This window comes from Nomascus leucogenys, chromosome 10, assembly GCF_006542625.1.
Source record: "Nomascus leucogenys isolate Asia chromosome 10, Asia_NLE_v1, whole genome shotgun sequence".
Lineage (NCBI taxonomy): Eukaryota > Metazoa > Chordata > Mammalia > Primates > Hylobatidae > Nomascus > Nomascus leucogenys.
This window is the reverse complement of record NC_044390.1, coordinates 43,074,050-43,335,278: the sequence shown is the minus strand read 5'-3', so window position 1 is coordinate 43,335,278 and position 261,229 is coordinate 43,074,050. Positions and strand designations below refer to the sequence as shown.

Here is a 261,229-nt window from a genome sequence, read left to right as displayed (position 1 = left end):
CAAACAAAGGACCAGAGAAGTTAGAAGCAATCATCGGCAGAGCAGCGGCTTTGAAGAAGAGATTGGAAATCCAATCAGGAGGATGGGTGTTAATGAAGAAAGAACATGACTAACAAGGAAGAAAAAATATTCAAAAATCAAAGAGGAAAACTTGGCTGAACTGAAGACAGATCTAAATCTGCAGGTTGAAAGGGTTTGCTAGAGACCAGGCAAAACTAATAAACATCAAAAGATAGTGGTGACACACTCTAATCACTTGGATTCATGAGGAATGAGTGCCTACAAAGACATAAACAGCAGGCTGCCTTGGTTCTCTCCCTGCACTCCTTACTGCCTGCCCTCCTTGGAGTAGGGCCTCACCCTGCCTTCTCAGCATCTCTTTTCTTTTCTTTTCTTTTCTTTCCTTTTCTTTTTTCCTTCCTTCCTCTCTCTCTCTTTCTCTCTCTCCCTTCTTTTCTGACAAGAGTCTTGCTCTATCGCCCAGGCTGGAGTGTGGTGGTGCAGTCTTGGCTCACTGTGCAACCTCTGCCTCCCAGGTTCGAGTGATGCTCCTGCCTCAGCCTCCTGAGTATCTGGGATTACAGATGCCTGCCACCACACCTGGCTAATTTTTGTATTTTTAGTAGAGACAGGGTTTTGCCATGTTGGCCAGGCTGGTCTCAAACTCCTGACCTCAGGTGATCTGCCCGCTTGGACTCCCAAAGTGCTGGGATTACAGGCGTGAGCGACTGCACCTGGCCTCTCAGCATCTATTTCTCTGCCTTCTTGATCACCCCTCCCTGCGCCTCAGTCCATCATGGGGGAATCCCAGGTGAGATGCATTTGTACTTCTACTCCTAGTGTTACAGGAAAGGGATCCCAATCCAGGCCCCAGGAGAGGGTTCTTGGATCTCGCTCAAGAAATAATTCAGGACAAGTCTGTAGAGTAAAGTGAAAGCAAGTTTATTGCGAAAGTAAAGGAATAAAGAATGGCTACTCCATAGATAGAGCAGCCCCGAGGGCATCTGGTTGTCCATTGTTATGGTTATTTCTTGACATTACGCTAAACAAGGGTGGATTATTCATGCCTCCCCTTTTTAGACTATAGAGGGTAACTTTCTGATGTTGCCATGGCATTTGTAAACTGTCATGGCACTGGTGGGAGTGTAGCAGTGAAGACGACCAGAGGTCACTCTCGTCTCCATCTTGGTTTTGGTGGGTTTGGCCCGCTTCTTTACTGGAAACTGTTTTATCAGCAAGGTCTTTATGATCTGTATTTTGTGCCAACCTCCTATCTCATCCTGTGACTTAAAATGCCTTAACTGTTTGGGAATGCAGCCCAGTAGGTTTCAGCTTCATTTTACCCAGCTCCTATTCAAGATGGAGTTGCTCTGGTCCACACGCCTCTGACACTAGTAGTCTCGCTGCGGAGCTGCTGAGCTGCCTTGGGTACTGGGCTAATCTGCAGAGACCGGAAGCTGGCAAGGCTCACAATATGAGCCTTCCCCCAAGGGAATCCCTGTGTGCAGATGGGGTTTGCATAGGCAGAGGGGAGAGACCCCTCCTTCTGCAAATTCAGGCCAAAGATGGGTCAAGCCCTGAAGAGCAGAAGCCACATAACTTTTGGGCCACACTGTAGACCCAATGGGTGACCTGCTCTTCTCAGCCAGCAGGTCCCCTGCGGCTCACCCAGGTTAAGCTAGATGCCCCCTGGCAAGGTTGCCAACTCCCTGACCTCTACCTAATGACCCAGGGAGGGGAATGACTCGCCAGCCCATCCCTTCTGCAGCAACTGTGGTGGGAAGGACGAGAAACGTAATTAAAATCTCAGGCATCTTTTCCCAAGGGTCATTCCAGCTGAAGAGCCTAAATATCATAAGGGTATGAATGAGCTGCATTTATTATTTTCACCATGGAGACGTCCAAGAAAACTGACCTTTTCAGCTTCAATAAAAACGGATTTTCCTGTAGGTCCTTTGACAACAGCTGTGATCATGAGCTTGGCTAAAACTTAATTTTAAACACCAAAGACCAGGAAAAAGAGATGCCTTCCCAAGGCCTGGGAGAGTTACTGACACCCGTTTGCAATTAGACACTGGGATGGGCAGGCAGCCTGAGCCCTGCTCAGAGAGGCTCACTCACTCCTCCTGGATCCAGATGGCTCAGAAACCCACTCAGCATCAAAGCCACCTATTATTTACGCGTTTGGTTTAACGCATGTAGCACGGGACTCAGAGCAAAGCTGCAGTAGCAGACTGCCCTGGAATTCAGCAGGACTAGGTCCCGGTCTGCTTGGATCCAGCATCCCCCTCCTGTCATGTGACCAGGAGCCCCGGACATCGCATTCTGGCTCCTCTTACCCTAAACACAGCCCAGGGCTGACGCTCCTGCCATGACTTGGCCATACTAGTTGGCAAAAAGCTTGCCAACTTCCTGCCCCACCATTTCTACTAACCATGGTAGCCAATACCCGGAGGAGCAGATGACAGTCAATGGCAGCAGCACTGCCTTGCACTGAAATCAGGTGTTGGACAGTAACAAAACCTGGAGTTCCTGCTAAACACCTGTGCCTGACCCCAGGCATTTTGTCCTCCCTGTCCCAACCCTGCTGAAACCACCTTTGCCGAAATTATGACTGAGAAAATTATGACAGTAAAAGAGATCTGACTTAACCAACTCCATCTTGCTCCTAACCTCCAAGTTGTCCTTGTTCATTCCCGGGCATAGGCCGAACTAACTTTGGGAGGAACATGGTTTACAGTTTAATTTTGAAACAAAGATGATAACAGCCTTTTCCCAAAACAAACCCCCTTCTTGCCTGGGGACTAGACTGCCTTTGCAGGACTAACAAATTAGCCACATAAGATTAGAAATTATGGCGTAGGAGTCACTGTTACAAAACCTGAGATTGGTGCTTTTGCAGATCTTCTGTTCCAGTGCACCAGCTGATGCCACCCAAATCGATAAACCGACTCATCTGCTCTTGTGGCGCCCCACCTAGGAGCTGACTCAGTGCAAGAGGACAGCCTCACCTCCTGATGATTTCATCTTCACCCCAACCAATCAGCACTCCCCACTTTCTGACCCACTACCCACCAAGTTATCCTTAAAAACCCTTTTCCCCCAATTTCTGGGGAGATTGATTTGAGTAACAACTCTGTCTCCTGAGTGGCGTGGCTGGTCTCTTGTCAGTTAAACTCTTTCTTTACTACAGTGCTGTGGTCTTTATTTGTGCAGTGGGCATGAAGAATCTCTCAGGTGGTTACACTGCCACCATGAAAGTGAAGCAATTTAAAAAGGTATAAAACAATAAGGACAAAGACAAATGAGGAGATAGTAGCAACGAGAGATTTCAATGAATTTCGGAAGGCAGAACTTGGAGGAAGGCAATCTTACTAAGCAGAGCAGAGAAAGCATCTGAGGTGCTTTAGAGGAGACTGGTGAGCATGAGCCTGTCAGAGGTGTTTGGACCACAGCAACTCCATCTTGAATAGGGGCTGGATAAAATGAGGCTGAGACCTACTGGGCTGCATTCCCAGATGGTTAAGGCATTCTGAGTCACAGGATGAAATAGGACGTCAGCACAAGATACAGGTTATAAAGACCTTGCTGATAAAACAGGTTGCAGTAAAGAAACCCACCAAAACCAAGATGGAGACGAGAGTGACCTCTGGTTGTCCTCACTGCTACAATCCCACAAGCACCATGACAGTTTACAAATGCCACGGCAACATCTGGAAGTTACCCTCTATGGTCTAGAAAGGGGAGGCATGAATAATCCACCCCTCGTTTAGCATATCATCAAGAAATAACCATAAAAATGGGCAACCAGCAACCCTTGGGGCTGCTCTATCTAGGGAGTAGCCATTCTGTTATTCCTTTACTTTCTTAATAAACTTGCTTTCACTTTACAGACTCATCCTGAGTTCTTTCTCGCACAAGATCCAAGAATGCCCCCTCTCTTGGGGTCTGAATCCAAACCCCTTTCTTGTAACACGCCCATTAACACAGAACCTCAGTCAAATGGTGGGGCTGGATTCTGGAAGCTGGGACTGGGAATGAGAGTTTACGAGAATTAAAAACAAGGGAATTGGATGACATCACAGAAGACTGCAGTTAGAAGCTGCAGGAATCTGTCCCTCCACCCTAACAAGTTTTGATCTGGCAGGGGCTGTCTGAAGCAACTATTTTGGAACTCTACAGTCTAGTTGAACACTTTCAGCATCCAAGTGAAAGCTTGATGGGGAAGCTGGTGAATTTTAATATATTTCCACGTTTGCATACTGGCTACCATCCCCCACCTGCCAGCCCCTCGGCAAACAGCTGTAGGGACAGTGCCTGCATTCCTGGTGTGCCTTGCTGGCGCCAGGGTGGGGAGTAAGGACCTTATCCTCCAAAAATTAGAGTTGTGTGTTTTGACTGCTGATCCTTTTGACCTCTGGGGGACTGGCACAGAGTCCGCCATTGTTTTAGATCACAAGAGCTAGAGCAGCTTTTCTGCTGTGAGGGGATTTAAAGAGACACGACTTCCCTGTTCCCTCCCCTCACCTCAACAATTTTGGGAGCCAAACATTTAAGGAAATCTTTGTCAGGTCATTGACTGACTGCAGAGACAATGGAACAGGAACTTCAAGGACCACATGCAATAAGCAATCACAATTTGTAAAAATAATCTGGAAAAAAATCACAGATGGATGGCTCCATCCTTAACGAGCAAAAATCAACAATCCTTGAGGAGTGTGACAGTTAGAGTTCCAGGATTACCACAATAATAATCAGAATGTCCAGTACTCAACAAAAAAAGTACAAAACATACAAGGAAAGAGGAAAGTATGACCTGTTCACAGGAAAAGAACATTTGACAGAAACCATCCCCGAAGAAGACCAGACATAGGAATTACTAGTCAAAGACATTAAATCAATTATCTTAGACACATTTAATGAGCCAAAAGAAACCATAGATTAAAAAACTAAAGGAAATTGAGAAAATAATGTCTAAAAAATGAGAATATCAATAATGAGAAATTATAAGAAAGGAACCAAACTGGTCTTGGAACTGAAAAATACAATAACTTAAAATGAAAAACTTACTGGAAGCATTCAACAGCAGATTTCAGTAGGCAGAAGAAAGGATCAGCAAACATAAAAATAAGACAATTGAAAGTATCCAGTCTGAGGAACAGAAATAAAAATGAATGAAGGAAAATAAACAGAGCCTGAAGGATTTGTGGGATGTCATCAAGTATAACTATGCATTATAGGAATTACAGAAGAAGAAAGAGAAAGGGGCAGAAAAACATATTTAAAGAAATTGTGGCTAAAAGCTTCCCAAACCTGATGAAAGATATGATATAGATATTCAAGAAGCTCAACAAACTCCAAACTGGATAAACTCAGAGATCCATACTGAGACATATTATACTCAAATTGCCGAAACCCAAAGCAAAGAGAGAATTTTGAAAGCAACAAGGGAGAAGCAATTCATCACGTACAAGTTATCATCAAAAACTTAATAGCTGATTTCTCATTAGAAACCCTGAAGGCCAAAAGGCAGTGGGGTCACATATTAAAGTCCTGAAAAAAAACTCAATCAAAAATTCAACATCTGGCAAAACTATTTTTTAAGAATGAGGGAGAAATTAAGACATTTCAAGAAAAACAAAAGCTGAGGGAGATCATTACAAATAGACCTGCCCTAGAAATGCTAACAGGCTGGAAAACACACACAGACACACACACACACACACACACACACACTAGACAGTAACTTGAAGCTGTAAGAAGAAGTAACACTGGTAAAGGTAACTATATAGATAAATATAAAAGCCAATATTATTTTTCCTTGGTTTGTAACTTCCTTTGGTTTGGATTGGTTTTGGTTTATACGTTTGGTTTGGTTTGTAACTTCTCCCTTTTTCCTACCTGATTTAAGAAACTAATGCATACAACAATAATTGTAAGTCTATGTTAATGGGCACATAAGGTATAAAATGTAATCTGTGACAATAATAATGTAAAGAGGAGGGATGAAGATGCATAGGAACAGAGTATTTATATTCTATTGAAACTATTATCTAAATTTAATTGTTATAAGTTTAAGATGTTATTTGTAATCTCCAAGGTAACCACTAAGAGAATAACCTAATAACATAAACATATATGGAAAAGGAAAGAAAAATGGAATCAAAATGATACACTACAAAAAAAATCAATTAAAATTTTAAAAAGGCAGCAATGAGGGAATTAAACAACAAAAATCATATAAGACATACAGAAAACAAATAGCTAAATGGCAGAAGTAAATCCTTCTTTATCCAGAATATATAAAAACTCCTGCAAATGGACAACACAACAACGAAAATCCCCAAACAACTCAATTTTAAAAATGGGCAAAGAATTTGAATAGAAGTCTCTTCAAAAAAGATATACAAATGGCCAATACAAGATGATTGGCTAATATCATTAGTTACATGGTTCAGCGTCCAAGAGTCCAGTGTGCTTAATATCATTAGTCATTGGAGAAATGCAAATCAAAACCACAATGAGATGTCACCTAACACCAATTAGAATAGCTATAATTTGCAAAAAAAAAAAAAAAAAAAAGTTTAAAAGCCCACCAGAAAATAACAAATGTTGATGAGGATGTAGAGAAATTGAAGACCTTGTTCATGGCTAGTGGGAATGTAAAATGGTGACGCCCCAGTGGAAAACAGTTTGGTGGCTCTTCAAAAAGTTGAACATAGAATTATTATGTGATCCAGCAATTCTGCTCCTAGGTATATATCCAAAATATTGAAAAACAGGGATGAAAATAGATACTTGTACACCCATAATCAGAGTGTCACTGGTGAAGGGTGTTCAGGTTCTTGGCATTTTGAACAAAGAATTGGACAAAATGCAGAAACAAAGCAATGAAAGAATGAAGCAATGAAAGCAGAGATTTATTGAAATAAAAGTACACTCCACAGAGTGGGAGCAGGCTCGAGCAAGCAGTTCAAGACCCCCCTTGCAGAATTTTCTGGGGTTTAAATACCCTCTAGAGGTTTTTTCATTGGTTACTTGGTTTACACCCTAGGTAAATAAAGTAGTGGTCTGCAACCAGTCTAATTGGTTGCAGAAGGTGGCCAACCAGAGGCCGAGTGAGGTTACAAAGTTACACATGAAGACTTGGTCTGTGACCAGTCTGATTGGTTGTGAGAGGGGACCAATCAGAGGTACTTTCATTTTTCATCTGCAATGCAGAAAAGGGGTCGGGAGTTGCAACGGGAGTAGCCACTGATCCTTTTGTTACTTAAAGGTGGGGTTTTCCTCTTGATTCAGTTCTAGGAAGTCAGCATGGATCAGCCTAAGGTTCTCTGCCTCCAGACTCTATTCTCCTGCCTCAATAGCTGCATTTTTCAAAATAGCCAAAAAGGTGTAAACAACCCAAGTGTCCATTAATGGATGAATACATTTTAAAAAATGTGAGATATATATATATATATCTGCAATGGAGTGTTATTCAGCCCCAAGATGTACTGAAATTCTGACCCATGCTACAACATGGAAAAACCTTGAAAACACTATGCTAAGGAAAAGAAGCCAGACATAAAAGGGAAAACATTGTATAATTCCACTTGTATGAAGTATCTAGAATGGCCAAATAAATACAGACAGAAAGTAGAATAGAGGTTCCCGGGGGCTGGGGCAGGAAGGTATGGGGTGTTATTTCTTAATAGGTACAGAGTTTCTGTTTAGGATGATGAAAAATTTCTGGAAGTAGATAGTGGTAATGGTTACAAAACATTGTGAATGTATATAGTGCCACTGAATTGTACACCTAAAAAGGGTTAAAACTGGCAAATTTTATGTCACATATATTTTACCAAAAATTTTCAAAACCAGAGGAATTGGTGAAAAAGCTGTAAATTGAGCTTCTGAAACGCCAGAGTCTCTCTCCTTGCTCTATATCTGGGAGATGAGAGGCTGGAGTTTCATTTTATTAGGAAATTGAACCAAGGAGTTGAATTTTAGGGCATCAGGCATAAGAGATGTCTGGGGAACAGTGAGGATTGCTAGGCCTCCTTCACTTGCCAGATATGGCATTTCCGCAGTCACATACCACCCACCCACCACCACCCACCCCCACACACACCACAGCACATTCCACACACCATGCAAACACACTCCATGTTCCTGGCTAGAATATCAGCAGGTTCTTTCTGGAATAACTGGGCTGTCACCGAGAGAAGAACCCCACACATTGCATGTGTAGTCTGTCCAGTGAAAAGACCAGCCTGTTGCTTGTTCAGCCTCCCAGGAGTCCAGAAAGAGAAGAAATGTAGAAGGCTCAGTCTGCCTGGTCAACAGCAGTCCACAAAAGACAACAGAAAAAACAAATGGGAGGAAATTGTAAAGATACTATAAGACAGTTTCCCATGGTTGAGGGACATAATTCTCTTCAGTTAAAAAGCCCACCAATTGTCCAGCATAAGAAATGAAGTAAGTTTACTTCAGAGTTCATCAAGGTCAATTTTTAAGTGACAGAGATAGGAAGAACTAAACGCTTTCAATAAGAAAAAAAGCATAGAGCCTGTGATGTGCCCCTCTGATACCCCTTCAGGAAAACGTGTGTTGTTCCAGATCTCAGCCTTTCAGGGGTCTCTACATGTTGCAGAGAGGCACCTCCCCCCAGGTCATGCCTAGGTGATCCATATCCAATGGTTGTTAGATGTCGGAGCAGAAAGGTGAGGATATCTTGGTTCAGTTCAGGACCCTCTGAAAAGTTGTTCCTGCTCCAGAGCTCCCCTGGGGTCAAGGAAGGCTATCTCCAGCCTGCAATGCAGTACAACTTCTCCTTCTGCCTAAACCTGCCTCCTTTCTCTCTCTTTTATAAATGTTAACCACAGGAGAATCTTTAGTAAACATACTGCATGCTAAGTCTGCTTCCAAGGGAGCCCAGCCTGTAACAGATGTCATACACAGAACTGGGAATTAGAATGGCATCTGACTCCTCAACAACAACACTAAAAACTAGAACACAATGGAGCAATGCTTTTAAAATTCTGAGGGAAAAATATTTTCAAGCTAAAATTCTGTACCCAGCTAAACTATCAATCAAGAATCAGCAGAATAAAGGCATTCTCAGACCTTCAAGTACTAAAAATATTTACTTTCCAAATACCCTTAGGGAGCTGAAGAATAGGGAATTGAAGAACATGCTCCAGGAAAATGAAAAAGAACAAAAAATGGTGTCATGAGACCAGGAAAAAGAAGATCCCACACAGGAGAAAAGTGAAGCCTACTCATAAGGTGGAAGCTTCACAGCAGACTGCAGCAAGAGGTAGAAGGTTCCAGGAGGGAAATCCTCAGGAGTGAAACAGAGCTAATGGGTTAGAGCAGAAGCTCCCAATTTTTCTTGGTCCATGACTTCCTTGATGTCTTAGTAATTTTTGTAGAGATGGGGTCTCACTACAAAATGTTGTCCAGGCTGGTCTTCAACTCCTGGCCTCAAGCAGTCCTCCCATCTTGGCCTCCCAAAGTGCTGGGATTACAGGCATGAGCCATTGCACCTGGCTAGTTATTTTTATTTTTTGTAGTGACAGGATCTCGTCATGTTGCCCAGGCTGGCCTCGAACTCCTGGCCTCAAGTGATCCTCCCACCTCAGCCTCCCAAAGCGCTGGGATTACAGGCATGAGCCACCACACCTGGCCTGATAGTTTAGTAATTTTTGTATTGCTGTCTTCAGGCTAAAAGAAATATCTAACAGTTCTGTTTATTAAATATTTAGATCCAAACAACTTAATAAATATTTATGCCCTAACAGCTTAGTAGCCATTAAAAAATATTATGCACAAATGGAAAGAAAAATAATACTTTTATTTTTATTTTATTCTTACATAACCACAATTACTTTCTGATGGGATGTGTGTGCCTGTTGGACACTGCAGTTTCTCAAACCTTTGCATCAGATTGTGCACCTCTAGCTTCATTTTCTGTTTCACTATGACATTTGCCCAATACTCACTTGTTATCATAGTAACTGCTGAAACCCAGCTTTGCAAAGATATAGCATAATTGTAAGAAATGTAGTTTAGGGGCCAGGCACAGTGGCTCACCCCTATAATCCCAGCACTTTGGGAGGCAAAGGCAGATGGATTGCTTGAACCCAGGAGTTTGAGACCAGCCTGGGCAATATGGTGAAACCCAATCTCTACAAAATACAAAAAACAAAACCAAAAACAAACAAACAAAAAAACACAAAGCTGGGCATGGTTGCGTGCCTGTAGTCCCAGCGGCTCGAGAGGCTAAGATGGGATCTCTTGAGCCTAAGGAAGTCAAGGCTGCAGTGAGCCATGATGGTGCCACTGCACTCCAGCCTGGGTGACAGAGGGAGACCCTGTATGAAAAAGGAGAAAAAAAAAAGAACTGTAGTTCACTCTAACATTAGAACAGTGAACTAATAGTTTGTGATATCTAACAAACATTGAGTATCATTTGGAAAATTCAAAAGATCCTATGGTACATCTGTGCTATGCAGTGAATGAACTATGATATCCCGGAACTGACTTGGTACATTTTGGGAATTGTGATATTAGAGTATGTCAAAATATTGTTAATAGGCTTTTAGCAGACATTTTGAAACATATGGAAAAAAATAATGATAGGTATAAGGAAAACCAGACAAATAGGCTGGGCATAGTGGCTGATGCCTTTAATCCCAGCGCTTTGGGAGGCCAAGGCAGGAGGATCACTTGAGCCGAGGAGTTCAAGACCAACCTGGGCAATATAGTGAGATTCCATCTCTACAAAAAATTTTAAAATTGCCTGGGTGTGGTGGTGCCTGCCTATAGCCCAGCTACTTGGGAGCCTGAGGTGGGAGGATCACTTGACCCTGGGAGGTCTAGGCTGCAGTGACCTGATCGTCACTGCATTTCAGCCTCAGTAGCAGAGCAAGACCTTGTCTCTGAAACACACACACGAAAAATGAAAACCAGGCTAATAAAAAAGTAAAGCAATTATTGACTCTAGAAACAAGATTGGACAAAAAATGAGATGAGATGATATACTTCTTGACTTAACAATAAACAATATTTGCATAGTCCTAATAACATGAACACTGACCACAGTTTTAACCAAGAGTGTGCTGGGGATGGTAGACAAAAGTAAAAGCAAGCTAGAAACTTGTTCACACTGTGAAACAGCAATATAGAAAACGACAAAACCAAAGAATGAAGATAGGGCTGTGTAAACGTGGGATTTGGAAACACAGAGGTAGATACCAAGGAAGCAGCTATAAGAGGTAAAAGTGTCACCAGGAGAAAGATTGGGGTATAGGGAAGTAAAACTATTGCCCTTATTCTAAGTCTTTTGGTAATATTTGACTTCTCAAACAATGTGCATGCGTTGCTTTGATAACCACATTTAAAAATTAAGCCAAACAATGTTAAAACCTAATAAATATAACCCGGCTGCCCCTTCTAATCTACATAATATTTCACATGCAACCGAAAGTCTCAGAACTCTCCCGAGGTTTCTGCAAATCTGAGCCTGAGAGTGGAGGGATGAATTATATTCTCATGGCATTGCCAGCCCGGCTGCTGCCTCTGCAGGATTCTTGTCCTCTGCAAAGTATGGGGCCTCTGTGACTTACTCAACACACTTCACCTGCCCTGGCCTCTCCAAATCAGCTAAAAAGAGACAGCCGAGGCCCAAGAGGTTGGGGGCCTCTGCAGAGGGGTTCCTTATTAGGCACTCCTTTTTCTGCATATCAGGCTTAGACTCCACCTCTGTCTGAGGCCTCTGATTCCTGTCCCTGTTCCAGAGAGACCCTAGGAGTGACCTGCACTTACTCTCACAGTTGGCTCCAGGCCTGACACCCACCCCCGCCCCCCCACCACACACACACACACACACACACACACACACATGGCGGGAGGGACAGCAGCAGGAGCAGAACAAATGGCACACCCTCTTAGAAGAACAGCAGAGACCCTCATCTTTCCTTCACCAGGCTTCATCTTTCCAGAAAAGAGTGGTGGATTTAAGTAGCAATTTTCCCCTCCATTACACAGTATTACCCCCCACCCCATGTTGACAAACACAGGAATCACAGTGACTGTGCACCGTGACCGCCACACAGCAGTCTGAGGATGTGATGACCACAGAGCTCCTTCTTGGGGACTGGCGTTTCCCATGCTCTGCATGTGTGTGCGTTTGTGTGTGTGTGCGTGTTTGTGTGTGTGTGCACATGCAATGTGGCCAGGCTGCCATGTGTCTTAGCAGAATGGTAAGACGAGTGAATAAGGCATTGATCCCTGTGATCCCAAAGAACGCACGTGGTAGTCTCTTAGTAGCAAGCCTGTGAGCAAATGTTTTCAGGTGTCAGGAGTCGTGCCTCACTCATCCAGAATAACTGAGAGAGGACTTTGGGTCCCTTCACAGCCCCTGAGGAGGGTCCCTTTCCCAGGCGGGCCAAGGACCCCAGTTTGAAGAAGCTTGCCTGCCCTGCAACATTATTCTAAACCCTCAGAGAGCAGGTTCTGCATTCTTCCCCATCTTCCCTGCAGCATTTACCACTGCCTGAGGGAGGGGGGTATCCTGAGCCTACTCCCTCTTTGTGGGGTGACACTGTCTGCACAGATATTCCAGGGAGAGGCTACCTGATGGCAACCCTCCGACCCTCAAGCTGGCTGGTGTGAGGATGAAGCTGCAGGTCTCGCTTCTCCTCTGGGGAGAGCTGGCCGGGCTCCCCACGACGGGGCAGCTTGCAGGGAAAGGGGCTCAGTGCACCTGGCCACTCCCTTGCCTTTGGGCTGCATGTTGAAGATGTATATTGAAGCTGCATAAATGGCTTGTATTTAAGTAATCCTCTTGACTCTGCCCTGGGAGTGGGGCTGCAAAGAGGAGGCTGTGGAGAGTGCAAGGGAAAGGTCCAGACCTCCAGCAACGGCAATGAAGGGCACATTCTGGGTTGAGCATGCCCCAGGGGGCTACTCCCCGTAACTGCTGGCCCGGCCCCATGGCCTCAGCACCCCAGGCCCAGAGTGGACATATGGCCCTTCCTTTAGTGCCCCACAGGACAATATCCAGGATAATGGAAGGGGACAAAAGCCAGAGCATCCCAGACACCTAAGACTCCTTCTCTGGGCCTGGTGGGCATAGGCTGCAGCTCCTGGCACCTCCGACGGCTTCATTATCTTGAATCCCATCCTCGGGAGGTCCCCTCTCAAGGCTCTGCCTTCTTCAAAACCTGCCTGACACGCCCAGGCACGTGCAACCTTCTCCACCTGCCCCAGTTGCTGAATGAGGCCCTGGCAGTCACTGGAAATATTCTTCACTTCCAGTAAGACTTCCCCACCATGCTCCACCTCACCAAGGCCCCTTTTAGAAAACCTGGCTGCTACAGGCCCTGAAAAGGGGAGCTAGGAGTGATTGACGGTGGAACGTCAAGCCTCACTACATCCGAATCTCGGATAGTCCTCCTGCAGCAAGTCAACTTGCAGACGTCATCAGGAACCCAGCCCAGTCAGGTGTAGTGGCTCATGCCTGTAATCCCAGCACTTGGGGAGGCTGAGGCGGGAGAATTGCTTGAGGTCAGGAATTTAAGACCATCCTGGGCAACATAGTGAAACCCCCATCTCTACAATAAAATAAAATAAAATAATATAATATAAAATAAAATAAAATAAAATAAAAATCAGCTATGTGTAACGGTGTGCACCTGTAGTCCCAGCTACTTGACAGGCTGAGGAGGGAGGATCACTTAAGCACAGAAGGTTGAGGCTGCAGTGAGCTATAATGGCACTACCGCACCCCAGCCTTGGTGACAGAGTGAGACACTATCTCTAAAAAAGTAATAATAGGTAGGGTGTGGTGGCTCATACCTGTAATCCCAGAATTTTGGGAGGCCGAGGCAGGTGGATCACTTGAGGCCAGGAGCTCAAGACCAGCCTGGCCAATATGGTGTCTCTACTAAAAATACAAAAATTAGCAGGGCGTGGTGGTGGGCACCTGTAATCCCAGCTATTCGGGAGGCTGAAGCAGGAGAATCACTAGAACCCAGGAGATGGAGTCTGCAGTGAGCTGAGATAGTGCCACTGTACTCCAGCCTGGACAACAGAGCGAGACTCTGTCTCAAAAAAAAAAAAAGTAATAATAATAAAATTTTAAAATACAAAAGAAATCAGGGGCACGTGGCTGGTGTCCAGTGTTTCCTGTTCTCCCACCAGAGGGGGGCCAGGCTCTGGACATGCCTGAGCTGGTTTACTGGTTGCTCTCCTGAGCTGCATGCAGTGGGCTATTCTCATCCTCTTCCCAGAAAACCCCTTCCCTTGACTCCCAAGTCCATGGCCCTCTCCACCCCCTTGTGCTTGGGATCTGAGCTTGAACTCCAAATGCAGCAGCTATGACTGCTTAAGCAGGTTCTCCCGAGGAGCAGGGCTGCTGGGGGCACACACACTGTCCTGAGGACATGCTCTGCAGCCATTGAAACAGCGTCTGCCAGTCAGGAAACTCTCACCTTCTGCAAGGCAGTCTGGCTCTCCATGGCCTCTGAGTCACTGCAGCCCCGGATCAATATCAGTGTAAACAGAGCTTTGCTGTGAGTTGTTAGTTGTCTTTCCTGGTCTGGGGCGTAATTCATAATGTTGGCTCCTGGCACCTGGCTCGCCAGGGTCTGGCAGGGGTGCTGGGGAGAGGAGCCTGTGGTCAGGGTGAGAGCACAGTGCCCTGGAGGGCAGTTCTGGGAGAACAGTGAGGGCATCTCCAACAAGGGGCTGGGGGACACACACACCCTCTCCGCCAGCACAGGGGCCTGGACTCTCCCCAGATCTCCTGTGCGGCTGAGCTGCCCACATGTCTCTGTCTGTCCAGCTTGCTGAGGACAATGTGTTAAGAACCGTCTGCTCAGCTCATAAAGAGGCTTGGCCCTTCCGCCCCGGCTCTGGTTGGGGGTGTTTCAGGGAAACAGGCTTTCCAGGGATGTTTCGGCATGGCCGTGCCGTATCCTGGCAACCAGACCCAAAGCCACATCCTCTCGAGAGGACTGGGCAGGGTGGGCAAGTGGCCACTGGGTGGGGCTGCCCCCATTGTCCACTCCACCCCCAGCTGGCTCTATGCATACCCTGAGCTGTGCAGGAGTCACGGCCCTCCCTGAGTGCCACCCCCTGTCCAGAGACGGCCTGCAGGGCATTCAGAGGTGCTATTTTCCACCATGGTCTCCCTGGGCTCCTGGGAAACTCCTTGGCCATAGCCTCAGTTTTCTCATCTGCAAAGTGAGGTGGGCTGGGAGCCACCACTCCCTACCATAATCCCAGTACTTTGAGAAGCGGAGGTGGTTGGATGGCTTCAGGCTAGGGGTTCAAGACCAGCCTGGGCAACATAGCCAGACCCTGTCTTAAACAAACAAACAAAACTTAAATGGGTGTGGGTGATACTGTCTTTCACAGATCCAGCGCTCCCCAGCTGCCCAAGCACCTCTGCCACTTCTCCTTCCTGGGTAATTGGTTTCAAAGCAACGGCAGTTGAGGTGACTGGGTTGGGGTCTGTGCCATGCAGCTCTCTAGACACAAACCCCCTGCCCTTGAGGCACTTCCTTATCTCCAAGCCCAGCCAGGTACAGTCATCCTGGGCTCCTCGCTCTCTTCCCCTTATCCAGGAGCTAGTAAAAGACTCGTGGCACACTCCCAGCCACCCATAGCCTGCTCAATCCACAGAGGTACAGATGATCCACTCAAGTCCGCCTCATTCAGGCCTGCTGACTACCTTGTCAAACCACCTCTCCTCCTACAGCATAACTGTGGGGAGACAGGCCCCAGGCTGGAGTGCCCCCCAGCCAGGGCCTCACCTTCAACCTTTAATGCTCCCCTTGCCAGGTTTCTGAACATATCTGCAATGATCTGAACGTGTCTCCCAAAAAGCAAAATGTTGGAAACTTGATCCTCAATCTAAGTGTTGAGAGGTGAGGCCCAAAGACAGGTGATAAGGCCATGATGGCAGAGTCAAAGGATTAACGCTGTTATCGAGGAAGTGGGTTTGTCACACAGGGGGAGTCTGGTCCTCTCTTACTCTCACTGTCTCCCCCTCTCACCTTCTCTTTGCCCTTTAGCCATATTATGAAGCAGCAAGAAGGCTCTTATGAGATGCTGACCCTGTTGATCTTGAGCTTCCCAGCCTCCAGAACATGAACCAATAAATTCCTGTCCATTATAAATTGCCCAGCCTGTGGTATTCTGTTATAGCAAAACAAAATGGACTAAGACAGTCTTCTCTGCTGTCTCTCCCATAGGCAGTTCTGCCAGATCCCCCAAAGCCCACCCATCCCCTCACCCCAGGGTTCCAGAAGAGGTTATGTCCTCTTTGGAGGTGGACCCATCATGATGGCCTTGGATCTGTGGCTCCCTGGGCCTCCCGTCAGCCCCTCTTTTTGGAGAGTCGCTGCAGCCAGGACCCCCAAGAAGGGACTTCTCAATTCCCCCATAGTGGACACTTGGTGCTCCACCCAGATCCCATCTCCAGGGCTGATGCCACTGTACTGGTCAGGGTTCTCCAAGGAGACAGAGCCAACAGGATAGATAGATGGATAAGTAGATAGAGAGATAGATGATAGATAGATAGATAGATAGATAGATAAGCATGCATGAGAGAGAGAGATAGCAGAAGTCAGGCACAGTGGCTCACACTTACAATCCCAGCACTTTGGGAGGCCAAAGTGGGAGAATCGCTTGAGCCCAGGTTCAAGACCAGCCTGGGCAACATAGTGAGACTCTTATCTCTACAAAAGATCTATATGTATGTATCTATCTATCTATCTATTTATCTATTATCTACATGAGATTTTTTAGAGGAATTGTCTCATGTGATTACGGAGGCTGAGGTTTCCCATCCTCAGCCACCTGCGAGCTGGAGACCCGGGTATGTTGGGAGTGTGACTCAGTCCAAGTCTGAAAGCCTCAGAACCAGGAAAGCTGGTGGTATAATTCTCAGTCTGAGGCCGAAGGCCTGAGAACCTGGGCTGGGGGCCACTGGTGCAAGTCCTAGAGTCCAAAGCCTGGAGAACCTGGAGTTCTGATGTCCGAGGGGAGGACACAAGGGATATCTCTGTTCCAGGAAAGAGAGTGAATTCACCTTTCCTCTGCCTTTTCGTGCTATCCAGGCCCCCAGCCAGTTGGTGGTGCCCACCCACATTGAGGGCGGATCTTCCCAACTCAGTCCATTGACTCACACACCAGTCTCCTCTGGAAACACCCTCTCAGACGCAACCAGAAATAATGCTCTCCCGGCCATCTAGATATCCCTTAATCCAGACAAGTTGATGCCTAAAATTAACCATCATGGCCATTATCCCCATGAGAGCTGGGAATATCCCTGCATTCTTCCCTGGGAATTCCCTTGGCACCCGGGAAGCACCTCTCCTAAGTTTATGCCTCCTCTGGGGTGATCCTGTATCCAGTGACTGGCTGATGTGGGAGTACAAAGTCCCGCCCCTCACCTTAGTTTGGGGCAATTCTGAAGGGGCGTCCAGCTCCAGGGCTCCCCCAGGCCTGGCTGAGGCCTCAGCTATAACTGCACTGGGGGGTCGCCATCCCTCTCTGCCCACTCTCGCCCTCCCCGCTTCCCTATGGGGGTCTTTCCTGAGAGCTATCAGCATAAACCTCCTGCCCCAAACTCCCCACCTCAGCTGCTTCCAGAGAACTCAGCCTAAGATGCCTTTGGGCTCTGGGACCAGGTGGCTGTGGGCACGGGGGGCATGGGCTTGTATCCTCTTGGAATTTTCACTGCAAACTCAGAGTCCTGACTTTCACAGATCTGGCCGTCTCATGGGTCTGGCCCCATAGGCCTTCCCTAGCTCAGCCCTTGGGCGGGAGACCCCCTTTGTAATAGACACTGTGGCTCCTCTTCGATGCCCTGTTCCGTACTGGGCACCACTGCCCCAGATTCCACCATCGGTACCTGCCACTCCTCAGAAGATCACCCAGGGTTAGGGAGCTGCCCTGCCCACAGGTGCAGAGAACCTTAAGTTCCTGGAAGCGGATGAGAGCCTGGGCCGTGCTTAGTCAATGACTGACAGGTGCAGGAGTAGGAAAGCCCAGCTCCATTGCCTCAAGGTGAGGACACCTGGACTTTGCCTGAGATCCCAATCTTGATTGACTTCTTACTCTTCCCTGGCCTGATCCCCCCTACCTTTCCAGCATCAGGGACCAGTTTCATGGAAGAGAATTTTTCCATGGATGGTGGGGGAGGGGAGATCAGAGATGGATTGGGGATAAGTCTATTCCACCTTAGATCCTCAGGCATTAGTTAGATTCTTATAAGAAGCATGCAACCTAGATCCCTCACATGCACAGTTCACAAAAGAGTTCACACTCCTATGAGAATCTAATGCCACCGCTGATTTGACAGGAGGCAGAGCTCAGGCAACAATGTTCACTCACCCGCCACTCACCTCCTGCTGAGACCATGAACCAGTACTAGTCCATGGCCTGGGGCTTAAGAACCTCTGCTGGCCGGGCGCGGTGGCTCACGCTTGTAATCCCAGCACTTTGGGAGGCCGAGGCGGGCGGATCACGAGGTCAGGAGATCGAGACCATGGTGAAACCCCGTCTCTACTAAAAATACAAAAAAAAATTAGCCGGGCGTGGTGGCGGGTGCCCGTAGTCCCAGTTACTCGGAGAGGCTGAGGCAGGAGAATGGCGTGAACCCAGGAGGCGGAGCTTGCAGTGAGCCGAGATCGCGCCACTGCACTCCAGCCTGGGCGACAGAGCGAGACTCCGTCTCAAAAAAAAAAAAGAACCTCTGCTTTATAACTCATTTGCCCATGGATGGTGATCTCAGGCTCCTCTGGGGAACCCCACCCAAGACACTTCTCTCAACAAGAGAAAAAAATGGAGTCCAGACAGCACCAACATATATACATACATTCAAGCCTGGGGGACTTGCATCTTGTAGTTTGCATGTTTATTTCAGGCCGGGAAGGACTTTCTCCCACCCAAGGATCTGCCATGTGACGATCACTCATCTACATTTTCTTCCATTATTTTTGAGAGCTTCATTTGTTATTATTAAAGCTTTAATCCACTATTGGAATTTATTTTGGTGCATGGTGTTGAGAAGGAAACCAATTTAATAGTTTTCATAAAACAGTTAACTAATGATCACAGCACCATTTATTTATTTATGTAGTTTTTAAATTAAAAATGAATTAGAACATGAAATGATCTCCAAGATATTATTAAGTAAACAGAAAAACAAAGTGCAGGATAGTGTGTATAATAAGCCTTATTTATTTATTTATTAAATACATAAAAGGAGGCTGAGTGTGGTGACTCATGCCTGTAACCCCAGCACTTTACCAAGGGGGAATATTGCTTGAACCCAGGAGTTCAAGACCAGCCTGGGCAACCTAGTGAGACTCCCATCTCTAAAAAATCAAAAATTAAAAAAATTAAAGTTGACCGGACACGGTGGCTCATGCCTGTAATCCCAGCACTTTGGGAGGCCGAGGTGGGCGGATCACAAGATCAGATCGAGACTATCCTGGAGAACATGGTGAAACCCCGTCTCTACTAAAAATACAAAAAAAATTAGCCAGGCGTGGTGGCAGGCACCTGTAGTCCCAGCTACTCAGGAGGCTGAGGCAGGAGAATGGCATGAACCTGGCAGGTGGAGCTTGCAGTGAGCTGAGATCGCACCACTGCACTCCAGCCTGCGTGACAGAGTGAGACTCTGTCTCAAAAAAAAAAAAAAAAAAAATTAAAGTTGTACATGCCTGTAGTCCCGGCTACTAGGGAGACTGAGACAGGAGGATTGCTTAAGCCTGGGAACTCGAGGCTGCAGTGAGCCATGATCATGCCACTGCACTCACTCCAGCCTGGGTGACAGAGTGAGACCCTGTCTCAAAACAAAACAAAATAAAACATACATATAAGGCCGTCTATAGGCATGGACAGTTCTATAAGGTTTTGTAGAAACTGTTGATAGTGGTTGCCTTCTGATAGAGGGCCAGGGGTCTGAAGTGGAAAGGAGAACTACTTCTCACTCAGTATTCTGTGATCCATTTGAATTTTTTGTCATATTCGGTCATTAGCTTTTTAGTAAAATCTAAGTGAATTTTAAAAGTTTAAGACTCTGTGGGTTGCAAGTAACAAAATACAACTGAAGCTAACTTGAACATAAAGGGACACATGTTTTGAAGGATGCAGTGATCACCCTGGAGCCCTAAGCCGGGAGGGAAGCCAGTGTGGAGATGTGTGGAATGAAGTATGCTAATAGGATACACACTCCTGCCTGTCCAGCTGTTCCCATCCTACATCACAGGACTTCTCTCCCAGCAGAAAGTGCCTGAAACCCACCTGACCCTGCGCACTCTCACCAGGCAGAGATAAGTTTCGTCTTCTTAGAGCATACTTCTTTTTTAGAGAAAGCAGGCCACTCCACTCCATCTGTGCCTGCCTTCCTCGTTGTGCCACCCGTAGGCTGAATGATAATGAAATCTTCCCCAACACACACCATGGATGGTAGCCAATTTCATTTAGAAGAGAGAACATGTTAAGAGCCTTCTAGAATAGAACTGCACCCTACTTGGTTGCCAGTCCAAAGCAGATACCATTTCTTCCTTCCTGGAGAGAATAAGGCAGTGATGGTTCCAGTGAATTCTTACCTTCCATAATTCTTTGGTGGCTTGTTTCCATGACCAGCAGTCACCCCAGGGTTTGCTTGTAATGGGGGGAATTCCCTATCCAGTGTCCTGTGGGGACACCCAGAAAGGAGCACTGTGGGGGATCCCCTGAAAAGGCTGACTGCCATGATGATTTACTCCCACTTAGAGCCTGAACACAAAACTGTGGCTTTCTTGAGGGACTGAGAATCACAAGCCCCCGTTAGCCAGATTTTCTTTTTTCTGGTACTACATCTCTTATAAAAACCTGAGCTGTCTAACTATAGGGATTTCCTATAGCCTTACTCTCTATTGGTCCCTACTCTTACAGCCAAGAGCCAATAAGCCCATCAATTACATTTCTAATAAATAAATGTGAAAGGAAAATAAACCTTGGACCCCCAAAATCACTCAGCTAAAGGAAAAAGTCAAGCTGGGAGCTTCTCAGGGCAAACCTGCCTCCCATTCTATTCAATGATCTGAATGTGTCTCCCAAAAAGCAAGATGTTGGAAACTTGATCCCCAATGCAAGTGTTGAGAGGTGGGGCCCAAAAAGAGAGGTGATAAGGCCATGATGGCAGAGTCAACGGATTAATGCTGTTATTAATGTAAGCACCCCTCCGTGCGCTGAGATGAATGCATATCTGATTGCCTTCTTCAGAGAGGCTAATCAGAAACTCGAAAGAATGCAACCATTTGTCTCTTATCTACCTATGATCTGGAAGCCCCCTCCCAACTTTGAGTTGTTCTGCCTTTGCTTCGAGTTGTCCCACCTTTCTGGACCAAGCCAGTGTTCATCTTACATATGTCGACTGATGTTTCATGTCTCCCTAAAATGTATAAAACTGAACTGTGCTCTGACCACCTTGGGCACGTGTTGTCAGGACCTCCTGAGGCTGTGTCACAGATGCACGTCCTCAACCTTGGCAAAATAAACTTTCCAAATTAACTGAGACCTGACTCAGATATTTGGGGTTCACATAACCAGGGGAGATATTTCTCAGTGTTCGATGGGACACCTTCACTATTGACTTATTTCCTTACTCCCATCCTCTCTCAGTCAGTCTTTGAGGAACAGTTTACTCATAACCCCAATTCTGGTACCAAAGTTGATGTTTGTTAATATTCTTCTGATTATTTCATTTAACTAGAATAGGCTTAGACACAAACATGTTGTTGTTGTATTTTAAAGTATGCAGAATCTGTGAACAGGAATCCAGCCAGATTTCAGGAAAATCTGTGACTCAGCCTGGACTCCCATTACCACATGACTGGGAACATGGCTGGCCCCTTTCCTGACTATTTAAGTCACTGGTTTAGCCACAGGAAGGGCTGACTTTCCCAGCTCCATTCCAAAATTCTGGTCAGGGGAATCTCTGTTGGCCAAGTTTGGGATAATGACTACTCTTGGTTCAAACTTCATAGGCCAGGATGGAGGTAGGGTTAGGGTTGGGGAGCACGTAGGATGATATTGTACGGAATGGACACCAGCACAATTGTCAAAATAAGGGGCTGGGATTAGAGACTTGTTTGAACAAAAGACATCTCCAAAAGGTAAACAAAAACCTAAAGATATACAGGCACACCTCATTTTATTGCATCTCACTTTATTATGCTTCACATACATTGCATTTTTTACAAATTGAAGATTTGTGGCAACCCTGTGTTGAGCAAGTATATTGATGTCATTTTTTCCAGTCACATGTGCTGACTTTGTGTCTCTGTGTCACATTTTGGTAATTCTTGCAATATTTCTAACTTTTTCATTATTATTGATCAGTGATTTTTGATGTTACTATGCACATGTACATAGTATGTACATAGTTACTATGTGCATATTACTATGTAAGTGTACATACATGCCCATATAAGACAGTAAACTTAATTAATAAATGTTGTGTGTGTTCTGACTGTTCCACCAACTGACCATTCTCCCCTCTCTCTTCTTCTCCTCAGGCCTCCCTATTTCCTGAGATACAACAATATTGAAATTAGGCCAGTTAATAACCCTACAATGGCCCCTAAGTGTTCAAGTAGAAAAAAGAGTTGAACATCTCTCACTTCAAATTAAAAGCTAGAAATGATTAACCTTAGTGAAGAAGGCACATCAGAAGCCAAGATGGGCCAAAAGCTAGGCCTCTTGTGCCAAGCAGCTGGCCAAGCTGTGAATGCAATGGAAAAGTGCTTGAAGGACATTAAAAGTGCTACTCCAGTGAATGTCTGAATGATAAGAAAGCTAAACAGCCTATTGGTGATATGGAGAATGTTTGAGTGGTCTGGATAGAAGATCAAACCAGTCACAACATTCTCTTAAGCCAAAGCCTAATCCAGAGCAAGGCCATAACTCTCTTTAATCCTGTGAAGGCTGAGAGAGGTGAAGAAGCTGCAGAAGAAAAGTTGGAAGCTAGCAGAGGTTGGTTCATGGGGCTTAAGGAAAGAAGCTGTCTCCATAATATAAAAGTGCAAGGTGAAGCAGCACATGCTGATGGAGAAGCTGCAGCTAGCTATCCAGAAGATCTATCTAAGATCACTGATGAAGGTGGCTACACTCAACAACAGATTTTCAGTGTAGACAAAATAGCCACCTATTGGAAGAAGATGCCATCTAGGACTTTCAGAGCTTGAGAGGAGAAGTCAATGCCTGACTTCAAAGCTTCAAAGGACAGACTAACTCTCTTGTTAGGGGCTAATGCAGCAGGTGACCTTAAGTTGAAGCTAATACTCATTTACCGTTCTGAAAATCCTAGGGCCCATAAGAACCATGCTAAATCTACTCTGCTTGTGCTCTGTAAATGGAACAACAAAGCCTCGATGACATGTGTTTATAGCATGGTTTACTGTATATATATATATATATTTTTTACAGTCCAGAAGTCTTTTATTTTTTTTTAACACATATTATGCCATGAATTCATATGGAATAGGTTCCAGCAGCTCAGGCTCCTTCTCATTGGTTCTCACAAAGTGTGCTTCTCTGGGTGGAGCAGGCTGGCACTTCAGTTGAACCCAGGTACCTTTCTCTTTGGCTTCTTTCTTTTTCTGATCATTTTCCTTCATGCGTTTCAGGAAACTATCCCAGCTCTCAGAGTGCTTAATGTGCTCAATATGCACATTAATTCTCTTGGCAAGAATCTTGCCCTTAAGTTGTTTGTTTACAACAATGCCAACAGCATGGTGGGTAACATTGTGGACTCTTCCAGTTTTACCGTGGTGACACTTGTGAGGCATTCCTTTTTGAACAGTACCCATTCCCTTGATGTCTACAATATCACCTTTCTTATAGATTCGCATATACGTGGCCAAAGGAACAACTCCATGTTTTCTAAAAGGCCTAGAGAACATATATCGGGTGCCTCTCCTCTTTCCCTTTGTGTTTGTCATTTTGGCGAATTACTGGAAGATGGCAGTTCCAGCTGAAAGGGTGGTTTACTGAATATTTTAAACCCACTGTTGAGACCTACTGCTCAGAAAAGAAGATTCCTTTCAAAATATTACTGCTCATTGACAATGAACCTGGTCACCCAAGAACTCTGATGCAGATGTACAAGGGATTAATGTTGTTTTTATGCCTGTGTAGGGGAGTCAGAGATCACCTTCAACACTCCCTTGAGCTCTTATGTGGTCTGTTGGGCTGGATCTAGAAACCAGTGGACACCCAGGTAAATGAACAAGAGAAAAGCATGTGAATGTTATGAGTTTTACAGGTACATGGGGATCTTCACAAGAGAGTGAAGTCTGAAGAAGTGGCCAAAGCAAGATCTTTTCATACTTTTTAGATAAAGAACAATGAATTTGAGAAGAAATGACAGGACAAAGAAAATTTGGCAGGGGCAGTAAATTTCCTAGGGGTCTCTAGAAGATATGGGGAGGGAAACTAGTGGAAGATAACAGTTACTTTGTTAAATCTATTTATTCAGGTCCATTGTAGCCACCAAATCCCAGTCTCTGTTGATCAGGGCTGTTTTCTTGCCCTGGTATAGGTGAGGGTACCAGTCTCCAAGAGGAATCTTTATGGCTTGCTGAATGCAGAAAGAGGTCAGCTAGCCCTTTCTGCAATCATAATTTCTTTGATGTTTCCAAAATAATCAATATACCAAGATATGATTGGTATAATAATCATTATACCAATCAATAATCAATATTTTGAGATGGCATGTCCTTTGCCCCTTCATCTACTAACACAACATCCATTCTGCAGCCCATGGATCAAGGAGTAATTTTGGTTTTTAAGTCTCATTATTTAAGAGCCACGTGTTGTAAAGATACAGCTGTCAAAGGGAGTGGTTCCTCTAACAGATCTGGGGAAAGTGAACTGTAAAGCTTTTGGAAAGAATTCACCAGTCTAGATGCCAGTAAGAACATTTGTGATTTATGAGAAGGAGGTCAAAACATCAACATCAACGGAAGTTTAGAAAAAGTTGATTCCAATCCTCATGGATGAATTTGAGGGGTTCAAGACCTCAGTAGAGAAAATAACTGTTGGTGGGGTGGAAATAGGAAGAGAACTAGAATGAGAAGTGAAGCCTGAAGATGTGACTGAATTGCTTCAACCTTGTGATCAAACTTTTACAGATGAGGAATTGCATCTTATGCATGACAGAAGAAAAAGTGGTCACTTAAATCTACTCTGGTGAAGATGCTGTAAACATTGTTGAAGCGACATAAAGGATTTAGAATATTGCATAAACATAGTTGATAAAAGCAGTGGCAGGGTTTGAAAAGATTGACTAATTTTGAAAGAAGTTCTACTGTGGGTAAAATGCTATCACACAGTATTGCAGGCTGCAGAGGAATCTTTCATGAAAGAGTCAATCTATGCATCATATTTCATTTTGTCTTATTTTAAGAAAGTGCCACAGCCACCCCAGTCTTCAGCAACCTTGACCCTGATCAGTCAGCAGCCATCAACATTGAGCCAAGACCCTCCATCAGCAAAAAGATTACAGCTAGCTGAAGGCTCAGATGATCATTAGCATTTTTAAGCAGTAAAGTATTTCTAAGTTAAAGTATATGTATTTTTTTAGACATAATGCTATTGCACACAATAGACTGCAGTATCATGTAAATATAAGTTTTATATGTGCTGGGAAGCAAAAAAATTCATGTGACTTGCTTCATTGCAATATTTGCTTTATTGAGTTGGTCTGGAAGTGAACCTGCAATATTTCTGAGGTATGGTTGTATAAGACGTATTATCTTTTTTTTTGAGACAGAGTGTCGCTGTGTCGCCCAGGCTGGAGTGCAGTGGTGTGATCTCGGCTCACTGCAAGCTCCACCTCCCGGGTTCATGCCATTCTCCTGCCTCAGCCTCCAGAGTAGCTGGGACTAAAGGCACCTGCCACCACGCCCTGCTAATTTTTTCATATTTTTAGTAGAGACGGGGTTTCACCGTATTTGCCAGGATGGTCTCGATCTCCTGACCTCGTGATCCGCCCGCCTCAGCCTCCCAAAGTGCTGGGATTACAGGAGTAAGCCACTGCGCCCGGCCAAGATGTATTTTCTATTTCAAGAGAAATATCTGTAAATGACAGAAAAATCAGATTCAAGAAAACAGGAAATACCCTTGATACCACCTGCTCAGACAATTCACTATTAATACCTTGGTTTTGGGGTGTTTTTTTGTTTTAGTTTTTAGAGATGGGGTATCGCTATGTTGAGTAGGCTGGACTTGAACTTGTTGTTCAACCCTCCTGTTCCCTCCTCCACGTCATCCTTGGGTACACATCCTAACAGTCTTTTTTCCCCGTTTTTTTTTTTGTTTTTGTTTTTGTTTTTGTTTTGTTTTGTTTTGTTTCTGAGACAGAGTTTCACTCTTTTTGCCCAGGCTGGAGTGCAATGGCGCAATCTCAGCTCACTGCCACCTCCGCCTCCCGGGTTCAAGTGAGTCTCCTGCCTCAGCCTCCTGAGTAGCCGGGATTACAGGCATGCTCATGCGCCACCACTCCAGCTAATTTTGTATTTTTAGTAGAGACAGAGTTTCTCCATGTTGTTCAGGCTGGTCTTAAACTCTCGACCTCAGGTGATCCACCTGCCTTGGCCTCCCAAAGTGCTGAGATTACAGGCATGAGCCACCGCGCCCGGCTATGTCCCCCTGTTTTTGTAATAAATTTTACATACATGTGGCGGCCAAATATAAGTGCTCACCTTACTTTATTAGAGACTGGAAACTATTTGATCTTTCTTCTCTTTTTTGTTGCTTTAGAGAGACAGAATACAAATATCTCCTCTCTCCTCCTGGGAAGCTTTGCAAAATTAAGCCCTTCCTGCCCTGGAGGGAAAAGGGTAACCAGGTTTTTGGTTCCTAAATGATAGGCTGAATGGCTGATCCAATCAGGCATATTGTGAAAGAACAAGAGAAGATGAGGAGTTTGTTGGCATTTGAGGTGTGCAATAAACAATACTGTTCCCTCCCCACCACGTTTTGAACTGATTGAAAAATAAAATAGAGTAATCAGACAGATGGAGATGAAATTGTCAACATTGATGAGGCTAACAGGATCTGCAGCCCGTGTTGCCTGTTGGGCTTCCTAATATACATATAAGGAAATATACATATAAATATATTTATTATATATAATAAATATTTATATATTATATAATTATATATTTTAATTATGTATAATAATATATAACAACTTCATATATGTAATAAATGATAAACATATACCTTATATCATATATAAACTTATACATGAAGTTTATTATTATGTATATATTTATATTATATATGAAGTATATTATATATGTTTATCATGTATACATATGAAGTTTATTATTATGTGTAATAAAATATATATTTTATTATACAGGCAGAGTCTCACTCTGTGTCCAAGGTTAAGTGCATGGTGCGATCATAGCTCACTGCAGCCTCGACCTCCTGGGCTCAAGCCTTCTTCCCATCTCAGGCTCTTGAGTAGCTGGTGCTACAGGGATGCAGCACCACACTCAGCTAATTAGAAACAAATATTTTGTAGACACAAGATCTCACTATGTTGCTCAGGCTAGTCTCAAACTCTTGGTCTCAAGTGATCTCCCCACCTCCCAAAGTGTTGAGATTACAGCCTGAGCCACTGTACCTGGCCCAGACTTCCTAATATTACACCCCACCACCAACTCCCTCCTCACCAGCTGGGACAATGGTTAGTGACAGCCCCCTGCATACATATCTGCAAAAATGGGTCATACCATATTCACTTTGCTCTGAAACCTGCTTTGTTCCTTATCAATACCCTTTACTTTATGGATCTCCATTAATTGGGATCTTAATTGTTATAACTTGGGACTTTTATAGAGAGTGCTGTAATGAACATCCTTATTCATGTATTGTTTTTAATCTATTTGATGATTTCTTTATGATAAATTCCAAGAAGTGGGTCACATTGCAAGTGTGTACACATATTGCCACACTGTGTCAGGAATATGGTAATAATTCAGAATTTAGCTAACAGCGTTTGAAAGTTCTTGTTTTTCCACATGCTTATAGGCATTGGCAATCCTCCTTTTTAACTGTTTGCAAACAAGGTAGACCAAAACATTGTTTTAATATACGTTTCTGTTGATCACTGAAGTTGAACGTGTTTTAATGTTTATTGGCTATTGCATATTCCCTATTTTGGAATTGATTGCCTTTGTCTTTTCATCTTCTTTTATTGATTATTAAGAGCTCTTTATATGTTGAGAATGAAGCCACCTTTGCAAAAATTATGACAGTGAGAAAAATCTGGCATAGCTTACTCCATCTTGCTTCTAGCCTCGAAGTTGTACCTATTCATTCCTGGACATATGCCAAGCTAACTATAGAAGGCAGTTAGTTTATTGTTTAACTTTGAAACAAAGACGATAACAGCCCCTTCCTAAAACCAGCCCCTCCTTGCTTTGGGACCAAGATTGCCTTTGTAAAACTAACAGATTAGCCACAAGGTTAACATATGGCTAAGAGACATGCAGCCAGGGGCCACAAGATTCCTAACCTTCCCAATTGCCCCTGGAGATTGCATCACTATTGTAAACCCTAAGATTGGTGTTTGAAGTTATTTCCCAGACCCTGCATTCTGATAGACCAGCTGCCACCACCCAGACTGGTAACCATACCAAGAAACTGAGTCAACTGAAGTCAACAATCATTCAACCCCATATGATTTCATCCCTGACCCTACCAATCAGCATTCCCCATTCCTCTGGCACCTTCCCACCAAACTATCCTTGAAAAACCCTAGCCTCTGAATTTCCAGGGAGGCTTATTTGAGTAATAAACTCCCATCCTTCCACTTGGCTGGCCCTGCAATTATTAAACTCTTTCTCTACTGCAATACTGCTGTCTCAGTGAATTGGCTTTATCTGTGCCACAGGCAAGAATAACCCACTGGGCAATTACAAGGACAATGATCTTTTTCTCATCATAATATGAGCAAATATATATGAGCATAATATGAGCAAATACAAAAATGTGAGTGCTGCAAATTACTCTCTACATACACTGTCTTGGTAAAATTTTGTTTTCTGGTTTTATGGGTGATATATAGGAATCACCCGGAAAATTTTCAACATACACACGCTGGTTAAATTTACTAAATATTTAGTATATTCTAGACACTCCTCTAATTGTCTCACATACATTAATTTATCAAATTCTTTAATCCTCACAGCAACAGCTCTGAGCTGGGCACTGAGAGGTTAAATAACTGCCCAAAGGCACACAATCAGTAAATGGGATCCAAGCTCATTGCCTGGCCACAGAATCCTTGTTCTAACTATGTCCTAACGCCACATGTATTGAGTTGAAACACTGGAGAGTCTGCAAAATTTTCTTGGGCTGAAGCTGGTATGTGCATGTTAAAAAACTCTTCAGGCAGGCTGGGCGCAGTGGCTCATGTTTGTAATCCCAGCATTTTGGGAGGCCAAGGCAGGTGGATCATGAGGTCAAAAGATCGAGACCATCCTGGCCAACATATTGAAACCTTGTTTCTACTAAAAATACAAAAATTAGCTAGGCATAGGGGCATGCAGCTCTAGTCCCAGCTACTTGGGAGGCTGAGGCAGGAGAATCACTTGAACCCAGGAGGCGGAGGTTGCAGTGAGCCGAGATCGCGCCACTGCACTCCAGTCTGGCAATAGAGCGAGACTCTGTCTCAAAAACAAACAAACAAAAAAACAAAAACAAAAACAAAAAAACCTCTCCAGGCAGTTTTGACATACCCCCAGGATGAGTACCACTGATTAGTAGTGTTTTGTTTGTATTTTGCCTAACAGAAGTTTTAAATTTTTAATGTAGTCAGATTTGTCCTATTTCTGTCATTTTATTCTTTAGTACTGCAATAAGAAAAGACTCTTCCTCAGCCCAAATGCATCAGTTATCTATTGCTGCACAACAATCTGCTCTCAAAACATAGTGGCTTAAAACAATAGCAGTATACTACTTGTTTCAATTATCTCAATGGCATTTAGGTAGAGCTCAGCTGGGTGGTTTTCCTGCTGGTCTCACCTGGGATCACTTACACAACTAAAGCTGACAGCTGGTTCTGGCTTTGGGTTGGGGCATGAAGGAGTTCCGGAAATTCCACCCCAAAATAGGCCACTTTGAACTTCGAACTGAGGGCACTTGGGGAAGAGCAAATGCAGGAAGGAGATTCCTCTGAGCTTCCCTTATCTGCCTGAAGACAGAGCCTTCTAAAGGAACTCACTTGTCATGAATTTCCTCCCCAAGATTCTCATCAGTCAAGGCTGTTTAACTCAGATCACAGGAGAGGAAGCTGGAGGTCAACAGTATGTCAACACTTTGTCCCAGGCTATCACTTGTTCTTCTGAAGGGTCATCCATCATTCCCCAAAAATCACTTACTCTCCCCTAAGCTGCCTACATCCCCCCTTTCCTATGGTGAGGGTATATATGTTTCTAGATCTCACTGGGTTGGAGAATATTCACTTGTCCTTCCTGCAATGCTCCCATGCATGTAATAAATTAATATACCTTTTTTCCTGTTAATTTGACCGCTGTCAGTTTATTTCACAGACAAAATTACTGAATCCTCAGGAAGTAGAGGCATGTTCTTCTCTCCCCTATAGGCACCTTGGTTCTGCACCACATGACTTCTCATCCTGTAAGAGGCTAGACTGGCTTCTTTGTGTCCTGGTGGTCTCAGGGCTCCAAGAGGGCCAGGTGGAAGTTGCAACATCTTTTAAGGTAGAGGCTCCAGAGCTGACATGATATTGCTTCTCCTGCTCTATATTGGTCAAAGCAGGTCATGAGGCCAGCTTAGCTCCAAGGGATGACATCTTTGTTGACTTCACTTCTTGATGGAAAGAACAACAAAGCCACATTGCAAAGGGGAATGGGCATGGGGAGGCGTGACTCATTGGATGCCACTCTTGTAACAATCTAACACACCAAGATGTTAAATTCACTCTTCTATGAAGTCTTCTAGTACCTTTTTTTTTGACAGAGTTTTGCTCTTGTCGCCCAGGCTGGAGTGCAATGGCTCACTGCAACCTCCTCCTCCCGGGTTCAAGTGATTCTCCTGCCTTAGCCTCCCAAGTAGCTGGGATTACAGGCATGTGCCACCACACCTGGCTAATTTTTTGTATTTTTAGTAGAGACAGGTTTTCACCATGTTGGCCAGGCTGGCTTTGAACTCCTGACCTCAGGCGATGCACTCGCCTTGGCCTCCCAAAGTGCAGGGATTACAGGCGTGAGCCACCGAGCCCTGCCCTACTACCTTTTTTTAAGGTAAAATTTACATAATGTAAAATTTAACCATTAACCACTTTAAAGGGTATAATTTAAAGAGATGATCCACATCATCTCTATCTAGTTCCAGGACAATTTTATCACCCCAAAGGGAAAATCCATACCCATTAGGCAGTCATTCCCCATTCTCCCCTCCTTGCTGCCTCAGCCCCTGGCAACCACTAGTCTGTTTTGTTTCTCTAGAGATTTATGTATTCTGGAGTCTTCATACAAATGGAATCATACAACATGTGGCCTTTTGGGTCTGGCTTCTTTCACTTGCCGTCATGCTCCCAAGATTTATCCATGTTGAAGCAGGTATTGGTGCTTCATTCCTTTTTATGGCTGAATAATATTCCACCACATGGATATAAGACAATTTGCTTGGCTATTCATCTGTTGGATACCTGAGTTGCTTCTACCTTTTGGCTATCATGAATAGCACCACTCTGAGCATCCAGTACTCTTTTGATTCTTCTTACATTGAAATCATTTCCACATCTGAGATTCAATTTTGTATGTGGTTTGAGGTAGGAAATTTCACTTCATTTATTCCACTTATTCCTATGTATTTTATACACTATTCTTCCTATACTGACTTTATCTTCCTCTTTTGTTAAATAACAGCGTGTGCCCTTGAGCAGGTTTTAATTTTTTATTGTTTATTTTTTGAGTCAGAGTCTCACTTTGTCACCCAGGCTAGAGGGCAGTGACATGATCTCAGCTCACTGCAACCTCTGCCTCCCAGGTTCAAGTGATTCTCCTGCCTCAGCCTCCAAGTAGCTAGGATTACAGGCATGTACCACCACACCTGACTAATATTTGTATTTTTAGTAGAGATGGGGTTTTGCTATGTTGGCCAGGCTGGTCTCGAAGTCCTGACCTCAGGTGATCCACCTGCCTCGGCCTCCCAAAGTGCTGGGATTACAGGCATGAACCACCATGCCCGGCCTTGAGCAGATTTTTAAAAGGATTTTTTTAGAGATGGAATCTTGCTTTGTCACCCAGGCTGGAGTGCAGTGGCACAATCATAGCTTACTGCAGCCTTGACCTCTCAAGCTCAAGTGATCTTCCTGCCTCAGCCTCCCGAGTAGGTGGGATTATAGGCACAAGATATCACCCCTGACTTGGGCAAATTATTTACCTTTTGTGTGCTTTAATTTCCTCATCTATAAACTTGGGATAGTAATGGTAACCTACATAGGGTTGATGTCAGGATTAAATGAATTAATACATGTAAAGTGTTTAGAACAGGGTATAGTCCATAGCAGGTGCAGTAATTACTGTCAGTAATTCCAAATTTCTACACGTGAAAGGGTCTACTTTCTGTTCTGTTGTCTTACTTGTTCATTTCAACTTTTAATCAGCATCCCAAGTCTACTTTCATTGTTCTTTTTCAAATCATTTTTTAGTTCATCTTGGTCCTTTGGAATTCTTCCAATTGAATTTTATCAAGTTCTTCTCCCTAAATCCTGCTGAGAACTTTATTAGAGTTACATTTACAGATTAATTTAGGAGGAATTGAAGTATTGTTATTACCAAGTATTCCTGTGCCATAACACATCTCTTCCTTTATTAAGCTCTTATTTTATCTCCCATGATAGAGTTTTATAGATTTTTAAATTTTATAAAGGTGTTGCAAATTTCTTTTCCTGGATATTCTTTTCTGGGTTATTTTATATTTTTGTTGTTATGCTGAATCTTTTTACCCCATTATATTTATTTTATTTATTTGTTATTTTTTAAAATATTTTTTATTATATAGAGACAGGGTCTTGCTATTGCCCAGGCTGTTCTTGAACTCCTGGCCTCAAGCCATTCTCCCGACTCGGCCTCTCAAAGTGCTGGGATTAAAGGCTTGAGCCACAGTGACCAGTCCTTGTTATATTTAACTAGCTACTATTTTTTGTATGAGAAAACTACAGATCTCAGTCCTTTTTTTTTTTTTTTTTTTTGGTGATATTCTAATTGTTTTTCATTCACTTAATTTTTTGAAATCAGGTAATTGCCTTCTTTTCTCTTTTTCCATCATTTTATCTACTTTTTTTTCTTGACTCATTGCACAGGCTAAGACTCTCGGAGCAATATTGGATAACAGGCAATGGTGGCTCTAAGGGGGGTTTGAGGAATGGCAGTGGGCGGCAGGGAGTGTGCCTGCAGAGGAGCATGAATGGGTGTTTCCTGGAGGGAAGGCCGTCATGTGTCTAGGGAATGCTCCAAAGAAAGGAGAGGATGGTTTCAATACAGAGTGAGGGTTGCACCTTTGATTAGGTAAGTGGTGAACCGTTATTAGTGCTTTCTGAGCATCAGACTGGCACAGTCAGGTCATATTTTAGAAGGACTGCTCAGGTAGAGGTGACCACAGGGAGGTGGGACCCAGACAAGGGTGACCCATTAAGTCCTTACGAATCATTAAAGGAGAGGTGCTGAGGATGGGATCTGAGTGCGGCTGTGATGGAAGACGCCAGGAGATTCTATGGAGATTAGTGTTATCTTAAACCCCTCTGGCCCTGCACATGTGGAGAGCAAGTTCATGCTTCTTCCTAAAGAAGTGAAGCAAGGACCGAGCGATTTTCTGTCTGATGTCAGGCCCCCCGATGCCTGGCCCCAAGGGCGACCTCTGTGATCCTTCCTGTCTCACCCTGGAAAAGAATGTCTATATTCTCACTTTATACTTCCAAGCTGTGCCTTGGTTTTGTGGGTTTCATTTTTGTTATTGGTTGTTGGATGTAAAATAAATAGCAATGCATAAAAACTCAAATCTTTTCAGCTGGGCATGGTAGCTCATGCCTGTAATCCCAGCTATTTGGGAGGCTGAGGTAAAAGGATCGCTTGAGCTCAGGAAGTCCAAGCTGCAGTGAGCTATGATTGCACCACTGCACTCCAGCCTAGGTGACAGAGACTCTGTCTCTTAATAAAAACAAAGAAACATCCAAGTGTTCAGGCCTCAAAGGGCTGTGGCCCCAGCTTTCAGTGTAACTCATCTCACAAATCAGTGGTGGTAACTCAACTTTTGTCCTTCTGTGGTCAAGGTTCCCCCAACTGTCTCTGTTATCTGACCTTCCTTGGCTCAGCCCCATATGGGGCTGGGAGCACAGTGGTCATCAACAGGTCGATGGAGATGGCTGGACCTCAGCAGCAGAAGAGCAAGAGGAGCTGGAGGATGAACCTCCATCTGGAAACTGTGAGAGGAGAAGCCAGTCCAGGCCCATGCAGGAGGGAGCAGCTACTCTTCCCAGCAGGGGCAACAAGGAGGGGCAGGAGCAAGCAGGTAGGGAGAGAAGGGGCAGCCTTCATGGGGCAGAGAGGGGAATGGGCTGATGGGATCTGGCAGAGCTTCTGTGATGAGTTTGGGCAGTGGGGTGCATTTTTTTTGAGATGGAGTCTTGCTCTGTTACCCGGGTAGGGTGCAGTGGTATGATCTCAGCTCACTGAAACCTCCAATTCCTGGGTTCAAGTGATTCTCCTGCCTCAGCCTCCCGAGTAGCTGGGATTACAGGTGTGCACCATGATGCCTGGCAAATTTTTGTATTTTTGGTAGAGATGGGGTTTCACCATGTTGGCCAGGCTGATCTCGAACTCCTGACCTCAAGTGATCCACCTGCCTCAGCCTCCCAAAGTGCTGGGATTACAGGTTTGAGCCACCATGCACAGCTGGGTGCATGTTTAAAAATGGAGGTTTGCTGGGAGATGGAGATTGCAGTGAGTCGAGGTCATGCCACTGCACTCCAGTCTGGGTGACAGAGTGGGACTCTGTCTCACAAAGAACAAAAACAAAAAAGAGGTTTGACCTGAGAAATGGAGACACCTCAAAGTCCTAGAGGGAAACACCCAGGGGAGGACAAGGCCCAGCAGAAAGACCTTTGTCCCTCTGACGCCAGGTCCCACCAAGGAACCCAAGCTCTTGTGGCGGGGGGCCTACCTAGACCCCACTCTCAAGCCATACCCTGGCTCTGCTGGGCTTCCAACTGGCCCTGGCTGCCCCTGGTTGTCTTTATTTTCGTAAGAATGAAAGCAATGCAAGTGTGCCTGGCTTCTGGGACATCAAGGTCCAAGAATGATGGTAGGCAGTGGATAGACTCCAATTTTCTGCCCAAGCCCAGCCTGGGATTCCTGGCTGGGGGCTTTGACTTGGCAGCTGGCACCAGGGTGTCTCATGGGGCTGCAGGTGATGGCTTGAAATAGCCTTTGCAAAAATTATGACAATGAGAAAAATCTCACCCACTGACTCTATCTTGCTTTTAACCTCTAAGCTGCCCTTGTTCATTTGTGGGCACAGACCAAGCTAACTTATGGAAGGAACTTACTTTATAGTTTAACTTTGAAACAAAGATGGTAACAGCCCCTTCCTGAAATGAAATCCCTCCTTGCCTGGGGACCAGACCACCTAAGTAAAACTAAGGAATTAGCCAAAAGATTAGAAATCATGGCTTAGGAGTCATGCAGCCAGAGGCCTCAGGATTCCTAACCTCCCCAGTTGCTCCTATGGATAACATCACATTCATCAAACCTAAGATTGGTGTTTGAGACAGTTTTCAGACCCTGCATTCCAATGGACCAGCTGGTGCCACCCAGACTGGTAAACTGGCTCAACTAGTTCTATGATCCTATCTAGTAGCAGAAGACAGCAACAAGAACCCACTTCAATCCCCCTATGATTTCATCGCCAACCCAGCCAATCAGCATTCTCCACTCCCTAGCCCCCTGCCCACCAAAATATCCTTTTAAAACCCTAGTCTCTGAATGTTCAGGGAGACTAATTTGAGAAATAAAGCTCCAGTGTCCTGTTTATCTGGCTATGCATTTATTAAAGTCTTTCTCAATTGCAATAATGCTGTCTCAGTAGATTGGCTCTATCTAACCAGCAGGCAAGAAGAACCCATTGGGCAGTTACAGGCTGCTGAATGGACAAGGCTGCTCTTCCCACACTTGAGAGTGCCTCAGCCTCAGTTGGCAAAACTCATCACTTCCCCTGAAAAGGGAAAAAACCCAGATCTATCTCTGGCAATAGAAGGAGCAGTTTTCTGAAGCATCCAAGGCAGACCCCAGACCCTGAACAAGGTAGGAGACCACTCATCCTGGCAACTGCTTACTCTGATTATGGGGTTATGAGCCCTGCTCCAAGGGAGAACTCTGAAGTTGCAGCTTTCTCTTTCCATGACAGACCTTGGCTCATGGACCACACCCCTGCCCCATCTCTGCTTGGCTTGTGGTTCATGGTCTGCATGAAGAACGAATCTAAGTCTGGTTTTGGCTTTATTTATTTTTGAGACAGGGTCTTACTCTGTCACCCAGGCTGGAGTACAGTGGCACCATCACAGCTCACTGCAACCTTGACCTCCCAGGCTCAAGCTGTCCTCCTGCCTCAGCCTCTGGAGTAGCTGGGACTACAGGTATGCACCACCACACTTAGCTAATTTTTAAATTTTTTTTTTAGAGACAGGGTCTTGCTGTGTTGATCAGGCTGGTTTCAAACTCCTGTCCTCAAGCAATCCTCCCACTTTGGCCTCCCAAAAGTGTTAGGATTATAGGCATGAGCCAGTGTGCCTGGCCTGGCTTTATTTTCATGTGCTTGCCCTTGCTGGAAAGAGAGCCTATTGGCAATTGATGCAGGGGGAGTGTTTTAATTAACGGAGCTGGCGTGAACATCAGGCTAGTGCAACTTTACTCAACGCTAATGATGATCACAGCTTAATGTGGGGGAGAAGAAAGCAATGAAAGAAATAGATCAGATGAGGCAATATTGGGAGTTTATGAAGTCTTTGCATTTTCCAGTGGCTCCACAGTGATCACTCTTAAATCAGCTGTCACCCACGCATGAATTATCGCCCCAACCTGGGAGGATGGGGAGGCCAATAAGACATACACCCACACATACGGCACGGGCTCTTGCCTGGATCATAATTCTTTCTCATGCTGCTAAAACGGAGAGCGCTGTGATAGCAAAGAGACATGTGGCCCTTGTGATATCTTCAGAAAGAAAAAAAACCTTGGGGGCAAGAGAGGAAAGAGGAAAGCTAAGAAATAAATAACAAAGCAGGATGCTATTTACATAGTGAGGGAAGGCCTTTGAGACTGAGCTCAGCGCCTTGGATGTCAGTAATAACTTGGTGATGGGAATAAAGAGACTCACTGCAAACCCACATCGCCTGAGATGGTATCAGCGATGTTTTTCTCTTTGTTTCCAGACAAATTCCAGCGCAGCGATGGGAAGACAAGCCTGTCGAAGGGAACGGTGAGGTGGGGGTGAGGGTGAGTCCAGTGGTCCCCATGAAGACTCAATTATGTTGGCTGTGAAGAGATTAATGAGAATTGAATTTTCTATTGATGTAAAACCGCCTTTTGCACCTGCTGCTGGCATCCTCATTACTGGTTTTCCATTACAGGGGATTATATGGTATGATGAAATAAACTTTATGCTTCCTGGGGGATGCTCTTAAAATGGGTTTACTGTACTTAAACTGGTGGTGAAGTGGGTTACCTGAGAGAAATATGATTTAATCCCTGACTTTTCCTTTTGTGGATCAGAGAGCCTCCATCCCCTTCTGGAAATCACGAGGTGTAGATGTTTTCAGGTCTGCGGGTCAGGCTGAGGCTCTGCAAGGTATAGGCCCAGGCATGCCCTGCTTGCTCTGTCCCTAAACATCACAGGGATGATGAAGTTGAAGGAATCTTTGGCTTCCTGCATCAGAGTGAATCACAGGGAGTGATGCTCTGGAAGAGCTAGCCCAGAGACCCGAGTGTAGGGAATTGGAGTCCTTGGGATTTCTGTAACTTGTCCTTTGGGAAGGAGGTAAATGTGTGGGTGGAGGTGTGAGAGGCATCTGTGGCCTTAGAAGATAATGAGCAAGTAAACACCAGGTGAGAGAAAACTGCTTCCTGTCCTGTGAACCACCTGCTCCTCCCTCCCTCAGTTGAGCTGGGGAGGCCAGGGTCCAGGGTGAAACCATCTCTGCCCAGGAAAATCTCAATAAATGCTTTTTAAAATTGTTTTAAGTTTTAGGGTACATGTGCAGGGTCCAGGGTGAAACCATCTCTGCCCAGGAAAATCTCAGTAAATGCTTTTTTGTTGTTGTTTTAAGTTTTAGGGTACATGTGCAGGTTTGTCACATAGGTAAATGTCCCATGGTGGTTTGCTGCACCCATCAACCCATCACCTAGGTATCAAGCCCTGCATGCATTAGTTATTTATCCTGATGCTCTCCCTCCCCCACCACCCCCAGAGGCCCCAATGTGTGTTGTTCCCCTCCCTGTGTCCATGTGTTCTCATAGTTCAGCTCCCACTTATAAGTGCGAAAATGTGGTATTTGGTTTTCAGTTCCTGTGTTAGTTTGCTGAGGATAATGGCTTCCAGCTTCATCCATGTCCCTGCAAAAGACATGATCTTGTTCCTTTTTATGGTTGCATAATATTCCATGGTGTATATGTACCACATTTTCTTTAACCAGTCTATTATTGATGGGCATTTGGGTTGATTCCATGCCTTTGCTGTAAATGCTTGTTAAATGGAAAATAGTAGTACCCCCCTCAAGAGCCCTTACTCATCTCCAACCAGGATAAGTTCTGATCTTTCGGCCTCTGCTGTTCCATCTGTTAAGTGGGCATAAACCAGGATGGTGGGGGCTAAGGGAAGCCATTATTATCAGCAGTTTGATGTAGACCTTATTTCATCTAAATCACGTTTATGATGCTACCTTCTAAACACAGCCCAAAATTGGATCTCCGAGGATGCAGGTGGTACCTTGTGTTTACATGAGGGTGCACTAGAACCCCATGTTATGGGGGAGCCCTGTGAGCTGGAGTGGGAAGCCTGGATGGGAAGCAGAAGTGTCAGAGGCCCACACACACCTGCTTGTGCTTGTCTCTCCCTGAAGCGTTGTTCAGGATGAACCCATCTTGAGCCCCAGAGTCCAGATGTCACTGCTTCTCCTGAGCAGCTGCCACGGCAAATGCTTTCCCGAGGCAGGGTGGGGGAAATGGCTGGGCACTGCCTTAACTTCTCTGAAGCATCATTAAATTTGGGTTCAAAGTAAAGATTGAGGGACTGGGCACAGTGGCTCATGCCTATCATTCCAGAACTTTGGGAGGCTGAGGCGGGAGGATTGCTTGAGCCCAGGAGTTTCAAACCAGCCTGGGCAACATAGTGAGACCTCATCTCTACAATTTTTTTTTTTAAATAGCTGTGCATGGTGGCATGTGCCTGTAGTCCCAGCTACTCAGGAGGCTGAGACAGGAGGATCACTTGAGCCCAGGAGTTAGAGGGTGCAGTGAGCTATGATCACACCACTGTACTCCAGCCCAGACAACAGAGCAAGACCTTGTCTATAAAAAATAAAAAAAAAAAGAGGCTGGGTGCGGTGGCTTGAGCCTGTAATCCCAGCACTTTGGGAGGCTGAGGTGGGTGGATCACGAGGTCAAGAGATTGAGACCATCCTGGCCAACATGGTGAAACCCCTTCTCTACTAAAAAATTAGTTGGGGGTGGTGGCACGCGCCTGTAGTCCCAGCTACTTGGGAGGCTGAGGCAGAAGAATCGCTTGAACCCGGGAGGCGGAGGTTGCAGTGAGCCGAGATCATGCCACTGCACTCCAGCCTGGTGACAGAGCGAGACTCCATCTCGAAAATAAAGTAAAATAAAATAAAATAAAATAAAATAAAATAAAATAAGAAAGAAAAATGTTTGTTGTAAAATAAAACAGACAGAAAAAAAATAAGTCAAACACATGTATAGCTTATGGAGTTATTATTACAGCCACCACCCAGATCAAGAAATAGAACTTTGCCAATGTCCCTGTTGTCCCTGGAAGCCCCTCCTGGGTTTCCTTCTAGTCTGAACTGCCACCCTCCCTGGAAAAATGACCCTCACATGACTTTTACAGTAACCTCTTTTCTGTCTTTCTTTATGTCTTTGTCAGAGGTGGTTGAACCAGAGCAACTCCATGTTGAATAGGGGCTGGGCAAAATGAGGCTAAGACTTACTTGGCTGCATTCCCAGATGGTTAGGGCATTCTAAGTCACAGGATGAGATAGGAGATCAGCACAAGATACAGTTTATAAAGACCTTGCTGATAAAACAGGTCGCAGTAAAGAAGCCAGCCAAAACCCACCAAATCCAAGATGGCAACGAGAGTGACCTCTGGTTGTCCTCACTGCTACACCCCCACGAGCCCCACGACAGTTTACAAATGCCATGGCCACGCAGGAAGTTACCCTATATGGTCTAAAAAGGGGAGACATGAATAATCCACCCCTTGTTTAGCATATCATCAAGACATAACTATAAAAATGGGCAATCAGTAGCCCTTGGGGCTGCTCTTGTCTATGGAGTAGCCATTCTTTATTCCTTTACTTTCTTAATAAACTTGCTTTTGCTGTGCATTGTGGACTCGCCCTGAATTCTTTCTTGCATGGGATCCAAGAACCCTCTCTTGGGGTCTAGATCAGGACCCCCTTTCTGGTAACATCTTTCATCACCTAAGTGTGCCTTCCAAGACATATGATGTAGTTTTGCCATTTTAAAAAATGCGATCTGTCGTTTGAGTCTCTTTCAGTCCACAGGTTTCCTCCCACTTCTTTTCTTTACAATTTCTCTATCGAGGAACCAAAGCCTTTTGATCCACAGAGTTCCTACTGTCGGGATTCTGCTGATTGATACACTTGGTGCGGTTCAAGATGTTCTTCCCTATTTCCTGCAAATTGGCAGTTGGATCCAGAGGTTGGATCACACTCACCTTCTGTCCTTTTGGCAGGACTAGAGGTGCTGCATTCCTTCGTTAGGAGGCACATAATATCCGGTTTGTCTCTCTTTGTGTGATGCTAACAGCTGTTGCAGCACAATGCTTAGCTCTGTTAATTCATTAGGGGTTTCAAAATGGTGATATTCTAATTCTGTCACTTCTTCCTCCCATATTAACTTGAGTACTTTTATAAAGAGATGCTTCCAGTTGTCCACCATTTGCTTACCCAGTGGTACAGTTCACATATTAAACAGAGGCAGGATAAATGTGCGATTCTTTCCTCTTTATTTACCTGTTTTTAGGAGAGTGAATTTGTTCCTCATCCTCTGTAGGCGACAATGTTTTACGTAGTTTCATAAATTGAAGATTTAAACATATTTGATGAGTTTTTATCCGTCACAATTATCATCTTTACTGATGCTCAAATGGCTCTATATTTGGCCAGTGGGAGCCTCTTGCAGATGGTTCCCGTGTCCTTTTGACATGATCTTTTAGTCTCTGATAGCCTCCTTGCTATCTAGCATGACAAGATGTCCAGGCTTATCTTATACATTTCCTGTTCCAGACCTGTAATCAGCCATTTTTCCAAGAAGTCCTGGTTTTAATCAGTAGAGAATCTATCTATCATCTATCTATCTATCTATCATCTATCTATCTATCTGTCTATCTATCTATCTATCTATCATCTATCTATCTATCATCTATCTATCATCTATCCATCTGTCTATCATCTGTCTGTCTGTGTATCTGTTTATCTATCTTTTTAAAAAAGAAAAAATGTCAAAAGAGTGAGAAGACAAGCCACAGACTGCAAGAAAGTATTTCCAAAGATCCCAGCACTTTGGGAGGACAAGGTGGGTGAATCACCTGAAGTCAGGAGTTCAGGACCAGCCTGGCCAACATGGTGAAACCCCGTCTTTACTAAAAATACAAAAATTAGCCAGGCATGGTGGCACGTGCCTGTAATCTCAGCTATTTGGGAGGCTGAGGCACGAGAATTGCTTGAACCCTGGAGGCAAAGGCTACAGTGAGCCGAGATCCCGCCACTGCACTCCAGCCTGGGTGACAGAGTAAAACTCTGTCTCAAAAAAAAATTTTTTTTCAAAAGATATATCCAATAGAGAACTGTTAACCAAAATATACAAAGAAATGAGCTATCAAGCCATGAAAAGACATGGAAGAAACTTAAATGCATATTGCTAAGTACACGGAACCAATCTGAAAATGCTGCATACTATATGATTCCAACTCTATGACATTCTGGAAAAGGAAAAGTGTGGAGACAGTAAAAAACTCAGTGGTTGCCAGGGGTTTGTGGGGAGGGAGGAATGAATCGGCAGAACACAGAGGATATTTAGGGCAGTGCAACTACTCTGTGCAATACTGTAATGATGGATGCATGTCATTATATATTTGTCAAAATTCACAGACAATAAGAGTGAACCATAATGTAAACTATGAACTTTGGTTGATGTTGGTCAATGTTGGTACATCAATTGCAGCAGGTGTACCACACCGATCTGGAGTACTTGGAGTACTGATGGTGGAGGAGGCTGTATGTGCCTATGGGAAGGGGGTATATGGGAACTCTCTGTACTGTCCACTTAATTTTACTGTGAACCTAAAACTGCTCTAAAAATAAATTCTATTAATAAATAAATGTAAAATGTCTCATATGTCTATATTGATTCTTCCAATTCAAATGTAGAATTATTGGGTGTTGGTCGGGCACAGTGGCTCACTCCTGTAATCCTAGTACTTTGGGAGGTTGAGGAGGGAGGATTTCTTGAGCCCAAGAGTTCTATCGCAACCAGCAAACATAGCAAAACGTCCATCTCTATGAAAAAAAAAATTAAGAATTATTGGAGGTTGGGTGTAGTGACTCATGCCTATAATCCCAGTACTTTGGGAAGCTAAGTTAAGAAGGCTGCTTGAGCCCAGGAGTTCAAGACCAACCTGGGCAACATAGTGAGACTCCATCTCTACCTGAAAAAAATTTGTAAAGGAATTATTGGATGTTTACTTAAATTCTTTCTTATTCCTGAATTCCTTTTTCTCACCAAAAAATCCTAGTTCTCAAGGGCCCAGGAGATGACAGAATTGAAATACACAACAATTACTTATTTCCTTTATCCCGTATTACACACACAGCATTCACAGTATAAAATGCCAATACTACTTCCATCAACATCATTATTGAAAACAGTTAAAATTTTTTTCAGTATGCCTTTTTTCTGTATGCATTTCTTATTCTCTTATCCCTCAATTTATAAATAACTGTACTATATCTATATTGTCAGAGAATATAGCCATTATATACTATGCTTTTTTAAAATTTTCACTTATTCTTCATTCTATAAATTATATATTTAATGTTCACCAACTTATGCTGATGTCTCTCTAGACACTTTGGTTCTCTGAAGTTCATTCTCTACTGAATTCCTCAGGAAGGAATCATGGGAACAATATTTCCTGAACTGTTACATACTGGTAAGTTTGTTTTTACCCTTTATACTTGAAAGTCAGCTTCCCTGAATATAAGATCCTTGGCTCACATTTTATTTTCTTGAGTTATTTAAATATGTTACTCAATTTTCTTCTGGCACAAATGTTGCAGTCAAAAAGTTGATGATAATCCAATTTCCAATCCCTTACAAATCATGGGCTATTTTTGCTTAGACACTCAAAAGATTTTTCTTTTCCTTTGAAGTTCTATCATTTCACTAAATTCATGCCTTGGTGTTAGTCATTCTGGGTCAGTACTCTCAGGAACATGGTGTGACTTTTCAATATGTAGTTTGAAAACTTTTTATTTCTAAAAGGTAGTTTTTGAACTATAGCTTCTAGTATTTGTTCTGATTGCTGCTTTGGGTTTTTCTCCAGTGAACCCTGTTCTCTGTGTGTTGGATCCTCTTTACCTAACTTCGAGATTTGTCACTTTCTCCTGAAGCCTTTATATCCTTGCTCATTTCTTTGATTTTTAAAAATTTCCATTTGTTTCATTTTCTGTTTCTTCTAAGGAATTATCTCTTGTGTTTATTCACTCTTGCATTCTTTCTAGGTTAGTCTTAATTTCTGAAACTTTTTTTCTTTTAAACCAATTTCCCTCCCTAAATTTGCTATTTAATTTCTGAGTTTTTCTATTTCTGATTTATGTTGGGTTTTTTTGCATCTTATTTTGTTTAAATAATTGCTTCTAGCTTGTCTTAAAACAGTAGGTTATAGTTTTTTGTTTTGCAGGCATGTCTTTTGGCATGTTTTTCATTATCTGTGAAGATGTTATTCTATTTCTTATTCTTTTAAAAAAAAACTGTATAGAGTAGGACTTTGATCTTTGCCTGCTGCTCATTTTTGTAAAGGTGAAATTAATTTTTCTGAACTTAAAAATGGGGTTGAGTTCAAGACAGCTTTTATAACTTCACAAAGCTTTCTCTTTTGGTGTTTTCATGCACTGTTAAAAAATATGGCAGCTTATTTTATTTTTTTTTTTAGATTCCTGGTTCTTATAAAAATGTCTTTACTTTTATCTGGATACTCTGCTTCCTCCCCCTCTATCATTCCTGCTCTATTCAATTTTGTTTCCTGTTTCAGCAGTTTCTTCTTGGTGTGCAGCCTTGTCCTGGAAGGATGACCTGGCTGGTCAGTTTCAAGAGTTCACAGGGGCTACACTACTCCATCCTCTTCTCATCTTTTTACATGAGGCCCTTTGTACTTACACACTAATGGAGCGAGCAAAACCCTTCCTGTTTCAGCTCCTGTCATGAAGCTGGATCTCTGTGCTTTCCAGTGAATGCATACCTATTTCCTCTTTGGGGTTACTTCTTGTCTTAGTCCATTTTGTGTTGCTATAACAGAATATTGAGTAATTTATAAAGAAAAGAGGTTTATTTGGCTCATGATTCTTGGGGCTGGAAAGTTCAAGGCTGAGCAGCTGCATCTGTGAGGGCCTCATGCTGCCTTAACTCTTGGCTAAAATGGAAGGGAAGTGGGGATGTGCACAAAAAGATCACATGGCAAGGGGGTAAGCAAGAGGGAGAGAAACCAAGGAAGCCAGACTCTTTTTGTCATCCTGCTCTCACTGTAACTAATCCATTCCCTCAAGAGCAAGAACTCACTCCCTGGAGAGGGCATTAATCTACTCATGACTCAAACACCTTTCACTGGGCCCCACCTCCCAATGCCACCACATAGAGGATCAAATTTCAACATGAATTTTGGTGGGGACGAACAAATCACATCCAAACTGCAGTTTCCTGTTCTTAGAGATGACAAACACCCTGTTTCTTCCCTTTGATTCCTTCTGTATGCATACTAATACTATGCCAGTTTAATAACTGTTAGTTACAAAACAGGCAGTCCCTACCCACCAATATTTTGGTGTTTTAGGGGATGCATTGCCCACTAGTTTTATTGTGAGTGTTTCCCATAGGTTTTTGGTTTTGCTATCTAGTTTGTCTGTTTTTTATTAGTGGCATATTCAAAATGATGCTCCTAACACTGTTGCCATCTTCTCAAAAACACCCCAGGGAGAACTTCAATATTGACAATTTAACATCCTTAAGGAATGCGTTGTAACAACCAAACTGGAGGAGAAAAAGTATGTAAACAGTAGTTTGCATAGAGTATCTTGTGCTGATTATGACATTGTAGCAGGCCTTGTTGATGGCTTCCCATATCTGCTCAGTCCACCCGAGCTCAACCCCAGAAGGCAGTTCTAATCTCAAGCACCTACATCTCTCTTCTTCTTTACCAGGGACTTTCCCTGGTACCATCAAAGCTTGCCAGCCTGCCTTGTACTTCCTGAGATCACTCCCAAACAAGCTGCCTGAACCCATGTGCTTGTCTCTTGCCTCATTTTGGGGGAACAACCCAAGGTAGACACCAAGTTGTGTTCCAATAGCCTGGCCTGATTCAAGCATCTCTCATGTAGTGTAATGATATGGTTTGGCTCTGTGTTCCCACCCAAATCTCATGTCGAATTGTAATCCCCACTGTTGGAGGAGGGGCCTGGTAAGAGGTGACTGGATCATGGGGGTGGTTTCTAATGATTTAGCACCATCCCCCTAGTGCTGTTTTGTGATAGAGTTTTCATGAGATCTGGTTGTTTAAAAGTGTGTAACACCTCCCTCTTCTCTCTCTTCCTCCTGCTGCCACCAAGTAAGATGTGCCTGCTTCTTCTTCCACCATAATTGTCAGTTTCCTGAGGCCTCCCCAGAAGCAGAAGCCTGTACACCCTGCAGACCTGTGAGCTGTTAAACCTCTTTTCTTTATGAATTACCCATTCTCAGGTAGTTCTTTATAGCAATGTGAGAACAGACTAATACATGCAACCTGCTTATGATTTTCAAAAATGGAATAATGTTAGCTTTATATATATATAAATGTGTGTGTGAGCATGTGTATGCATGTATGTATGTGTATATGTGTATATATAAAATATATATTATATATATGTGTATATATTTTATATATATGTGTATATTATATCTATATATGTATATATATATATATATATAGAGAGAGAGAGAGAGAGAGATAGGGTCTCGCTCTGTCATCCAGGATGGAGAGCAATGATGCAATCATAGCTCATTGCAGCCTCAAAATCTTGGGCTCTAGCAATCCTCCCACCTCACCCTCCTGAGTAGCTGGAACTACTACACCACACACGACTGATTTTTGTACTTTTTGTAAAGACAGGGTCTCACTATGTTGTCCAAGCTGATCTCAAACTCCTGGCCTCAAGTGATCATCCCATCTTGGCCTCCCAAAGTTCTGGGATTACAGGTACAAGCCACCGTGCCTGGCAGCTTAATATTTTTAATGACCTTTGGTGAGAAATCTGTTTAGTCTACATAAATCAAATGCTTATCTTTCCTTGTCTGCACCCTCTTTAATTCCCTCCAGAGGCCCTGATTGATTAGTGGCCTGCCCCAGACATTGTCTTTCCTAAATGCTAGGTTTGTTTTCCAGAATTCAGCAATCTTACCTTCTAATTGCAGGTTCTATTTTTTTTTTCTTTTCTGAGCATGGAAGTGAGAGTCCTTTATCTGTAGGTGTCAGGGTATCCTCCGTGTTCAACAAAATACATGTTGAATCATTGTCTCCTTGGTTCTTTGTGACTGAGAGTCTTATTATAAGTGAGGCCATGCCAGGTGAGACTAGGTCAGGGCAAATGCCACCTTTGATCCCTGATTCCCAGGGCAGACAACTCAGCCACCTTGTTCATGGCTCCATCCCAGTCTGCCTTGCACTCTAGTTAAAGTCTTTCTGTCCCTGTCTGTCTATCTGTCTGTCTATCTGTCTTCCAGCCTTCCTCCTTGAGGGTGAGCTGCATTACCCCTTTGCACTGCCCACCGCCTGCCGCCCACAACCTGTCCCTTGCAGTTCCTCAGCAAGACCTTGGCTGGACAGTCTGTGCCTGAAGGCAGATGGCCCAGACACCAGTAAAGGGAGCTGGGCTTTGCCTCTGAGCCTGCCTCCAGCTAGGGCTTGGGCTTGGGCACCATCTTAGCACATCTGTAACTGGGGCTGAGCCAGGCCCATGGTGTGTCCCCCTGAATCTTGGGACAACGCACCAATGCAGGAACAGGAGTGAAGGGTGCACTCTTCGGAGCCCAAGACATCACTGCAACAAGAATGCATACAGGAAGCTCTGTCTGAGGACAGGGATGGGGGACGGAGTGTGACAGGTTCCACACTGGGATATTCATGGCTGCCTCTGTGCCATAGGGCCCCTTGCATGATGTCAAAAGAGGAGACTTGCATCGTCTTGTTGTTTTCAAGCTAACTTTAAACACAACTGACAGCAAGATGTCTCTGGCACGAAAGCCAACGGGGAGGCGACTGTCTCTCTGTTTCCATAGCTACAGACAGGACGCCACTGGGCAGTGTTTTCAACTCCAGGGCATCCCAGGCTCTGCCTGAGGGATGAAATTTCCTGGGCGCTGGGAGAACCCAGCCACAAAATGGCAGATGCTGGTCTTAGTTTCTGCCCCAACCACCTTCTATTTTTGGTGACAGAGTTTCATTTTTCCAGATGTCCAAGGGTGTCCATTCAGAACACACTTCTGCACCCAGGAATCTGGGAAAGCCAGAGATGTCTCCCATAAACCTTCTGCAGGCCATGCCATCTGCTGACCTTGACACCTTCTCTACACTGGAGGACGGCTTAGCAAAGCTGGAAAGGGGGTGTCCCCTGGGAGCCTGGCTGGCTGGCTGTCACTTGCTGAGCCAGGGACAGAAGGAGCTGACAGTACATTTTAGTATTACCTGCTTCCAATTTGGAAAAAATTTTGTGCATCTAGGTTTTTCCAGTTTCTCCTTCACCTCTATGGACCTGTAAAATAAGGATTTGAGCACATCCCTCCAAAGCTAACTTGTAAGTTTCCTGTTGCACTGATATGGTTGGGCTGCTTCCCCACTCAAAATCTCATTTTGAATTGTAATCTCCATAATCCACACATGTCAACGGCAGGACCAGGTGGAGGTAATTGGCTCACGGGGGCAGTTTTCCCCCCATGCTGTTCTCGCGATAGTGAGCGAGTCTCACGAGATCTGACGGTTTTATAAGCGTCTGATATTTCCTCTGCTTGCACTCACTCCATCCCGCCGCCCTGTGAAGAGATGCCTTCCACCATGATTGTAAGTTTCCTGAAGCCTACCCCGCTATGCGGAACTGGGAATTAATTAAACCTTTTTCCTTTAGAAATTACCCAGTCTCGGGTATTTCTTCCTAGCAGCGTGAGAATGGACTAATACATGCGTCTTCCCACAGGAGAGTGGATGGCAGAGGCTGCCCTTCAGGGGCCCAGGTCGGGTGCTGGACATGGGGCTGGCATTCCGGGTCTGCCGCTCTCAGATGTCCCTCTGAGGGGCACCCTGCCCGATGGGTGGGCTCCCCCTGATCTTGTCTCCTTGGATGCATCATCTGTGAGGCTTTTGTTTTCAGTCCCAGTGGAGAGATTCATACTGCCAGGCACTGTGTGGGCTCCTGCGCATTGTGAAAACAACACTTATTCGGGACTGCCTAGGGAAGAAAGGCCGTACCTGCTGCTGTTTTTCCATCTCCGCTGTGGCCGCCCACATGGTTTACGGCACAACTTGCCTATGCTAAAAGGGACTGAGAAAACCTGGAAACCCACCAACTATGTTTGGGAGATTTTTTTTTTTTTTTTTTTTTTAGAATGTCTGTCTTGGGCAGGCAATAACTAGTACCGAGCTTGGTGACCCTTTTGCTTTCTAGCTCTGGGGGTGCAGACCTGGGGCTCCTCCAGAATGCAGTCCCCCTAGCCTGGCTATGACACTACCACTGGTGTGTCCTTGATGCCACATTTCTTTTTTTTTTTTTTGAGACGGAGTCTTGCTCTGTCGCCCAGGCTGAAGTGCAGTGGCGCAATCTCGGCTCACTGCAAGCTCCGCCCCCCGGGTTCACGCCATTGTCCTGCCTCAGCCTCTCCGAGTAGCTGGGACTACAGGCGCCCGCCACCACGCCGGGCTAATTTTTTTGTACTTTTAGTAGAGATGGGGTTTCACCGTGGTCTCGATCTCCTGACCTCGTGATCCGCCCGCCTCGGCCTCCCAAAGTGCTGGGATTACGAGCGTGAGCCACCGCGCCCGGCCGATGCCACATTTCTAAGCCCATCTGATCATAAACCTCCCTGGGGCAGGGAAGTCTCAGAGTGCACTTCCTCACCTAATGGCATGCCTCCAGTGGCCTCTGATAAATGTTTCTGCAGTGTTCCTTGGGAAATAGTTTTATTCATTTCAAAGCAATCTTTTCTTTCTTCCCAAAATCTCCAAACCCAATCCTTAAAATCAAGCATTAAATTTAGAATAGAATTCAAGTTTGGATTTTAAAAAATGCTTTTAAGTATGTCAGGAACTCAGAAGATACTTAAGCTCAACTTTCCTACCACATGATGGAAAGACACTTGGAAAGGACAGAAGAGTTTTGTTGTTGTTGTTGTTGTTGTTGTTTTGAGATGAAGTCTTGCTCTGTTGCCCAGGCTGGAGTGCACTAGCATGACCTCAGCTCACCGCAACCTCCGCCTCCCCAGTTCAAGCGATTCTCCTGCTTCAGCCTCTGGAGCAGCTGGGACTACAGGTGCGTGCCACCATGCCCGGCTAATTTTTTGTATTTTTAGTAGAGATGGGGTTTCACAGTGTTAGCCAGGATGGTCTCAATCTCCTGATCTCGTGATCTGCCCGCCTCGGCCTCCCAATTCTGGGATTACAGGCGTGAGCCATCGCATCTGGCCAGGACAGAGGAGTTTTGAAAATGCACTCTGGGCTCTGATTCTGGAAAGGAGATCCTGACTTCAGAGGCCCTGCTGCCCTACTCAGACTCCAGAAGGTTGAGTGAAGTTGAGCAAGCTATAGCCACTCTGCTCTGGGAAGCCAGTAGCAGGTGCTGAGCCTGGACAATTTGAACTAAGCCAGAGAGCTCTCCAAATTAGGGAGCATTTAAATAGAAGTGCTGTTTATTTAGGTCATATAGTAATTTCCTTATTTTAATCGCTACCCCAGTTAATGACTAACAACATATAACCAAACAAGGTTAGCCCAGCCAACTTGACTGAATAGAGAGAACTATTTATAATGAGCTCATTCATATCTGAATGCAGATAGATGCACAGAAGTACTCCAATGTTAATAGAAGTCAAAATCCATTTACTATACAAGGTGGGGGAGATGTTCCCCCTGCAAGCCTATTCCCACTGCCTTTGACTGACAGTAAAAAAGTAAACTTCAGCCTGGCCCTGTATGACATGAGTGCTGAATTAGTTTGGTTCCAATTAAATAGGATTTACTGAATTGTGACATAGACATATTCTAGAATTTTAAACTCTTTACCCCGAAAGTAAAAAGCAGAATCTCTACTATTTCTGTCAAGAGCATCTTAGACCCCCTCCTGCAGTTCATCATCACCTTAGACAGTGTCCTTCACCCCACCACGGGCAGACCTGGAGAAGGATCCCCGCCACTGGAGGATCATCCATCTCAAGGATACTTGGGAACTGAAGGAGTGACCAAGAGCAGGCAGTCCAGTGGAGATCTTTTTTTTTTAATTAAGAAGCATCAAAATGAACTCGAGTTTGGCAAGACCTCAACAGAGAAGCCAAGCTGGCTCCGAGCCTGGTTTGCATGGAGGGGCTGGACTTGGCTTGGGCATGGCTCTTTCTTGGGCTCTGGGGTCAGCAAAGCCCCCTGCAGGCCTGCCCACCTCAGGCTGTGGGGAGGGCATCAGGGCCACCAAGGCAGTGAGTGGTCTGCAGCTCTAGGGACGGCGACCCATCCTAGAGAGCCAAACAGCTGCCCCCAGGGTACTCGAACCTTCTTCCCTGGTTCCTGCCTTCTTCCCTCCTGGGTACTCAGCGCCTCTCTGCTCTGTTGGATTCCCTAGTCTCCTTTTAAGAGTCTGGCAGGCATGGTGGCTCATGCCTATCATCCCAGCACTTTCGGGAGGCCAAGCAGGAAGATGACTCAAGCCTAGGAATTCAAGACCAGCCTAGGTAGCATAGTGAGACCCTGTCTCTACAGAAAATAAAAAATAAAAAATTAGCCGGCCATGGTGGTGCACACCTGTGTTCCCAGCTACTCAGGAGAACGAGGTGGGAGGACCCTTTGAGCCCAGGAGTTTGAGGTTGCAGTGAGCTAAGTTCATGCCACTGCACTCCAGCCTGGGTGATAGAGTGAGATCCTGTCTCAAAAAAATAAAGTCTCCCCCTTTTTTCTGCAAGTTAGTCATAGTTTCTGTTGTGCACTACCTAGAAAACCACATTTGTTCACCAACTCTCTTCTGTGTTAAGAACTGGTGTCACTTTAGCCTGCCCCAGAAAAACTTCTCTTTAAAGAGAAACCATTCCTTTTTTTTTTTTTTTTTTTTTTTTTTTTCAGACAGAGTCTTGCTCTGTTACCCAGGCTGGAGTGCAATGGCGCCATCTCGGCTCACTGCAACCTCCACCTCCTGGGTTCAAGCAATTCTCCTGCCTCAGCCTCCCCAGTAGCTGGGATTATAGGTGTGCACCATCACGCCTGGCTAATTTTTGTATTTTTAGTAGAGATGGGGTTTCACCATGTTAGCCAGGCTGGTGTTGAACTCCTGACCTCGTGATCTGCCCCTCTCTGCCTCCCAAAGTGCTGGGATTACAGGCGTGAGCCACCGCACCCAGCCAAGAGAAACTATTCTTATACCCTGAGGAATGATGGTGAAATTTCAGAAACTGTGACAGGTATATGGGGTTCAGGGATGCCCAGAACCCCCAGCAATGTTGCTCATGCAAGGGATACCCACCCAGGCACGCTGACATCAGGAAATTTCAGGCAACTCAACTCAGAAAGAAACAAAGCGACCCTCCAGCTCCTTGAAAACCCAAGAGGTGACAGAAAAGGGGAAAGGAGAGAGGAGGAAAAGGACTGGGAAGGAACATTCATCCCACAGGGTGGCCAACTTGGCTGGAAATGGCTCTGGGCCTCCTTCCCTGGTGAGGAATTTTTAGGAATCATGGAATCACACAGCAGGCCTGGAAGCAGGGCTTCAGATCCTGGGCCCCATCCCTCACCTTTCAAATGGGGAGGGAAGGCGTGGCCCAGAGCCCACACAGGCCCCAGAGAGCAGCTGGGGAAGGCAAGTCCGTTCCCACGAGGAGTCTCCCACCTGGACGGCACTCTGATCAGCACGTCACTGGCCCATTTGTGTGCTGAATTAACTTCAGGGAGCCTTGGGGTCACAATATTGCAGAGGCCATTACAGGGCCAGATGTTGGATGTGGAAGCAAGGCCAGGCCAGGTCATACCTTGAGGTGACTAGTCTATGGGTGGCTCAGGGCAGTCTGGTCACAGGACTCCAATTCCCAAAATACCGTGACATCCTTCACCTTTCCTCTGCAGGGACAGTCTATTGTCCTTCTACAAACAGGGAACAGGCTCTGAGGGGTTAGGAGACAAGTTCAAGATCCCCTAGCTGGTACGTGGGAGAGCAGAAGCAGACCCCCTGGCCCATCCCATCATTCCCTTCTTTCTCCCATGGGATGCAGGGAGACAGATGAGGTGTTCCCGACCTGCCAGTATAGATGGCTCCTAAACTCCTCTGTGGAACAAGCCTTCTTCCTCTTCTTCCTCTTTTTTTTTTTAAATAGAGTCTTACTCTGTTACCCAGGCTGGAGTGCAGTGGCACGATCTCGGCTCACTGCAACTTCTGCCTCCCAGGTTCAAGTGATTCTCCTGCCTCAGCCTCCTGAGCACCTGGGGCTACAGGTGAGCACCACCATGCCCTGCTAACTTTTGTGTTTTTAGTAGAGATAGGGTTTTGCTATATTGGCCAGGCTGGTCTCAAACTCCTAGCCTCAAGTGATCCGCCCACCTCAGCCTCCCAAAGTGCTGGAATTACAGGCATGAGCCACCACACCCAGCCTGTTCTGGTTCCTCTCATGGCAACAGATGGAAGGTTCAGGACTCAAGACTCAGTCTTGCCAAACACAATGTGAGACAGTCTCGGCTTCCCACTGTGCCACCTTCAGCCCCCAGCCCAAAGATGGGCAGGAACCTTCACTTGCAGGAACAGCCTGAGGAAACGGAGCCCAGAGCCGGTGGAGGCGGGGGTCTGCCTGCGTCCCAGAGCCAAGCCCCCTCCTCCTTCCGGTATCCTTGTTGCAGCAAACAGATTGGCATCTGAACCTCTCTATTAGCCCTTCTGGGGCTTAGGCTGTGGGCGCATGGGGCCATGCACTAAAAATGTCTTTCACCTTAGTTGGGATGCAAAGAGACAAGTTTGCCACTAATCTTTCGGTGGAGACACACATATCAAAAACCGCAAGTGAGCACACAAGGCTTCATGCCGGGAATTGCAGCCTTCCTGCTCCTCCCTCGCTGCAGAGGCTGAGCCTGACTTTCAAAAAAGGGCACGCAGCCCTTGGCAAATCTCAGAGGAAAACTCACTGCGAGTTGGTGCCAGGGGCCTCAGGCCCCCTTTGGGGATTTCCCCTACGGCCTCTCAAAACAAGAAGGAAGTCTGAGTTAAAAATGGAAAATGGAGAGAATGTCAAAGGAATGCAGCGTTGTTGATTCCTAGTGGTGCCTGCCTGAATATTAGATGCAAATAAGTGCTAACAAGTACAGTTGGGAAAGCTAATGGAAAAACCATCCTTCCCAGGAGGATCGCGGCACACACATGCACAGGGTTGCTGAGATGGCTTGGCTCGCTCCACTCACTGGTCACGGCAAAGCCTGTATAGATGCATCCCAGGGAAATAAAGCCTGTGTAGACTTGTTCCATGGAAATACTCATGGTCCAGAGCCCCCTTTCCAGCTTTGAGGCTGGGCTCTAGAAATGGGAGCTCCCATTATCTCCCCATTGCAGTTAAGTCTCTCTTTCTCTCTCCGTGTGTGTGTGTGTGTGTGTGCATGCGTGCGTGCACGTGTGTGTGCATGCATTTGCCCTCTGGAGTGTTCATGGTACTGAAGAGGTTCTCTTGCCCATCAGGCCTCTGTGGCAAAAGTTGTGTGCTCTGTTCCAGGCCTAACTGCAGACAGGGAGCTCATGGGCAGCTGCCCAGCCAAGCTATGGTCAGGACCTTGGGTGGCAAGAGGGGCTGCAAGTGTGGGGTAAGGGGACCACAGGGACAGGGATGGGGTCATTGCACTGTGAGCTAGTCCAGCAAGTGGCTTTCTGCTTACTCCACTCTCCCCTCTCTTTGTTCCTGCCTTCTCTCCTCCTGCTCTGCTCCAACAGCTTTGGGATGTGGGATGAATAAGGGTTCCACTGCCCTGTTTTTCCTGACACTTGAGTCCCTGGCCCTTGCACTCAGCTCCTCCAATCTGCACCTGGCTGAGGTGGAGGAGGGTGATTTCAGACACACACACACACACACACACACACACACATACACACACTCTCCTCACGCGTGCAGCCAGTGGAGCGTGCCTGGGTCCTAGCGCAGCCCTGGGCCTGGGTCACTCCAAGCCTGAAGTCCTGGAGAGGGAACCCCAGAACAAAGCCTATCCCAGTTTGGAATCATCACACCTGGGCCATTCTCCAGATGCGTGGAGTCCAGCAAAATGGTGGCATTCTTGCATCTCAATTTGCTCATCTGTAATACGGGAGTGATAACGTCTACTCTGTTGCTGCAAGAATTAAAGGAAGACCATGATCTCTTTGTCATGCTTCTATTTGTCTTCTTATCTGTCCTGGTCTATTTTTGGATGCTCTGAGCTTACCTGGGGCATTAAGGAGGCCTCAGGGCCCTGGGGCTGAGGGGCTCCCTGGCCGTCCCCAGGAGTGGCTCTGCTCTCCGCCTGGTGTCCCCCACTCTGGTCAGTCAAGACCCATGGGCTCAGCTCGCTCCCCAATTCCATCACTCACTCTGGGTCAGCTGGTAGGAGTCAGGCCAACTAGCCAGCAGGTACCATTAGAGAGGGGAGAGTAAGGATCTTTCACTTTATTAAAGGCTTCTCTGCAGTTGTTTGAAAATACTGAATGTCCCTTCAAGACTAACAGGTAGACTGTGTGCACAGTTTCCTCGAGCTCCTGTGAGAAAGCAGTTGCCCTCCTTCCCAAGGCCTGCTTGTCCCCTGCAGGCTGGGGCTGCCTCTTCTCAGGAAGAAGAAGGACCCGAATCCAGGGCCCCGTGTTCCTGTTCCTACTCTGTCCCTGTGCTGTGTGGCCGTGGGCCGGTTCCACCCTCCACGCTGTTTTCCCGAGTGTGTATGAGGAGGGTCGGTTGGCCCCGCTCTCAGGCTGGTGACCCGACAGAAACTTCCAGGATGAAGTCCTGAAGGGAGCGCCTGGATCCCAGGGCACTTTCAGCAGAATCTAGAGCCCCAGGGATTTGGGGATGGATGCGGACACCCGGGCCTGAGGCAGCCCGCGGCCTTGACCGAATTCCACGCGAGCTGAAGCCCAGGGATCTCCCAAAATCTTCCTCAGGATCAATCTTCCGCCTTTCGCCGGCCCTGCGCCCCCGCAGCGTCGGGTCCTCGGCGCGCGCCCCTGCCCCGCTGTGGTCAAGGCCCGCCCCGGTGACGCCTGGTCCTTTTCCCGGGTTGACGCCGCGTGCGACCCACCGAGGCAGTGGCAGCACTGGCCGCGGTCTGGAGCCTAGCGTCAGGCCGGAGTCCGGCTCTCCTGAACCGGGAGACCGGCGCAGCCCCAGCCACGACCGCTCCCACCCCCGCGGCCGCCGGACCGCGCCCAGCAGCGACTCTTTCTGAGCGCGCGGCCAAAGGGGCCGCGGGAGCTGCAGAGCGCGCGTGGGCGCGGCGCCCGCGAGCCCCCGGGAGGGCCGAGTGCATCGCTGGAGCGATCCCCGCCCGGCCCGGCCACCGCCGTAGCCGCCACCACGGCGGGGCGGGGCACGGGCCGGGGGCGGGGCGCCGGGCGGGCGCGGCGCTATTTCCAGCCTCGCCGGAGGCTTCGCTCTCACTTCGCTGGGAGCCTTCCCGGCGCGCAAGCCGGATCCGGCAGTGCTGCGTGGAGAAGAGAGGACGAGGCGGCGGCGGCAGCAGGAGGTGGGGGACCGATCGCGCCGGAGGCCGAAGAGGAACGCCGCACCGCGCCCTCCCGCTCCCCGCGCGCTCCGGCTGCCGGCCCCACGCTGCTCGCCCACAGATCGCACCGGGTTCCGCTTGGAGCGGGAGGAGGCACCGGGCCCGAGCTGGGGCGGAGGTCCTCTCCGCCTCCTGCGCGCCCCAAGCAGAGGATCCGCCGCGGAGAACTGCGCCCGGACTGGAGGCGCCCGTGGCCTCGGGTGCGTCCGCTGCGCCAGGTAAGTGGCTGCGCCCCTGCCCCACCCCTGTTCCCGCCCTGCGCAGTCTCCTGGCCTGCAGAGACGCCAGGAAGGGGTCCCAAGCGGGCCCCGGACTGCACCGCGCGCCATCCCCGCCACCGCACGCGGATGGGAGTCCGAAGCTGCGGGCGGAGGTGGGGCGCGCGGAGCTCGGGTCTGGTTGCACTTTGGGGACCGGCCCCGGTAGCGGGAACTTTAATTAGACTTTCTCTCCTTGGATCTCACTTGCTGCCGCGCTTCTGTGAACTGCCGTCCCTCGGGCCCTCTCGGTCCCTGCGGACTCCCGCTCCGCCTCCCGGCCGTGGGTGCTGCCCGCGGGGAGGCGGCGTCGGGCGCCTAGCAGCGAGCGCCGAGGGCCAGGCAAGAGCGCTCCGGGCGCTGGGGCTTCCTGGCGCGCTCGGAGCCGGAACTCCGGACGGGTTGCGGCGGGCAGGGACTATGGGGGAAGTTTAAGTGGCCTTGGCTTCCTACCCAGCGGCTCCGTCGCGCGCGTCCCCAACCCGCGACTCTCCAGGGCACCGGCCTGTGAGTGCTGGAGGCGAGTGTGCATGCGTCAGCGATGGTGTGAAGGTGTGTGCGTGCGTGTGTCGGGAGTGCGGGAGTCGGAGCCTGGGGCGGCTCCAGGGGGCGGGGAAAGGATCCGTTTGGCCGCGGGACCGAGCCGAGCTCTGGCGGCGGCTGCAACTCCCGCTACCGCCTCTGCAGACCCGCTCTGGCCTCGCTGGAGGCTGGCCGGGCCAGGAGGGCGATTGCGGGTTTTGGCAGTGCCCGATACTGGGGTTTGGGTCTGAGGTGACCCTGATTCCTTCTCCAGTGCGGGACTCCCGCCGCCCTAACTTTCGCGTACATCTTGTCTGTAGGCCCGCGACCCCGACCCGGAGTTGAAGCGGCTGCGGCGCCCTCGGCTGTGGGCGCTGCTGCCCGGCTGGCTGTTTTAACCGAGAAGTAGGCGCCGATCCTGGGGCTCTCTGTCCTGCAGTCGTCTCCGGCGTCCCAGAGGACTCTGCGTCCCTGGGCCACTCCCACTGGCTCAAGAGCCGTGATCAGCTCCGTTAAGGGGAACGGGCGTCCCGGCCCCTCTCCATCTGCTTGGCGCGATCTGGCGCAGCAGCAGAGCACGTGGGAGAGGCGTTGGGTGCAGGGGAGGTAGTAGGGGCTTTGGAGTGGATGGTGGAGAGGGGCGGGGGACAGAGGGGTAAGAGGCAGATCAACCCCCTTTTATTTCCCACCGCCGCCCACGGGGCCCAGGAGCTACAATACCAAGCCCACTTTCCTGGGTAACCTTTCTCTTCTGAGTTCACCTTGACCCTTGCCTGCCTGTGGGGAAGTCTTTTCCTAAGTCCTGCCCTAGGACAGGGCACCCGCTGGAGCAGGTGTGTCAGAGCCCTTAACATTTTCCAGCTGTCATGACCTTTCCTGCCCACCCTGTGCCCTGTCCCAAAGGCAAGGCAGACAGGCCACAGGAAGGACACTCATCCCAGCAGGAGATCCTCTTTTAATTTTAATCAGGACACCCCAAGCACAGAAGACAGCGTGGAAGTTCATTCAGGAGCCTTCAGCAGACTGGCCTCTGTGAGGTGACCCACGGGAGGAATAACATTGGAACCCCGAAGAGAGGGACCTCTTGAGCGTCTGAATGTTGGTTCCAGTGGGATTGGCTGATAATTATCCAATAGCATTTGAACACAGAAAACCTCAAAGCCGGAACCTGACCCATTGCCTGGCCCAGTCGCCCTGGGACACACAAACAGTGCAGCTCATTTATTTACTTATTTATTTATTAACCTGGAATCAGACTCGGCAAGAGTGAATTATGTTTCCCGGGTATTGATTTTTAAAAAGACCCCAAATTAAAAAGTCAAGGCTTTCTTAAAGCAAGGTCAAGGATTAATTATTTATCGAGAGGCATCCATCAGGCAGCGTGGGGGCTCATTTATAAATTGCCTGAGCAGGCAAAATGAGCATCTTTTGATTTTCCTTGGCTCCAGTTGGGAGAGGAGAGTAGGCTCGTCTGACTTCCTGGGCTTGGTAGAACATTCCCCTCGGACTGTAACCGACGACAGAGGATGCTTTATAACTCAGCCTGCTGTTAGAGATGCCTTTTTAATCTTGTAGCCAGAATATCACTTGGGAAATTTCATGCATATTTGCTGTGTTTCCATAATGAACATTTACTGATTACAGGGTATCCAGGGAATTTCATTTTTTAAACATTTATTCAAATCTCTGTTTATGTAAGCTAATAAGTCTGGGAAAGTTCAGAAACTACTTTTTTGCCGTATGGTTGTCGAGAAAGTGTGCCTGGTGGGCTACTCTCAGAATTTGCCTTCACTTCTCTTAAAAAGGGGAGAGTCAGATTTGCCTGATTGGAAACCTCGTGCAGCCTGCTCCCCTGCTCTGAGCTCTGAGTTTCCTGCCAGAGGCAGCCTGATAGGCTTTTTGTGGTTTTGCTGATGGAAGAGAGGAAGGGGAGCTTTGATCATTGCTGATGCGTCTGGCTGGAGAAATTTGTAGTGAGTGCGGCTGTGCTTGTAGGGTCTGATGGGGAAGGTGTGGCCCAAGCTGAGGTCCCTGGCTGATGTCCCCATCTCCTGCCTGCTGCCTGGCCTGGAGCGAGATTCCTGTCTTAGCCACATCTGCTGCTTTGCAACTTGGAAAAACCTCCCTCCCTGATTTACTGGTGCGTGGCAGCCACACTGGAGAAACATGGGGCAGCACCTGTGAGCAGGAAAGAGGACACAGGATTATGGCAGCTTTTTTTTTTTTTTTTTTTTTTTGAGATAAAGTTTCACTTGTTGCCCAAGCTGGAGTGCAATGTTGCAATCTCGTTTCACCACAAGCTCCGCCTCCTGGGTTCAAGCGATTCTCCTGCCTCAGCCTCCCCAGTAGCTGGGATTACAGGCATGCGCCACCACACCCGGCTAATTTTGTATTTTAGTAGAGACAAGGTTTCACCATGTTGGCCAGGATGGTCTCGATTTCCTGACCTCGTGATCCGCCCACCTTGGCCTCCCAGAGTGTTGGGATTAGAGGCGTGAGCCACCGCGCGCGGCACATTTGCTCTTTAATGAGCAACCTTGGCAATTAGAGCCAATAAACACCACGTGGAATGAGTGGCCAGCCTTTCAGCTAACCAGAAAGTGATGAGTTATAAACAGGAGATTTATATAGTGCTGGCCCAAGGAGATCAATGTGACCCAGCAGTGGCACAGCAAAAAAATGAAATAAATAAGTAAATACGTTTTTAAAAAATTGGCCAGGCGCGGTGGCTCACGCCTGTAATCCCAGCACTTTGGGAGGCCTAGGTGGGTGGATCACTTGAGGTCAGGAGTTTGAGACCAGCCTGACCTACATGGTGAAACCCAGTCTCTACTAAAAAGACAAAAATTAGCCAGGCATGGTGGTGCTCACCTGTAGCCCCAGCTACTCAGGAGGCTGAGGCAGGAGAATCACTTGAACCTGGGAGGCAGAAGTTACAGTGAGCCAAGATCATACCCCTGCACTCCAGCCTGGGCGACAGAGCGAGACTGTGTCTCAAAAATAAAAAAAAAATTTTTTTTTTTAAATTGAGGTTGGCGCCTGGATGTAGATGTGGCATCAGTGTCCTGCAACCTCAACAAGTTGGCTGGGCATGAGCAGTCTGCATGGTGACAGCGTGGTGACAGTAGGCTCTTTGGTGCTGTCTTTGGCGCCATATTCAGGGCTCATCTGACTCTAGAGCGGCTGTGTTCCCTCCGGAGGAAACCCACGGACCCAGACAACCCGGGGACAGAGCTGCATTAGCTCAGGTGCCAGAGGATGCGGCAGACGCCATCTCATTTCTTATCAGCTGGAGGATGTGTGACCCTGTGGTCAGTAAATCAGCGTGGCAGATCGTGAGGCTTACAAATTGGTCATGGAAAAAAGTTGTGACTTTCACCCCGTATAAAACTACCTGTCATTTGTGATGTGGTGTTCTAGCCTGCACTGGCTGGATTCATTCCTGGGCCCTTAGAAACTCAGCAATGCAGCCTGGGCCACCGAGAGATTGGGGAAGCCTCCGTGCAGGTGGGTTGACACCAAGAAGCAGCCTTGGCCCCATTGCCAAAGCCACCTTTCAGGAAGTCAGAGAGTATCTGTGCAATAATTTGGATGTTTGTCCCCTGTGACTCTTACCTTGAAATGTGATCCCCAGTGTTAGAGGTGGGGCGTGGTGGGAGGTAGGTCATGGGGGTGGACCCTTTATGAATAGATTAATGCTGTTGTGAGGCAGGGAGTGAGTTCTTGCTCTATAAGTTCCCACGAGAGCTGGTTGTTAAAAAGAGCCTAGAACCTACCCCCCCACCTCTGTGATCTCGGCACACACCGGCTCCTCTTCCCCTTCCATTTTAAGTAGAAGGGCACGAGGCCCTCACCAGATGCAAATGCGGGTGCCATGCTTCTTGTACAGCCTGCAGAATTGTGAGCCAAATAAGTCTCTTTTTTTTCCTTTTTTTTTTTTCTTTTTAGAGACAGAGTCTCGCTGTATTGCCCAGGCTGGAGTACAGTGGTGCTATCATAACTCACTGCAGCCTTGAACTTCCAGGCTCAAACAATTCTCCTGCCTTAGCCTCTTGAGTAGCTGGGACAGATGCACACCACCATGTCCGTTAATTTTTAATTTTTTTTTGTAGAGATGGGGTCTCCCTATGTTGTCCAAGCTCATCTTGAACTTCTTGCCTCAAGCAGTCCTTCTGCCTCAGTCTCCAAAAGTGCTGGGATTGCAGATGTGAGCCAGCATGCCTGTCCTCTTTTTTTGGGGGGAGGGGGGCGGGGGGACAGAGTCTTGCTCTGCTACCCAGGCTAGAGCGTGCAGTGGTGTGATCTCAGTTCACTGCAACCTCTGCCTCCCAGGTTTAAGCAGTCCTCCCACCTCAGCCTCCCAAGTAGCTAGGATTACAGGCATGCACCACCATGCCTAGCTAATTTTTTTTTTGTTGTTGTATTTTTAGTAGAGATGGGGTTTCACCATGTTGGCCTGGCTGGTCTTGAACTCCTGACCTCAAGTGATCTGCCCATCTCGGGCTCCCAAAGTGCTGGGTTTATAGGCGTGAGCCAGTGCGCCCGACCCTTTTTCTTTATATATTACCTAGCCTTAGGGATTCCTTTACAGCAACAGAAATGGACTAAGACAGTCCGTATGCAGGCCTGGGTCTGGGGGCAGCAGACACAGCTGTCCTCCCAGATTGGTGGCCTGGGTCTTACATCCGCACTCCGCACATAGAACACCATACATTTCTGGGAAATAGTATTTCTTGGTGCTGGTGACTGAGGGCAAGATGCCCTTTCCCTGCCAAGCCATGGCCAGTGTTGGCCCTGATGAGTGACATTTATTTGAACCAAATTAGAATCATCAACATTGAAACCTGGAGCCAAATGATTTTCAGTCCCACACTCCTGGTGCCAGGCCTGTTGTCACTGTCCCTCACCCTGCCCCTGAATGTTTATGGAGCAGGTATTAGGTGTCTTGCACTGTACCAGGCCCTGGGGACATGAGGTGAGCAAAGCTAAGGGTGGTCCCTGCCCTTGTGAGTTTATAGAGGGTAGGATGGAGACCCTCCTCATTTATTCCTCATTCACTAATTCATTTTCTGCCAGAAAAAGACATTAATAAAAAGAATGACTAATGTGTGATTCTAGGCTGTGATAAGGATATAAAGAATATAAGGAAATAAACACTCAGGTGCTATGAGACCTACCAAAGAGCAATCTGACCTGCACTGAGAGGTTAGGAGGACTTCTCGGAGGAGGTGGCCCTTCAGCTGAGGTCTGAAGGAGGAGTGGGAACTAAGCAGGGTTGGGGGGTAGTGTGGGAGGAAAGGATGGAGAGAGAGAATCCAGCATGCCAGGCAGGCACAGGCAAGAGCATGCAAAGGGCTTCCTGTGGAAGGAATGTGTGAGAGGGCGTGAGGAGCACCATCCAGGAGCTGTGGGAAGGCCCATGTGGCCAGCAGAGTGAAGAAGCAGGTGACATGTGGCTGGAGACCCATCTGTGTAGGGCCTTCACAACCAGGGAGGGATTTGGGACTTTATCCTATGAACTGCTGCAGAGTAGGAAGGCCAGTGAGGACGGAGCTGCAGGAATCTTGGAGAAAGACCACTGTGGCCTTAAATAGGAGTGAATGGGCTTCCCCTCAGACATTGGTCTGGTCCATCAGGCTCTGTCTCCTGGAGCTGGGGTGGTTGAGCCTAATGTGCAATGGAGTCTGTCTACACTGGTTGAAACCAGTGTGTGATGTAGGCAGAGCATCTACGCTGGTTGAAACTAGTGGGTGGTGTAGGCGGTGCATCTACTCTGGTTGAGCTAGTGCACAAAGCAGGCACTGTAACACTGCTGGAGCCCCTAGTTCATGATGCAGGCCATCTGTTTATACTGGTAGATCTCGGCACACCATTCATGCCATCTGTCTACACTGGTTGAACCAGTGCATTCTGCAAGTCATTCTGTCTAAACTGATACCCAACTGGATTAGGTGTGGGAGGGGATGTGGTAAGGAGTGGTCAGGATGGTTACCCGTGGGACGCTATTGGGAGTTGTCTACTCCCTGAGACAGGGCCGCCCCCTGGAGTGCTAAGCACCTGTCCACTCTGGCTGGGTCACATCCTTCTAGGACTGGGTGGCCAGGCTGCTGATTGTGTGGTCCCACTGTGCTCTGAGCCCTTGGTTCTTCCACTGCCTTCCTCTCCTGTCTGCTCACCATTCAGCCCTAGCACGTCCAGGGCACTCGGCAAGTAACAGCCCAGTGCCCATGGCTCCGTGGTGGGGACAAGCTGCTTGACGGCCAGACCCATGGTCCTGGCCCAACTTTTGCCTCCAGACTCATTGAGGATGGGCCTCCACTGGGGGAATGGAGCTGACCACCCACTGTGGCTCGGATGCCCACTTCCCTCTGGAGCTGAGTGCTGGCCAATGGTGGTCTCCATTTGCGTTTCATCCACTTAGCTTCCTGGACCCCTAGAATTCCTTCACCTGCCACCCGCTTGATGTAACCTGGCAGCTGGCTGGCACCTGCCCCAGAAAGAATCCTCTCTTATACCTTTTCTTGCTCTCAGCCCTCTCTCCTTTTCCTCCTCCCCAAGGGAGCCAGTCTCTACCTGCTGCACCCTCTGTGAGGGGCTCTGCCCAAGACTGGGAGCTCCGCAGTGCCCTCTGATGTTGGTGAATTTCCTGTGGCTGTCGGCAGCGCAGGTCAGGCCCAGGGTTCCCTGCAGACATCGGCCCGATCTACCAGGCTCTGTCCTCCAGAGCTGGGGAGTGGGGAAGCACGTCTGTGAGTCACCCAGTTTCCCGTTGTGCCCACCCTGCTGGCTGCAGGCCTTGAGCTGAGTGGCCGCCGAGTGGCAGGCAACAGCCCAGGTTGCTGTCACCTTGTCCTCACTGCCTGGGCCTGAGCCAGCTCCTCCCTGACTGGGCCAGACTCGGGGACAGGAGGGAAGACAGCCAAGCAGAGGATGCTAGGAGCTACACATTACTCCTTGGTCCCCTAGGCCCCCTCCCAGGGCTGATTCCTTGCCCAGAGGGCGGCCTCTCCAGATAAGCCTTCCTGGGCTGGCTTGGCCACTCCATTCTGTCTGTTGCCTTCACCACCGTGGACCCCTGGACATGCCCAGATGCTTATCAGTGGGAAACTGACACGGGAGAGCCCCTCTGTCAGCAGCCCCTAGCCCGGGCACAGACTGACTCACGCTTGGCAGATAAGTCGTCCCCACCTTCAAGGCTGCCTCTTTTGGGGGCTGACTCATCTCTTTGGACAAGACTCATCGGCCTAGGCTTGCAGCACTGAGACCCTCCTCCAGCCTTGAGCTGCAGGAGCTTTGCTTCCTATGCCGCATCCAGGAACCCAGAAAACACTGACCCTGACCTGCTATGTGCAGAGCCTTGTACACCTGGCCCTGGAGAAGCTGAGCAAAAACAAGCAGATTACAGTGTTGGTGAAGATGCTGCTCTTTCTGGTTGTTGGCCAGGAGGAGCTCGGCATGGAGAAGGTACTGAGCGATTGTTGTGGGCAGGCGGAGTGCATTAAACTGTGCAGTCTGTCTACTTTAGCATAGCCAGTGCGTGGGGAAGGCAGTCTGTCTACACTGGCTGGGCCAGTGTGTGGTGCAGGCAGTCTGTCTACACTGGTGGGGTCAGTGCATGGGGCAGGCAGTCTGTCTACACTGACGGAGCCAGCACGTGGGTCAGGCAGTCTGTCTACATTGGTGGGGCCAGTGTGTGGTACAGGCAGTCTGTCTACACTGGTGGGGCAGGCAGTCTGTCTAACTGATGAAGCCAGCGCATGGGTCAGGCAGTCTGTCTACACTGGCTAAGCCAGAGTATGGGGCGCAGTCTGTCTACATTTGGTTGAGTCTAGGGCATGAGCACTAGAACATTCCATGTAGTCTGTGCTTGCCCCACTCTCCGTGGGGTCTTTGCACAAGGTTCAGAGCTCTCAAACTCTGTAGATTCAGTGGCTTTTCCTGTGGCTGAGCTCAGCCCCGGTCTGGGCTTCCCCTCAGATGTTGGCCAGATCTATCAGGCTCTGTCTCCCAGAGCTGGGGTGGTCGAGCCCAGTGTGCAATGCAGTCTGTCTACACTGGTTGGAATCGGTATGTAATATAGGCAGGCTGTCTACACTGATTGAGCCAGTGCACAAAGCCGGCACTGTCTATGCTGGTTGGGCTCAGCATGTGATTCAGCAATCTGCCCACACAGGTTGAGCCGGGGGGTGATGCGGCCAGCCTCTCTCTGGCTTGCTGAGGCCAGAGCTCTTGGTTCTTTCTGACACCTTCCCTTTTTCCTATGTGATTCTTTCTCCCGGGAATATTCTTCCTTACACCTCCTATAGACATCTGGGTCTGATTTGATTCTGACTTCCAAAGACTCAGCTTTCGTGTGTCTGTTTGAATCTCCTTGGCAGCGGCTGACATGGGCCGGGAGTGGCACCAGGATCGCACCTGGATTTCCCCTCCCTGTTGCTGTGCCTGGGGCTGGGCCTGCTGCTGGTGCAGAGGCTACCTGCTGTCAGTGGTCATCACTACCTCGCCATCCCTCGCGACAGCCACTCACACGCCTCTTTCTCACAAAAGTCATTTAGCAAGGATTACCACCTTGGTGTGCGTGGTAAATTGCATTTCTCCTGGTTGGGGCCATCTTGCTGTTTCCTGCTTAGATTTGGGGCCTCATGAGGTTTGGCCTCATCTGCAAATTTAATTTCATGACCATTCATCCCTGTGAAAGCACAATCTACGCCTATTATTTCACTCTTCTTGATTCCCTCTTCCACGAGTTAATGTGTCAGCGCACAGCCATGGCAACCACTCCCCGCCCTCCCTCCGCCCCAGGCAGCCACCTCTAGGTTGCGGCTGAAGCTGGGACCTGGAGTCAGACCACCTGGGTTCAATCCTAGCCTTACCACTTGGTCACTGTGTGGGCTAGGGACCCAGTTTCCTCATCCACAAAACGGGGTTAACAAGAGAATCCACCTCCTAGAGCTGTTGTGCCTAAGAGCCCACAATCAGTGGCAGCTGGTACTGCTGTTATTGCTATTATTATTACTACTCCCGTTTTATCTTGGGTGTCAGGAAGCATATTGGTCAAGGGCCTTGCCTGGTGATGTGACAGAGGCTTAGGGGGCAGGCAGCCCCACTGGCCAGTGTCCTCTCAAGTTCTGCTTTTTCTTTGCTTGTCTCCCTCTTTTTTTTTTTTTTTTTTTTTTCCAGACAGGGTCTCCCTCTGTCACCCAGGCTGGAGTGCAGTGGTGCAATCTCAGCTCACAGCAACCTCCATCCCCAGGCTCAAGTAATCCTCCCAGATCAGCCACCCGAGTAGCTGGAACTACAAGCTCCCTTTGCCTTGCCCGGCTATTTTTGTTTGTTTGTTTGGTATTTTTAGTAGAGAAAAGGTTTTGTCATGTTGCCTAGTCTAGTCTTGAACTCCTGAGCTCAAGCCATCCACCTGCCTTGGCCTCCCAAAGTGCTGGGATTACAGGCGTGAGCTGCCGCACCCAGCCAAATTGTTTTTTTCTAAGCAGTTTGCTAATGATGTCTTCTTGTCCTGCATTCACCATTGTACATATTTAAGCCTTTTATTCCAAGTGTAGTACACATACAGAAAAGCGAACAGATCCTACGTATACAATGCAGTGAATGTCTGCAAACTGAGCATGCTGTGTACCCAGCACTGGAGCAGGGATCAGAACATGACCAGGACCCCAGAACCCCCCTTGACCTCTTCCGGTCATTCGCCTCCACCACAGAAAACTGCTCCCCTTACTTCTAACGATATGGATTGGTTTTCCTTGTGTGTGTGTGTGTGTTTGAGATACAGTCTCACTCTATTGCCCAGGCTGAAGTGTAGTGGTGCAATCTCGGCTCACTGCAACCTCCACCTCCTGGGTTAAAGTGATCCTCCTGCCTCAGCCTCCGGAGTAGCTGGGACTACAGGTGCAAGCCACCACACCCGGCTAATTTTTGTATTTTTAGTAGAGACAGGGTTTCACCATGTTGGCCAGGCTGGTCTTGAACTCCTGATCTCAGGTGATCCATGCACCTCGGTCTCCCAAAGTGCTGGGATTACAGGCATTAGCCACTGCACCTGGCCCCTTGTTTTTAAACTTAATAGAAATGGAATCATGCAGTATGTATGCTCCCGTGTCTGGGTCAGCATCTGGTTTCTGAGATTCATCCATGTTGTTTTGAGTTGTTGTTATTTGTTCCTTCCTCTTTGTACAGGATTCCATCATGTGGGTAGACCCTAATTTATTTATCCGGTCTCTTGTTGATTGACGTTTGGGTTAGAGTTTTTGGCTTTTATGGACAGTATTGCTATGGATATTCTTGTGTGTGTCTCTTGGTGATATGTACACATTTTTTCCTTTTTTAGAGACAGGGTCTTGCTCTGTCATCTAGGCCAGAGTGCAGTGGCGCAATCACAGCTCACTGCAGCCTTGAACTCCTGGGCTCAAGCCAGCCTCCCGCCTCAGCCTCCCAAGTAGCTGGGACCGCAGGTGTGCACCACCACACCAGCTAATTTTTTTTTTATTTTTGTAGAGATGGGGGTCTCACTTTGTTGCCCAGGCTGGTCCTGAACTCCTGAGCTCAAGTGATTCTCCTGCCTTGGCCTCCCAAAGTGTTGGGATTACAGGTGTGCATCATCATGTCCAGTTCCTGCACATTCCTGATGTACTTGGAGAATTTGCTGGGCCCCAGGGTGCAGGTACTGTCGAACAGTTTACTTTTTCGTGTGTGTGTGTGTGTGTGTGTGTGGTGTGGTGTGTGTTTAAGACAAGATCTCACTCTGTTGCCTGGGCTGTAGGGTAGTGACGTGATCATGGCTCACTGCAGCCTCGACCTCCCACGTTCAGGTGATCCTCCTGCTTCAGCCTTCCAAGTAACTGGGACCACAGGCGTGCACCACCACCACTCCCAGCTTTTTTTTTTTTTTTTTTTTTTTGATATTTTTTGTAGAGACAGGGTTTCCCCATGTTGTCCAGGCTGGTCTCGAACTCCTGGGCTTAAGCGATCCTCCCGCCTTGGCCTCCCAAAGTCCTGGGATTACAGGTGTGAGCCACCACTCCCGACTCCATGCTGGACTGTTTTCTAAAGGGGTCGTACTGATGTTTCCACCTCCTCACCAGTTATGCATGAGTGTTCCATACGTAACTCTCCCACTCCACGTCCTGTCCAACATTTGGCATTGTGAGTCTTTCCCATTTTAGCCATTCTATGAGTATGCAGAGGTATCACACCGTGGTTTTAATTTTATTTCTCAGATGACGAATGCAGTTCATTTTTTTACCAAGGATATTTTGGACCTGGAAACATTATTCAACAAATTTGAAAATTTCCTTTCGTCCCCAAATTGTAGAACTCACTTCCATCCCCACATTGTGGAAATGTCTGGCGGTGCTTCTGATTTCTTCTGGGCGGGTTTGAATCTCCCAGGCTGGAAGCCAAGGGATGGAGTAGACAGGAGTTTCTATGGATGAGTCTGGGGAACTGGCCACCTGCCTCAGAATCACGTGGGTTGCTGGTCAGAGATGCAGATGCTGGACCCTGGCCCAGCCCCGGACTCATCAGACAGCCCTTGACCCATTGGTCCCTCTAGGGCTGTTTTTTTTTTCCTTGTCATGAGACGAAAAAAAAAAAAAAAAAGCATGGATGCTGCCCTGTCTGTCATGTCCACGGCTGTGTCACAATGCCCAGAATAGTCTTGTACAGGGCAGGCCTGCCGGGGTGAAGGGTTTCCCATTGGTGTCTCCATCCTCTCTCACCCTAGCTGACTTGGCAGGGACTCGTTAGTCAACTGGGCTGCCGTGGTGAGGGCTCTGGAAGGTGGTTTCTCGCTCCCTGGGGGGTGTCCCATGTCTGAATGACCTCCTCCTTCTCCAAAGCCAACTTCCAACAGAGCTGCAGCCGTGCTCCCAGCAGCCTTGCTCACCCCCAGTCCTCTAGGCACTGGCCATTTGAGAGCATCCTTGGGCAGCCTCCTCCCTGATGATGCATCTGTTATTGGGTCCCTCTGGAGAAGCCTAGGAGCCCCTGATACCCCTAAAAGAACAGCACTCCAGGCCGGGTGCGGTGGCTCATGCCTATAATCCCAGCACTTTGGGAGCCCGAGGTGGGCGGATCACGAGGTCAGGAGATCAAGACCATCCTGGCTAACATGATGAAACCCCGTCTCTACTAAAAATACAAAAAATTAGCCGGGCATGGTGGTGGGCACCTGTAGTCCCAGTTACTCGAGAGGCTGAGGCAGGAGAATGGCGTGAACCCTGGAGGCAGAGCTTGCAGTGAGCCGAGATCGTACCACTGCACTCCAGCCTGGGCGACAGAGCGAGACTCCATCTCAAAAAAAAAAAAAGAACAGCACTCCATCCCTGCACCATGCGGCCTCCTGAGCTTTTCCAGCACCATCTTTTCATAGATGATGTGCCCTTGGTCAAACTAAGGCAGAAGGGCCATGCCTGTCGTCGGCTGCTCCGCTCCTGCTCCTCAGCGTTTTCATGAAGACCGTGGTAAAGCCTAGTTTCTTTGGGTGTGGCTTGCCCCTCCCTCCTCAAGTCTAGCAGAGCTACTGGGAAAGCAGGATGGCCTGGGGGAGGAGAGCTCTGGGTCAGACCCTTTGGGTGGTTTTGAGACCCAGTCATTGCCTCAGTTGGAGGGAGGCAGTTTCATATACACAACCCTGACTTAGCCAGCAGGGAGGGAGGGCAAGGGATTCTGCTGGGATTACTCCTGTAATGCCGCTCTTTGGGAGGCCCAGGCCGGAGGATCTCTTGAGCCCAGAAGTTGGAGGCTGCAGTGAGTTATGATGGCACCTCCTCCACAGAGGAGGGAGGCCCAGGCTAGGCCTCAAAGATGGGTGTGGGGGGGTGACAACACCTCATGGACCTCTCAGCGTGAGCTCCGTCCCTGAGGGCCAGCAGTGGAAAAAATGCGGGCTTAGTTCCCCGGAGATATTGCGGTCCAGTTGACCCAACACACAAAGGCATAAGGCGATGGTCACGGTTCACTGGAGGGCTATGGAAGTCTTCTTGGAGGAGGCGAGCTGGGGATTGCTTATCTCAAAGGCCAGGGGTGAGAACTTTATCCTGGTACAGTGGAAATTCTCTCCAAGCTTTGGGACTACGGGGCATGGACAGTGTGAGCCAACTACCGTTTGCTTTAAAATAGGGCAAAAATGAATCCATGGCACACACATTGTTTATGCGATGTGGAGGCGGTCGCGTAAAGATGGAAGAGCTAAAAGCAGTTTGGGAAAAACACTTTTTTTTTGGTGGGAAGACAGATTAGAGAGGTTTATGCTTTTCTGTGATAACTAATATGAAAGGTTTATCAAAGTTAAAAAAAAAAAAAGAAGCCTCTTGACACTTTCTCCAAAATTGATTTGAAGACTTGACAGATTTGAGGAATCATTCAGTAACGTTTTACAGGTCGATGCTAATTTGATGCAGCAGACCTGTGCATCGCGCCAATTTACTGCCAAACCAACATTAAGCACGGACCTCTCGCGCAAGGTTTATAGGCAGACAGCTCATAAAGATGCATGCTTGACAAGTATTCTGCTTCTCTTAGGATGTGGAATATGAAGTGTTTATCAAAAGCCACCTAAATCGCCCTTGCCTTGACTCGTAAACAATCTGGCAGCTTCAGGCTTGGGTCCTTTGCAGTATTTCACGTCTCACCACTACGGGTCCTGGTATGTGCGTGAGTGCGTGAGTCTTTGTCTCCAGAAGCCACAGTTAGAGGTAGAAGTGTTACAGGAAAGGGGTCCCGATCCAGACCCCAAGAGAGGGTTGTTGGATCTCGCACAAGAAAAAATTCGGGCAAGTACATACAGTAAAGTGAAAGCAAATTTATTAAGAAAGTAGTCCGGGCACAGTGGCTGACGCCTGTAATCCTAGCATTTTGAGAGGCCAAGGCGGGCGGATCACCTGGGCTCAGGAGTTCGAGACGAGCCTGGCTAACGTGGTGAAACCCCGTCTCTACTAAAAATACAAAAATTAGCTGGGCGTGGTGGCTGGCGCCTATAATCCCAGCTACTGAGGAGGCTGAGGCAGGAGAATCGCTTGAACCTGGGAAGCGAAGGTTGCAGTGAGCCGAGATCGCGCCATTGCACTCCAGCCTGGGCAACAAGAGCGAAACTCAGTCTCAAAAAAAAAAAAAAAGAAAGAAAGTAAAGGAATAAAAGAATGGCTACTCCATAGACAGAGCAGCCCCAACCACTGCTGGTTGCCCATTTTTATGGTTATTTCTTGATGATACGCAAAACAAGGGATGGATTGTTCATGCCTCCCCTTTTTAGACCATATAGGGTAACTTCCTGATGTTGCCATGGCATTTGTAAACTGTCATGGTGCTTGTGGGATTGTAGCTGTGAGGTCGACCAGAGGTCAATCTCATCACCATCTTGGTTTTGGTGGCTTTTGGCTGGCTTCTTTCCTGCAACCTGTTTCATCAGCAAGGTCTTTATGACCTGTATTTTGTGCCGACCTCCTATCTTGTCCTGTGACTTAGAATGCCTTAACCATCTGGGAATGCGGCCCAGTAGGTTTCAGCCTCATTTTACCCAGCCCCTATTCAAGATGGAGTTGCTCTGGCTCACAACGCCTCTGTCAGAAGGATCCCTGTGGGGTGTGAGATGCCTAAAGAAAGGTTCACTTTCTTTTTTTTTTTGAGACGGAGTCTCGCTCTGTCACCCAGGCTGGAGTGCAGTGGCACGATCTCAGCTCACTGCAAGCGCCTCAGCCTTCCCAGCAGCTGGGACTACAGTCGCACGCTTCCACGCCCGGCAAATTTTTTGTATTGTTAGTAGAGACGATGTTTCATGTTTCACCGTGTTAGCCAGGATGGTCTCAATCTCCTGACCTTGTGATCCGCCTGCCTCGGCCTCCCAAAGTGCTGGGATTACAGGCGTGAGCCACCACGCCCGGTGAAAAGTTCACTTTCGACTGGGCACAGTGGCTCACGCCTGTAATCCCAGCTCTTTGGGAGGCCCAGGCGGGATGATCGCTTGAGTCCAGAAGTTCGAGGCTGCAGTGAGCTATAATGACACCACTGGACTCCAGCCTGAGCAAGACCTTGTCTCTTACCAAAAAGAAAAAAGAAAAAAAGAAAAAAAAAGAGAAAGGTCCCAAAATGTAGGATCTGAAGCAGCATGCCCTCTCTTCCAGGAGGTCTCAAACATCCCCTTCCTAACAGATTCTCCAAGGCTGCCCTAAAAGGAAATAAAGGCTGCGCCCAAATGAGATCTTTGGCCCCAAGGAGATAGATTTCTTGCTCTCATGTTTGTTTCCTGGGCGACTGTGTGATGGATCTTCCCTGCATAGCTCTCTCCATCCGAATATGCTGTCAGAGCCTCACCAATTTCAGGAGATCACTCGAGCTTTGTTTTGCTGGTCAGAAAGTGTTTAACAATAAAAATTATCAAAACTCCTGTCTTTCACCACCGAACACCACCGCTGATGTTTTCCTCAAAGGAGAAGTGGACTTATGTGGCGTTATTCTACTGTATCTGCGGCTCCAGCCCCTCCAGCCTCCTCCCATGGCAGTGTTAATTACCCAAGCTTAAACGAGGAAGGTTGCAGGTGGGGGCGAAGCGCGCAGACTGCTGTCAGCACAAAGCCTCGTGGGTTTTCGCAAGGGGAAATTTGATCTCGGGCAAATGTCAAGGCGTTTTTGAAATCTGTGTTATGATATCAGCTCATTGCCAGTGTAGGACTTCATCTGGATTTCATAAATATTGTATGGGACTCCCTCATCGCCACCTTGGCCGGCCAGAGTGCACAACAGCCACCCCTCAGCACACACATGCTCTCCATAGCAATTGCAATCTATCGCTGAGTTGTCATGAAAAGCCAATTGGTGGTATTTCAATCACAATGTTCTCGTAACCAATTCTATTCAAATTCCAGCGGAAAGGGAGTTAAGGCTTCATCCTGCTGCTGGGAGAATGATATGCTAAATGTAGCTTCCTGGGGCCCTGGCGGCCAGCCAGGGCTTTGTAATTTATAGTTCACCTTCGTGGTTCTCCAAGTGACCTTGGAACCTGCATGCTGGTGGATTTTTTAGGTTCACGCGTTGTCCTCCATCTCCTGGTGAGATTGCTCCCCAAGTGAGCACTCCCTGGTCCATCAGGCAAGAGCTTGAGGGAGAGGATGTGGATGGGGGGGCACCCAGAGAATGCATGGCTGGGGATCAGAGGATTTCTCGTTGCTGCTGACCTTTCTCCTAAAATTGCTGTCAGCCAGGAAACAGTCAAATATTGTGCTTAAAGGTGGCTTGCAGGTGACAGGAGCCTCTCTCCAGCCCCAGCACACAGCAGGTGATCCTGACAGAAAAAAAAAAGAGGAGGTACAATATGCAATTACATTCATCAGCTATTTTTGGCTGAGGAATAAACAAAATGGCCCAAACTGCTGCCGTTAGAGATTCTAGCAGGGGAGTGGCATGTAGAAGAGATTAATGTACAATTAAAACCCGTGTACGAGTAAATTACAGGGTGACAGCTATCTAATGCAAACACCGCAGACGTGTAATTAAGAGGAGTTACAGCACTTGAGAATGAATTTGCTGAGGGAAGTGCTAGGGTGCTGTCTGGAGCCCAGGGGCAGGGGCATGGCACGGGGATGGTGTGGGGGCTGCAGAGGTGGCGAGGAGGAGCCCCTCAGCATCGGGGCAGCCTTGTAACCATAACAGGTCCATTGCCTGATGCACGCAGCAAGTCAACGTGCTAAGATGCCAGGTTGTGGCAGAGAAAGAGGATTAATCGTAAGGTCATGGAAGGAGGAGATGGCAGGGAACCTCAAATCCATCTCTCTGGGGAAGGTGGGGTTAGAATTTGTAAGTTTTGGAGTAGGTGAAGTGTGGAGATCATTGATGGGTGGAAGAGTGCAGGGTAAAGTCTTGGGACCAGGAGAGGAAGAAGCTGTGTTCTCAGGCTGATCCCCATCCTCTGTAGGGGGTCCTCAAACTGTTGGGGGCAATTTGGGGTCTTTTCAACATCTTAAGTGAACAAAAACCTTATGATTCTAAAATCAGGGGTCCTGTCTATAGGGACAATGGAGAAGCAAATCAATTTTTTTTTTTTTTTTTGAGACGGAGTCTCACTCTTCTCCCAGACTGGAGTGCAGCGGCGCCATCTCGGCTTACTGCAACCTCCACCTCCCAGGTTCAAGTGATTCTCTGGCCTCAGCCTCCCAAGTAGCTGGGACTACAGGCATGTGCCACCATGCCTGGCTAATTTTTTTTTGTATTTTTAGTAGAGACAGGGTTTCACCATGCTGGCCAGGCTAGTCTCGAACTCCTGACCTCGTGATCCGCCCACCTTGGCTTCCCAAAGTGTTGGAATTACAGGCGTAAGCCACTGTGCCCAGCAAAGCAAATCAATTCTTACACCATTTTATGACCCTAATGTCAGAAATCTTACCTATAGGAGCAATGGGGGTGACCACGGCCAGGATCTAGCACCACGTGACTCCTTGCCACAAGGAACTGGGCCAGAGTGCGGCCTGATTAATGCTTAATTATAACTATATTTCTGTCCAGAACCTAGAGTGCAATTCTTGCCAACCCTATGGGTACGGTTTCAATCTGGGATGTGGTGGAAGCCGTGGCTCCTTTGGGTGGCTCAGCCCACCTCTCCAGGTCTGTCCGTTCCTGTTCCAAGCCTCCAGCCCTTTCTGGAGCTGCCCTGGTCTCCCCGACCTCTCACTCACCTTTGGCTCTGTGGCCTTGAGAGCCCATGGATGTCTTTTATGTTTTTAATTTCTCCTGCTTTGTCAGCTTTCTAAGGAATATGTTACATTATGTGGAAGTTGGATGCTAACAAGATTTGTATGAATAAATTAGACTCTTAACTTTTTTATGTTATTACAAAATTGAAATGGACTCTAATGACAGTCAGAATTAATGTTCTGTTGCCAATAAATGCCGGGGATGTGACTGAATCTTCAGCGCACTCTCCTCTTGCATCTCTGGCCCTTGCTGGGTGGTCTTGCCCAAGAAGGAACCTCCCTCCTCCTTCCAGCGAGGTGGGGTGTTCCACGACGCCTCCCTGCTGGCCCCTGGGTGATGGCCAAGGTGCTGCTCTGCCCAGGTGCGGGGGCTGCTGGGAATATCTGCTGCGGATGCTCCCAGAGGCGACCCGGGATGGGAACTGCCCTGGGCCCCAGGGAGCTCCTTGCCCAAAGTCACACCCCATCCCACCGCCAGGGACTACTACTCCTGTGGGATCACAAAGGCCTGGCCCCTTGTCTCCATTTGGGACTACCCTGAAGGTCCCTCCCAGCGCCAGAGCACCTATGGGATGGGCCGAGTCCTCAGCTGAGAGGCACTGCTGTCGGCTTCTCTCTCTGCCTGCTCTTGCCCTCCTCAGCTCCTCGCAGGTAGCTGTCCCGAGAGCCCTCCCCTACAAACCCGTCTGCACCGTCCATCCCAGAGCATCCAGGGAACTCAGCCCAAGATCCTGGCTCTTAGGGACTTACATGTTCCTAAACCCGTGGTCGGCTGGGTGAGTCCTCTTCTGCCAGGATCAGAGTCCTTGGGGAACAGGATTGCTGTTTCTGCCCTGAGACCCCTTCTTGAGGTCAGGACTGGGGGGTGAGGCACCGACCAGGTTCTCAGTCTCAGCCTAGATCTCCGCCCCACCACCCCCTGGGCAGGGTTCGAGGAGCAGCAGGGTTAAGGGCTCCCCCAGATCTGAGCTGCCACACCTCAAGAGTGAGGTGGGCCAGGCTTCTGGCCCTGGATGAGGAGTTTTCTGCGAGGAAACTTCTATCTACCCTAGGAGCAAGGTGGAACACTGGCTGGGGATTGGTGGTGTTACTGGTTCCCATAGCTGAAGATGGAAGGGAAGAAGGGGGCTAGTAAAGCAGGGAGAAGGAGCCTCAGACAGCCCAGAAATGAGGGGGTTCTGGACAGCCCAGGGTAGAAAATTTAGCTATCCTTGGAGTCAGGCCTCAGGGCAAGGGAGGGGTATGGTCTGGGATGCCGGGGGCGGTGTGTGGGGAGGGGGGACCTGTTGCTTTGGAAGGGGGCAGTGGGACTCCCGCTGTCATCGCAGAAAGGGATGAGAGTTTCCAGGGTGGCCAGGTATTCAAATATTCAAGAACAGAGGTCGATTTTTATGTGAAATCGCTTCCCCTCTGAAGTCTGGAGACTAATTCAGAATTTAAAACCAAAGTCCTACACGGACCAAACCACATGTCTGTATATTACTTTGGCCTCTGGGCCTGAAGAATTTGGAGTCCAGAACTTCACTGACAAGGTGGATGATTTCCACCTGGAGGATGAGGGCCTGGGGCCTAGTATCTTGCCAGAGCCCTAGAAAGGGACAGGAACCACCAAGACCACAGGCCATGGCTGCAGGGCTGTGGGGCTCAGCACCCACTGACTGTGGTCTTTGTTCTGGGATATCCCTGTCTGCTGGGAAGGGGTCAAAGCCCTCGCCTCTGGGACTGCAGATGGGTGGGCGACTGGCTGGGCTCTGTGTGCCTCTGGGGTCTGGCCCACTCCCCCAGGACCCCGTGGATGAGTGGGCAGCAGAGGGGGCCTATGGAGGACCCCCCCCACTCCACCTCCCACTTTCAAGGAATCTGGCCTCAGCATTCTAGCTTCCACCTTCGTAAGTCTTTTTTTTTTTTTTTTCTGAGACAGGGTCTCTGTTGCCCAGGCTGGAGCGCAGTGGCGTGATCTCGGCTCGTTGCAACCTCTGCCTCCTGGGTTCAAGCAATTCTTGTGCCTCAGCCTCCCTAGTAGCTGGGATTACAGACACGCACCACCACACTCGGCTGAGTTTTGTATTTTTAGTGGAGATGGGGTTTCACCATGTTGGCCAGGCTGGTCTTGAACTCCTGACCTCAAGTGAGGGATTACAGGCTTCAGCCTCCCAAAGTGCTGGGATTACAGGCGTGAGCCACTGCGCCCGGCCAGGAGTCTTAAAGATTCCCTGCGGAAATGCCTTTGCAAGAGCAAAAAGAAGATTAAAGTCTTACCGTCCTTTGAATCCTTCTGGCTCTGGTGTTGGCATACATTGTCCCAGAGAAGGGGCTATCTTACGACTCTATCGCTTTATATATGTAAACTCGTACATCATTTTCATTTTATCAAAATGCAATAATCTTTATGCCTACCACACATAACCTGTTTAATCACTTTGCATATCATGAATTCTTTTCCATGGTGATGAATCTGTTTCTGTCTTGCTTTTGACACCTACACGGCATCCCTTCCCGTGGATTTATCATAATTTATAGAACCGGTTCCCTGTTGGACATTTTGGGGGTTTTCGTTTTTGTTTTTCAATTTTAAAGCATGTTGACATGAACCTTCTTGCAGTATACCTTTGTGCCATCCCAGCGTAAATTCCTAGAAGTGGAATAGTTGTCTCAAAGGGTATGCCCGTCTTTAAAACTTTTAGTACTTCCCAACAAATCACCTTCCAGAAAGACCCAGCGGTGCGTGAGCGGGCCTATTTTTTCTCATAATCACAACCGCACTGGGAATCTTCATTTTTTATTTTTTAAATCTGTGTCAATTAGATAGGTTAAAGAGGGGCGTGATTATTGCCTTTTTAACATACATTTTATTTTTACCAAAGTCATGCATGTACATAGCTTAAGAAGGCATAAATAATAAAAAAAGGCTTTTAACAAATCTACCAGTTCTCTGCTCCCTCCCTCCCCAGCTCTCCTGAGCCTGTGTTCTGGAGGCAGCCACCTATGACTCTTCTAGCCATTTCCCCAGCAGGCGCTGCAGTTCTGCCTCCATATTTCTAAATAACACACATATGCCACAGGTGCAGAATGGCCAGCCAGTTGTACCAGCATCATTTATGGAACATTCACTCTTTGCTTGCTGATTTTTAAATGCCACCTTGGCCATTTGCTTAATTCCTGTGTTAACTAGGGCCTCTTCTATACTCTTCTGTTCTAGCCTGACTCTTCTAGTCCCAGCACCCACAATTTTAATTATCGTAGCTTAGGAGCACATTTCTAGTATCTTAGGGGGCAGATCCCCTCTGTTATGATTCTTGAGTGATATCACATTTTTATTCTTTTGGATATAGGGCGTCACATTTCAAATAATATCTAGCGAAGATTAGTGTTGGGATAGTGTTTCACTTACACATAAATTTAGAATAAATTTAGGATAAATTGACTCCTTTACTTTATTTATTAATTTTTTATTTTTTGAAATGGAGTCTCGTTCTATCACCCAGGCTGGAGTGCAGTGGCTCGATCTCAGCCCACTGCAACCTCCACCTCCCGGGTTCAAGCCATTCTCCTGTCTCAGCTTCCCGAGTAGCTGGGACTACAGGCACCTGCCACCACACCTGGCTAATTTTTGCATTTTTAGTACAGATGCGGTTTCACCATGTTGGCCAGGCTAGTCTCGAACTCCTGACCTCAGGTGATCCACCCACCTCAGCCTCCCAAAGTGCTGGGATTACAGGCATGAGCCACTGTGCCCAGCTTTACTGTATTTATTATTATTATACTGGGTCTTCTGAGCTGATCCATGTACTCAACAAATATTTGTGGAGAACAAAGTGTGTGCTGGGGACATGTCAGGTACTGTTCAAGGCACTGGGGGATACAGCAGGAAGTGAAGCAGAGGTGAATCCCAGCCCCCAAGGAGTCAACGTTCTGGTAAGGGCAACAGACAGTGAACACTAATATACTTACGTATATGATTGCCGGGGGCGGTGGCTCATGCCTGTAATTCCAGCACTTTGGGAAGCCGAGGCGGGAGGATCTCTCAAGGCCAGGAGTTTGAGACCAGCCTGGGCAACATAGCAAGACCCTGTCTCTAAAAAAAAAAAAAGAAATTTTTTAAAATTAGCCAGGCATGGTGGTGTGCACTTGTAGTCCCAGCAACTTGAGAGTCTGAGGCGGGAGGATCAGTCGAGTCCAGGAGGTGGTGGCTGCAGTGAGCCATGCTTGTGCCACTGCACTCTAGCCTGGGCAACGGAGCGAGACCCTGTCTCTAAAAATATAAAAAATAAATGAATTATGTAGTGCTAGAATGTGGCAGTTGCTTTGAAAAGCCAAGTAGGCTACGAGGGATTGGAAGTGTGGGGTGAGGGAGGACGGGAACGGTCAAGGTTGGCCTCCCTGAGAAGGTGAGATGAGATTAGAGGTTGGGAAGATGTGGATCATACAGATGGTCTAGGCCAGTGGTTCTCAGCCTGGGCGATTGTATTCCCAGGGGAATTTGGCAACAGCTGGAGACATTTTTGATGGTCATGACTCAAGGATGCTCCTGGCATCTGGTGGTTATAGCCCAGGGACACCGCTAAACACTCTACAGTGTATAGGACAGCCCCCATGACAGAGGACCATCTGGCCCCAAATGTCCATAGTGTGGAGGTTGAGATATTCTGACCTGGGTGAAGATGTGTGTGGGCAGAGAGGGCACCCGGTGAAAGGAACGATGAGGGAGTTGGGGGACAGGGCCGTTGGAGATGAGGCCGTATGGGGGTGGGGGACAGAGGATGTGGGCCCTGCAGAGCGGAGTACAGAGTAGGAAATTCAACTTTACTCTGCGTGCGTGGGGAGCAATGGCAGGGTTTTGAACAGAGAAGTGCAATGATTGAAATTACATTTTAAAACAGGTTCCCCGTTGCTGCCATGATAAGGGGCAAAGAGGCCTGGCAGTGGGAGAGGATGATCTAGCCAAGATGCTGGCAGTGGATGTGAGCAGATGGGTTGATTCTAGATATATTTGAAGGCAAAGCCAACAAGATTTCCTGATGGGTTAGATGGGGTGTGAGGAAGAGATCGCTTTTGGTCTGAGCGACTGGAAGGATGGAGTGACCCACAGCTGAGGTGGGAAACAGTGGGTGGAACAGCTGTTGGAGGGGCTTAGGCTAAACATTCGGCGAAGGACATACAGGATTTAGGATGTCCAGTACACATGCAATGGCAGATGTTGAATATTTGGTTGGATTTACAAGTTTGGAGTTATGGAGAGAGGTTAGAACTGGAGATGTTATACCCCAATGGGTTCTTCTTATTGGCTGCCCAGAAAAGCCAACACACAGAGAAGAGCAGGAGTATTACAGCAGAAAAAGAGCTTAGTGAGGGCAGGTGTGGTGGCTCATGCCTCTAATCCCAGCACTTTGGGAGGCCATGGTGGGTGAATTGCTTGAGGCCAGGAGTTCAAGACCAGCCTGGGCAACATGGCGATACCCCATCTCTACAGAAAATACAAAAAATTAGCTGGGTGTGCTGTTACATGCCTGTGGTCTCAGCTACTCAGGAGGCTGAGGTGGGAGGATTGCTGGAGCCCAGGAGTTTGAGGCTGCAGTGAACTGAGATGGCATCATGGCACTCCAGCCTGGGAGACAGAGTGAGACTCTGTCTCAAAAAAAAAAACCAAAAGTTTAATAATTGCAAGGCAATCCTGGCAGTAGGTGGGAGATAAATTCTTAACCTGCTTTCCTAAAAATTTGGAGGCTAGAGTTTTTCAAGGATAGTTTGGTGGACAGGGGACTAGGGAATGGGGAATGCTGGCCGGCTGAGTTAGGGATGAAATTATAGGGGTAGAAGTTATAGCTTCTTCATTTATTGTGCTATGTCAGTTTCTGGGTGGGGGTCACAAGACCATTTGAGCCGGTTTCTTGGTATGGGTTACTGGTTCAGGTGGCACCAGCTGGTCCATCGGAAAGCAAGGTCTGAAAGATATCTCAAACACTAGTTGTAGGTTTTACGATAGTGATGTTATCTATAGGAGCAGTTGGGGATGGTGTAAAATCTTTTGACCTTGTGGCTAATTTGTTAGTTTCACAAAGGTGGCTTTAGTCCCTGAGCAAGGAGGGGGTTAGTTTCAGGAAGGGACTATTGTCATCTTTGTTTTCAAGTTAAACTATGGGCCAGGCGCAGTGGCTCACGCCTGTTATCCCAGCACTTTGTGAGGCTGAGGCCGGCAGATCAGTTGAGGCCAGGAGTTTGAGGCCAGCCTGGCCAACATGGTGAACCCCTGTCTCTACTAAAAATACAAAAATTAGCCAGACGTGGTGGCGCACACCTGTTGTCCCAGGTACTCGGGAGGCTGAGGCAGGAGAATTGCTTGAACCTGGGAGGCAGGGGTTGCATTGAGCCAAGATCGCACCCTTGCACTCCAGCCTGAGCGACAGAGTGAGACTCTGTCTCAAAATAAATAAATAAAAATAAATAAAATAAAGTTAAACTATGAAATAAATTCCTCCCACAGTTAGCTTGGCCTATGCCCAGGAATGAACAAAGACAGCTTGTGAGGTTAGGAGCAAAATGGAGTCAGCTATCAGATTTCTCTCGCAGTCGTATTACAAAGGTGCAAAGGTGGTTTCAGAGATAATGCATTTGGGAGTCATCAACATATAGATAGTTTCTAAAGCCTGAAGACTGATCGAGGTCAGCGAGGGAGTTAGTGCAAATAGAGACGCAAAGAGGACCAATAACTGAGAGCGAGAGTATTCCAACACGAAGACTCCAGGGAGACGAGGAAGACCCAAAACAAGGCAAGAAGTGACCAGTGAGACAGGAAGAAAGCAGGAGACTATCACGACCTGGGAGCCAAGTGAGGAAAGTGCACCACAGAGGAATGCATGGTCCCTTGTGCCCAATGCTGGTGGCAGGCCAGATGGGCGAGGACCAAGGCCTGTCTATCCTGATCCCAGCCATCCTAGTGTTTGTGTGCTAGTATCTCACTGTGGTTTGGGTTTGCATTTCCCCAATGAGTAATGATGTATCTCATTGGGGATGCATCTTTTCACATACTTATTTGCTACTTGGATGTCTTTGGAGATGTCAGCTGAAAAAACACATAATTTATAGACTTAGAAAGGAGAACTTTATTTCTTAAGAAGGGGTTCACAACCTACAGGCTGGAAGCACAGCCTCCACCTGAAAACCGAAAGCAAGCACTTCGAGGGAGGGCAGGGTGGAACAGGAATTTATGCTGAACGGGCTGGCCAAATACACATACTCAGCAAGTTACAGGAAGAACTACGAACATTCATGGGGGGGTCTGGACACATACATACCAAACAAACATGCATGTTACATGCGTCCCATATTTACCTTGTTTACCTTGGGTAGCAGACTTTGCATTTAAATGCATTACAGTTAGACCCTACATGTCCAAAGGACATGAAGGTATTCAGCGCACAGCAGCCTCTGTAAACCGGCCAGAACCAGGCCATGGTGGGTAGTCTCTTACCAGGAGAAAATTACTGAAATCAGTCTCTTGTCCAATCAAAGCTGCAGTTATGGCTGGTAAATCAGAGGGGTAGGGGGTCAGTTAGTGCCTGGCAGTGGGTAAGCTGCAATTGTTTCAGTATTGTTTATCTCCAAACCAGTGCTTGTTTAGCTGCTAGAGAAAAAGAAACTCCTGTGGCAGTTAGAGCATAGTTTACTTTTGTAAAAAGTGTAGGGGTGTGTGACTTTATCCTTGCCTGGCATGGCCTTAGGTAATGTTTATAACTTGGTGTCATACTGCCACAAAGAGTCTGTTCTGTGAGTCTTATGATCTCTGTGTTAATGTTCATGCTGGTCAGTTGTGTCTAAACCACAAAAGGGATGGGAGTCCTGCTGTAGTCACCCTTAGGAGAGGAAGTCTAATGGTGGTTAGCAAGGGAGAGGTGTGTCCCGGCATGGCCAGGAACCCAGTTTTTAAGGTTTCTCTGGGTTCCTCTTGGCCAAGAGGGGGACTGTTTATTCAGTTGGGGGGCTTAGGATTTTCCTTTTAGTTCTCACAGACTATCTATTCAGACCCTTTGCCCATAAATTAATCGAGTTGTTAAATTTTTTAAATTATCAAGTTGGAAGGATTTTTTTTTTAATGTATTCTGGATACAAGTTTCTTTTTTTCTTTTCTTTTCTTTTTTCTTTCATTTTTTTTTTTTTTTTTTTTTGAGACACAGTCTCCCACTCTCTCGCCCAGGCTGGAGTGTAGTGGTGTGACCTTGGCTCACTGGTACTTTCTCCTCCCAGGTTCAAATGATTCTCGTGCCTCAGCCTCCCAAGTAGCTGGGATTACAGGCACCTGCCACCACACCTGGTTAATTTTTTTGTTTTTGTTTTTGTTTTGTTTTGAGACAGAGTCTTGCTCTGTTGCCCAGGCTGGAGTGCAGTGGTGTGATTTTTGGCTCATTGCAACCTTTGCCACCCGGGTTCAAGCGATTCTCCTGCCTCAGCCTCCCAAGTAGCTGGGACTACAGGCATGTGCCACCATGCATGGCTAATTTTTGTATTTTTAGTAGAGATGGGGGTTTCACCAGGCTGGTCTTGAACTCCTGACCTCAGATAATCTGCCCACCTCAACCTCCCAAAGTGCTGGGATTATAGACATGAGCCGCCGCACCTGGTCACAAGTTTCATATTAAATATATGATTTGCAAATTTTATCATGTTCTGTGGGTTGCCATATTTTCTTGATGGTATCATTTGCAGTACAAAAGTTTTCAATTTTGATAAAATCCAGTTTATCTTATTTTCGTTTGTATTGCTTATGCTTTTGGTATTGTGTCTAAGAAAGTCTAAACCCACCTAAGATCATGAAGATTTTCTCCTTTCTGTTTTCTACAGATTTATGCTTTCTATTTAATTTTCATTTCTAGGTGAATTGGCAAGTATTTTCCAGACAATGTTAAATAACAGTGGGCTTCTCTTGTTCTATTCCTGACTTTAATATTTTACCATTAATCATGATTGTATCTATGGGATGAGATCTTTTAAACTTAAAAAAAAAAAGTGTCCTATATTACTAGTGTTTATAAATAATTGAGGACTCTTTTTACCCCCAAATGTATTTAATCTATAGACATAAATGTGTTTTTTTCTCTTTTGATCTATTTATGCAGCAAACCATATTAATATTTATAATATGGCTAATATTGAGCCATTCTGTAATACACTTCTGAATTAAATCTTAATTTGTTGGTGTAGATAATTATTTCATCATATTGCTTGTTCAATGGCCAATAGGTTTTATCATTTCCTTGTGATTCTTTGACTCATGAATTATTTGGATGCAAACACTTCAAGAGCATTTTTTTCTTTTCTGTTTTTGAAAAAACAAGTTTCTAATTTTATTGCATTGTGGTGCAATGCAATAAAATTGCAGAGATTGTGGTGTGCATGCTATTGATAATTTAATTTTAGTGGAGAATTCCTTTGTGTCCTGGTTAGTATATGATCATTTTTTTGTTCCATTATGTTGGAAATAATATGTCTCCTCTAATAGTTGCATTCAGAATTCTATATAGATCGGTACCTATATACATTCTTTAGCTCAGTCTTGTATATTGTTTGTATCTTCTATATTCTTAATTTTTTTGGCTGCTTAATTTATCAACATCAGAGTGAGATGTGTTAAGATCTCTCAATATGGTTATGAATTTGTTCATTTTCTTTGTAATTTTATCAACTTTGACTTTTTTTTGTAAAGCAATGTTATTAGGTGCATATAGGTTCAAGATGATTATGCCTTACTAGTGAATTATTTCCTTTTTCTTTGTGTAATAACTCTTTTAAATCCCATCAATGCTGTTTTTTGCCTTTATATTCTATTTTACCATATATTAATATTACAAAACAGCACTGTCTTTGTTATTTTGTCTGGTTTATCTTTGATATGCCGCTTCACTTTCAACATTTCTGTGTCATCATGTTTTGAAAGTGTCTCTCTAGTAAGTTTAGTTGGTTTTCTTTTTTTTTTTTTTGTGGTTACTGGTTTATTTATATTTTTTCTTTTTCTTTTTTTTTTTTTTTTTTGAGACAGATTCTCACTCTGTTGCCCAGGCTGGAGTGTAGTGGCACAATCTCAGCTCACTGCAACCTCTGCCTCCTGGGTTCAATCAGTTCTCCTGCTTCAGCTTCCTGAGTAGCTGGGACTACAGGTGCCCACCAACACACCCGGCTAATTCTTGTATCTTTATTAGAGATGAGGTTTCACCATGTTGGCCAGGCTGGTCTCGAACTTCCGACCTCAGGGGATCCACCCACCTCATCTTCCCAAAGTGCTGGGATTACAGGCATGAGCCACTGAGCCCGGACTATATTTTTGCTTTTTTTCTGTTTTATTTCGTGTTTCCTGCTTTACTTGCTTTTTCATTGTTTCTTTTTAAAATCTCTCCTGCTTTCTAAAGGATTGATTATATGTACTTTACTCTTTTTTTAGTCCCTCTACTGGTTTGGAAGTTACACATTCTATTTTTTATTCTCCCTGTGTTTACCTTTATGTTGCTAATATACACACTTGGTTTAACACAGTGTGATTTAAATAAAAATGTCTACTTTCCTCCAAAACAACATAATGATCTTGGAACACTTTAATTCTGATCATACTCCCATCCTATATCTTTTGTTGTCCAATTATAATACCATATTACTTATAAACTCCTCAATTTATTTATTTATTTATTTATTTTTTATATGCTTTTATTTTTCCGTGATTACAAACACAACTGAATATCAAATGCACAAAGAAAGAATTATACGGGGGAAAAAAATCGGATACGTTCATATATATATCACCTTTTCAAGGCTATTTCCATCCGGAATACCTTGGTTTGCCAGGACCAATAGAAAGAAGTCACAAAATCGCCTTTAGTAAAATTTGTGTGTTTGCTTTCTTCTATAATTCCAATACCTCCACCATCAACGACTTGAGTTAGCTGCCAAGGTATTATATAATCAGTGCCAGTGTCCTCATTCATTCTACAACGAAGGCTGTCACTTCACACTTGGAAGGTTGCACAGCGGCCAGGCAGAGGCGCTCCTCACTTCCCAGACGGGGTGGCCAGGCAGAGGCGCTCCTCACTTCCCAGACGGGGCGGCGGCCCGGCAGAGGTGCTCCCCAGTTCCCAGACGGGGCGGCGGCCGGCCAGAGGCGCTCCTCACTTCCCAGACGATGGGCGGCCCGGCAGAGGCGCTCCTCACATCCCAGACGGGCCGGCCAGGCAGAGGCGCTCCTTACATCCCAGATAGGGCGGCCGGGCAGAGGCGCTCCTCACATCCCAGACGATGTGCGGCCGGGCAGAGGCGCTCCTTACATCCCAGATGGGGCGGCCAGGCAGAGGCGCTCCTCACTTCCTAGACAGGGTGGCGGCCGGGCAAAGGCGCTCCTCACATCCCAGACGATGGGCGCTGGGCAGAGGCGCTCCTCACTTCCCAGATGGGGCAGCCGGGCAGAGGCGCTCCTCACATCCCAGACGATGGGGGGCTAGGCAGAGACGCTTCTCATTTCCTAGACGGGGTGGCGGCCCGGCAGAGGCGCTCCTCATCCCAGACGATGGGTGGCCAGGCAGAGACGCTCCTCACTTCCTAGACGGGGTGGTGGCCGGGCAGAGGCTGTAATCTTAGCACTTTGGGAGGCCAAGGCAGGCGGCTGGGAGGTGGAGGTTGTAGTGAGCCGAGATCACGCCACTGCACTCCAGCTTGGGCAACACTGAGCAATGAGTGAGCGAGACTCCATCTGTAATCCCAGCACTTCGGGAGGCCGAGGCGGGCAGATCAGTCGAGGTCAGGAGTTGGAGACCAGCCTAGCCAGCACGGCGAAACCCCGTCTCCACCAAAAATACAAAAACCAGCCAGGCGTGGTGGTGTGCGCCTGCAATCCCAGCTATTCGGCAGGCCTAGGCAGGAGAATCACGGGAGCCCGAGGCAGGGAGGTTGCAGTGAGCCGAGATCACGCTGCTGCAGTCCAGCCTGGGCAACAGAGGGAGACTGTCTCAAAAAAAGGAAGGAAGGAAGGAAGGAAGGAAGGAGGGAGGGAAGGAAGGAAGGGAAGGAAGGAAGGAAGGAAGGAAGGAAGGAAGGAAGGAAGGAAGGAAGGAAGGAAGGAAGGAACTCACTCCCAATTTTAAAAAATCATTATTACTGTTGATTATTTCAACTTACAGCTGTTTACCAATTTCTTTTCTCACTCTTGCTTATGGCATTCTACTCTTTTTTTTGTGTGTGTGTGTGAGTTCCGTTTTCAACTGCCTCACATAACCCCTTAGTAGTTCTTTCAGGGAAGGCCTATGTAAACTCTCTTGGACTTTGTTCATTTAAATATTATTTTTCCCTGTGTAGTTGAGCTAGGTATAGAATTCTGGGATGATAGTTATTTTCCTTTAGCTCTCTGAAGCCTTATTCATTGTTTTCAGGTCCCCTCTGCTCCTCAAAGAAGATGAGAGTTAGTGTGTCAGTCCTTTGTGTATAATGTCTTTCTCTCTGGTTATTTTTGTGACTTTCCTCTGTTTCATATTCTTCAGCTTCACTGAGTTAACTCCAGGTGTATAGTTTTATTTTTCCTACTTGGAAGTTGAGGCACTTATTCACTCTTAGGACTTATGGCTTTCTTAAGTTCTGCAATTTTTTTCAGTCATCATCTCTTCAAATAGTTCCTTGACCCTGTTCTCAATATTAGCCTTTGAAATGCAAGTCACATGTATGAAGGACAGTAAAGTGTGGTGGTTAAGAACACGGACTCTGGAGATAGTTTCTTGGATCTGACTTCTACTCCAACACTTAATAGCTGGGGAAAATTACTTAAACTCAGTTCCTCAGTTTACTCATCTATATAATGGAGATAATATTACCAAACTCTTAGGTTGTTGTGAGAATTAAATAAGTTGATGTATATAAGGTGTTTAAAATGGATCCTGGCACATGGTCAGCTCTACGTAAACCTTGGTGATTAATGTTCTCTTGAGTGCCCTAGAGACTCTGTACTGACACTGACACAGTTGCCTAGAAGTCATTAGTGTAAGTGGTCTGGAAGGACCCTGCCTTTGTTTTAGTCCCTGGGAATGCATTTCGGCCAGAGTCTATGATTATCAGTTTTATTTTGGACCCTCTCATTCTATTCTCTTCCTTGGAATTCAGATTCATGTTTTTCCATGTTTGCATTCTGGGTGATTATGTTAGATTCACCCCCTGGATTACCATGTCTCCTAGTTTACTAATCTGTTCTGAAATCCTAGCAATGAGTTTTTAATTTCAATCACTATATTTTTCATCTCTTGGAATTCTACGGAGAGCGTTGAAATCTACATGTTTGTTTCCTGTAGTTTCCTGTTCTTTCATGCCTGTTTTATTATTTTACTCATTTTATAATTTAAAATATAAATGTTAATGTAAACAATAGATAAATTAGCATAAATCAGGTTTCTCCCATATCTTGGATTCTAGTCTTTCTGCTTGTTTATCAGCTTGTTTTTCCTCATGGCAAATCATTTCCTTTGGTAGATTATAATTTCTGTGCAATATTCTAGGGAAGCAAAAATTATCCAAACTAATTTAAGATTGTCGACTTTTAAACAATGGTAGCCCTGTGCTTCCTAGGTTGTGGAGATGTTGCTTCAGAACATTCCAAAAATTATTTCTGCTGGGAGCCTCCATGGGTGCATCAGTTTGGGACTTATTTTTCCTACTATTTCTAGCTCCATATTGGTCATGTAAATTTGAACTCCACAGCCACAGTTCAGGCTTGGGATTCTTTTCATTCTGGGAGGCTTCCCCCTGCCTCCCAGAATGAAAATATAAAAATATTTTCTTTTAGACAGGGGTTGAGTTTTCTAGGCTTCCATTTCACTGCCGTGTGAGCCCTTCTAGAGCCCTAGCTTTGTGCAATAACTCAGTTCCAGTTCCTCATCTTATGAGGGCCCCGACTGAATCTCCTGTGGGCACCAATGCCCCAGGCCCTGACCTCTAGGGTCTGCCATCTGTGTTCAGGACTTCTGGGGCACCTGCTGACAGTTCATTGTTCCAGCTTATGCCTCTGAGGATTTCCTTTTCTTTCCTGAAGCTTAGCTTTGTATCTAATGATTTTTATCTGGTCAGACATGGTGGGTCAAGCCTGTAATCCCAGTGCTTTTTGAGGCTGAGGTGGGAGGATCACTTGAGCCCAGGAGTTTGAGTCCAGCCTGGACAATACAGCAAAACCCCTGTCACTGAAAAAATTTAAAAACTAGCCAGGCATGGTAGTGTGCACGTATAGTCCAAGCTACTTGGGAGGCTGAGGGAGGAGGATTCCTTGACTCCAAGAGTTCCAGGCTGCAGTGAGCTATGACTGCACCACTGCACTCCAGCCTGGGCAACAGAGCAATACCCTACCTCTAAAAAAGAAAAAAAAAAAAGATTTTGTCTTATATTTTATTCAGCATTGCTATACATTTGGAGTTGAGGGTGTTGATGGTAGGGGCCATGTGAGTCTTCCATGTTCTTTTATATTTATTTTTTTGAGACAGGGTCTGGCTCTGTTGCCTAGGCTAGAATGCAGTGGTGTGATCTCAGCTCACTGCAGCCTCCGCCTCCTGGGTACAAGCAATTCTCATGCCTCAGCCTCCTGAGTAGCTAGGACTACAGGTGCTTGTCACCATGCCTGGCTAATTTTTGCATTTTTTGTAGAGACAGGGTTTTGCCATGTTGACCAGACTGGTCTCGAACTTCCAATCTCAAGAGATCTGCCCGCCTCAGCCTCCCAAAGTGCTAGGATTACAGGCATGAGCCACCGCGCCCAGCCTTCCATGTCTTTTTATTTAGGATTTTTGCATCTATAGTGACAAGCAAGATTTAGTCTGTGATTTTATTTTTGTTTCATCTTTGGCAGATTTTGGTACCAGGGTTATGTGTTATTCATAAAATTAATTAGGAAGTTTTTCTCTTTTCTTTATCCTCTGGAACATTTTAAATAGCATAGAAAATGTCTGTTCCTTGAAGGTTTGAAACTGTCTGAGGACAGTGCCTTTGGGGGTGGGGAGGACTGTTTTCCACATATATTTTCCATTCAGCTTCTCTACTTCTTAAATCAGTTTGTATCACTTTGCTTCCCTAGACTATCATACATTTAATCAAGATTTTAAAATTTATTAGCAGAGAATTCTATGTGGTATTCTTGTATTTTAATAAATTTTTTTGCATACCTACTTATCTCTCTTTCTCATTAATGTTGTTTTTTTCTCTTTTCTTGGTTAGACTTTACCAGAGATTTGTTGATTTCATTGGCCTTTTCTAAGAAGCAGCTGTCGAATTTATTTATTCATCCTGCTGTTAAACTCTTTTAAAAATCAGGACTTCCTCCTATTATCTTTAATGACTTGTTAAGGCTTATTTTCTTGTTCTTTTTCTAATTTTTTTAAGTTGAACGCCTGTCCAGGTCATGTATTATCTTTCTTCTTTACGAAAAAAACATTTAAACTGATGACGCTTCCTCTGAGTACAGTTCTGGCCACATTCCATAAGTTTTGGTATGCATAAATTGTCATTAGCATAATTTTTCGTAGTCTAAAATTGCTAATTTTATTTCCTCCTTGATACAAGAAAGGTATTCAGGAGGGTACTTTAAAGCTTTTTATTTTTTCTTTTGTTATTAATTTCTAGTTAGATAGTAATGTATCCCACACATTTTTTAAAAACTACCATATTTTCATAAAATCTAAAATGCTGTTGATTGTAATGGACTCCAGTTATTTTTTATACCACTAAAGAAGGGAAAAAAAAAAACCCATTGCTCATTAAACTTTAACATCCCGTCAGTTATAAGAAGCATTCTGGTTTCAGAGATGATGTGAAAAAATAAAGTACATCTTAAAATGTGTGAAATAGGGAGATTATTTGTCCATCAGTGTGACAGCATCGTGGTCAGAGAATGTGATCTGTATTGTAATAGTTCCCTGAAATACATTGTAACCTGGTACTTGATATGTGGTCAGCTTCATTTTTTTTGGTTTTTGTTTTGGTTTTTGAGACAGGGCTTTGCTCTGTCATCCAGGCTGGAATGCAGTGGTGCAATTATGGCTCACTGCAGCCTTGAAATCCAGGGCTCAGGTGATCCTCCCACCTCAGCCTCCCAAATAGCTGGGACCACAGGCACACACCACCACACCCGGCGAATTTTAAAAATTTTTCTGTAGTGACGGCATCTCCCTGTGTCGCTCAGGCTGGCCTTGAACTCCTGGGCTCAAGTGACCCTCCTGCCTTGACCTCCCAAAGTGCTGGGATTACAGACATGTGTGGTCAGTTTTCATAAATGTTTTATAGGTGCTTGAAACAACATTTATCTGTTTATAATGTATCATTATTTATCATTTATAATGTATCTTCTATATTTGCTAGTTACAGGAATATGTATATTTCTATGCATTCTATATGTTATATATGCATATATCACACACAGGCCTATGTAAAATCAGTGTTGAAATTGTGCTTTTCAAGTCTCATTGCTTGATTTTCCATTACTGCATTGAGACCTGTTAAAACCTTCCATTTTGATGGTGGATTTGTTAATTTTCCTTGTGATTGCCACTTTTTGCTTTATTACCCACACACACACCCACACACACATACATATACATACACAAACACACGCATATACACATACACACACACATATATATACACACATACACACACACACTTTTTTTTTTTTTTTTTTTTGTTTTTTTGAGACGGACTTTTGCTCTGTCGCCCAGGCTGGAGTGCAGTAGCATGATCTCAGCTCACCGCAACCTCCACCTCCCAGGTTCAAGCAATTCTCCTGCCTTAGCCTCCCAAGTAGCTGGGATTACAGGCGCACACCACCACGCCTGCCTAATTTTTGTGTTTTTGGTAGAGATGGGAGTTTCATTATGTTGACCAGGCTGGTCTCGAACTTCTGACCTTAAGCAATTCGCCCGCCTCAGCCTCCCAAAATGTTTGGATTACGGGCGTAAGCCACCACACCTGGCCACACACTTATTTTTAAGGGACAAAGTCTTGCTCTGTTGCTCAGGCCAGAATGTAGTGGTGCAATCATAGCTCACTGCATCCTCATCCTCCTAGCTGAAGGGATCCTCTCACAGCAGCCTCTCAAATAGCTGGGAATACAGGCACACACCACCATACTCAACTAATATTTTAATTATTTTTGCAGAGACATGGTTTCGCTATATTGCCCAGGCTGGTCTCAAACTCCTGGGCTCAAGCAATCCTCCCACCTTTGCCTCCCAAAGCACTGGGATTACAGGCATGAGCCATTGTGCCCAGCCAACATACATACTTAACTATAATTTTTTTAGCAAGTCTAAAGTTATTATCTCTGTTATCCTCCAAAACAAGCAAGGACCTTTGCACACCAGAACTGTACACTGAGCATTCTCTCTTGTCTTCCTTATTGTTATAACTGAGAATTTTTCCCACCTTAATACAAAAAAGTATCATTAATATTTACAGTAGGGCTGGGTGCAGTGGCTCACATCTGTAATCTCAGCACTTTGGGAGGCTAAGACGGGTGGATCACCTGAGGTCAGGAGTTCGAGACCAGCCTGGCCAACATGGTAAAAGCCTGTCTCTACCACAAATCCAAAAAGTAGCCAGGTGTGGTGGTGTGCACCTGTGATCCCAGCTACTTGGAAAGCTGAGGCAGGAGAATCACTTGAACTCGGGAGGCGGAGATTGCAGTGAGCCAAGATCACACCACTGCACTCCAGCCTGGGTGACAGAGTGAAACTCCGTCCCAAAAAAACCCATATTTACAGTAGATAGTTAATTAAATTTACTTACAAATTATACCAATGTTCATGTATTTTAAATCTCACTCCTTCTCTGTGAGTTCATTTTTCTTCTTGCCAAAATGTATCCTTTAAAATTCAATTTCAGGGCAAGCCCTCTTAGTTTTGGATGTCTGAAAATGTCTTTATTTTGCCCTCATTCCTGAATAATTGAGTAGGATGGACCTTTACTTTCCCGTAGCACTTTATAAAAATATTATATTACTACATTGTCTCCTGGGCATCTCTTGATGCCAGAATGTTTACAGCTGTTCTAACTGTTGGTAAGTCTCTCTTTTCTTCCTGTAAACTTTGAGGTTTTTCTCTTTGTTTTGATATTCTGGAGTTTTACCAAGATTATGAATTTATTTTTACCGTTTAGCACTTTGTGTACATTTTTCTGGAACATTCTCAGCCATTATCCTCTCAATTTATTACTTTTTCTACCAGAACCCTGTTCTCTTCTTTTAGGACTCCATATTAGATGAATGGGGTGCTTCTTTTTAACAATTGCCTCGGATTCCAGAGTGTGGATTTATTTATTTAAACATTTTTTATTTTTAATAGTTTATTCTTCTTCTAATGGAAATTTATACTTTTCTACTAAAAACAATACTGTAGCCAACAATTTTATTTCTCCCTTTTTGCTAGATTCTATTTTTATTGCATCATGGTTAGGTAATGACTTTTTTTTTTTTTTTTTTTTTGAGATGGAGTCTTGCTCCTGTTGCACAGGCTGAAGTGCAGTGGCACAGTCTCGGCTCACTGCAGCCTCCGCCTCCCAGGATCAAGCGATTCTCCTGCCTCAGCCTCCCGAGTAGCTGGGATTACAGGCAAGCACCACCACACCCAGCTAATTATGTGCTTTTGGTAGAGACGGGGTTTCACCATGTTGGCCAGGCTGATCTCGAACTCCTAACCTCAGGTGATCCACCCTCCTTAGCCTCCCAAAGTGCTGGGATTACAGGTGTGAGCCACCACGACCAGCCAGGTAATGACTTCTATTGAGATTTTTTTTCCTGTAGTCCAATATAAGTCCATTTTGCTAAATAATCTGTAAGTAAACTATATTCTGTTTGCTGAGCACAAAAATGTGAGAGGGAGTGCCAGATTTTGTCTGTTGGATCCTTAATAATCTCAGTTTTGTTTGCACAATTTGTTCATTTAAAAAGTGTTAAGGCCAGGCACAGTGGCTCACACCTGTAATCCCTTTGGGAGGCCGAGGTGGAAAAACTGCTTGACCCCAGGAGTTGGAGAGATCTTGTCTCTACAAAAAATTTAAAAAAATAGCCAGGAAAGATGGCTTGTGCCTGAAATCCCAGCTACTCAAGAGGCTGAGGTGGGAGGATCACCTGAGCCCAGGGAGGTGGAGGCTGCAGTGAGCCGTGATCACACCCCTGCACTCCAGCCTGGGTGACAGAGCAAGACCCTGTTTAAAAATATAGTAATAATAAAGAGTGTTGAAAACTTTATGTGTCGGGATTTATCAAGTCCCCTTCTTTTGCCCTAATCGTTTGTTTTGTAGACTTGGAAGCTATGTTGTGAGATGTACAGGTGCCTGTTCATGGCAGTCACTCCACGGGGCTGATCCCTGGAATCCTCCTGAAGCTTTTGGGGACCTCACAACTGGGCCCTGGGCTCCACCAGGCTTCCTGGCCCCTGAGGGGCTGCCCAGCCTTCCTCACAGGCTGTCTGTGGTGGCCTGCAGGGCTCCTTGCTGTGTCTGACCAGCTTTCCTCTGTGGATACGGGCCCCATCCCTCACCCCGTTTTTATATCTCTTTGCTCTTTTTGGTGGAAATTTGGGAGGGAAAGCGATTCAACCAATGATGCTAGTTGCCATTTGTACCATCTCTTAGATCCCCTCTACAGCTGCTTTTCTAGGCGTGGAAGTTCTTTTCCTGACTACTCAGCTTAACCTCCTTCCTTAGCTCCAGCCTCACGCTTACTGGAGGTGAATGTTGTCCATTCCTACGCCGCTCTTGGAAGGAATGTTTCCAGCCCCCTTGATGCCCTTTGTGGGGGCAGAGAGCTGGTGGTACTCGTGAGGAGATGGGCAGGACTCGTTTCTGGTCACAACCTTGCTGACCAAAACAAGATCTGGTCCAGACAGGATGAAGTGAAGAAACTGTGGAAACCAGCAGTTGGTGACAAAAGCAGTCCCTGGCTGCCTTCATTGTCCATTAGCATAAAACACTCTTGCCAGCGCCATGACAGTTTATGAATGCCATGGCAATGTCCCGGAAGTTGCCGCCCCTTTCACATCAGCAACCTGGAGGTTACTGCTCCTTTTCTGTAAAGCTCTAAATAACCCACCCCTTGATTTGCATTAACCTGCCTCCTTTCAATTTCAGTTTGCATGCAATTGAAAGTGGGTATAAATGCATATAAATACGGTTGTCAACAGCCAATGCCTTGGGTGCACTGCCTGTGAGTTCTCCCTGCTTCACAAGGAGCAATACTGTTCAATAAGATTGCTGTCTAACACCACCTGTTTCCCTTTAAATTCTTTTCAAGGGTGTGTGAAGCCAAAGACCCTCCCAGGCTAAGCCCCAGTTTTGGGGCCCACCTGTCCTGCATCACTAGCAGCCTGGCCTGTGTGTTTGGTGGCCTGGGATTGGGGATTGAGTTCTGGAGGGAGACTTCTTATGCCCCCTCTTGTCTGCAAGGCACAGGGACTTGGTGCACTGACTGCCTGGCTGGCTGACATGCCCAGCACTGGATCAGGTTGAGCCTAGGAGTTCAGAAGACCCTGTCTCTACAAAAATAAAATAAAATAAATGAGCTGGATGTGGTGGTGTGCACCTGTAGTCTCACTTTCCAAAGTGACCTGTGGACAAGGGATCTCCTTTCCGGGAAGAAGGAGAGCAGGTTACGGATGCTCAGATGTTTGTGTGCATTGAGATTGGACTTGGCAACACCTGTACCTTGGAATATCCTGGGCAGTTAAACATCACTATGTTATGTCATTCAGTTCTCACAACAAAGCCCTGAACTGAGGTTGAGCTCATATATGTGACCCAGCGGGATTTTCATCCAAGTCCTCTGTCTCTGGTTCCTTGTGGAGGTCACCTTTATGGAGGTAACTTAGGTAAGCAAAGCTCCACACCCATGGAGCCCCTGTGTCTTTCCCCATGGAGGGTCCATAGAGCCCTTTGCACAGTGGGTGGTCTAGCCCCCCATGTCTGGGCCATCAGGAAAGAGGTGATGCCCACTGCCTCACCACATTCTGCCCTGCAGGCTGCTCAGTTGCTGCTCCCACTGCACGGGGGACCCTTGCTCCTTTGGCTCCCCCTGAATGGGCAGAGGAGCTGCCTCTCACCTGTTCTTCACCAGCAGCCCAAGAGGTCTTTTTAAAAGGACAATTTCAGCCATGCACAGTGGCTCATGCCTTTAATCCCAGCACTTTGGGAGGCTGGGGTGGGCGGATCACTTGAGGCCAGGAGTTCGAGACCACCCTGGGCAACATAGGGAGATTTCATCTCTACCAAAAAAAAAAAAAAAAAAAAAAAAATAGGCAGGTATGGTGGTGTGCGCCTGTAGTCCTAGTTACTCAGGAGACTGAGGCAGGAGGATCACTTGAGTCCAGGAGTTTGAGGCTGCAGTGAGACAGGATCGCACCACTGCACTCCAGCCTGGACAACAGAGTCAGACCCTGTCTCAAAAATAAATAAATAAAAGGACAATTTTTTTCTGTCTTTTTAAATTTTATTTATTTTTGAGACAGAGTCTCACTGTGTCACCCAGGCTGGAGTGCAGTGGCATGACCTCGGCTCACCGCAACCTCGACCTCCTGGGCTCAAGCAATTCTCTCGCATCAGCCCCCAGTAGCTGGGACTAAGACGCGCACCACCATGCCTGGCTACTTTTTGTATTTTTAGTAGACATGGTGTTTCACTGTGTTGCCCAGGCTGGTCTCAAACTCCTGGACTTAAACGATCTACCAGTCTCGGCCTCCCAAAGTGCTGGGATTACAGGTGTGAGCCACTGCACCCAGCTTGAAAGGACAATTTCATACATCACCCCCCACCCAGCTACATCCTTGCCTGGAAGTGCCCTCGCCTACCTACTGCCTTTCCACTCTAGTTCTCACCTTGCTTCTCCCGGAATGGGGGCCTTCCATGGCACAGACCAGGGCAATGCTGTGGTCCCTGGCTCAGGGACTGTCTTTGCCCCACTGGGAATGCTGTGAGGGGGAGCCTGGACTCCCAGCATTACACATTGACCAGCGCATAGTGAGTGCTCATTGAAGGTTCCTGGAACAAATGGATGAGGTAAAGGTGGAGGGGCAGGAGGGAGGAGGGCCAGGAGGGAGGAGGTGGTGAAGGGAGGAGGGGAAGAGGAGGAGAGGAAAAGGTGGCAGGGAGGATTGTTCCCGAGCCTAGCTCTGGGTTCTGCCTGTTCCTGAACGCCAACCTTTGCTGCACTGCTCCCAGTGGGTGCCAACTCAGAATGCCTGTTTAAGTCACTCCACAAAGCTCAGCTTCTCAATCTGTTTTATATTTGCAAGGGCCAGATCCACATTCCTTTTTTAAAAATCAAGCTTCTGAGACAGTCATTTATATTCACAGTGATTCTCCTTTCAAAGAGTTTTGCATGGGGTGTGTGGAGTCATGGATCTTAGGGACTCTGCCAGGAAAGACTCAGAGTCACACAAAGACCCCGTGATGGTGTCCGTGTTGTAGAGGAAGACCAAGGAACTCTCCGATGTACCAGAGTGGAGATATCTTCAAATGGACGGGATGCGTGGCCAGAGCCTGCCATCCATCCACTGAAAAGTCACTTTCTGAAGTGACCCATGGACAAAGGATCCTTCTTCCTGGGACAAACAGCTGGTTATGGATGCTTCAGATGTTTATGTGCATGGAGATTGGACTTTGCAACACCCACACTTTGGAATAGTCTGGACAGTTAAAAAGCATCAGGCAGCTCACACCTATAATCCCAGCACTTTGGTAGGCCGAGGCAGGAGGATCGCTTGAGCCCAGGAATTCGAGATGAGCCCAGGCAACATAGCAAGACCCTGTCTCTACAAAAAACTTAAAAATTATCTGGGCCTGATGACTCGTGCCTGTGGTCCCAGCTACTCAGGGGGCCAAGGCGGGAGAATCACCTGAGCCCAGGAAGTCAAGGCTGCAGTGAGCTGTGATGGCACCACTGCCTCCAGCCTGGGGGATATAGTGAGACCCTGTCCCCCAAAAAGTTTTAAAAAGCACGAGGGGCCAGGTGTGGTGGCTCACGCCTGTAATCCCAGCACTTTGGGAGGCAGAGGCAGGCCGATCACTTGAGGCCAGGAGTTCGAGACCATCCTGGCCAACATGGTGAAACTCCATCACTATAAAAATACGAAAATTAGCAGGACATGGTGGCAGGCGCCTGTAATCCCAGCTACTTGGGAGGCTGAGGTAGGAGAATCGCTTGAACTAGGAGGTGGAGTTTGCAGTGAGCCGAGATCCCTACTGCACTCCAGCCTGGGTGAGAGAGTGAGACTCCATCTCAAAAAAAAATAAATAAATAAAAAGCATGAGGTAGGTTCGTATGCACTGCTGGGAAAAATGTCTAAACAGTACTGTTAAGTGAAAAAAAGCAAACCGTAGCACAATATGTACATATATACACCATTTATGGCAAAAACACACACAAAGCCACACTGTATGTCCTCTATTTACATATTTGTAAGTTCATATCTAGAAGTCTGAAAGGAATTATGCCAATGATCGCAGTTCAGAGTGGACTGGATTGGGGCAACTTTCAAAGGAATCTTCACTTCCACTGTATTGTTTGAAGTTTTTTCCTGTGAGAATGCATTCCTGTGTACTTGTGTAATTTAAAGAGATATATGGATTTAGAATTGGGAATCTATGTGGTTTACCCTGAGCTTCTGGGATTTTCATTTTTATTTCTTTGAGTGATTATGTTAAGTGGCTTACCCAAAAAAGTTAACTGGACATCTCAAAAGGTTATTTTACAGATGATTGTTTAAAAATTATACTGCCATTTTTATGCATGTACTTAAATATCTCAAATTGTTTTCCAAAATTGGTTCGGAATATATTTGCTTTTTTCCCCCCTTTATCTTGCCCCATCCGCTTCCCAGCCTCCAGTTACCGCCAATCTTGTCTCTGTCTTCATGAGATCCAATTTTCTGGTTCCCACATATGAGTGAGAACATAACGATATTTATCTTTCTATGCTTGGCTTATTTCACTGGACATAATGGTCTCCAGTTCCATCCATGTTGCTGCAAATAACAAGATTTCATTCTTTTTAATGGCTAAATACTATTCCATTGTGTGTATGTACCGTATTTTCTTTATCCGTTTATCCACTGATGGGCACTTAGGTTGATTTCACATCTTGGCTATTGTGACTAGTGCCGCAATAAACGTGGGAGTGTAGATATCTTTGTGATACGCTGGTTTCCTTTCTTTTGGATATATACCCAGGAGTGGATCATATGGTAGTTCTATTTTTAGTTTTTTGTGTAATCTCCATACTGTTCTTCATAGTGGCTGTACTAATTTACATCCTCACCAGCAGTGTACAAGAGTTCCCCTTTCTCCATATCCTTACTAGCATCTGTTATGCCAGACAGACTATTTATAAGTGAATTATATTTGTAGTTTAGGCCAGAGGTCAGCAGACTTTTTCGTAAATGACCGCGGAGTAAATATTCTAGGCTTCTTGGACCAAAAGGTCACTGTGGAAATCACTCAATTGCCATCATAACGTGAAGGCACCCACAGATGATACAGAACAGGCGTGGCTGTGTTCCAATAAAACTTTGTTTCCAGGAACAGGTGGCTGGCAGGTTTGGTCCACGGGCCACAGTTTGCTGAACACTGGTTTAATGGATTGCAAGACACAGACGGGTATGGAAATGGAGGAAGATGGCAAATGGAAATGTGTTGGACATTTAATGAGAACTAGCATGTTGAAAGGATTGTTTGAGTATCTTCGAAACTGAGAAAAAAAAAAAAAAGCTTTTCTCAAGTACAATCCTGTAGCCTCTTCCTGCTGGACCAGGGTGAGGCTGGGACTGCAGAACCCAGGAGCAGGGTCCCCCAAGGAACACTTCCTCTGTGACTCCTGATGGGTGGAGGGTGGAGGGGGATGGGCAGGCCTTCCTCAAGCCTAAGCTTGCACATGGTTCACACTCAGTGGGCATCTGGGAAAGTGATCAGGGCCCCAGTGGCCCACCCAGCGCTGGGCAGGCAGCAGACAAGGTCAGACTGGGGTGAACAGATGATAAAATGACATCCTCAGGTTTGGGAGGGGACAGATGATAAAATGACATCCTCAGGTTTGGGAGGGGACAAGCTGGAGGCTGAAAGGCAGGCCTCTGGCTCCGGGACGGGGTGTCGGAAATGGCTGTGCCCCACACAGCTTTCTCGTGGATCACGTCTGTGCAGGTGCCTTGGGGCCTGAGAAAGAAGCAACATTGGCTGCACAACAGGAAGGGCCCATTAGTGCCTGTCGATGTAGGCCACGCTAATTAGTCACGTGGCTGGAGATGGAGCTGTCGTATCTGGAACTGAGCCCTTCATGCCCCACAGGACTCTGAAAGTCAGGGGGTACCCATAGGGAAGATGCACTTTCTTCTCCCCTCCATGCCTGTGGAAGCCCTCCAGGCTGAGTGTGAGCATGTGCGTGTGTGTGTGTACATGTGTGTGGACCCTGCAAATAGATGTGGCAGAGAAACCGTCACTAGCAGACAAGGACTTCGCTGTCTCCTCCTCCCAGCCTCACAGTGAGAATTCTGTCTGCCTCGCGTTTCTAGAGTCACAGTGATGACAAAAAGGAGGCAGAGCTCACGGGTCCAGAAAGAGGGGACGGGGTAATGCGGAGACCAGCAGAGTTACACTGCAGAGAAGAGAAGGAACCTGAAGGTGGGAGGGTCTGGGGAAGTTGGCCGATGGAGCCCAGAGGCTGGGCATCAGCAAAGCGGGTGCCGGGAGAAGTGGGAGAGTGAGAGGAGAGGGGTATTGGTGGCATGACCAGTGGAATTCCTCTTGTTAGTGAGATTTGAAGACAGACTTAATTCGAGAGTAGTTGTTAGGTGGTATTTTTCTTTTTCATTCTTTCTTTTTTGAGATGGAGTCTTCCTCTGTCACCCAGGCTGGAGTGCAGTGGTATGATCTCGGCTCACTGCAACATCTTCCTCCCGGGTTCAAGCAATTCTCCCGTCTCAGCCTCCCGCGTAGCTGGGACTATAGGCGCACATCACCACGCCCGGCTAATTTTTGTATTTTTAGTAGAGATGGGTTTCATTACATTGCCCAGGCTGGTCTTGAACTCCTGGCCTCAAGTGATCTGCCCGCCTCGGCCTCCTAAAGTGCTAGGATTACAGTTAGGTGGTATTTTTCTGAAAGGGACCCCAGGGATACCAAAGCCAGCCTGGGGGCCAGCCCCTGTGTGATCACAGGCGTGTATATGCATCGAGTGCCCATGAGAAGGCACCTAGGTTTGCACATAGTGAGGCTGCAGCCGGCATCACCCCACCTTGAAGAACGGGGTTTGCAGACGGAGGGTGAAGGGCACATTCATCCCCTTTGCCTGTGTGCTGGCCAACAGTGGTCAGCCACAAGTGGATGTTGCCCCGAGACCCTTTCCTTGGGTCTAGGTTTGGCTGTAGGAAGGGAAGTGGGAGAAATAACGTAGGAGAAAGCCTTCCTGCAGCCCCAAACGGAATTTCCTCCCCTGCTTGAAGTCAGATCCAATTTACACCCTCGCGCAGCCCGACGGCTGGCGCTAGCTCTGTTTGGTAACATCGCAGCAAACGGCCACCTTGTCTCTATTTTGGTTCTTGCTTTGCCACTTCTCTCTGCACCTTTCAAGAAGTGTTCCTTCCTTCTGGAAGGCTGGGGTGGCAAGCTCCCCCAGCTCCTTCCCATTCTGGTAAATTAAGGAACAAACGGTGCCAAATTGTTCTTGTCTGTTTTGCGATATGATTCGTAACCAGCTTGTTTTCTTTTCCTCCATTGAGCGAATGCATTAAAACTAAAATTAAATCATTACCCGCAGCACAGACGACACTCCCCCTCGTAATTACATCCTCTTAATGGGCATTTGAGAGCCCAGCTCATTTTAATGCTTGCTGGAAAACGTCTCAGACACATTTATTTATTCTTTTTTAGGTTTAAAGGTCAACAAGAATATCTTGCCTTAATTTGACAAGTGCACAAGAAATAATGCAAGACTCGTTTATGTTCAGGTAATGCACAAAGAAATCTATAAATCAAGCTGAGGGAATATTAGATGATGCCATATCGGAACCATCTGCCTTCATTCTCAGAAGAATCGATACCACAAAGAAAGCGCCAAAGACGTAGATTTATGCCCTTGTGTCGGGGGAAAAATATCGGCCGTTTTTAGAGTCACTTCATATCCTAAAACAACAGGGCCTGAGGAGAAGAATGAGAGTGGGCCTAACCCTGAATGAATGTGTCAGACAGCACATCTGACACTCAGTTTTCGATTGTCTCTGCTTGAGAAAGAATGGTCCCAAGGTCCTTTCATCCCCATGACTCTGCCCCTTCTGCTATTGTATTTATTTGAGAGGCTGCCAGGAATGTTGAGATGGTGTGGAAGGGAATTAACTAAATTGCATCTCTCTGATTGTTGCCAGGGGGTGGAGGCTTGTATAGCTCAGGGACCCTGGGTTTTCCATGCCATGCACACTGCCTAACACTCTGCCCTCCTTGGGAGAGCCTTTGCTGGCCTTCATCATGGAGCTGGGGGAACATACAACCTCCACCATATTGGATGTTGGGCTTGTCCAAAGATGTGTCAAATGGGAAGAGGTGTCTGGGCTTTGTGAGGGGGGAAAGATAACCTCCGAGCAATTAGGGTTTGGAAAAATAGGGGAATCATCTTACCACCTACCCCAGAAGTGGTCATGAAGAGCAGCAATTCTCCAGGGAGGTGGAGGGGAGGAAGAACAGATCAGGTGACCCTCTGGCAAGTGTATGAGAATCTCTGAGGAGGGAAGGGAAGAGTTATAAGACTTGAATATTGAATAATTGGAGAGGCTTTTTTTGTGGGGGGCTTCAAAATATAAAGTTATATTTTTGTAATCAAATGATAGAAATAAAGGCTTTTCATCTTTTTCCTGGGGGTAGAGCTCTGCAGAATTTTGAATAAAAGAGATTTGGAGATTCTGAGATTTTGCTTCATGACACTCGTATTAGGACATATGGACTCTCGTGCGTGTGTGTTGCCATTTATACTGTGGTTCCCATCACGGGTCAAAAACAAGCATCTTCTGTTTGAACGTGAGGTTATGCTTAGAGGAAGAAAGTTTGATTTTTGTGTTTATAACAAAGTAGCACAAAAATGGGTCCGTGAGCCTCGGGAAACGTATTTGTGTTGCATCCTTAGTTTTATCCTTTCCAAGAGTTGAAGTTGGTTCTAATGTTATGAGAGGGAAATCAAAGGGATCGTTCCCATCAGCCACAGGCACCAGTGCACTGTGCTCATGACCTTTTGTGCTAAACAAACCCACAGACACACATACGCATTCCTGCTTCTTGGAGCCCGGTTGTGGATGGATGCCTGACCTGCCCCATCACCCTTTGGCTACTGGCCACAGAGTTCACATTGTCACAGAGTTCACATTGCCGTCTGCAAACCAAACATGAACATTAGGACTCTTGTTTTTGTTTTCTTTGTCCCTTTTGGGTGTAACTGAAAATGATACTTGCAGCTCATATCAAAGATGGATTTATGTCTGTTGCAAAGATGGCGACGTGCACCTTCCTGGAGGTGCTGGCAAATTCCAGGCAGTGAAGCCAAACCACTCTCGTGCCTTAAATAATGTTGGATCGAGATCATGTGAAATTTATTCTAAAACCTGTGGTTTTTATTTCTTCCTGCAAAGCTCCATTCTCTGCTTCACATGAGAGAAATTAGCAATGAAACACCTCGTCAGGATCCAAAACGCCTGCCACCCATCTGTGCAAAACCCTGGCAGTCCTGGAGGAGACAAATCCTCACCTTCCTGGAAAACTTCCATGAAACCTGCAGTGAGGGCAGCCAGATCTTAACTTGGCAAAGAAACTGTGAAGGCAGCCTGGAGTGCCAAACTATTAACTTAGTGAGGGTGGCAGGCTTCAAGTTTTGCAAAAGCCCAAATCTATTATTTGACTATTAGTTGTGATGAATGGATGATGAAGGGAACCAACGTAGATATGCATGAGGCATGGCCAAAGATGCTATCATTGAGGAAATGCTGTTTTCTTAAGCTTTGGTGACTAACTATAGAATTGATTATGTCTTTGAACTGGAGCCAAATTTCTTTTAAGTGAGCTGAATTGGAAAATAATATTAAACTTCCATTAGGGGTGTTCCAGAAATGCTGAATTCAATGCAAGGATTGTGTGCGTTTCTATGTGTGTGAATACAAGGGGAAACCTTACAGGATATTTGCAGAATATACTCCATAATTTCCTGCCAAGCGTCAGCTTCTAGTATTTCGCCAAGTTTTTTAGAAGACTTCAACCTTGTTAGCAAAGTAATTAAGCAGAAAGAAAGAAAAGAAAAGAACAAAACCCACAAAAACAAAAACAAAACCCCAATGCATTGAATGCCTTGCTGTTTTCCTGATTCTGTGAAGTTCAATATCACTGAATTCAAATTGCACACTGGGTTCTTCTGATCTGAACTGAAATTGTCAAAGATGTTGGGTGAGTCTATGGGCTGAAGTTTACCATATTTTTAATCATCTGAGGAAAGGCCAACTGCACCAAACTTTCAAAATTGATCATTCTGAATAGTGCTTGGCATACTCAGCAGACATGATTGAAATAGTTTGGCAGACACAGAGCGTAAACATAAGTACCAACCCCATCACCTGTCCTGACACACACCAGCAGTGGTAGCCCAGGGCCAGCGCTGGCCGCAGAGGCATGGTGCCCGGATCGGCTGCTCAATTTACCTTCTTGATGAAGTGCTTACCGGCCAGTTTCTGGAAGCCCTTTCCAGGAGCGTCACATTTTTCTGTGGGTCTGCCTGCAGCCCGAGCTCCTGAGACATTTCCTAGAGACCTCCATTAGAAGCTTCCACTGCTCCCCTTACTTGCAGGCGTTCAGCCTTTGCCAACTGCAGGTTGATGGAATTGTCGGAGAGAGAGCACGTCGGGGGTTCTGTTCATCTCCCCCAAAGTAGTCACTGACATGAGCGACACTCCCTGTATGCCAGGCACTGCTCCCTTATTGCCCATTTTGTCCTCGTAATAACCTTGCAAGGTAGCCACAGAGATTATTACTCCCATTTTGCAGATGAGGAAACCGAGGCATGAAGAGGTTAAGTAGCCTATGTAGCTGGTAAGTGGTGGAGCCAGAGTCTGGACCCAGGCATCCTGGCAGTTCCAGCCTCCTTCTCCTAGTCATCACTATATGTTCCGTTGTTCCGTTTCCATTTCACTCACATATAATGAGCAGCTAAGTTTCCTGAGTTTCTGGATATGACAACAAGCAGCGGGGGCCCAGCTTGCCGAGAAGAGTGAATTACAGTTTTTTCAAGATCCAGAATATCCACATCAGAAAAGCTCATGGCCGGCAAGTGTGATATCAACACATGTTGATATCACAGCATCAAAGTAAAAACTATGTAATTTTCAACATCCAAATAAAGCCTTCTTTGAAAAGCACCAATTTTCACATGAGAATGGTGGACAGATTTCCACATCCTGGCCCGAGATTTCTCACCGATCCTGTTGCTGTTGTCTCTTCCCAGGCCACTCTGTTTCTGCCTGGCCTCTTCCTCCAAGGCCAAGAGGGGTCCTGCCGAAGTCCAGGTCAGAGAGTGTCCTCCCTCTGCTCCTGTCTCATTCAGAGTCAAAGCCAAAATCATTGGAGTGGCCCACATCACTGCCCCCCATTGCTTCTCTGACCATATCTTCTTTCGTGCTTCTTTATGTCTCTGCAGACACACTGGTTGTCAAGAGTGCTGTCACCCCAGGGCCCTTGCACAGCCGATTCCCTCTATAACCCTTGGTTCACATGTTACCTTCTCAGTCAGAACTCCTCCCACATACTCGCCTTTGGCCTCAAGCTCTCCCAGTCCTCCTCCCCCTACTCTGTTTTTCTTCTGTCCTTAGTATTTCTCACCCTCTAAGGGCATATATAATCTGCCTCTCTCCTGGTTGGAGTGGAATTCTATGAGGGCAAGATCTTTCTTTTGTTCATGAATGGATCCCAGTTGCCTAGAATAGTGCCAGGCATGTAGTAGGTGCTCATTAAATATTCACCACATGTGTGGTTTACCTCCAGAGGGGAGGAGGGTTGCAAAGGGAACCCCAAGTATTGGTAATTGTTTTATTCTTTAAGCTTGGGTGATGAATGTTCTGGTTCTTCTTTATGTTATTTACCTATATGTATGTGTGTGTTATATATATGTATGTGTGTGCATATATATACATATATATGTGTGTGCATATATATATATATACATATATATATTCTAGATATCTGAAATGTTTCATATTAAATTTTAAAAAATCAAATAGGGTCAAAAAGTAAAAGAGGTGTATGGTTTATGTAAGTGGTGGAATCCTCTTCTCCATTGAAAGTATTTCTTTTTGTGTGTGCGTGTGTGGTGGGGTATAGAGTCTCACTCTGTTGCCCAGGCTGGAGTGCAGTAGCGCAATCTCAGCTCACAGCAAGCTCTGCCTTCTGGGTTCAAGCAATCCTCCTGCCTCAGCCTCCCCAGGAGCTAGGATTACAGGCGCACACCACCACACCCAGCTGATTTTTGTATTTTTTGTAGAGATGGGGTCTCACCATGTTGGCCAGGCTGGTCTCAAACTCCTGACCTCAAAGTGATCCAACTGCCTCGGCCTCCCAAAGTGCTGTGTTTACAGATGTGAGCCCCTGTGCCTGGCCCCTATCAAAAGTGTTTTTTCATCTTTGTGTACCATCTCATGTCAGCGACGGAAAGTGCAAGTTCTTAGGCAGATGTGTTTGCGATGGGGAAAATGCCGAGAAATGGGAAGAGAAGCTGGGCAGGGACTCTGACTGGCCGGACAGTCGGGGCCCACACAACCAGCGGAGCTGACTGTCAAAGCAAGAGTATTGGGGAATGATGAGAAATGAGGTGGAGAGTTAGCCAGGATGAGACGGCCCTGGGCCAGCTTCCAAGAGCAGGACGCTTGGCATGGATATCTGACCACCCTTGTCAGGGGAGCCTGCATCTCTCTGACAGAGGAGAGGAAGAAACAGAAATGACATTTTCTGAGCCGCCAAGAAAGAAGAGGCCTGAATGGGGAAGGGCTGAGTTCAGAGACCTGGATGGAGACATCACGTGGGGTGACGCTGTGGTTGAGGATGGACCCAGGCAGGACGTGCCCAGCTCCACCACTCCCTGTGACCCCATGAGATCCCCCAGATCCTCAGACGGGGAGACACTTCCTGGGTTTGCAATCACCTCCAGTTTATGTATATAACCAGAAGAAGCAGGAGTCCAGGCCATGTGGAAGCTCTGACCCAGCATAGGGCCGTGTGGTCCGTGGGCAAGGTGAGCTGGCCAGTGTCCGGGTGTCGTGGCTGGGAGGACACAGCTGGTCTCTGTGCCCGCCAAGCAGCTTCCCTGACATCGATCAGTACCTCTGGTGAGCATGACTCCTTCTGAGGAGTCCCATTGATCAGGCCAGATGGAAAACTAGTAGCTGTGATTGGGACGAGTGAGTATTCATTTGGAAATGTCAATGAGTAACTGGAGATGATGCCTGCAGTGACTTGCCTTGCAGGATCAATTCCAGACATGAGGTGAACCAGACGTTGGCGGGAACTGAAGCTGGGAGCCAGGGACCCTGGGTGGGGCAGGGGGAGTGGTGGAGGCCAGAGAATGTGTAGGACAGTGAGGTCAGACACATTTCCCTGCCTCCCCACCCCCAGTTCTGAGGCTCTCCTGTCTGTCTGGGGCTTTTATCTTCAAGTGTGGCCCTCCCTGCACAGTGGCCACCAGGCCTGAGGACGTCTGTGTGTGTGGAAGGGGTTGAAGGGCCCCAGGACGTGCACTTGCTGGAAGAACGCATGGGTCTGCTGAACCTGCCTTCCTCCTGGGCATGCTGGGAGAAGGGGCTGCAAGAAGGTCAAGCTGGCGGGGTCTCTAGGCTGTAGCTGAGACCCTTCTCCCACTTTTTTTTTTTTTTTTTTTTTTGATTTTGAGACAGAGTCTCCCTCTGCCGCCCAGGCTGAAGTGCAGTGGCATGATCTTGGCTCACTGCCACCTCCACCTCCCGGGTTCCAGCGATTCTCCTGCCTCAGCCTCCCAGGTAGCTGGGAATACATGCTCACGCCATCACGTCTGGCTAATTTTTGTATTTTTAGTAGATACGGGGTTTCGCCATGTTGGCCAGGCTGGTCCTGGACTCCTGACCTCACGTGAGCTGCCCATCTCGGCCTCCCAAAGTGCTGGGATTACATGCATGAGCCACCGCACCCAGCCTTTTCTCCTCACTTCTGTCAGCAGGTCCCAGCTGTGCACAAGTCAGGGCTGGGGCCACGGGAAGCTAGGAGATTTTGGTTAGCGTCTCCTTGCACTAGGATGGAGGGATGGAGGGATTCAGCCACTTCACCGCAGGAGCTCTGGCCCTGGCTAGAGGCCTCCTGGACAGAGGAGGGAAGTCATCGCTGCCGGCCTGGGAAGAGGCCCTGTCAGCTTATCGCCAGGTGCACTGTCACCTAGGTGTGGCCTGCTACTTCCCCCAGCCCCAATTAACCATCTGCAGGAGCTGCCATCGGCATGGGAGAGGGGCTGGGTCCTGCTCCTCTGTGCAGACTGCTCAGCTAATGAGGAGGTCTGTGAAATTTTTAATTACGGCTCTCATGCCTGGCTTAATTATTTGCATATGGCTTTTACAAGTGGGAAGAGGACGACTGCATGCAGCGCAGCACTTCTCCTCAGCCCCACGTTTGACTTTAATTAAAGGTAGAACCTGAGGTCTTTCCGTCACTAATGATCGTGGAAAATTAGCTTCCAATTCCCAGGGGTCTCCAGAGTGATGCACCCTGAGGCGGAGAGCGGGTAGAGAGGGGATGGAGCAGGGAGAGGCGCAGGAGGCACAGATGGCAGATGGTCCTGCTGGACCGCCACTCCGGAGTCCCCCCAACCACAGGCCACCCTCCCACTGCCTTCCTTCCAGGCTGCATAGACAAGGAAGCCTCACTTTCCTCTGCCAGGAAGCAGACCTGACCTTGGGCAGCAACTAGGAGGAAGACCTGCTGAGCTGGGATGAAGGTTGCCAAGGTCATTCTCCCGCTGGCCAGGAGCTGGATGTGTTCTGGCTGTAGCTGGACTGCTCCCAGCTGGTGGCCACAGGCAGAGGAGTGGGAGTTTCTGAAATGAGTATACGTGTGTGCACACATGTCTATAGCATGTGGTCACCCAGGCACACAGATACACAGGATGGAGCCGTAGAGACACACCTGCATGCTCACACGTGTGTGTAGATATGTCCACTCAGGAGCAAAGGAGTGAATGTGTAGTGGGCCCTGTGGCCATCCCTGTGTCCCCATCCCTCTTGTCTCCTACTCACTGAGCTGGGAGGAGCTGACCCCAGGGCAGTTTCATCCCACTGTTTCCAGTAGCCAGGCCTGCACCACCCCCAGCACAGAGCATCCCCTCAGCCCCAGGCACACTGGGTCAAGAAGTTCTATTGGCTCAGGATCCAGGGGCTTGTTCCCTGGTTGCGGATGGGGCTCCCTCCCTTCTACTGGACATAATGAGGATGCCTGTAGCTTGGACTATGTCTGTAGCCATTGAACCGTGAAGGGAGCTCTCTGAGGATAAAACCTGCCCCAAGGACAGAGCAGCAGAGCCACTAGCAGAGCCTGGGTCCCCAGTGACACTGTGGAGCCTCGATTTTCCTGATGAGCTGGGTTTTCTGTTTCTCGCTTCCAAAAACATCCTGGTCTAGGCAGAGTTTGCGTCCAATGCGTGGTCTCACACTGCACGTGGTTGATGGCAACCACTGAACCACGCAAGAGCTGGTTTCCTGGCAACACCCCAGCCTCCTTCCTGCCCCACTGAGGAGGCTGCCCTATAGGTCAGGGCTGAGCCCTCCTGGCACAGGGGCTGAAGTCATCAGCCAGGGCCACCGTAACAAAGTCCACAGACTGGGGGGCTTGAACAACCATGTTTAAGTGCCATCTGGTCACACAGCTGTAGGAACCAGCTTCTGACCAGTGAGGCTGTAGCAGCCTCTCTTCCCAGAGGATTTTTCTCCCTCAGCTGATTTTGCACAAAAGTCCTTGAACCGGGAAGCATTGTTCTTATCCAGGGGTCACATGCCTTTCCCCAATCCAGGCCCCTGGGTTAGGGGAGCTCCATAGTGGCAGCCCAGCAGGACCATCTGCCTTTCCCCAATCCAGGCTCCTCCTTAAGCCTCATGTCCATGCTGGATTTGGCCTGAGGTCCACCCATTGCCTCCTCTTTCATCGTAGGAGGCTGAGGCAGGAGGATCACTTGAGTCCTCTTTCATCATAGAGGGGGCAATGGGTGGTGGACCTCAGGCCAAATCCAGCACGGACATAAGGCTCAAGTAAGTTTTTTTAAATGTGCATTGCTTGCCGATTTCAGAATCAGGAAATTTCAAGTTAAAAATCCAGGTTTCCAAATTGGAAGGTCTAAAGGTCTGCATTGCTACAAGGGTCATCAGATGTGTCATTTAAAAAATAATTTTGGGTCCAGTGCAGTGGCTTATGTCTGTAATCCCAGCACATTGTGAAGATGAGGCAGGCGGATCGCTTGAGGCCAGGAGTTTCAGAGCAACCTGGCCAACACAGCGAAACCCCGTCTCTACTAAAAATACAAAAATTAGCCGGGCGTGGTGGCACACGCCTGTAGTCCCAACTACTCAGGAGGCTGAGGCAGGAGAATCGCTTGAACCCGGGAGGCAGAGGTTGCAGTGAGCCAAGGTCGTGCCACTGCACTCCAGCCTGGGCAACAGAGACAGACTCCATCTCAATATTATAATAATAATAATAATAATAATAATAATAATAATAATTTTTGCCCCGGTGTGATGGCTTACACCATCATTTTAGGAGGCTGAGGTGGAAGGATTGCATGAGGCCAGGAGTTTAAGACCAGCCTGAGCAACATAGTGAGACCCTATCTCTATAAAAATTTTTGAAAATTAGCTGGGTGTTATAGCATGTACCTGTGGTCCCAGCTACTCAGGAGGCTGAAGCAGGAGGACCACTTGAGCCCAGGAGTTTGAGGCTGCAGTGAGCCATGATCATACCACTGCACTCCAGCCCAGGTGACAGAGTGAGACCCAGACTCTTAAAAAGGAAAAAAAAAAAAAAAAAAAAATCCAGGTTTCCAAATAGGAAGATCTGAAGGTCTTGATCTGCTACCAAGGGTCATTGGATGTGTCATTTTAAACATACTTTTCATTTTGAAAGTGTCATGTGGTTATTATAGGAAATGAGCTGCTTCAAACAGCTGCTCACTAAAGACCAATGACTGACATTTTGAGTCCCACTATAATAACGCCTGTCTTCGTTCCTCTTTAGAGCAATCACATAAGAAGTCAGGGCTCAAGCAACCCCTTGTGTGATCAGCCATCAGGGGGGCACCGGGGCATGAGTGTGGGGTCTGTGTGGATGCTCTTTTGCTTTAAGATGCTCCCGGTTAGCCGAGTGCTACCCACATCCCTGTCCCACCTGCCCCCGCCTGGCAGACAGATGCCACGGAGCCCTATGTACAGGGATCATAATGGTTTACAGCTCTTCTGCCTGTGTCCTTGAGGCTGAGCGATGAGGGCATGTGAAACCCAGGATGGTAGAAAAGAGGCTGCAGGCTTAGGGAAAGAAACCAGACTCCCTTGGATGTTGTTCAAGATAAGCAAATAATTCAGCAGAGCCATATGGAAAGATGGTGAGACTGGCCGTGGAGGAGCAGGCACCCTGCAGAGAGGACTGGGACCTGGCAGCCCATTCCACCTGACCCAAGCCTGTTCCTCCACCCCAGGGCAGCATCCCACCACTGCAGGAATCTTCTCAAATAGCTCCATGGTACCAGTCCACCAGGGACCTACTTACTGGCTGGGAAAACAGAAGCCCAGATATATAGCATGAGGATGCCCGAAATCTCCCAGTGACAACATTGAATGCTGAGTGCTGTCTCCTCTGTGTTACCCTCCCACAGTCCCCTCTGTCGGGGAAAAGCCATTAGTCTCTGGAACACACAGGAGGGTGCCTCACTTGGCCTGGGGGCCATCAAGGAATGGTGAGAGATGAGACTGGGCACGGGAGGTTGGCAGAGGCAAGATATTCACAGATCTGGTGGACCATGCTGAGACATTTTAACTTGGGTCACTGGGCACCTAGGGGGCTCGGGAGTGACCACAGATGTATTGCAGGACAGGTGTTGAGATGGGGAGCTGTCCAGGCTACAGGTGCTGAATCAGAGCCTCACCGAGGGACTGGGAAAGAAAGACAGGACACATGTTCAGAAGGCCAGATCTGCACTCAGGTGTCAGGAGTGGGAGGAAATGTTAGTCTGGACCCACATTTCTGGCTTTCCAACACCCTGTGGGGAAAAAGAAGGGCACCAAAGGGTCACTGGGGTGGAGGATACTTGGAACACAGGATGTTAGCTGGAAGGAGACCTGAGGCAGAGACTAATGGAGAAGGTAAGTTCCTGTCCCAAGCACAGTCACTCATTGGTGCTTCCAGGTCATTCGAAGCCCTGGTCAGTTCCCAGTGGCCTAAATGAGACCTGTTTTTCCACAGAGCATCCAGGATAGGGCCAAGAGACTTTTGTTCTCCCATATTCTTAGTCTTGAGCCTTCACATTGAAAGAGACCAGCCTGTTTTGAGATGAGCTCCAGGGAAAATCATGCTGGACTGGTAGAGGTCAAGACTGTGAGGGTTCACCTGTAAACCGAGTGCTTTGGGAGGCCAACGCAGGAGGATTACTGGGGACCAGGAGTTTCAGACCAGCCTGGGCAACATAGTGAGACCCCACTTCTACAAAAAATTAAGCATTTAAGCAGGCACTGTTAAATTGAGTAGTCCCAGCTACTCAAGAGGCTGAGGTGGGAGGATTGCTTGGGCACAGAAGTTTGAGGCTGCAGTGAGCCATGATTGCATCTCTGCACTCCAGTCTGTGTGACGGAGTGACACCCTGTATCTAAGAAAATAAAAATAAAAAAAGATATTGGAGGTTACCCTTTGGAAGCCAGCCTGCTTCCAAAGGGTATGGCCATGATTGTGTGCTGAGCGCACCCACAGAACACAACCACTGGACTCCACGTGACCCCAGGCCGAAGGACCCAGCTGGCTCCAGTGCAGGAGCTTCCTTTCACCTTCGTTGTCCTTTTACTAGCTTCTCTTCATTTGCCACACATTGCCCAAGCACCTGATCTGTGCCAGGCACTGTTGGCAGCTGGAAACACAAAGACAAGTCCTCTGGGGCCTCCTTGTGCCAGCCACAGGGAGAGAGATTCCCTGGAAGGCAGCCAAGCCTTCTTGCCATTGTCTCCTCCTCAGAAGTCTACGGACTGCCTTGTGTCTCTGCACCCTGCCAGGGGCCGGGGCATTCCGGGTTTACTCACAGACTCCTCTCTGTCCATATTATACCCCAACTTTCAATTTTGAGAAGTAAATATGCAATTTTTTCCTCCCTGTAATTTTTCCTGCTGCGGCTGCAGATGTCAGAGCCGCTGGAAAATGCGAATAGCTCAGTGCTTTCTAGAAGTGAAAGGAAGCTGGCCATGCCGCATCCTACATCCCCAGGTGCTCTTGGCAGGATATGGCAGCTCAGGTGGGGAGAGATGCTCTCCAGGCTGTACTGTCGAGGGAACTTTTAACCCAAATAATTCATGTTCCCACCTTCTTCCATTAGCAACGAGATAATTGCCAAGAAGTAAGTGTGTATCCGTGTGAGCGTGCACACGCATGTGTGTCTGTTGCGGGGACATTAGCAGAGGAGGCGAAGTGAGTGTATTTGCTTACGCAGCCAAACTTTCTGCGTGTTCCTCTGGAGACTGTCAGACCTTCGTGTCTCAGTAACTGAAGGTCAGGACAGTCTGATCTAAGCTTTTGTTTTGGAAAAGCATGGCTGGGGTAGAGAGAGAGGATTTGAGTCAGATCTGGGGTGGCGCTTATTTCCTGTGTGTAACCTTGGCCATATTTAGTCTCTCTGGGTCTTCATTTCATCATCTGCAAAACAGAGTGGTGGGCTTGGAGATCTGCTGCCCAGATCTTCCTTCCAAGAAGGATTTGCTGACCACGTGGGTATTGTGTGATCAGCAGCCAGCCTCTAGTCCTCAGCTCCACGAGCGGCTGCCTCATCTGCAGCAAACTGCCTCATCTGAGATCACGCCCTTCTCTGGGCAACCCACATCCAGATACTGAGTAAGGGGGAGGTGTAAGGGTCCAGCCCTATCTTCCCTCTGCAGGACACTCCGACAGGCTGAATCTGCTCTGGAGCCCACCGTCAAGGCCTACATCCTTATTCCACTTCTTCCCACTCCAGCTTCCTCCCTTTTCCTTTGCAGTTATCATCCTTAATAAACATCTTGCACCCCAAACTCCATCTCCGTATCTCCTTACAGAGAACCAAACCTGTGGCAAATAAGGATAATGATTTTTACTTCAAAAGGTTATTGTGTGAAAGCTAAATGGGATGTTTATGTAGTATCCAGCATGGTGCCTGGAACGTTAACAAATAATGATAAATACCTGTTCCTTTTTCTTTTCTTTCCCTAAAAACTGTGACTCAAAATCCCATTCTGGGCCTTTAGCAGGTGTTCCTAACCTGTGCTCTGTAATATTGGTTTGGAGAAAGCCCAGCGAGGCAAGTGGCCCTGAAAATCTGTGCTGCTGCTAAATCTGAGATCCTGGCTGATGGCTTCAGAGCCATTCTTGTCCCTGTGAAGTTCATTATCCATGGATCACGTCAGCCCTCTTCAAGGTTCCTCACTGAAAAGAAATTGAGCATGCAAATACTCTTTTATCATAATCACCATGTATCCACAGGGTAATTCATAAAAGAGCTGGAAATATATTGAAATTCAATATTGTTTTAGTCCAAATCAATATTAATAATTGTTTGCATTTTTAAAGTGCAATTTGCAATTGAAAAGTGCACAAAGATCAACCAGTAGTTGCTAACACATCAAATTTTCCTATTAAAGGCATAGTCCCTTAACTTTAAAATGTTTCTTATACAACAGGGGCTGGAGCTGATCCATGGAAATGACTATTATTTACGTGCACAACATTAGAATTTGCTTCCATTCTGCATGAGCTGAAAGGCCAGTCACTTTTATTTGTAAGTTTTGATTTCTTTAATTAAATTTTTAATTTTGAGATAATTATGTATTCATATACAGTTGTCAGAAATAATGCAGAGAAATCCCATATATCCCTTACACCCTTCCCCCGATTGTAACATTTTGCAAAACCGTACAACAGTATTAAAACCAGGATATTGACATTGATACAGTCAAGATAGAGAACATTTCCTTCCCCACAAGGATCCTCGTGTTGCTTTCTTCGGATCTTTAAAAATTAAAGATTTTTGAAGGAAAAAGGACCCTGTTAGATTCCTGCCTTGAAACGATAGCCATCACTAAATGAGGCACTGTCCCAGCTGGGCTCAGTGGAGTTCACACAGAGGAATGGTCCCCTAGGTCAGGAGTAGCCCAGGTGGAACTCACCTCAGCCAGGGAGGCCTCAGGGGAGCACGGCTTTGCACATCAGAAAGAACCTGAAAACAGTTCTCAGTTTGACACTTGCAGTGTGGCCTTTGATCCCTCAAACAAGGACAGGGTTATCAAGAAGGGAAACAGCTTGGCTGGGCTCATGTGGGCCACAGGGGCCCAATTATCCCTGGAACAGGCCTTCCTGGAGTGTAGAACTCTGGGGCACAGCCCTGGCAGCCTCCCTGAGGCCATGTCATGGGACCGACCCAGTTCCCTGGTGAGAGACAGGCGGCAGGTGTGGGTGAGGGGTGCCCTTGACTGAAGCCCACCTGGCATGCTTGAAAGTAACCCTATGCAAGTGAAATTCACAAGCTGCCTCCCTGTTTCAAGACATTTGTCTCACACCAGAGCTGCAGGGAACTTGGGAACTCATCTACAGCAGATATTTTGGATGAGGACTGATTCTGAGATAGGGAAACCCAAGTCCTGAAGATCAGACTTAAGTGAAGGGGAAGTCAGGCCAGGGAACCTGGGGTGCCCCGCTCTGAGCCTGATGGCTACCCTGTGACATCCAGATGCCTTGTTCAAACTGCTTCCACTGAGGGTTTTGGGGTTTTTTTTCTTTCTTTTTTTTTTTTTTTTTTTTTTTACAGAGTTTCACTCTTGTCAACCAGGCTGGAGTGCAATGTCGTGACCTCGCCTCATTGCAGTCTCCACCTCCCATTCTCCTGCCTCAGCCTCCCAAGTAGCTGGGGTTACAGTTGGCTGCCACCATGCCTGGCTAATTTTTGTATTTTTAGTAGAGACGGGTTTCACTATGTTGGCCAGGCTTGTCTCGAACTCCTGACCTCAGGTGATCCACCCACCTTGGCCTCCCAAATTACAGATGTGAGCCACCGTGCCTGGTGTTTGTTTTTTGTTTTGTTTTGTTTTTTTGTTTTTTTGTTTTTGTTTTTGTTTGTTTTTTTTTTTTTTTGAGACAGAGTCTCACTCTGTTGCCCTGACTGGAGTGCAGTGGCACGATCTCGGCTCATTGCAACCTCTGCCTCCCAGGTTCAAGCGATTCTCCTGCCTCAGCCTCCCTAGTAGTTGGGAAAACAGGCATGCACTACCACATGCAGCTAATTTTTGTAATTTTAGTAGAAATGGGGTTTCACCACGTTGGCCAGACTAGTCTCAAACTCCTGACCTCTAGTGATGCACCCACTTCATAATCATTTTTAAGTGTACAGTCCAGTGGCATTAAATACATGCACATTGTTGGGCAACAATCACCACCATCCATCTCCAGAACCTTTTCATCATCCCAAACAGAGACTCTGTACCCATTAAACAACTCCCTGTTCCTCCTTCCAGTCCCTGGTAACCTGCATTCTGCTTTCTGTCTCTATGAATTGGACTACTCCTGGTACTCCACACAAGTGGAATTATACAGTATTTGTCCTTTTGTGTCTGGCTTGTTTCACTTAACATGATGTCTTCAAGGGTCACCCATGTTGTAGCATGTGTTGCTATCATTGACTTTTTGATCGACACATGCAAGCTGTAATTTTTTGGGGGGGGTTCCTAGCATCACAACATATTTTAAAGGTTTGGGGATGCATTAGTCCACTTTTGTGTTGCTGTAAAGAAATACTCGAGGTTGAGCAATTTATAAGGAAAAGAGGTTTAATTCGCTTGTGGTTCTGCAGGCTGTACAGGAAGCATGGTGTTGGCATCTGCTCGGCTTCTGGGGAGGGCTTCAGGAAGCTCACAATCATGCTAGAAGGCTGAGTGGGAGGAGGCAGGTCACATGGAAAGAGAGAGATGAGGGGGGAGGTCCTAGACTCTTTTAAACAGCAGATTTCACATGAACTGAATGAGAACCAACTCATCACCAAGGGGATGGCACCATGCCATTCATGAGGGATCCACCCTGTGATTCAGTCCCCTCCAACCAGACCCCACCTCCAACACTGGAAATCACATTTCACCGTGAGATTTGGAGGGGACACATATCCAAACCATGTCAGGGGACAATCAGTCAATTTCGTGGCATCTCAATGGCGTGTGTCTTTTGTGTAAACATTGCACCTGTTAATAAGCATGTATATGTAGAGAGAATCAACATTTGTCTTTAAAAATACATTTGTCTTCAAGCTCTGTAATCTGAAATCTGTCATACTGACATGAGGAGGCAAAAGTGAGGTCCTGGTGGCAAGCGGGCCTCGAGTATTTCAAGCTTTAAGGCTCCATCGGGCTCACTGGGGACCGTTTCTTCCTTGCCTCCTGTCATAGGATTGGGCTACTCTTTGGACCTGATTCCAATGCAGCTCTGAGGAAAACAAACCCTCAGCTCCCTGAAACATAAATGACCTTTTTAAAATTCCAGGTTCATGGAGTGCCTCTCTCCAGATGGCCCCAAACACTTCCATCTATTAACTCGTGCTCATTCAACATGCAGCAGAGGCTATTGATCACCTTCCCTGTGCCGGGAACCGTGCTAGGTGCTGGGAATACAAAGACGGGGAGAGGCCTCGGTGCGATTCCCGATTCCTGAGGCGCTGAGTCAGAGGCAGGTGGCAAATGCTTTTCCCACAGTGGGGGAAGGGCTGTCACCGCGATGGTGCTCTCAGGGAACCAAGGTTCACACATTCAGCGAATTTGGGGCACTGAGTCAGCGTTCCGGACTCTGCCAGGATGAGGAGGAGAAGGGGACTCAGTTTCTCTACATGCAGAATGACTGTCCCCTGCCCTGCCCCACTGGCGTAAAATGTCCTCAACATGTAAGAAGCCCTGGGCAGAGATAGTGTCCAGGGTGCGGTCAGTTGACGTGCCCTGTCAGTCTTTGGCCACGCTCTCAGGCCCCCCTCGCTGTGGCTGTGTTTGCAGGCGCCCCTCAGACTCCACCTGGCAATGTGTCGGTGATGGTGGGAGGCCGGGCTGTGGTGCTCCTAGTAGGGCTATGGGGGCAAGCTTTAGGACCTTGTGAGCCTGATTCACGCGGCAACCTCCACCTCAGAACGCCCTTTCTCCCTGCTGCAGAGCATGGGGCTGGGGGGAGTGGAGAGAACCCTGCCTTATAACAGGGGAGCGAACAGCAGGTAAATTGCCTCCCCCGGGAGTAGCGTGCAGCCCGGCAGGGGCCTGGGTGTGCCAAGGCCAGGCTCGGGATTTCAGGACCCAGGCCAGCGCTCCCCAGCAGCAGGGCAGGAGCCAGCCTGAGAGTCTGCAGCCCCGCCTTGGAGTCTGAGCACTCGCGCCCATCCGTCATCCTTGCAGAGCATTGCAACTTTATGCCTACGCATAAAAACTGGAGGGACTCGTCCCAGAGTTTGCTGCCGCCGCCGCCGCTGCCATTAGAGCGGTTTTAATTAGCTGCAGGATTTTTAATGAGCTGAAATCAAGAAGAGCCCCATCTCAGAAGTAAGCGAGAGCCGCGCGCAGGGAAGAACTAGTCTGACAAAACAGAAGGAGGTTGGTGCTCTCGGGGGACCGGGCTGTGGGCTCCCACCGATCGATCGGCGACGAGCAGATGAGTTCCCGAGGCCAGGAGGCTGAGGAAGAAAGCCGGGGCTCAGGGACCAGCGCCCGTTGCAGAGTCCCCGCTGCTGCCACCGCGGCAGAAGGCACGGTGCCGGATTCAAGGTGACGGCAGTGCCTGGCTCCATTCTCCTCAAGTTGCCATAGCAGCCTCTCTCCCAACAAGCAGCTTCTCCGGGAGCCCTCAGCCGGGAGGGACGTCATTGTTCTCTCCTGCCCGTGTGGTGCAAGGAGACCCACCGGACAGAGAACTTTCCAGAGCCCAGGGTCCGCTGACCACGTGGGTGCACCGATGCTACCTGGAGCCAGGCACGGGGACAGGTCCCCACGGCCACAGGGGATCCTCTGGGCGGCTCGGGGGAGCGTCCAGGCCCAGAAGCAGCTGCAGCCAAGCGTGTCCTTGGAGCCGTCCATGCGTCTGTCCGCCTGCTGCCGGTCGCCACTGGAGGTGCGTGTGTTTTGGCTGAATTCCCAAGTCCTTGCTTGTGCCCTGAAGTGAATTTCTTCAAAGAGACACATTTTTAAATCAAATAAATAAGGAAATGGGAGGAATCCTTCACCCTGCCCTGTGTCCCAGGAGGTGTTTATAAGCTTAATTGGATCTTTTTTTTTTTTTTCCTTAAAGTAAAAATTGGTGACGCCATTCAGGCCTCGGGGAGAAAAGCCACCAGGAGGACTAGGAATTGAGGCCGGGCAGGAGCTGCTGGAAACTCGCTGGGGCTGTTTATTTTTCTTGCCTGAACCCTCCCTCTTCTCTGCCCCTAGCAGGCTGGATTTTCTTATTGTCTGTTGGTCTTGGGATGGGTGTAGGCAGGTGAAGGCAGGTTTTGTCCTTGTCATCGGAGCTGAGAGTGATGTAGTCTGTGATGAGGATGGGACAGTCCCAGGTGGAGGCTGAGGCCTGTGACTGTGTTTTTGCCCCACCCCCCAGGCCCCAGCCTGTGACAGATGGTGGTTTCCACTCCCCAGGCAGCAGCTGGACTCCCAGGAGGGGGGGAGACAGACAGCTCTTAGACCAGCAGCTCCTGTTGCCTTGAAAACAACGTGCGACTTTGAAGCTTGGGGTTCTCCGAGGAACAATAGAGGATTCTACACCCCCTGGAATGCCCGGGGGTCTGTCGGTGACCACCCTTCCTTCCCACACCTTAGGGGAAAGGAGGGTTCTATAGAGTCCAGTTGGCCAGCTATACTGCTGGCCAGTTACCCAGGCGGGGAGGCACGCTGACCTTTTGATTCCTGTTTGCACGGAGCAGGGAGTTAGCTGGCCAGATGGTCCCCAGTGAGAACAAACACAGAGCTGAGGGTCCCAGAGGGAAAAGCTGGGATCTGGGGCTTATGGGCTGGACCCTGAAGCCCCAGACGGCTCCAATGCCAGCTTCCCTGGATATAGAGAGGGTGTTCGTGTTCTCTCGGGGGCCAGCAAAGGCAGGGTCTTTGAAAGGGGAAACATGAACAGATGAAGCTCCACCACCATGGAGGTGTGGTCCTGGGTCTGTGTCTTCTTCCCCTTCCTGGATTTGGGGGCATGGATCTGGTCCTTGCCCTGGCTCCCAGGCACATGGGTGGCTGGAACCAGGCATCGTGGGGTGGGTTTGGTTTGGGGAGGTTCAGAAACAAGTGAGGACAGGTCTTGGCAGCAGACCCATTTATTCCTTGACAGTGGATGTTGGTACTGGCTCGAATGGAGAGACTGGGGAGAAGAGAGGACCGGCCAGCTCTCTTGTAACCATTGTGCAGCGCCAGCTACTGAACAAATGAGATGATGATCACACATGCTCCCGAGTCCCCTTTGTTCATCAGGTAGAGCCTGATATTGAGGGACCCCTTATTAGCTGTTTTACCGGGCAGTTCTGGGCGCTAGCCGTGAACTTGTTCTCCTTCCTCTCTCCCTCCTTCCAAAATGTCTTGATGTTGGAGGCTACCCTAGGTCAAACTGGCTTCCTGGTGTCTGACTCAGGAGGCTGCAGGAAGCGCGCCCACACCGTGGCCAGCTTACTCAGGGGCTCATGACGGTTGCTTTCCAGCTGAGGCCTTGCTGGGGACCATAGATGGTGTGTCTGCAGGCACTGGCCGGCACGCACCTGGGCATGTATGCATATGCGTGTTATCAAACCCGCGTCTGCTTAGGTCCATGGGTGCGGTGCACATGTGAACACCGTCCCCATGACCGTGCAATAGCAGCTGCTCCTGAGAGACCTTGCATGTTCTTCCTGGTCCCCATCTGAGAGTCACGGCCCCCCTGTGTCGGGTGCGTGACATCTTTTCCATTCTTCTAACTCCTTTCTATGACTGCCTGGGGCTCCCCCGAGTAAGGCTGCAGAGAACAGCTCTGCCTGCCTCATCAGCTGCTCACTCTCTCCTGAGGCTTTGGGGCTGGCCCCGGTGGGGCTGGGACTCTGCACTGCAGTGCTGTCCTCATGGAGGGAAGGGCTTGGGGGACGGCAGGGCATCGCAGCCTGCTGTGGGGCTTGCACTGCTGCATCTGTGTCTTTGCAAGGCAGTGAACCCCAGGTCCTCAGGACGGCCTCATCCAGGGCAGCCATGGAGGGAGGGGCCCCAGCCCCACACAAGAGGCTTTGAGTCTGAGCCCTTGGGGACACATGACTGTCCATTTCTACCCTCTGCAGGCAAGGCAGGGGTGGCCTTGGTAGATGACAGGAAGCAGCAGTTTGTCTTTGGGGCAGAGGCCATTGCAGTGAGGTCGGGGCCGGCCTGACACCCCAGAGCCAGCTTCAGAGACTAAACAGGCCCAGCTCAGTGATTCTGTAAAAAGCTGGAAGGCCGCAGGAACCGCCTGCTCGGCACAGTCCAGGGAGCCCAGCGTCAGGTGCCTTCCCGGTGCGGAGAGGCCTGGGGCAGGTTAATTAAAGTTAACTGAGTGAAAAAATAATTACAGAGACTGCAGAGGGGAGAAACCCAAACCTGCAATTTACCCTCCGTAGCCCTTGAGCTTTTCAGAACAATCTGGTCGTGGGGAGTCGTGGGCAGGGGAGCAGGGAGAGTGCCTCTTCTCATCCCCTGTGCTCCATGGGCTGGGTATGGGGACTTCTTTCCCCGGTGCCTGGGTCCGTGTTGGGGAGGAGTCACCCAGCTGAAGTATTGTCCCTGGGTAGGGAAACGTCCTTGGGCCGAGCAGCATATTTGGCCTGGGGCTTGACCAGCCACCCAGCTGTGGCCTCAGAGGCTACTGGGAGCTGCCCACCTGGCCTCACCTTCCTCAGGCACTGACCTGTGCCAGGGTGGGGAAGTTCCCTCCAGGGCTTCTTGGGTGGACAAAGGGTGATCCCCCGGGCCTAGCCAGCAAGGCCGCTGGAAAGTAAGGGGACAGAGTGACTGACCTTCAAAGGAGGGGGGGTCCCTGGGGTGCCTGCCGCCTGTGCCTCCCTCCCCCTGTGCTCTGCCCATGCTCTCTCTACACACCACTGCAGGAGCTTATATTCTTCCTTTGGGCAAATGGCCTTGGGGTGCCCCCATCTCGATGCACAGCCTGGCCCTGTTGGTGTGACTGGCTGGTATGTGGGGGATGGGGAATTTCTCTCCCTGCCCTCTAGGAGGAAGTGTGGTAAGGGGTAAGTCACATGGATGTACTCTGGGTCTGCAGTGGCCGGAGCAGTTAGTGCCCGCCCCCAGGAACATGAGAGGGTGTTAGCACCCAGCCTCTGCGCCTCTGAGCTTGGAGTCTGTTGGACACAGGTCTAGCTGCCCCACCTCTGCTCCAGGCCAAGGGCCTCGAGCGCAGGGACTCCAGTGGTCTGGCCAGAGCCTCAGCTCCCTCTGGTGTGACTGTCCAGAGGGACCGCCATCCGCCAACCCATTTGTCAGTCCATCAGTGAGGACAGCCCTGGCTGACATAGGGGAGTCCATCTGTGCTTGAATATCCTTTGAGCCTAGCAGGCTCCTTCTCAGAGCCACCTGCTCTATGGAGACCTTGTCCCCAGTGCCCTACAGAGAAGCAGGGTGGAGGCACATCCAAGAGCTTCTCTGCCCACTGGGCCGGGTACCAGGGACAAGGACCCAGGTTCCCACTGGTACCTATGCCCCCACCCTGGGAGCACGCATGCTTATTTGAAGGCCTGGACAGTGCAGGGGTTGGCTGCTGGTTACTGACTGGGGGCCTGGGGGTTCCCACCTGGGCTCCTCAAGGCAGGGCCAGAGGGTGTCTCATTCCATGATTTTTCTGAAGGTGCAGATACGGGAGACCCTGGCGGAAAGCTAGCGTTCCAGCCACAGGTGGGAACAGGCTTCCCTCAGCCTCCCGGGCGTGAAAGGGTGGAAAGGGGCACCCCTGGGTAACTTGTTGAGGGCAGAGGTGTCTGGGGATTGCACTTGGATTGCTGCAGTGAGCAGGGCCTCCACCTGCCTGGGTGCCTTGCACCTCGGTGATGACTGTCCCCCCTCTGCACTGTAGATCTGGGCCTGATGGATGCCTGGTGTGGACGATGAGGGAAGAACGTGCCTCCCACACCCAAGAGGTGACCCCTGAGCGAGCCCCGGATGACCCCGCGACCTGGAACGATGCGGCTGGCCTGCATGTTCTCATCCATCCTGCTGTTCGGAGCTGCAGGCCTCCTCCTCTTCATCAGCCTGCAGGACCCCACGGAGCTCGCCCCCCAGCAGGTGCCAGGTGAGTCCTTGCGCTGAGTCCTGCCATCACTGCCACCAGCTTTCCAGCCTGAAGCTCAGGCCTCCACGGCTGCCCTGGTGTGCTGGGCTTGGGGGAAAGGGGCAAGTTTGTGCCAAGACCCCCCGCAGGCAGAGTCCTGGCTTCCCAGGGAAGACGTCAGTCTCAGTGTGGGAGTGCTGTGGCTGATGCAAGACCTCCAGCCAGTGCCTAGCAGCAGGGTGGCCTCTCTTGGGGGTCATGGCAAGGCTGCTGTCTATTGAGCCAGTTGTTGCCTTTGATGAAACTCATATTTAAACAGGATTCTGCCACCTCTCGGCCTCTTCCACATTGTCAGGGACATCAGAAAGTAGACAACTTCTTCCTGAGCCCATGCCCCACAAGCAAGACTCAGTTTCCCTGCCCAGCCCTGGGGAATCTAGCCCCTCTGGTCTGGACAAAGGGGATCAGGGTACCTCCTGGTTTTGTGAGGCCAAGACCCCCTCCAAGGATTCCCCACTGCTACTTCCATTCCACCCCTGCCCGGTGGCCCACTGGAGTCACAGAGGGCTGCTGGGAACAGGTGGGATGGCAGGGAGGCCAGAGCAGGAAGGGTGATTCTGGCATCTCAGGGCAGATGGAGTGTGGAGAGGGAGTTCAGGCAAGGTTTCTGCTGCTGGGACACGGTCCCCATCCCCAGATATATGGAAGGACAGGAGGTCAGCTGGCAGGGTACCAAGGCCTGGGAGCTCTCTGCTTTGGAGGGAGAGGAGGGGAGGTGTCTCAGCAGTGGCCCCCATTAGGGGCGGTTCCATGAAGCCACACACTCACAGTCCACATGCTCTAGGGCATGGACAGACAGCCTGGTGCACCCCCAGAGACATCGCTTGTCCGCAGGGACACCCACTCACTCTTGCTTGCTCAGTGCTGTGAGCCAGAGACAGGATGAAAGAGAAGGGGGCCGGAGGTGTAGGCAGAGGGGTTCCTGCACAAATCCCTGCCAGAAGCCCAGAGCACAGGAAGGGGTCTTACTCTGCAACCCCTCTGTCCCCATTGTGGATGAGCACCCATGATGTGTGGCCCTTAGTGCAGATTGAGGGCCCGTGGGCACCAGGAAGGAAGGTGAAAAGAGCACAAGGAGGCCAGAGCTGGGGCCCTGGGTCTGGCAGCTGCCAGAGGCTCCCCATGGGCAGGCGAATGAGTTGAGAGTCAGAGGGAGGCAGCCAAGGCGGTGGCCTCCAGGAGATGGTGGGCGAGTCATCGGTGCTGACTCACACCTGTGCCAGACCCCCACAGGTGGTGGCTGTCAGAAGTGGGTCTGGCCGCTCCCAGGCTTCTGGAGCAGCAGGTGCACAGAAGAGCCAGTTCTCCTGTGGGAGCTTTGCAGCCTCACATGAGTCCCAGAACAGCTCATGACACTGCACTGGCAGAACAGGGCCCCTGGGGACAGCACCATCAGGGCAGACAGCGAGCTGGTGCCTATGGTCGTGTGTTATCTGCATAGAAGCAAACTCAGGAAGAAGGGCGAGCAAACGCTGCCTGGGTGTGTCCTTGATGTGTGCATGGTTGGGGGTGCATGTAGGCAGAGGGTCCAGGCGGCCAGTGCCCACATTCTGCAGGAGGAGCCTGGGAGAGGAGGCATGAGTGTGCCTGTGATGCCCACCTGGGACCAGGGCCTGGACCCATCGGTGGGACACTCCTGGATGGGACTGTGGTTTGGTGGCTTCAGCTAGTGCCCTGCCCTGCCGCAGCCAGAGTGCTCGCTTCGCAGGTCCCTGTTACCCTGCCCAGCTACCCGAGTGCACACACATGTGGATTACAGGTGGGCTGGGGACTCAGGGGACGGCTGGGATTTCTGGGAAGATTGGAGCCTCAGGCTGGCAGGGGGTGTCAGATGGTGCGGAGCCGAGGCCATCATCCCTCTGCAGCTGGCAGACCTGGCAAGGAGCACACGTGGGTCTTCTGATGGTCCATGCAGCCAGACCACCCTCACCACGTGCCAGGTGATGGGCAGACTTGACGGTCTGGGTAAATCACACCAAACACAGTCATAAAACTTTAAGTAATGCTTATGTTACTTTCCCTGAGCAAAGTGCCTCTGACACAGGCTGTTTGTGTTGATTTGTTACTATTCATTTATTCCTTCCCTGTACTTCTCACAGCAGCCTAATTGTGATTCGGTACCAAGAAAGCAATATCAAAGTAATTTTCCACAACATTAGTTACAATTTTCTTCTGATCTTTCAAGTGAAACAATCCCATCCTGTTGGCTTCTCTGAGCATATAAACCTTGATTACATTTATCTGTTGGAAACCAGTGCTTACAAAATGTATGTGTCCAGTTGCATGGCTGGGTGGCCCCAAGGGCCCCTGACAAGCCTTCTCCCTGTGAATTTCTGTTGGTGGGAGGAACAGATTCTGGGAGCTGCCCTGCCATCCCGATCAGGCAAACAGGCAGGTGTTGGGGTGGCGGGTTGGGAGTGGAGATGAGCGGATCTACGGAGGAAATTCCACACTGTGGCATGAACTGTCCTGGGGACGGAGTTCTCTGGGAGCTGCAGTTTGTGGCACAACAAATGTAGACGGGATGGGGAGTGGGGGGAATTCTGAGTTGCTTGAGATCCCCTGGGGCCTGGCCTCATTCGTGTCTCTCCCATTCAGCCAGCCAAGCTCACCTGGCTCAGGCAGTAGATGGAATTGTAGGGGGTTGCCAAACTTTTGTAAATCAAACCACATTTTAAACATTTTTTTTTACTACAGTCCAAATCAAATCTTTGGAAACAGGAAGAGCTACCCGGTAAGCTATCCGCATACGAAGATGAGGTTTTGTGTATCAGAGAATTCACCTCTCCAATTATAGTTCTTTTCTGGTCTCCAGGATTGCCAGGCCCTGAGGCCAGAGTTTCTGCTTTCAGGAAATTTGCTTTTTGACCCAGTAGACAAGACTCACCTCTTCTCCAAGAGAAAGACTTGGAGACCAGGCCAGAACCAGGAATAACAAACACCAGTGGCCAGGTGTGGTGGCGTATTCCTGTAGTCTCAGCACTTTGGGAGGCCTGGGTGGGAGAATCACTTGAGCCTAGGAGTTCTAGACCAGCCTGGGCAACATAGCAAGACCCTGTCTCTACAAAAAAAAAAAAGTTAGCTGAGTGTAGCGGTACACACCTGAAGTCTCAGCAACTTAAGAAGCTGAGGTGAGTGGATCCTTTGAGCCCAGGAGGTCGAGACTGCAGTGAGCTGATTGTGCCACTGCGCTCCAGCCTGGGTGACAGGGCCGGACTTTGTTTCAAACCATAAAAAACTCCCAATGTACTGGCTCTGGGGGCTGCAGAAGGCTGACTCCACATTTGGTTGAGCAAACTGAATTTTACGAGCTGCTTTCTTTGTGAATGTTTTATCATAGACAGTTTGGAATACATGCAGTAGTGGAGTAGGATAGTGCCATGAACACCACGTACCCGGCACCCAGCACCCCCCATCAACACCAGGCTGGCCCCATCCATAGCACCATCCACTTCCCTCCTTTCATGTGATTTTTGAAGTCTATACCAGATATCCTATCAATTCAGCTATAACTATTTCTTTTTTCTTTCTTTCTTTCTTTCTTTTTTTTTTTTGAGACGGAGTTTCATTCTTGTTGCCCAGGCTGGAGTGCAATGGCGTGATCTCAGCTCACCGCAAACTCCACCTCCTGGGTTCAAGCAATTCTCCGGCCTCAGCCTCTCGAGTAGCTGGGATTACAGGCATGCACCACCACCCCTGGCTAATTTTGTGTTTTTAGTGGAGACGGGGTTTCTCCATGTTGGTCAGGCTGATCTCAAACCCCCGACCTCAGGTGATCTGCCCACCTCAGCCTCCCAAAGTGCTGGGATTACAGGTGTGAGCCACCGTGCCCAGCCTCAGCCATAAATATTTCAATATATTTCTCAGTTTAAAAGATAAGAACTATTTTATTGACATCACCACTAAACTCATTCCTTAATAACATCAAATTTAACAATTCCTCAATAGCATCAAATAGTCAGTGTGCAAATATCTAGCTGTCTCACAAATATAATTACCTTTATTTCCAATTTGTGCCATCCAATATCCAGAAAAAGCCCTCACATGGCAGTTGGTGGATGAGTCTTTTAAATCTCCTTTAATCTGTAAGTTTCCATCTCCATCTGTATTTTTCTCCCACTATTTATTTGAGGAAACCAGCTCATGGTTCCTATAGAACTTTCTGTAAGTTGTGATTTGGCTGATTGCGCCTGTCTGATAAGGATTCACACTGTTCTCTGTTCTTTGTTGTCCCAATAAATTAGGTGAATCTTGAAGCTTGATCAGGTACAGGTTTGGATTGGTTTTTGTTTTGTTCTAGGGAAGTTTTGGGGGGCAGGAATTCACAGGTGGTTCTGTATTATTCCATCAAGAGGCTCCTGTCTGCCTGGCTGTCTTGTGTTATCAGCCGCCAGAGATCATGCCTAGATCCAGCCATTCCTTAGGGGTTACACAGTGGCAATGTTCTGATTTTATCACTCCTTCTTCATTCTTTTAAGTGGAATAGATTTTGTTTTAATGGGGCGAGGTGAGTCATTGTCAGTGACCCATGAAGCCAAAGTGAGTGGTGTGGATTGATTGGTTTATTCATAGGTATGTATATAAAACTACAATGTTACCATACAGATTCTGTTGTAGTTTATTCATATATATATATATATACAATGTTACCATACAGATTCTGTTGTAGTTTATTCATATATATATATATATATATATATGTAATGTTAACATACAGATTCTATTGCTGGCACACTGTAAATAGTTTGTTCTTTTAATATTTGGCTTTTGCAGAGTGAGTTTTCTTTAAGTGGGGCCACCCCATGTTTCAGAGCCCTTTGCCTTTTCCTGGAGTCAAGGAGTTGTGGGTGGTGGTTCTGGGGTGCCCAGTGGGGAGGCAGCTGTGGTGGACAGCAAAGATCCCCCTCAGGGACCCCTGGCACAGACAATGGGACTGGACAGCCCCCAGTGACTCCTAGGTCTGTGGCCTGTCTCAGGGCACTCCTGCAGGGCACAGGGAAATTTAACAATGAAGATAATAATGAATATTGACTGAACATTTACCATGGGCCAGGACTTGTACTGAGAACTTTACTTTTTTGAGACAGAGTCTCACTCTGTAGCCCAGGCTGGAGTGCAGTGGTGTGATCTCGGCTCACTGCAACTTCCGCCTCCCAGGTTCAAGCGATTCTCATGTCTCAACCTCCCAAGTAGCCGGGATTACAGCTGTCCACCACCACACCTAGCTAATTTTTATCTTTTTAGTAGAGATGGGGTTTTACCATGTTGGCCAGGCTGGTCTCAAACTCCTGAGTTTCAGGTGATCTACCTGCCTTGGCCTCCCAAAGTGTTGGGATTACAGGCGTGAGCCACCACGCCCAGCTTTACATGTTCTAATGCATATAATTTCCCTTTCCTCCCCTCCCCTCCCCTCCCCTCCCCTCCCTTCCCCTCCCCTCCCCTCCCTCCCCTCCCCTCCCCTCCCCTCCCCTCCCCTCCCCTCCCCTCCCTTCCCCTCCCCTCCCCTCCCCTCCCCTTCCCAAGGCAGGGTCATGCTCTGTGGCCCGGGCTGGTGTGTAGTCTTGCCATGATAGCTCACTGCACCTTTGACCTCCCAGGCTCCAGTGATCCTCCTACCTGAGCCTCCTGAGTAGCTGAGACCACAGGCAGATGCCACTACACCCAGCTATTTATTTTATTTTTTATACAGACAGGATCTCACTATGTTGCCCAGACTGGTCTCAAACTCCTGGGCTCAAGCGATCTCCCGCCTCAGCCTCCCAAAGTGCTGAGATTACAGGGGTGAGCCACCACAACTGGCTAGGTATAATTCTTTTTTTTTTTTTGAGACGGAGTCTCGCTCTGTCACCCAGGCTAGAGTGCAGTGGCGCGATCTCGGCTCACTGCAAGCTCCGCCTCCCAGGTTCACGCCATTCTCCTGCCGCAGCCTCTCCGAGTAGCTGGGACTACAGGCGCCCGCCACCACGCCCGGCTAAATTTTTTTGTATTTTTAGTAGAGACGGGGTTTCACCGTGGTCTCGATCTCCTGACCTCGTGATCTGCCCGCCTCGGCCTCCCAAAGTGCTGGGATTACAAGCGTGAGCCACCGCACCCGGCCCTGCCTAGGTATAATTCTTACAAATAAATGATGTCTAGTTTGAGACAATGTGCCAGCACTCACTGGGGCAGACACAGAAGCAGCAACAATACTAATACTAGCTAACGCTCTCAGGCCCTCGAGATGAGCCAGGCACAATCACAAGCACTTTACATATATTTAATACTCATTTACTACTTTTAAAATTTCAATAGTTTTGGGGGTATAGGTGGCTTTGGTTACATGGATAAGTTCTTTTGTGGTAAATTAGGAGATTTTAGGGCACCCGTTCGTCACCCAGGCAGTGTACACCGTACCCAATATGTAGTCTTTTGTCCCTCACCCCCCTCCCAGCCGTGTCCCCTGAGTCCCATAGTCTATTGTATCACTTTATGCCTTTACGTCCCCACAGCTTAGCTCCCACTTATAAGTGAGAACATGCGGTATTTGGTTTTCCATTCCTGAGTTACTTCACTTAGAATAATGCCCTCCCCATCTATCCAAGTTGCTGCAAAAGACATTATTTTGTTCCTTTTTATGGCTGAGTAGTATTCCATGGTGTATATATACCACATTTTCTTTTTCTTTCTTTCTTTCTTTCTTTCTTTTTTTTTTTTTTTTTTGAGATGGAGTTTTGCTTTTGCCTCCCAGGCTGGAGTGCAGTGGTGTAATCTCAGCTCACTGCAATCTCCACTTCCTGGGTTGGAGCAATTCTCCTACCTCAGCTTCCTTAGTAGCTGGGATTACAGGTGCCCACCACCACACCTGGCTAACTTGTGTATTTTTGGTAGAGACAGCGTTTCGCCATGTTGGCCAGGCTGGTCTCAGATTCCTAACCTCAGGTGATCCACCCGCCTCAGCCTCCCAAAGTGCTGGGATTACAGGCGTGAGCCACCGCACCCGGTCACCACATTTTCTTTATCCACTCATTGGTTGATGGGCACTTAGGTTGGTTCCATATCTTTGCAATTGTGAATTGTGCTGCAATAAATATGCATGAGCATGTGTCTTTTTCATATGACGACTTTTCCTCTGAGTAGATAGCCAGGAGTGGGATACCTGGATTGAATGGTAGTTCTACTTTTAGTTTTTTAAGGCAGGGGTCTCCAACCCCTGGGTTAGGACCCAGGCTGCGCAGTAAGAGGTGAGTTGTGCGCGAGCTATCGAAGCTGAGCTCGGCCTACTGTCAGATCGGCGGCCACATTAGAGTCTCAGAAGAGCTCGAACCCTCTTGTGAACTGCACATGCAAGGGATCTAGGTTGTGCGCTCTTTATGAAAATCTAATTCCTGATGATCTGTCACTGGATATATTACATGTAGTAATATATCCATGTATATACATTATATATTACAATGTAATAATAACAGAAATAAAGTGCACAATAAATGTAACATGCTTGAACCATCCTGAAACCACCACCCCCATCTCCCTTCCCCAGACGGTGGAAAAATTGTCTTCCACGAAACTGGTTCCTGGTGCCAAAAAAGTTGGGGACCGCTGCTTTAAGGAATCTCCACACTGTTTCCCATAGTGGTTGTACTAATTTACATTCCCACCAGCAGTGTAAAAGCGTTCCCTTTTCACCACATCCATGCCAACATTATTGTTTTTTAACTTTTTTTTTTTTTTTTGAGATGGAGTTTTGCTCTTGTTGCCCAGGCTAGAGTCCAATGGCATGATCTTGGCTCACCACAACCTCCGCCTCCCGGGTTCAAGCGATTCTCCTGCCTCAGCCTCCCAAGTAGCTGGTATTACAGGCACCTGCCACCATGCCTGGCTAAATTGTATTTTTAGTAGAGATGGGGTTTCATTATCTTGGCCAGGCTGGTCTTGAACTCCTGACCTTGTGATCCACCTGCCTCGGACTCCCAAAGTACTGGGATTACAGGCGGGAACCACCGCACCCAGCCTGTGAGCCTTTTGAGAAGTGTCTATTCATGTCCTGTGCCCACTTTTTGATGGGATTATTTGTTTTTATCTTCATTTAATGCTTTATTTTTATTTATTTATTTTTTGAGATAGTCTCACTCTGTCACCCAGGCTAGAGTGCAGTGGCGTGATCTCAGGTCACTGCAGCCTTGACTTCCTGGGCTCCAGTGATCCTCCCACCTCAGCCTCCTGAGTAGCTGGGACCACAGGCACCCCCTCCACGCCCGTCTAACTTTTGTATTTTTGGTAGAGATGGGGTTTCGCCATGTTGCCCAGGCTGGTCTCGAAATCCTGGCCTCAAGTGATCCACCCACTTCGGGCTCCCAAAGTGCTGAGATTACAGTGTGAGCCACTGTGACCGGCCTCATTTAATACTTTAAAACCCCCATGAGTGAATTATTATTACACCCTTTGAAAAATGAGACTATTGAGGTAAGAGAGGCTAAGAACCACACCCAAGGCCACGCAGCTTCTGGGCTTCAGAGCTGGGATGTGGCCTGGGCGGCTGCCTGTTGTTTGCTACGTCACACTGTCTCCCCAGCACTTGGGGCACCCAGTATTGTTGTGTTCAGGGCCTGGAGCAGAGGCTGGGCAGAGAGAACAGTGTGGATAAAGGACTGGAGTCCTGAGAGAATGTGGCACGTGGAGAACTCTAAGTGGTTTAGGGGCTGCAGCATGATCTGTGGATCTAGACTCCTGGCTGAAGACACAGCTGGCCCTGGGCCCAGCAGGCCCTTGCAGTGTGGTAGAGGAGCCCGCCTTGGCCCCTGGCAACAAGGAGCTCTGGGGACCCTGGAGTAGGGAGCGGTGCATCAGAAAGCTCATTCTGGGCCAGGCGCAGTGGCTCATGCCTATAATTCCAACACTTTGGGAGGCTGAGGCAGGTGGATCACCTGAGGTCAGGAGTTAGAAACCAGCCTGGGCAACATGGCAAAACCCCGCCTCTACTAAAAATACAAAAATAAGCCAGGCGTGGTGGCATGGGCCTGTATAGTCCCAGCTACTTGGGAGGCTGAGGCAGGAGAATTGCTTGAACCCAGAAGGCAGAGGTTGTAGTTCTTTATCCAGTGAGCTGAGATAACGCCAACTACAATCCTTTATCCAGTGAGCTGAGATCATGCCACTGCACTTCAGCCTGGACGACAAAGCGAGACTCCATCTCAAAAAAACAAAAAAAAAAAAAAAGAAAGAAATAAAGCAAGCAAGCTCATTCTGGTGGCTGCCTGTTGTGTGGCCGTGGGCAGAGAGGGAGATGCGACAAATGCAAGGAGATTCGGGGCAGCCAAGGATATCGCATGCAGTGTTGGAGACCTTTCGAGTGAGAGGACAAGGAGGTGAGGAGGGCGGGGAGGGCAGTGGTCTTGGTTCAGAGGGACTCAGGTTTCTGGCTCTAGAGGAGGGAGGTTGGGGGTGCCATTCACTGGGGCAGATGTGGCAGATGGGGAGAGGTCGGGGCAAGGGGGCAGGAGATCACAGGCTCCATTTGGGGCTTATGGCGTCTGAGATGCTTGGCAGGGTGCGTGGAGTCTCCCTGTAGCTCCTCCACCGAGGGGTGTTCAGCCCCACAGAATGAAGGACCAGGCAAGACAGGCAGGAAGCCACCACCATGCCCTAGCCCCACTGCACCTGCGTCTCCACTCACAGGTCGACACACTCACTCCTTCACCCTCATACACCCCAGGCCTGGGCGCTGGCGCCATGCAGGGTGGAGAGGGCTGTGGGAGAGCCTTCCCCTGGGAGAGGGGCTGGCAGCTCTGGACTCAGATCTACTCCACATTTCCAGGCCAGGAAACCAGTATCCTGGAAGCTGTCCACGCTCCCTGTTGGGCTGGATGCCAGCATGGAGATTCATGCTTTTCTGCCCAAACCTCACATTGTCCTGGGATGGGACCTCCACACCTGGGTCCCTGGGCTTGCCAGCCACAGGGAGAGATCTGTACGTGCCCATCTGTGTGAAGGCCCTGCAAGCCCAGCCGCTTAGCTGTACTGAGGCAGGGGAGGGGTGCACAGGGAGATGGAGACACGGGAGGAGGAAGCTCGGGCTCTGCTCTTGGGAGCTCACAATCTTTGGGGTCAAGGAAGGAGGTTATCCAGGCCCTTCCCTCCAGGGTTCCAATCTGGGGGCAGTGGAGGAGAGACCTGGCCCTGAGAGGCTCAGCGGGGCCTGGGGGACACTTAAGGCAGGTTGTAAACCTTTCTTGGATGTGAGTGCTGGAGGAGTCAGGAGGACTTCCTGGAAGAGGGGAACTGTGGGCTTCTTGTTTGTCCTCTCTGGTGAACAGGAGGTGCTGACCTCCAGTGGAAGCAGTGAAGCGGGCTTGGGTGAGATTCTAGTGGAGCCAGGGGTCTCCCTCCAGAGCACGTGCTGCTATGCATCATGCCCAATATCTCACAGCTAGAAATGGACAGAGCCAGAAGTCCAATGCCTGCGGGTCTGCCTGATGCCAAGGGCTCTTGTTTTGATCTCCTGGAGGCAGTACTGTGTTGATTGGAGAAAGTGTGGCCCTCACTCTGGGTCCCAGGGTTACCAGGGACACACTGCCCTGCCTGTTCCTGTGCGGAGGACTAAACTGCAATGTCAGAAGGTCTGTCCAGCTCCTACAGTGGCTGTCATGTTCTGAGTGTGTCCCCCTGGAGCTCTGAGACAAATGCCAGGACAAATGCCATGGGTGGGCCAAGACCACAGGGGCGCCTGCTAAGAGGCTCTCAACAGCTCACCCAAAAGAGGGTGAAAGAGGCAACAGAAGTGCAGCGGCCACCCCTGCCTGCCCTCTCTGAGCAGCTCGGCCAGGTTGGCTGCAGGGGAAATAAGCCTACTGGCCCTCTCAGAGCGAGTCCGGTCCTCGCGCAGCTGGGCATCTAAGCCCACACTCCTTCCTGGGCTGGTACCCATCCCTCCAGTTTCCATGGAGCCCGCTGCTTTCCCTGGGCAGGTGAGTTTTATTGGAACCCTCTTGAGTCTGTTTCCTGAAACCATTTTCTAACGGCATTGCGGAACATCATATATATTTCCTACAAACCTTGCGAGGCTGACACATCCTTGTTGTGACTGTGAATATCAGAAGTGACATGTAATTGCAGTGATCCATCCTGTTAAGTAGCTGGCAATACATTATCTCAAAATCAGCAGGGCTGGGACTCTCAGAACCCAGTGTTTCTAAACAATGCAACTGCAGCTTCAAACTCTCTTCCTGAACAGCGCCCAAGGCTGGCAAGGGCCACCTCACCCTCCCGTGCCTCGCTTTTCCTGGGCCACAGCGGAGACAATTTCACTCCAGGGAAAGCCACCCACTGGGTTTTCAGTACTCCTGGAGTGCCCCCTCCTCATCACCTAATGCACCAGGCTCTCCGCCTCAGGGCTGTGGGTGGGGTGCTTGTAACAGTGTTCCTTCCAAGCATGGCTGTGGAAGTCCTGCCCTCCCTTTTTCTCATAAACTCCAGAATGTCTTCATGGGGGTTCCTTCTAGGCCAGGCCAGCCATCATTATGCACAGTTGGAGGTGGGGAGGAGCAGAGAGGGTGGCCAGAGCCCAGGGGCACAGAAAGCCAAGCCCCAGTTGCTACTTTGCACCCATCAGGGACACACCCACACTGTGCTTTATGCTAATTCTGGGGCATGGTTCACTTAGATTGCAATGTGAAGGGTGCCCCTTGGAGTTGTGCTAAGACCGGTAATGATGGAGAGATGGACATGGAGCGCTCCTTGCATGGTGATTGCCCAAGTGCCAGAAATAGGCAGGGTCGGAACATGGAACCTTCAGGTCTGGATACCCAGAGCCTAGTGGGTTTGATGGGTCCGGGTGGTGCTAGCGTTGGGACCATCATTGATTAGATTCTGCTGTTTGAGGGTGGGGGTCATGAAGGACCTTCACTGCCACACTCCCTGGGAGGCCCTGATTTGGAGGGGGTGCCCACTGTGGGCCCTGTCTCTGCAGTGAAAGTTTCTCAGTCTCAAGCCTCTCTCACCTGAGCCTGGGCCGTTCCCCGTAGCGGTCCCATCCTGTGTCTTCCCAGTCTTCTACATGGCCACGATTTCCTGGGTTCCTCCACCGCCTGCAATTGGAGTGAATATTTTCCTTTTCCTGCAGAAGACACCCTGGGGGTCTCTAGCCAGAGCCTCACTTTCCTTTGGTGCATTAAAATATGCTAAATGAAAAATAATGAGCATGTAGGAACTAATAACAGGAATCACCTAATTAAATTAGGAAACAGACATCACATCGCTGTAATCTGAAAATTGATATTAATAGAAACGGTCCCAGAATTGTTATGCTAAAGGTTCCTAGGGGTGGGGAAATTAAAAAGGAGTGCAGAATAGAAAATTGGGATGATCATGTCCAATAAGAGTGAGACTTATGTTTTAAAAGGAACTACAGTAACATACTAAAAATAGAAGAGGAGTCTAATGAAGTCATGGACAAAAGTGGCTTTGAAAACCGCAGAGCTCCACGCACGTGTATGATGGTAATTTATAAAATGAGACAATGTAATCAAGCTTCAATGTGCATGAAATGTAGTCAGGGTTATTGTTTATTGGGTGCCTGGCACGTGGTATTCACTCTATTTTCCCTCGCCCTCCTCGGCAGGCGTCTTTATCCTCAGCTGAAACTTAGGGAGGTTCATTCGTTTACCCAAAGTCCTGAAGCCTGCGTGGCTCAGCGAGGATTTGATCCCAGATCTGCCTGATTCCAAAGCCTGTGCTCCCCCTTCTCTGTCCTTCTTTCCTTTTGCTACTAGTTAATGTCACGGTCTATATGTTTGTTTGTTTGTTTGTTTGTTTTTGTTTTTTGAAATGGAATCTCGCTCTGTCACCCAGGCTGGATCGCAGCTCACTGCAACCTCCACCTCCCAAGTTCAAGCGATTCTCCTGTCTCAGCCTCTCGAGTAGCTGGGATTACAGGCATGCACCACCACGCCCGGTTTATTTTGTATTTTTAGTAAAGACGGAGTTTCACCATGTTAGCCAGGCTGGTCTCGAACTCCTGACCTCAGTGATCCACCTCAGTAATCCACCCGCCTTGGCTTCCCAAAGTGCTGGGATTATAGGCGTGAGCCACCATACCCAGCCTATGTTTTGTTTTAAGATAAGGGATCTTGCTCTGTCACCCAGGCTGCAGTGCAGTGGCACGATCATAGCTCTCTGCAGCCTCAAACTCCTGGATATTTCTTTTCTTTTCTGATGTTATTCTACCATTTTTCTCAAAGGACATTTCTTGCCAACACCCAGCAGATTGTGGCAACTGTCAGCTCCCCAAACCAAAGCCCCAAGGCTCCTCCATTGTTTGGATTAATAAAACCCACAACAAAGACACCTTCTGAAATTTCAGTCCAACTGGAAAACTGGGTCTCCCATTATGTGGGGGCCTAGGCAGGATCCAGAAGGGCAGGCAGTTCCGATGCTTGTCCTGAGTCCCCAGGTAGCCCCAGTGTTGGGTTGTGTCTCCATAATGGCCAATTGTTCCCCAGAGGACCCCCAAGGGGGGTGAATCTGGCTCTGTACACCTGCAGTGTGAGTCACAGCCCAGAGGGCCCAGAGCAGGTCTCAGGTGTGGGGTGACCCCGTTCCCACTCTGCCTGGCCCAGAATGAATTGGAGGGACTGGGAGAAGAGGACGCCGAGGTCACAATCTGTGCATGAGATGCCTTAGGATTACCTCGGGTCTGGAGTGCTGGGACTGCTCCGAGGGCCAGGCATTGAGCCCAAGGAGGACCGAAGGCTGGGGGCTGGGGAGGGATGGACTTCTTTTCCCTCCACCTGTGCCTACGCCTCCCCCACCTCTGTCCCCATTCACTGCCTGAGCATCTTCAGTGACAGTCACCTGGCATCAGAGCCAAGCCTCCCGCACAGCCCAGGGCAGCTGCCATGGAGCGGTGGAGGGCAGGGGAGACTCCACTCCCCAAGTGGCACCAGGCTCCAAAGGGGCCCGAGGTAGGGGGCCCTTTGCCCGGCTCTGTCCCCTTCCCCCAGCCTCACTTGGCCTGGAATCTCAGGGCCAAGGGGGAGGGCCTGGGGACATCCAGTGGGTTGAAACGGGGCACACCCACTGCCAGCATAAAGAAGGGCCAGGTGGGGTCCCACCGTGTGCCAACCCTCCTGATGTCCTCGAGCCCCTGTTCCTAACACAGGCAACAGGGAAATGGTGAGGAGTCCACCCACGCTCCAAGGACAGGGCTGTTGCTACGATTGCTGTCCTTCTCCATGGCCACTGCGTGGGTCTTGGTTTTTTAAAACTCTGAAAAGGTTATGGTAGTAGTTATGACAACAGGAGCCTGGAGATCTGGTTCTGGAAGCCAAAGGGGTGGGTCCGTAGGGGTGGCGAGGGCCCACACGCCCTGGGGCTAGACGCACCTTCTGCTGGGCGCACTGGCTGCCTGCCGGTGGGGTTATCCCGCTCTTGCATTGAGGTCGACACCATTTGTGGTGCCTTTAGGGTCACTACAGGTCCCCCGCTCCTTCTCACAATATTTGCAGAAGTTGGGAGCCGCGGGGCAGATCTCATTTAAGCCAAAAAAGCTTTACCATTATATGCCTGCTGATGTTTTCATTATGAAGCTTATTTTCCAGGATTTGTGGCTCTGCAGTTTTGACTTGAATCATAGTGGAAGTCAGTGGAAGATTCGCTTATTTTGAAATTTTATTTTATGTGGGGAAAATAGCTGAGCTTAAATCGGTTCGGTTGTCCCCTCTGACAGCTGCCACTGGGGAGTCCCTGCACAGCACAGGCTCCTAGTGGGGGGTGGACGAGCTCCTGGGGGCTTCTCATGTTTGCGTCTGGGGTCCCAGAGGGAAGTTGGGGGCTGCCTGTCATCTTGCCCTGAGGCCTGGTTGAGGCATTTTTCAGCCCTCCCCAGAAGGCCTGAAGACTTCTGAGAGGGTGGGCTGGCCCCATCCCAGCTCCCCCCAAGCTCTGTGCCTGGTCTTGGTTCTCCACCAGGGCGGGACTGCAGGGATGGTGATCTGTGAGCCCCTCACTACATTCTGGTTGTGTCCAAAGGTGCTTCACCATGGGAAGGCTGCTCCCGGTGTTCCTCAGGTCCTGGATGGAGTCCCAAGACTCCATCCCACCTCCTTCAAAGGCTACAGCCGTTTGTGAGTGCATTTGACCTTTGCCCTCAGGGTCCGGGTCTACACTGGAGGGAGGGGAATGAGGGGATGTCCATGGGAACTGTGTGGGGTCACTGGGATCCATCAAACAGTAGGTCTGACAGAGCCACAGGGAGCGAGAGACCACAGGATGGGGGGAAGGGGAGGGGGTGAGGGGAAAGTGGACAGACAGGCCCCAGGGCCAGGGGCCACCGCTGCTTCGCTCCAGCCCAGAGCTCTGTGCAGGAGTGTAGGTCCAGAGTGGCCAGGTCATCCTTTTTGTTTTTGTTTTGTTTTTTAAAAAAGCTAAGAATCTGGCCAGGTGCAGTGACTCACACCTGTAATCCCAGCACTTTGGGAGGCCGAGGCAGGCGGATCACTTGAGGTCAGGAGTTTGAGACTAGCCTGGCCAACGTGGTGAAACCCCATCTCTACTAAAATTACAAAATTTAGCTGGAGTTGGTGGCAGGCACCTATAATCCCAGGTACTTATGAGGCTGAGGCAGGAGAATTGCTTGAACCCAGGAAGTGGAGGTTGCAGTGAGCCGAAATCACACACTACACTCCAGCCTGGGCGACAGAGTGAGACCCTGTCTTAAAAAAAGAAAAAAAGCAAGAAAGCTAAGAATCGGTAACATACATTTATTTGGATTCTCCTGATTTTAAGGGCCAGCTCTAATTTGGAATGTGTTTTTTAACGTTACATAATAGGTGATGCTTGGTACCTCCTGTTGGTTGGATGGGCTGGGAGGACTGGATCTTTCTAATATCCTAAACCCCCGTGGGGCTGAGACCTGCCCCCTAGGCCCTATTTGGCTCCATGCCTGCTCTCCCTGTGCCCCCGGGAGGACACAGAGGCGGTGGGTCTCCTGGTGGGAAGAGGACTGTAAGAATTACTTCCAGCCCCACAGGACCCCCATGAAGCCAGACCCGAAGCAGTCCATGAGCAGAGCGTCTCCTGGGCCCTGCTGACCAACAGTGGCTGCACAGAGCCCCTCGGTGGCACTATTTGGTTCAGCAGCCGGGAGCCCTGCCAGATACCTGTTCACTGTTCAGGTCTGGCAGGGGACCTGGGGGGTCCGGGAGGTGACTGGTCAGCAGAGATACAGGGAAGGCAAGGGCCAGAGAGTGGGGTTCTGGGGAGGGCACCTAATTAAAACCTCCTTCATTTATGCACACTCACCTGCAAATATTTGCACCCACTGGCAAGCTTCTGTTGCTGTAGCAAAGGAAGAATCATTTCAAGCAAAGCTTTCCTGCGAGTGGGTACTCTCTCCAGTATCTACCTGGGGATGGGGGCGTGGGGGCCCGTGGGTGTAAATGGAGGAGAATTTCTGACTTGGCAGCCTGCTTCCCACAGTGATGGGGTGTGGCAGGCATGGCCACCCTGGCTCCCTTTCTGCCCCCCAGGGTACCATGGCAGCCACACCCAGCAAGAGTCCCTTTGGAGAGGGGCCTGGCCCGGTCCAGCAAGGGACTCTTTGCAGATTCGCCTTCCCTGCTGCCTCTGTGTCACAGTGATGTCCCCGGGGCTGGGAGAGGGACCCAAGAGTCCTGAGAGCATTCAAGGAGGTGGCATCCGGGGGTGTGGTGTGGGCAGTGATGATGGTATGAGCACTCAGCGCCTACTGTGTACCAGGCACTGTGTTTTACATGCTTTACCAATATCCTCACACCAGAGCCTCGCTGCACCTGTCTCTATTTTACAGATGAAAAAACTGAAGCACAGAGAGGCAAAGTCACTTGCCCAAGGTCACACAGCCAGGAAGTGTCAGTGCTTGAACTAAAACCTGGTTCCTCAGATCCCAAAAGTCTGAAGTCTTCTTGGTAACCTGACAACCACTCAGGGCTGGGAGCAAGCACCACGCGATGAGATGCATGGCATTGGAGGGCCAGCCTGGGTTAGAGGTTGGGGGGCTGCATGGCACTGCCCTGCAGACTATCAGGGTGTGATTCATTCCTGCTCACAGCAGACATGTTCTGGTTCTTGTGCACACTTGTGTGTGTCCTGATGAAGAGTCAGGTGCCCATGTGTGTGCATGTGTGTGTGCATCTGGCCCTCACCCATAATCCTAGCTGTGTACAAGTATGTGTGCTCACCTCAGTATTACTATACACCCATGGGTGGGCAGGTGCCTTACGGCTCATGTGGAAAGCACTTCACCCTGAAGTCTGGGCTGGCTGCTATGAGCGTACCCTGACAATGTCACCTGCCAGGTCATGGGCCAGGCAGGGGCAAATGACTTGGGCCCCACAGGGTGAGTTGTCTGTCGGTTGTCAGCCACAGAATTGGGTGACAAATTGCCATTCCAGCAGGCACTCAGCAAAGCCAATTATTGTAACCCCTTGCCCACGACCCACACAGACCAAATAATGAAATTACATTCATAATATTTCAGGTCGAGTGATCGCTGCTTGAATTAGTTCCTTCTCAGAACCCAGCCAGAAGTAGCGGCAGTAATTAAAGGATTTTCTGTGCCTAAATCAACTGTGCGCATCAAGCGTGTACAACACACAGGGCTTGCAAAATGTGTGCAGGCCTCGTCCCTTCACTGGGGAGTGAAAAGGACAGGCCGTGATTGTGGGAGGACCACAGGCCGGGAGGAGGTGGGTTTTTCCCGCCGGGGAAATGTTCCACTTTCACTCATGTATTTTAGAGACGTTTACTGAAAGATCCCTGCTCCAATGGGGCCTCACAGTGAGTAAGGTGATGGGGACTTTCTGGGGTCCACCCTGACTCCTCCCAAGCAGGTATTTTAGCAGTGTTGCAGGGGTAGGGTGCTCTGTTTCCCAGACTAAAGTGCAAGTCAGAGTTCACTGCAGCTTTAACCTCCTGGGCTCAAGCGATCCTCCCACCTCAGCCTCCCCAGTAGCTGGGACCACAGGCACGTGCCACTGTGCCCAGCTAACTTTTCAATTTTTCTGTAGAGACAGGGTCTTGCTGTGTTGCCCCGACTAGTCTCGAACTCCTGGCCTCAAGTGATTCTCCTGCCTTGGCCTGCCGAAGTGCTGGGATTACACACGTGAGCCACCTAGCCTGGGCTAATTTTAGGATAATTCCGTTGCCCCCGCCACTAAATCTTTTGTGCCCATTTCAATCACTCACCATTTCTACCCTCAGCCCCAGGCAACCACAAATCTCCTTTTAATCATTATAGCGCTACCCTTTCTGAACACTTCATATCAATGTAATCATACACTGTGTGGTCTATTATATCTGGTTTCTTTCATTCTGCATAATGTTTTTGAGAGTCATATTTTTTGATATTTGCTCATATCAGTTTGTTTCTTTTTATTGTCAAATAATATTATTCTATTACATGGAATTGTGGTTGGTCTGTTCACCAGCTGATAGATATGGGATTGTTGATACTTTTGGCTATCATGACTAATGCTGCTATGAACATTCATGTGAAGGTTTTCGTGCAAACCTATGTTTTTATTTTTCTTGGGTAGATACTTAGGAGTAGAATGGCTAGGTTGTAATAGTAAATTTACGTTAAATTTAAGGGATACTGACAAACTGTCGGCTAAAATTGCTGTACCATTTTACATTCTCACCAGCAGGGTATGAAGGTTCCAGTTGCTCTACATTCTCATCAAGACTTGTTATTATCTGTCTTTTTAATTATAGCTATTCTAGTGGGTGTGAAGTGGTGTCTCATTGTAGTTTTAATTTGCATCTCTCTAATGACTACTATTAAGCATATTTTCATGTGCTTATTAGCCATTTGGGTATATTCTTTAGTGAAATATCTATTCAAGGCTTGGCCCATTTTAAAAATTGGGTTATTTATCTTTTTATTGTGTTGTAATTATTTTCTAGATATAAGTATTATTCGATTTGCAACTAACTTATCCCATCTGTGGCTTGTCTTTTCATTTTCTTAATGGTGTCTTTTGGAGTGGAAAAGTTTCTAAATTTGAAAAAGTGCAATTCATCATTTTTTTCTTTGATGGATTATGCTTTTTGTGTTGCATCTAAGAAATTTTTGCCTAATCTTAGTCATAAAGGTTTTTCTCTTATGTTTTCTTCTAAGCTTTTTAGTTTTGGCTGTTACATCTCTGTCTGCAGTCCATTTTGAGCCACGTTTTGTGTATTGTGTGAAGTCTGACTTCTCTTTGCACGTGAATATCCAATTATCCCAGTTCCCAGCACTTGCTAAAGACTATCTGTTCCCTATCGAATTGCCTTCACGCCTTGGTCAAAAATAAATTGACCATAAATTTAAGAGTTTATTTCTGGAATCTCAATTTATTTCATTGATCTGTATGTCTGTTCTTTTGCCAATAGTGCAATGTCTTGATTAGTATAGATTTATAATAAGTTGTGAAATCAGGACATGTAAATCTTTCAGCTTTGTTCTTTTTCAAAATCATTTTGGGTATTCTGAGTCTTTTGCATTTCCATGTAAATTTTAGGATCAGCTCGTCAATTTCTGCCAAAAAGAACAACACCTGCTGGAACTTGAAAGGAATGGCACTGACTGTAATAAAAGACTTGAGAGAATTGTCTTCTTAACAATACTGAGTCTTCCAATCCATGAACATGGAATGTCTCTCCACTTATTTAAATCATCTTTAATTCTTCTCAGCAGTATATTGTTGCTTTCAGTATACAAGTCTCATCTTTCATTAGTTAAATTTATTCCTAAGTATTTTACTCTTTTTGATGCTATAGTGAATGGAATTGTTTTTCTAATTTAATTTTGGGATAATTCAGTGCTGATATATAGAAATACAATTGATTTTTGTGTATTTATCTCAGAACCTGTAAATTGTTAGTTAATTCTAATAGTTTATGTAAATTCCGTAGGATTTTCTACATACAGGATTATGCTGTCAGCAAATAATGAGATGTTTACATCTTCATTTCCAACTTGAATGCCTTTTATTTCTTTTTCCTGCCTGATTGAACTGACTAGAACCTCTAGTATAGTAGGAAATTGAAGTGGTGAGAGTAGACATTCATGCTTTATTCCAGATCTTAGAGGAAAAACATTCCATCTTTCACCAATAAGTATAATGGTTGCTCTAGGATTTTTGTAGATGACTTTTATGACTTTGAGGAAATTCCCTTCTACTACTAGTTTATTAAAAAAATTTTAACCATGAATGGGTGTTGGATTTTGTCAAATAGTTGTTCTACATCTACTGAGATGATTATGATGTTTCATCCTTTATTCTGTCAAAATGGTGTATTATATTGATACATTAGCCTCACATTCTTTTGATAAATCTCACTTGGTCATGGTATATGATCCTTTTTATATGCTGCTGAATTAAGTTTGCTCAAATTATGCTGTGGATTTTTTTTTTTTTTGAGGGATAGTTGTAGTTTTCTTGTGATGTCTTTGTCTGGCTTTGCTGTCAGATTAATACAGGTTTTAAAATGAGTTGGGAAGTGTTTTTTCCTCCTCCTACCCTATTTCTCTGGAATAGTTTTGGAAGGATTGGCATTATTTCTTTTTAAATGTTTGTTAGAATTTATCAGTGAAGATACCTGGGACTAGACTTTTCTTTGAGACATTACTTTTTTTAAAGATGGAGTTTTGCTATGTTGCCCAGGCTGGCCTCTAACTCCTGGGCTCAAGAGAACCTCCTGCGTCAGCCTCCTAAGTAGCTGAGACTACAGGTACATGCCACTGCACCTGGCTCCAGATATTAAAATTTTAAATTTCTAGTTCAATGTCTTCACCATAGGTCTACTCAGGTTTTCTATTTCTTCTTGAGTCAGCTTTAGTAATTTATGTCTTTCTAGGGCTTTGTTCATGTCTTTCTAGGGCTTTGTTCATTTCATTCAAGTTGTCTCATTTGTGTAGCATATCAGTGTTCATAGTATTCTCTTATAATCACTAGTGATGTCCTCATTTTCATTCCTGATTTTAGTAATTTGTATTGTCTCTCTGTTTTCTTTCAAAGTCTAGCCAAAGGCTTGTCAATTTTGTTGATCTTTTCAAAGAACCAACTTTTAGTTTCATTGCTTTTGTCTGTTGTTTTCCTGCTTTGTATTTTATATTTCCTTTCTTTAGTTTGCTTCAGGTTTAGTTTGTTCTTTTTTCCTCTCTTTTGTTTGCTTTATTTGTTATTTCCTCTCTTTGGTTTGCTTCAGGTCTAGTTTGTTCTTCTTTTTTCATTTCTTAAGGTGGAAGATTAGGCTATTGATTTGAGATTCTTCTTTTCTAATATAGACATTACTGTTATAAATTTTCCTCTAAGCACTGTTAGCTTTAGTCAACTTTAATTGTCTGATTTCCAGATCTTCTTATTAAATTTCTGTCTGATCTGCTGATCTATTGGTTCTCCCAACTTTATCACAACCTTGGGCTAGTTAAGATTCTTTTTTTTTTTTTTTTTTGAGACGGAGTCTTGCTCTGTCCCCCAGGCTGGAGTGCAGTGGCACCATCTTGGCTCACTGCAAGCTCCACCTCCCGGGTTGACGCCATTCTCCTGCCTCAGCCTACCGAGTAGCTGGGACTACAGGCGCCCGTCAACATGCCCGGCTAATTTTTTGTATTTTTAGTAGAAACGGGGTTTCACCGTGTTAGCCAGGATAGTCTTGATCTCCTGACCTCGTGATCTGCCCGCCTCAGCCTCCCAAAGTGCTGGGATTACAGGCTTGAGCCACCGCGCCTGGCCTAGTTAAGATTTTTAAATTATTTTCAGCAACACTCTTGGGCATGGAATTTTCCAATCAATCAATGTTCATGCCTGATTCCCCTTGGTAGAATGTAAGCCCCCAGGGAACTGGGCAAGGTGATGAAACCAGCCCCAGGCTACAATGCCATAACCTCACACTGTTCAGTAGATTTTCTTGAATAACTGCTTCTTGATATGTTGTATGCTTTTGGTCAATTTCTGGAGTTTTTTTTTTTTTTTTTTGGATAGGGTCTCACTCTGTCACCCAGGCTGGAGTGCAAAGGTATGATCATAGCTCACTGCAGCCTCAAGCTCCTGAGCTCAGGCGATCCTCCCTCAGCCCCCCAAGAAACTGGGACTACAAGCATATATGACCATGTCCAGCTAATTTCTTTATTTTTTTGTTGAGACGAGTCTCACTATATTATCTAGGCTGGTCTTGAACTCCTGATCTCAAGCAATCCTCCTGCCTTGGCCTTTCAAAGTGCTGGGATTACAAGTATGAGCCACCATGCCTGGCCCCAACTTTTTAAATGGTGATGGTTGTTGTTTTTCCTGTTCCATCATTTCATTTTAGGAAAGAATCTACCAGGCTTCTCACTCAGCTCTTCCAGAAGCCCTAAGTCTAGGACTGGGGTCTTTATGTCTATACAGACAGGAGATGAGGTCTCTGACTCAACCACAGGGCTGAGCTGGAAGTGCAACTGCTCTGTAAATAGAGCCCTCAGAAGGTATCAGAACCTCTGGCCATTGGTGGAGTATGTTGGGACAATCCTAGTTTACACCTGTGGCCTGGTGTAATTATTATCAGTGCCCCCTTACTCTCAGAAGTGGGTTTATTTGATGATAAATGATATGGTCATTGTGTAGCATAAATTGTTGTGTACTTCTGTAAGAAGAAAATGCAACCAGAAAGAATGGATACAAGAAATAGTAGTAAGGAAATAAATTGTAGGAACATCGTTAAGTGTAAATAAGTATTTACTTTTTTGTGTGTGAGACGGAATCTCTGTCACCCAGGCTGGAGTGCAGTGGCATGATCTTGGCTCACTGCAACCTCCGTCTCCCAGGTTCAAGCAATTATTGTGCCTCAGCCTCCCGAGTACCTGGGATTATAGGTGCACGCCACCGCACCCAGCTAATTTTTGTATTTTTTAGTAGAGATGGGATTTTACCATGTTGGCCAGGCTGGTCTTGAACTCCTGACCTCAAATGATCTGCCTGCCTTGGCCTCCCAAAGTGCTGGGATTACAGATGTGGGCCACCACACCCGGCCAATATTTACTTTAAAAATAATAAACACTAATTTTGCCAGTGTGTAAGGACAGCGACAATGTGGAAGTTTAGATGGGAAACTGCAATTGGAGTGAAAAGGTCTATAAGATCTTTATGTTGTTAGGGAAGAAAATAAGGATAGTAAACAAAACAAAGCAAAGCAAAACAAAACAAAAAACAACTTTGGACTTTATTTAAAACAAGGCTAGTCACTGGAATTGTGATGTATATTTTCTGGCCTCTGCATTGACCCCTTCCAGTAGAGCCCACTCCTAGAGCTGGGTGGCTGTTTAATCACTTCCCATTCACCCTATTGGTGAGGAGGGATTCCCACCCATGGTTATGGGGATGGCTAACACTCAACACTGGACAGAAGAGATCAACAGCAGTTTATTTGTTATTATGCCCAAGCCTGGGGGAGGAGGATTGCAGGGGTTGCACTTGGAAACAGAGTGGACAAGCAGGGTCTGTGGGAGGCAGGCTTTGTAGTATCAAGAAGGTGAGGTGACCCCTGGTTGCTGCGGGAGGATGTCATGGGCTTGTTTGAATAATTCCACGGGCGGGTAGGGAATGAAACCTGCTACTTGTGGATCAGCAGCCACTGTGCCTAGTCCCTTGATAAGGAGGTCATTTGGCTGGGGGACTTATCCAAGGGAACAGTGGGGAGGGGAACATGCCATTAGTCCATTTGCAGCCACCCACACTTGCTCCAGGTGTCAAGGTATCGCGTAATTTTAAGGGTCTTAATTTTAGGCCTTGCACCACAGCAGCAGACTGTCTCACAGGAGCCTAAGGGTGGGAGCACTCTCTCTATCCTGAGTGGGGGCTGCCCCAAGCCAAGTGAGTTGAGAAGGAGACTCCTTGCCTGAGTCTCAAGACCCCCACCCTCAACTTTGGTGCTGGGATCCCCCGCTCAGTGTCTGCCCTGATCACCCTCTGCCTTCCCACTCTGCCTGTCTGTATATTGGTCTCTACCATCTGTCCATCTTCACTTTCAGGGACATGCTGTCAAAATCCATAGCCCTGGGGCTCATTTGTGGCTCCTCCTTCAATGACGTATATGGAGGCTGGCCAACCCATATGGGCCCTCGCCCCTTGGAGAGCAGCCAGGCATCGTTGATGAGGTGCTGAGCCCAGCATCGGGTGGCTGGCACTCATACTCCCCACCAGCCATAGGCAACCCCAGCCTCCTCTGACATAGGCCCCTCCATCCCTGACACATATGAGGGGGTCCGTAGCCTAGCAGTGCTCACTGTCATCCCAAGACCTAGTGTGATTCTGTGGGTGGGTGCAGGTGAAGTTCACCTGCTGCTTCTCCCCACCCACAGCAGTCTGTGGAGATGCCACATCTTCCTTTCAAGATCTGCGATCTCCTAATGGAGGAATGGGGATTGGCTCCCCTTGTAGGGCACCATTGCCTGGGAGATGCAATGGGAGATGCAATGGTGCCCTCCCAGGGGAGCCAATTAGCATGCAATGGCGTGCTCGGTGAGTGACATTCTCATGAACGCCACTGCAGCCTAGGCAGTTGGCCAAGCAGCTGCCCACTTCCCTCTTTTCCTCCAGGGTCTGCGTTTCTCCTGGGAGCATATAGCTCTCAGGCAAAACCTGAGTATTCTGAGTTATGGCCACTGGGGAGGCTGGCACTGGGGCTCTTTTTGTTTTTGTTTTTTGAGATAGAGTCTTGCTCTGTCGCCCTGGCTGGAGTGCAGTGACACCATCTGGGCTCACTGCAACCTCCACCTCCCAGGTTCAAGTGCCTCTGTCTACCTCCTAAATAGCTGGGATTACAGGTACCTGCCACCATGCCCGGGTAATTTTTGTGTTTTTAGTAGAGACGGGGTTTCACCATGTTGGCCAGGCTGGTCTCAAACTCCTGACTTCAAATGGGCACCCGCCTTGGCCTCCCAGTGTTGGAATTACAGGCGTGAGCTACCACACCTGGCCACTGGGGGTTTTGAACCTGCCACTCTTTTGAGCTGCAGAATCCCTGACAGAGCCTGGCTGAGGAGTGCGGGGCTGGGGGCAAGAACAGCCAGAACACTGTGGCTTCCTTCAATCCACCTGCACCAGGAGAGGCAGGCATTGCTTAGAACAACAGTTCTCAACCTTGACTGCTTGTTAGAATCACCTGTGGAGGTGTTAAAAACCCCAGTGTTCTCTACGGAAAACAGTATGGAGATTTCTCAAACAACTAAAAGTGGAACTACCATTTGATCCCTCAGTTCCACTACTAGGCTATCTACCCAAAGGAAAAGAAGTCACTCTATAAAAAAGACACCTGCCTCATGTATTTCTTGCAGCAGTACTATTCACAGTAGCTAAGTCTTGGAATCAACCTAAATGTCCACCAAGAGAGAATTCGATAAAGAAAATGTGGTACATGTATACCATGGAATACTATGCAGCCATAAAAAAGAATGAAATCATGTCTTTTGCTGCAACATGGATGGAACTGGAGGCCATTATCCTAAGTGAAATAACTCAGAAACAGTCAAATACCACGTGTTCTCACTAAGTGGGAGCTAAACAATGGGTGGCCGTGGACATACAGAATGGTATGATAGACATTGGAGACTCAAAGGTGGGAGGATAGGAGGGACACGAGGGAAGAAAAAACCTATTGGGTACAAAGCACACTATTTGGGTGATGGGTACACTAAAAGCCTGGACTTCACCACTAATATGGTTTGGCTGTGTCCCCATCCAAATTTCATCTTGAGTTGTAGCTCCTAAAATTCCCACGTGTTGTGGGAGGGACCCAGTGGGAGATAATTGAATCGTGGGGGAGGTTTCCTCCATACGGTTCCCATGGGAAATCTCATGAGATCTGATGGTTTGATAAGGGGTTTCCCCTTTCTCTTGGTTCTCATTCTCTCTTATCTGCTGCCATGTAAGATGTGCCTTTCACCTTCTGCCATGATTGCGAGGCCTCCCTAGCCACATAGAACTGTGAGTCCCTTAAACCTCTTTTCCTTTTTAAATTACCCAGTCTTGGGTATGTCTTTATCAGCAGCGTGAGAACAGACTAATACAACTACTATGCAATATAGCCATGTAACAAAAGTGCTCTTGTACCCCCTAAATATGTATCAAAAAAATTAAGGCCAGGCACAGTGGCTCACGCCTGTGATCCCAGCACTTTAGGAGGCCAAGGCAGGAGGATCACTTGAGCCCAGGAGTTTGAGACAAGCCTGGGTAACAAAGTGAGACTTCATCTCTAAAAATTAAAAAATGTAAAAGTGGCACGTGCCTGTAGTCCCGGCTACTCCAGAGGCCGAGGCAGGAGGATCGCTTGAACCCAGGAGGTTGAGGTTGCAGTGAGCTATGATCATACCACAGTACTTCAGCCTGGGCAACAGAGCAAGATCCTGACTCAAAAAAAAAAAAAAAAATTAAAGCCCAGTGTCTAGGCTCCACCCCAGACCAGTCTCTGGGAGAGGGCCCCAAGCATCAGAAGTTTTTGAAACTCCCCAGGTGACCCCATGATGCAAGAAGGTTTGAAAGCCATTGGTTCCGAATTCAGTTTCTCAGTCTTTTACATGACTACACATCACTTGCCTGTTGAAATGCAGATTCTGATCAGTAGATCTGGGTGGGACCCAGGAATCCGCATTTCTAATCAGGAAGGGTTTCCATTCAGAATCCTACGACTTAAAGTGTGGTATGTAGACCAATAGGATCAGCAATACCCAGAAGCTTCCTAAAAATGCAGGCTGTCAGGCCTGCCCCTAGATCAACTCAATTAGAATCTGTAATTGATCAAGATTTTCTGATGCTTTGAATGCATGTTGAAGTTTGAGAAATGCTGGTTTTAGAAGACTTGAATGCCCCATGAGGGTCCCCATGGTCTCATCTCTCCATGAGAGATGGAGAATGCTTTCTGGGACCCATCTAGGGTCCCAGATGAACATCTCTTGGTCAACAGATGACAAAGCCTGGGCTTAGGTCCTTCCAGCTTCTGACAGCTCCTTTCTCCTCTCACTGTCCTCTGTCCTCTGGCTGGGTTGTCTATTCTGGGGAGATAGCCTAGCTGGGTGTGGTCCTCCCTTTGCCCCTCCCCCAATCTTCTCCGTCCCCATGCCACCCTGATGTGGGTTCCTGAAGTCCAGGGCCCAAGCACCACCCCAAGTCCTCTGACCTTGAGCTCAGGCACCAAGTGGCCCTGCCCACCTAGAGGACAGTGCAGCCTACTGACTACATAGTAGTCTCTCCAAACACAGCATCCCCACTTGATATGGTTTTGCTGTGTCCCCACCCAAATCTCATCTTGAGTCGTAACTCCCACAATTCCCACATATCCTGGGAGGGACCCGGTGGGAGGTGATTGAATCATGGGGGTGGGTCTTTCCTGCGCTGTTCTCGTGATAGTGAATGAGTCTCATGAGATCTGATGGTTTTGAAAATGGGAATTTCCCGCACAGGCTGTCTCTTCTCTTGTTTGCTGCCATGTGAGCCATGCCTGTCATCTTCCGCCATGATTGTGAGGCCTCCCCAGCCACATGGAACTGTGAGTCCAATAAACCTCTTTCTTTGTAAATCACCCAGTCTCTAGTATGTCTTTATCAGCAGCGTGAAAATGGACAAATACACCTCTGCAGCCCACCCTGAGAGATCCAGCCAGCCCCTCCCTCCACAGGCTTTGTCCCAGCACCATAGTGACTGTCACTTCTCCCACCATTCCTGTTCCTCAAGATCACTCCTCCACACAATTGCTCTGTTCATATTTGCCCTGTTGCCCTCCAAGCTTCTCCAGACAGGAAAGAACTTTGGCCTTGCCCCTGACCAAGTCACTTTCTCACCCTGTGCCCTGGTTCTCCCCTTCCCCACTTGCCTAGGGCTACTGTTTGGTCAAGGCCGTGGACATGTGTGAATGCCCGAAGCTCCCAATCCCCTCTCTGGCTGTGGCATCACCTGCCTTGTCCTGCTGTCTCCAGCATGATCTCAGCCCCTGCTGGAGCTCAGACCCATGTGGGTAACATGGGGCTCTTGGCTGGGTGGTAGCAGTTTCTCCTGGAAACTGGGGTCAGGGAGAGAAAGCAGTGACACAGAGGGCCTGTTTCTGAACAGATAGATAGGATCAGACCTTGAGAGACAACTTGATAGGACAGTAATTTAGGAAATGGAAGGCAGAATTTCCTTGGGCCTGTCAGCTCTGCATCCCAGCATGCTTCTGGTTGCCTTGACAACTCAACAGGTTAAACTTCTTTTCTGGGCATCAGTGTCTGCTCAAGCAGGAGGTGACAGGATCCCTGGAGGTGTGCAGATCTTCAGCAGGCAGATGACTCAGAGCTTAGGCTGACCTTCACCTTGCTGGGCTAGCTGGCCTTGGGTTGTCCCTGGCTGCCTGCATGAGCTTATGATCATGTCCAACCAGCTGCTCCTGCCTCCTATCCCTCCTATTCATCCATCCATTCATCCATCTGTTTATCCAGTAAGCAGTCATTGAGCACCTGCTGTGTGCCTGGCCTCATGCTAGCTTCTCCAGGCAGGTACATGAGTTCCTGGCCCTCTCTCCAGGTCAAACAGGAATAAGCTGGGAGGTCAGAAAGTCCATAGAGGTTTTGCACCTGGCACATGTGTGGGCCCATTTAGAAAGATACTCTCAACACATGCAATGTTGCAAGCCTGTCACCCAACATCTACCAGGTGCTACTTATAGATGCGTCATTTGCAAAAACAAAAACAGTCTGTTTTCTTTCACTTAACACTGCAGAGTGGACCTCTTAACCTCTTTCCATGTCGAGACGGATATTTTTCACCCATTTCAGTGGCTTTACGGTGTTCATTGTAAAGATGCACCATTAGTTTATTTAGCAAGCTCCTTTCTGGTTCATATTTAAACTGTTTCTAGTTTTATGGCTATTCCTGAATTATTTCTGTTTCCTCTGATGTCATCTTTTTCTGTTTGCTTCATTTGATGTCTCTTGTGGTGGAGGCTGTCCTCAGATGCTTGGTGAGCCCTAGTTACCCATTCATAGTTGAGAGTGGAGCACTAAACATCTGATTGGTTTTGTTTTGTTTTTGAGACAGGGTCTCGCTTGGTCACCCAGACTGGAGTACAATGGCATGATCATGACTCATCGCAGCCTCCACTTCCTAGGCTCAAGCAATCCTCCTACCCCAGCCTTTTCAGTAGCTGGGACTACAGGTGTGTGCCACCATGCCTGGCTAATTTTGTTTCCTTTTTGTAGAGACAGGGTCTTACTCTGTTGCCCAGGCTGATCTGGAACTCCTGGGCTGAAGCGATCCTCCCGCATTGGCCTCTCAAGGTGCTGGAATTACAGATGTGAGCCACCACACCCAGCCACCTGATTTTGTAATCGGAAGGAGGGGGAAGAGCTTTTCTTCAGGGTATTTGGGTGAGGAGTCAGCCCTCTTGGTTCCAAGGGAGAATCATTAGTTGGCTAGGGTTGCCATAACAAAGTATCATGGACTAAGTGGCTTAAACAACAGAAATGTGTTTTCTCACAGTCCTGGAGGCCAGGAGTATGAGATCAAGGCATTGGGCAGAGTTGGTTTCTTCTGGGACCTTTCTCCTGGGTTTATAGATGACCATCTTCTCCCTGTGTCCTCCCATGGTTTTCCCTCTGCCCCTGTCTGCATCAGAATTTCCTCTTTATAAGGATACCCGTTCTAGGGATCATTAGGGTCCATTCTAATGACTCCATTTTTGATACCAGTGGGCTGGGGGAGGTCCTCGAATGCCAGTGGGGCCTCAACCCCAGCCAGTGTCCAGGCTCCTGACACCCTTGCAGGAAGGAATTCAGAAAATAGTGCAAGTGTGGGGATTTATTACAAAGTGAAAAGTACATGTTCTGGCTGGGTGAGGTGGCTCATGCTTATAATCCCAGCACTTTGGGAGGCTGAGGCAGGCAGATCACCTGAGGTTGGGAGTTCGAGACCAGCCTGACCAATATGGTGAGACCCTGTCTCTACTAAAAATACAAAAATCAGCCGGGCATGGTGATGCGTGCCTTTAGTCCCAGCTTCTCGGGAGGCTGAGACAGGAGAATTGCTTGAACCCAGGAGGCAGAGGTTGCCGTGAGCCGAGATCACACCACTGCACTCCAGCCTGGGCAACAGAGCGAGACTCCGTCTCAAAAAAGAAAAAAAAAAAAAGGACAAGCTCAAGAAAGGAGTGCCGGCAGACTCAAGAGTCGTGTGGTGGGGTATGGGGCTGCTACCTTTATGGGTTTATTTAATCCAGGGTTGGAATATTCCTGAAAATTCCTGGGAAAAAAGTGGAGATTTCTTAGAACTGTAGTGCCACACGTTTTTACACCAAACATGGGTGGTCTTGGAACTGTCACAGCGCTGGTGGGTGAGTGAGTTAGGATATTAGTGAGCATACAGCGAGGTCCTAGGATAAACCGAGGTCATATCTAGTGCCATGTTGGGCCCAGTTGGTCTTAGCCAGCTTGGTCCACACCCTGTTTTTCCGGGTGTCATGTGAAACTACTGCCTGGAATTTTTATTCTCCTGTGGCCACCTTGTATTATTCCTGTCTCATTTTAACTTAATTACCTCTGCAAAGACTCTGTCTGCAGTCACATTCAGAGGTACTGGGGGTTAGGACTTCAAGGTGGATTTGGAGGGGAATGCAGTTCATTCTATACCAAATGGACTTGCAGTCTCCATCCTGGCAGAAGACCCCCAGTGTGTGCAGGACGGGAAGGCAGCCGGGGCTTTGATCATTCTGTCTGAAGCCTCACAGTTAGTCCTCTGATTGCAGTGCTCCCTGCTCCTCCTCCCAGCTTGGAGTCCATAGGTTATTTGCAGTTTCCTCAGCAGGTACATCCGCCATCTCCCGCCAGGGGTGCAGTAGGGGATAGTTGTCTGGTCACTGGATTTTCTTTTTTCCTTTCCTTTTTTTTTTTTTTTTAAACAGACTCTTGCTCTGTTGCCCAGGCTGGACTACGGTGGCCCAATCATAGCTCACTGCTGCTTTGAACTCCTGGACTCAAGTGATCCTCCCATCTTGGCCTCCCAAAGTGCTGGGATTACAGGCATGAGCCGCTGTGCCCAACTGCCACTAGATTGTTAGGCCCACATTTCACCACTGCCATCTGCCTGTCCTGCTGCTTCCAAGTCCTGCACCTTGCTGCATTCTGGGGGGCAAGGCAGTCTTCCCCGCACTCCTCTGCAGGCTCAGCTAGCGTGTCCCCTTCACCCTGTAGAATCTGCTCCCACCCTCCGTCCCCTTCCCATCTTCCAAAATCGTGTTGCAATCTGGCATCTGCTGCTGTTCCTCTCTAGCTCTCTTCATTACCATGGGCCCCTCTGTTTCATTCCTTCGCTGTTATTATGCTGGGATCTCAGGAGGAAGATGAGCTCAACATACATGTTCAGTCCCTGTGTTTACCCAGAATCCTCCTGGCTTCTCCCCAAGAAGAGGTCAGAGCCACAGCCGGCGGAGGAGGGTGTTGAGGCAGCTCAGCCAGCATGAGGCTGGCCCTGCTGGATCCAGTGGGGAGAGGTCACGGTCCCCTAGGGCTGAGAAGGAAGAGAGATAGAGCTGTGGGCAGGGCCTGTGCATCTGTCCTTGGAGTCCTGAAGTCTTGAATCTCTGTTGCTACTGAGAGGGAAGGAGGCCTGCAGGTCTTGCTCTGCACTACGGGGCTCTGGACTTGTTGGAGAGGTGTCCGTTCACTCCAGGGCATCCACCCGAGACCTGGGCTCCCAGGACTGGACGTGCCCAGACTCCTCTCCCCCACCCTCCTGCCAGTGATGTCATAGGTGTGACACTCTGCAGCCAAAGACCAGGCGAACCCAGGCAGGCGTCTACCACCTCCAAAATAAAACGTGTTTTCCAAACTGTTGCTGAAGCTGCTAAAATGTTTTGTAAAACGTTTACACTTCCCTTGATATAAGGCAAATACCTTCTGTCAGCTGGGGGTGGGCCGGGTGGGGGAGCCCTGGGCGGGGAGGCAGGATCGAGTGGCTCTGGTGTCATTGGTGATAGCCATGTGTGTTCACTCCTGGTGGAATTTCTCCCCTCAAGGTCTCTGTCCTTGCTGGGGAGATGGGGACTGGGTCCTCAGACACTTCTATTTTAGGAAGCCTAAGCTCACTGAGGAATTGTTCTAGGGGAAGTGTCTTTGAAGGAGGTGAGGCAGACACGAAGCCCAAAGCCGAAGGGATGGGGAATTGCCCAGAATGAGTGTTCCCTGGACAGTGGCAACCGTCCCTGGAGGTGGCAGGCGCTGAGAGACAGGACTCGGGGGGGACACCTAGGGAGACTGAACTGCAGCCCCAGGGCTGACTTCCCAGCCGCCTGACCAGAGGGGATGGAAGGCAGAGCTCCCCCAGACACCCCAGGCTGTCTGGGTCCAGGGAGCTTCACAGGGTCCTAGAGAGGGGGATGGGGACCTGGAGCAATTTACTGTGTTACAAAAAAAAAAAAAAAGTCACATGCAGTTGGACCCGAACCAGGCACAGTGAGCCTGGCTTTACACTTGAGCATGCCGCATGATGCCCACTGTCTCCTCCAGCAGCCCTCTCGAAGGCCAAGGAAGCCAGCCTGTCCATGACCTCTGTGACAGAGCTACTGCTGCAGCCACACACTCAGTGTGTCAGGCACTAGTAGAAATGGAAAGGCTTCAGACCACACACGAGGCCATGGGGCTCCAGCTTCCCCTCTGGGAGAGCTTCAGCACCACGTGTTCTCTCCTAGGCAGCACTGTGGTGTCGGCAGCCCCGCTGTCTGTACACACAGCTCCTCCGCCAGGCTGGAGTCACCCTCTATGCCCAGAAACTCCCACGGAAGAAGGGCATGGGCAGCTCCTCATACCATGGAGAGGGACAGGAGGGACTGTGTGGGCCTGGTGGTGACATGCACACATGACATACGCCCATACATGTACCACACATACACACCCCATTCCCCATACACGTGCCACACATACACCACACATACACAGGCCACAGACACATACACACTCCCACACACACATCACATATACACACACTGCACACACGCACCACACATACGTACATACCACATATGCATCACACATACATACACACATATCCCGCATATACCACACATGCACCACACACCCTGCACACATGTGCCACACACATGCACCACACGTATACACCACACATACCCACACTGCACACACATGTGCCATACATACACACTGCAACCACACACACACCACATACGCTCACCACACACACACACGGAATGCATGCAGCACACACACTCTGCCCATTGGCCTCTATCCACCAGCCAGAGCTCCTCTGCCAGCCCTGGCATCTGCTTACAGTAGAGGGGCAGCCCTTTTCTTCCTGGGGCTCCCACAGTAAGCTGAGCAGAGCACACTGCTGAGAGCTGGAACTTCTCCCCTCAAGGCCATGGGACACAGGAGGCAGGGAGCTGGGCAGGCAGTGGTATGCAGTGTCAGGAGCCTCCAGGGCAGGCCCCCACTCCCCTATCCTCCTTCTACTATGCAGTTCCTTCCCCTTGCAGGGGTCAGCCTAGCCTGGGAGCTGGGGCCGGTTCAGGGGCTTCCATATCAGTGAGAGCCATGTCCGTCATTGCTGAAAGCAGAGTGGCCACCAGCACTGGCCCAACGTGGACGCAGGGAGGAGTGGTGCTCAGACCTGGCCCAAGCCAGAGTGGCTGCAGTTTGGTCTGATCAGAGACGCCCTGTCTGTCTTCTGCTTGCACCTCTGGCCATCCCAGGTTCAGGGCCACTCATCTCAGCTCTGTCTGGTCTGTGGAAATAGGAAATCAAAGTCCATGTAATCACAAGGGAATCGTTCATGGGAGGCAACTGGACCCAACCAGAAAGCTAGCTCTCTCGGGGACCCTCTCTGGGGTCCCCCGGCCATGCCTGGAAACCCTATTGCAGGGTCCTTGGAGTCAGCATTGGCTCCAGCAGCATGCGTTTGCCTTGACGCCAGCAGATGGAGCCCTGAGCCAACTCACAACTCTCCAGTCCCCAGTCCTTCTCCATCTTCTGTCCTCTGAGATCGGGCATCCTCCAGGACAGAGCCCAGGTATCTTCCTGTCTCTGAACACCCACAGTCACCTTCCCGCACTGCATCACCACAGTGTGTGCAGGGCCTAACACTGCTATGCTAGGTTCTTAACACCTGTCTGTTGTGTGGTTGGATGGATGGACAGATGGATGCATGGATGGTGAGTGGGAAGATGGATGGATGGATGGATGGATGGAGGGATGGATGGATAGATAGGTGGATGGACAGATTCATGGAAAGATGGATGGGTGGGTAGGTGAGTGGGCATATGGATGGATGGATGGATGGATGGATGGATGGATGGATGGATGAGTAGGCAGATAGATGGATATGTGGGTAGGTGGGTAGATGGATGGAGGGATGTATGAATGGTTAGAGGGATGGCTGGGTGGATGAATGGATGGAGGGAAAGGTGGATGGATAGATGAATGGAAGGACGGACAGATGGATGGAAAGTTGGACAGATGGGTAGGTGAGTGGGCAAATGGATGTATGTGTGGGCAGATAGGTGATGGAGGGATAGATGTTTGTATAGAGGGATGGATTGATGGATGGATGGATGGATGAGTGGGCAGATGGATGGATGGCTGTTTGGATGGATGGATGGATGGATGGATGGATGGATAGATGGAAAGATGGACAGATAGGTAGCGAGTGGGCGGATGGATGGGTGGACAGACTGATGGATGGGATGGATGGATGGATGGATGGATGGATGGATGGATGGATGGATAGATGGAGGAAGGGATGGATGGGATAGATGAATGGATGGATGGACAGATAGATGGGAAGATGGACAGGTGGGTGGGTGGGCAGATGGATGGATGGGACAGACTGGATGAGCTGAATGAATGGGTGGATGGAAGGTGGGAGGGAGGGAGTGATAGATGAATGGATGGATGGACAGATGGATGGAAAGATGGACAGATGGGTGGGTGCATGGGCAGATGGATGGATGGATGGGTGGACAGACTGATGGATGAGACGGATGGATGGATGGATGGATGGACGGACGGACAGACGGATGGACAGATGGATGGGTAGGTACATGTAGTAAAAGAAGGAAATACATGAGGGGAGGCAAAGATTTGTTGGTAGACTGAACCATAGCCCCTGCTGTGGACTAAATTCTCTCAGGAAACAGGTTGAAAGCTTAACATCATCTCCAGAAGCTATTGCAGTTCTCACACCCAGCATTCCTGTGGTCTTGTCATCAGGCTGCCTCTGGCCCTGTCTTTCTTACCTCTTTGTTCCTTGGTTGCACCCCTTCTCCCTCTTCCCTGGGGCTGGGCATTCTCAATTGGTAACACGGACCTGGAGGGGATGTGAATGGAGATGAGGTTTCTGGGGAGAAACAGCTGTTTCCCACCCGGAGCATAACTCCTGGCCCATCACGGGCCTTGGGAAGCTGGAACAGCCTGACAGCCACCCCCAGATCCCCCACCCCCCACCTCTCTTTTCTCCCTGCTTTGATGTTCTTGAGTTAGTCCTGGCTCAGCCTCTGCAGCTGCTGATATGAATACACTAAGTGGATCAATAACATGTCAGTCCTTTGCCAGGAGCAAGGGGAAGAGGGGGTCTGCATCTATCAAGTGCTGAGTGACAGCTAATCATTTTTCACCTGGCATTCACCCTTCCGAAGATAAGCACGGCTCTGCTGGGAACAAGAAGGCAACGTCAGAGGCTCCCCTGCTCCACTTCCTGCAGAGCCCAGGGCACCAGCCTGGCTCACATTTCCACTCCCTATGCATGATCCTGTGTTAAGTGTGGGGCTCAGTGGGAATGTGTGCATGCCCTGGGTTCATGAGCACATGTGTCTGTGGGTAGAATTGGATCTGTGTGTGTGCATGCATGCCTGGAGGCTGAATACCTGTGAGTGTGTGCACATCTGAGTATTTGTTTGAGAATGTGCATGACTGTATATGTGTAGATGTCTGTGTGCACATCCATGCAGATCTCAGTATCCATGTGGGTGTGTGCATGCACAGGCACCCAGCAGCATGTGTTTGACCATTTGTGTGCATGTGTGTGTCTACACAAAGGTGTGTGTGGGGCCTGTGTTCATCATCAAGGTGTTGCTGTGTATGCCAACATCTGCATCTCCCTTGGTTATCCTTGAGTCCTCTCTCTAGGAGATGGGATTCCCTGCAGGCTGTCCTTCCCTGAGCCATTTCACTGCCACTCCCTGCTCAGCTGGTGCCTAGAAGAGAGGAGTGGTGGCTGGAACCCTGTGCTCACCTACCATCCCCCTTCCTGCTGGAGAAAGCAGGTGCCTGTAGAAGTCTGAGGGTGAAGGATCCTGGATTGGACAGGAACATTTCAATTGCAAGGGACAGCATCAGGTAGGGCTGTATCTAGGCTCTGCCTCCGTGTGGTCAGACCTTAGCTTCTCCATTCCTTGCCTCTGCTTCTCCGCTTGTGGGCTTCAGTCCCAGATAACCTTTTGCCAACGGGTGGCCCTGGCATCTCTGGGCCTCCGTTGTCACCCCATTGTGTTACCTGATCATCCTTGAGCCAATTCCTTTGGCAGGAGGATCCCATGCCCCTCCTGGTGTGGGTGGTGCCACCTCATCCAAACCACAGGGGCTGAGAGTGGGGAGGAGTGGCTTCCTGCGGCGAAGGGGTGCTGGTGTGGTTGTGAAGGGGGAGGTTAGGTGGACAGAAGCTAAGTGTGGGTACTTTCCTTCTGGGGTGAGGTCTTGTGTCTCAGGCACTAAGGGGCTCAGCCTGCAGGCACTGGGCCTGGCTCCTCAGTGTCCCTGGCCCCACATGGGTGCTGTGCAGTCACTTGCGTGCAGCCATAGGCAGCTGCTCTGGCCTCAAGCTTTAGATGAGCCTAGCCTCCTGACCAGGCTCCACCAGTTACCCTACAACCAGGCCCAGCCCCCTCCTGACACACCCTGCCCCACAGGCAGCATCCATGCCCTGGGTGTGGGGCCTGGGACCTCCACCATCCTCTCACTGTGCAGAAGGGGAAGGTGCTGGGCAAGCCCCCACCCGGGGGTCAGGTGCCGCATTAGGGGCCTCACCTTCCCCAGTGTTCCCTCCACTTTTAGATGAGGATACCTCCGGCCCCCGTCCGGGCTCAGCCAAGGAGCCGTAAGCAGTTCTGTAAAGTGTGGCTGCGGGGCTGCCGGCGGCAGGCGGGCTGCTCTTCCCCGGCTCCATGAATAATTGAAGCTCCATTAAAATGTGCGTCTGCAGCCTGGGGGACACGCTGTCCCTCACTGCATGCGGGCACAAGCCTGAACAGTACTGCCCGGGGCCGCATCTGCCTCGGAAGGCCCTGGAGGGGCACAAAGACCAGGTCCAGACCTGCCATTCCTGGGCCCTGCCCCTGCCCTCTCTCCTTCCCTGCCTTCCCTTTTCTCCCCATCCTAGCATGTGGCAGGCATGGAGACCCGGCCCTGGAGCTCCCCACCCAGGTGGCACAGAGAGGCCCGCTCTGGATGGGTCACTGTTGGGCCTGGGGAGGTCCCCAGCTGCTCCACCTCTCCTTGGGCACTGACAGAGCCTGCTCCAAGGGTGGACTGTGGCCCAGAGTTGGGGGAGGCACACTTCGGCATACCCCAGCCAGGGACCAGGCCGCAGCTGCTCACCAGCAGATCCCTGGAGGAGTGACCCAGCAGATGCTGGGGGTTGGGGAGGCAGTGAGGGCACAAAGCTCCCGGGAGCCATCGGCAGCGCACAGCTGTCATCAGGAGACCAGCACTGCTGTGTGTGCAAGTGCAAGCATATGTATTGGGGGGCGCTGTTATGAGGGACATGAGTGTGTGTGCACAGAGTGTGAGGGTGTCTCCAGAGCTACGTGGCTGCGTGTGATTGTGGGGACACAACCAAGTCTCTACGTCTGTGGCTCTATGTCTGCGCGTCACAAACCCTTGATCAGGCTAAGAGGTCCCAGTGGGGAAGGGCATTTCTCCTTGGCTCCAGACTGATGCCCTTCCCCACACACTCACCCCCAAGGGGCATCCTGTACCTGCTGTTGTGGGCCCCTCCTCCACTCATTCTGAGAGCTAAGCCTCAAGTCCTAATCCAAATCTGAAATTCCTGGTAATGAAATCTGTGAAAGGTGAAAGTTAAAAACCCATGGCCACAATCTCCTGGTCCCTGCAGTGGCCCAGGGTCCCTGCTGAGCCCTGCGTGGGGCCTCGAGGCGGCAGTACCAGCCCTTTCCCCACTGCCCTGCCCTGAGCTCAGTGAGCCTTCACTCTCTCATTAGCAAGAAGGGTGCTTCTCCTGCCTTCACCTTCCTTTGCCCCAAATGCGACACAAGCGGAAGACACTCTTTCTCCCCTGGCTCTCCCACCCACTCTGGCCTCCCTGGTCCTCACCACTGGGACTCTGGGGGTCTCAGCACAGAGGTGTGATGAAAGAAGGGTTAGGAACTGCCAGGGTGAGCCCAGAGAACAGAGCTGGAGACTTCAGCCTTGGGCAGCCCCTCATCTCTAGCCCCATCTTCTATGTTCTCTCATCTGGTCATGTTGGGTGCTTTGGGAAGGATCAGGGCAGAGTGACCTAGGCTGAAGCCTGGCCACAGGGTCTAGGTGGCTGGTATTTTGGACTGAACTGGACTTGCCCACTGGAGACACTAGGAATGGGGCCGCTCAGGGCTCTCGCCTGGAAGTGGTCCGGTTCCTCTCGGCCCAGAGAGAAGCTTTCAGGATGGGGCATGAAGGTCATTGCCCGCTGCAGCAGGGGCTTCTTGCACCCTCCCTCTTCCTCCTGGAAGAGCTGGGATCTGAGTTGACTCAGTTCTATCCTGAGGCCTTCAGGAACCAGGCAGAGGGCCCTCAGGCCACTGACCTCTTGAGATGACTGTGCTTTGTGGCCAGGAGTGGAAGGTGTGGTGGTAGATGGGGCAGGGTACAGGGCCAGCCAGTCACATACCAGGTCCTAAAGGCCTTGCCATGCTAGGACCTGGTATTGATGTCTTTAAAGGTGAGTATCAGCTGGGCACATTGGCTCATGCCTGTAATCCCAGCACTGTGGGAGGCTGGGGTGGGAGGATCACTTTAGCTCAGGAGTTCGAGACCAGCCTGGGCAATATAGCGAGACCCTGTTTCTACCAAAAATACAAAAATTAGCATGGTGGCGCATGCCTGTAGTCCCAGCTACTCAGGGGCTGAGGTTGGAAGATGGCTTGAGCTCAGGAGATGGAAGCTGCTGGAAGTCCTGGTTACACCACTGCCCTCCAGCCTGGGTGACAGAGCAAGACCCTGTCTCAATAATAATAATAATAAAAGTGTGAGTATCAGCTTGGAGGTGGGGAGTGAAGGCTGTGGGCACTAGAACTCCCTCTGGGTGGCTCACAGGATGGGGCTGGATCGGTGTCCCAGGAGCAGGGAAAGCCACCCAAATATCCCACCTCTTGACAGTAATGCTGAACTCCAGACATGGCGAGGACAGGTTTAGATTTGATTCTTCATCCTGACTGCCATAAAGAAGGGGGCTCCCTGACAAGGGGCTAGGAGATGTGGACCAGGGGCTACAAGCAAAGAGGCTGAGGGGACAATGCATGCTGGCAACCCCGCCCTCAGGGCCATCCCGAGTGCTCAGCCTCAGTGCAGCTGCTCCCACTCCCCCACCCCAACCCGCACCTCTGCCGGCAGTTCTCCCCTCCCAGCTCCTGCGCCTTCCCCTCCTCTGCTTGTATCTCAGTCCCACCCACTTTCCCAAGCCCAGTGCCACTTTCCCTGATGCCTGATCCTGAGCCCTCTCCTCCCCTTCCCAGGCCCTTTCTGTGCCAAAGATGCACTTCATCCAGAGTCGCCCGGGAGCCACTTCTGGCCACGCGTCCTGCTCCCCACGTGCATCCTATGGTGGAGATCCTCTCCCGCCACCTCCGTTTCTTCAAATGAGGCTCCGTGGCTGATCCTGTGTTCCTACCAGGGGAAAAACTTGGTACCTTGGGCATCCCCTTCTGGAAATCTTCCATCTGTCCGGCTTAGGACGGACAGGCAACACAGGACTACAACTTGTGCTGACCCAGGAGGCTAGACCATACTCCCATGGTGGCTGCAGCACTGCCCAAGGAGTCCCCGTATGTGTGAACCCGTGTCTGTGTGTGTAGAGTGTGTGCTCCCAGCCCCTGAAAGCCTGTGGCCACTTGCATTCATGCACATGAGTGTCCATGCACATGTGTGTGCCCCAGAGTCCCAGAGTGGGCTGTAGTGGAGCCGAGAGTCTGCCGTGGTCAGGCCGTGCTTGGGGCTGAGGCCTCAGCACTGGATGGGGCTGTGCATCTTGTCGCGCCTGGCTTCTTTATTAATCCGTTTTGTGAATAGACTTGGGAGTTCATGTTAGGAATCTGGCCATTTGCTCCCGTTTCCTCCAGGCCCCCCGGGAGGAGGAACACATGTTAAATATTTGCGGTTTTGCTGCATTAGGTTTTAAAGTTCAGCAGTAATTACCGTGACCAGGTGCCAAGTGGATCTGCTCCCCGGAGAAGGCTCCTGCCGTAGCGGGCTGGTGGCTGCATTCCAGGCCAGCCTCTGTGTGGCGTTTGCACAAACCTGTGTGCCTTGCTTTCTGGCGCCTCTCTTTTTCGGACTCCACTGGTTGCTGGGCCCTTCACTCGGCTGGGCTGTGCCCTCTGTGGGTGGGTGCTCTCCTCTAGCCCAGCCCCGGCCCACACTCCCAAAGAGCAGGCTGTGGGCAGCTGAGGCGCCAACGTGGGACTTTGGTAAGCAGAGCCTGGGGGCTCCAGCAAGCGCCTTCGCTCCCACGGCAGGTTCACGGCCACACCTGTGGCTGTCCACACACATGCCATCAGAGCAGACAGAACTGTATTTCCAGAGCACATGTTAGTTTTTAAATCCCCCACCCCAGCCAGCCCCATTTCAGACTACTCAGTTACTCTTTCATGTAAATTTCATCCAATCATGTTTTCTTGCACAAATTTAGCATCATTCACACATCCCCGTTGAGTTCACAGTTCTCTCCAGGCTCTGGCCTGGGCGAGTGGTGGCGTCTATGTCCTCGATGTGGTTATATGCAGATGCTGCTTTTGGGGCAGCTCCTGTGGCCAGGGCGGTGCCCTCTGCTTCCTGGGTAGCAGCTGTGTCTCTGCTAGGCTTGACCTAGGACTACGTGTCACACCCCTCAACAGTGGTCTTTCTGGGTTGCTGCCAGATCAAAGGAAGAGGTGGGGGAACACAGTGCCAGCAATGCCAGGCAAAGGAAAAGGGGCACATTCAGCTGAGCCTCAAGTAACCATGCCCTGCAGGCCTCACACAGTCCTGAGAGAGAACCCCGCATGGCCTCTGATATTTGGGTGTGGTTCAGCGAGCGTCCCTGAGACAGCCACGGGCACCCAGACATGCACCTGCCCTCAACAGACCACCAGCCCACTGGGAAGAGAGTCACACATGCTCAGAGTACAGGTGCTTAGGAGGGGGAGGTGCAGGGGAGCCCAGGCCAGGGAAGGGAGAGAGGGAGGCAGACCCCACTGCTTCGAGCTCCCTGGGAGGCCTGTGAGCACAGGGCAGGAGGAGCTGGGGTCATCTGGGGAGAAGATGCAACATAAGGCAAGCTTGCCCGGTGACGGAGACTCAGTCATGAGGACAGAGGTGAGCTCCATAGGGTGCTGCTGCATTAGTCTAACTTCTGGCCCCGCCCTCTGTGGACCACATCTGAGTCCTGTGGGATGGGCTTGGAATAAGCAAGAAGAGTATCTAGGGCATGTTGAGAAAGACCCTGGCACAGGGAGCTGCTCTCCTGGCTTCTAGCAGGCGTGGGCAGAGAGGAGATGGGCACTCCCCCACTGTGCAACAGGATACCCTGCAATTTAGTAATCCCAAGACCCCCAGGCCTCAGTTTCCAGTAGAACTCAGAGGGAAATCCAGAGAAAGCTCATAGGGAAACAGACTGTCATTAAAGTGCAGCTGGGGCTGCCGTCTCATCTGAAGGCTCAACAACTGAGGGAGGATCTGTTTCCAAGCTCAGCCAAGTGGCTGCTGGCAGGATTGAGTCCCTCTCAGGCTGTTGGCCAGAGAACCCCCTCAGTTCCTTGCCATGTGGGCCTCTCCATAGCACAGTTCATGGCATAGGAGCAGGCTTCTTTCAGCTTGAGCAAGCCAGAGAGGGAAATGAGACAGAAGTTGCAGCATGTGTGTAACTTAACCTCAGAAGTGACAGCCCATCATTGTAGCTGTAGTCTATGTGTTAGACGCTAGCCTCCAAGTCCAGCCCACCTGGGAAGGGATTGCACGAGTATGTTGCCAGGTGGTGGGGATTGCTGGCACCATCTTGGAGGCTGCCTGCCACAGGTGAGGTATGGTTGAGGTGCTTTCACAGGGAAATTGTAACCATCATAGGTCCACTGGCCAATGTGTACAGCAAGTCAATACACCCAAACCTGGTTGCAACAGAGAAAGAGATTTAATTGTAGGGTCACTGAACAAGGAAATGGGAAAAAACCTCAAATCCAGCTCCCCAAGGAGTTCGGGGCTGGGGTTATTAAGGGTTTTGGAGTGGGCTGAAGTATAGAGATTGTCGATTGGTGGAAGAATGCAGGGTGAAGTGCCAGGGGCAGGGAGAGGAAGAACCTGTGTTCTCAGGCTGATCCTCATCTTCTGTGGGGTCTTCAAACTAGTTTTGCTGGAATTCACAGTCTGAAAGAAAAACATCGTATATGATCCTTAAACAAAAGCCTATGATTTTAAGGTTGGAGATACTGTCTATAGGAGCAATGGGGATGCCAATCAATTCTCAAACAGTTTTAGGACCCTCATGTCAGAAATCCTACCTATAGGAGCACCGGGGGTGTGCATCGTCAACACCTAGTGCCATGTGACTTTCTGTTACAAGGAAGTGGGCCAAAGTGCAGCCTGATTGATGCTTAATTATAACCATATTCCTGTCGAGAACCCGGCATGCAATTCTTGCCAATTCCGTGGGGACAGTTTCAAAATGACATGTTCTGCCTTACACTGTAAAAGGGTCACTGGATGCTGTGAAGAAACAGTCAGAGGAGGCAAGGTTGAAGCAGGGAGACCTCTTGGGAGAAACACTTCACTAAAACTAGTTTCTCTCTCTGTACGGTGGATGTAAGGTTAATCATAGAAGCTGTCTCAGGCGACATTGTAAGAATTAAATGAGATAATACAGGGACCATGCTAAGCTCATTCTTTGGTCTTTTCCCCTAAGGAAAGAAGTGGCACATGCCCCACTGCCTTTTCGAGAGTCTGGCGTATGCTGCCACCTACTCGAGTTCATTGGATGTGTTACTGGAAAGGGATCCCAATCCAGACCCCAAGAGAGGGTTATTGGATCTCACGCAAGAAAGAATTCAAGGCGAATTCATCAAGTGAAAGCAAGTGTATTAGTCAAGGTTTTCTAAAGGGACAGAACTAATCAGTTAGATGTATATATGAAGGGGAGTTTATTAAGAAGTATTGACTCACACAATCACAAAGTGAAATTCCGCAGTAGGCCGTCTGCAAGCTGAGGAGCAAGGAAGCCAGTCTAAGTCCCAAAACTTCAAAAGTAGGGAATCCAACAGCGCAGCCTTCAGCCATAGACTGGCAAACCACTGGTGTGAGTCTAGGAGTCCAAAACCTGAAGAACTTGGAGTCTGATGTTCGAGGGCAGGAAGCATCCAGCACGGAGAAAGATGGAGGCCGGAAGACTCAGCCAGTCAAGTTCTTTCGCCTTCTTCTGCCTGCTTTATTCCAGCCGTACTTGCAACTGATTAGATGGTGCCCACCCAGATTAAGGGTGTGTCTGCCTCTCCCAGTCCACTGACTCAAATGTGAAAGTCCTTTGGCAACACCCTCACAGACACACCCAGGAACAATGCTTTGCATCCTTCAATCCAATCAAGTTGACACTCAATAGTAATCATCACAGCAAGTTTATTAAGAAAGTAAAGGAATAGAGAATGACTACTCCATAGGCGGAGCAGCAGCTTGGGCTGCTGGACTAAGGATACTTATTGTTACTTTGTGATTATATGCTAAACAAGAGGTGGATTAATCATGAGTTTTCTGAGAAATGGGTGGGCAATTCCCGGAACTTAGGGTTTCTCGCCTTTTTAGACCATAGAGGGTAAATTCTAGGTGTTGCCATGGCATCTGTAAACTGTCACGGCACTGGTGGGAGTGTTTCTTAGCATGCTAATGCATTATAATTAGTGTATAATGAGCAGTGAGGACAACCGGGGGTCACTTTCATACCATCTTGGATTTGGTGGGGTTTGGCCAGCTTCTTTACCACAGGCTGCTTTGTCAGCAAAGTCTTTGTGACCTGTATCTTGTGCCAACGTCCTATGTCATTCTATGACTTAGAATGCCTAACCTCCTGGGAATGCAGCCCAGAAGGTCTCAGCCTTATTTTACCCAGTGTCTATACAAGATGGAGTCACTCTGGTTCAAACGCCTTTGACAGATGTGTTTTCGTGTATGCAAACAATGATTGAGACGAGGTTTGTGTTCTTCACGAGGAGCCCAGAGCCTGTGCCCAAGGCTGTGGCCAGATCCTCTGGTTTGCCCAGAGAAGATCTCAGGCAGAGAAAAGATGTAAGGATGCGCTGTTCTCCTTGCTGGCTGCCGGTGACCTCTTTTCCACTCCAAGAAGCTCATGGACTCAGGGAAACAAGAGAGCCTGTCTCAATGGCTCAGTCCACACGGACAGAGATTGAGGTGCAAGGGGAGGGAGTCCCTTAATCCACATGCTGCTCACACTGGGACAGCTGCGCCTCCACTTCAACCCAGCCAGCTCTGCCCTGCATGAGCTTGGCCATGTGAGTTCAGCTGCGTACCGACTGTGCTCTGTTGCAATGCTGCCTCTTTCTTTTGGGCTCTGAAAAGCCGCCCCCTGAGGCTCATGATTGCCCTTACTTTAAAGATGAGGTCAAGCACATTTGGCCGTCACTCAGGAGATCCTCTTGTCTGGTCCTCATACCAAGAATCATTGTTCTGCACCGGCTGTTGCAAGGCTCATGCCTAATAAATAAGCCCATGTTCTGTTTTGCCCCCAGCTGGGCTGTACTACATACTGTCCTGACACTGACCACCTGGAGTTAGCACCAGACGCCACAAGTAAAGGACAGAGCCCTCCACAAGACTGACTTTACTTCAGACACTGGCCACAAGTGGGGTCCCCAGGCCACCTGCACTGCTGGCCAACTGGCTACAGAGTCAGGTGTTCCTATGAATCTGTAGCCAGTTGGCCAGCAGTGTAGGTGCTGGGGCCCCTCCAGTTTGAAAATTTGTTTTAAAGATGCAGAACACAGACAAGCGCTATACTTAAAATTGCATTTTTATTAGAAAGGATACCAATAGATAGAACAGGGTCTGGGAGGGTCCCAAACACAATTTTCTCAGGTTCTGGGCTCCTCGTGAAGAGCCCAAACCTTGTCTCAATCATTATTTGTTCACATGAAGACACATCCAATGAACCAAAGTGGGCAGCAGGGCAACGCCAGACCCTCGGAAAGGCAGTGGGGCATGTGCGTCTTAGAGGAAGAGACAAAGCATGAGTTTAGCTTGATTCCCGTATTATCTCATTTAATTCTCACAAGGTCCCCTAAGGTAGGTTCCATGGTACCTCCTTCATGGAGTCAGGGCATATCACCCTCCCAGCAGATCAGTGTGTTCAACTGGGAGCTCCTCTGAGCCTCAGTGTCTAGAGTTTTTATTAGGATTGCATTATGAATTGGGGTTTGATTATGAGTAATCAATGATTGATGATTGATTGGCTGCATGACAGAACTCAATCTCCAATCACCCTCCCCCCCTCTCTTCAAGTGGTTGGTCTTTCTGGTGACCAGCCCCTATACTAAAGCTCTCTAGGAGCCCACCAGGACCCATCTCATTGGCATAACAAGACATGCCTATCACTGTGGAAATTCCAAGGGTTTTTGAAGCACTGTGTCTGGAACCAAGAGACAAAGACCAGATATGTTCTTTTTTTTTTTTTTTTTTTTTTTTTTTTTTGAGATGGAGTCTCTCTCTGTTGCCCAGGCTGGAGTGCAATGACATGATCTTGGCTCACTGAAACCTCCACCTCCCGGGTTCAAGCAATTCTCCTGCCTCAGCCTCCCGAGTAGCTAAGATTACAGGCCCCCACAACCATGCCCGGCTTATTTTTTGTACTTTTAGTAGAGATGGGGTTTCATCATGTTGGCCAGGCTGGTCTTGAACTCCTGAACTCAGGTAATCTACCCGCCTTGGCCTTCCAAAGTGCTGGGATTACAGGTGTGAGCCACAGTGCCTGGCCCAGATATATTCTTGATACCACAGCCCATTACCAAGTGAATACAGCCTTGTGAAGTGCAACTTTCAAACTTACTTTGGGATCCATTTTATTATCTCTTTACTAGTTGTCCTTGCATCTGTCAGTTCCATTCTGATTTATGCCCTCATTTCTTGTATGGCATCCTAAACCCCCTCTCTGCATAAGTTGGGGTGTAACAGATAGATTATTGCAGGCTCTTCCTTCAGCTCCGAAAGAACATGCAGCATAAGAGCTGGAACTTCCTACACAGGAGCCACTGCTAGCCTCTAGGAGCCACGGCCAGCCTCTAGGAGCACTTTCTCAAGGGCCCACACACCACCATAACTGCAGCCTGCTGCAGAGAGCTCTACAAACTTCCGTCGTTGATCTGTGATCTATGAGGCAAGCCTCCTCTCTCTGTGAGCAGACAGCAGTGTCAGAGGTGTGTAAACCAGAGCAATTCCTTTTTGACTAGAGCCTGGGAAAAAAGAGGCTGAGACCTACTGGGCTGCATTCCCAGACGGTTAAGGCATTCTAAGTCACAGGATAAGATAGGACATTGCCACAAGATACAGGTAATAAAGACCTTGCTGATAAAACAGGTTGCAGTAAGGAAGCTGGCTAAAACCCACCAAAACCAATGGCCATGAGAGTGACCTCTGGTCGTCCTCACTGCTACAGCCCCACCAGCGCCATGACAGTTTACAAATGCCATGGCAACGTCAAGAAGTTACCCTATATGGTCTAAAAAGGGGAGGCATGAATAATCCACCTCTTGTTTAGCATATTATCAAGAAATAACCATAAAAATGGGCAATGAAGAATGGAGTAGCCATTCTTCATTCCTTTACTTCTTAATAAACTTGCTTTCACTTTACTCTATGAACTCTCTCTGAATTATTTCTTCTGCAAGATCCAAGAACCCTCTCTGGGGGTCTGGATTGGGAGCCCTTCCCTATAACAGCAGTGGGGACCCACACTGTGTGACACAGTGGTGCTGTCCCCCAGGTGGGGTGAATATGAAGGGATGGGGTGGCAGCTCACTGGGCCAGCCCCCAGCCCCCAGGAGAATGCCCTGCCATCGTTGTCCCAACCGAAGGAGCTCAGGGAGAGGAGAGGAAGGAGGAAGAGCACTTCCTCAGTGCCCAGGCCAGGAGGGGCATCACGAGTGGGGTCTGTTGGGAGTGAGGACCCACCTTCCTGATCCCAGAGCTGCCCACTCCCACCGGGCCCAGCATACCACACTGGGAGCACTGACTTCCCCCAGGGACCTTCCTGACATGGGGACAGGGAAAGACACTACAGGGTGAGTTGGGGGTGAGGTTCTGTTGACAACCAAGTCTCCTGCACAGCTTGGTCCCTGAAACATCCCCTGACCCCAGCATCAAGCTGAACAGAGGGTAAACGGGATCTCTGTGTTAGGGTCCTCTGTGCCATGGCCTGGGCAAGGCCAGAAGCTGCATCAAATGTCAGATAGGGAAGTCCTGGCCCAGGGAAGAAGGAGGCTTTAAAAAAGGCTTGCGTTTGTTGGCAAGCAGCGGTGCCAGGCCTGGCTTTTGATCAAAACGTCCTAGCTGTTGGCAGAGACAAAGGCAATCCCTGGAAACAGCCTGGCTGGGGAGAGATGGAAGAGAGGGCAGGGTGGGGTAGCGGGGGTCAGCTCTGGTCCCTCCCCAGCTGGCTCATAGCCTCCCACCCTCAGGGCCCGACCTTGCTCCTCCATGGGGAGGGAGGGGGCACTTGGAGAAAAGGCTTAAAATGCCTCACAGGCAGAGTTAGCAATCAGGTTTCAGGAGGAAACTCACAGATTGATGGGGAAGCCGTCAAATGCACCCCTGGCAGCAGGAGAGTGTGAATGGGACCGGGAACAGTGTCTGCCTCCAGCCAGGCTGCCCCCTTCTCCCGACTGCCCACTGCAAGGGCAGTCAGAGGGTCTTAGGTTCTGACACACAGACACACACAGACACATACACACTCTTCACTCTCCACTGCAGCCATACAAAATCTCATTCTTGTCCGGGCATGGTGGCTCACACCTATAATCCCAGCACTTTGGGAGCCCAAGGTGGGCAGATCACTTGAGGTCAGAAGTTCAAGACCAGCCTGACCAACATGGTGAAACCCTGTGTCCACTGAAAATACAAAAATTAGCCAGGCGTGCTATGCACACCTGTAATCCCAGCTACTTGAGAGGCTGAGGCAGGAGAATCATTTGAACCCGGAGGGTAGAGGTTGCAGTGAGCTGAGATCGCGCCACTGCCTGGGGAACAGAGTGAGACTCCGTCTCAAAGAAAAACAGAAACAAAAACAAACCAAAATCACGTTCCCCACCTTTTACCAGAAGGCTAGCTCACACCTGTAAATGGAGTGTGTGCCTCCTCTCCACCTGTTTCTAATGAAGGATGTGTATTTTCTAAGGCACCACCCACCTCCTGGCAATGTCCTTACAAAAGAGACTGCTCCCTGCTGCAGGGCCAGGGACGGCTTCAGCCCAACAATGCTAAGAATCCATGGTGACAGAGACAGACATGGGGCGGGGATCCCAGGCCCAGCCTGCCCTTGGAAGCACCTCTTGCCTCACTATGATGTCATAGACCCTCAGCCTGGGGACAGTCTCAGGAGGCTGTTGAACTGAGACTTGGACTGAGAAAGGAGGCCAGGGGATAGACTGGAGGGTGCTTCCGAATTGAGGTGTTGTCCTGAAGGTCAACAGTGGAGGACTAGCCAGGAACTGATCACACCAGATTCTATACCAGCCTGGAGCCCACCTGGGCTCTCCCGGATGCTACTAATCAGGATGGAGGGTAGGGGTGCTTGCTGCAGGCATTTAGAAGGCTCCCCAGCTAACCGCTCCCAGGCCTGCCTCCCTGCGGATGATTTGCACCAGGCTGTTTTGTCAGCCTAGCACTGCCCTCCCCGGGCAATAGTGAACTCACTTTTGCAGAGAAGGGATCCCTCAGAGGGCCCTTCCAAGGCACTCTGCGGTGTCTGCTCAAGCTCAGACAAGATGCAAAGCCTGGTGCCTGCCAGGCCAACTGGGGTGACCACTTATCCAGCAGATAAGTGTGTGTGAGCAGCTCTGGGGACATGGGGCAATAAGGGGGGGTCTCATGTGTCAGGGGCAGCCAGGAAATGTTCTGTTTAGATGCCCTTTCTGTTCCTGAGATTTTCTAGCACCAGCAGACACCGTGGCCACCACCCCTCTCTCCCTACCCCATACTACAGTTTTTTTTTTTTTTTTGGTCTTATGGTAATGAAAACTGCAATGGTGTTGGGAGTCTGCGGCCATGTAGGATGCAGCCCACAGCTTTGTCCCCAACATGCATGAAGGAATCCGTGGGGTGTCATTGCCATTCTGGGATAGGAGTTCAGCAGGACTGGTTTCCCAAGACCCTGATGAAAAAACAGGATGCAGTAGAGAAGCTGGCCAAAACCCGGAAAACCGAAGGTGGTGATGGAAGCAACCTCCAGTTACCCTTACTGCTCCTAAGATGCTAATTATAATACATTAGCATGCTAAAAGACATGCCCACCAATGCCATGACAGTTTACAGATGCCATGGCAACTCCCGGAAGTTATCCTATATGGTTTAAAAATGGGAGGGACCCTCAGTCCAGGAACTCCCAGCTGCTTTCCAGAAAAACTCATTAATAATCCACCCCTTATTTAGCATATGGTCAAAAATAACCATAAAAATAGTCAACCAGCAGCCCTAAGGGCTTCTCTGCCTATGGAATAGCCACTTTTTATTCCTTTACTGTCTTAATAAACTTGTTTTCACTTTGCTCTGTCAGCTCACTCTTGAATTCTTTCCTGCACAAAGCCAAGAACCCACTTGGCCTTCTGGGCTGAGCCCGTTTTGGGGTTTGCCCTGCGACAGTTCCATCCCCAGGTTCAGGGCCACTGAGACATGCATTCAGAATTGTCCCTAGCACTGGATATTGGCTGCCTTGGTGACCAGGGCTAAGGGTTCACTGTGATCATAATTAGAGCTGGGACAAATGGCTTTTAGGTCCTAATTGTCAGCTTTTCCAAATCTGGAAAAAAGCCACGGGACAGAATTCCCAGAAGGGAATTGTCCCCACAGACTACTGGGGACCCTTCTCAAGGCTGTGGGCATCTGTTTGCGGAACTGTGTCATGGAAGCCACATGCCATACTAAGTTTGAAGTCTGAGCCAGGCTCTCCTCTAAAGCATGGCTGTCCTCCCAGGTCCTCCTAGGATGGGCATCCTGGCCACCCCTTCCATTGAGCTCCCCCCAGCCTTCTCCAATGTGTTTTCTGCCTAGCTAATGCCCCTCGCCTAACCCTGGACTTCTCACTCTCCTCCAACCCCATTGCCTCTGCATTTGATAGCCACATACCTGGCCCCCAGGCTGAGACTCACTGTTATCTCCAAGCCCTAGAGAATTTTCTCCTGTCATCTTCAGCAACAAGTGGTTGCAGTTTTCATTGCAGTTTTCATTATCATAAGACCAAAAAAAAAAAAAAAAACTGTAGCTGAGAAAATAGATATGTGCTTTCCACCCTACACTGAGAACATCTTGACATTTAAATCCAATTACCCTTTTCCCATTCTTGATGAGGATATGACATGCAGCTAGAACATTCTGCTAGATAAATATATCATATTCTCTGACTGCTCAAAACCTCCCAGGGGTGGATTTGGGGGTTCTGTGACCCCCGTTCACTATCAGCCTCTGTGAGAGAACAGGGTCATGGACTGGCTGAGCTAAAAGGCCCTGAAAATGTTTGCCTGGAAAAATTTTGCAGCATTTGACCTCTGCCTTTCACTGAGTCATTAATTGGGAGAATGGAACAATTGCAGAAACAGGGGGACTTTTGTCCTTTGTATCAAATCTGTACACATTCAGAGCGCCCCATTCCTGGGCTTTCAGCAAAACACCACAAACCAGTAGGCCCTGGGCAGAGAGGGATTAATTAAGCACATTCCCATATTACTTCAAAATGTCCATCCTCTCAGAAGCAAAGAGTCATTGACTCTAAATGAAGCAGAAAGCCAGAAAGGAGCGCTTACAGCTATTATTCTGCTGTAAATATTAGTTCTCTTTTGACATCTGGAGAGAGAGAGTGCAAGTTTTTTTGTTTGTTTTTTTTTTCTTTTGAGATCGAGTCTTGCTCTGTCGCCGAGGCTGGAGTGCAGTGGTGCGATCTCGGCTCACTGCAACCTCCGCCTCCAGGGTTCAAGCAATTCTCCTGCCTCAGCCTCCTGAATAGCTGGGATTACAGGCACACACCAGCATGCCCGGCTAATTTTTGTACTTTTAGTAGAGACAGGGTTTCGCCATGTTGGCCAGGCTGGTCTCGAACTCCTGACTGTGGGTGATCCACCCCTCTCGGCCTCCCAAAGCGCTGGGATTACAGGCGTGAGCCACCGTGCCTGGCTGGAGTCCAAGATTTTTAGCAAGTGCACAGACTGTTCTGTGGCTAGAGAGGGAGACGGTGGGTGGGGAGGATATTGCCAGGATTAAAGCTGAAAGGATCCTGCATCCTTTGCCTTCCAGTAGGGTTCCCTGGTATGGGCTGCATCCACAGGGATCAGGCAAAACTCCCCCGCTCTCCTTCTGAAACCCGTTTACCATGTAAAGTTACACGGTTTTAACTTGACTCTCGATCCATTTCCACCTGCAGAGAAAGAGGAAAATGAAAGTTCCGGGAGATTTAGAATCTCATTGTAACTATTAATTTCAGCCAGGATGGAATCGCTTTCCTATCCTTGTCCCAGCCATGACTATTAGCATCCTCCGTTGACCCCTCTCCCCCCGCCTCCACAAGATGAAGTGTTAACAAGCAGAGGAAAATTAGCTCCACTCCCCCAGCACAACGTCCCCTGCCCTGCAGAAGTCGTGGAAGCCAGAAGCCATCCCTCCCTGCCTTCCTCCCCTTTCATCAGGGCTGAGTGGCCAGTTGTCTCCCTCCCCTGAGGATTTCATCATCCTCAGATATCCCAGAGAGTGTTTGCAGTTGTTCATCCCAAATTACACTTGTTTTAGCCTGTTGTGTGCTCAGAGCTGATTAATAAACAGAAATTAAGTCACTCATTTACTTTTTCTTCAGATCACAGTGTGAGACTCAAGTGGATGATATCTCACTGATATTTGTGAATGCGTGGATGAGTGACTGGATCTGCTTGTGTGTTGAATGGAATTCAAGGTTCCTTCCATCAGTCCCAAAACATCATTCCTAAGAGCTCACATGTACCTGTCTGTTTGTTTACAAAAACACCTTTGTCTCTTCTAATAGTCCCTGAATGCTTAGGTAAGAGTGGAGAATGAGAGCTCTCTTCTCTGACATCCAGGCTCAGGCATCTCTCAAAAAGAGATGGTCAAAGAATCTGATGAGGTCTCTGCTGAAAAGGAAGGGTGCCATAGAGAACCAGACCAGCCCCCATCCTGGCGAGTGATGCCTCCTCACACAAAAAGCTAATGGTTCAGGTTGGTGTGGTCAGAGGAGAGCAGCTCTCAGAGACAGAGGTGAGGATGGAGGCCCTTTCATTTTCCTGGTGAGTCTCCGTACGACTTTTTAAAAGAAAGTTGGTACTTTAAAATATTTTCTAAGTCAATTTATCCAGTATGCCTGCAAGTTGTCCTGGAATTTGATGCAAATATGAGGCTATGCTAAAGCCATTCAGCAAGCTGTAGGAGCCCCAAGTGGAGAAACTCAAAGTGGTTCACAGGAGCAAACTTCATGCAGCTCCCTCCAAGGGTACGTCACTCGTGGGTTGTGGTGTTTCTTTGTGGAAGTCCCCAGTCTCTTAGGGTGAGAGGGCTCTTCAGTGACCCCCAGGGACCTTTCTCAAGGCTCCTGGGCATCGTTTGCAGAACTGTGTCATGGAAACCACATGCCATACTAAGTTTGAAGTCTGAGCAACTGCTGGGCTGAGAAGATCTTCAGGTTTCCCTGTGGCCGTGCAGCCTGTGTGGCATCTGCCATGGGAGGTGGGATCTGGGACAAAGACAGCTTGCTGGACTGGGTCACTTCAGGGAATTCGTGGAAATAGCTTTCCCAGGGAAAGGAGAATCACCCCGAAACAGACCCAGACTGGCAATGTAAGTCGGACTGTCATACCACTGTGTTGAAACTGCAGCACGAAGTTTCTCTGCCTCTTCTCTCTCTGTTTCAGCTCTCCATTTCAGGAGGTTCAGCAAGCCCTAAAGGCCATTACCTGGCCACCTACCTATCTTCCCCACTAGAGAGTAAACCTCTCTAGACATAAGTTATTTATTTTTGCATCAGCCCCCAGAGCTGGCATCATATGGGACAGTGCACACACAAGTCTTGGTTTCTGAACTTATCGGGATCTTGGGGGGCTGTCTATGGTGTTGAGACCCCATTGTAGTCATTTCAGTTAATCATATAAATGGCCAGAACCTCACGGGTTATCCATGGTGTTGACAGATTTCACACCTTACATTCCCCGGGTCCTCCTATCCCAGAGAACAGGACCTAGAGCTAAACCCTTAGAGGGGAGATCATTGGGAGCTGTCCGTGGTTCTGAAAACAGCACTCCCTCTCCTTCCAGTTGCTTGAGCTGCTGCGGCAGGGTCAGAACTGTCTGTGGTGTCAGCCTCATTTTGATCAGCTAATTGCCAATTTTCTGCTTCTTGGTCCAGCTTAGACCCCAGCCAGAATCTGGCCTGCTGCTGCTGTCAATCATGCTCTGAGGTACCCACTTGGTCCTGCTTGTACTGACTCTGCCTGTAACGTCAGTCCTGCCAGGCCCTGACTAAGGAAAGGCCTCTGACTGCAAGGCTGTATTTTATTCCAGCCTGTTGTATGTCAGGTTCCCTGGAAAGCAGACTGAGGCAGCGATTTGCACTCAGGAAGCTTTTTGGGTTTATATTATGACAAAGAAGAGCTAAAATAACTTTGGAGAAAAATGTAAGTGTCTACTGTCCACTGCAAGTCAACATGAACTGTTTCTGATAGTCCTTTTTGACAGGGATGGAAAAGAACCTATTTTTCAAACCAGTGGTCACACACCACATACCTGAGGCCATGTAAATCTTCCCTAGCAAACATACCATCATCCCACCAACATGGTGGTTGCAACTGGGGCTATATCTTGATAGAGTTTATGGGATTCTGGTGGGACTTGCATGTCTTTTGTAGGACTGGACTGGTGAAATTCCATGGTGATTTGATGGTGATGACTACTCCTGCATCCTTGAGGTCTTTTATCAAGCAGAGTCCTGTGGATTTTTTTTTTTAAAAATTGTGCTAATCTCTATGATGCCCCCAGGAAGTAATATTGCCTTTGATTTAATGTCTAGATTCATGGGAGAGGGTCACTGTCAAAGGCTGGCATTCCCTATGGTGACGGTCCTTATCCCACAGATCAAGGACATGGGGGTTTTGCCAGCTGTCACATCTATCTATTTGGATTATACATCTGGGAACTGGGGAGAAATGCTCACCAGATGGGAGTCTGTGAACCCAACATGAGCCAGGCTTGGGTCATTTATTACCTGGTACCCTATGTGCCCTCACTGTATTGGGGTGCTATGGTAACACTTCCAGTTCTCAGGGGCTAAGACCCCAGATGTAAATGTCAAAAAAAAAAATCTAGAAATGTCTGAGTGTTCTCCTTCCCCAAGTGTACACCGGTTTAAATAAATGGCTGTGGGTCCTGTTGAGGAAGGACTGAGAAAACATTCCCATGTGCATTTGCCATGATGCCAAGGGGTTCTTCTTGGGGATGTGGTCTCTCTTTGGTCACTGAGTTCTGGATCTGAAAACTGGGTGTATTAGTTTGCGTTGTGTTGCTATAAAGGAATACCTGAGACTGGGTAATTTAAAAGAAAAGAGGCTTATTTGGCTCATCATTCTGCAGGCTGTACAAGCATGACACCAAATCTGCTCAGCCTCAGGAAGCTTTTACTCATGGCAGAAGGCAAAGGGGTAGCAGGCGTGTCACATAGTGAGAGAGGGAACAAGAGACATGCCAGACTTTTTTAAACAACCAGCTTTCATGTGAGTTAACAGAGCAAGAACTCACTCATTACCATGGGGAGGGCAACAAGCCATTCATGATGGCTTCACCCCCATGACCGAAACACCCCACCAGACCTCTACATTGGGAATTTTATTTCAACATGAGATTTGGAGGAGACCAAACATCCAAACCATAACAGTGGGCAAAGAACTGTGCCATTTTCTTGGGACAGCTGATCACCCCTCCTTGATTTGTTTTTGTTGCATATATCGGCTTGTCGACTGCCTGTCTTTCTTGTTTTTTGGGATGCCATGTTTTGGTGACCACCTCCATAGCTCTCTGCAGATCAGCCTCTCTTGGCTGCTACACCAACATTGCTACTCACTAGGACAAGTGTGCACACTTTGGTTATGATGGCTAAGTACCACCGTGTGGTTTCTGTTATTTTACAATCCTGTTGTCCCTCATCAGTCTCAGGGTGTCCAGGTCTGTAGTGGCACTGCCTACATTCAGCCCTGTCCTACAGAGGAGAGGCACTGCTGGGCTTCTCACTCATGCTGGTGCTTCCTGAACTCTCTGGGCTGCAGAGGCATTCTGCCCTCTGCAATATAGGCTGGTGGCCCTTTGTTCATTGAAGACACTACAGAGATCTCTGTCCTACAACACAACATATGCCCCCTGATCCTCCTGTCCCTCTCACCAGTGTGTTCTATATTGCTTTAGAAAGGAGTGGGGGTATCTTCTAGGCAGTGGTGGGTTTTCCAGCTTTCCCTAGCATGTCCACTGTAGCATAACCACCTTTGGGAGTCTTTTGATCTCTTCCTGCACTATCTACCACAGCAATTTTGTTTGTTTGTTTGTTTGTTTGTTTTTGAGACAGAGTCTCGCTGTCACCCAGGTTGGAGTGCAGTGGCACGATCTCGGCTCACTGCAGGCTCCGCCCCCCGGGGTTCACGCCGTTCTCCTGCCTCAGCCTCCCGAGTAGCTGGGACTACAGGCGCCCACCACCTCGCCCAGCTAAATTTTTGTATTTTTAGTAGAGACGGGGTTTCACCGTGTTAGCCAGGATGGTCTCGATCTCCTGACCTCGTGATCTGCCCCCCTCAGCCTCCCAAAGTGCTGGGATTACAGGCGCGAGCCACCGCGCCCGGCCTACCACAGAAATTCTATCATCCCTGCTTCATTGAGTGTGGGCATTGCTTTCTGCACGTTTCTGAGAGCCATCTAGCAGCATGTCTGCATCATCTCCTGGGGTCGTTGCTGCACTGTCAGATCCTCTATCCCAAGAGAATCCTCCCCTATCAATTACTCCTCTATCCAACTTTGTGTTCTGCTTTTTTTTTTTTTTTTTTTTTTTTTGAGAGGGAGTCTCACTCTGTCAACCAGGCTGGAGTGCAGTGGTGCAGTCTCGGCCCACTTCAACCTCTGCCTTCCAGGCTCAAGTGATTCTCCTGCCTCAGCCTCCGAAGTAGCTGGGATTACAGGCACCTGCCATCATGCCTGGCTGATTTTTGTATTTTAGTAGAGACAGGGTTTCACCATGTTGACCAGGCTGGTCTCGAACTCCTGACCTCCGGTGATCCACTCGCCTTGGCCTCCCAAAGTGCTGGGATTACAGGCATGAGCCCCCGCCCCCAGCCTCTCTGCTCTCTTGTCTGCCCCACACACCCTGCCCGAGCGTCAAGGTCTATGTGTACTCTGCTGGTTCCTGCCAATACCTGATTTCTGGATCCTTCTTTTCTTTTGGGGTATAGTTCCTTTCTTCCCTTAGCAAATCTAGCACTTCCCCAGTGGGGATATGCTGTGATTTAACCGTAGTTATTGGTCTAGTGGAGAAAAGGTGGGGGCAGATTCTGAGGAAGGCATGTGTTATGTCGCAGGACAGAGACCTCTGCAGTGTCTTCAATTAATGGAAGACCACCAGCCTGTATTGCAGAGGGTGGCATGCTTCCGCAGCCCAGAATCTTAGAGGAAATCTGGGAATTCAAGACTTTCACAGGCATCGACCTACAGTCCCCATCCCATTTCCGAGGGTCCTGTTCCTTCTCAGCCAGGTGCCTGCCTTTGCTAAGAGTCACCCCTCAGAAGCTGGATACTCTTTCTTTCTCCCCTTCATTTTTTTTCTTTTTTTTAAGAGACAGTTTCGTTCTGTCAGCCAGGTTGTAGTGCAGTGCTGCAATCATAGCTCACTGCAGCCTCGAATGAACTCTTGGGCTCAAGCAATCCTTCCACCTCAGCCTCCTGGGTAGCTGCAACCACAGGTGTGCACCACCATGCCCACCTAATTAATTAATTGATTTATTATTTATTTATTTTGAAACGGAGTCTTGCTCTGTCACCCAGGCTAGAGTACAGTGGCGTGATCTCAGCCCACTGCAACCTGCCCCTTCCGGGTTCAAGCAATTCTCCTGCCTCAGCCTCCCGAGTAGCTGGGATTACAGGCGCCCGCCACCACACTCAGCTAATTTTTGTATTTTTAGTAGATATGGGGTTTCACCATGTTGGCCAGGGTGGTCTCGAACTCCTGACCTCGTGATCCACCCGCCTCAGCCTCCCAAAGTGCTGGGATTACAGGCATAAGCCACCACACCCAGCCTAATTTATTTTTATTTTGTGTAGAGATGGGCTGTGGCTATGTTGCCCAGGCTGATCTTGAGCTCCAGCCTTAAAGACCTTCCTGCCCTGGACTCCTAAAGTGTTGGGATTACAGGTGTGAGCCACTGTGCCTGGCCTATGCTACTCTTAAGTCTTGAGACCCATCCTCTTGCTAGAGGTAAGAGTCTCTGTATAGGCTGCCACAGAGTTAATTGCCAGTCAATGCCATTGTTCCCAAATTACTATTTGCCCCATATTTCTTAGCCTCCAGATACATTTTTTTACATGCCAGGGCATTTTCTTCCGCAGGTGCGCCATCCTAGTTTATCATCAATAAACATTTTAGCAGAGGCATTACTGCCTCTGGCCTTGTGCCACAGCTGCCTGTGCTCCACCTACCACCAATGCTGGGGACCTCCTTGCTGGCTGGTTGGCAGGTGATTCAACCCTAACATTTCATCTTAGCATCTGCTCTCTCTGCCCCACTGGCACTGACTATCAGGTTCCTGGGAAAGAGACTCTGAAGAAGTGCAGGAGGTGAATTGCACAGGGCTGGGAGGGAGGTGCCCTCTGATCAACACCTGTAAGGGAACGAAGGAAGCAGGAGTGAGTGCATTGGGTGGGGATTTAGTCTGCCAGTCCCACAGGGAGCTCTGGAGCTGGGATATTCCCACAGAATTGACCTGAATTGATGCAAGGGGGCTGTGCCTTTATACCACACATCATCTAGTGTCTGGATGCAGACAGCCCCAGGGGAGAAGGTGCAACCTTGGATGAGGGGACTTTGTCCAGCTGAGACCACTCTCTGGAGAGAGACCCAGCCGAGCTGCAGGGCTCTGATTTCACAATCTCACCTGACCCCAGCCTCCCTGCACCCTTCACCTCTGGCTCCCAGCCCCTGCTTTCCTGGCTCCTCCATTCCATATGGGACAAGGAGTGACTGAGGTTTATTTGACTGGGGCGGAGACAGTTTTTCCAAATTCCTTTGCTTATTTGAGGATCATTGAAAATTAATTGTAGCTGGTGTTATTGAACTCACAGCAGTTTTCAGTTTTATAAAAGCTTTTTCCTTCCAAGTGTTGCCATTTGGTGTTACTGAGATACAAGCAAGATCTCTGCAAAACTAAAATAGCATTTTTTTAAAAACATGGCACTTTAGAGTTCTAAAATATGTTCACATCGTTTTTTTATCAATTTAATTGAGGTGTAATTTATAAACAAGAAAACACATGCATTGTTTATCAAATGTATTCCATCACCCCAATTGGAGACGTGAAACATTTCCCCCACCCCAGAACATTCCCTCGTGTTCCTGCTCACTCACTCCCCGCACCGCCCCCGGCAACCACTGATCTTATTCCATCTCTAGAGATTCATTTTACCTGTTCTAGAATTTTATATAAGTGAGATCCTACGGTGTGTGTTCCTTTATGCCTGGCTGATTTTGCACAGCATAATGTTTGTGAAATTCATCCATGATCGTCATGTATATGAGTAGTTGGTTTTTTCTTACAGACAAGTAGAATTGATGTACCATATTCATTTATCAGTGTGCCTGTTGATGGGCATGTTCTTTGAGTTTCCTGACACAGCATACCTGGACACAGGCCATGTTGTCTTTAGTGACATTCAGGCAGGAGGAGTGACCTAGTCACAGCCACGCAGCCAGGAGTTAGTGGGAGGTGAGTCCTGCGAAGCAGGGGGCCTGACTTCACTCCATTCCAGCGTCACCTAACAAAAGATCCTAGAAAACAAGGATCTGGCCACATAACTGGTACATTTTGTTCTTTTTTTTTTTTTCAAGGTGTTTATTTTTCCCTAAGATGCTCTGGTCATTTTCTTTGGATGCTACTTGAGTTAGCATCCTGCCGAGCAATATGAATTCTCCTTTTTAAATCAGGGCAATGGTAATTGAGGGGCAGACCTGCAGAGCAATCGGTTTCGGCACATGCATGTCAAACGGACTATATATCATGACATCAGACATTTTGAGAAAATTGCTTTTCCTCCCTGAATGCCAAGTCATAAATAATTTCAGGTTGGGGAGAGCTCTGGTAAGCATATGTTTGACTCCAGGGAATGGCCTGTAAATACGATGTGCAAGAGAATAAAAAACGAGGGGGCAGATTTGTGGGGTCACTTCTGATCTGGACCTTGCTATAACTTGTTGTAGTAGAAGCCACAGGTGCCCCACTCAGACACACTTCAGCAGGCAGGTGTGCCCTTCCCCTGCTGCGGTGAGTGGGGACAGCTAATAGCTCACAGCTGCACCCGTCCTTAGAGATCTGACCTCAGCTGATAGGAGACTCCTCCTCTGGAAGGCGACACCTTCCCCCTGGAGTTGGCCTGCAACCCATTCACATGCGGTAAACCCCTTCTCCAGGAAGGAAGAGAATAGAGCCGTGATTTGTAGCACTTGCCAATATCTATGGTGTAAATACTCCCACTGCATCCAGCTCTAAGCTACCATGTAAAAATAAACAATACATTGCTTAGGGGATATAGACATATGCCACACACACACACACACACACACACACACTACTAAGAAGAGAAAGGAATGATAAACACAGAATTCTGTGAAGTGGTTACCTCTGCAGGAGCAGGAGAGGGCTGTCCAAGAGGGGCAAAGAGGGAGCGTCAATGATATTGATAGAATTCTGTTTCTGAAACTGGGTGGTGAATACCTGGCTGTTTGTTTTCTTCGTCTTTACAGTGTTATATATTTTCTTTTGCATGAATGAAACGTTTCATGACAAAAAACAAGTCTAAGGAAGCCTTTTAAGCTTTGAGATTTTTTTTTAACTGACCCACAAGGGGGGTTCATAGCTCTTTGTGGAGGCCAAGGAGGCGGCTCAGCAGGTCTCCTGGCTCCCCTGCACTTGCCCGCTGGGTATGACAACAAAGTCCACACTTCTAATGAGTTCTGGTGGAGGAGGAACGTGGCCTGGGGAAGGAGATTTTCCTTTCCTTCAGGACAGGCAGGAAGAGGAGGTGGATGAGGGGCTGTCCACAGAGCTGTCCCGTCCAGCGCTGCCTCCTGCTAAGGACCCAGGAGAATGCCGCCCGCCACTCGCCCAAAGCCAGGCCGTTCCCACTGTCTGATCCACGGCATCTGGGGCCTTAATCAATAGTCATGTAGCTATGCCCCAGGCACTCGCCAGGCCCAGGCACTCTGCTTCCACTGGATGGTGGTGAGCTCAGGGACCCTCCACATCCCCCATTATCATCTCCACTTTCCAAGGGCAGAAGTGCAGGACCTAATGGGTCTGAACCTGACCAAGGCCCCACACCTGGTGAGAAGTGGAGACACAGCTTCTGCCAGGACAGATGGGGCCTGCAGCCCATGCCCTGGCCATCACACAGGGCTACCCGCTCGTTGGTGCCAGCGCCGCTGGGCAGGCTCATGGCCGTGTCGCCCCAGGTTCCTTTCCCCTGAGCCTTCCTGGCCTGAGGTTCCACTTCTGCTCACAGCTTCTGCCGAGGTCCCAGCTGGGGAGGGGGAGAAGAAAGGTCTGGCCCAGACCTGGGACCCAGGGTCTCTTACTGTCTCAACATGGTGTTGGGGGTGGCTCCTGCAGGTTCCTTCAGTAAGCCCACAGGCCCGGCTGCTCACCTTGTCCTGTATTGCAGGAGACGCACACAGCCTTGGACAGTAAGCCCTGATTTCCCATTATACAGATAGTGAAACTGAGGCTGCAGGCAGGTAAATTGCTGCCCATCCTGGGCCCTTTGGAGGCTCTCACAGCTCAGATCCTCAGTGTCTAGGCTACTTTGCTTCATCCAGAAGCCAGTGCAGTGAGGAAGGAGAGGCCACAGCATGGATAAGGATGTGACAGGCCTTGGAGGAGAAGGGAGGTGCAGGCATCAGGACCGAAGGCTCACTCGGAGGAGAGCCTCAAGGAGTGAGGCTGGGAAGCTCCCACCCCACAGGCGCACACCCCTGAGGGCATTAGAGGAATTCAGGACGCCATGTGCGATGAGGCCTGGGTGGTGCCGGAGAGACAGCAGCAAGGGGGGCCCCTAGCAGGAGAGGCCCTGGCGGGCAGAAGGGGTGTGCATGCCCCAGGGACAGCAGCAAGAGCAGCTGTGTCCGGGGCTCCCCCAGCTCACCACAGGTCCCGCCTTGCAGCCATGAACAAAGCTCCGAGGGAAGGCAGCAGGTGGCTAGGAGAGCACACTCGTAGCCAGGGACAACTAAGTCTGATCCCTGAGTTCAATCCCTGGCTCAGCCACTTGCCAGCTGTATGACCTTAGTGGCTAAACATGTGTATATCACAGCTTCATCAGTGTCAAGCTGAGGCAAAATAATAACCTTTCTCCTACCACCCACCCACCATCCTCCTATCATCCCCCCTCCATCCTCCCCATCATCCCCCCATCTCCCCACCATCCCCCCACTAACCAACCACCAACCTCATGGCCTTCTGTAGGGGCCGATGCTATGAGCTCTTCACAACACGTAGGTGGCTGGAATCAGTGGGTGCTCAATGAACCCCATCACTGATGAAGACAGTGGTGATGGGGCACAGGGCAGGGTCAGGCTGTGCCTCTCAGTCCCTGAGTGGTCACTAGGGCCAGTAACTTGGGCAGGTCCTACAGTCCTCTGTCTTCCTGCTACTCACCCACCTCCCTCCCAGGCACTGTGGGTGCTAGAGGCGAGTGGGTGCACCTCCCCAAGGCCCTAGGCTCCTGAGCCAGGAGACCCGGGATCAGGCTCCAAAGGGAGGAAGGACATGTGCCGTCAGCTATGGGTGGGTTGTATGCCATGTGCTGGGCACTGTCCAGCTGGCACACCGAGCACCCAGCTCATGAAAGGGTCGTGGCCCTCATCGTGCAGCAGCCATTGGCAGGTGCGTTGTGCCTTGCTTCCTGCCTTTCTCCTGTCCACAGGCTGCACTGTCTGAGTCCTCTATGAGGCCTGGCGCCCCAGCTAGGTGTGGTCCAGGAAGCTGGCATGGCCGGGAGACCAAAATGCCCAGAGACGGGCCAGAGGCTCAGGCCTGGAAGGACCCTGAGAAGGCAGGGCCCCTCGCCAAGGGGGTGCAACAAGGGGGTCTGGAACCCAAGAGAGGAGGGTGACCTAAAGGGGGTGATGACAGTGTGAGGTCACAGGGGTCATCAAGTGCTAGTTAAGCAGGGTCAGCAGGGTTGGGAGGATGCACTTTTGGGCAGGGTCCTGTTACTTGAGTAGGGTCCTGGCTGAGTTCAACTGCTCCAGCCTCTCCTAACTAGCTGTCTGCTATAGGGGCTGTGGTCACCAGCATAGGCACATGCTGGGACAGACCTCAGGGTTTCCTGCTCGGTTCCCTCTGGGGCTACCCCCAGGACCCCAGGGCCTGGATCTGAGAGCCATCCATCCGGGAGGAGAAGCCACCAGAGTTAGCACATCCCTGTGTCCTGGGCCACTCTGCCCCTGCACCCCCCACCCCTAAGCCTCGGGCTAAGCCATCCCTGAAGGCTGCCAGAGGCGAGAGCCACTCCCCAGCGTCCACCAGCGGCTCACTTTCCCATCAGGGTCCAGAAGTATTGATTCTCTTAATTGGTTGCCCATAGGGAACCAAAGAATAAAAGCAGGCAAAGCAAAATAAAGCATTCTTTTTCGTTTTCCAGAAGTGCGATCGGCAAAGCCTCATGGTTCTCCTACAAGGCCCCAGGCACCAGCCGCCCACCCCCAAAGGAGGGAAGAGGCAGTGGTGGGCCCTGGGCCAAGCCTCTTAGCTGGGGCATCTGATACCCCTTCAGACCCAGCCTCTCCAGGTTCAGTCCAGGCTCACCACTGGTACCCCTCAGCAGTAGGCAGATGCACCCCCACCCCCACCCAGCCCTGCAACCCTCCCAGCCAAGCCAGGGAGGGCCTGAGGATTTCATTATGAGCTCAGATTATCATCAAGGACAAGGGGGAGTGATGGGGAAGTTACAAGCTCTCCTTTTAATAATGAATCCCATTTCCTCTTGCAGTTGGTTTTCTTGCAACAGATGCTGTTGCAGAAAATGGAGCAAAATGGAAAAGATAAAAAGGCGAGTCATTAACTTGGCCAAAAAGCCTTCCCAGCAGATGTCGGGGATGGCGGGGCAGGGTGCCCACAGCCTGCCCACTGCACCCTTGCCTGGCCCGGCTGCCCAGCTGCCGCAGCGGGGACCCATATGTTTGCAGGATTCACGGTTTGGCTTGGTGTTGGGAAGCACAGAGCCGCCCTCCCGCTGTTCAATAACTGATGACCATTTTTCTCCAATTAAACTGAAATTGAAGGATCCTCAGACGTAGACATCCAAGGGAAATAATTAGTGCTTAAAATGTTAATTGTGCTCAGATATTCCTGTGCTGTGGCGGCAGCTTGCCAGTGAGCAGGCATAGGTAGGTCACCTTCTGCCCTCAAGTGGCCCCCACCAGGCAGGCTGGTCTCCCCAGGGACCCCAGTGTGGGCAGCCCAAGGCCAAGACCCTGGCAGCTTTTCTGATGGTGGACACTGGCTTAATGATAGTGAGATGTTCTGTGAACCCCCCCAGCCTCCTGCCTGACTGGCCCACCGTCCCCGGGCACTGGCAGACAGCATCAGAGAGTGGTTACAGCAAGGACATGGAATCAGACAGCTCAGGCCTGGACCCCCCGCTCTGCCAGCCTACCTGGGCAGCAGTGTGAACGAGGGTGACCCACTTAACCTCTCTGAGACTCAGTGAGTGCCTTCATGCCAAATAGGGATAGTAAAACCTATCCTGCTGAAGCCCCCACGGGAGCGGGATCATTTCTCTGTCCACCCTTTTCCACCCCTTAGCATGGGGCCTGCAGCACCAGCTCCCAAATGAACGATGACAGAATGAGTGTTTTCCCTCCAACGGCGCCAGGAGGGGTCAGGGATCGGGGTAGCATCGTGGCATTTCCCCCTTCTGGGCAGCGGAGGGGCCCTGCTTGGCCAGCCATTCTGAGCCCACCAACCCTGCGTCCAGGATTGGAGTGAGATTTGCTGCCGCCGCTGCCTGAGCCCCAGGACGAAGGGGAGGCTTCGTCTAGCGGGTGTCGGACGCCCCAGCTGCCTGAGCCCAGGAGCCCTGGGATGAAGTGGGGGCTGCCCATGCCGACCGCAGTCCCCCCAACCTGCCCGCCGCCTAGGGAGAAGCACTGCCCCCTGCCCGGGGAAAGGAATTCACTCCACAGGGATTCTCCTGCTCATTACTCGACCCACACGCGTGAGTCGGGCTTTGCTCTCTGCCGAGATGACACGTCTAAGAAGCTTAGTCTTCTTTATGCTGTGAATCCTGAGGAAATCCACTTAGATATTCTGTGTTCCCTGATCCGCCACATAATAAGATTCCTTTATCTCTTATTGTCATGGGAAGTATATATTAACTGATTAATATTAATGTGTTGGCTGATTAATATTCATATCTGAACCGATTCGTATTTCACAGGCAACGATACTGAGGAGCGCGGCAGAGCCCAGACAGCTGTCGGTTTTAGGCAGTTCCCGGGGGAGTCGCGGAAGTCGCATCTGACCCTTCCCGCCGCCCCATGTTATGGACACCCTGTCATTAGCGGTGTCTGTCAGGGCTGGTATGCAAGTGTGTTTGGACTCTGATTGTGGCAATTAAAATCCTTGCCATCCAAGACAGCATATTTTATCATTTAAATAGCATTTTACATTCTCCTAACATATTTCCCCAGTAACATTGTTAAATTAGGTGATAAAAGGTTATTTTTGCTTCTGAAGTTGAAATACGTTACCATTATTCCTTATCTTCCTGGAATTAGAAAGGTTTCAGAATTAGTGTTCCAATGGTTTCATTATCAAAATTTGCCAGACTTTATAAAACAAACAACATTTTTTTTGCCCTTGTGTTCAACAAAGGTGGGCAAAGGCTTTGTCTTCTGACATTGGAGACTGCTTTCAGCGCTCAGTGGAGAAAGAAGCCACAGCCCTCCCTGCAGCCAGGGGGGCGCACTGGGGGCTGGGGGAAGGCTCGCTTGCATTTGAATTGGAGCCACCACTGTCACCTGTGCCACTGCCTGGGCATCAGAGGCCACACAGGTCAGGGAAGTCACTCTTGCCTGTGGGGACAGCACAGCCAGAGGCTGCACCTTCACCGGGGGAGTGGCCAGGAGCCTGCCTATGTAGCCTGCATGTAGCTTCTCCATCTCCACTCCTGTCTCCCCTCCAGCACCCCTTTCCAGCCCCAGCCTTTTCTAGGACCCATCTCCAATCTTTTCCTCAGGACCTCTAACACCACCAACTGTCCACCATCTACCTATTATCCTCCCACCATCTTACCATCATCTACCTACCATCTCCCCACCAACCTCCTACCTTCCCCCTACCAACCACCCACCTTCCTTCCACCACCCACCCACCATCCTCCACCACCCACCCACCATCCTCCCACCACCCACCCACCATCCTCCTACCATCCCCCCTCCATCCTCCACCATCCCCCTCTCCTCACCATCCACCTGCCATCCCCTAACCATCCCCCACCAACCTCCCACCATCACCCCTCCACCCACCACCTCCCACCATCCCCCCACCCACCATCCTCCTACCATCCCCCCTCCATCCCCCACATCCCCCATCTCCTCACCATCTACCTGCCATCCCCTAACCATCCCCCACCAACCTCACACTATCCCTCTTCCATCCCCCCACCAACCTCCCACCATCCCCCACCACCCCCCACCACCCACCATCCTCTTACCATCCCCCTCCATCCCCCACCATCCCCACCACTTCCCACCATCCCCACATGGTCCCCACACCACCCACACACCATCCTCCTACCATCCCCACACCACCCACCCACCACCTCCCACCATCCCCCCACCAACCACCCACTATCCCCCCACCACCCACCATCCTCCTACCATCCCCCCTCCATCCCCCACCATCCCCCATCCCCTCACCATGCCCCACCAACCTCCCACCATCCCCACACCAACCACCCACCATCCTCCTATCATCCCCCCACCATCCCCCCATCTCCTCACCATCCTCCCTCCATCCCCCCACCATCCCCCAACAACCTCCCACCATCCCCACACCATCCCCCACCATCCATGTACCATTCCCACACCATCCCCCCACTACCCTCTATGTACCATCCTACCTGCCATCAGTGTGCCCCCCGTGTGCATCTCCCCATCATCAGTGCATCACATCTGACATGGAAGACACCCTTGTGTGGTACAAACCCCCTCCTCACTCACACTTGGCAGTCAAGTGTGCCATGAGCCGGGCCTGGGGCCTCATACCTGCTAATGGACTGCTTTATCCCCGCACCTGGCATCCCCAAGTCACCCTGGTCCATGACCTCTTATGAGCAAACCGTCCTTGCTACAGCACTCTAGGCTGTGGGGCTCTTCCGAGAACACATTTCTCTCTGGAGGAAGCACACCAGGCAGGATGAGGGACTGTTCTGCTGGAATCAGGGAACCTTGCCGTGCATCTTAACCCTATGCCTGCTCTCATCTTCCCTCTGTTTTTGGTTTGATCCAAGGACAGGATCGACTTTACCAAAGAGGAGGCTCATCCTCTCCCAGACTTCTGACCAGGACGGAGCTTTAGCTGGACTGGTGGGAACAGTCCAGGGTGCTGTGTGGCAGCCCCTCAGATGTTTGCCCACCTGCATGCCAGCTCCAGCCTCTGCCACGTCTCACAGGGACAACTGTCCCAGATGTCAGAGGCAGGGATGACAGCCTCTCAGATAGACCAGCTAAGAACAGAGCTGGGAGAGCAAGGCTACCAGTTTCCTCCTGAGCCCAGGCTGGGTTCTACGCAAATCTGTTGTGGATGTGAACCTTGAGGTTGGTTGCAGAGGATGTGAACCTCTGAGATCCTGCTCTGCAGGGCCAGGTCTTGATGGAAAAGGATCCCTTTCTGCTGAGCACCTGAGTGAGAGATGCTGGCTCAGGGGCACCTGTCTGCAGCCTGATCCTCCTTCTTCCGAGCAGCTCAGCCCTGCAGAGCCATCCTAGCCTGGCCCATCTTTGAGTATCTCACTTGCTGATGCAGCAGGGCTAAAGGCTGAAAATGACATTCTCAGGATGCCCACCACCCATGCACCCCCCAGGGGCTCAGGATGGTGCCTTCCTGTAGACTTCTGGATTTCCAAAATCCCTGCTGTCTGCAACCACAGATTTTCACAGAAGCCTCTGGCACTGGAAACCTTCTGATGCCCCTGTCAAAGCTCCCACCACCTGACACACCTGTGCTGTGCTCACCCCGCCCCATACTCCCTGTTACACAGCAGCCCTTCGTTCTGTAATCAACTCCCAGACAAACAGAAAACATGCTACCAGCCGTTGTAAGCATCCCCCATGTGATTTATTGCCATCATCACAATATTTTGTTGGGAGCTGTAATCCTCCGGACATAAATCAAGTCATTAGAAGGAATGACGTTTAATCCTGCAGAAGATGCTGTGGTGGGCTGAGCAGCAGTGAATCACCTCTCACTGTGAATCACCTCTCACCCTGCTAGTGAATCATTCATTCTAGAAAGAATGGCCCTCCACACACCTACCTGGCCCACTCCTCATCCCTGCCACGCACAGGCATGAAAGACGGAAGGCACAAGCCAGGCTTCTTTGTTTCCCGGAATAGCACATTTCACAACCGCAAAGAGGTGCCCAAAACACATGCCCGGTGCTCCAGACTGGAGCCTGAATTCCTCCGGAAATGCACGCAACCTGGAGGGGCTGCCTCCATGTCTGTGGTGGGCTCTCTTGGTCCCGAGAGCAGCTGCGCTGGTTGGACTTCAAAGGAAGCAGGAAAACAGCTCAGATGTCTTCTTTAGCTCTACTTTCACAGTGACCCCAGCCGCCCTACCAACAGCCATTACATGGGAGCACATTCCGTTTGCAAAGCCGGCGGGTCTAATTGCAGGGCCTTTGGAGATGTGCAGGCAGAGGCTAAGCAGAGACTTTGAGGCCTTGAAAGGGGAATTCAGGGACCTCGGGCACTGTCTTCCAGGAGCCCAGTAAGCTCCTCCACCCCCACCCAGGCAAACACCGGCTTCCAGTTCCCTGAAAATGGTGCCTCTCATGGAGCAATCGTGCCTCTCTTGGAGCAAAATGCTGGAGAGCGAAGAACGGGAAGGGGGTTGGGTCTTGGCTGACGGATTGCCTTAGAAGACTTCATGTTATTGAATAATGTGAATACTGTGATGATGGCAAATTCCAAGTACACATGAAGATCGTGAAAATTCCAGCTATTTCCAGTGTTTACATCTACTTAATATTCTTGTGCTCAGAGCTAACGAGGCTGGCATTAGGCGGTGACGTGGGCCTGTTTGAAGGATGCTGGAAGTCGCGGGGCTAGGTTGCGTGGTGTGCGTCTGGGCTGCCTCCCAAACCGAGGTATGTGGCCCAGATCTGGCTAATGGACAGTTTCACCCAAGCTCTGTCCTGTTTCCAGCTGACAGCTGCTACCTGCAGGTGCTACTCGAGTCTGTCTCTGGTTCACCATAAGCCAAGGTTGGGTCTTCTCCCCGAAGGGCTCCTCCATTCCCTGAGATCTCCCTGTCTGGGGGTCCTGGCAGCATGCTATGGGGGGAGTCCTCCAGACATTTCCCTCACCCTCACCCCTCATACCCCTGACTCACCAAACCCTCTAGCCCTCTGGCTTTGTTGTTTTGCAAAATCCAACCTTTCCTTTTCCTACCCCCGCCCAACCTGCCTAAGTTCAGATGTCCCCACTCCTCACCTCCATCATAAGGTAAGAACCTGAATTTATTTTCCCACTTCCTTTTCGGCCTCACTCTTCTCCAAGTTCCCCTGTCATCTCCAGAATGACTTCTGAACATGCAGCCCTCAGGGGTCTCTCCGCCCTCCCCACTTTCCCCAACCCTGCAGTCAGCACCCCAGGGCTCTGGAGGCTGTACAGGTACTGAGATGCAAAGGGCCCGTGGTTTAGGTGTGAGTGTGGTATGGGTGTGTGGAGCCAGCCCCGCCTGGCATGGCTGTGAAGGGGCAGTGGAAGACAGGCTATCTGTGCTCCCATGATGGCCTGGGGCCCCCCCGGTCAGCCCACACGGCCCTGTTGGGGCTTCTGCTGCTACAGGGTGCTGGGCTGGGCGGAGGAATAGCTGGCCATGCAGGATGGGCGCAGTGGCTCATGCCTGTAATCCCAGCACTTTGGGAGGCCCAGGCAGGTGGATTGCTTGAGCCCAGGAGTTCAAGACCAGCCTGGGCAACATGGTGAAACCCCGTCTCTACTGAAAACACAAAAATTAGCCAGGCGTGGTGGCGCGCGCCTGCTACTCTGGAGGCTGAGGCATGAGAATCGCTTGAACCAGGAGATGGAGGTTGCAGCGAGCCAAAACCATGCCACTGTACTCCAGCCTGGGTAACAGAGTGAGAGTCGGTCTCAAAAAAGAAAGAAAGAGAGAGAGAAGGAGAAAGGAAGGAAGGAAGGAAGGAAGGGAGGGAGGGAGGGAGGGAGGGAGGAGGGAGGAAGGGAGGAAGAGAGAAGGAAAGAAAGGAAGGAAGGAAAGAAAGAAGGAAAGAAAGAAAGAAAGAAAGAAAGAAAGAAAGAAAGAAAGAAAGAAAGAAAGAAAGAAAGAAAGAAAGAAAGAGCTGGCCATTCAGAAGGGAGCAGAAAGGGGCTCTTGGACAGGTATCCAGGGGAGGTGATGTCCCCACAGCCAGCCACTGACAAGCCCAAGATTGGCATCCATACTCAGGTTTGGTGTCTTTTTTTAAGAGATAGGATCTCACTATGTGGCCCAGACTCAACATGGGAGCTCAAACTCCTGGGCTCAAGCAATCCTCCTGCCCCAGCCTCCCAAGTAGCTGGGATTCCATGTGTGCACCACCACGCCGTATTATGCTCAAGTTTGACCCCTCAAAGAAGCTGGTATAATCCTCAGGCCAGAGCCTTCCAGAGCTGCTCTTGCCCCATCCCTTGGCTGGACCTGACTCCAGGTTCAAGGCCCTGCCCTGGGAGATTCACTCCGGCTCTGAACTGTAGACTGCAGCTATCTAGACCCTCGGCAGGGAAGAGCCGGACTGATGGCCAGAGCCCCTGAGTGCTCCCGGCAGTCCCTGGCCTTGTCCTTGCAATCTATGAATTGCCAGAGTCTCTGTTCTGTTGTGGTGGGGTGGGGTGGGGGGCACACAGGATGACCCCTCAGCTGCAGCTGCCCCTCAGTGTTCCCTGAGATGCCAGAGAGAAGACACTGGAGACATCGGTGTGGGGGTGGGGGTGGGCCTGGAACTGTAGCTGCCCATTCACTGTGCTTGAGTCGGGGCCGTCACCCAGACTCTGGGACCCCTGTGGGTACAGTCAGTAACCATCAGTGCTCAGCCATCTGGGAGCTCTTCCAAGGATCAGAGCACCCATCCCTGAGCCCCTAGGCAGCCCTTTTCAGTCTGGAGCCCCACTCTCCCCAGGGTGTCTGCAGTGCCCCCCTCAGGCCAGTGCAGCCTGCAGCGGGGGCACTTCAAAGAAGCATCACTTAAGACAGATTCACTTTTGTGGCTCTTTAGGGTATCACAGCAACAGCTGTGACAGGCTTGACAGCTCCAGGCCAGCTCAGTAATTGACATGGCAGCCAGAACAATGCATCCCAAGGCCGGCTGGAGCTGAACTGATCATTATCTTGCAGCTGGGCCACCGTGGTAATGAGGCTGCCCTCCTGGCTGCCTGACTCCATTCCAGGGTGAAGAAGGACGTGCTGCCCACGTCTGCCCCTGGAGGGCCTGTCTCAGGGCTGGGCCATTGGGTAGGGGGCACTTTTCCTGTAAACAGGCATGTGTTAGCACATTCTTGCACTGCTATCAATAAATACCTGAGACTGGGCAATTTATAAAGAAAAGAGGTTTCATTGGCTCACAGCTCTGCAGGCTGGACAGGAAGTGTGGCCCCAGCATCCACTTGGTTTCTGAGAGTGTGGGGGGCTCAAAGAGCTTTTACTCATGGCAGCAGGCAAGCGGGAGTGTGCGTGTCACCTGGTGAAAGTAGGAACAAAGGGTGAGACTTGGGGGCAGGTGGTGCCACACTTTACAACAACCAGATCTCATGAGAATTCATTCACTATTATAAGGATGGCACCAAGCCATGAAGGATCCCCCCATGAGCCAAACACCCCCCACCAGGACCCACCCCCAACACTTGGGATCACACTTCAGCATGAGATTTTGGCGGGGACAAATGTCCAAACTACATCAAGACAGCCCTTTTATGGGGCCACCCCAGCCTCGGGCTCCAGCCTGACTCACTTGCTTCTATTTGCTGGTAACCCCACGATGGGAATTCACCATTATTTAGACCAAATGAGGTGCCTTCCTGCAGAGCTGGCTGGAGAGTGGTCACCACGTGCCATGTCAGCTCAGAGCCCAGGGTGGGATCCCGGTGGGCCCAGAGAAGGGCAGCCCCCAGGCCCAGGCCCACTGCCTCTACCCCTCTTTCCCTGAGAAGTGCTGGTATCATGCCCCCACTGGCCCAGAAGAGCCACAGGTGGCTCAATGAGCTCCCACAGGCACGTCTGCCCCCACACCTCTGACCAGCCACCCCGATCGACTAATTCCCTCTCCTCCAACTGCCCTCTGGATGTCTGCACTTGGGAGACCTGTAGTCAGGTCTCCTCAAAGTCAACAGGGATCTGTCCTCCTGCACAGGGAATAGCATGAGCATTCACTACTGCTAAAGTCAGAAGCCAGCGTCTCCCTCTGCAGTCAACCAGTCCCAAGTCCTGCTGATGTAGTGGCGAGTTCGGGCCAACTTGTCCTGGCCCCCAAGGGCCCAGCCCCACGTGACATCAGTAGTTTGAAATCTGCCATGATGGGATTTCAGACCACGGAAATCAGCAATCACTGCAAACCAGGCTGCTCCCCGCTCCCACCCCACCGAGAGAGCCAGGTGTTCAACATTTCCCAACACACCCCCATCTCCCGAAACGTCCTTCAACTCTCCCTCCACTGTTTCATCATCCCCTGGGTCCAGGCCTCAAGAGTCTCCTGCCTGGATAGTGACAGCAATCCCCTGACCAACCTTTCTGCTGTGTCTTTGACTCCATCCCAGAACAGTCCTTAAATTCAAAATAACTCTACACCCTGAAGCTCTTTGAGACTCTCCTGGGCCTTAGGAGGTAAGGTCTAGTGCCTTTGCATGGCTGTAAAGCCTCTTTCTTGCCGGTCAGCCATCATGGTTGCCCTTCCTTCCTCCCTCCCACTCTCTCTCTCTCTTTCTTTCTTTCTTTCTTTCCCTTTCCTCCCCTCCCTCCCTCTCTCCCTCCCTCCCTTCCTTCCTTCCTTCCCTCCTTCCTTCCTTCTCCCTTCCTCCCTTCTTCCTTCCTTTCTCTTTTCTTTTGAGACAGGATCTCACTCTGTCACCCAGGCTGGAGTGCAGTGGTGCACTCATAACTCACTGCAGCCTCTAACGCTTGGACTCAACTGATCCTCCCACCTTAGCCTTCTGAGCAGCTGGGACTACAGGTGCCCATCACTGTGCCCAGCCTAATTTTTTTATTTTTTTTTTAGAGATGGGGTCTCACTATGTTGTCCAGGCTGGTCTCAAACTTCTGGCCTCAAGTAATCCATCCATCTTGGCCTCCCAAGCACTGGGATTAAAGGTGTAAACCACTACCCGGCCCTGCCTTTTCTTGACACCCTTCAGTCTCTGGACCCATTCCTTCATCCCAGGAGCCTTGCTTTCATGGTGGAAGTCCATGAAGCTCTGCCAGAAATGTCCTCATTACCCTCAGGTGCCAATTTATTGTCACAATCTTCAGGAGCTGTCACCTGCAACACTGAGCTAGCTAACATGTCAACTGTCCCACATTGCCGGCAATGTCCTCCATGGCTGCCATCACACATGGAGTTGCTGGCCAGTGCCTCTCCTCCTTGCTAGACTGGAAGCTCCACGAGGGCAGGGGCCACACTGTCCCATTCCTGGTTAAGACACTCATCAGTACCTAAGATGCTACTGGCCCGTATAGGCGCTCCATCAATGTGAAGTGAATGGATACATGGTGGCAGATGGCGGGACTGTTCCGCGTGGTGTGCTGCAAAGTGGAGGCCAGCCAGTTGGTCTTGCTGTCAACATCCCACACGGGAAGCAGAGACAGGGCAGGCCAGGGAGCGACACGGGGTTGTGGGATAGGGCCACGCAGTTTGTTCTTTCTCATTTGCAGTAGCATCCACTAGCTCTGGCTTGTTCTTCCAGGCCCACATGTGTTGAAGGAAGACATGCAGCCAGGCACGGTGGCTCACGCCTTTAATCCCACCACTTTGGGAGGCTGATGCAGGAAGATTGCTTGAGGCCAGTAGTTGCTGGGCAACATAGTGAGACCTTGCCTCTATGAATTTTTTTTTTTTTTTTGAGACAGTCTCACCCTGTCGTCCAGGCTGGAGCGCAGTGGCACAATCTCAGCTCACTGCAACGTCCACCTCCCAGGTTCAAGCAAGTCTCATGCCTCAGCCTCCTGAGTAGCTGGGATTACAGGTCTCCACCACCACACTGGCTAATTTTTGTATTTATTAGTGGAGACAGGATTTCGTCATGTTGGTCAGGCTGGTCTTGAACTGCTGACCTCAGGTGATACACCCACCTCAGCCTCCCAAAGTGCTGGGATTACAGGCATGAGCCAGCACGCCTGGCTAAAATACACACACACACACACACACACACACACATTTTTTAATTAGCTGGGCTTGGCGGTGCACACCTGTAGTCCCAGCTACTTGGGAGGCTGAAGTGGGAGGATGACTTGAGCCCAGGAGCTCACTATATGAGCCATTATCACGCCACTGCACTCCAGCATGGGCAATAGAGTGAGACACTGTCTCAAAAAAGAAAGGAAGGAAGGAAGTGGGGGAGGGAGAGAGGGAAAGGATACATAAAGGAAAGAAGAGGCATGATCTACTGTAAGCCATGTGCTGTGGACTCCTAGAAACCACACAGGGATGTGCACACAACCACACACTCCCCACCCAGGGCACGCTACATCACACACACAGGAAGCAGGCACCTGTGCAGCACAAACGTGTGCTGTGGTGCGTTTCCTCGGCATGCCTAGTGTGACAGACCATAGGACATGCACACCTGATCCCATGAGACATGCACACATGTAAGGGGTGATGCAGTGGGTGGCGCGGTTGTGCTGGGGTCACGCACACCCTGAACACTGTAGAGGTCACTGCAGGCTCTGACCGAGGAGTGCTGAGAAGCAGGAGCTGAGGATCCCTCCCTGTAGACAGACAGGGCACCAGCTCAGGACTCCCCTTCCCAACCCACTCAGTGATGGGCAGGTGGGTAGATGTGGCGCAGGCGGGACAGCTGTTGGGCTTGTAGACTGGCTAACCGGCTGACTGGCTGACTGACAGGCAGCTCTGATGCTCAACTCTCTGACAGCTCCAAGGGAATTCATGGCCAAGGCTGAGCTGACAGGAACCACCCAGTTGAATCGTGGATCCTAATCATGAAGGCAAGGGAACAGACTCACTAAACAAAATAAGTGCGGTCAGAGCCGTCAGGCGCTCATCGGCCCGAGACAGGAAGATGCTGGCTCCGCTCCTCTGCAGATGCACCCCAGCGTCGCTGCGCTGGGGGCAGGAGCTGGGCTGCAGGAGATTTAGCCCCTGCAAAGGGAACCGGGTGATCAGCATGCCAAGAGCAGCTGGCTTTTAATCAGTGGGCTCTGGCTCTGGCTCTGCCCAGCTTCGTGCCCCATTTTGTGTGCACATTTGTGGATTTGCAAGATGCATATGTTTGGCACATTTTACCAATGAATTTTTAGCCCGTTTTACCAATGAAACAGGTTCAGCAAGGTCAAGGCACTTGTCCAAGGTCACACAGCAGTGGGTGTGTGCGCTCTTAGTTTTCTTTTTTTTTTTTTGAGATGGAGCCTTGCTCTGTCACCCAGGCTGGAGTGCAGTGGCATGGTCTCAGCTCACTGCAACCTCCAACCTCCACCTCCCAGGTTCAAGCGATTCTCCTGCCTCAGCCTCCAGAGTAGCTGAGATTACAGGCACCCACCACCATGCCTGGCTAATTTTTGTATTTTTAGTAGAGACAGGGTTTCACCATGTTGGCCAGGTTCCTGACCTCAGATGATCTGCCTGCCTCAGTCTCCCAAAGTGCTGGAATTACAGGTGTGAGCCACCGCACCTGGCCTGTCCTCTAATTTTTGATGTGCTAAGCCTGCACTAAAAACTACAACTCCACATGGACCCTCCAGGGTGGTCCTCCGCATGGTCCACCGAGGGAGGGAGCAAGCCTTTGCTCTGGTCTGAGCCAAAGGTCACTGTGACTGAGTCTGATCATCTCAGAGCCTAGGGGAAGAAGCCCCCCACCCAGAGGCCAAAGCCGGAGGACAGAGGCCAATGCATGACCAGTCCGATTTAGCTCTGCGGCGTGTCTGGCCTGACTGCCACCTCCCCTCGAGGTCCACACTCGGACCACAGAGTTGTCATCAGGGCCCAGGGACAGCCGGCACCTGTGCCGGGGCAGCCCGGCCACCTGGAACCCCACATACCTCTCCCATGTCTTAGGGCAGCAGGTGGCCGTGACTGTGACAAAGGCTGGTCTCCAGGCTGTGCCCTGGGGACCCAGCAGAGACTGTAAGAGGTTGGATTTTCCCATGAACACAGGTGAGAATTGAAGGCCATTGGGTGAGGCTTTTTTCCGGGCGAATTCTGTGCCCAGGAGTCCAGGCTGCCCGCTCATTGCTGCATGTGTTGAAACTTCAGTTTTGCATCTAATTTGCATATGAACACCCTGCCCCAGATGGAGGTTGCAGTTCACAATGAGGCAGTCAGAGGCCCATGGGGACGATGTGCCCCTCACCCCTGGGCCAGCGGAGACCTCACAAGGGCAGAGCCTGAGCCAGTGGGAGAGGAGCCAGAGAAGGTGTGGCCCGGTCCCAAAGCAGGCCCTGGCCTGGCGTACTGTGGATGGCCCCGGCCTGGCATACTGTGGATGGCAAAAGGAGCTGGCAGAGCAAGGCTTCATGGCCGCCCAGGCAGGGCTGGGGGTGGACAGACTCCTCCAGTGGGATTGCCCCCATCTGCATCTAGCTAGGGGGCTGGCACCTGCTGCCCAGATGCGCGGGCCCTTCCCAGCTGGGAGGCTCCAGCCTGAACCCTGGGCCCAGCTTCTGGGAAGCCCCATACCCTTCCTCATGTCCAAGGCCAGCTGTCAGTCCAGAAAGCACCAGCCTTTCCACAGGCATTGATGGGCATTGTGCCAGAATGACACAGATGGACACGACACAGGCCCTGCCCCAAACACACCGAGAACCAACAACCCTTCACTACTGATCAGCAGGCAACCTAAACCAGCAGACGAGCTGTTTCTTCACCTCCTTCAGGCTATCCTGCCCTGTCTTCAGAACATCCAGCTGGGCGTGGTGGCTCATGGCTGTAATCCCAGCACTTTGCGAGGCCGAAGCGGGAGGATCATTTGAGCCCAGGAGTTCAAGACTGCAGTGAGCCAGGATTATGCCACTGCACTCCAGCCTGGGCGACTGAGCAAGACCTTGTCTCTTCAAACAACAAACAAAAAAACACTCTTAAAGCCCCATGAGATCACATGAGTCCCTGTCTGTACTGGGTCAAATTGGGTGCCCGCCCCACCCTCAAAAAATGCTCAATCCCAGCTCCCTGTGCTTGTAAACTGTGACCTTGTAGGGTCTTTGCAGATGTAATCAAGTTGAGGCCACTAGAGTGGGCCCTTTTAAAAAAAAATTTATTTCCATAGGTTTCTAGGGAACAGGTGGTGTTTGGTTACATGGGTAAGTTCTTTAGTGGTGATTGGTGAGATTTTGATGCACCCATAACTGGAGCAGTGTACACTGCACACAATTTGTAGTTTTTATCCCTCACCCCTTTACCACCCTTTCCTAGAGTTCCCAAAATCTACTGTATCATTCTTATGCCTTCGCATCCTCATAGCTCAGCTCCCACTTGTGAATGAGAACATAAAATGTTTGGTTTTCCATTCCTGAGTTATTTCACTTAGAATAATAGTCTCCAGTCTCAGCCAGGTGGCTGTGAATGCCATTAATTCATTCCTTGTTATGGCTGAGTACTATTCCATCATATATATATATATATATGTTTCTTTATCCACTCGTTGATTGATGGGCATTTGGGTTGGTTGAGTGGGCCCTATTTTAATATGACCAGTGTCCTTATAAGAAGAGGAGAAGAGACACACGTGTGCAGCAGCCGTGTGAAGATGAAGCAGAGACTGATCTCCTGTTGTTGCAAGCCAAGGAACACCTGGGCTGTTGAAAGCTGGAAGAGTCGAGGAAGCATCAACCCCCACCCAAGAGGCAGTGGAAGGAAAGTGGCCCTGCCAGCACCTTCATTTCAGACATCTACACTTCAGAACTGTGAGAGAACACGTTTTTGTCATTTTTAAGCCCCCCAGTTTGGGATACTTTGTTACAGCAGCTGCAGGAACAAACCAAGGCACCTCCCGTGATGGTTAATTATATACGTCACCGTGCCTAGGCCGTGGTGCCGCAGGGTTTAGACAAACACCAGTCTTTGTGTGTGTGTGTGTGTGTGTGTGAGAGAGAGAGAGAGAGAGAGAGAGGGAGTCTCACTCTGTTGCCAGGCTAGAGTGCAGTGGCGCGATCTTGGCTCACTGCAACCTCCACCTCCTGGGTTTAAGCGATTCTCCTGCCTCAGACTTGAGTAACTGGGATTACAGGCACGCGCCACCATGCCCAGCTAATTTTTGTGTTTTTAGTAGAGATGGGGTTTCACAATGTTGGCCAGGATGGTCTTGATCTCTTGTGGTCTCGCGATCCACCCGCCTTAGCCTCCAAAGTGCTGGGATTACAGGTATAAGCCACCGTGCCCAGCCGCGAGTGCATTTTTTAGATGTGATTTGCTGTAAAATGTGTAGCCTTTGAGTAGAGGAAATGACCTTCCACAACGTGGGTGGGCTTCATCCAATTAGTTGTAGGCCTGAAGAAAAAAGAGTGAAGTTCCCCAAGTAGGAGGGAGTCTCAGACTGCCTTCCCGTGCAAGCCGCGGCACCAGGTCTTCCCTGGGTCTCTAGCCTGCTGGCAGCTTTTAGATTGCCAGCCCCCAGAATCACATGAGCCAGTTTCTTAAAATCAACCCCCCTCGCTCTCTCCTCTCTCTCTCTCTCCCCTTCCTTCTCCTCTCCTTTCCTCCTTCTCTCCTCTCCCTATCTCGCTTCCCTCCCTCCTTCTCCCCTCCTCACCCTCTACCTCTCCGTTCCCTCTCTCTTTCTCTCTGTCTCTTTCCTGCCTCCATATATATCACCTGTGGGCTCTCTGTCTCTCTGATAACCCTAACTAGCACGCCCACCCCCCCAATTCAGAGCCCTCCATACTTCCCATGGAGCGGAGCCTGGCATTTCCCTCGGGCCTGTCTCCCCCAACCCACCCACCTTCTCTCCTGCCAGCACCGTGCACTCGGGGCAGGCCATCTGTAGCTCAGCACTGCACTGTGAGGTCAGGTGTGTGACCGGCCGTGGGGCTGCCCCAGGGCTCGGAGGCCTTTCTCGTGTGCACCTTAGGCGTGGGAGCCGCTTCTTCCTAATGGGGGCGTGGAAGCAGCAGGGCAGAGGCCGGCAGCCTGGGCTGTCCGGGACAACAGTGTTCATCCCACCAGATGCCGCTGTAAGGAGTCCAGGTGGGGCCGAAGCTCAGAATCAGGGTACTGCACGTGCGGGGGACCAAGATGCAGTCGGGACCTTGCCTTCAGGGAACTCCCCAACCCCAGTCGGGCCAGCCTGAGCCAAGAGAGCCAAAAGTCCTGGAGGCTCCCTGGCCTGTTGGGCAATGGAAGTGGACGTGGAGTGGACAGCGCCAATGGGTGTGGGGCAACCTACCAGCAGACTCAGCCATCAGAAGCCCCGGGCACAGGGAAACGTGGCCACACAAACGGCTCCAGCAGGAAATCCCAAAAGACCAAGAAGCACGACTCAAACTCCACCACAAACAGGGACCTGGGAATGGCACGGCCGCTCCTGCCCTCCTTCCCCAGTTCTCTCCCATGCCTGTCCCTCTGCAGATTTGACTCCTTAAGGACAGTCGCAGTGATGGGAGTGGCGGACCCTCCCATCATCACCCATCAGGGCTCGGGGCTGGGACATGAGCAGCCAATGCAGCTGTCACTCTCCCAGGAGTGAGCCACCTGGGGCTGGGGGAGGCCAAGGGCTCATTTGAGGCACCTGGGTCCTGTCCTCACCTGTCAGTGCTGCCTGTCTACAGGGCCTGACGAAAAGGCTGCATCCCAGTTACCACCCTCCATGGCTCCTGGGCAGTAGGGATTGGGGCTTTTGTGTGGCACCCTGCACGTCTTCCTCCTGTGAGCCTAGAGAGGAGCAGGCAAGAGACCCTTCTCCTTGGACATGCTGGTATAGCCCCCTCCCCGACTCTGCCCCAAACCCAGGCCTGATGACTAAGAAAATGGCCTCACACACTCATCAGCCTCTGCCTCTCCTCTGTCAGGAGGCTTTTCAGCTGAACGCTGAGAACTTCAGCCAATGAAGAGTTCACACCATGGAGCACATTTGGCAGTGCCCATAACTCACGCCTTGTTTATTCTCATCGATGCTCTTATCATAGCGCATGTGTTCCAGCCACTCCACACATGTCATCTGTCCAGAAAGAGAAAGTGCTTGTTTATTTCTTACTGTGAGGGGGGATGGAGCTCCCTTACAGACTGTGAACGTTATATTGAGAGGAGAAGAGAGGTAACTCAAGACACCGAAAGTGGGGTGTGCGTGGTTGGTCGTGGATTCTGTCGCAGGGGTGGAGGTGGGGAGGCAGGGAAGGTGCGTGGCAGCATTGGTGGTGTTGGATGGAAGAGGAGGTGGGTTGTGGCTGGAGTTGCTCTGCAAGGCCACTGATGTTATCTAGATTGTACGTTTTATTTGGGGGCTTGAGAGGGTCTGGAGGTGCTTATACTGAGGCCAAAACTCCTTCCCACCCATAAGTCCCCCCCAAGGCACTGGTACCACTGACCCCTGGTGGCAAACCTTCCTCATCCTCGTGAGCTCTTAGCTGCCCTTCCCTGAGCGCTCATTGAGCTGTCCAGGGTTCTGACGTGCAGCCCACCTGGGGATGTGCAGACCCCTGCCCCAGGATACCTAAGATTTCTCCTGATTTTCACTTGCCCAGAGCCAGCAGTGGTCTTTGCTTCAGCCTTTATCTGAGTGGTGCGTGGAAGAGCAGCTTTCTTCCTAGTGGGGATGCTAGGCTCATAGCAAAGGGGAGGTCCCTTTAGACTTCCATCATTATGTTTCTTCTTTATTCAAAAGTGAACTTGTGGCCAGGTATGGTGGCTCGCACCTATAATTCCAGCCCTTTGGGAGGCCGAGGCAGGAGGATCGCTTGAGGCCGGGCGTTTGAGACCAGGCTGGGCAACATAGCAAGACCTCATCTCTATTTCTAAAATAAATGTAATTTTTTTCTTTATTTTATTTTATTTTATTTTTGAGACAAAGTCTCACTCTGTTGCTCAGGCTGTAGTGCAGTGGTGTGATCTCAGCTCACTGCAATCTCTGCCTCCCGGGTTCAAGTAATTTTCATGTCTCAGCCTACTGAGTAGCTGGGATAACAGGCATGCACCACCACACCCAGCTATTTTTTTTTGTATTTTTAGTAGAGATGGGGTTTCACTATATTGGCCAGGCTAGTCTCGAACTCCTGGACTCAAGTGATCAGCCCATCTCAGCCTCCCAAGTGCTGGGATGACAGGCATGAGCCACTGTGCCCGGCAGTAAATTTTAAAAAATGTTAAGGTGAGCTTGTGGGGATAGGGCTAATCTTTGCCCGATAAGCTGCCATAAGTCTAAGGGTTGGGAATAGCTTATGGCAAACTCAGGCTCTACTTAAGATGTTACTGATCTCTCATTCTCCACAAGGCAATTTTTCCTTTCAAAGGAGGAAGTTGCAGGCAGGTTGGCTTTATGGACACATGTAAACAGGAAATCAGGAGACTCGCCCAGCCCCAGGCTTTGTCTAGAAGGAACTTTTCCTCTAGTTCATGCCAAGGGCTCTAGCTTAGCGAGCATTAGAGTGGGACAGCCCCAGAAGCTTAGGCTCAGAGTCCAGAGGTCCAGGAGACAGTGTCCTCCTGTCCAGTCCTCACAGGTAAAATGGAACAGGACCACAGCCCACTGCCCTCCGAGGCTGCGGGGACAGTGCCAGTGGGAGGTCATGGCCTTAGGGGCTGCAAACTGAACAAGCACGTGGCTTTCCATCTTCCCCCCGACTGGCAGGATCCCTTTTGGAAGTGGCTTCTCAGCCCCACTCTTGGCCAAATCTGGCATGACTCATTTGCTCCAGAAAAGGAATATATAAGCACCGTCACACCTTGACGAGATGACAGGAGTGACAAGCAGAGTGATTTCCCATATCTGAGATTTCGAGGAGGAGAGGTGGTTTAGCAGAGCCAGCTGCCATAACCAGAAGAAAATAATTAAGGAAGTCTGGCAGAGTAGAGGAAAACCAAGTGGTGCGGTGGGTCCCTTCTAGTGAAGGGAGCTGTCATCATCAGCTGCGGGAGAGAAAAGAGCTCTGGAGGCTCGTGCTGGGACAGCTGCAGTAATGATGGGATGGGGAAGAGGAGGGGGTGGCTGTCAAGGAGGGAAATAGACTCTGGGGATGGCGGGGGGTGTTAGTGAGCAGCTTGATTCTAAAGATTCCTCTTGCAGGCCAGGCACCTGCCGCTTATACCCCATACCCTGAGTGGTGCAGCCAGGTCTACCTGGAGCTTCCCCTCAGTCTCCAAGGAAGAGTCTAGAAGGCCTGTTTCAAAGATCCCCCACATGCACACATGTGCACATAAGCTTGGGAGTGCCCAGGAAGATGGGGCCGCTCTGCCCTTTGCCCAGGGGAGAGCATACCCTTGTTCCCAGCCCAAAGGGACAAGAGGAAGAAAGATGAAATGTGTCCCAGTTCTGCCTGCATTTCTGCCTCTCTTGAGACTTGAGGAAGGTTCGGGCAAGCTCAGGGAATTCAGGCTGTCCATCCCAGGGCTGACCTTGCATCCCCTTCCTGGCCTGCTAATGACTGAAGGAGATGTGCAGGCACAGCCTCAGCCTTAGACTATCTGGGGCATGGCAGTGGCTGAGTCTGTAAAACTGGACCCCATGGAGAAATCCACAGAATCTCTGGCTCAGGGAAGACCTGGATATCCCTTCACCAGCTGGGCTCCTGCCACTGGACCTCTGCCCAGGACGTGGAGACAGCCAGGAAAGTGGTGGGACACTGGAACCCCCTCCCACAGGCAGCAGCCAGGATTTGCTCAGGTGTGGTCGGGCACGGTGCCCCGGCATGCCAGCCAGAAGATCCAGCTCTCTGCTTAAGGGATAGCTGGCTCTGATGGTGACCATGGCTTTTGGCAGAGCCTCAGGACAAAAATGTCCACCCACATGGCACCGGAACAGAAAGAGCCCCTGAGTCCTCGGTGGCCAGGTAGGGACTGGGGAAGGAGGCTCCAGCTCTAAATAGATTCCCCCCAAAGGGAATATCCTTGTCCTCCTGGGACTTTCCCCCAAACCAGACCAAACAAGGTATGACACAGAATCTGCTCTAGCCAAAGGTTCACCTCACCAGAGCTTGTTTCTTGGGTGAGTCCAGCCCAGGCATGGGCCTCCTTGGTGGGCAGAGGGGATGTTCCAGAGCATGGCCAGTGATGCACTGGTCTCTCTCTGTCTTCCTGAGGTCATCAGTAAGTTAATGCTGGACAATTACCCTCTCTACCTGGGCACTGCTTAGGGCTTTGGGGGAGACCAGGGCGAGCAAGATATGCTCAGCTCACCCCAGAACTCCAGAGCCAGCCGAGAAGGCCAAGGTCACAAAGCAAATGCCCAGGTTAGGGAACTTCCTGGAGCAAGAGGAGAAGAAGCACGTTCCATTCCTAGGCCTGGTGTGTGCAAAGGTGTGGGTGTGAATATGTCATATTCCAAGCATGGAGAATCCATAGTGGCCAGAACTGGGGCGTGGCTGATGGGGTGTGGAGACAGGGTGGATCGAGCTTTCTGAAGGGTCCTTTCCCTGTGACTTACTGACACGGTGGGGTGCAGGAGGAGGTGGCCTGTGAGAGTCCTGGCTGCTCCACAGGGCAGGTGTGTGGGTACACCTCGGCAGGGTGCCTTTCCAGACCTCGTAGGTCACATCAGGAGGCAGGCGTGATGCAGAGAAGAGAGCCTCAGCTGCGAGCCAGTGGGACCACATGTTTGCTGCGTCCCCATTTTCTGCATGGGTAGCGGATGGAGGGGCTCCAGCACTGAGCCATGCCCTAAGCTGCCTTTCCCTAGAGCCTACCCCAAGATCCCTCCAGCCTGGATGTCCACAGCCAGCAGCCTATAAGCAGTTCCCTGGGAGCCACGTGGCAGATCCGCTGCTAATACTGTCCTCTCCTCTGTTTGCTTTTCAGGAATAAAGTTCAACATCAGGCCAAGGCAGCCCCACCACGTAAGTTTCGAGAGTCAGATAAATCTCAGTGTACACAGCCCCTGGGAAACTGGGGAGGGCTGGGAAGAAAATTAGGAGCTCACGTTGAATCCATTCTTGGAAAGAAAAATGTGTCCAGCCTTTCCCAGGAGCCTTGGGAACAAAGCCTAGGGCTCTGGACCCATGAATTTCCCTTTCTTGTTAGAAGGCTTCTTTGCACGGTGCTAATAGAGGCCGTAAATCTGAGCCCGCCTGCAGGCCACCTATTCCCGCCACCCTCGCCCAGCCCAGGTTCCTGGGAGGACCGCGCCATCTTGTGGCCGAAATGACACTTGCACCTCAGCGGGAGGGAGGCCTTTGGGTGCTGGGCCAGGGCTCAGACTGGAGAGTTCTCACCTACAGGGTCAGCCTGTCTCCCTCACCTGAGAGGGACAGGAACCCCAGCCGTGGTGAGAGTCTGACCTGTGTGGCCTTCAGTGCCCAGCTGTCCTTTCCACTCAGATAACCACTTCTCTTCTTGCTCCAGGACCTCCCACCAGGCCGCTCTCAGGATGGTGACTTGAAGGCACCCACAGAGAGGGTCACTCGGGACTTGTCCAGTGGGGCCCCGAGGGGCCGCAACCAGCCAGCGCCTGACCAGCCTCAACCCCCGCTGCAGAGGGGGACCCGTCTGCGGCTCCGCCAGCGCCGTCGCCGTCTGCTCATCAAGAAAATGCCAGCTGCTGCGACCATCCCGGCCAACAGCTCGGACGCGCCCTTCGTCCGGCCAGGACCCGGGATGCTGGATGGCCGTTGGGTCAGCCTGCACCGGAGCCAGCAGGAGCGCAAGCGGATGATGCAGGAGGCCTGCGCCAAGTACCGGGCGAGCAGCAGCCGCCGGGCAGTCACGCCCCGCCACGTGTCCCGTATCTTCGTGGAGGACCGCCACCGCGTGCTCTACTGCGAGGTGCCCAAGGCCGGCTGCTCCAATTGGAAGCGGGTGCTCATGGTGCTGGCCGGCCTGGCCTCGTCCACTGCCGACATCCAGCACAACACCGTCCACTACGGCAGCGCCCTCAAGCGCCTGGACACCTTCGACCGCCAGGGTATCTTGCACCGTCTCAGCACCTACACCAAGATGCTCTTTGTCCGCGAGCCCTTCGAGAGGCTGGTGTCCGCCTTCCGCGACAAGTTCGAGCACCCCAACAGCTACTATCACCCGGTCTTCGGCAAGGCCATCCTGGCCCGGTACCGCGCCAATGCCTCTCGGGAGGCCCTGCGGACGGGCTCTGGGGTGCGTTTTCCCGAGTTCGTCCAGTACCTGCTGGACGTGCACCGGCCCGTGGGGATGGACATTCACTGGGACCATGTCAGCCGGCTCTGCAGCCCCTGCCTCATTGACTACGATTTCGTAGGCAAGTTCGAGAGCATGGAGGACGATGCCAACTTCTTCCTGAGCCTCATCCGCGCGCCGCGGAACCTGACCTTCCCCCGGTTCAAGGACCGGCACTCGCAGGAGGCACGGACCACGGCGAGGATCGCCCACCAGTACTTCGCCCAACTCTCGGCCCTGCAACGGCAGCGCACCTACGACTTCTACTACATGGATTACCTGATGTTCAACTACTCCAAGCCCTTTGCAGATCTGTACTGAGGGGCGCTGCAGCTGGCTGGGGCCGCCCTGCCCCGGTCACTCACCTGTGCTCCCGGGCATCCTCTTGTCCCTGGCTCCTCATCCCGCGAGCAACAGGGCTCTGAGGACGTGAGGAGCCATCGCTGTGGGAGGCAGCAGGCCCTGGGTGGGGGGCAGAGGCGCCCAGCCTTGGATGGGGACCCCAGCCCCTGGCCTGTACCTGTTTCCTCATTCCTTGGCTGAGGGAGAGGCTGAGAACTAGGCAGACACCCCGGGAGCTCAGCCAACAGTTTTGATGAGCAGGGAAGTCTGAGGCCCAGAGGACGGGGGCCCCAGCAGTAAGGGATGTCCCGCACTCCCTTAGCCATTGCCTTGGACCAAACCACGTGGTTTGCAGCTTTTCTACAAGCCAGGGAGGAGGTTCCCTTGGATTAAGGTTCCAAATAAAGCACATGGTTTCCAGAGCAGCAGTGTGTACTCTGTGGTGGCGTGGGAGCACGTGGACCCTGGACTGGGCTTTCTGGGACTCCTTCTGCCTTCCCCAGGCAGCTTGAGCCAGGTGCTGCAGGCCCCACTGCAGAGAAGTCCAGTTCAGGAGCAGCCTCATGGGAGGAGAGCACAGAGGACCCAGTGGCTCTCAGCCAGGGCCTGCAGGTGTCTGAGGCTAGGTCCCAGTCAACTGGGGTGCTTCCGTCTCAGTCCTGGCACATTAATCCTGAAATGAAAAGATAGGCCTGTTCCTATGGGGGCCTCCTGGGGTGTCTTATCAGTGCACCTTGCAGGGGCCTCTGGGGACTGCCAGAGCAGTGGCCAGCTCTCCAGGCAAGCTGCCAATTAGGGCTGAGGCCGAGGCCAAGGGGCACGGGGCATGCATCTCAGCGGGTGTGGTGCTCCCAGTAGGAAGCAAGGCTGTCCCTGGCTTTCTGCACCTCTGAGCCAAGCAGGACTCTGGCCTGAGGCTGTCATCTGCAGACACTCACCCTGATCCCTGGCCCCACTCACCTGACAAAACCACCTCAGGGCTATCAGGATGCACAAGCTCTGGAGGAGGAGAGGAGAAGCCATAGAGGAAACTTCTCCAAAAGCATACGTGCTCACACCAGAGAGGGCTCCAGAAGTGTCAGCAGCCAAGGTGGTTCTGGGAAGGTCTGGGAGGAGGTGTTTGTTGGAGTGTTGACTGTGGGCATGAGTGCGGCTGCATTTGGGTTTTCTTTGTGATGGGAAGGGCTGCCTGACTCTGGAGTCTCTGCCCTCTGTCAGCCTGTCTGCAGGAGCCTCTGCATGCCCTCCTGGGTCGTTCTGTGGGTTGCTCTGTGGGCCCTCTCAGGAGGCTGCCCTCCGTCTGTCCCCACTTGCTAGGGGAGATGCTGCTGATTCTCCACGTGGAGGTGCCACTGGATCCCTGGGTGGACCCCCAGGTGGAGGCCCTGCTGATTCCCAGGTGGAGGAACTGCTGGATCCCCAGGTGGAGGAACGACTGGATCCCCAGGTGGAGGAACTCCTGGATCCCCAGATGGAGGAACGACTGGATCCCCAGGTGGAGGAACGACTGGATCCCCAGGTGGAGGAACGACTGGATCCCAGGTGGAGGAACGACTGGATCCCCAGGTGGAGGAGACTGGATCCCATGGAGCTCCCAGGTGGAGGAATGACTGGATCCCAGGTGGAGGAATGCTGGATCCCCAGGTGGAGGAACTGCTGGATCCACAGGTGGAGGAGCTGCTGATCCTCAGTTGGAGGCGCTCCTGTGTTACTAGTTGGAGGTGCTTCTGGAATCTCCCCAGGCTCACATCAACCTGAGCTGCTCCATCTCCTTTTCTGCCTCCACCTTGGACCCTGGAACCTTGCAAAGAGGAACAAGGCACTGAGCCTTCCTCCTGCCCCTTCGAGGTAACATCCATCCAGGAGATCTGAGAAGCAGGGAGACCTCCCTTGGGTTCCAGCTGGAAGCGGCTTGGACCATCTGACAGAAGTGACCCAGAGGGGCAGGGAAGAGGCTGTGTCAGGGCCTGGGGAACTCTTGGGACCCATGGAAGCTGAGACAGCAGATGCTGAGGGGCCCAGAAAGCCAAAGCAGCTGCCATGCACCTTAGCCAGGACCAGAGTCCATGTGAGAGGAGACAGGGAAGTGCCTGGCTGAGGACGATCTAGAAAGAGGTGCCCTGGGTCCCAGTGCTCAAACGTGAGACCACATTCATGTGCATGAAAGTGTCCCTCGTCATGGGTGCATTTGGTGAATCCAGAGGCAGTGCCCCTATGGCATCTGCTCAGCAGGGACCGCCTGGACTCTCTGCTGAGGCAGCATCTGGGAGCGGCTTGGAGACAGTGAGGACGGCACTGCCCCTCCCCTGGGTGAGCGTGTGTGTGCATCTGCATGTGTGTGTGGGGGGAGAAGGCGCGTGCACTTGTATCATCTCTCAGAGACACGCCGGCTCAAGCTGGACAGACGTGGACACACAACACATCCATCAGTGGGGGGCTTTTGTTGCAGGTGGTGATGACAGAAGACAGGTGCAGGCAGTGACCATGATCACCACTTGACGGCCCTGAGAGTGACCTCCAACTGAAGGCCAGAGGCCCAGCCTGGAGACCACCCCAGCTCCAACCCCCAACCCCAGCTCCAAACCTCACAGGGCTCAGGAAGAGCGGACTCAGTGCAGTGGTAGGGAAGTATGTGTGTGTGCGTGTGTGCGTGTGTCTGTGTGTGTGTCTGGGCGTCTGTGTGGGTGTCTGGCCTGTGCTGTGGGGTGGGTGGATGTGAGCGTGTATGGTCTATGTGTGTGTCTGGCCTATACTCTGTGTTTGTGAGTGTGTGTGTTTGGCCTGTACTGTGGGTGGGTGTGAGCATATGGATCATGTAGGTGGGTGTGTTTGTGTGAATGTCTGGCCTGTGCTGTGGGATAAACGGGTGTGAGCATGTGGGTGTGTGTGTCTGGCCTGTGCTGTGGGGTGGGTGGGTATGAGCGTGTGTGTGTGTCTGTGTCTGTGTCTGTGTGTGTGTATATTTCTGCCCTGTGCTGTAGGGTGGGTGGGTGTGTCTCTGGCCTGTGTGTGTGTCTCTGGCCTGTGCTGTGGGGTGAGTGTGAGCATGTGTGTGTTTGTGTCTGTGTGTGTCTCTGTGTGTATGTCTGGCCTGTGCTGTGGGGTGGGTGGGTGTATGTCTGTATGTGTGTGTCTGTGTGTGTCTGGCCTGTACTGTGTGAGTGTGTGTATGTTTGGCCTGTACTATGTGGATGGGTGTGAGCATACACGTAATGTGAGTCTGTGTGTCTGCGTGGGTGTGTGTCTGTGTGGGTGTCTGGCCTGTGCTGTGGGGTAAATTGGTGTGAGTGTGTGGGTGTGTGGGGAGGGGAGGGAGGTGTCTGGCCTGTGCTGTGGGGTGGGTGTGAGCATGTGTGTGTCTGTGTTTCTAGCCTGTGCTATGGGGTGGATGGGAGCGTGTCTGTGTGTGTGTTTCTGGAGTGAGAGGTGTGCATCGTGTGTGAGCCCATGTCCGTGCCGGGTGTGGGCTGTGTGCAGTCTGAGTCCTGCCCGTCTCCAGGACCATCTTGTGCACCTGCTCCTCGTCTCTCCCTGCCCATCTGCTGGCCGTTTTGTGGATGTTACCTGGAAGGGGCCCTCTGATAGGAGACCCTAGAGAGGGCCACTGGCAGCTCCCAGGGGCTAAGGAGGCCCATCGAGTTGGGAGAAAAACAGCCCAAGCCCCAGGGCTCTCCCCAGCTTGGCTCCCTGTGGGCCCCTCGGGGCAGCCCCAGGGAAGTCCCTGCCAGGCCTCTGCCCTTGAGTGGCTGAGACCTCCTGGATGGGAGCCCCACCCTCTGAGTGGTGACGAGAACAGACGTCCCAAAGCCTAGGGTCTGTCCTGGGGCCTGGGAGCCCCAAAGGCCTTGTGTCTCATGGGGAGATAGGATTCAAGGTCCACACAGATGGTCAGGTGGGAAACTCAGGCAGCTCTGGCCTCCCCCAGCTCCCCCTCCTTCCTGCTGTCTCCATGGGGTTTGGTGGCCCATACAGGGCCTGTCCAAGGAGCCCAGGACCAAGTCAGGCAGGCAGTGGACAGAGGGTCCCCCATCACCTCCCCCTACTCTCAGGCAGGGTTTGCCAGTTTCATCCTCAGGGCTGAGCCCCTCGGCAGGGGACAGGAGCCTGTGGAATCCATGGTTCTGAGGCCTGGAGGTGGCCTCACCTCACTGCCGCTATCTCCTCTCAGCCCCTTCCTCTTCAGGGAGCACCCGTGGCCAACCCAGCGAACATCCTGCTGGCGTCCCTCACTCCTCCACTCCCTCTACAAGCCCGGGGGACCCAGAGCTGGGCACAAGAGGCTGTGTTGAACCATGGGATCCAGAAATGGGCAAAGGTGAAAGTTGGGGGTGGGGTAGTCTGGGCTCAAGTAACACTGCCTGTACCTCCAGGGGCCTCCAGCTGATGGGTACCATGACTCCTGGATGAGGAATAGGCAGGTGCCCCGGGGAGCAGGGTGTGGGGAGAGGACTGTGTGTTAGCCCCGCTGCCCTGCCCAGGCTCGGGGAGGGGGCGTGGGAGCCCTGAGCTGGGTTCTTCCCACCGCCCTGGCCTGGCTGCTCGTTGGTCCTTCTCACTGCCCAGGGCACGCTTTGCACAAGAGGCTCTGTTGGGAGATGGCAGCAGAGGGGGACCTGGGGTCTGGGCCGGGCCGGGGCTACTAGGGGACTATCCTCCTGCCTCTCCTTCACCCTGGGCCGGCCTCAGGAAAGGAGGGGCACGGAAGCAGCTGGAGGTGCCAAGAGCTCTGGAAGCTAGGGAAGGGAGCAGGGGGCAGGGGCAGAGGGCAGAGAGAGCCACTTCCTGTCACGGGCCTGGGCGACCCTGCCGCGCCACCTGGGTATGCCAGCCTGAGTCAAGTGGACAGAGAGTGCTGAGCGTGGAGAAGTGCAGGTGCGTGCGTGAGGTGTTTAAAGAGGAGACCACGGGACTGGGACCCCGAGTGTGTCGGGGGTGCAGGTGTCGGGGGTCACTCATGCTGGGTGCTGTGCTGTGGCCTCGTGTGCGTTGCCCAGTGACCCTCTCCCAGCGGCCCCGTCCACTCATGCCTCGCTCTACTGTATAGGTGAGAAGACTGAGGCACAGAAAGGCGTGGCCAGAGCTGTGCAGCGCTGGAGTTGGAGCTGGGATTGCGCCCAAGCGGCCGGCCGGGCCCCCTCGCCTTTGTGCCCACAGGCGCAGAGCCGTTCTCCGCCGCCAGGTGGGGCTAAGTCCCCGCTCCCGAGCAGCGGCCTGGGGATCCCCGGCAGGGCCGCCAGGTGGCAGCAGCGCTCCGGCCGCGCGGCTCCAGCTCGGGGGGCGCCCCGCGTCCCCAGCCTCCCCACCGCGCAGTCGGCTCCTCTGTCCCCTCGCCCTCCCAACCATGGGGTCACGCGGCACCCGCCCCTCCACTGTCTGCGGGCGGCCTCCAGAGGTTACTCTCAAACCCACCAGCTCCAGGGGACCCGCCTGTGCTAACACTAAGCCTCCAAACACCCGCAGCTCCCCTAAAGTAGTGACATTCACAACCTCCCCGGGGGCTTGTCCTGCACACTCCATCAGGGTGATGTCAGGCCTTCTCCAACCTCAACCACAACACGAACGCACACGCGCAAACACAAATGCATGCACACACACAGGCACAGACGCACAGACACACACAACCACACACAGACACACAGACACCCATCCTCACAAACACACACCCAGACAGCTATGCAGACACACGCATGCACACAGACCCAGATGCACGCGGACACACAGACACACACGTAAACACACAGAAACATGCTCGGCTCAGGACTGGGCCTCTTGCTGCATTGAAATAAATGGGAAGAACCGGAAGGCCCCTCACTGTCTCAGCCAAGTGCATGCACTTCCCACGCTGAGCCCTGTCCTCCACTTCCCCTCCTGCACTGTCCAGAGGTCACCCCCGACACACACACACACACACACACACACACACACACACACCAGATCCCAGTCCTTTAGCCTACTCCTTAAGCACCTCCCGCGTGCACCTGCGCCCTCTCTGCACACACAGCAGGCTTTCCCATCAGCAGAAAACAAGCTGTCAACGCCCCATCTTAAAAAACGGGGAAGCCGTAGCCAGATGGCCCCTGCAGCGCCTGCCCATTTCTCTCCTCTCCTTCCTGGCAGAACCCACCCCTCAGCCCCCATGGCTTCACCTCCTTTTCCACTCTGGACCCCACCCTGGCCTGCCTTCCAATCTTGCCACCCGCAGAGTCCGCTGACAAGGCACCTTCCACTGCCGCACGCGGGCAATTCCAGGCACTCTTCTGCCTACACACTCCCTGGGCGAGCTCCACATCACCCCTATGCTAGACTCCCGGATTTGCCCCTGCAGCCCTGATCCGTAGACCCCCATGCCCAGCCGCCTCACTCCCAGCTGTTGGCACGTCCAACGGGTGCCTCCACTTGAACCTCTCACCTGAGCCGCACACCTTTCACACCTCAAGTCCCTCCGCTCCTGGCTTCCCGGCTCAGCCTTCCCTGCAAGCCCTGGATTGTCCCCTTCGCCCTGCCTCCCAGGGGCATACCGAATCCATGTCCATTCTCCCTCTCCAGGGCTGTCATTTAACCCAAGCCATTATCACACTAGCACCTCCTGCCTTGGCACCTAAAGTAATAAGTAACTATGGAATTTTCCAGTTTACCAGGTACTGCTCTAAGTATTTCATGTTTTTTGTACCCTGCCCCTCGTGATCTCGGCTCACTGCAAACTCCGCCTCCTGGGTTCAATAAATTTTCCTGCCTCAGCCCCCCCAGTAGCTGGGATTACAGGGGCCTGCCACCACACTGGGCTAATTTTTGTACTTTTAATAGAGACGGAGTTTCACCATGTTGGACAGGCTGGTCTCAAACTCCTGACCTCAAGTGATCCACTCGCCTCGGCCTCCCAGAGTGCTGGGATTACAGGCTTGAGCCACCTCGCCTGGCTAGCATTTCATATATATGAGCTTATTTAATCCTCACTACAACCCTGTAAGACGGTTATCATCCTCCCCATTTTTTGCAGATGAAGACATTGAGACACAGAGAGGTTAAGTAATCTGCCCAAGGCCACAGAGCTATTATGGGGATCTTCCAGAACTCAGAGCCTGATGGTTTGGCCCTGGCTCTGTGTGCCCATGAGTGCACAGTTCTTACTGGCTTTCTGGTGTTCCAATGGTGTAGGAGCTTTTGCAACAGCAGAGAAGGAATTGAATGGTCACTAGGGCAAGTGAAAGACGAGCTCTCTGGGGAAAGAGAGGGAGTGTCTCAGGCATTTCTGTGCACCCATTTGCAGTTTATGGTGGATGTGCAGGGCACCAACGTGCCTTCCTGCTGCAGCATGAGCAAGGTCACAGTGGGGCTCCTCCTAGGCACGTGTGACAGACGAGTGAAGGGCACAGAGAATAGTCACCCAATCAGGACAAGGCGGGATAAGGAAGGACATCAAGACAGGAAGGCTGACAGGCAGAGAGAAGGCGCTGGGGTCTGTGGAGGAAGTGAGGTGGGAGTTGGTGACCTGTGATCTTGGAGATGGTGTGGTTTCCTGTGGTGACAGGCAAACTGTGGCCAGGGGTGGCAGTGGCCAGGATCGTGATGATGACTTTCACCTCTGCCTACCATGATAATCTCCTGGATTGAGATGACCTCGGTTCCAGGGCTTGTGAACAAGTCACGCCCCACAGAGGGACCCTCTTCAGCCTCCTCTGGGGTCTGGGTCTGGTGACACAGTCGTCTGTGCCTGTGCCTGCATCTGGCTCCATCAGTTCACACTTGCTACCTGCCCACTCACCTGCCTGCTGTCACCTGTTCCAGCCTGTATCCACCTGCCTGTGACTACCTGAGTTTGCCTGTGACCACCTGTACCCATCTGTCTCTATCTGCCTTGGTGGGTGGTGGTTTCCGGGCTACAAGTCAGACCCCTCCTCCGCGTGCAGGGCCTGAGACCAGCGGAGTTGGAGATGGAGTCTGCCAATCTGGTCGCACCAGCTGGAGATGAGCCCAGGACTGCCGACGCCTCCAGCTGCCCCTGGGGAGACCACGCTCTGTGGATGACAGTCCCCAAAGACCCAAAAGAGAGCCCCATCTGGGAGGATGGGACAGGGCCAGCAAATCTGAGCCGGGAGGGAAGGCTGCATTCTTGCTCTCCAAACCGATGTGCTGAATTTTACTTTTCCTTTTAGTTATTTCTTCTTAAATCCTGTTTCTCTCCCTGAGGCAGCTAATCTATTATTTAACATCGGATTGTGGGATTGAAACTCCAAGGCAAATTGAAAATTATTTGTGTTTGAGGTTTCAGGCATGAAGCTGAGGCGACCATTTCTGAGAGATCCTGAGAACCCGGGCAAAGGTAGCGAACCTGCAGCACTGCTCCTGGAAGGGGCTGGGAGGATCGGGGTGCAGGAGGTGGTCCACAGACCCGGCAGGCTGGGGGACTCTGCTACGCTCCAGCCTTGCCCACCCAGAGCCCGCAGCTCGGGGGTCATTAATCTCCATGTGGCATTTCACTTGGGAAATGCTGTCAACACCTCCCACTGGCCAAAGTCCTCAAGAGGCTGGGCAGGTGCCATCAGTCACCCTGGGCCTGTGCCCACCCTGGGGGAAATGCCTCAGTCATGAGAGGATTAATGACACGAGGAGAAGGGCTCGTCATCATTTTTCAAGGTTCTGCTCTCTGTAGAACTGCAGGCAGGGTTGCTGGCCTAACAGTCAGTGGCGAGTGACCCAAGGCTCTGGAGAGTGACCAAGGAACACGGCTGAGGGTGGGGAGCCCTGGCCTGGACCCCCACTGAGTGCCCAAAGACTGATGGAGCATGCGACCTCCTAGCACTGGCTGTCAGGACATGAATCAGGACCAGAAGGAGGAGCGGGCTTGAGCCCAGGGGAGCACGCACAAACACTGTGTGAGCCCCACATGGACATCTGCGGATCACGGAACAGGGGAACTGGGAGACGCCAGGTCAGGGAGAACCTTGGATTTTGGATAAGGGATAAGGAGATTGAATTTTGTGCTGGAAACAGCAGAACCATTGAAGGAGGGGTGTACTATGGTCAAGTTCCATGCCCAGAAGGATCCAGAATGAGGCTGGGGGCCTGTCTTCATCCATCTTAGTCTGTCTGGGCTGCTACATCAAAAATCCCATAGACTGGGTGGCTCAGACAACAAACAATTTCTCACAGTTCTGGAGGCTGAGATCAAGGTGCCAGCAGATGCAGTGTCTGGGGAGGGCTGGTTTCCTGGTTCAGAGGGGGCCCTCTTCCTGCTGTGAACTCATGGTGGAAGGGGTGAGGAACTCCCCAGGGCCTCGTTTATCAGGGTACTAATCCCATTCACAAGGGCTCCACTCTTAGGACCTAATCACCACCGAAAGGCCCCACCTCCTCACACCATCACTTTGGGGTTGAGGAATTCAACATAGGACACAACATTGTTGGGGGACATTCAGGGCATAGAAGAGGCTACCAGCACACCTCCATCCAACACTGACAGCGGTCACATGTGTCAGGCCTTGTGCTAGGCCTGGGTGATGGCACCCTTGTGCCCCCAGCTTGGAACAGAGCTGAGCATCGAGCATCTGGGACCACAGAGAAGTGGGGGGAGTCCCCCACAAGGTCCTCTGCCACCCAGATAGTCACTAGAGCTTCCATGCCCCTGCAGGAATGCCAGCCTGCTGCCAGCCTCAGCCACAAACCCTGGAAGCTGCACAAACTCTGAAGCCGTGCACCCCTCAACCTCACAGCAGGTCGCTTTGTGCAGCAACACCCACCCTCACTCTGGGCCACATCTCTGCCTGCTGCATCCACAGTGTCTGGCCCCAGGACTGAGCTGCTGGATGCACTCACCCACTTCAACCTCCATCGTGCATGTGAACCCCTCCCCTGCTCCCCATTCCTCCCTCTCTATCATGATCGGAACAAGAGCCAGGCACAGAGACCCAGCCTGTTCCAGGGCCGAGGCCAACAAATGGGCTTAAGCTGATATATGTGTATTTTCACATAAATAGAGCTTTGCAGCCAGTAGAGAATGTATCATTGTGTTTGTCTGTTTGCATTGCTATAAAGGAATACCTGAGACTGGGTAATTTATAAAGAAAAGAGGTTAAATTGACTGATTGACCGTAAAGTCCTGCAGGTTGTACAAGCATGGTGCCAGCATCTGCTTCTGGTGAAGCCTCAGGAAGCTTCCAATCATGGTGGAAGGCGAAGGGGGAGCAGGTGGATCACTTGGCAAGAGCAGGAACAAGAAAGACAGGGAGGAGGTCCCAGACTCTCAAACAACCAGCTCTTGAGTGAACTAATAGAGTGAGAACTCACTCATGACCATGATGGGGGCACCAAGCCATTCATGAAGGATCCATCTCCATGACCCAAACAGGTCCCACCAGGCCCCACCTCCAACACTGGGGATCATATTTCAACATGAGATTTGGAGAGAACACACATTCAAACCATATCAATCATTTATAAGAGGCCTCTGGAATATATATAAAAGTTTATATAGGCTGGGCAGGGTGGCTCACATCTGTAATTCCAGCACTTTGGGAGGTCAAGGCAGGCAGATCACTTGAGCTCAGGAGTTCAAGACCAGCCTGGGCAACATGGCGAAACCCCGTCCCTACAAAAAACACAAAAATTAGCCAGGTGTGGTGGCATGCATCTGTGGTCCCAGCTACTTGGGAGGCCAAGGCAAGAGGATCATTTGAGCCCAGAAGGTAGAGGTTGCAGTGAGCCGAGATCATGCCACTGCACTCCAGCCTGGATGGTGAGCCAGACTCTGTCTCAAAAAAAAAAAAACAAAAAAACAAAAAAAAAACAAGTTTATATAGATCACATGCACACACACACACGTCAGTGAATTCCCAAGAAGGGAATCTGAAAGCCACGTCTTTAATCAACAATGATAACAATTGAAACTTGTTACAGCTGGTGCCCTTTGGTAGCAGTATTTAAAAAACCCATTGGCACCAACTTCAGGTGAAGGAGGAGTGCAGTTACTGAGGGGTCCAGTAAGATGGGGACATACATGGCGGGGTGGCAGGAGCCAGGGCCTGGGACCTCGCATGCCGCCAAAGTTCTCTCTACCGGTCTCACCTCTGCACCTTCTGTTTCATGCCCCTCTGTCTCATTGAGGATCCATTTCCTCTGGCCTTTCTGTGCCATGGCAGACACATAGATGGGGACACGCTGTAAGCCCTGCTGCCATCCCTTGTCCCAGCCCCAGCCCCAGCCCTACGGAGACTCATGGGTCCAGGAGTTCCATCTCTAGAAATCTGTCCTACAGAAACTCCAGGCAGGGGGACAGGAACAGGGGTGGAAAATGTTCAGTGCAGCATCATGTATGTGAACTATCAGAGGACTGGAAACAGCCTAAATATTCATCAAGAGGGAAATGGGTGAACAAATTAGGATCTACCCGTGCTACCAAATACCATGTATCCTCTTAAAGAGAAAGCAGGGTCTTTCATTCCTTTGTTCAGCAAAGACTTTCTGAGCACCTATTGTGTGAGAGACTCTGTGCCCAGTGAAGGGCATAAAACACAGAGCAAAGGTAATCCCAGCACTTTGGGATGCCCAGGTGGGTGGACCACTTGAGGTCAGGAGTTCAACACCAGCCTGGTCAGAATGGCAAAACTCCGTCTCTACTAAAAATACAAAAATTGGCTGGGCACGGTGGCAGGTGCCTGTAATCCCAGCTACTCAGGAGGCTGAGGCACCAGAATAGCTGAACCCTGGAGGTGGATGTTGCAATAAGCCAAGATTGTGTCACTGCATTCCAGCCTGGGTGACAGAGGGAGACTCCATCTCAAAAAAAAAAAACAAAAACCACAAAACAAAAAACCACTGAACAAAAACAAACCCCATCTGTGCCTTGCAGAACTCAGTCTACCAGGGGAGTCTGACTCTAATTAATAAGGATAGTAAGACCTGCAACTGTAGCAGCACGGCCATCACAAGGGCTGTGATGGAGACGACCTTGTCAGAGAAGTCAGGGAAGGCTTCTTGGAGGAAGTGGTGATGGAGCAGAGATCAGAAGGACAAGTGGGAAAGGGAGGGGCATGTGCAAATGCCCTGGGTTGAAAGCCTGTGGGGCCAGGCGAGGAACCGGAGAAGGTGGTGGGGCTGGAGCAGAGGGGCTGTGTAGATGCCACTGACGTGCCTCCCAGACCCTCTGCGGGAATGAAGCACTTCCCCCAGGAGGCCCGGGAGTGCCGCTGTCAGCCCTTTTAGTGGATTGCCGAACTAAAGACCACTGCTCGCCTGTGGTGACACCCACACCCATTGACTAATCGCCATGGAGGTATTCTCACCCCTACAGGGGGGCCCCAGCTCCAAGGCTCCATGTGCAATCAGCTGAAGCCTTTGCTGAGACTGCATCTATGTGGACAGACCCGTGGCGCCCTAAAGATGTCCACATCCCAATCCCCAGAATCTGGGAATGTGCTACCTTATGTGGGCAAAGGGACTTTTCATTTTTTCATTTTTTATTTTTTGAGACAGGGACTCACTTTGTCACCCAGGCTGGAATGCAGTGGCCCGGCTCACTGAAGTCTTGACCTCCCAGGCTCAAGCAATCTTCCCACCTCAGCCTCCTGAGTAGCTGGGACTACAAGTCCCACACCTGGCTAATTTTTGTATTTTTAGTAGAGACGGGGTTTCATCATGTTGCCCAGGCTGGTCTTGAACTCCTGAGCTCAAGTGATCCGCCTCCCTCGGCCTCCCAAAGTGCTGGGATTACAGGCCTGAGCCTGGCCTAAAGGGACTTTTCAGAGATGATTAAGGACGTTGGGATGAGGGCACTGCCATGGCATATCCAGGCAGACACCATGGGATCACGGGGGTCCTTGTTACCGGGTAGGAGGAGGGATAGAGTTGGGGAATGAGGTGGAGCAACGGAAGCAGGGCTCTGAGTGATAGAGAGTTTTGGAAGGAAGGGGCCAGGAACCAAGGAATGAGGGAAGCTTAGTTGAAAAAGGCAAGGAGGCCGGGTGTGGTGGCTCATGCCTGTCATCCCAGCAATTTGGGAGACTGAGGCGGGTGGATTGCTTGAGGCCAGGAGTTCAAGACCAGCCTGGTGGCCAGGCGCGGTGGCTCATGCCTGTAATCCCAGCACTTTGAGAGGCCGAGGCGGGCAGATCACCTGAGATCGGGAGTTCGAGATCAGCCTGACCAACATGGAGAAACCCCTTCTCTACTAAAAATACAAAAAATTAGCCGGGCATGGTGGTGCATGCCTGTAATTCCAGCTACTTGGGAGGCTGAGGCAGGAGAATTGCTTGAACTCAGGAAGCGGAGGTTGCGGTGAGCCGAGATCGTGCCATTGCACTCCAGTCTGGGTAACAAGAGCGAAACTCCATCTCAAAAAAAAAAAAAAAAAAAAAAACCGCCTGGGCAATATGGTGAAAGCCTGTCTCTACAAAAAATACAAAAATTAGCTGAGCATGGTGGTGGGCACTACTCAGGAGGCTGAGGCAGGAGAATTGCTTGAGCCCAGGAGGCAGAGGAGGCAGAGGTTGCAGTGAGCCAAGATCTCGCCATCTGCACTCCAGCCTGGGCAACAGAGTGAGACCCTGTCTTTAAGAAGGAAAGAAAAAGGCAAGGAAACAGAGCCTCCCCTGGAGCCTCCAGAAGGAGCACAGCCCTGCTGACCTATTTTAGGCCCCTGGATTCTAGAACTGTGTGATAATACATCTGTGTTGTTCTAAGCCAGTACATTTGTGCTAATTTGTCACAGCAGCAAGAGGAAACTAATCCAGCCTCAGAGCCCAGCCCCTCCCTCTGCCTAATCCTGCTGCCCAGACCCGCTCCGTCCCACAGATGCTGATCCTGGGAGCCCTCCCTTATAATGTCCCACGTGCCAATATCTATCAAGGTGCACTCCCAGGGAACCTGACCTGCACCAGCCTGAGAAGGCAGAGGCTACGTTGAGATTTTGGAGCTTGGTCACTATCTTGTCTGCCTGGCAACAGCCGTAGGTGGAGCCCTGGCAGCCCCATCATTAGATGAAAGTATAATCGATGAAACTTTCACCACTGGTGAGTTGAGGTGGTTTACCCCTGGAAGGCAGTGCAATGTGGGGGCAATGTATCAGGTGTTTGAAAACCTTCCAGGAAATGCAAAGTCAGTGGAATGAGGTGGCTACTGCTAAGTTAGACTGACACTTTGAAGAAAGATAGCAAAGGGCTGAGAGCAATTAACAGCTGAGTGTGGGCCAGGAATATGGCTCACGCCTGTAATCTCAGCACTTAGGGAGGCTGAGGCAGCAGGATTGCTTGAGCCCAGGAGTTCAAGACCAGTCTGGGCAACATAGCAAGACCCTGTCTCTACAAAAAAATTTTTAAAAATTAGCTGGGCATAGTGGCTCATGCCTGTAGTCTCAGCTACTCAGGAGGCTGAAGCAGGAGGATCACCTGAGCTCAGGAGTTCAAAGCAGCATTGAGCCGTGATTGTGCCATTGCACTCCAACCTGGGTGACAGAGTCAGACTCAGTCTCTAAAAAAAAAAAAAAAAAAAAAAGCTAAATGTGAAGCCAGAAGGCCTCCTTGGTGGCATCTAAGGAGGCTCTCATCTGCTGCAGTTGAAGGGCAGAGAAAACTGAGGACCTCACAATGAACAAGTTCCAAAGATTAAACTCTCAACCTAAGCAGGCCTGCTATGCCAAGGTCAGGTGCTGGTTGGGAAAGAATGGCACCCTGACATTTGAGATGGGACATCAGAGTCAACATGTCCCCTAATCCTAAATGTCTCAATTGCCTTGAGCTCTCTGAGCCTGAAGAAGTGACTTCTTCCTTTCCCTCCCTCCCTCCCTCCCTTTCTCTCTCTCTCTTTCTTTCTTTCTTCTCTTTCTTCTCTCCCTTCTCTTTCTTCTCTCTCTTCTCTTTCTTCTCTCTCTTCTCTTTCTTCTCTCTCTTTATTTCTTCTCTTTCTTTCTCTCTCTCTCTCTCTTTTTTTTCTTTCTTTTTTTTTGATGGAGTTTTGCCCTTTCTCCCAGGCTGGAGCACAGTGGCACGATCTCGGCTCACTGCAAACTCCACCTTCTGGTTTCAAATGATTCTCCTGCCTCAGCCTCCTGAGTAGCTGGGATTACAGGTGCCCGCCACCATGCCTGGCTAATTTTTCTGTTTTTAGTAGAGATGGTGTTTCACCATGTTGGCCAGACTGGTCTCGAACTCCTGACCTTGTGATCTACCCTCTTCGGCCTCTCAAAGTGCTGGGATTACAGGTGTGAGTCACTGCATCCAGCTCCCTTCTTGTTTCTTGATGGTTAATGTTCCCTTATTCCTTGAAGAAATGCAGAGGTCTCTGTCCTGCAAGACAATGTGCACCCCCTTCAGGATCTGCCCCCACTTCCCTTTCTGGCCACTAGGCCAATAATTAGGGAGGCGGTGCTGGGCACAATAAAGGAGGAAGAACTATACCCAAAGGAGCTCCAGGACCTACCTTGCCCACATGCGTAGCAAGAGCCAGGAAAGCACACGGGGACTGCATTTGGAAGGTGCTTGATTCAAGAGGAGTGGCATATAGGGCTGCAATAGGCTGTAGAGTTTATCAATATGAGAACAATTTCCTGGTACACAGGATTCAATATTTGGTGAGGACCATAGAAGGTGGGCCATCCTAGTGCAAGACTGCTAGGCTAGCCCTTAGAAGCACAGAAAATGTAAGGCCAGGTACGGTGGCTCACACCTGTAATCCCAGCACTTTGGGAGGCCGAGGGGGGCAGACCACCTAAGGTTGGGAGTTTGAGACCAGCCTGACCAACATGGAGAAACCCCATCTCTACTAAAAATACAAAATTAGCAGGGCTTGGTGGCGTATGCCTGTAATCCCAGCTACTCAGGAGGCTGAGGCAGGAGAATCATTTGAACCTGGGATGTGGAAGTAGTGGTGAGCCAAGATCATGCCACTGCACTCCAGCCTGGGTGACAGACCAAGACTCCATCACACACACACACACACACACACGCACACACAAAGAAGCACGGAAAATGTAATGGTCCATACCGAGTGAGGTAGGAATGTCAGGATTGTGGCGTTAGTGGTGGAAATGGGGGATACAGGGCTCAAAGAAGTGGGCATGCTATAAGGCCAGGAAGAAAGCAAAGGGCCTGTTCTCCAGGGGCCTGCAGGATACGCCACTGACCAGGGCAACAGGGAACGTGCTGGTGAGGGGAGCAGTGACATCACCGAGGGGTTGACTGAAGGTTTGCTTCTGTGGGCCAGGGTGCTGGCAATAGAGGCTCTCGTGGGACTTGGATCATAGGCAGCAGGTGAGGGCAAGTGAACCCCAAAACAACAGAGGTCCAGGGATGTTGTTTAACCACCAGCAGTGAGGGGGATACAATTATTGTAATAAGTGGCAAGGTCAGAGGGGTAGGTTTTTGAGCTGGGAGACTTGAGCTGCAGGGAGCTTTGGAGATGGCTAATGGAACAAGGCATTCCCAGGTGGCAAAGTGGATGAGGAGCCAGCACCTGGGGTACTCAGTCTGTGCAATCCAAAGAAATCAAGAATGGCAATCACCTTGATTTAAAGAAAAAAAAAAAAAGTCATGATCTCTTGCCCAGTTTCCAGACTTGAGCCAGGGAAACTTGAGCTGCAGAGAGCTATGGAAATGGCTAACGGAACAAGCCATTCCCAGGTAGCAAAATGGATGGGGAGCCAGCACTTGGGCTACTCGGTCTGTCCAATCAAAAGAAATCAAGAACGGCAATTACCTTGATTAAAAAAAAAAAAAGTCAGGATCCCTTTCCCAGTTTCCAGACTTGAGCCAGTTTTCAGAGCAGGAACCCAGTGACCAAAGGAGAGGTCGGGTCACCGGGATGACTCTGCAATGCCAAAACAAGTATGTACAGTAATCAACCCTCCAGTCCTTCTCCAGTAGGTACACTGGGAACAGGGAACACCCAGGCAAATTTAGGACTGTTGGGGAGGGTCTGAGTTGATATAGACACTGTGAGATCTCATGTGTCATAGTGGTGTTCCACTAGAGTTAGGCATATGCTAGCCCAAGTCTGGCTTCCAGATCCATGGTTCCGCCCACTGGCCATTTCCCCATTCCCAAATGTATAACTGAAATAGACATATTAGTGGTTGTCGTTATTCTTATATTCACTTCCTGACCCATAGGGTAAGAGCTTTGTAGTAGGACAGGCAAAGAGGAAACCTCTGAAACTGCCCTCTGACCCCTACCAAGATAATAAATAAAAAGCAAAAACAACATTGCATCCCGGGTTGGGGGTGGAGATAGCAGATATTGGTGCTGCCTTTTAGGACCTAAAGGATACAAGTGTAGGGTCCTTGTTTTATCTCCATTGAAATAATTGATTTGTCTCCTGCAAAAACCAGACAGAACCTGGAGAAGACAGTGGAAATTCAGTGAAGTGGTCAAAAGTATAGCTGCTGTGCCACACGGGGTATCCTTGCTAGTGCAAATTATCAGGACCTCAGTACATGATATTTGGCTATTGATCTGGCAAATGCATTCCTTTCCATCCCTATCAGAGAACAGTTTGCATTCACTTGGAATGGATAACAGTACACATTTACAGTCTTGGCCCAGAAATATGTTAACTCTTCAGTCCTCTGTCCCATTATAATCCAAAAACACCTGGATTACCTGGACATCCTGCAGAACATCGTATTTTCCTTCCATATCAATGACCTCATGCTAATCAGAATGGATAAGCAAGAAGTGGCTAGCACATTGTAGACCTTAGTGAGACCCATGTACTCCAGAGGGTGGGAGGTAAGCCCAGCGAAGTTTCAGGGTCCTGTCACATCAGTACAAATATTTGGAGCCCTTGTGGCCTGAAGCATGCTAAGACATCCCAAGTAAAAGACAAATAATGACATCTTGCACCTCCCAGCTCAAAGAAGGAAAAACGATGCTTGTAGGCCTTTTTGGGTTTTGGAAGCATTGTCCACATGTAGAAACACTCCCCAGACCACATCTGAGGATACAAGAAAAGCTGCCAGATTGGAATCAGCCCAGAGCAGGACTGTAGTGCAAGAGGTACTAACTCCTGGACCACACGACCCAGAGGACCTCATGGTGGTAGAGGTGTCAGTATTGGGGAAAGACACCACATAGAGATTTTGGCAAGCCTCAAAGGAAGAATTACAATGCAGACCCTTAATGTTCTGGCACAAAGCCATTCCATGCAGAGAATTAGAAACCTTTGGAAAAGCAGCTCCTGCCATGCTCCAGGCCCTGGTATAGACAGAGTTTCTGCCTATGTCTATTGCCTGTTTTCACACTGCTATGAAGAAATACCTGAGACTGGGTAATTTATAAAGGAAAGAGATTTAAGTGACTCACAGTTCCACGTGGCTGGGGAGGCCTTAGGAAACGTACAATCATGGCGGAAGGGGAGGCAAACATGTCTTTCTTCACACGGTGGTACGAGAGAGAAGTGCCGAGCAAAGAAGAAAATGCCCCTTATAAAACCATCAGATCTTATGAGAACTCAGGATCATGAGAACAGCATGGGGGTAACCACCCCCATGATTCAATTATCCCCCATCGGGCCCCTCCCATGACACATGGGGATTATGGGAACTACAATTCAAGTTGAGGTTTCGGTGGGGATACAGCCAAACCATATCATTCTGCCCCTGCCCCCTCCCAAATCTCATGTTCTCACATTTCAAAACACAATCATGCCTTTCCAACAGTCCCCCGAAGTCTTAACTCATTCCAGCATTAACCCAAAAGTCCAAATATAAAGTCTCATCTGAGACAAGGCAAGTCCCTTCCACCTATGAGCCTGTAAAATCAAAAGCAAGTTAGTTACTTCCTAGATACGATGAGGGTACAGGCATTGGGTAAATGCACCCATTGCAAATGGGAGACATTGGCCAAAACAAAGGGGCCACAGGTCTCATGCAAGTCCAAAATCCAATAGGCCAGTAATTAAAGTTCCAAAATGATCTCCTCTCACTCCCTGTCTCACATCCAGGTCACGCTGATGTGAGAGGTGGGCTGCCATGGCCTTGGGCAGCTCCACCCTATGGCTTTGCAGGATACAACCCCAGTCCTGGTACCAATTTACTGTGTTAGTTCATTTTTATGCTGCTGTGAAGAAATACCTGAGACTGGGTAATTTATAAAGGAAAGAGGTTTAATCGACTCACAGTTCCACATGGCTGGGGGTGCTTCAGGAAACTTATGATCATGGCAGAAAGGGAAGCAAACATGTCTTTCTTCACATGGCAGCAGGAGAGAGAAGTGCTGAGCAAAGGAGGAAAAGCCTCTTATAAAACCATCAGATCTTGTGAGAACTCACTCACTATTGCAAGAACAGCATGCGGGTAACCACTCCCATGATTCAATTACCTCCCAGTGGATCCCTCCCATGACACGTGGGGCTTATGGGAACTACAATTCAAGATAAGATTTGGGTGGAGACACAGCCAAACCACATCACTGTGGGATCTCAATGAAACTGCAGCCATAGCTGCCGGTCATAAGCTGGGTCCTGTCAGAACCACAAAGTCAAAAGGCCAAGTGGACTCAGCAGCCACCTATCAAAAGATAGATGTTGGCCAGATGCAGCAGCCACACCTGTAATCCCAGCACTTTGGGAGGCAGAGGCAGGAGGATTGCTTAAGGCCAAGAGTTTGAGACCAGCCTGAGCAACATAGCAAGACCACGTTTCTACAAATAAAAAGTAAAAAATCAGCCAGGTTTGGTGGTGCACACCTGCAGTCCCAGCTACTCAGGAGGCTGAGGCAGGAGAATTGCTTGAGCCCAGGAGTTGGAGGCTGCAATGAGCTGTGATTGCACCACTGTGCTCTAGCCTGGGTGACAGAGTAAGACCTTGTCTCTAAACAGTAATAATAAGATAGAAGTGGTACACCCAGGATCAAGTGCGAGCAGGGTGGGAGTACACAAGTGAGCTGTGTAAGCAGGGAGCCTGGGCCCCTTGGGATCCCCACTGCTGCACTGAGACCTCTTCCTCAGTTTACCTCTGAGGCCATATGGTGAGGGGCATGATCAGCTAATGAAAGAGGAACAGGCTAGAGCTTGTTTCACAGATGTGTTGGCTTGTGCAGAAGCAGGTAAACAGTGGATGGTGGCCAGGCATGGTGGCACATACCTGTAATCCCAGCTACTCCAGAGGCTGAGGTGCAAGAATCACTTGAGCCTGGGAGGCGGAGGTTGCAGTGAGCCAAGATCATGCCACTGCACTCCAGCTTGGGCAACGGAGTGAGAGTCTGTCTCAAAAAAAAAAAAGGGGGGAGGGATGGTGACCAGGGTACAGTGGTCACATCTGTAATCCCAGCACTTCAGGAGGCCAAGGCAGGAGGATTGCTTGAGGCTAGGATTTAGGCAGGCCTGGGCAACACAGCAAGACCCCCATATCTTTTTTTTTTTAATAAAAATTCAAAATAAAAGCTGATGGTGTCTGCACTGCAGCAGTGGATGGTGTGTGCACTACAGCTCCACCCAGGAGTGGCCTGGAAAGATGGTGGTAAAGTGGAATCCTCCCAGTGGGTGGAGCTTTAGACACTGGTCATCCACTTTGGTGAAAAGGGAAACGGCCTGAGTTCAGAATATACATGGACTCATGGGCAGTGGCCAATGGCTTGGCCAGATAGTCAGGAGCCTAGAAGGAGAAAGATTAGAAGTTAGGAGACAAGGGGAAGTCATGTGGATGGGACTTGGCACAAAGTGTGACGATGTCTGTCTCTCACATTAGCACTCATTGGAAGAGGCACCAAGCAACCAAGTAGGCAGAACTACTTGGGTACGCAACATCAGCCAGCTTCTGTCATTGGCTTCTTCACAGCTGGTACAAAAAGCACACGCAAGGAGGACGTGGTGACAGGGATGGAGGCTATGCATAGGTCCAACAACAGGGGCTCCCACTCACCATGGTTGATCTAGCTGCTGCTGTTGCTGCTGCCAAATCTCCAATTCTCCAGCAACAGAGACCCACGCTAAGCCCCAAATGCAGCAGCATTCCGTGAGGACACCAACCCGTCACTTGGTGCAAGCCCACCACATTGGATCCCTTTCATCCTGGAAGGAGCGGTGATTCATTTCATCAGAAATAAACACAAAGTCTGAGGATGGGTTTGCCTTTCCTGCCCGCAGGGCCTGAGCCAGACCACAAGCCTAAGGGCTTACAGAGTGTTTGATGCACGGCGCAGCATCCCACATGCCATTGCATCAGATAAAGGGACTCACTTTACAGAAAGGAGGTGCGAGGGTGGGCTGGCCATATCATCTACTGTATCCCTCCGAATCTGCCAATCTGATAGGCAATGGAAGGACCTGTTAAAAGCACAGCTAAAATACCCAGTTCAGAGGTGAGATTTTGCAAAGATGAGGTGCCGTTCTCCAGAGCAAAGTATGTACCTTAAATGAACAACAGGTGGACATGGGTCTACCTGGGTGTGGTAGGCAGAATGATCACCCTCTTCCCCCAAAGCGATCTGCATCCTGACTCCCAGGACCCATGGTTATGTAACCTTAAGTGGCAAAGAGGACCATCTTGACAGGACGTGATGAAGTGAAGGATCTTGATGTGGGGAAATTATCCTGGATTACCTGGGGGTGAGGGGCAGCTAATGTAATCATAAGGGTTCTCCTAGCTGGAAGAGGAAGGCAGGAGAGTCACTGTGGGAGTGACGCAGTGTGAAACGGACCCAACCAGCCTTTGCTGGCTTTGAAGATGGAGGGAGCCGTGAGCCAAGGGAGCAACAGGCCCCTTGAAGCTGAGAAAGACAAGGAAATCATTCCTCCCTGGAGCCTCTAGAGGGAATGCAGCCCTACCTACACCTTAATTTCCACCCTGGGAGACTCATGTTGGACTCCAACTTCCTGAGCTATAAAGTAATAGATTTATGTTGTTCTAACTCACCAGATCTGTGGTGATTTCTCACAGCAGCAATAGGAAACCAGTGCCCTATGTCTTAGGTAAGATGGGTCTGGGAACCAAAGAGTAGATGCAAGAGGTCCTGCTTACTCTCATGGTCATCTGCCCACTTGGAGAATGTGTGCTTCTTGTTCCCACAGACCTGGGCTCTGAGGATTTGGAAATCCTGCTTCCCACATGAGCAATGTGTCTGTCAATTAACACAGCAAGAGTCCTGTGGAACTGTAAGCTGTGGCTGCTGCCTGGACACTTTAGGCTACTCGGGCTAAGACACCAGCAAGCAAGACTAGTTGTCCTCTTGGCAACTTAGCTAAGTGACATCAGCCAGCTTCTGTCATTGGCCTCTTCATGGCTGGTACAAAAAGCATGCACAAGGAGGACATGGTGACAGGGATGGAGGCTATGTATGGATCCAACAGCATGGGTTCCCACCCAGCAGAGCTGACCTAGCTGCTGTTGCTGCTGCCAGATCTCCGATTCTCCAGCAGCAGAGACCGACGCTACGTCCAGAATGCAACCATTCCATAATGACACCCACCCTTCACTTGGTGGCAAGCCGACCACACTGGATTGCTTTCATCCTGGAAGAAGTAGTGACTCATTTTGTCAGGAATAAATACATATTCTGAGTATAGGTTTGCGTTTCCTGCCACAGGACCTGAGCCAGACCACAAGCCCTGATCATCAGCAAGAGGGAGCATTTTTATTATACAGTGGGGCTGGGAGAAATCTATTTGGTGCCTGGTTAATCCACTTGGATGCTTTTCGCTACTCCCTTGCCCAATTTTGACAGTGAATGGGCAAGTGCAGCAACTCTGGCCTGAGAAGGTGATGTTGGCCAGAGTCTCAGACCCCTCAGGGATGAAGATCTGGTTTCTCCACCAGGTAAGCCCCTGAGACCAGGTTGCTGTTCGCTGAGGGTGCAGGAGTCCTGACGAGATTAATAAGGAGGAGAGAAGCTGAGTATCTGTTGCAGCTCCAAGACCAACTGTGACAGTGGAGGCTGTAATCTTTTTTTTTTTTTTTTTTTGAGACAGAGTCTTGCTCTGTTGCCCAGGCTGGAGTGCAGTGGCACAATTTCAGCTCAGTGAAACCACTGCCTCCTGGGTTCAGGCGATTCTCCTGCCTCAGCTGGGATTACAGGCATGTGCCACCATGCCTGGCTAATTTTTGCATTTTTAGTAGAGATGTTGTCCAGGCTGGTCTTGAATTCCTGACCTCAAGTGATCCACCCACCTTGGCCTCCCAAAGTGCTGGGATTACAGGTGTGAGCCACTGTGCCCAGACAGCTGTATAATCTAGTCTTCTTCTAAGATCCCCCAGGGAGACGCATACCAGAATCCTGGAGGAACTGGGTCCCTTTTCTCTCCCTGCCTCTCTAGAGAGGGTTCAGCCTGGTCAGGTGGACAGCCTGCTGGAATTGGGGCTGGTTGGCTGGGACTTTGTGGTCACTTAGGTCCAGAAAAGCAGATCGTGGGGACAGGCACCAGGGTTTTAAGGACATCATTAAATAGCTCACAAGGCAGACCCTGGCTGCATGTCTTCTAACCCATGATGGCCTCAGCTCGAGTCCTAAGAAATAATTAGCCCTCCTTAAGTGATTCCTAGAGTTCTTCAATAGCAGCCAAACTATACACATGAACCAACCCCTCCAAACAGCGTGGCTATGCAGCAGGTCAGAAGAGAAAGGTATGTTGGACTTGCCATTGGGCTTTGGGGGGAGCTGCTTCACCTCCCTGGGCCTCGGTTTCCCCATGTATGGAAAGGGCCAGTGATATGATCTGGATCTGTGACCCCACCAAATCTCATGTTGACTTGCAATCCCCAGTGTTGGAGGTGAGGCCTGGTGGGAGGTAACTGGATCACAGGGGTGATTTATCATGAATGGTTTAGCATCATTTCTTAGTGCTGTTCTCATGATAGTGAGTGAGTTCTCCCGAGATCTGGTTGTTTAAAAGTGCGTAGCACCTTTCCCCCTCCCTCTCTTGCTCCTACTCCAGCCATGTGATGTGCCTGCTTCCCCTTCACCTTCCGCCATGATTGTAAGTTTCCTGAGGCCTCCCCAGCCATGCTTCCTGTACAGCCTGCAGAACTGTGGGCCAATGAAACCTCTTTTCTGTATAAATTACCCAGTCTCAGGTATTTCTTTATAGCAATGCAAGAATGGACTAATACAGCCAGCTCTTCCCAAGCCAGCACATTCCAGCAGCCCACTCCAAGGAATCCAAGAATTCCAGACTCAACCCGGTCTTCCAGGTCATTATGAAGGTATATTCGTTAAGGTGGGAGAATACAATGTATGTTATTAAATAGTTGCTAGCTTGATTTACACCTTTTAGGTATTTAGACATATGATACGTGGATCTCTATTTATCCTCTTCTTCTCAGCCCTGAAAATGTTAGGTGTGGGCCAAGATATGTAATACACACACATACATAATTTTATATAACATCTATAGTATACACAACATATGATTATATATTATATAATTACAAATAATAGAGTAACATATCATCCCAGTCTAATTCGTGTATGGATGTGTATACACACACACACACACACGCACACACGTACACAGATATATAGTTTATAGTAGTCAGCTATTGCCATGGGACAAAGACACACACAATTTCAGCGGCATACAGTGATAAGCACGAATTTCTCCTGTGTCTGTGGGAGGCTTATGCAACCCCACCCTGTGTATCTCACTCGATGGCTCCAGTCTGCAGCTGCCTGGAGCTTATTCTTATGGCCACAGCAGAAACTCCAAGTCCAGCCACAGAAGCACACTTTAAGCCTCTCCGTAAAGCCACTACCTGCTAACTCCCGCTTGGTGAAGCCCAGTATCAGGGTGTGGAGAAGTTATTTCTGCCAACCATGAAGCTGTGGCAAGGGTATAGTTGTCTCTAGGTACTACAGGGCAGGGAAAAATTGGAATCAATAATTTAACCTATCACACATACCAAACGGAGGTTCCCTAGGAAGAAGAAAATGAGATTGCCAGGGTGTGGGGGATTAATTTGTAATTAGTTCTAATTACTAAAATAATCGATGTTTTAATTTTTTACAAAGTATCTGTATTCCCATATTCTTTCTGTAATAAAGCAAAAATCAGAAGACCTCAATTCTCCCCAATTCCAGTTAAAATCCTAATAAATACAATTGTTACGAGTTGATTCCTTTGGAAGACTGCCTAGCCATCTTGAAAAATAAATTCTTTTTAAGATGCAGACCTCAAACCATAGGCAGAAGTTAATTCCAAAAGGATGAGAGACCTAGATGCAAAAACAGAACTGTAAAAATTCAGAGGGCGATAATATTATGAAATATATCAAGATGCTTTTTCTTTTTTGCACTTCCTTGGGTGACCTTCTAGCTTTTCAGCCAGAGGCTTGCATTGCCTAGAGGTGGTGGGGGATGGAGGGAGGGAGACGAGGAGGAGGGAGGGAGACGAGGGAGGACGAGGGAGGGAGGGAGGAGGTAAGGGGGAGGAGGAGAAGAAGAAGAGAGAGAGGACAGGGAAGGGAGGAGGGAGAGAAGGGTGACAGGGAGCTGGTTGAGGGAGGGGACACAGAGCAGGAGACAGAGGCCCCATGTGGATCAAAGGAGTGACAAGGGAGGGCGCCTCCCATGCTCAGTGATGTGAGAACAGCAAGAGGCAACAAACAAGATACAAAAGGATACATACTTCCATCCCATTCATGTACAAGTTTAAAACCTACACAAATGTTACTATTGTTTATGAACACATTCTAATGTTGCAAAAAGTATAAAAGGGTGCACAGGAGGGATACAACTGGCTGGGGAGGAAGGGAGGGGTTTAACACATCTGTATCATTTCATATTGTTTTTTAAAGAGGAATCTAAAGCAAATATTCCAAATGGTTTGTTACATCTGGGTGTCTGTTACATTATCTTTTACATTGTGAAATACAGGCATGATAGAGGAAAGGCAGGCCGTGAATCAGTATGAATAGGTTGATCCCATATTTTAAAAGCACATGTGTGAGTGGATGTGTGCATGTCTGTGTGCTCAGGTGTGTATATAGGTGTCTTTTTGCCTATGGTTCTGTGCATGTCTGTGTCTGTAGACTGTATGTGTGGGTGTGGTATGGGTACGTGTGTGTCTCTTTGTGTCACTTGTGTGTGCGTGTGTGTCTGTGTATCTGTGCAACTATATGTCCGTGTCTCTGCATATTTGTTAGTATGTGTATCCATGTCTGTGTCTGTGCAATTGTGTCTATAGTTGTGTTTCTGTATGTGTGTCTTTGACTGTGTGTATTTGCACGTGTGTGTGTGGTTTTTTTTTTTTTTTTGAGACGTAGTCTCACTCTGTCACCCAGGCTGGAGTGCAGTGGAGAGATCTTGGCTCACTGCAACGTCCACCTCCTGGGTTCAAGCAATTCTCCTGACTCAGCCTCCCCAGTAGCCAGGATTACAGGTGCCCGATACCATGCCCAGCTAGTTTTTTATCTTTCGTAGAGACGGGGGTTTCACTACATTGGCCAGGCTGGTCTCGAACTCCTGACCTCAAGTGATCTGCCCTCCTCAGCCTTCCAAAATGCTGGGATCACAGGCATCAGCCACCAAACCCGGCCATTGCATGTGTGTATCTGTGTGAGTCTGTGTAGTTCTGTGTCTGCACACCTGTGTGTATATAAATAGAAAAAAAACTAGATGGACAAACATCAAATCATTGACACAGTTCTTTCTGGGAAGGGGAGACAGAGAACTTTTGTTTCCCTTTTGCACATTTTATAGTGATTCATTATTTTTTGATGATGATGATGATGTATTCTTTATTTATATTTTTAAATACTTTTTAAAAAGACAGTACACGGAGGCCGGGCACAGTGGCTCACACCTGAAATCCCAGCACTTTCAGAGGCTAAGGCAGGCGGATCACTTGTGCTCAGGAGTTTGAGAGCAGCCTGGCCAACATGGTGAAACCCCGTCTCTACTAAAAATACAAAAATTAGCCGGGCGTCGTGGCGCAGACCTGCAATCCCAGCTACTCAGGAGGCTGACGCAGGAGAAACGCTTGAACCTGGGAAGTAGAGGTTGCACTGAGCTGAGATTGCACTACTGCCCTCCAGCCCGTGGGGGAGAGTGAGACTCTGTCTCAAAAAATAAAAATAAAATAAAAGACAGTACAGAGTTTCACAGCTTGAAAAATAAGAATTTACCAGGCTACTCTGCACTCTGCTCCAGGGCTCCTCCCTTGAGCAGCACTTTGCTTTGCCTCCCGGGCCTGGATCATCCATCCCACCCACCCTCAAGGGCCCTGGGGACAGAGGAGCCTGGGGACGCTTCCTGGCCCAACCCCAGGGGCACAGCCCAAAGCAATCACGACATTTCTCTGGGGTCTTGTATTTTATCTTTAAATGTTAGGCAGATTTTACATTCTCCCCTGTAATGTATACATGTTTGTCTTGCTGACTTGTTTGTCAATTCTGGAGTCAAGGGAGACACTCAAATGTACTCCACTGGGCACGTGTCTATAAACCCAGCACTTTGGGAGGAGAAGGCAGGAGGATCGCTGAGGTCAGGTGTTTGAAACCAGCCTGCGCAACATAGCAAGAACCCACCTCTACTAAAGTTTTTTTTTTTTTTTTTTAGATGGAGATTTGCTCTTGCTGCCCAGGCTGAAGTGCAATGGCACAATCTCGGCTCACTGCAGCCTCTGTCTCCCAGCTTCAAGCAATTCTCCTGCCTCAGCCTCCCGAGTAGCTGGGATTACAGGCACACGCCACCATGCCCAGCTAATTTTTTGTATTTTTAGTAGAGATGAGGTTTCGCCATGTTGGCCAGGTTGGTCTCGAACTTTTGGTCTCAGGTGATCCGCTTGCCTTGGCCTCCCAATATGCTGGGATTACAGGCATGAGCCACCGTGCCTGGCCTACTAAAGATTTTCAAATTGGCCCCTGATGTGGTGGTGCACGCTTATAGTCCCAGCTACTCAGGCGGCTGAAGTGGGAGGATTGCTCGAGCCCAGGAGTTTGAGGCTGCAGGGAGCCAACATCATGCTGCTGCACTCCAACCTGGGCAATGGAGTCAGCCCTGTCCTCTTAAAAAACAAAAACAAAAAAAGTGAAAGGGGACTCTGCTGTACTCACCTTCCTGTGCTCCTGTGCACCTCTTGTGGGTGGGCTCTGGGCAACAGTACCTGAGTAGGGGTGGGGCTGAAACCATGGCTTGACGGAAGCCATGTTGGAAGAGGAAACCCACCATCAGCTCTAAACAACAGCTGCTACTTACAGAGCACACGCACTGGCTGGGCCAAGTTCTTTGCTTTGCTGTGTTCTCCCATTTAATTCTTCCAGCAACCCCACCTGTTAGGTCCTATCTCTGTTCCCACACTACACAGGAGGACACTGAGACTGGAGAGGCAAAGCCCAAGGTCACCCAGCTGCACTCAGATTCTCAAGTTCATGCCCTGCACAGACTGTCTACTACAGGGCAGGCCCAAGGAAAAGGAGTTGCCTGTCACATGGAAGGGGCTCCATGTACTGGGCTTGGGTCCAAGGAAGGAGAGCCCTGGGTTTCTGATGGAACAAAGGCCACTCTCATTGTCTAAACTTTTTTCATGGGAAAAACTCCCTTGGACCCTTGCAAATGTATCTGCAGAGCCTCAGATGGTCACTTGGAGCCAGAGGGGCAGCCACACACAGTCACCTGGGGCAGGACTCTATGGAAAGCCATTCTCCCAGGGATCAATCTGGGCTTATATTGATTGAGAAAAGTGAAGGACTACCCCACCCCCCAGAGAGGGCCTCCCTGGCATCCCTTGACTGCAACAGCCTAATCTTTCCCAACAATCTTTTCAGTGCTGTTGCACAAGAAGGGCTACGGGTCCCTGGGAATGCTCTTGAACTCTCCCCAGTGTCAGGCCAGCTCAGGGTTCTGTGCTTAAACATTCGGCCCTCAACACAGAATCCATCCTCTCCTCCCCATCCCGCCCCCAGGGAAAGTCCGACTTTGCCCAGTATCCACTTCCCTCCCAGGGGTTCAGGGCAGCAGTCCCATTGGCTTGCAACTTGGCATGTGACCCAGTTTTGGCCAATAGGATGTGACAAGGAGGGCTGTGGGAGCCACTAGGATAATTCCCTTGTTTTCCATAGGTGTCCAGGCAGGTGTGAAGCTTTGAGCTCTGTTCATCTTGAGACCAGAGAAGTGCCGGCATGAGAACAGGCCAACGTGCTGAGGATGGCAGAGGAAAGTTGGGGAGACCTGGTCCTTGAATAGTATTCCAATCCATTGATTCACCTCTAGGCGCATTCTGTGAATCAGGTGTTCTATCACGAAGCTATTCTGTTGCAGCCTTTGCTACTTGCACCCAAATCCATATAGCATTTGAGAATTTGATGGAAAGGCTCAAATGCAGTTTTGAGCAATTTAGGGGGCTGCTGGCTCCCCCAACAGGCTGCAAAAATGTTAAAATTCCTGGTCAGGAGGTCTTGTTCTTATCTCGTTCTCACCCCAGTGCTGGCTCTTGGGGCCAGCAGGCTTGGTTTGGTTCTGAATGGCACACCCAGGCTGTTGGCAGAAGGTAGAAAGGCAACCCCTGCCTTCCTGCCCACTAGGAGCCCTGAGTGTCCACTGAGCATGGTGCCAGGGACTGGGCAGGGGCAATTTGGGTGGGGGACGAACAGTTCCATGTTTTGTCACTCCCTTTAGTCTCCAGATTCTCTGGAGTCCTAACGAGGAGGGAAGATGGGGGGATTCCCAGGGTAGAGGTGAGGCCAGGTGGATGTGACTGTGAGCTCTGGTCCAGGCTGGCTAATTCCTAGCCTGTACAGGAGCCATCTCTGGAGCCTGAGGTGAGCACAGATCTAAGAAGGACTGACCGGCACCCCAGGAAGCCTGGGGGTGGGGGAAGAGACAACCCTGTGCTAAAACCCCAGTCTTCCCTCTCCGAGACAGCAGCAGGCAGGTCTCAGTCTGTTCATCTGCTTGTCTGATTATAGCCTTGCTGAGAAGGTTGGGTTCAGCAGAGTCTGTGATCTCATTTTGGGTTCATTTTCCCTTCCTTATTAAGATCCTAATTTTTAGACATAGGCTGCAAACAGCAATAGCAACAAAGAACAACATGGCTTTGGAAGCCACCTTGAAACATCTGGAAACCTGAGGTCTTGCCATGGGTTTTACATCCTGCAAATGCCCCGCTGTGTGAGAGCACAGGTTTGAATCTGCTTTTTAAACTATGAACTGTAATGGCTTAAGTGCCAGTCAACTCTTAATGATAGAGCAAGTTCTGATTGGACTCACGTCCGATGTCATCTCTTGAACCACAGTAATGAAACAGGATGTACTCCACGAGATGTTTCAGTATGTTCTCAGTCCAAATTCTATAACTTTCAATTAAAAAATGCATCACCATTGCATTGTATACCACAGATCATTAAATACATATCACTGTCCATATCCAAGTCTCCCAGTGGAAGAGATGGCTGACATTTAGCTAGGAACTTTTAAAACACTTGAGAATAAATTATGACCCAAACTTACTGTTCTTAATGACACGTATAAAGTTCAGCTCTTAAATAAAAGGATTCAGGAATACAGAAACAAAGTCCCCAGCCGTATTAAGGAAATAAAAGTCGTCCAAAATGGTCAGTTCTTGTTTCCACTAAATTGTACATTTTTATTATAATTGGTATAAAGTGAAACTCTTAAAAAAAAAAACGTAGGAATTTAAAATAAAGTAGAATATCCTATTTTCAGGGTCATCAGTACCATGGTGAGATTTGTCTCTTAAACAATGACACTTAGTATCTCTGTAGTTCCATGAATACTTTTGAAGTGTCATATTAAAACCAATCTCATGGCCTTGAGGCAAAGAGAAGCAATTAGTCTTGGAGTTGTGAATAAATAAAAATCCATTTATACACCCGTCCTTGACATGTACCTTGCAAATCTTAGAAACTTCATCTAGTGGGAAAATAAATGTTAAATCATGAATACCAATACTAATCACATTGCCATGTGCCTTCCTAAAACAGTTTCGCTTATACCGATCTTTCAAGTATTAATTTATATGTATATATTCACCCATATTGAACACGAAACAAAGGCGTTCCCGCACCCACCTAGGATGAGGGACAAAAGAGGTGTGAGGGGCGCCGGGGGCCACAGGGGCCATGACAAGCGGATTTTCAGTGAGTCCCTCATCCTCCAACAGGAGCCTGCTCCATTTTCCCTCATTCCATCCTCCTCCTCAAGGCCTGGGGCGAGGGAGGACATTTCTGTCCATGAAGTTGGGGGTACTCCCACACACAACCTCCTCCGATTGTGATTCTAGCCAGCATTTAAGGGTGGATTCAGGAGATCAAAGTATTTGAATACTTGCTTCACTTTCTATTTGGGTCTGAGCCCTCAATGCTGAGTGGGATGTGCATTGATGGAGGGCTTTGCTGTTCTATGTCGTGCTTGGGACAGTCGGCCACAAAGCTGGGCTGACCTCTCGGGCCGGGCCGGGCCGGGCCGGGCCTGGCCAGGGTGCCGAACGCGCAGAGAGCACGCTGCTGAGCTGAAGCTGGGAGCTGGAAGCCCGGGGGTACCGGGGCGTAGGGAGCAGAGTGGGCAGCCCTTGGGCCTCGCGGGAGCCCCTCCCAACCCCTGCACAGATCCCTGACCTACTTCCAGGGCCTCTTTCTGTTCCAGGAGCAGCTCAAAATCCATAAATTAAAGAAATTAACTGATGGGGCCTGCGGCATCTTTGTAAGCTATTTAAGTCTATAAATTTACAACATCTTCTGCATATATCAAGTAATTGAACTAACTGCAGGGATGTAACTTTAATGAGAAAATTTCCCCCTTTTTCCTGTAGTTCGAACTCGAAAATAAAGAAATAAATAAAACCTTCCCTTAGGAGGAAAGTTTCGGCTGATTCCCGCCTGAAGAAGTTACGGAAGCGCGGTCTGGAGGCTCCCTCCACGCGAGCGAGGTCCTCTAGTCGAGGGAGAAAGCCCCCCCCACTTCACCTTTCTCCCACTGGCACCCCGAGCCCCCTCACCCCAGCTCCAGGCCGACCCCGAGCACCCCCCACCCCGGGAGTGCGGCCGCTAGGGGGCGCCCAGGCCCGGCCGGAGCCCGCGGTCGGGGCCCAGGCGCCGTTCCGGCCCGAGCGCACCCGCCCCGCGGTCCCAGCCGGTCTCCGGCCCGGGCGTCCCGGGAGCCAGGCGGGGGCGCAGTGCCGGCCAGGCGCACGCTCCGTTTCTTAGGAGCGGGGAAATGGTCGCCGAGGAGGAGGAGGAGGCACGGGCGGGGCGCAAAGGAAACAGGAGGAAGAGGAAGGGGAGGAGGAGTGGGAGTGGGAGAAGAGGAGGAAGGGGCGGCCGAAGCGGAGACCGGGGAGGGGCGCCCGGGGCGCGGACCTCGGCCGCGGGGAGTCTTGGCTGCCGCCGTCTCCATCGCGCCGCGCGCGTAAAGGAAATGGCGCGTCTGGCCGCGAGCGGTCGGCCTGGTGGCCCCGCGCGTCCCTCCCCCGCGGCGGCCGACCGCGTGTCCGCAGACGTCACGGGAGAGGGGCAGCGGGGCAGGGACCCTGGGAGGGCGGCCAGGGAGCGGGGGAGGGGCGGCCTGGCCCCCGGCTCCGCTCCAGCCCCGGCCGACTCGCAGCCCAGTTTCTTCCCAAGTCCCGCCCCCAGCCCCGGGCGCCGCGGCGGCGGCTGCTCTCCTCTTTGTAACCGAGGAGTCAAGAAATGTGAGAAACGTGCCCTGTGTTACTTATTTGGGAGCCGAAAATTTATGCCCAGCTGAAAGCGCCCGGGGAAATATTACATCAGATGAAATGACAATGATTAAAATCAGCCTCTCCCCCGCCCCCTCCCCGAGCCCGGAGGAGGCCCGGGCGCCGCGTGGCCGGCCGGCGGGGGGCGGGGGGCTGGGCCACGGAGGGCGCTGGGGCCTGGGCGCACCGCTCCCGGGAGGGTCCTGGCCGCGGCCCCGGCGGGAAGGCGCGGGCTCCGGGAGAGCCGGGTGGGGATCGCCCGGCGAAAGGAGGGGAAACGGCGCGTTTTTGTCGCCAGGCGCGGGCGCGCGGAGCTAATTGCGACTCTAATCGTCTGCCCCGCGGCGCAGCCGAGCCCCGAGCCAGGAGTCGCCGCGCGCGCCCGTTCGCGCTGGGTAATTTGGGGCCGGATCGCTGCCCTTTGCGTCCGGGCTGGGCCGCGGCGAGGCGCGGGCTAGGGGCTTGGAGTGGGGGGCTGGTTTTCTCTCCAGCAATCGAGGGAGGCCGCCGGAGAGAGAGGAGGGAGGAGAGGAGGTGGGAGCGGCGGGAGGGCAGCCGGAGAGCGGCGCGAAGAGGAGGCGGCGGCGGCGGAGGCGGCGGCCGCGAAGAGGGGAGGAGGCGAGGGGAGGGTGGGGAGGGGAGGCCCCGGCGCGCCGCGCCGCGAGGGGCCGCGCGAAGCGGGGGCCGGGGCGGGAGGGGTGGGTGGGGGGAGGGTTGGGGGCGAGAGAGAAAGTAACTCCAGGACGAGACCGGAGCGACCCGCACAGCGAGCATAGGCGGCGAAGCTGCGCCCGGCGCCCGAGACCGGCGGCTGCGGGGGCCGGGGGCTGCGCCTGAGCCCGATCTGCCGCTCCGGCTCCGAGGTAAGCCGAGCGCGGGCGGCCGCTGCTCAGAGCCGCGCACCCCTGCCCCGAAGTGGCTGCGATACCGAGAAAGTCGCCCGGCCAGGGTCCGGACCTGGGCGGGGGCGGCCGCTTTGTCCCTCTGCTGGGCGGCGGGGGCTGGCTGCGCGGGGGCGCCCAGCACAAAGGCCTGGTGCGAGAGTGGGGTTGCCCACGTGGGCTGGTCTTGGCCGCGGGTGGACCCTCCCCACGCGAGCGGGCTCGGAGCTTCCTGCCGCGCAGTGTGTGTGTGTATGTGTGTGTGTCTGTCTGTGTGTGTGTGTGTGGGCGCGCGCCCGCGCGCGCGCGCGCAGGTCCCCGCACTCTGGCCCCTGTTCTGGGCCAAGCGCCCTGCAGAGCCGGCGAGTTTCCGGGGTCAGAAACGGGCTCACGCAACTGGGGCTTCGGGGTGCACAAGGCCCGGCTTGGCGCCCAAAATCAGAGAAAGAAAGTCTCCAGCGGGACAGATGTGGGTCCTCTGACGCCCACCCCACGAGTCCGAAACCTGGCAGGAGGGGCTGTCGCGCTCGTGGTGGTCCCGGGCGCGCAGGGTTTGGGGCTGGGAGAGGGGCCGCGATGAGACGGGATCGCCGCCTGCAGATCCGGTTCCCCGCTGCCCGCCCGCACCCCCTGACCTGGACGCGCGCACCGGGCACACACTCGCAAACACAGCCGGGGGCGGACCCCGCCGCTGCAGCGCCTTTCTGTTTTCCGGCGGCCCCCACCCCCGACTGCAGAAAGATAAGCTTCAAGTTTTCGCTCCGTATCTCAAATGTGCATGAAGGAATTTAACTGCACGAGTGAATAACAGCATTAGTTTCAATTAATTTTTTTTAATCCCGGCAACAATAAACTTTGAGAACAAAAGCGCTTTTACGTCCTTAATTAGGCGAGCTTCCCATCTGTGGTCTCCAAGTGTCTGCCTCTTGATTTAACTTTGTCCCCGCCCCGCCTCCGCCGCAACCCCTCCCGGCCCAGCCCGGCGCTTCGGGTGCCGCGGCCACCCCGCCCCGCGGCGCCTCCAGCCTTGGCCCAGCCGTCTCCCGTCGCCCCTAAGTTCACACCGGCCGGCTGGCTCCGCGGCGGAGGCGGGGTGAGGGGGGAGGCTGGCGCGCACCAGGTGGCCCGCCTGCCTCTCCGGGGCCACCCCTGGGACAATTGTGCAGGCCCCCGGGACTTTCGCCCCGGGCCAGCGCCCTGAGTGCGGAGCCGAAGGGAGCTCGAGAGACGCCTTCTGTTTACCTTTTATGGTTAAAATAACAGCTTAGCAAAGAAGCGACTTCACGAAGAAGCGATTTAGTGAAATCGTCTCAAGCTGCCGCAGCTCAGCCAGTTTAATCACCCCCAGAGAGCCGAACAACTGCGAGCGCAATGGGACACAAAATCATTTTGTGTGTAAATGAGCGTGGCATTCTGCTCACTTCTCTCTGCTCGGGCGGGCGGGGCTCGGCGGCGGGCGGGCGGGGACCCGGGTCTCCCGCCGCAGCTGGAGAAGCGGGTCACTACCGGGCCAGTTTGGAAACCTGTGGGCCCTCCCGACCGCTATCGCTGAGTCCCCTGCAACAGGCGGGCCAGGGCGCACTGGGGCTGGGTGGTGGATTTGATGCTGGTGCTGGTGGAATGAACTTGTATCTCTCACTGCACCCACTTTTGTGCTTCTGACTTAAGCAGTGGTCTCGGAAAGAGGGTCGTGGTCCCGCACGGATGCGCTTGTTGGGGGAAACCTTGGAGATTCACGGCAAGGCGTAAAGCCTGGGGCTTCCAACGGTAAGTTTCTGGTTTGCCATGAGCATCAGGTTGTGCTTGGGAGGGAAAAGGGGCTAAGAACAGGGTGGAGCGGCTTCTGTGATGGAGGCTTGGTGTTCATGTCACTTTGGAATAGTGTCCTGGTATTGGGGAAAACATCTTGCAGTCCGCTTTGATAGAATTTCAGCCAGAATTCCTTCCTGTTCAGTTTATCCTCAGCTTCTGACTCCTCCCCCAGCGGAGCCTCCTAGGGCAGGATAATCCATTCCTGAGGTCTGTTTTGGTTCTCAGAACTCCTTGAGCTAAGTGACCTGGTTTTGTTTTTTTAAACTTCTGGAACTCAGGAATGCCAAAAGCAGTGGATTCTGAGTCTACAGGCCCCAGTGAGGGTATATAGTAAACATCACTATCTGCCCATTGCAACCTCCCACCCCAGTTTTATGTCAGGAAACTTGCCAGGGCACTCAAGGAGAGCAACCTTGCTTACATTTGCAGGATTTGATTCTCATTGGATTAAAATTGGATATTGAATTTCAAGGCACAGATTTTGATCCCAGAGTTTTAATGGGAAAAAGCAATCCCATGGGTCCCAAGAATTTCAAGTGGTTGCTCTCTTAAAGGTTAAACCTTCGAGAGACGTCCAGGGTAGGTGGTAGGTGGTAGGTGGTAGACGTCCAGGGTAGGAAGCCAGTGTCTGTGGATGTGTGAAGGGAGGTGACTATTCACGTGCAAATCTCTTCCTTCCTCCCTTTTGAGACAGCTGTAAATCAGTGAACAGGGCTGCAGAATCCTGCCCCTCCTGCATAGGGCCTGCAAAGTGCCCCGGGTGTGGCTTCCAGGGATGGAGGGACAATCTTAGGTGGCTACGGCACAGAGGAGAGTTACTGAGTGCCTCTGGGGAGGAGCAGTAGAAAGGGTCCATTGGCTGATCTGCTTGCTCTCTGCTTCCTCCTGGCCATCTCCTGATGCCTCGGGGGTATGTGATCCTGAGGGGTCTGGAATGCATTAGGCATAGACAACAATACTCTGGGAGTCTGGGGAGAAACTGAGGTGCAGGCTAGGCAAACAAAGACAGGTTTTCTCTGCTATTGGGAGCCACAGAGAAGAGGTGGCTTCCCAAGTGACTTGCCCTCATCCGTGTGCCTGGACTTCTGCTGAAAGGCTTCCCTGTGTCTGGCCAGATGCAAGCTGTATCTTATCACCATGGGGATGGTATTAAGAGAGGTCCTAGGTTCCCTGGCCCATGGAGGGTGAGGGGTGCTTTCTGAGCCTTGGTCCACAAGGCTGTTGCAAGAGGAGACACGCCTGGTAACATGGCTTGAAACGAAAAGTACCAGGAAAATCTGATTTGTTCTGAAACATTTTGGGGCAGTAATGGTGAGCATATGTTTCAGTGCTGTCATTAGCCGAATTAGCAGACATGGAGCTGCCCAGAAAACACATGTGTGAGTGTGACAGTGTGTGTGTGCATGTGTGTGTGTGTCATCTGCTACAGCCTGGAGGCCTGCTTTGGGGTATGGAGACAGAGAGATAGTGGCGGTGGAGTCAATCAGGGAGGGCTGCATGGACCTCGCAGGGTCTCAGAGAGCATGCAGAAAGGATGATTCTAAATGTCTTTGACCCCATGGTAGAGGACTATGAGGAATAAGCCTTCTCTGGTTTTGTCGATGCCTCCCGCAGATACTCTGGGCAGGGATGGAAGCCTAGATGCCTCACCGCAAGGAGCGGCCGAGCGGGTCCTCACTTCACACACACGGCAGCACCGGCACCGCGGTGAGCCTGCAGGGTGGGCTGGGTCCCTGCCGGGGGTTCCCTCTTTCCCATCTTCCCCAGCACCTGTTCACTGGCTGCCCTTCCTTGGGGCCATGACATTCAAGGTGGCTGTTGACTGGCTGTAGGATTATGTATTTTTGAAACAAAAACGCTCTTAATTTGATATGAAATTTCTACATGTATAAAACTCAACGCCTTAGGTGCTGAGGAAGTCACTAATTTAGAGGTGTCTCGTTACTGAGACAAACTTGCAAAAAACCCCTGAATCCCAATTCACAAATTGGTGATTCGTTTGTCAGGGGATATTTCACATCTAACACATAAGCCCACGACCTTTAATTAGAATTTTGCAGTTTGTTTTATGCCCCTGGAGGCTGACACCTTGAAAAATTTTTCTTGATTTCTTATTGCTAATAAGCATCTTTCTTTTTCCCTCTGGTACTTTGAAGAAAATGATGCAAATACACTTAATTACAGTGGTGGCCATAATTTGTCAGCTGAATATGTGATCAGGCACCGGCAGAAGTGATCTGATTAGATCTGTGATCACACTCTCAATAAAGGGAGTGCATGGCCGTGTTGTGGAGAAACTCTTGTGTTCCGCTTTGTTTCCATCTCTAGGAGGGAGGAAACATGTCCCGGCTGTCTCTCACCCGGTCGCCTGTGTCTCCCCTGGCTGCCCAGGGCATCCCCCTGCCAGCCCAGCTCACCAAGTCCAATGCACCTGTGCACATCGATGTGGGCGGCCACATGTACACCAGCAGCCTGGCCACGCTCACCAAGTACCCTGACTCCAGGTAAGAGTAAGCTCCTTGAAACATCAGTCATGTGTGGGTCAGGGCAGCATCTGTAATCTGCTGCCTGGGGGGTGGGGTCTCTCCCCCCTGTCACTCCACCCACCAGGGTCTCCAGGGTGCACAAGCTGACACAGCCTGAGGGAGCTAGGGTTGGGGAGTCCAAGTCTGCCTGTTGAAAGCTGCTATGCATAGAGGCTTGTGACCCTGACTTGGTGGCATTGGTGCAAGGTGGAGCTCCTGACCCACCTGCAGGGGACTAGGACTTATTCAGAACCAGCTCCGCCTGAGCCTGCCGGCTGCGGGCAGGGGAGTCTCACATACCTTCAAGTCTCAGGTGCAGCGGGCTGGGGAGTCTCATGTACCTTCAAGGTTCCTCTGGAGCGAGACTTAGGCCTGGCCTCTGCAGGGGGTCATTTGTGAGTGATACTGAGTAGGTAAGTCTTGGGGGCATGGGGGTGGGTATTTAATTCTATTTACTATTCCACCCCTGGGAAATTCACAAGGGGAGGGAGGAGGAGCTGCGGTGAGCTGCAGTATGCCATCTTTGTCATTTTCAGTGGCCACTGCTGGGCCCTAGAGGCTAGCAGCAGGCTTCCCTTGGAGCTGGTGTTGCAGTGACTAGCTAGGAATGAACCACATACCTCATCAGTGGATAAAGGGTCTCTGGCCAGGACCCTGGTTGGGGGCTCACAGGCACCCTCCATGCTGCTGAACTTACAGGCTGCCCAGGCCCTTGGGCCTGCGAGAGGTGCGGGGTGCTGGGTGCTGCCAACTCTCCTGCTCTTCCCTGCAGGGTGTTTCTCTCCTGGGTGAGGGACCTGCTTTCCCCGTTGGCACGGCAGCAGGGCTGACCCGAGTGGGGTGGGTCTCTGAGCAGCTTGCTCAGCCGAGGATGTTTGCTCCTGGCACAGAGGCGGCCATCACTCCCCTGGGGCTGCTGAAGGCTGAGCATGGGAGGGCCAAGGCTTCGGGCATCACCCCTGTGTTATGCATTTAAAATAACAGGAGGAGTTAATTAATCCCCCAGATACTGAGGGATCATCTCTGGGGAGCATACACGGCAGGCTGCATTGTCACCGGCGTGGTTCCTCACAGCAGGGAGGATGGTAGTGCGTGGAGGTGGCTTTCCCAGCCTGTTGGGGCTGCAGGGGAGCCTGTGCAGGGGCAGGCGTGGTCCCTTGAGGAGGAAAAACTGGAAATGGGTGCAGTGTCTAGTTCCAAATTCGGAGAGTCTAGGGTACAGATGGTGACTGGTATTCCAGTACCCCAGGTGGACAGAGACTCAGCCTGGGGCCCTGGGGCCTTGGGGCTTGTGGGGTGGGGACAAGAGCCACGGGGCCAGGTCAGCAGTGTCGGCCTGTGTGCTCACTCACAGAGCCCTGTCTAGGACGGGAGATCGATTCTGCTTATTTAATTTCCATTCTGCGGCATTTCCGAGTTGTTTGAGATAGATCATCCCTTAATCGGTTGACGACGTTTGTGAGTGAAATTCATAAAACCTTTGCCCACAACCCTCTCTGAAGAGTGTTTCCCGAAATCCGAGAGTTGCCTGTCTGAAGTAATTACAGCCCAGGCCTTGGGGGAGGCGGGTGGGAGAGGCTTCTCATTCTGGGCTCTTGGCTGCTGCCTGGGAGCAGGAGGGCAGGGGGCCATCTCCCCACCTCCCAGCCCCACTGTGCTGCTCACCCATTGCTCTGTTCTGTGGTGTGGGATGTGCTCTCATGGGGAGCTAGGGCCCCTGTGGCCCTGTAATCTGGCACTTGGGACCCTCCTGGTGTGCCCAAGGGGTGGCAGTCTATGTTCGTTTTTCCCCAGGGCTGGGGCTCAAGGTGAATCTGTTGTTCTGCCTGGATGGCCTCTGGCTGCTGTGGGGGTGCTCTGCAGGCCTGAAGCTTTGGACTAGAGGCCAGGGATGGCGTGACCTATAGGACAATCAGGGGTCGGGGGGCCAGGGGGGCCTGAGAAGTGGGTCAGGCAGCTGTGCTGGCAAGAGCCCCTCAGATCTCTCTTGTCCTTCTTGTAGTGGATTATTATAATATAAGCACTGTTTTCCACCATTTCTGGAAAAAACCAATCTCACCTAGTGTCACTGATCTATGAGACACCTAGAGATGGAGGACTAAGAGTGCTAAGGTCCTCAAGGGGTTTCTGGATGGTGATGATGACCTGCCCTAGGCAGCATTGTAAAAGCTGGGACCTCCACCCTCAGCTCCCCTGGGAACTCTGCCTGGGCTTCTGGATCTCGGCAGTTGGGGTGGCCTGGGTGCTGGAGAGCCTCGTGCTGGGTGCCTCCTCTGGTCTGCCTAGGAGCAGTCACTGGTGTTCACCCGAGACAGCCGAGCGCAGCCGGGGCTGGGAGTGGACTCCCTGGGCTGGCCACCTTGCTGGTGTCCTGCCTGCTTGACCCCCGTTAGCTGCCACCATCATAACCACACTCTGACATCCATCCTGACTGTGGGAAGCATCAAATGAAGATGGCCAGGAGCTCCAGAACTCTTAAAACCTGGTGCCTGAATCAGCCAGGAAATTGGAGCCAGAGCTTAAAAAAAAAAAAGGAAATAAGCAAGAAGACGAAGGCCATCCTGATGCTCCCCCTTGTGCACACAGCGCGGGTGGTTGGAGGCATCTTTTCTGCCCCTGAGGGTCCCAGCTGCTGCAGCATGAACTGGCCACCTAATTCCATGGAGGACTTCAGAAGCTGGCCCCTCAAACCCTGCAGCCTCTCTCAGAGGGTGGCCTGGGCCGTTTTCCACAGGGAATGTGGAGCCCCTGACAGAACTGGGAACTCATACCTGCAGGGCTGAGAATGGCTGGGGGCTCCTCCATGGTGATTATCCTCACCTTTCCTCAACCTGCTCATGTCCTTGGCAGCCTCAGATGCCAAGGGCATGAAAGGCCTCTGTCCTGGGAGAGGCCATACAGCTACTGCTTGATCCAGGAGCCGATACTGAACCATGGAAAGATCTAGAATCAGCCTGTCCTGAAATAAGGCAGATGGAAAACCTTCTAAGCTTGGACCAATGAGACAACCTAGAACCCATCCAGCCCTGGAATGTGGGTGCATCAGGAGTCTTCTAGACCAACAGGACCAGCTAGAGCCTCAGCCAGACCTGACGTCAGAAGGGTTGGGAACTCAGCCAAGCCTAGAATGCTGCCTGCTTACATGGACTTTGGAGCTCTGCTGGGAAGGGTGGGGAGAGTTCCCAGGGAGGCCAAGGGTTTGGATCTGCTGACTCACCTTGGATGTGGCTCTTCCCACCGGTGCCACACATGGACCTCAGCCACCTGCCAACCGCTGCCCATGGTATCTGGCAGCCTGGGCCAGACCCATCTGTCTCCAGGAATGCTGGGTGGCCCTCACTCTGACATCTGGATGTCCACGCTCTGCTAGACCAGGTCCTAGGGCCTTTGTAACTGGAGCCAGCTGTGGAACCCACAGCCTTTCCAGCAGGGGCTGTGACCTGCAGTGCCATTGTCACCAGGCCTAGGGGGTTGACAGGGCTCATCGGCCTTTGGAGCTCTGAGATGAGTTGTATCTGGGTGGCTGCAGCTCTGGTTCCACAGACTCAGGCTCACAGCAGACTCTGACCTCCCCATGCCCATCTACGAGCAGCCTTGCCCTTTTCTTTCTTTCTTTTAAGCGACAGCATTTGTCTTTCTTGACCAGGCTGGAGTACGTGGTGTGATCTCTGCTCATTGCAACCTCAAACTCATGGACTCAAGTGATCCTCCCACCTCAGCCTCCCAAGTGGACTACAAGTGCATACCACCATACCCAGCTAATTTTTAAATTTTTTGTAGAAATGGGGTCTTGCTGTGTTGCCCAGACTGGTTTCAAACCCCTGGCCTCAAGCAATCCTCCACCTTAGCTTCCCAAAGTGCTGGGATTACAGGTGTGAGCCACAGTGCCCAGCTAAACTGTGCCCTTTATACTACCTTGCTAGGACAGAAACTTGCACCATGTTCCCAGAGACTCCATACCCAGGCAGACCATCGTGGCTGATGCATTGAGTGTGCCGGGCCATCAGAGCATAGGATGGTGTGGACGGGAGGCCCTGAGGGCAGACTTGGGGGCTCTGACCCCCTCAGCTCCTGCCCAGCTAGTGTGTCCTGGGTGCAAGTGGCAATGGGGCAGGGCCCTGGAGGCGGCTGACTTGGAGTGGACAGAGGAGTGGGCTGCTGTTGGAACAGGGGGCATCCCTGCAGGAGTTCCTGCTGGTGCAGGCAGAGAGTGAGGGGCTTAGGCTTGTGTGCAGGCCGGGCTGGGAAGCCTAGGTCCCAAGTTGGAGCTACTGTTCTCCCAGCTGTGCAGAGACACTGCCACCTTGGCAGGGTCCAGCTGGGCAGGAGTGTGGCCCTGCCTGCTGAAGGATGTGGTGGCGCTGCCTTTGGGGAAATGATGCCAACCTCCCTCCTGTTCACAAGCCAAGCTCTTGGCTACTCCCACCCCTCTTTAGGGTTCCTAGTTATCCATAGCTCGACCTGGGGTCTGCCAGGGCAGTTGCCAAACCAGAGCCGGCCGCCCTGGGCACTGGGGAGGTGGTATCAGCCCTGGCTCTGAGGCCTGGCTGCTCCTCCCTGGAGTGGACAGGGACAGGCATCGGGGCTCCCCGAGACCCTTCTCCTGGTCTTGCGTTTGTTAGAACCACTGCCCTTCAGAGGACAGGGTACTGGCACCTGCCTTCTCTCCAATCCCCATCCGCCACCACTAGGTGTGGTGTGCATACGCTGTGGCATGTGTGCACATATGTATGCACTGTGGCGCATGTGTGTGCATGGTTTCTGTGTGCGTACACACTGGCATGTGTGTATGCCTGTGTTGTGGAATGTGTGCAAGTGCCCTGTTGCATGTGTGTACTGTGGCACACTTGCCATCCCTCATGTCTGCCTCTGTTTCTCCCTGTGGGCTCCCTGAGTGAGCGGCAGTAGGGGATTTGTGCCGTCATGTCTCTGGGTGCCTGGTGTTGACAGGTGTGTGTTCTTTCCTGGATGTGTCTGGGTCTGCGTGATGATGTGTGTTGGGAAGGAAGGGACCATGTGACCCTGTGCCTGTTGCACAGGCCTGTTGTGTCTCACACTCGTTTACATGGGTTGGGTGGGGAGGATGTATGTCCTGGCTGGTTTACTGGGTGTGTGGCTGTTGGCCAGCGTGTTGGATGGTTCATGTGCATTTTCTGGGTAGGTCTGTCTGGCAAGAGTGTGTGCACCGGGCCTGTGACCAGCTGGTTTGTGTGTAGGGGGTAAGGTGCCTGTGTCTTGCTATAGCTTTCCAGGCCTGTAACATAACATGTGTTGGCAGGCTGGTGTGTACAGCTGGGTGTGTCCCTCTCTGGCTGTGACTTGTGGGTGTAGGCAGGATGTGTGGTGTGTCCTGTTAACTGTAGCCTGGCTGCCCCAGGTGTGTGCAGATGTCAGGCCTGGAACAGTTCCAGAGTCACCCATGTCAGGTCCCTCACCCCTCCAGCCATGTGGGCCCTAAGGAGTGGGGGCTGGTTGTGGGAAGACAGGCAGACTTGTCCCCATCCTTCAGACATCCCACCTCACCTGTCTCTCCCAGAATAAGCCGCCTCTTCAATGGCACTGAACCCATCGTCCTGGACAGTTTGAAGCAACATTATTTCATTGACCGGGATGGGGAGATTTTCCGCTACGTCCTGAGCTTCCTGCGGACGTCCAAGCTGCTGCTCCCAGATGACTTTAAGGTAAGTCTGTGGCTGGCCGCCCCGCTGCGCTGCCTGTGTGATGGCATTACACGGGGGACGCTGTGACTTAATAAATGGACCCCTGGTTGTCATGGTAACCATAAAAAGTTAAACGATGAAGCCGAGGGCTAAATCAGTTTTTCTAAACTAATTTTGTTTTCTCACGTTTTTAGCTTATTTATCAGGGTATATAACAACAATTAAGCTGCGGAACGTACCCCAGCTGAACGTTTGTCGTGTTTAAAGATGGGCGCCTGCCAGCGTTTATAGTAGTTAGAGGTTCATAAATCTGTTCCATCAGCTGGGTGCAGTGGCTCATGCCTGTAATCCCAGCACTTTGGGAGGCCAAGGTGGGTGGATCACTTGAGGTCAGGAGTTCGAGACCAACTTGGCCAACTTGATGAAACTCCATCTCTACTAAAAATACAAAAATTAGGCCGGGCGCGGTGGCTCACACCTGTAATCCCAGCACTTTGGGAGGCTGAGGCGGGTGGATCACGAGGTCAGGAGTTTGAGACCAGCCTGGCCAAGATGGTGAAACACCGTCTCTGCTAAAAATAGAAAAATTAGCCAGGCGTGGTGGCAGGCCTGTAATCCCAGCTACTCGGGAGGCTGAGACAGGAGACTCACTTGAACCCAGGAGGCAGAAGTTACAGTGGGCCGAGATTGCGCCACTGCACTCTAGCCTGGGTGACAGAGCAAGACTCCGCCTCAAAAAAAAAGAGAGAAAGAAAAGGACGGCTGTAATTAGACTTCAAAAAGTAAAGAATAAAAAGAAAAATGAAAAAATTAGCCAGGCATGGTGGCAGGCCCATGTAATACCAGCCTCTTGGGAAGCTGAGGCAGGAGAATCTCTTGAACCCGGGAGGTGGAGGCGGAGGTCGCAGTGAGCCGAGATCACATCACTGCACTCCAGCCTGGATGACAGAGCAAGACTCTCTCTCTCAAAAAAAAAAAAAAAATCTGTTCTGTGTTGGGCAATTTGCAGGGAGAAAAGCCCTGATGACCGAACAGATACCCTTTAAACAAAAAGTTAACCCCCAGGTCTCAGGGTGAGCCCGTCAGGGCAGGTGACCTGGTTCCCTGGGTCATGCCTCAGTGCTGAGCCCCTCCCACATGTCAGGGACTCTGGGAAGAAGGAAACTCAGGCCTGGGGTACACTGGCATGTATTAATACTAGCAAATGTCTGTCCTTCCTTCCTTCATTCCTTCCTCTATCCAGAGGACCAGTAGCCCTGGGGCCTTGTCTTTCATCCAACTCAGTTACTGGGTGCCAGCCACTGAATTCAGGCTGAAAACAGTGAAACACACACACTAGGACCTGCCCCACAACACTTACACTCCGCAGACAGATACTGAACTTGAATTCCATGTGACCTGGGCTGGGTGGGCTTGAAACAAACGATGTTCATCTGGGTGGTGAAGGCAGAATGGGGCCAAACAGGTGTGAGGGCCTTGGTGCAGGAGGTGGGGGCAGCAGACGGCTTGATGCATTCCAGAACTGGAAAGAAGGTGTCAAGCCTGGAGCCTTATGGACTGGGAGGGGGGAGGGTCAAGAAAGGAGGGTGCTCTTTTATGTCAGGACCTTGGCGGGTGGCCCAGTGCCTGGCATTTAACTCTGAATGCAGTGGAAGGGGTGTGTGCAGGGGAAGGGCAGTCAGATCTGCAAATTGGGAAGATCTCTCTGGCTGTTGTGTGGGGAAGGAGGCAGGGAGGGGTGGGGGTGGGTGCAGTGAGGCAATTATGGATGAGGCCCCTTCCCCAGGCCAAGGGAGGCTGGGTGGAGGCTTTGGGTGGACCAGGATGGAGACAGAGAAGATGGAGCAAGGTGGCACATCAGACTTTTGTTTAATACAGGCACAGTGGCTCACTTGGTCATCTCAGCACTTTGGGAGGCCAAGTGGGGAGGATCCTTTGAGGCCTGGAGTTCAAGACCAGCCTGGGCAACATAGCGAGACCCTGTCTATACAAATTTTTTTTTTTTTAATTAAAAAAGGCCGGGCACGGTGGCTCACGCTTGTAATCCTAGCGCTTTGGGAGGCCAAGGTAGGTGGATCACCTGAGGTCAGGAGTTCGAGACCAGCCTGACCAATATGGAAACCCCGTCTCTACTAAAAATACAAAAATGAGCCAGGCGTGGTGGTGTGCACCTGTAGTCCCAGCTACTCGGGAGACTGAGACAGGAGAATTGCTTGAACCCAGGAGGCGGAGGTTGCAGTGAGCTGAGGTCGCACTACTGCACTCCAGCCTGGGCGACAGAGTGAGATTTCGTAAGTAAGTAAGTAAATAAATAAGCAAGCAAGCTGCAAAAGCACATGGTTGTGGTAGTGTAAAGGGCCTCTTGCAGGTGCCCCAGGGCTTGTGGCTTGAATTCTGAGTTGGTAAGTCGAGGCCTGGGGTGGACCAGGCTGTGGGAGTGGGGTTTCTGCCCCTGCACGGGAGAGCTGGTGGTGCATCAGATGGAGAAATTCTGGGCTATGACAAAAGATAGGGTTGTCTGGCATGCAGTTGTCATTTAAAATCTCAGGAGAGTGGCCAGGAGAGGTAGCTCACACCTGTAATCCCAGTGCTTTGGGAGGCCAAGGCAGGAGGATCATTTGATCCCAGGAATTCCAGACCAGCCTGGACCCTGTGTCTACAAATAATTATTATTGTTATTATTATCCTGGCATGATGGCTCATGCCTGTAGTCTCAGCTGCTCGGGAGGCTGTGTCAGGATCCCTTGAGCCTGGGAGTTCAAGGCTGCAGTGAGCTATGATCACATCACTGCGCTTCAGTCTGGGCTACAGAATGAGACCCTGTCTAAAAAAAAATAGAATCTCAGGAGCAAGTGAGAGTGGAGAGAACAGAGGCCCAGGATAGAGCCCTGAGGAGCCCTTGCATGGGGCAGGAGAGGCAGGATGGGCCACTGACCGATGACAGGCCCAGAGGTCAGGGTTAGAATCTAGGCCTCCCTCCAGGCAGTTCCAAAAGCCAGGACCAGCAGGTGGAAGGGACTTAGGGCCTGTAGGTCAGGGGGCTGGGCTTCCTTGCCTCTTCCTCAGGTGTGAGTCATGGGACCTATGGGACCTTGGCCACTCCCAGTGGGGTGGGTATGTGTGAGTGTGTATGGTGTGCATATGTGGCCCAGGGCATGGGGCCAGTATCAGCTCCTGAGGGACAGTCTGTGCAAGCCTGCTCAGCCCAGAAGGGGGCTGCCTGGCAGGGGGCGGGCTTCCCCTCCCTGGACACTTTGTCACACTCTGCCTGTTTGGGCAGGGGCTGGGCCAGGCACTTGGCACATCTAGCATCCTTTGATCCTCACTTTCATTCTCTGAGCTGGTTGTTTATGTCCATTTTATACATAAGGGAACTGAGGCCGGGCGCAGTGGCTCACGCCTTGGGAGGCCGAGGCAGATGGATTACATGAGGGCAGGAGTTCAAGACCAGCCTGGCCAACATGGCAAAACCCCATCTCTACTAAAAATATAAAAGTTAGCCGGGTGTGGTGGCAGGCACCTGTAGTCCCAGCTACTCGGGAGGCTGAGGCACGAGAATTGTGGAGTTTGCTGTGAGCCAAAATTGAGCCACTGCACTCCAGCCTGGGTGACAGAGAGAGTCCATCTCAAAAAAAAAAGGAACTGAGACTCCCAGTTAGTGAGATATAGAGGTTTAGAGGTCTCAGGGCAGGTTGATGATGAAGCTGAAAATCTGACCCAGAGGCCTGGCTGGAGAAGAACTTTTTTTGCTTCTGGGTAGGCTGTGAGCTCCTCCAGGATGGGCACAGGCCAGCTCCCTGTGCCCAGCATGATCTCTTCTCTCAGTGGGATTCTAAGGCAGCAGCAGGTCCCCAGGCATAGGCACAGCCTCGTCCTTTAGTGGAGCTTCCGGGTCTTTCCATGGGGAGGCTTCACTGCCCAGTGTCTGAGGCCAGATGGAAGGGCTCAGGGGGGCTGGCACAGGTGCACATCAGCGGCTGCCCTTGGGACAAGGCTAGGTTCTTTGTACTTGCAAACACTCAGTTGCCCCATCTGTACAATGGGTGCAACCGGCCCAGTCCACACAATGCCCTGGGAGTCGCAGTTCCTGCAGAATTGGTTGGAACCTGCAGGCCGCCTCCCCCTCCCCCTTCCCCCACCGCCCCTACATCAACACCCTGTGCGCCTTTCCCCAGGACTTCAGCCTGCTGTACGAGGAGGCGCGCTACTATCAGCTCCAGCCCATGGTGCGCGAGCTGGAGCGCTGGCAGCAGGAGCAGGAGCAGCGGCGCCGCAGCCGGGCCTGTGACTGCCTGGTGGTGCGCGTCACACCCGACTTGGGCGAGCGGATCGCACTCAGCGGCGAGAAGGCCCTCATCGAGGAGGTCTTCCCCGAGACGGGAGACGTCATGTGCAACTCCGTCAACGCCGGCTGGAACCAGGACCCCACGCACGTCATACGCTTCCCACTCAACGGCTACTGCAGGCTCAACTCGGTACAGGTGAGGGCTGCGCGCTGCCCCCTCCCCGCCGCACCCCCGGCGTCCGCGGAGCCCTCCAGGGGCAGAGTGAGCTGGAGGGAGGCGCGATCCCTGAAATGGTGAAGCCCTCCGTGCCATCCTACAAAAAAGGCAACAATGTGTCGATGCATAATTTATGTCCCTCTCATAATTAAATGATGGCGCCTGGGGGATGGACTTAAAAAAATCGATCTGTACTTTTTTTTTTTTTCCCAAAAGGATGTTCTATAAAAATGGCCCAGAGTATTTTCAACAAAGCGTGCTTCATATGACACCCAGAGTCTGACTTTGGATTCGAAATAAACCCAGGCAACAGGCGAGGCAGGACAGAGGCTGAGTGGAAAGGTGACCTGGAGCCCCTTCCCTCTCCCTGCTGACCTGGGAGTCGCAGGCACCTACCAGCTGCCAAGAGAATCCCTGGACTGGCTCTTCCTGGATGGGTCCAAGAATTGGACAGCTCAGATGGAGTGAGGGCCTATTTTCCAACAGCTCTTTGCAGACCCAAGAGCTTGGCACATTTCTGGGTTAGGGTGAAATGGGCTTTGCAGGGAAGAGGGCCCCCTGTGCACACATTCCACAGCCTGTCGGTCAGAACTTGCTAGTTGCAGGAGACGAGTGTTACACGCAGTCATCAGACCTCACCCTCACAGAGGCACAAACCCACATAGTTGTGGACGCCTGCAGAGACTCAGATATTGAGAGGACTTCTTTTTCTCTCCCTCCAGAGCTCCCACGAGCTGATGCACTCCCAGGCTTCAAACCACCTGGAATGCACAGCTCAGGGAAGCCGGTGGATGCCTAGAGGCTGAAGGACAGGGAACTCTTCATTATTGGGGCAGGACTCAGGGAGGACGCTTGGGGCCATGCGTCTGGAGAGAGGGCACAGGTTACACCCTACAGAATAAAGAAGGGACCCAAAGGTTCTTTTTGCCTCCTGGAATCAAGGCCCTGAGGGCAGCAGGATGGTGGCCTGGGTGGGGTCGTCCAACTGGGTTTGGTAACCTGAGGGGTCACTGGGCCTGGCAACTTCCGTCCCTCTGGTAGTGGAACCCAGCACGTGGTTCTGTAGGGACCTTTGTCGGTGAGCGAGACTGAGATCATCACAGGAGAAGGTTCTCTGGCTGGCTGCCCCAGCAGGCACCCACCTGCCTGCCAGGCCAAGCCAGGTGTCCTCTTGCAGCTTGGCCTTGATGACCTCTGTTTCTTCCTGGGCAGGTCCTGGAGCGGCTGTTCCAGAGGGGTTTCAGCGTGGCTGCATCCTGTGGGGGTGGTGTGGACTCCTCCCAGTTCAGCGAGTATGTGCTTTGCCGGGAGGAGCGGCGGCCGCAGCCCACCCCCACCGCTATTCGAATCAAGCAGGAACCCCTGGACTAGGCCCTGCTTCATTGCCCACCTGGGCCCCCCCAGGGACCTGGAAACAGTGCTGGGGAGTTCTGCCTGTGTATACTTGGCCGTGGGCATGAGACTGAGGGTGAGGCTGGAGGGTCCAAAGCTGGCCCAGCGAGCACCAGGGCCCCAGGTGTCATGGCAACAGACGGTAGGATGCTGGAGGCATGCCTGCAGAAGGACTGTTGATGTGACCCAAAGCTGCAGCGGTGGGAACTCGGCTGCCAGCTCTCCCAGCCCCTCAGCTTCCCAGCCTGGCACAGCATCCTCTGAGGCCCCGGGGCCTGTTGGGGCGGGGTCAGAAGAGCCGTCTGCAGCTACTTCAGAGGAGCTGTTTATCCCTCTCCATGCCGGGCAGACTCTGGCGGGTCTCCTAGCGTCCGAGATGGCTTATTTTTCTACAGTATTTAAAATGGATGCAACCCTAACTGCAAAAGTCAGAGAGGCCGACAAGGACCAACGCTTCTTTATCTGGTGCTCAGTTCTCAGTCGGACGTGCAGCATGGCTGCAGGGTGGACCAGCTGCCTGGCATTCAGGCCCAGATGCCTGCAGGGCTGGGGCTCTCGGGACAGATGCAGGGATGTGTGCTGCAGGGCTGCTGGGAGGAGAGTGGTGGGGGCCTGAGGGCTGAGTGACTCTGTAACCACCTGAGACCTTCACCTTTGCTGCCGTTGGGGGCTCAGGCTACGCTCCGCGGGTCACCTGACCTCCTGCTGCCTGGGGGCTTCCGGTCCTGTCTGTGTGGACTGGCACCTGGGCTGCTGGAGAAGTCTCCTCCCGTTCAGACCAGCCTCAGGGCTGCACCTTACCTCAGGAATGGGCCCCACCATGAAGGGGCCCATCTGTCAGCAGCGTCTTCTAGGTGCCCAGCTCAGGGAGCCATCCCCAGCTCCAGTTTTCTCATGTGAATATGCACAGAGTTTTAATTAAAGTTGTTACACTAGCCTGCCGATGAGACCCAGACACAGGCAGACCTGGCGCTCTTGATCCCCGATTCCAGTGAGGACTGGCCCTGAGGAGTCCTTGCAGACCTGCTGCCTCCCCCACGACAGGCCCAAAGATGGACCCCCCTGGCCTTGTGACAGTTCCCCAAGTGTTCTCCGGTGGAGAAACTGCAGAGGACTGGTGGGCGGGGCTCCCCAGCCATCACCATCCTGTGTACAATGGCTGTAGACTTGTATATGGCTCCTTTAATATTGTAAAGATGCTGATGTACAATTGTGCGTTTGTGTGAACACATTGCGTTCCCAGTCCATGCCATAAATGATGCTCTCAAGCAAAAGACTGGAGGCTCTGTCCTGTGCAGAAGCAGCAGCCAGACTCCCGCATTCGAAGTTGTGCAGGGAGGTTTGGGGGCGGAACGGATTCCTCCCTTGGATCCTTCAGTTCACATCGAGGAATAACCCGCAGGGGTGGTGGGGGAAGGTCAGTGGCTGGGTCCTGAGCTTGGTGTTATTTATTGCATTTGGGTGCCTGTCCCCTCAGGGCAGCACAGATTCTGAATTCTGATTCACAGCCCCTAGCCAGATGGGAACTGGGAAAGAGACAGAAGGCGTCTGGGTGCTTTTGAACCCTGTCTCAAATGTTTGGGATTTTCTGTCTCACTGTTATTTGGTTGGGGATGATGTCCTCTTTAGACCCCCACATAATGGTATGAGAAGGTGGCAGGCAGTGGCTCAGGCAGCCAGGGGGGACCAAGTCACGCAGCCAGCGTGAGACCTGCAGTTCACCTAAGCACAGAACGAGATCTCAGTATGCGTCTATGTAAACAGATTCACATAGGCCTCCAATTTCAATGAGACCTTTTACATTTTTTCTCAAAGCCCTTATGTTCTAACCCATGAGAACCATTTTACCTGCCCCCTAAGGGCCACCAGCTTCGACCTGCCTCAGGGGACGGCAGCACAGACCAGCCGCTCCCTGTCCAAGGCTGCAGAGCAGACGCCATCCCACTGTACAATCGAATTTGCTGGACAAACTTGATAGGTTTCTCTGCTTAGCAACGAGCCTATAGTTGGCACATCTGCGTTTTGGCATCTGAGGCTCCCATCTGAGTGGAGGAGAAAGTGTTGTGTTTATTAGCAAGGAAGTCTTGTGAAAACAGCTCACTGCTGTGTGTGTTTATGGATTTTTCTGATATAACAGCCAGCATGGTTACCGAGTGGTAGAGATTCTCGAACATTCTCAAACTCTCTTTTTGGGTAAATCATTGTGCTAAAAATAAAATTTATTAATAAAGAAGGGGAAAAAGGAGTAACTCTACCTGACTAAATGTTACTCTATTTATTTCTTACTAATTAAGTAAAACCAGGAAGTATGATTTTACATCAACCAGAGAATTTCTGAATTTATAGGGAAATGCTGTGTTCCCATAATGATGCTA

The 261,229-nt window shown here is 50.2% G+C and overlaps 2 protein-coding genes and 1 pseudogene across 9 annotated transcripts in view; 2 read left to right on the top strand and 1 right to left on the bottom strand.

The window, feature by feature from the left end:
* Positions 1 to 23,513: 23,513 nt before the first annotated feature.
* On the bottom strand, positions 23,514 to 24,021 carry LOC101176051 (annotated as a pseudogene).
* Positions 24,022 to 56,490: 32,469 nt separating this feature from the next.
* Positions 56,491 to 209,922, top strand: CHST8 (carbohydrate sulfotransferase 8). 2 transcript variants are annotated; one of them, XM_030820232.1, is made up of 4 exons: positions 56,491 to 56,834; positions 123,446 to 123,661; positions 207,827 to 207,864; positions 208,370 to 209,922. In XM_030820232.1, exons 2-4 carry the CDS (start codon positions 123,532 to 123,534, stop codon positions 209,474 to 209,476), a joined length of 1,275 nt encoding a protein of 424 aa, XP_030676092.1. In that variant the 5' UTR covers positions 56,491 to 56,834; positions 123,446 to 123,531; the 3' UTR covers positions 209,477 to 209,922. The 2 variants fall into 2 exon arrangements, with proteins under 2 accessions (XP_030676092.1, XP_030676093.1); XM_030820233.1 differs by lacking the exon at positions 56,491 to 56,834 and adding an exon at positions 118,813 to 119,485.
* Positions 209,923 to 242,802: 32,880 nt separating this feature from the next.
* Positions 242,803 to 261,229, top strand: part of KCTD15 (potassium channel tetramerization domain containing 15) — an 18,833-nt gene continuing 406 nt past the window's right edge. Inside the window, exons 1-8 of one of the 7 annotated variants that reach the window (XM_030820230.1) lie at positions 242,803 to 242,945; positions 244,227 to 244,354; positions 244,635 to 244,730; positions 246,390 to 246,482; positions 247,104 to 247,279; positions 252,837 to 252,981; positions 257,136 to 257,441; positions 258,675 to 261,229. The exon at positions 258,675 to 261,229 is cut by the window's right edge and continues 406 nt beyond it. In XM_030820230.1, the coding sequence (XP_030676090.1) occupies positions 246,417 to 246,482; positions 247,104 to 247,279; positions 252,837 to 252,981; positions 257,136 to 257,441; positions 258,675 to 258,833 (852 nt within the window). In that variant the 5' untranslated portion in view covers positions 242,803 to 242,945; positions 244,227 to 244,354; positions 244,635 to 244,730; positions 246,390 to 246,416 and the 3' untranslated portion in view covers positions 258,834 to 261,229. Of the gene's footprint in view, positions 242,946 to 242,967; positions 244,355 to 244,631; positions 244,731 to 246,389; positions 246,483 to 247,103; positions 247,280 to 247,648; positions 247,714 to 252,836; positions 252,982 to 257,135; positions 257,442 to 257,678 lie in introns of those variants that run through there. The other 6 variants (XM_030820229.1, XM_030820228.1, XM_030820231.1 and 3 more) reach the window with 6 other exon arrangements.

What these genes read in the sequence shown, in the direction of transcription:
- CHST8 (XM_030820232.1), top strand. Translation starts at nt 123,532, where the DNA reads ATGACCCCGCGACCTGGAACGATGCGGCTGGCCTGCATGTTCTCATCC. An exon ending in CGCCCCCCAGCAGGTGCCAG is followed by an intron (nt 123,662 to 207,826) that starts GTGAGTCCTTGC and finishes TTTGCTTTTCAG; the next exon opens with GAATAAAGTTCAACATCAGG. An exon ending in GGCCAAGGCAGCCCCACCAC is followed by an intron (nt 207,865 to 208,369) that starts GTAAGTTTCGAG and finishes TTCTTGCTCCAG; the next exon opens with GACCTCCCACCAGGCCGCTC.